This window comes from Aythya ferina (genome assembly GCF_964211825.1).
Source record: "Aythya ferina genome assembly, chromosome: 4".
NCBI classification, from domain to species: domain Eukaryota; kingdom Metazoa; phylum Chordata; class Aves; order Anseriformes; family Anatidae; genus Aythya; species Aythya ferina.
The window spans coordinates 34,342,600-34,630,957 of record NC_140300.1 but is presented as its reverse complement, the minus strand read 5'-3'; the positions used below and the strand labels follow the sequence as shown (position 1 = coordinate 34,630,957).

Below are 288,358 nucleotides of genomic sequence, written 5' to 3'. Positions count from 1 at the left end.
AGGTCCATCACATTTCCCCCGTGTTCAAAAATGGCACAGCTGCTTCCAATATGCTATGCAGGGATCATAAAAATAAGTACAGTATAAAACATTATTACAGCCCTATTTCCAGTTTCTTCAGCATGGCTCATTTTGAGACATTAGCCATTCTGCAAACTCTGCTGTGATTATTCTTTCTAACTGCTCTCTCTTAAAGTAACCTGGTCAGATGCTGGTGTCTTAGGCCATGCAGTAGCTGTTTAATAGCCTCAAACAAATCTGCATGTTTTAAAAAAAGGTGGGCAGCATCCTATTCACAGAGTTTTTCATCTCCCAAAGGAAGCTGCTTTCTCTTCTGCCTGGGCTCTGGGATGCACAACACTGGCATCACTCGCAGAGGGTGCGGGGCAGTGTCCATGCATGGTCTGCTATAGTGGGTCCTCAGTTTCTCCTCTGCTTTTAGTGTCTGCAGGCATCATCTCTTGTGGACAGTAGTCTCTCACACTAATGGGTCTGGACAGAGAGGAGCCGTGGCTTTCAAACAATATTTCCCTGAAATACTGCCTGAACTCGTGCTGCATCTGTGACCTGGGCTAACAGAGTAGCTGTCAAAAGCTGGTGCATGGTGTTTGGGTTTTCTGTTCCTAATCCGGTCATTCTTTTCACATCAATAGAGACAATATAAATGTCTGTATACATACATCTCTGCAGAGCTCAGGGGTTTATTTAAACACATTACAGGATGTTTTCAGGAATTAGCAAATTGTGGGTGATGCTGGCCTTATTGGGGCTCAGCACCAACACCTACATGGTGACTGCAGCGTGGGTCAGGATTTTACCCAGCCCACTTATACTGTACAGTACTTACAAAATGCAAGCAGTTGCAAATAAGGAGCAAACAGTCCAAGGTTCCTCATTTGTATTTAACCTACATTATAAGCAGATATCTGCAGATCATTATACAGAAAGAAATCCATCAGAGATAGTAAACCTAATTCTCAACTATAATCTGTTATGTTTTGTTTTCATTGCGTGTCGTATTTGTTGTTGGTTTGGTGTTGTTAGTTTTTTTGTTTTGTTTGTTTGGTTTTTTTTTAGTCACATCAGAGGTGCCGTAACATAGACTCAACATCATCATGTATGCTAGTTGACAACAATCTGTTTAGACTACTACATATACAGTTTTTTTTCTCCTCAAAAATGAAATTGTGTATGTGATTTAGGCAGGAGACAGTGCAGCAATGCCATTTTGTTGGCTCCCAGTGTCTGATGGCTTGCAGTTCAGGCTGCATGTGGCATTAATATGCTTCAGCTGGTCCTCTTCCAGGAGCAAGATAACATTTTTCAGTGCCTCTCAGTATGTTTCCTTGGAGTAGATGGCTGCAGTATCCCCATTTCTCAAGAGATGTCCCCCTCCCTGGAGCCCTCTGAGAGCAGGCATCCCCTCTCCGGACAGCCTGTGTGACACCCAGTGGGGGTCACTGCACCTAAATAGTCAGAACTATCAAACTGCAGCCCAGTATAGTAGAAGCGTGAGCATCACCTGAGGAAGGCTTTCTTTTCCTGGCTCTGTTTACCCAGTTTGGGGGTGTGGGAAGGGACATAAGCAGAGGACCTCCAAGGAGTTGCCATCCCAACATGTGATGCTGTCCAGACAGTTCAAAGAATTAGAAATTCCAGACGTGAAATATCTTTTCAAGAAAGAAATGGATTCCTTCCCTCAGTTTAAAAGCATGAACTACATGCAAGATCTCTGTTAATAGGAAATTATCAAGGGTCTTTTCTGTTGGGGTAACCTTTGAACTATGTACTTCTGCAGATGATTCTGTCTTCTTCTCACATGTCATTTTTCATGCTGCATTTGCTGCTCTTCAGTCCTGTCATTGACTAAATAAGGACTTTAACCCTCATAACCCACATTGTCTCCAGTGGTCCCATTCTGAGTTTGGCATGCCTGTCCGGGAATGCGGACGCTTGCCATAGCTGCAGAGCGTCATCAGAAAGGTATGGGCTATGACCTCGCAAGGGCATCACAGAGCAACAGCCAAGATCTGGATAGAAAAGGCCCCATTGTCACCTAAATATAGTTTCATCACAGGCAGCATGGAAAACAAGAGCGGCAAATGATATTTTATCTCCTGCAGATGATTTTGCTTCCAGCTTTTCTTCTCTGTGTGGCCAATTGTGAAGATCTTTTTAAAAGCTGGAAATCTGTTCTTAATCCAGTCCATTTAGAAGTAAGTACTGCTACAAAAACAGAGCATAACAAATGGATAACAAAATGCTCCTACCCCAGAAGTACTTCTCAAAATTTACCAAGAGAATGACAGTGCTTTCAAATGAACTCAGTGATCTTTAACTAAACCTTCACCACTATTTTAATGTTTCTCTTTCCTTCACACAGCCAAAAGGCACTGATTATGGATCTAATCACCAATTAAGTGGTCCAACAATATCCCCAGTAAGGGAAAAAAAAAAAAAAAAAAAAAAAGCTAGAATAAAAGTTATAAGATTGACTATAAAAATGATGACTGACAAATTGGCAAGTGGACAAAGTATTTTAAGAACTTTTAATGATCAGAGCCAGACAGAAGCTATTGGGGTTATTTTGGGCATAATGAGAATTCAAAATCCCAATTTGCCCCCAGGATTTTCACTTTTTTTTTTTTTTTTTTTTTTTTTTTCTCTTTCTAATAGTTTTCCATGTTTTGTCTGAAGTGTTTTCTTTTTTTGTTTGTTTTCAAGTTAAAACTTAGATATATTCTCAGTGATGACTAGTCAGTTTCCATTCTGCCTTCTGTTTAGTCCCCGTTCCTGGGTTAAGACTATCTATAAATCCCACAATAAGTTAGACCTTGTTATCAAACATCCTAGACCTTCCAGTGTCTCCCAGAATGAAAAAGACATCAGATTATTTCCATCTGTATCTCTGATGTCCAGAACATATTTGCACCATTCAGCAGTAAGAGTGCAACTCATGAACTAATTGCAGAAACCTCATGCATCCATGAATTTGGCTCCTTTCCATGTGCGTGAATCATTCACAACCAGGCCTGGATCCCTGTGAATGTGTACAACCACTTATTTTTAGCAACTACTTATTTTTGTCAAGAAAGTGTTGACTTCTCTGCTGGGTCCCTTGGGTTCTCCTGCTCTCAAGTGCCAGCAAGCCTCCGGTACCATGGGCCGCAATGCTGCTGGTTGCACTGCCTTTCCTGTCAGCAGGGTAATGTGCTGAGCAACCACTCATGGCTTTCAATGCTGAGAAGTACCAATGCGAATGATCTGTCACATCTGAGAGGGACTTGTTGTCGCTCTTAAGCCCAGGAAGCTCTGGATTGTCAGGAGTCCCTCTCCACCATTAGGAATAAAATTTTCTCTCTCTTCCAAAAATGGTAGCGAAGCTGGAAAAGAGAACTGCTTTGTTCCAATGTGGTGATAAAAGTGGGAGATTTGCTGTGTTTGCACATCATGCTTCTATTCTTGAAATGACTTTTATGAACAACGGTAAGGAAATTAAACAGGATTTGAATTTGCCCTTCAGGTTATAAACAGCTCTAGTATTTACAATGCACTTTGCACTTGACTCTGCTGTAGCAGGAATGTTAACAGCAGCTAAATTAAAGTTGCCTAAAGATTTCCATTAGCCCAGGCAAAAGATATTTGTAAGTGTGTATATAATCTTTCACTTACATGAAAAATCAAATAGTTACTTGTTGTAATTCTTTCCATCTTCATTTTTAGATATATTAAAAGAAGCTCAAACTTCTCAGTGTAGGTCAGCTCTGATGTGAGACTCGAGCTTTGAACAGTCACAGCTACGCATGGATTTGCAGAAAGCTCAGCACACAGCACCAGCTTGGCAAAGAGCACTGGGAGAAGCTCACTAGCTTCAACCTCCTTCTGCAGCAGTCCCTGGTTGACAAATGGAGTCCTAGGGAACCCCTTGGTGACTTGCTGAGTGTCATGGATTGGTATCTGGGAGAGAAGAGTGCGTGCCTTCAGTTTATGTCCTATCAGGAGAGTGAGCATTTGTAGAGGCCATAGCTTCTTTGGTGATGTGCTCTTTTGCCTTTTTATTTCTTTCTTTTTAAGAAAAGAAATTAAAAGTTAATTAAAGTTTATTCTCCTGTGCTTGTAGGAATAAGAATTTCAGATTGGCCTAGTTGATTATTATAGGTATATTTTAAATGTGTAAATGAGGCTCTTCTTCCATTCCTGAAGCAGTGCCTAGACAATAGAGTCAAATTTTAAGTGTCTGTGAATAAGCTGTCACACTGTTTAGACCTAATCATAACTGAGCAGAAGCTGAAGAGCTGCTTTGCATGCAAGTTGACCTGCATGTTTTATAAGCAGACTCCTCTTGTCAGGCGAGAGGGAGATAAGGGCAGAGGATCTATAATTTATCCTCTCATGTTTATGAGAGAGAGTCACCTGCAGCATGATTACAGGGCCCCATGGTGTTGGTTACTTACCCATTAACTGTAGGATACTGAGTTGTTGAACATGTAAATCTACAGGAAAGCACCCCGAAGAACTTCAACTTCACCCTCCTTCACCATCAAGAACAGTGGCCTCCATCCATGTATCCCCAAGAATTCTTTCTGTCCAACATGCATCTCTTCCCCTCTTGCCCTAGGGTACATCTTTATTTGCTATCCAAATATCTAGCATCTTGATGAACTACATAACTGAGATAACAGTCTAGACTTTCTTCTGGTCTACCACTGAGTGAGTGTCTAAATTTAGAGTTGTTTCTGTGCCTCATTTAACAGATGCAGAAATGGGCATATGTTGCTATTCAGGGTTGAATCAAGGCACCTTTGCTCTGGTAGTCCACAACCCACCATAAGCACTACTGGAGACTGTGCAAGAACTCTGCTACATGCAAATATAGGGTAATTCACTTGTCTCAATTGGCCTTATCTGCATCTCTAATAGATCATGGCTTAAATCTTCAAATACAAAAGCTTAATCATTAAAAATATTCTCACAGATAAATAAAAAATCTGGAAATTTTGGCTTTGACATAAATATTCAAACCATTTTTGAAGTTTGTTAAATTTTTAATAATGGAAATGCCAATCACCTTGTGTCCCTGGACCCGTAACTATCCTTTTTTTTTTTTTTTTTTTTTGCAACCCCATCTCCTAAACTTTCTCTAAGGTACCTGTTCCTTTGTAATATGCCATTTTAAAATTAAATGACAAATCCTGCATGCACCATGCTAGGTGAGACCAATATAGCGATTTTAGGTGACTCAAGCAATAATATTAGGATGTCCTCTGTAATATTTTTCAGTCCTTTTCAGAGATGCTCTGTGGCCCAAGGTATCTGAATGAGACTCTGGTCATGCATATATATATATTTTTATTATGATTTTATGATTATTATGATTTATTTATTTCCTGTAGGTTACACTACATAAGTATTTGCTGTTACAGCAGCAGACACTTTGCATATTCAGTTATAATATTGTTTGGTTACACAATGCAATATGCAATTACTTCTCTGCTACGGATCTGGCTGCCAGTAAGGCTCATGTTTCTGCAGCCAAAAGATATACTGAAAGATTCCTTTTTCAGAAGCTTAACTAAACTAACAAAGCAATTATGGATTGGAATTGATAAGTCAATGGAATGTGTATTCTTTACAAAATCAGGTTAATCTGGGAGAATTTATTAGCTGTGGTCCCTCTCCTCAGAGTAGCAACATGGGAGGGAACTAGTATTCCTGAAACACTGATAGAAGTTGTACATGGAGGAAATGCTGCATTTCCTTTGTTCTTTACATGTTCTATAAATATTTCATGTGTTTGTTATTTCTGGAAACATGCCTACTCTCTTGTTTAATTTTTCCCGAATCCTTCAGGGCTGTAGATAGTTTGGGATACACAGAGATTTAACATTCCATATTTATGCTCTTGCTAATAGACACCACATGAAGATTAGAAATGTAAACGGATTGTGAGGAACAGAGGGAAATTTTTAGCACATCTAAAAAAGGCCTGGACTTAGAGTCCTTTGGATAAAAGTCTATTACATTTCTATTACTCATGCTTGTGACTTTCCATCCTTCTCACAGACAAAAAAAAAAAAAAAAAAAAAAAAAAAAAGTCATCAGAGCATCTTAAACCCGATCAGATATTGGGACAGTCCTGCTGAGTTTTGAATATTGATGCTGAATTATAGCAAAAGATTTTTTTATCAGTAATACCCTCTTTTTCCATCTCCATATATTCATTTATCACAGCCAGTGGCTATTCACAGCTTCTCTTGATCATAGCCCTTGGGAGAAAGTATTTCTTAATATGGAAAGGTTCTCCATTTACCTCTGCAAGTAAATAAAATCACTTTGTTTCCTTTTTCTTTCCATAATCTGAACATACTTACCTCTCCTTGCCCAGCTCTAAATGAACAGCTGTAATGTTCTACAGCAGTATGTGCAACAAAGATGCTTAAATATCAGAGAGAGAAAAATAAATAAAACTTTGAGTCCATAAATATGCTGAGATAAATGAATAAAAATGTTGAACTGCTTTCAGAAATGACTCACTGCTTGTACCATCCAGTTAGAAACACAGGTCAAATGATGAAAATTTGTTTTGATCACAAATATGAGTTTTAACATGGCCATGATGTATAAATCATTCTTGAAAGTGGAGTATGGAGCCCATGTTCCTCAGGTGTTTCTGAAAATTTTACTCATGTTTTTATTTTGCATTCTCTTCCATTGTTTGTTTGTTTGTCTAAATATCTATATGGAGGAGTCAGTGAAAAATGAATCACGGATAACAGTTCTCTGATATTTCAGATATAGTAGCAATGCTGTTTTGAAAGGAGTCATCTCCAAAAAATGACTTATTCTCTTGAGCAGCTCCCTTTTTACCTCAGGGACCCATATGTTTGCCTGCAAATTCAGCAGTGATGCTGGCTTGGTAATGTCCATTGGGAGTCACTAGAAAAACATATAAAAGCTGTGCATGAATAGATTTTTCCAATGCAACTGGAAAAAGAATGATTTCACCTTATGCTGTGTACAGAGGTGAAGTAGTGTAAATGTATACTTAAGCCTCAGAATCATATGTTTTCAGGATGTACTTTCCTTGATTATTGGCATCTTCAGGCTGAACTGATAATGTACAGGATATTTGATACAATGCTAGATTGAGCTTTTGATTGCACTATATTTAGTGAAAAACAGGAGGAGTCCAACTAAAAGCAATGAGATTCCTCACAGCATAAAATGTTGAGCAGAACGTATAGGGCTGTCAAAGTATGGTTTCTTGTATTTTGAACTCCTCTTTCTACAAGGTAGGTAGGAAAGGTCACGTTTATATTGAGAAAACAGGAGGCTATTTGGTGCATTAAATCTCGAGGGCCTTTTTTCTATTTCCAAGAAATAGAATAGGAATCCCATGCACACCTCAGAAAATAAAAGGCCCAGAGAACAGAGACCTGAATCGTCTGATCTCCCCAGAGATTCAACATTTTTATTTGTAGTGATGATATCTGTAAGAAAGTAAGGCAGCGGCTGATTCACAAACCATAATGGGAGTTTCAAGGGTATTTGCTCAGTGAGTGAAATCCTCGGATCATGACTACAGGTCTTGGCAATCACTCAGTTATTTTTACTGCAGTTTTAAAACTCATCTGTTCTATTTCCACGTGTAAAACAAAACCCACGTGGGTTTCTTGTGTTATATTAGCATTCTCCTATTTGAAGTTCCAGCTTTTTATGAGATCCCACATATCAAACTGGAGACTCCAAAGAGGGGTGGGGGGGGGGGCAGAATCAACAGTGTTCCTTGTTTCTTTAAGGCAACAAATAATTAAGAAAATCTTCACCTAAAAATTCATTGTTTTAGGGGTTTGGCTCTACATACCAACATGTTAACTGAATGGAACTATTTAGAAAGCATCTTCTCCTATAAGCCTAGCTATCCAAACTAACATAAAAAGAGCTTTTGAAGCAGTCAACAGTTCTGCATCTTTCAGCAATGCCACGTAAAACAATTTGAGATAGACACCTCTTAGAGTCAACAAAAGCTTCTCCTGCCAACAGAGGAGGAGGATCAAGCCATAAAAGGAAAAATGAATTGTCTTGCCCTAAAATTTGTTGGCAGTTGTCATGCTAGAGTCAGGGCCCATTTTCCTCCTGCAATGGGTAAATGAGATGTATGTCAAAGATGTTGGCACCACTGACACAGACGTAGCCTTCCTTATGATCCCCATTTATACTGCAGAACATCCCACAAGAGGATAAGCCCTTTAAATGTAATGCTGTAGGGAATTTCCTTCAATAAAACCTCATCTGGATACAGTAGCTCTAGGGTTTTGTGTCGTTTCCATGGACTGCCTTAATGCAGGTGAACCTTTACAGCATTTTAACAATTCTTCATTTGTGTTTGTTTCAGTATTATGATACCACAAGTATGTATTTATTTTTGATTTTGAGGGCATCTAATCAAGACCTTCTTGAATGTAATGTCTTTTTTTTTCTCATTTACAGAGACTTTTCATCAAGCTCAAAACATTCCAGTCCAGCCCAGCCCTCTAAGAGTATTCACCATAAAAAAAGAATTAAATATAAATATTTTTTTAAATGACTCACCTTAAGTGGCTGAAAGAATTACATTATGTCATTTCAAACCCTGCCTGCTCTTTTTAGTTTCTACTGGACTTTCAGACCGCCTTCAGAAATCTGAGATAATTTTATTTTCCTGCAAAATCTTAGCTCTTTACAATCATTTGTACCAGTGTTTGATCTGTGAAATCTTGATTTAGACTTCCTGGCAGATTTGTACTGAACAGCATCTAATCCCTTTTAGGACGTGTTCTGTGGGCTGAAAGAAATTTTTTAACATAGGCAAAATTTTAAAAAGGGCTTTACCTAGAAGATTTCCTTTAACCCAGTCCTCTTTAAAACACGAAACCCAACACCAGATAGACACTAATTCCAATTTGTAACAAAACCTGGAAAAGGGGGGAGTGCCAGTGGATGTGTATAAGTCTCAGTATGAGCCAGACAACTTAATAACACCATTTATTAGAGAAGCCTTAAAGGTAATCCCATTAAAGCTATTCAGCAGAACACAGATATTTTTCTGAAATCTGCTTGGAAGCAGACAGGATTACTTGAATGAAATGTGAGCAGCTTTCTAATAAACCTCATCCCCCCACCTTTTATTCCTTAATGCTGTGGACCTTGGTGCTCTACTGCTCTCTCACTTGATGGATGAGGGGAAATTACTGCTTAAAAGTGAGGAGGGATGGAAAGGTGAATGTACAATCTTCTACATCTCTTCTCATGAAGGCATGGCAAGAGAGCTTGTTGACACTGCCACAGGTTCCTTTCCTGGCCCTGGACAGTGGAAATTCACCTTGCATGGCAATTAATTTCTGGAAGATAGACTTGGTTTTCATCCATATGGGTACATCAACAAAAGTAAGGAGGAATAACACATTATACAGAAGGCTTTGCATGGGCATTGTTCCCTCTCATTTTCTTAATCTCTACCTGCTTTCCCATCCATAGAAATGCCAAGTCTCAAATATGTGAAGTGTCCCCACCATCCCACCTTGTGTGAGAGGTGCTGGTTGGGTTGTTAGGATCTGGGAACCCTTGCTGCTGAGAACAGGCAGTGGTGATTTGAGGGAGGTACAGAGAAGTTTAGAATGACAGGAAACTACGATCCCATTTGAACTTGAGAAAGGGTGAATTTCTGTTTTAAAGTGCTTTATCTAAACAGAGCTTAAGGAAGGAAACCTCATGAACTCTTGTTAAAAACCTATAGCTATAATTTAGCAACTCCTTTCATCTAGTATGAAGTGTGTTTTGTTTTGTTTTGTTTTGTTTTGCCTTTTTTTTTTTTTTTGCCTCGAAGAAACAAGGATGCACTGTTCTCATTTGCATGTACTGTGCCAGTGAAACAGGCATACTTTCTTACTTTCTGGAATGCTCTTTCCACTTCTTATTCTACTCTTTTAAATATCTCTGTTTCTATTGATTTTTTGGAACTCTTTAAGATCGCCACAGAAATTGTCCTCAAAGAGAGTAGGTTTTTTTCTTCTTTTTATGTGAACAATGTCTGCTGTTATTTAGATTTAACAACATAAGGAGATATCTGTACTCTGTGTAAACATTCTGCAAGTAGTTTAATCCAAACCTACAAGGATATCTGATTTCTCTGAAGGTGTCCATAATTATAAGGCAAAGCTCTGAAGAATGCAATTATTCATTTTAGAAACTTGGGCTGGAACGTTGCACGACTGTTTGTTTTAGGCTTGGAAAAAGGAATATGATGGATCCAGAGGATTATTTTTTTCTTTTATTCAGGTCAGTGCCTACTTTAGTTTGAAGTAGTATACTAGTATGACAGCAGGGTTGTGCATCAGTGACACTACCACTTCATCCAATCCTCCTAGACATTATCAAGCCCTCTCTGCTCTTTGGAATTTACAGTGCCCTGGAAGGGGGATTTTCATCGGGTATTTGGCTGGATGCTGGGACTTGTTTCTCCTGGTGTGTTGCTTTTGGAGTGTTTGAAGTACTGCTGGTAGTAGCAGTGTCTCCCCCAAACAGCCAGAGGATGAAGCTGCTTTAGTGTACTTAATGTTGTTTCCTATCAGAACTGTTTTACAGCTTGACCTCTGGGTAGCAGCTTCCTTCTTGTCAGTGCATAATTAAAAGAAGCTCTCTGCTTTAAACAGGATGATGGGCTGAAAATTTGCAAGGATATGGGAGGACTGAAAAGCTTTGTTAAGCCTCCCAGGAATGGATTCTGTGCTTGCTAAGAGATTAAAAGCTGCTCTTCCAGTGGTGTGTGATTAAAAAGTTGAAATAATACTGTGTTGTTTTTTTTTCCTGAAAAAAAAAAAAAAAAAAAAAAGTTTATTGAAGGGCTTAGTGTGCTCTGAAAGTCACTGCTTCAGTATATCTGATTTTGACTTTCTTGATTTTCCCAGCTGAGACTTGTCCTGATGCTTACCAACAACACTGTGTTGATTTATCTGTAGCCTGCCTGGTGGCTTGTTAGTTAAACATCCCTGATACATCTGAGACACTTAAAGCTTCCTTCAGTTTCTCAGTAGAACCTCCATCTTGATAAATTATAGAGAATTATGTGTTGATCATTTTCCAGTTTTTTGAATGAAAGCACAAACAATCCATGCCTTCGTGTTAATTTGGACTTGTTTTATTTCTGCCTTGGATGTTCAGATAACTGGAGACCACATTTTCCAGCATGTCCCTCTTTGTTCTGCTTGCTGTCTCTTCCCTGATTGAACTTTGATTTCATTTTGGCCTGAGGGGAATTAAGTCAAGACAAGGAACAGAAGTTAGCTTCCCAAATATTATGGTGGACAGAAAGGGAGGAGGGTGTTACTCATCTTGGAAATATATCAACTATGTCCATCTACATGCTCTGCCTGGTAAATGCTGGTATTAATATGGTCAGGGTTCCTCTGTTGAGTGAATCCATACTATCTGTCTATCCCAAACTGGAAATGCTCCCATTTTGGTGTCTAGTATGCTTCCTGCATCTCAGTATGTTTTAAACTATTTTTCTTCCTCTCACCGTAAAGATTTTATTTCCAATTTACCCAGGAGCTGTTGAAATTAATTCCTGTTCATGGCAACTTTTCCTTTACAGTGAGCATTTCAATTTGCCTCAATTCAGATGTCAGAGTTCTTACAGGTGGAAGTAGAATGGTTCTGCTTGATTTTTTTTTCTCTAAGTATGTGGAAACACGTGTATTTCAAGTGAAACTGATTCTTGATACTGTAGATATTCTTCAGAGGTATAATTGGTCCCTCTTTCAGCTGTCTTTTATATGGACTGCAGAATTAGGTCCTAGTTGATTGTGCTTTCAAAATAGAGCATAGTAAGAAAATACGTCTGGTTACCAGAAGGCTACATCATCATTAAAAGAAGCGGAGAGGACTCTAAGGATCTAGTGAAACCTGATGACTTGTTTCCTTCTGAGGTGCGTCAGAGAAGAAATCAAGAAGTGCAGTGGCTTCTTTCTCTTTTTATTTTACTTCCTTAAATCAAAATCAGGGTGGGCAGAGCCACAGAGGGGCTACAAAAGACATCTATTTGTTCGTTGTTTAAAAGCTTGGTGAAATAACACATCCTGAAAAGCAGAGCTTCTGTCATCCTGCAGCCGTTTGTGAATAGACCACTGGTGTGCTAAACAGCCTCACTTAGGAGGAAGGAAAGGGAGGAGGTGCTGCAGAGCTACACGTGCACTTGTAAGGGTTACAAAGGTTTCGTCTCCTCGTTGAGGCATGAGGGCAAGGCCACGAGAAGGTCATGAATGCTGTCTGTTGTTGAGATTTTAAAACCCTTTGCTGCTGCCCTTTTCTCTGTTTCATTGACATAGTATAACGAGTTATCTAAACTCTGGGTGCTAGCTACATAGTTTAACTGATGGCCAGATGGTAGAGGGCTTCCATAAGGCTGAAAGGGATGTAGGATTCATTAGCTATATTAAACTTCATTTATGGCAGGGAGCAACCAGGTGGTCCCTTCTTTTGTCACTTCATTCCTCTTACAAACCACCAAACAACCGGATGACCTGGAAGAAAATGCTCCCTGTCAAAGACATTAATATCTAAATCATTGCTCTCCAAAGCGGAACAAGAATGTACCGGGGTTTCCGGGAAAGTTCATTTTGTACACTTGTCACACATCGTTCCTTTCATTAATATAACAGATTAATTGTTGCTCTGAGATATTTTTCTTTACTCTCCTTCAGGCTATGCACTTTTGATTAGAGGTGACTGAATAATTTATTGCCAAATTGCTTATTGGAAAAGGTTTGCTTTATTCCATGCAGTCCAGAATAATGTATTTTCAAATGATTATTCAAATTATTATTCAAGTGATCCTCAGATAGTTTCAGTGAAAAATTCTTGGTCTAAGGCTTACTTGGAAACAGATTTGATACAAAAGCAGTAAAACTAGTGAAGAGCATTTCAAGGCTGTAGGCTGGTTTGGAGTGGGTGAGCAGGCCTCTTATTTTGATCCACGCCTCGACTGGTTGTTAACCAGTCTGTTGTTGGTTTTCTAATGTAAACACACTTGTGTTTTACAACATTCACTTTTTATAAGTATTCTCCACAAGTCATTGAAAATATACTATTTCTATAAACATCCCTGCTACAAAATTCATTTGAAGTGATATTCACTGGTAAATAAATGTAGATGGTGCAAGAAGACATGAAAGAAAAATCCCTTGGGGAAAGAGTGGGGGAAGAAATCACAGAGATAACATATCCTTTGGAAGTTTTTATATAAATAGACCTACAGATTTCCACATATTTAGTCACTGGAGAAGATTAAAACGTTTGATGTGCAGTTACCATCGCAGATGAAAGCAAAGGTAGTTTTCCAATTGCATTTGGTCCTTATAATTCAAGTGCTGACAATCACCGAAAACCTAATTTAATGAACGTTTTGTAACATCTTCAAGTGCTCCGTGGGAATTCCCCCCTCCCCTCGCCTGGCTGCGCGCTCCCTCTCGCTGCGGTTTCATGTCCGTAGGCCCATTCCTAGCAAGCCCTTTGCATGCCAGCGGCTCTCGTCTCTCCTGTTTGCTCTCTGGAGCTGCTCCCACTGGTGCAGGCACTCAACATGCCTACAGCTGCTCTTGTCTTCTCAGTTCTGTCCAGGTATTTGTTTAAGCAATACAATTGCTTGCGGCTTGGTCAGTATAACAAGGTGAACACACTGCCAGGTTGGGGCTTGGCTCCTCCTCATCCCGTCCCCAGAGGCATGCCCCTGGCACAGAAGAAATGTTGGTGTGCTTCCAAATGCCTGTGAGGTGTCGCTCCAAGGCCAGACACAGGTCCAGACTCCTTGCATCACCCTGTCATTCCTGCCATAGAGCCCACTGCCTCTTGCTTCTGCCACCAGTTGGCTCCTTATTACTGCATGGGACAGGCACTAGGCCTCAGAGGGACAACTGCCCTCTGCAGCTTTTCTGTAATGCCCTATTCTTTGTTGTGCCTAGTTGGGTTTGCTTTCCTGCGGAAATGTCCCCGGGAATCATCACTTATCAATATTGCCCCAATCTTCCTCTTGTCTCTTCAGTGTGGAGAAGACTCACAGTGCAAGGTTGGAAAGGCAGGTGGTGGCAAATCATGAAGGACTTATGTCACTTTCCCCACTGCTGTGATGCCCTCAGGTAAATGCCTGCTCACCCCTCATCTTCCCTGTACTCTGAGGGAAACAAAGAGACACAATTTGAGGTGTAGAAAAAAGGTTCCTGTGGAACAAATTGCTTTGCTGGCATTCCTGGGAGCACAGTTATCCCATCAGGGCTGAGCAAGACAAAAGTTTACGATCCCAAGCAAAGGAGGAGTTTGGCTGTGTTCGGGAAGGATGCTGTACCCAAGGGGCTAGTGGAAAGCTCCAGGAAGAACTTCTTATTTCTTGGGTAATCTCTGCAACACGAGCCTCTGAGCAGCTTTCAGCCCCAGGGCAGCGCTGTGCTGAAGTCAGCCAAGTGTATTAGGAAGAGCACAGGGAAAGCAGGAAGCTGATGAGAGGGGCAGGAGGAAAGGGAGGCTGTTGGCTTCCTGAATGACCTTAGGACAATATGGTTGCTTATAATCATTTGAGCATTTCTCAGATAAACATTTGCAACAATGCTGCATAATGTTGTAGGGAAGATGATTTAATGAGAATAACAACTTACCCCATGACAGCAATCAGAGGTTGCACCCCACCTCCACCATGAGACAAAATCCTCTCAGGCTTTTCCACTTTATCAGGAAAAGCATGACTTAGGAGCTAAGCATTGCCACCAGGAAGGACTGAGGCAAATCCATCTGTGCAGGCATGGATATGGGGCAGTGCACCAGCAGATGCTTTCCCCAAGGACTGCAAAATGCTTAAGGTTTTTTCTGTGACTGTGATCCTTTCCTGCTCCAGGCCAGCAGCTGAGCAGGGCCTCCTGGAGCCACTATTCATGGGAAACACTGAATTGTCCCTCATAAGACCAAGCTGGCCTCCTGTCCTGTGGCAGTGATTTTCACAGAGAGGGGTGTACTCCATGTGGAAAGGAGGAGTCATTTCACTGCTGGTGGTTTTGCATATCCTCTCCCGCATTCAGTGAACAATGCTATAAACAGAATTAATGTGGATATTTTTTAACTCTGGAGAGAAGGAATCAGGGAAAAGTCACCCTATTAATACTTTAGAAAGGCTTCCTGGCACAAGCCCATAAAATAAAAGACCAAAAGTTTTTCACATCTTCACACTTTTAATGAGCACAAGTGCAAGATCCAGCACACTGGGAACAGATTTTACATGGGGATTTTCAAAGGAATTTAGTAATTTCAGTATTCATTTCCCAGTGAAAATTCCAGATACAGAGGAAAGATTTATAAGGGTAATCACTGCTTTCAAGCATATTGCAGCATCTCTTGTTAAAAGTGACTTTTTTTTTTTTTTTTTTTTTTTTTTTTTAGTGCACTATCCTTGTTCTTGGGACTCTGTTTCCTTCTTTTGTTCTCTTCCTCACTCCACCCCTACCTCCAAAAATAATGTGCTTCTGTTAACCAGTATGCCTCTGTTAAAGTGATATGAAATACAGAGAACAGATGACAGTGATCTGTGTGATAGCTAATGGTCATCTGGGGTGTGGTAGTGAGCTTGTGTACAGGGTGTTTCTAAATTTAGCTCAGTAGCTAAACCAAGTGGTATCTCTTCTCTTCACTCAACTTAAAAGGGAATATGAACTCAAGCCCGAGAAACTCATTCCAAAATTTTCAGCATCTATTTTTTGTGTACATGCTTCTCATAATGCAGAGAATTAATATTCCTGTTTGATTTGGTAATTACTAGGATACATGCCAGCCCTTTTCACTTTTATTTAATCTGAATCTTCCCAGTTTGCACTAGTTTCACCCAAGTTTAATAGATTTATTTCCTCCATTGCCCCACCAATTCACCTCGTCTCAAGGATAAAAGACATGAGAAACTCACAGCTGTGGTGCCAGATTCTCCTTTTGATTTCTATATGCTCTGTCTTTTGTGTGCTTGTGTCCGTGCTACCACCCACTATATACTCGTGTATTTTGTAAAGATGTACTTCATGTGAATCCAGGAGATGCGTATTTCACCTGGCAGATTGTTGTTTTATTTCAGGTCCAACAAAAGCAGTAGATCTCCATGAAAGCATTGCCCAAACCAGTGGTCAAACTTAATTCCTTTTTTTTTTTTTTTTTTTTTTTTTTTTTGTGGCTTTGGAAAATACTTGCAACTATATATTATTAAAAATAATAAATAACTTTAGAAATCATTCTATTTATTTATTTCAAACATCTGAAAGCACTTTGCTTTTGCTTCCAAGAGTGTAATTCCAGATAGAGATCAAGCATGGACATTTTCAGCTCAGAAGATCAATATCTGGGAAAATAACCCTATGTTTTGCAAAGGGGTCACTGACATTAACATTTTCGGTACTTGATCACACTTTGTTATGGTAGCCAAAATATGCTGTAATACAAATAGCAAAGAGCCACAATAGAGTGGGCATCTCTCACCCCACAGTATTCTGCAGGATCCTTCTTCTGTTGAGGTGAGAACTAAGGGTGAAGAAGAAATAAATAAATAGATAGACAAATAAAACCATCCCCAAAGAACACAGGCTCCCAGGTTTGTTCATTTTGGCCAAAACAGGTGTTCTGTCAAGCCTTGTAACATTTAAACTACAGGCACCAAGAATACTTCTTCATGCAGATGCTACTTCTCATGCTGGGTGGGACTGGGAAGCTTGATTTCAGGTGGGGTGGATTTGAACTTCACACTCCACTGGTGTTCTCCCCACTGCTCCATGGGTGGTGTTCTCCTCTAGGCACCTAAACCTGGCAGTTCCTGCTTGCTGAGAGATTGTCCTAGTTTGGGCCAGCCAAACCAAGCTTCTTGCTTTGAAATGGCAAAGTATGAAAAGAATAAGGCTGTCAAACATCAATTTTTTCTTCTGAGAGGAGAAACAGGATGGGGAGGGGAGCTGCTATTGAAATGTTTTAATCTTTCCAACCATGGCAGCACTGTGGAGCAGTCTCCTGAGCCATATGCAAGGATGGAGGGGATGGATGCCTCCTGACTCCCACCAGGAGCCACACCTGGGGTTAGTTACCCTGTCGGCTTGATTTCTGCCCAGCTAGTCAAGATACTGACTTTTCTGCTGGCAGGTTTTTACCCTCTGTGAGTGTAGCAGGAGGCAGCTGGTGTAAATTCCATCTTCTTTCTCTCTGTCATTATGTTTTGCCTAATGAAGCACCAGCAGTGGAGTAGGATTAGGATGCACATTTATAATTTTTCCTGATAAAGATGGAATGACTGAAGCTGGACCAAGTGGCAAACACAGGAATTAGGGTTAAAACTGAGCATTTCACATGCACTTAGCACAATGAAGTCTGTTTGTGACAATGACAAATTGTAACATATGTGGCAATATGCGGTGAGATGGAAAGCTGAAGACATGCAAAGTGGTAATAATGGCAGGAAAGTTCATGTTTCTGCTTAGATTTTTAAAAATGTAGAGAAATTCTAGAGAGGAAAGCCCAGGAGAAAACAGACAGGTTGGGACGAGCCTGAGCTTGGATCCAGGAGCTCTCCTCCCTCCACCCAGACAGGTCTCAGCTAGGGCAGCAGAAGCAACAAGGCCTGATATATGGATGTCCCATCCCTTTCCCATGCCTGTGAGCAATTTTTAGCGTCGGGGCAATTGGTTCTGTGCCTGGAGCACATGCCAGCTGTACTGAGGTGCTGGCCAGCCCCAGTAACCAGGCAGCAGCTGAGCTTCTCTATCAGCCACCTGCTCTCAGAAGACTTGCCACTACTCACATCCTGGAAACTTTTACCCCACTGTCAAGTTCAGTTGCAACTGGCCAGTACTGCTTTGTTATGGGGACAGTGATAAGGAGACAGACAGTGTGGTCTCAAGCAATGTTTCCCCTTTGGAAACCAGGGTAAAAATAACACAGTCATGAATAGAGCTTAATTGAGAGGCGTGTTACAGAAGAGAGCTGATGGAGAGTGAAACAAATGTGACAGACCCATTGTTATTTCACAAGTCTGAATGTCAGCAAATGCCCCTCAGAATGTTTCTAGTAATTTATTCTCTTAAAACACAGCGTACAGATATACCTCCTTATCCAGAGCTGACTGTTCTCAGTGAAAATTAACATCTTGGTAATTTTAAACCCTGAAAAACCATGGAGAATTCCAGCAAAGCTGGGATGGGGTCCAATAGTATCTTAATGCTTTTTTTTTTTCTTCTTGCAACAATCCCAAAGATAATAATTACATGTTCTGTTTAAATAAACAGAAGTGCTGCTCTCAGTGCTCCTGACTACTATCAAAGCATTCATGCAAGTTCATGATCTTAGGACTTCCTAGCTGGAGAGGTATTCAAGAGGTCTAACAGCAAGAGGGCAGAGGAGAAACTGAAACACGCTGTGTAGCAAAGGAAATAGGCAGCATAAATGATTCTATAAAAATAAATAAATAAATAAAAAATGGGGGCAGAGATCACTGAAGAATAATTATGAATTTGATAGCTGAAATTTTTGGAAAGAAAATGAACGTAGGTTGAACTAAAAACAAAACAAAATAAACAAAAAACTCGACCCCAACCATTGTTTCATTGCAAGTCAGCTTGAAATATTTTAGCTATTCTGGGCTCTTCAGTCCTCTTGTTTAACTGTGAACGAGATCTGTTCATTTTCAAAAGTGGAAAAAATAAATAAGCACCTTTGGAAACAAGAGGTTAAAATGTTCATATACTTTTTAATCTCAAGATTGTTTTCTTATTTGCTAACCTTTCCTCATTGCAGACCATTTAAAAGTAATCAAAATATTTTTCCAGACTTGAAACTCTTGAAACTTGGAAATTTTATATCACAAAAGAGATTTTATGTTGTTAGTCCTCTAGGATTTTGCAGAAGTACATATACTTTGAGTTGTTTAATGGGCTAACACAAAATCTATTGTGATTTAGTTTGGCTTCGAATTTAGTAGGGATTCAGTAGCGGAAGCATCAGAGATATGAATCCAAAACAAAATCATGTACATGTATTTACAGACAGGTATTCGTCAAAGAAGACTTAGTAATTATCTTATGTCAGAGAAAGGAATCAGACTGGAATAAGACAAAAGTCATCATACTAGTGCATGATGAAGAGACAAAATGGGGCAAAGTCACATTAGCCAAGAATGGTTTATCCCTGAAGGTTAAGTTCCTGATGGAACTTGCAACAGAGCAATAAAACAATAGAAACTATTATTATTTTTTTAAAGTCAATATATCCATTAGCTGTAGCTAACCATGAGTAAAGCCACCACAAAATGAATGTGAGCAGCTACAAGCTCTGCAGCCATTTTTCCCAGGGCAGTTTTCTTTCTCAGCCAGCTGACCCACAAGCTACAAAGCTGCAGGAGTTCAGTGTCATCCCAGTGCAGGGGGTGAGGACGAGGAGCCAGCTGCTCTGCAGCGGGGTCAGCCCAGCACGCACAGCCCATGTTGTCACTAGAAATATGGAGACGATTTTGCTCCAATGGGGATTGCTGAAGACTTTAGTGTCTTAGGCCAAATGTAAAACTTGCAGAAATTCCTCGTACATGTGTTTCCTGTTTTAGTGAAAACATATTCATTCAATGTTTGGACCTTTATGAATTTTAGCTACTTCTGGTCAGCTATTCAAATGGGAGTAGACAAGAGATGAAAGTGAATACACCTCCAATGAAATCTGTTCATAAGAGTGTTGTGCACTTCTACGGGTCTCATCCACTGACTGAAAAACATTTATGAATTCTGGAAAACTAAGCTTCACAGTTGTTTCCTGTTCAAAACAAATTATGTTGGCTATATTTGATGAAAGGAGAAAATAAGATCCTGTACAACAACGAATATTAGCAGAGCAGGCTGCTCACCATTTGTTGATGGTACATTCAGAATATACAACTTCATGGACACAAACAGAAAAGGCTCCTGACCTGAAAAGCTGCTCTCCTCTCCATCCCCACCACCAGCCTCCTCCTAGTTTCAGGTACAAATCAAGGTAATTAGCTCTGTATTATTCACTCTGTACTGAGAGTCACAGACTGGGCATTTCAGGAGGCATGTGTCTGAGAGTTTGAAAGGGACCTGAGGGGCTGGTGTTATCAATCCTATTTAATTCCAAATGGGACTTAGGCACATGACTTCATTTTGCTTGTCAAAAAACTCTCAGGCATGTGCTCTGATTTGCATTGCGTATTCATCTTTCCAGGTGAAAAATATCCATTAAATTGTGCTCACTGAGGTAAAAATTCAGTCTTTTGTAAATGCTGGTGCTTTGACAGTGCAGCTAGTAGATGACATCCCCTAGGCTAAGCAGAACATTTGAGTAACTGTGAAGATATTTTTGAGCATAAGGTAACATACATAAGGTGTTCATCGCTGGCTCCAATATTTGCATGTATATAGAACCATAAGTGGCTGGCTTTCTTGCAAACATATTTTGAAGAGCCCCTCTCTCTGTCTTCTGCCATGGACTCACGCAAGAGCAACTCCCTCTCTTCCCATGCATGAGGCTGTTTTATATAGGAGTGTTTGTGTGCTCTGCCCAGCTGTGTGTGTTTGAATACGTTGCCAGACACAGCCATTCCAATGAAATCATTTGACTGTTATTCAGAGGGCTGAAATTTCACCCACTTCATAATTTATTTTACTCTCTACAGAGCCAGTCTATCACTTACCCACTGGAATGTGTTGCCAGCTGTCACAGCACACTAATACTCCTTGGCTAGTGAAACTCCAAAGTCTAGTAAGCTGTCCCAATGTGGGGGGAAAAATTGGCTGATGAGTTTGGTGTTTCTTCACAACAGCTTGCTTGCTTGCTTGCTCTCCAGGAATGCACAAATTCCTGTTTCCCATGCACCGTGGCAGCCAAACAAGAGCAGAAAACCTGCCTGCTGTCCCTCACCTCTTTCAGACAGCACCCACGAGTCTCTCATGAGACTCTGCATCTGTGTGAATGAGAGCGACCTCAAGCTCTCATGTCTCTATGCTGCTGTGTTGTTTTTTTCCGTATTAAATATCATACTCCATCTCATCTGGAGAGAGGCTTAACCCAGCCTAATGGGGAAGAGCAGTCCCAGAAGTGGGGAAACAAATGGGAAAGGCAAAGAGAGAAACTGTAAGTCAGCCAAGAGGAGTTTGTTGGTGATGAGAACCTTGTTTTTTTGGTCACTTTAAGGGTTCTGTTTGGCCCTTTGGAGCCTCTCCCATTGTTGGTGAGAAGGGGAAAGAGGAGAGAGGAAGAGGTTCTGAGGAAGGGACCATGTCCTCAAGGGCTGGGGGAAGTTTACACCGAGTCCTAGGTGTGCTGCCTATGCCAGGCACAGCAAGGAACCTGCTTACATCCTGGGTTTGTCCTTCATTTCCTGCCACTCCAGGAAATTTTGACAGATTTTGTCAAAATCAGGCATTCCTACTCAGACTATGGGGGTTTTGATCTTAACCTCATCTGTATTTTCATGAGGAGGCTGGTAGAAAACTGTTGGCCTTCATTTGTGATTTTCAGAAGATTAATGGTAACCGATCACCACCTCATTTATTTGTAAGTGTAGCTTAAAGGGAGCACTGGCTTCATCAAAGGGATTGGCAACAGGTTGTATGTTACACATAATCTCCACCAGCTGCAAATGCAGCTATACGATATCTTATACCTCAGTTATGCAATTCTATCTATTTGTCTTCTTCCTTTACTGTTTTTCTTAGATATTAATATTTCTAAGTAATTTTCCTGGGGGAAATGCCAACCTTCCTCCCCACCATTTGCCACTCCTTATATCTAATTCTGCTCATTTCCCCTTCACTTTCCATCACTTTCTGGTTTCTTTGTGCAATCCTCCAACTTGGGTCCTTCTGCAGTTCAATGGAAGACTCATTTCCAGGCTTCAGCTTTCTAAATGTTGTTCCTTAGTGATTAAACATAAATCTCTGGTCTTATTTTGCTATTTTTCTGTGAGACGTGAAATACACCGGTATATGACTTTTGTCTGAGCAACCAAGGGGTGTCATCAAAGCATTATATCAGATAGATGAATTTCATCTATTGGTCTTGATGTATTTACTTTCCTTTATATAAGTTAACAAAAGCTGTGTTTACATTTTTGTATTTTAAGTTGTCCGTGGTGCTTTTATTTTGGGAAGGAAGGAAGGAAGGAAGAAGACATCCCTTCCTCTAAGAACAGAGGCCGTGTTAGCTTATACAGGGGACAGCTGTATTTCTAAAAGCCTGGTTTCATTTCTGAAAACCAGAATATTTAATGCATGGGCTAACCCAGGTGGAGGATCGTTTCTGTGATAAGACTTTTAGGGGCTGCTTTGAAAGGCGGTGTCTATTTTTAATATCACTGCACACCTGTGTCCTTGAGGCTTGTTATTCTCTAGCAGGAGGGAAGCAAGGAGTAGAGCAGTGGGTACAGGCTCATTGTGGGGGGAGAGGGAACACCAGTCAGGCAGTGCTGGCTGTGCAAGCTGCGCAGTTTTGTTCCTTTTCCAGCTATCCTTGTTGAAAAATGTTGCTTTTTTGTATTCTGAGGAGAATTTAATTCTTTCTTCACAAGCTAGGAATGTCTCTACTCTGTTTAAAAACACCTTAGCTTGACTCATTTTTTTCTGACTTGGTTATATCTTGGCCACTGGGGGACACAGGAGAGGGATGTCAGACTCAGTCCTGCTTCAGACCTGTTCCTGCTCATCTTTGTCTCTTGATGTTAACAGAAGGTATCAGAAAGGGAAGGTTATAAGCACTGATGGATCATATCAGTTTCTTCTTAGTGTTTATCCTAAGCTTAAACATTGCCAAATCCCCAACACAGCAAAGAAACACCAGGGAGTTCCTGCATTTCCTGGGAACTTCAGATGTGAAACCTACAAGCTGATCCCTGCTACCCTGTGCTTCTGCTCACCCATAGTGGTCCTGGAAGAGGCACATGTTTGTTCAGTCCACAAGGGAACAGTCTCTTATCGTGGTTGCTGAGACTCCCTGTTTCTTTATCTTCAGCCCACCATGCTTGCATTTAAAATATAAATAAAATCAACCCAGCCTTCATACCCCAAGTAGTTGCAGCACAGAGCTATGGATAAGTCACACCCTGCTCACACACACTAAAAAAAAATCTCAAGAGAGAGAAAAAGCATTCAGGTGGTCTAGTTATTTTATATGATTCATTTCATCAACTTTTGCTAAGGATATGGAAGGTGCTCTGCTGTAAAATACACATTACAGAGTTATACATATTCACTGTGTAAAGGGGCTGAAGATGAAGATAGACTGACTCTTTGTTCCGGCATGGCAATTCATACTCTCCTATCTGCTATGACATTATGAAATTGCACTGTTGTGTTTACTGAAATATTGCACGCCCATTGGACTGGATACAAAATAGTATTTTTCAAAACATTTGACAAATGCTATAATTTATTTTTACCATGCCCCAGAAGTCATAATTACATTCCAATTTTACAGAAGAATACGCTCTATATCCTTTGACTCTCCCAAACATAATCTGTTCAGTATCAGTCTTTCAGTTCTACATTGGGAGATAGCCATTTGGCTGATACAGTCCTGAGAATGTCTGGATAAATGTCTGGATAATTTCAGCTCAAAATTGCTCTGAGAGGCATTTGCAGCCCAGTCAGAAAGATTTCAGTCTGCACCCAGATACTCTGGATCATGAGAACACAATAGGAACAAAGTGGGCCCCACTGTCAGGCGAATCTATTAAGTCACAGGGCAGTAGTCATTTTGATGGTATTTCATGAAAAGCTACAGTGCTTCTAAAGCTATACTAGAGTCATACCATCAATGAGGGAATATACTTTTTTTTTTCTTTTTTCTTTTTTTTTTTTTTTTTTTTTTCTCCTGCCTCTACAGTGTGTCAGAGAGCAACTTTCAAGAGATTATTAGTTAAGGAAAAACTTGGAAATTTAGTATAAAGCCTAATACGAAGTACCTGCCAATTCTTTCTTGCATCTTCAAGAAAGGACTCACGTACAGTTTGAGCATTGACCTTGCACAGAATACCTCTTGGAAGATAAATAGCATGGGGATATTGGATGTTTCCCTTTTTTTTTTTTTTTTTTTTTTTTTTTTTTTTTTTTTTAAAGAAATAAAGAAAAAAAACCTTTGGGATTAACTCTTATGCACATACAGTATTTCAGATCTCATTGATTCGGTGCTGGCAAGCAAGAAGCTACGTGACCGTGAATGGCGAGTCAATAAGTACCACTGCACCACATCTTACAGCTCTGAAATGTCATTTCTCATGACATTTGCACTTCACCTTTCAAAAATCATGCACAGCCAGAGTCTTGTGAGGGTGTTGTTTTTTTCTTTGCTGCTGGGTTTAAATGGGAGAGTTTGCTGCTTGGATGCTTCCTCTGTGCAGTCATGACCGTTCAGGAGGTTCGTCTCTGGAAGGTGGATAAGGCTCTGCTCAGTGCCCTGAGCCTCCTTTAGCTAGGCAGGATTGCATCCCTGGTGCCCATGTTCTCCCTCCCTCCATCTTGCTGTGGGCTCATGGTTTAATTCATTGCTGCTTTGTCATTAGTCACAGTGATACCTGCCTGGTCTCTGCTGAAAAATGCCTACTCTGAGGGCTGGGCTTTGATTCCCAGCAGAGGGGAAATTTATCCAGTTGCCCAGCTCAGCGCTTGCACGCACCCACCGGGTACGGGCTCCAGTTCTCCTGCTCCACCAGGGAGGTTTACTGCTTGTTACACTTGTGGGTAGAGAAGGGGTGCTTTGGTTTTCCAGGGTTTCACTCAACCCTGGCAGGGGCTGATTTAACTCTAGGCGTCCTTTCAGAAGAGGCACCAAACTCAAAATGATGACAATGCTCACCTGAGGATATATGGTCATTAAAATTTATTTTTAGTGGATGTAAAGGTATTCCATTGACTTTCTCTTTTTCACTTCCCATCGATTGCAAATGACATAAAATTTAGTTTATAATGTAGTTTTAATTTGTTCTTAGCTGGAGACAATTTGAAGAAAAAAGATGAAAGTGTGAGAAGCATGTTAATTAATGAGACAATGGGAATAGTGATACAATAGGGAAAATAACCTGGAAATAATCTTCTTTATTTTACACACAGTTAACGATTCCCTGGGGAATTTGCTAGGAGTCCACAAATAACATGTTTTTAGTCATTTACATATCTCCTGTATAGTTTATTTACATAATTTGTCTCTACAGTTTTCCTTTCTCTCATAACATATTTTGCAGTTGCTGGCATGTGTTGTGTCTGGTTATAATTGATTTCCATATTGCATTAGGCAATGTGAATGCTTCCTCAGTTTTGTCTAATGCTGGTGTGCAAGTTGTAAGAGTTGGCATTTCTAACTGAATTCATAAATCTCCAGAGTTTCAAAGGCATCTCTTGGTCCAGTACTGAAAAGAGGGAGGATGTGGGAGGAATAGGCTAATCACAGAATGAAACTATTCATAATTGTTAAAACCTTGCAAGTGCTACAGCTTGCTTCTCTTATCTGCCCAGTGCAAAGTTCTCTTAAGTTACTTTCCTCAGAAATAACATCAAAGATAACATTAAGGGAGAGGGAGAGCAGTTTGCTTTAAAATGATAAGACAGAGCAACATTCTACAGACTGTAACACAGCAGAAATGTTCAAAAGCATGTTTAAAAAAATACTCTATTGAAAATGAATTCCAGTTCAGTAAAGTTTATACATGTCAGAGAAAAAGAACAATAAAAGAGGATGAAAAATATGTCCCTGCACGCTTCCTTCCCTTTGCCTTGTAATGGAGAGAGCAGGGTGTGAGGAGGAAGGAAACCTGGAACGGAAACTGGACATTTTTTCATTTCCAAGCTGAAACAAGCTTCTAAGTTGTTGGGGTTTTTGTTTGTTTGTTTGTTTAATAATAATTACCATCATGTTTTGTTTCACCTCAGCATGCTCCTCTGAATTAAAATCTCGATAGAGGACTTTGACAGGGAACACTTGCAAACACCTTTAGTATTTTTCAGAGAAGAGTTATTTAGAGAAAACCACTTTCTAAATGCATTCTGTCAGATTTTTGGATCTACACATTCGATATCACTCAGTATTGTGCTTGTGTTTAAAAAAATGTACCTGAGCTATACACAATAGTGGCAGTAAATGGAGTTCAGGCTCCTGCAGAGCCCTTCCTGTGTCACTAGTGCTCTGACCACGAGGAATCCAGAAAACTTTGGGGAAATGTGTGTGCTATTATATTTCATTATTTGGGTTTGGGTATGGGAACTGTTAATTAACGTGTCAGTCTTGCAAAGATTTATGTAAACTCTTAGCTCTACCCTATGAGTAATCCCATTAGTACCATGTTACTCTGCAGCATGGAGGGAACCTTCCAAGAAAGGCTGCCACGGAGCACATGCGGTAATGGAAACAGTATTTCACAGTGAATTATGCCAGCAGTATATAAAAATAAAATAAAAATAAAAAGTGAAAGAATATCAGAGAAAAATTCCCTCAGAACTTGAATCATTATGCTTACTTTTTGTTCCCATTGATGAGGCAGCCTTCGGGGAATGTCACAAACCCAGTGTGGCTTAAAGTGCTGGGGTTTTGCACTTGCCCTTGGTAGGCAGGCAGTCATCTGTTAGTGGACATCTCTCCTCTGCCTTTGTATTTGAGGATCAGGACTTGAGCGTGGAATATTCCTTCAGAGAAAACACTGGCTTATGTTGGCATATGCTCCATGGATGTGACAGGGAAAAATGTGGCTTAGACCTTATATCTTCCCAGTTTTTATTAAGGAAGATGAAAGAGTACTCTGGGGTCAGGTTCTGCCCTGATTTACACGCTGTGTAATCTTACTGGCTTCGTCAGGTCTGTTGGAGGTGTAAGCCAGGGCAGGTATTGGCTCTTTTGTCCTAGCCCCAGAACTGCTGATGAAAGCTATTGCATCGCTGGGAAATCTGTTACCCCTTTCAAACACAGAGCTGTCTATTGGGCCTGAATGTCTTTGGGAAGGGAACCATAAAACTTACTCAAGCCTCCTGCCTCTCATCTCAGGCTGGATGCTCTCTGTCTAGAGTGTAAGGCTCAGCACAGTGCTGAAGGGAGAGTTTAGGCATTTTGTTGGTTGGTACTTGATATTTGATATATGTTATTATCTCCACAGTTTTCCAGATTTTGGGAAGCCTTCAGTGTGTGAATATTGTAAATATAGTATGAACTGTTCTCACAGGTGACACAACAGACTATTTTCAGCATGAAGAGATAAATATTGCAGTAGTATTCACTCCATGCAGTTGAAGTCCTAATAGTCTTGAATGAGTATTTGTATGCCATGTACTGAACCTTTAATTTTGATGTGGATATTGTACGAAAATGGTGCTGGCCTAGTCGTGTTCATACATTGCCAGAGTGGAGCAACAGAGTGCAGCCCTCATGTGTAGCATCTCCAAGTCTTTCTGGCAGGCATGGAATTTCCGTTCTCAATAAAGTCTCCAAAAGTTAACATGCTGTTCACATTTGGCATGCCAACAAGGATGTGGAGTGTTCTCTGACTGGGACTGCAGCAAAGTTAAATTCCAGAGTATCTGGGCTATTGCACCAGAAAAAGTGTTTTGCAGGACAGCGCATCAACAGATGTGATCTCCTGCTGTGTGCCTCTTGGCACACATGAAAGTGAGAATGCCACTTCAAAAATCAAAGCTGGATTACTATAGATGGTCTCACAATCTTTTTTCCCTCCTCTTCAGCAACTTGTGCATCCAAAACACTAGGAAAAGATTAACTCTTTATATTGAATGAAAGCCAGAATGCCATCACACCTCTTATGTATGTGTTCAGAGAGAGTACAAGAGAGGGAAGATGGTTATGTCAAGGAAGATGGGGACAGCTTTTGCACCTTCATTGTTATTCTGGTTATTTTTATGACCAATTACTAAAGAATTCCTGTCTCTGAAAACATAGAGACATGATCTGGACCTCAATCAATGGGGGGGCAGGGGAGGAAAGAAAGAAAACTCCTTAGCTTCATTTTGAAACTGGACCAGAGGCTAGCGCATGTCTGGTTCCTGCATGGTGGTGGATTGCCATTACTCCCTTTGTTTCCGGGCAACCTCAGTAGTTTTTGTCCAGAATCTCTGACAAAAATAGGTACTGAAATCAGTCAGCCTGTTGCCTTAACCACATCCTTGTGCATCTGGGCATTCACAGCACTGTGTTTAAAAACAGTAAGGGCACCCTGATCTCTTACCCTGCTATCGTGTTCTCCCTGCTCAGCAGTCACAGATACTGAGGCAGATGATTTTTTTAAGGTAATTTCTGTTCTGTGCTTCTTGCCAGTTGCACTGAACACTTAAATGTTATTAAAATGCAATTGAACAAGAGCAAGTCTCATGTTGTTAGCAATTTGTCATCTTCTCATCCAAATGAGCAGTCCAGCCTTTCATACACATTATAGTATCTCTGCTGTGTAGCTGAGCTTTGCAGCACAGTTCACTGTTCAGTGTTTAACAGAACCAGACATTTTTCTCTTTCTCATCTTCCTCCTATCAATCTCACTGACATTTTCTTTTCTTTACAATGATGTTGACAGAAAAAATACTATCCCTCCCTCTGCCCTTTTGACTACTCAGCCTCCCCCTTTCCTATACTTTCCTTCACCAAGATGACTACTTAAGCTCCTTCTCTGGATTCTTCAGTACCTTTTTTTTTTTTTTCCTTTTTTTTCTTTTTTTGTCAGTGTGCATCCTTCTGAATTATCAAGGGCTTATCTGCCATGTATCTGCTGCAGTCTGATCGGGAAGTTTCTCTCCAACTGACATGGTTCCCCTTCTTTACAGTAGGTTAACTATGACCTTACTAATTATCTGAGGTCAAACAACTAGTTGCTTTCTGATGTTAATACATAGCCTTGAATCAACTGTTGAGGATTATTGTGCATTCTGTTTCACAATACCTTTTCACATTATATTTTGTCACATCAAAAGAGAGCAGGACAGGTTTGAACTAATTAACACAATTAGCAATGACACCAGCTAACACAAGAAATAAACAAGGAGATCATTGGTTTTATAAAAAAAAACTTATTCATTATACATGAGAAAACGCATATGATTTGCTGACTCTTACTGCTGAGGTAGATGAGTGAAACAAGAAAATCAGAACAAGGCAACTTCCTGCCAACAGTGAAAGAATGATCTCTGGTCAAACGATTTGTACAAAAAAAGTTGCATGAAACTCAGTTGTGCTCTTTTCTCATTAAAACAGGAGGAGTGATTTACAAATTTGCATGCGCTAGATGTTTATACATGTGTGACTTAATCTATAATCTGATGAAATCCTTGCAAAGGCTCCCATTCATTCCAGCTGGAGCATACTATGGTTTTACTTCTCTCAAGGCATTGAGAAATTTGCTTCTTTTGGGATGAGGGCGAGAAAGGATATAGCTACTTCAGAAATTTTTCTACACCCTGTAGTTTGTGCAAGTCTAGATCTCAAACTCAATAAAGTCCCAAAGGGGTTTAAGTTTTAGGAATGATGCTCCATGCTGACTTCAGTTATTTCATCCTTCTGCTTCCCTGTCTCATCCTTCCTCTTCACTTCATCACACTACCCATGTACCACCAAAATATTCCACTACAATTTTTAAAGTCTTCTAACTCAATGGTTTCCAGTTTCAATTTAAACTAAGAATAGACACTTCAGCTGTAGACTGTGTATTTGTCCTCTCATCAGTTTTGTAGTCTGAAAATCCCTTAAAAATAATAATAATTTAAAAAAGGGTCTTCTCATTTTATCTCATAGATAACAAAATATTAGTGCAGGTGTTATACATGTATCCTAAGGAAGGGGTTTTTATCATATTAATGTCACTAAGAGCAAATATCTCCAGAAGGGAATGAGAAGTATCGTAAATACTAATTGGATCCCAGTGTGCGTGCGAGCACAGGAGTGTGCAAATCCACATACCTATAGAGGTATTTGTATATATGTATACACATATATGTGCACAGTGACTACCTTGTTTTCCTTAAGTAGATGAGCTCTGTGGAAGGATTATCTAATGAAGAAGGTAATACATTCACACAGTACGCTTTTCTTACTGCATTTGACTGCATGGGTATTTCCCAGCTGAGCTCTGAACAATGGCTAGTTACAAGAGAAAGCGATATCAGTCTTTGTCAATAAAAATCAAATGGCACTGAAGGTCACTGTGGAAAAACAATGACAAGAAAGTAATACTTGTAAGAACTGTGAATTACCAGTCACATTTTTGTCTACAGTATAATCTAAGGATGCAATGAAAATATTTGGTGATCTTTATAAAACTACTGGTTAAAGACAATTAGAAAAGAAGCAGACACAGAAAGAGAGGAGTTCAAATAAATTGCCGCAGGCAGGGTTGGCTACAGTTTGAGAGTTTATGTAATTGTTTCCTGTTAATGCTTGCAGTTTAGCAATTTGACTAACTATCTGTGACATTTCAAATATCCTCCTTCTGAGAAAATCACTTGCATCAAGTTTATGGATGGGGATATGAATGCAGCTGCAGGAAAATATAATATGAGGCTGAATTTTTAGAGATCTAAGTGAGTTGACAGTGAAAACAAATACACAAATTAAAGGGAGTGAGACTGTTCACTGGCTTCTGGCAAATTGAGGTTTTTACTGTTTCAGGCAAAGTGGCACGTCAGTCAAATACCAACAAAGACATCGTAAAGCTTACCAGAGAAACTAAGGGTTCTCCTTAGGCAGATTAATCACCGACAAAAGTAAAAGTAACAGCCTATTTACATTACTGATCTATCTGGGAGGTGAAGCCAAGGACATTTTACCCTCCAAATCCCCAATCCTTATGAAAATAAATAATTCTATAGCATTTGACTGCATGGAGTCTTGATGACTTCAGCGGGACGACCTGTAGAGCATAAAACTGAGGGCTCATGTAAGTCTTTGGATCAAGTTCAAATGTACAGCATTCCTGCCCCCAAATGTTCAGTAATATCCCAGCTAGCAAATGTGCCTGTGCCCTCTAGTACAACAGGCATTTTTTCCATGCTGTTTACATTATCACTTGCTAAATTTATCACAGAGCTTCCCTAGCATTGCATGGCTTTCCAGCCTGGGAATTTCAGATATAACAGAGTGCATGCTCCTGCCACACTTTCAGAGAAAGGCTACCCTGTACAGTCACAGTTCACTAGTGACTGTCCTACAAGGCAGCTTTTGAGAAATGTTCACATGCAATGTTGGAGAGTAGGCTTACTCCAGCACTACTGAATGCAGGGTCTCGTGGAGATCCACAGGGACAAATAGCATTGTGTCCTTCCTGTTGCATAGCTTAGATCATTGGCATGTCTTTTTATTCGCCGTGTTTCAGTTGAGAATGTGGAAGGAAAGAGGATGTTTAATGGGGAAGCAACACTTCCAATGAATGAGCGATATCCTCGTGAGTTGCCATGACCTTTGAAAAATAGGATAAAACCTCAGCTGCAAATGGAGCCAGCCTGCTGCATATGTAGCACATGCATCAGGACAAAATTCCTTGAAAACAGTAAATGACAGGAAGACACCTGACTACATCTAGATATGAATGTATGCAGCTTAGCTTAAGCAATGCTGTGCCTTTATGAATGCACTTGACTTTTAAGTCTGTGTATAAAGGATCTTCAGAATTTGATTCAAGTGAGACCAGAATCCCAGAGCAGAATATGTGAAATTGTTTCCTGAGCTCAGAGTGCCTTCAATCACTAGCAAGCTCCAATCCCAGAACCAGCAGGTGAACCGGCACAGGTAGGAGAAATTTTCTTGCCTGTACTTGGTACCTATGACCATGGTTTAAAAGAATAAATTGACTCAGTCCCACAGCCTTCCACTAAGCTAGAAGAGCCACCTGAGAGTTGGTCCTGATATGCTTTTTATTTCAGAGATTCATCAGAAGTTTTTCTGTGTCAAACATCTAGCAAAGTTCTGTTCTGCAAATGGCCTTGTCAGAAAAGTCTCTCTCCTTCTAAATACATCTGAGTTGGTCACATCAGTGGTGTGACAACAAGGTGTGAGACATATTCTTGCAAGCTACTTGACTTTTTAAAAGGCAATCAGTAAAAAGGAACTATTTGCAAATGCTTCAGGTTCAATGAAGCTGTGCCATACATCCTCCCAGTTGCCTGCCACAAGGTTAAAGGTAGCTTTACTTCTGGTGTAGACATTAGTGTTGTACGCATTTAGTGCCATCAAGGTTGAGATACAGCAGTTGTTAATGAATATGTTAATTATGTCTGAAGGATGAAGGTCAATGTGTATTTTTACAAAGATTCTTGATGTTTCTGTTATTTAAAAAAGAAAAAGGAAAGCCAACATAGAGTCCAGAATTTAATTCATTTTCAGACTGGATGCAGTAGCTGTATTGTTTTCTATCTCATGTATCTTCTTTTTCCTCATCCCCCTCTGTCCTCCTGTCTTTCATCACTAGAAAGAAATATAGGGAAAAAAAAAAAAAAAAAAAAAAAACACTTATCAAGGCTACATATTTTCAACATAAATGCTTCCATATGTATTTCTCACAGCAGCTAATGTCATCTTTTTTTTTTCTCTCTGTAGCCAGGAAGGGGCAGAATGTCATTAAATCTGTTTTTCAATGATGGGTAACTGGATATAGGATGCAAGAGAATGGCAAGAGATTTGTCGATAACCAGGAGAACTGGAACTGTGAAAGAGGCTTCTTGCATTAAAAATAATAAGTAGTTTAGTATCAGTCTTCAGAAGGAATATTATGTGAGGCACTAAAATCCTGAGAGAAGGAATATTTGTGTGTTGTTTTTAGTGGGCATAGATTGTGCATCCCATAAACTCCATCTGTAGGATCAGAAAAGCATATGCTGTTTTCTTTTTGTGTACATGGAATGGCTCAGTTTTATTAAATACCTGCTGGTACCTATTGCTATTTGAGTTAACATCAGTTAAGCTCTTCACAGGAAACACTCTCTTAAGTGACAGGAGCTACCCAAAATGCTACTTCAAAGGTACAAAGGTAAGGCCCTACTTCCACACTGCATGCACGGGTAGGATGTCCACCTACCACAGCAGCTGTTCTAACAAATACTCTAACAGGTCTAACTCATAAAATTAGAAAATGGTTACTTTCTCAGAAATGCAGGAACATAATACCATCTGATGTTGTATAAACATGTTGACCCTCTTCTGGAGCTACCAGAAAATACATATTAGTAGCTACTAACCTGTAGGGAATGTCATCTTCAGTGCTCAAGATCTGAGTGACAGTCAGCAGCCTGGAGAGCCACACTGTCATTGTGAGTTGGTAATTTCTAAATGGTGATACTGGAGAGCATTTCCCAGCTCACAGGGCCTGCTGATGTCTCCCACCACATCTCTGTGCTGGGGGAGACCAGGGCATGCATTGTCTTCATATCGTATCCTGCTTTTTGTGAGTGGGGAATGCTAGTAATGATACTGAAAGCAAGCTCTGGTGTATTCTGACCACAAAGCATAGTAGCCATGCGCTTTAGACATGTCTGTAGCAACTACGCCAATATAGAAGGAAGGCATATGTATACAAAGGAAGTTGATTTAAGCCTGCAGCAATTTTTCTCCTCCTTTCATAATAGAAAAGCAGTCTATGGGGCACTATTTTTTGCATCCTGCTTCCTTCTTTATCACTAACAATAAAAGCAAGCTTAGAATGACATGGGCAGTCAGAGATCAGAGATGTGATATTGTGAAAGCCCCCGTCATCAACCTGCACGAGCATTAGCATGGTGTGGAAGCAGAGGTTGGGGTGAAGATATTAAAGCTATTCTAAGCACCTCATATGTGGTCTGGGAAATGCTCATTGAGAAATCATCTTCAATGTCATGCAGTTAAAGTGTGAGGGACAAAAATGAAAAAGGGTTCCATGGTAAATGGTTTTTATACCATCCTTGGCTGGTAAAGCTCCTCAGAGTGGTGGGAAAAAATAAAAATTAAAAAAAAAAAATCATCTAATGCAAATAATATGTAATGCTGTGTGTGTGTACAAAGAATACAGGCAATTTGAATCCTTAATGTTCTCTTTCAGAGTACAGGAGAATTGAAAAAAAAAAATGAAAGTGCTAAGTCTTCCCTGCATGCATTTTTTTGCTCTAGTATTTTATAATTAATGTTATTGTCACATATTCTAAGCTTTCTTTATGCTCTGTTGTCTATATAGTGCTGGTTACTATGCAACCTCTGGGCAAGGTAAAAGAAAGTCAAGAAAAATGGTGAATGCATTAGTAGACAGTCCATTACTGATTTTGTTCAGCCTTGAACTATGATTGTTTGAAATGTCAGCACCAGGAGAAATATATCCACTTGCTTATGTATGTGAGACTTTTCTTTAGAATGTCGTCTTATTGTTTTTGTTCCTGACAAACTTCATACACACACACATTTAATCATGCAGTACAAATTCAATACTGCAATTACCTCTGTGACTTTTACAGAGGCTTCCCATATACTGAAGAGGCAGATTGAATTGCAAGGCAGCATGAATTACAGAGATAGTTCCATCAAGTGTTTCTGGTGCTGTTATAAACAAACAGAATGAACCTCAAGTCACCAGAAATCTGAGACAAAATTATAGCCCCATGCTTCAAATAAAAGCTTGTGAAAATTTAATGTGTGAATGTTAAATTAATAGCGTTCATTTTGAAAATGATAAAAAGGAACATGTCTTTAAAATGTGCCTGCCTCCCTTTCCTTTCTTTAGTGTTCAGGAGGCTTTCCACCAAAGGAATGGCTTTCCTCTTGCAAAATAAAGCTGGTTCAATGCTCTCTGATTTGGAGACACGTTTGTAAATACTTCCAACAGTTTTAAATTCTGTAGGGTGGCTGGCCCTCTAATCCATGCTCTCCAAATTATTTTTGGCCAGGCTGAGTTAAAGCCTATAATCATGGGGCACCAACTGTTCTTGCGGCTGCGGCACAAGAGGAAAAAGGAGATTGCACAGGCCCATAGGATGATTAGGATGATACGCAAAATATGTGTCCCTTTAAAAAAAAAAAAAAAAAAAAAAAATGGATGAATGAGCTTTTTGGGTATTTTCAGCCTTGCTCAAACACAGTCAAACAAGTAGGTAGCAGGCTGGACCAAGAGGGGAGCCACGGCACTGAGAGGTGTGTGAGAGTGTACCAGGGTTTCCCCTGGGGAATTTCTGAGCTGCTGCAGCCTGGCCTTGCCTGTAAAAGATGGCAAAGCTGAGTGGTGTCCCTGAGAGACCACATTAGGGTTGATCTCAGGTGCTTTCTTCTCTGACTGCCCACTCACACAACAGCTGCGGGCAAAATGTTTATCCTCAGATAGCCTCAGAGCACCATCCCTTTTTAAAACTTAATTCAGTCCGAACTGATGGAGAAGGCTTGGTTGCTACCTCCGCAGGATAAAATCAATGAGGAAATAAAGACTAACAATTTGCCATTCTGAAGCCCAAAAAAAAGCCTTTCATCCTTTATCGTGATGTATCAAAAGTGACATCCATTCCTTACCTTAGCGTCTGCAGACTCTAATTATGCATGTAATCTAACAGCTGGGGGGAGTGGCTTTTGATGCTTTGGGCTGCAGGATGCTTTGGAAGGCTAAAGAGTGCTTGCTAATAATAGGATCCTGAAGATGTTATGTGGGTTTCCTCGTGGAAAGGTCCCTTTTCTCTCCCACCCAGAGCCGACCACAGGGCACTGTTCAGCCCCCTGAGGTTCCCCTTCTCCCCATGCTCCCGGCAGCTCTGCTGCCTGATATCCTGCAATCCCCCCATTAATCAAGCTGCCCAGTTTTGTTGTCTGAGAGTGGGCTTTTCCTCTTCCTGCTGGGAAGGGAAGCCTGCTTTGTCCTTTTAGCCATTTCCAGCCCCAGGATCTGCAGATGGGGCTGGGCAGCAGGGAGGAGGTGAGGAAAGAAAGACGGGCCTCTGCAGCCTGCAGGGGGGAAGGAGAGAGGTTGGCTTCAGACCCTTGCAGCCAGAGTGCCTTCTGAGAAGGAGAAAGAGGGGTTGTCAGCCCCCTGCCTGGGCTATAAGGGCAAAAACAGCTTCTGGGTTTCATTTATTTTACCCATTAGTTGCCCGCAGTGGCTTGCAGAATGGCAGCTACGAAAGGGAAGTTCTGAGGTCCACAGAGTTATTGTCCCCTAAATCACCTTTCCCTGGCACATGTTTATAAACAGCCCTCCCTGTCACTGACAACAACTATCACGCTCAATTCAGGGCTTTCCTGTGGGAGTGAAATGCTATAAAGGGGAGGAATTCAAAAGCCCCTACCATCACCTGGGTGTTTTCCGTGCTGAGCTCCATTCATCACTGCCACATCCAAAGGCTTTAACCCCTCGTAGAGCCTCAGCCTAGCCAGTACAGAGGGACAAGGTTGCCAGACTAAAACTACTGAAAGCCAGGCTTGCTGCAGCACCCGGCGCCTCCACCTCTTGCAACATCCATGGCCTGCATGACAGGTTGGAGAAGTTTCAGGGAGACACCAAATGTCAGCGATGTGGCAAGGCATCAGAATAGGAAAAAGATTTATTATGGGTGTCAGAAATTCAGAAATGTCTGTTACCTTTGAGGGCAGCCAAGGAACGTTCCCCCGGGCCAGTCACAGACCCACAGCAGCAGCATGTTCATTACCTGAGATGCAGCCCCCAACCACTCTTTTCCCAAAACAGGCTCCTACAGAAGGAGTGCTTTATGTGGAAATTGACAGTTTTAGAGGTAAAACAGACAGTACATTGCTTCCTCTGTGGGCTAGGAGCAAGTGCTGCTCCTTCAAATCTGGACTAGGGTGAGATTCTGTCTGTAGTCCCCAGAAGTCCACAAGGGACTGCTCAGGCCAGGTCTGTGGGGATGATAACATGTGGAACAGACAGAGCTGGGGGTGCCAGCACAACCCCCTCAACTGGTTATATCTTAAGAGAAATATAAACCCTGCATCCTGGTGCTGGGAACTGCTGCCTATCTGTTTCTTCCAGCTTTTGGTGGAGCAAGAAGCAGCAGTCTCCCCAGCTTTCTGCTTTCTCAGCTGACCCAAAAGAGAGGAACAACTTTGCCTGAAACTATCAGCAGTGACACACATCTATTATGTCTGCTGTTGAGTCACAAATGTCTTTTGTATAGAAACAAGGGGGAAGTGAGGATTGCTGTTCAAACGCTGCTTTCTCTCCTTGGACTGGCCATAGGGTGCCTGTGCTATTCTGGGGACAACAGTTACTCTGTGTCCTTCATTCTGCATGCCATGGCCAAGGCAAAGAAGATTTGTCTTGCAGAGAACTAAGGAGTGAGTCAGTGCTGGAGTCAAGGACAGATTCTGGGAGCATTGCATCCTAGTTTCCCTTGCTCGCCCTCACATAGCATCCTAGAGAATTTTGAAGAAGTCAGGGGTGTAACACAAAACCCTGGGAAAATTAATAAGCAGTTTCTGTAATGGCCAATTTTTACAGTACTGGAACTGCAAACTGAGACCTGCAAACTGAGAAGACAAGAAGATTCCAACTGAGCAGGATATCAGTTAAATTAACTTCTCCCCCCATTCCCTGCACTTGCCAAGTTCCAAGATACTTTACCAAGAAAACAAGAACCAGATCACACGAGTGTTTTCCATTTAGATTTTGTCTAAGCTAAAGACACTAAAGAAACCTTTAGGGAAAATTAAGAGAAAAAGAAAATTGGCTCACTCTTCCCACTTATTGCTTTAATAGAAGGAAATGAAACTTCAGGCTGTAGTTCTTAAGCCCAAGGCCCACAGCAATCTGTCGCTCTATGTTTTCCCATGGAACTGGGTAAACAAAATACTGTTTGGCCTTTAATAAATGAGAAAATGAACACATGAAGGAGTACTTGATCAGAAGTGACAAGAGCAAGAGCAGAACGATCCAGAGGAATAAATAAAGCTGTGAAATTTAATAATAATATTCCCTAAAGATATCACAAGTTCTTTTCTGACTATTGCATAGGTTCCCTGACTACCTTTTTCCAGAGACTGAACTGTGTTCCATCAACATTTCCATTGCTCCTACTGTTTTAACTTGCTCAGGACAAGGAAACCACCTCAAAATACTACTGGAAGGTGCTTTAAGAAGTTATACTCCCATGTTTTCTTTCAAGGTAAGTGTGAATTGTTGTTTTGAGAAGTCTAATTAAAGTTAACTGCCTATGGAGAAATGATGTGCTTGCATGTTTCAGCTCTCCCTAGGGATATGCCCTTCCCAGCTGAATTAAGTTGCCACTGTGTTTCACTAATGTGCATCTGATGCTTAATGAATTGGGGTGTTATTACCATTGGGTAGAGGTGGATTAAAATTAAGTCCAAAGCCTTTCCATTCATTCCACTCATTATTCTCTGCATTCATTGCACACAGATGAAACGATGAAAGGCTCCCTGTTGTGCGGGATTTGGACATTTCACACTTGGAACATAAATCGGGCTGATTATCCATACAGCATTATTGTCACATTTGTGGGTTTTGGTGCCAGGAAGCAATAAGCTGTGAACTGCCATATTCCCACTGTCTCAGCCTCTGGGGATGGGAAGGAAAACCCTTTCTTTGTATGTCCTTCTTCAATTTCATATCTAGATCATTTTGGCTCATAGACCTATACCAGAGACAGATTCCCCTCTCCTCTCTCCAAATGTAGAAGCAGCCATCACTCTGAAGCTTTGGAGGCATACAGACCATGCTTCTAAAAATCAGGTTCCATTCCTCCATTCCCATACTCACAGGTTTCAAGCAAAACTCAAAGCACTGAGATGCTGTAAGCATAATCTCTTGGCACTATCTGCTGGGGAACACAGTGCAGGAAATCTTTTGAAATAGATGGCTTCTTACACAAATTACAGTCTGCTAAGAGACTTCAAGGGATTCTAGTTCATGGTTGATTCTTATCCAGGCAGAAAGTCTTGAGTGTTTTGGATTGCCCCTCTTTTAGCCTGCCTTTCCTAGGTCAAGGGTAGACAAAGTCTTTACTGTCAGGATGCTGGTGTCCCAGGGGCAGACTGCTCTGCCATAAAGACACATTCAGCCCTTAGTTGCTGATCCAGTTATGCAAGTGCATTGCTTCATGTGCTTTCTGTAGTATAGTGAAGTCCCTTCTCCATTAGGACAGGGCCTGATGAAAACCCAGCACTGCACCAAATACTGGATCAAGACTTAACAATCACTCTTTAGCCTGTATTCTTCCAGAAATGCCCGACATTTTTGTATATGTACATGTATACAAACAGGCTGATGATACACAATATATATGCACAACCTTGTCTTACAGGTAATATAGCCAAGTTACACTTAAGGTACACTTGTTTCTGGAGTTTCAAGAGAACCAATTAAAAAGAAATTTTTGGATGTCATAAAACTTGACACATTTGTGTGAAATACTTCTATTTTGAAGAAATATTTCAGAATATTCTTATTAAAAGTTGTTTTGTCAAAAATCTACCAATTACAGCAAAAGGGAAACTAATGAGGAAAGCAAGTCTGGCACAGAACTGAACAAACTGGAGGCATCTCATACATAAACTTGGAATCAGATCTTACTCATGTCCCATGGATGTGTGAAATAAACTGACAGTTTGCTTAGTCAAATGTCTTGTCTGGCTGATGGCTGCAGCACCAGCACATGAAAGAAACTATGTAAAACAGGGGATTAAAATTATTCTTCAGCTGTACTCCAATAATAATGTTGAAAGCAACAACATCTGTGTTATGTGGCAGAGGCAGTATAAAAAATGACTGTTAACCTCACATACTGCAAAAACTAGGGAGGTGTTAAACAATTGCATTCCCATTTTGGGAAAATATGACTATGACTGTATCCTTGACAGAAATAAGCTGTGATTCCAGAAATAAGGAACAGAAATAAGCCATAATTCTTTAGCTTTCCAGAATTTCATAAGCATTGTCAGTATTAACCAAGTCACAGACTTCAGGGTAATTCTCCAAGAAAACTTTGGAATCTCCTAAGCAAAACATAAATACAAATTATTTTTAAAATAGTGGCTTTAATCCCAGAGCTGAGGGAGCTCTCTTGAGAATTTACCCTTCGACATATTAGGACTGAATCTTAGGGAAAGGTCTAATGTTATTTTGTGCAATTGGCAGAATTGCAGCTCCAATTTTTCCTCACACCCACTCTATTTAGATTCAAAGGCAGTCTCATATGAGAGCCTTTAGTAAGTTTTCTCTGAGGAAGAAAACCTAATGGAGTCCATGTACTGTTATCACAAGTCCATGTGTGTTCCTACCAGAATATGACTGGCCCTTGACAGTCACAGACATGCACCAGATGCATGCAATCTATTTTTGGGGTGAAGTGGCACTGTCAATAGTGAGAAGACAGGCTGGCCATGGGACTTTTTTTACAAAGTCCTTTATATTTTTGCTGCAAAGGCAGTAGGATTTTGTAGCCTGCCAGGGTGTAAGCTATTCATTGGTTTTCCAGCTGTGTGGTGGCAAAATACAGCCAATGATGTGGATACATGGACACATCATGCCCACTCACTGATTTGCAGTCCTAGGACTAAAGTGCCTTCTAGCCCACACCCTGCATGGTACAGGCTGAGCCCTCAGGGTTTAACCATGCACTGAATGTTGATAAAGTGTTTTGTGAAAGAGTCAGTATACTTACATTTTAAAGTAAAAAAAATATATATATATATATTTTGCAGAACTGAGACTGAAACTGCTGTATGTTATCTGTGCGCCTGCTAAATGCTGTTCAAACTGTTTGCTACTCTAAAAAAAATGAAAGTAACATTCATACAGAGCTGTTCTTCTATGGAGACCATTACATCTTCTTGAGCCAGACACATATGCTGTTTAGACTGTACTTATGTGTTAAATCAAAGCCATCTAAGTAAATGCACTGTTCATGAGCCACTGTTGCATGCCCTTGCCACTGAGCTTAAACTGTTCATAGTAACACTGTCCAACACACAAGTACAAAACATTTTTATTGATGCAATCACACTCAATTACCTTGCACATCATGGTTACACAGCCCTTGCCAGTCAATGCTGAGATGGGTACGTGGCAATTTCTTCCTTTGAAAAAGATTGTATGAGTAACTATAAAAATAATAATTAAAAAAAAAAAAAAAACCTGCTGCCATAGAAGCTTGCTCCCTGAGCAAGCAAGATAGTTAGCTAGATATATTCTGCAGGAGTTCTGTTATTATGTTGGGATTTTTATGTTCTGTAAGCCAGCTGCTAAAACATGCTTCATTGGGATGTTAATAAAATCTTCCTTAGGGGAAAAGTAATACAACAGGCAAAGAGATTCAAGGAAGAGGGGGGAATTTTTCCCAGAAAGAGCCACCTCAGAGAGGAAAGTATTCCAGTGGAGAGTACGTTCACAGGGGAGGTGGGATTACCTCCACACATTGCCATACCCTGGGCCTTCCACCTGGCACAGGCCAAATACACAGGCTAATACAATTTTCTCATGTGCTTCTGCTAGGCATTACTTCCACCAGGCTGTTGTACCAGTCAGGGGCGTGAGACACTGCTCCATCGAGTCCCCCAACCTATATGCTGACATATATTCCCTCATGGAGTCTCACGTTTGATAAGATGTCCTCTGACATGAGATACTGAACCAGAAATGCCTCGCCTTGCCTCCAGAGGTGTTCCTCACTGTCAGCAGTGAGCGAGACCATAGCTTGTGGGAATACTTGGCAGCTTGTTCAAAACTAAGTGTTTACCTCAGACACAAAGATTTGAATTACAGCATTCAACATAGCATTTGACTGGAGAGCTTGGAGTCACCGATAAAAGCAGGGGCATCGCCTGTTTATTTTCCTGTTGGGAACATCTTGTGGGCTTTCTTGCTCTGCTGATGGTTATGAATGTGTTGTTGCTTTGATCCGAGAACACAGGCCTAGGGACTCTTCATTAGAGAGGAGTGACATACAGCATGCAGATGCTGTGCATGACATTTCTTGACCGGAGAAAGGTTCAGTGATCTTGGAATGAGGCCCTGCATGCACGATCCCAAAGCTATCCCAGTGCTCAAATGAGGAATCTGAACTTAAAGGAATGTTTGCTCGTTCGTTCACCCTTAATTAGTTTGTATCCACTAAAGCCATAATACACTGTAACTCATTGACTGAACATGAAAGGCAACAAATTGGTTAATTGAGAGAGAGCAATGCAGTGCCTGCTCTTTTTTTAGGGAGTCAGGGCTACTGCTCCCCAGGCAGAATTGCCTGCAGAAGGACTGTGGGGTTATCACCAAGCTTATCCCATACACCCTCTGGCAACAAGGGCAGCAAACAGCCCATTGTGCTGCAAGGCTCCCGCAATTTGCCTCCTCCAATGCACTTCCTTTGCCCTCCCACACCCACCCCAGATGCACACCAATTTCCAGTCTGCATGTCTGAAAGACCCTGGGTGCAAGCAACAGATGCTCTGGTTCTCTTGTTAATGCCCTTCCTCCCCCAAAGCTCCCTTTTGCCTCTCATGCTTCATCCCCCTCCATCATTCCAAGGAACTGGGAAATGAGAAATAAGGCTGAGCAAAGGCATTGCGTTGCAGCCTGCACGGGGCTGGAGCAGCTGTCTTTTTATCTCCCAGGTTCGGAGAATTCATCCACATATCCTGCTTCCAGCTGCTTAGCTGTCAGGTCTGCTCTGCTCAGCTCCCACTGCCATTCACTTCGAATTTCTGTGGAGAAAGCTCTCTCCACAACTTGCTTTTCCTAATGGCATGCACAGCCCTCAGTTCAGGAGGGTCTGGTGAGACTTCTCATCTTCCCTTTTGGGGCACCACACAGACAGCCAAGGTAGAGATATTTATTTGGTTCTAAAGGAAAAATTCCGTTCTTTAATTGAAAAAAAAAAAAAAAAAACTATTAAAACCTCTAGTTACATCTGCCAGGCATTCCAGTGAGAAAACAAATAGTGAAAACAAATAGTGGTAGTTTTGTTCCACTTTTCATTAGAGACCTAAGAATTTGAATGTCTGTAGTGAATGCCAGCCAGTTGCTTTTCCTTGAATCTAAAATAATTGAAATAACAAACATGACATGACATTCAGCTGGAATTTCAGCCAGCTCAGAAAGTAGCATCACCAAAGTCTAGCCAATGCTGCTCTATAGCTCTTCTCCAGCAAAATAGAACTGTAACTATTGCAAGGAGAGAGCACTTGCAGAATATTTCTTTTCAATTTTGCTTCCAGAAATATCACAGTTGCCTTTCAAATGTCTGCAAACATTCCTGAGAGTCTTGTGATGCTGAAATACCCAGTAGTTTTCCAAGCCAAGACATCAAATCCTGAGAATTTGAAACTCATTTTTAAATGAGTTTACTAATACTTAACTTGCATTTGTGCCTACCTTAAAGCCTCTTCATTGTATCCTAAGAACAGGATGTCATCTTTACCTGTTAAGATATTCAAATTATGAACTAACTGGCTTTCATTTTGATTGACATCATATAGATTTCTTTAGGCTGGGTAATACACTATTTTTTCACATAAGGAAGATAAGACTTAAAGATTCCTTTTTAGCATAATGTATCTGTCCAAAATGGTATTAGATTGAACACTGAATGGAATTATCTCCGTCAGGGAAGAAATAAAAAAGGCCTGGACTAGTTCCATACTTTAAAGAGAAGTTGCGTTATACTATTCTGGAGCTAAAAAATATAATGACAGTTTGAAGAGTTTTGGTTGGGTTTGGGCTTAGTAGTTCATTAGAGACACTTGATTACTTGTTTTGAGCTTTTTTTTTTTTTTTTTTTCCATTTCCTCATTCTGAGGCCTAAGTACACAAGCTTCTTTATCCACATGCTCTTGCCTCACTTGGAAAGAAAAATCAGTTGGGCTTGTTTATACCTGTGTGTTCCTACCAACCGATGACAGTGCATACCATTATCCCTCATTAGGGTGATGAATACTTACAGCTGTGCATATGCTCAGACCTCTTTGTAACCTTTTGGACTTGAACACAAAACTGTGAATAGGGCGGTCTGCTGCTCTGAGAATGTGCAGCACTTCGCAGTCACTCACATGCACGTACAAATTTAGAGCCCAGCTGAAAGCAAACAGTGTCATAATGCCTTCTTCATGCATGCAAAGTACATTTTAACAGCCTTTGTGTTAGTTACCACATATGTCTAGCAGCTGGATGCTGAGAGACTGGGAAACTCAAACTGTACAGAAGAGCCATAAGGGAGTGCTTGATGAGTATTTTCCAAGTGAACAGCACAAATAAAACTACAAGTAGAAACCACAGTTACTCTAACACAAATCTGTCTCACCACCACAAAAAGCCCCCATTAGCCATCCTCTATACTTGGCTTTCCTTTCACCCCAGGTTTTTGATAACAATCAGAGATGAGTTGCTGTACACTGGTCCATCTCACTGTGATTCTAATATAGACTAGATTCTAAAGGGACCTCATAAAAGTACTCTATGTTAAGATATTCCACCCCGTTGTTTGTTTTGTTTCTTTTCCTACGGAAATAAGCATCACATAAAGATGATGACTATCTATTTTTCATCTAGTTCTCAGACCTTATTAGATTACGTGCCTATTGGCAGATGCAGCCAAAAGCTGTCAAAGATAGTCTCCAAAGACTCATAACCTTCTTATATGCCTTGTGAAAGTAAGAGATGAGGTTAAAGAGAGAAGTCTAATTTTGCGTAACTACAGGTGTTAGACTATATAGAGAATTCACAGTCCCAGACTGCATTTTCTTAGACTTCAAATTCACTTCACCACAAGACTCAAATCCATAGGACAAGCAAATTCAGAGCCAATGTGGAGCTGAAATATACTACAGAAATCTGTAGGTGGAATGCTTATCAGACTGTTTGCTTCATATGATAAAAGATACATGCATGCAAGTTAATGACAAAACCAAAGATTTTACTACCACTGAATTCCTGTTAGAGTAGCAGAATGAACTAGTAAAAAGGTTGAAATTCGTTTCCATCTTCATTGTACACCATTAGCAGAATCGTTTATTGAGATGGTAGGACTGCCAGAGAATATCCTCTTATAAGAAAGTATTTGTGAAAGCTGTAATCATGTAGGTGATACCTAATCATGATTATCCAGTCTAGTCAGGGAGTTGAAGGAGTTCAGTGAAAAACAACTGAGTTATCACCATTGGAAATAACTTTGGATCAAGCCATCATGTGTTGATTTGGTCTAAATTAAATAGAATTAAATTATAACAGGTTTGGGATTTCAGAGAGAAAAACTGAGAAAGTAAGGGCACAGGTCAGTGAAAACACCTGGACTGGAAAATCTAATCTAATTATCTCAGGGATAGGAAAACTATCAGGACTTTTTTTGAAAAGAAGGAAAAAGAAAAAGCAGAATTTTGAGATAAATAACCCATACAAAGAAAATAAAAAGCTATAAAATGCTACAGAAACTTAAATTATAGAACTGTATTGAAATATACATGATTATATTATCTGCCATATTGTATTTAATTTTGTTTATATTTAATAAAATAAAAAAGCGATGCATAGCATTAGCAAGAGTCAGCAGTTACCCTATAAAAGTGGTTAAAGACTGGCTAGTTCAAATAGATTTCAGAAACTCAGTGACAGACATATCCTGTGTGTTTGGGTGCATTAATTGACTTGCTTGACGATGTTGACATGAATAAAATAAAATTAAAATGAAAGGCACTATAGACAGGAAATTATTACAGTAGACCAGAAACAATATGACCAACTATGATAACCAAGCTGGCCTCCTGGACTAACCATGCACTGGAACTGCAGGGACAAATGAACTCATCTCCATAGAAATTAAATCTCAATAGATTTATAACAAAGACTTCACGATTTACTTCTCTCCAAACCCTTTGTCTTCAGCAGTAGGGAAAAGGAGGGAGTACTCCTAGCCCTACGCTTGGCTTGCAGCGCTGCTGACCTCAGCTGATTGCAGTGATGCAATAATATGGGAGCGAGGTCATAAGGAACAGCAAGTGGGATGCTTGGGGGTCTTGTAGTCGGCGCTCTTGTAGTTGGGGGCAGAGGGGTCAGTCTGCCAACTTGTGGAGGCAGTTCAGCATCTGAAGAGCAAGGAGACTGTCTGCTGTGATAGAAGATAGAGGAGGTAAGCTTTGCTGGATAATAACTTCTTGCCTTCTTCCCTTCTAACCTTCCTGAAACACAACTGGTAATTACAATGGGGCTCAATGAGAGTCTGTTTCTAAATTTTGGTTAGGAAGGGTGTCTAAATGTTGGTGAGAACTGTAGTATAATCCATATGAAGTCTTAAGTAAGCCAGGATTAATGAGTGTGATCAAGGTTTTTCCTCTCTCATTCTTAAATAAAAAACCTTAACCAAGAGGTTAGACTAAATGCGACCTGACAAAAATGTATCGGTAAACTTGGGAAAACCCTTTTAATATAAGGCTGTAATAAATGTGATTCACTTTTCGTCTTTGCTCTTGCAGCTTGGATTTATGTTTACTTATTTAAATATATTCCTACTCCTGGAGTGTTTGGTAAATATGTGTTTACTTAATTTTCTTATCCAGAAATTGTGGTGGTTTGAAAAAGAATAAGATCAATTGAACTGTGTGAAGTATCCCGTGACTGAAGTCTCCTTTAGAGAGCTGAAATTGTTTTAAAATATAAAAGTAAAAAATCAAAAATCTTGATGTCCTTCATGATATTTTAACTCGCTTTGAAAGTAGCTTGACATTTCTTTGTGTAAATCTGGTTTATTTTTTATAGAATGGGAAGCTATTGAAGCTTGCTACGCAGCCATTTCACAGAGCTGTGGCTTCATTTTTGTCTGAAGCCTACTTTCAGCTCCTTTTGGTATTCATGTCGTGGTTCAAGCAGCATCTTAACTGATGTGCCTGGGTGGAATGAGTTTGATAAGGAAGATGGATAGATATGGAATTCCTGAACTGCAGTTATGGAAAGGAATTTTATCAGTTGGCTCTAAAGCACCTCACTTGTAACAGTGTGTATACAAGGCTATCTTGTGGCAGTGCTGATACCCCTGTAACATGTGCTGGTATGCAATGGTGATGTGGAGTGGGGTGGCTTTTGCTTGCCCGGGTTGCTGTAGCTCAGTGCTCCCATCTGGGTCCTGCTGCAGTGAACCACTAATGAATGGCATCTGTGCTCCTGGAGAGCTGGGAGCTGGGGGGGGACTGGGAGGAGGGAGGACAAGGCTGCCTGCAGAGCAGATAGGCAGCATCAAAAAAGTCGGGCCATTGGCCTCTTTCCTCAGACCAAACTGCACAGGCATTCTACTAGCCATACTCTTTCAGTGGGGGCTGAAGACTTGTGAGGATTGGGAAACAGCAATAGTTTTATAGTCTTTCCACTTGCAGACTGCACAGGTGACATACTGAAACTTTAAATAGCTCTGCTGAGCAGATTAACCTCCAAATCCATGCAATCATGGTGCAAACTTCCTTACCAGATGACTCCAAGCTGTGTTCATTGCTCTTCCCTCTCCTCACCAGAGCTCTCTCTTAGGAGGCTGGGCAATACCCTCAGTGTTGTGGTATTTGCAGGATTGCAGATCTGTAAGGTAAATAGCTGTGGGTTGAACTGATAAGTTTCCTGTGAACGTTTAAACAAAGAAAATAACTTTGTGTGATGGTAAATCACCTTTAGAAAGCTGCAATTGTTTCCTCAGGAAATGGTGCTTTGAGTAGGAAACCTGTATGTGTGTATTGGTGTAGAGAAAGCTGCAAAGCTGGCTGGTATCCTGTCTTGTGTGTGAGCTTCTTGAAGGAAAGCCCCAGCTCAGTGAAAGGCCTTGACTCCACAATTAAATACCTCCAAAAAGAGGGCAGGAGGGGACAGGAAGATGCTGAAACAGCAGAACACTTCTTACTGTCTGTAATTCATAAAAGTTCAAAGTTTTTCTTAGTGGAAAGAAATGGCCATCCACATGTTCTGGACCTGACAAAAGCATAATGAGGCTCAAAGACACAAAACTACTATATGATTTCAAATAAAAAGTTCTGGTGGAGAAACAAGGAATGGGGAACGATTGATGGCAGCAATAACTTGGTCTTATCAGGATGCTGATAGCTGGATGGAATATATTTCAATTGGACAAAAGGAAAGTACTACACTCTGGAATAGTGTCCAGTTCATGGGTTGTGAGAAATCACTGAGACAATTTAGCAAAAAGTATCTGCAAAGGTGCTGGTACTTGTACATCATATAGTGATATTCTGCCAAGACAGGTGGAAAGAGAAGCATGACAGTAAAGCAAACTGTTTCATCTGATTCCCCATGAGGATGAAGAAATCCAGCCCCTCTGTTCCTATCCTTGTGTACCCATGCATACTTTGTAAATAGCAGAAATGTGCTGACAGATGGATCAAGAGAAATGGAATATATTACAGCACTGCATAAACTCACAGACTAAGCACTGGGTTTGATCTGATGAATGCAAGATCAGTTTATAATGCAGATGAGAATACTGATTATACTGTGATTACAATGCCTGAGTATTTCAGTGCAGATATAAGCATCCAGCTGAAGACTGAAATAATCGTTTTCTAGGTGTTTTGTAAGGGCTGTCCATGGCTGTCCATGTCTTTTTTTTTTTTTTTTTTTTTTTTTTCTTAGTGTGAGAGTTAGAATCCTACTGTTATATATAATAAAAGGGGGGACAAGATGCAAATGCCTCGATTCAGTTCAAAGCCATTCACTTCTATTCTTGTTAAGTCTTCCTGGAACTAATGTTTCCTTTCCCCCAAGCAGAGCAGCAAAGCACTCTAAATGTGTTCTGCTTTCTGTATGTTAATGGCTGGAGTTTAAGTTGGAAATTGTTCCACTGCCAATTATGTGAGTAGACTTGAGCAAGGAGACAAAGGGGCTGAATACCAAATAACCATGTGGCTGGGAAGGCAGAGAAGAAGGGGTGGGGGAGTGCCGTCTGTGAAAGGCAGCATGCCAGAAGAGTTTTGTCTTGTGTGTTACTGAACAATTCAGATTGTGTGGAGGACAGCTTGGTGTCCTGAGCCACCCCGGTGGCCTGGGCGCACCCTTGCTTGGTGGGAGGAGGATGCACAGCTCAATTAAATGCAGATGCTGCTGATTCAGCCACCTCCTATATGTTATCTTTGCCAGCTCCCCCTTTCTGCTTTTGAAGGGGCAGGGTGAAACTAGCTCTCACTGCCATTAGCACCCTAGTTTAGAGTGGGTGGGTTTTTCCCTTCCTCTGTAGGCCTTGAGTAATTTACTCATACTCTGTGGAGAAATGGTCATAACTACTGTGAAACTCTAAGGCACAGGGATCAGGAGGTCTGGTGCAGATCATCTTGACCTTGTGCAAAAAGCTAGCCGAACATGCTGCTTGGGTGCCGTGTATTAAAAGCACTGCGTTATTGTGGTGATGGAGGTGTATGCTGATGTGTCTTCAAGTTGCTATGGAATCTGAAAGCCACAGGCCATTAGTCAGGTGACAGCTTGTGCTTAGGTACTGCTGTGATGGATGTTGTATAAATGAGAGTGAAGGGGGGGAAGACAGAGAGGGATGGGCTGATAGAAATGACCTTATCCCAAGAGTTGCCAAATACCCATGATGGCCATAAAACCTTAGGCAAATAAAAATAATTTCAAATCAGCTGAGGATTCAGTGCTATAGAAAGAGAAACTAATAAAGTAGAAGCTCCCTATTTCCATTTTAACTTCAATATATTAAGCAGCTTGTAAAATCCCCTACAGAAGGGAAAAACATCCTTGGTTGTATGTAGTGTCTTTGGTATACAAAGGGGAAAGCCTGTCTGAGGTTTAATGTGTTTGTCTGGGTGTCTGGACTTGATTAACTTCTCCCTGTAGACCTTTTCTATCACTCTGGTCAAGACACTTATCCTCTCTGTTCCCTTGTCTAAGTAAAGGTAATGTAACCCTTCTCAGAGGTACTGAGAGGAGAGATGCTGCTATTCATAGTAGAAGTGCATGGGCCACCATAATGAATTCAAGTATTGTACTAGTTGAAGCCACAAAGATAGTAACCAAGTTACTAAGATAAATAGACAAAAGAATGTTTGTCCCTGTCATGGTTGTTCTGCACTAGACATCTGATGCTAATTGCCACCAGGATCTCACAAAAAGAAGTCACTTTGTCCCAGGAATGCATGGACAGTGTTTCTGCTGGCTTCCTCTGTGCTGGCAAGCTATCTCTAATAGAAGGGCCTGGGGCTGAGTGGAATCCAAGAGCCTCTCCTTAAAATATTATAATTGTTTGACTCCTCTTTCCTCCCTTAACTGTGTGTGGGGGGGGGAAGGGAGGCGGGGGGGACAATGACATGACAATGACTTCTGAAATGGGTTTGTGAGGGGGAAAAAGACTACACACTATTACTCAGTGTCTATGTTATTTTAGGATGAGGCCTTCTGGAAAATAAAATGTAGCCTTCACAATAATGAAAGGGGGTCAAGGGAAATGGTGAGGATATCTGCTACAAGTCCCCTGGTAGAATGTCATGAATCTTCTGTCCAACTGAGAGAAATGAATGACTGAGGTAAGGGGTATCAGGGTCTCCTTAGAGAGGAGTGGCTGTGAATCCAGTTTTTATTCTCCATCCTGACCATTTCGAGCTATCTTTCTGTTGGGCACAGAAGACTCTTTAATAAAAGGTGATCCTTGCAAAACTCATGGATGGCAGGTATCATTGTGTCATGTCTACAACGGCTTCGTATGTATCCAAGAAGGTGTAGACACTGTGCATCAAAGAAAAAGTTTACTGTTTTGGTACCACTGCCAAAATACGTGGTTAATGATGGCTTGCTCCCTGTCATTGAACAGCTGGGAATATTGGGAAGCCAAATTATCTGTTCTGCTTTTTCTATGCTTTAATGAATGTTGCTACTAAATGGCTGTTTAAGTGGCCTGATTTGTTTTGGGTGTCATATGTGAAGAAGCAAAAAGGCTCATGTTCCTGAAATAGGTAATATACGAGAAGAGTAATAATTATAACAACACTACATTGGGACTTGTCTTCTAGTCTATATGTATAACCTAAGGGTCTGAGTTGTGAATTGCAGTATATTTCTATGTAAGCCAATGTATTTTACAGCAGGTGCCTTTCAATAAGTTGTACTTTTGTTTATTTTTGATCAGTTCTACACTAAACTAAATGAACTAGTGTCTTTCTCTAGCATGTCCGCACCACAGGCTCAGTTGTAAAATAGAGGTTTTCAATCCAGATTATGTGAATTAGCCAAAAGCTTTGAGGGGATGTGGTCACTGTGCTATAGTTTTGATTTTTCTCTTTTCCCCAGGCAGGTATATCCTTTTCACCTTTAGAGTTAGTATGTCCTTACTATATCATATAGACCATAGTCTAGATGTTTTTACCTGGTATGGGAGACATCTGCTTGAGTTCATCAACAGTATGTCACAATTGAATCTTGTTTTGTCTCCATAAACTCTTAAAATACAGCTATTGCTCAGATGATGTTTCTTACTGCTGCATCTTGGATTTATGCTTTTGTTGTTTCAATGCAGATTTGATGGTTGGGAAAGTCATTTTCTGCCAACGTCTTCTGTCAGTTTCTTACCAGCATTTGTTCAAGTGTTTTCAGGTAATGTGTTTTTTTTTTTTTTTTTTTTTTGTGTGTGTGTTAGTAGTTAAGGAAGTTGTATCCTACTGTGAAGTTGCTTGTGCCAAATTTTGAAATGAAATAGGTTGATCTCATCTCTGGGCAAGATCAGGATTACATGAGACTTGAGTCTTGGTAGACTATCAGTTAGATCCTACTATAGATCACCTAGTATTTCCTAAACTGAAACTAGCTGCATCCTGTGAGGCTTTTGAGAGGAAATTTGAGCCTTGGATTATTGCTTAGGGGGCTGAAGTACTAGCCTTGCCATAAACAAGAGGGAAATCTGTCTGACTGTATATAAATCTGTAATAAGTTAGCATGATTAGATATAAAAGCAGCTGATAGGGTGCTCGCATGACTTCTGAGATAGACATGTGTGTTCCTTAATACTACAAAGAAGAAGGAGCTAGTTCAAAGGCAGCCTTGAAATAACTTCTGTTAGAAATTCTGCTACTGCTTTTGCTTGAGGGCTGGAAATAAGGTCTATGCTTTCTCTAACATTTGTTTATCTGAGGAGAGCAGAGGAACTTGTCAGGGATAACATCTGTCACATGTTTTATATTTTGGCTCAGTTCTGTTGGGAAGGACTGCAGACTTTGTGCTTCATCTTTCCTGCCTTTTGTGGAAGCTCTTACAGCACCCTTGCTTCTGGGAGCTTCTGTTTTTCTTCTGCTATTACTGAGCACTGGGTACAACAGGCTGACAGGTTCTCTCTTAAAGAAGAAAACATTTAGGCAATATCATCAGAGGTCAGGTTGATAAGGTGCCTTCAGTGGTCTGTTTCCACAGGTACCTCAAAGCCCCAGAGTGTAGGGAGGAATATGGCCTGTGAAGGCTCTTAGGTAGTGTAAGCATGGCAGGTGGCTGTTATTATCCATCCTGTGCTATCATGTGCAGGTAGACAAAAGACCTGAAAAAGAGTCCTACAGACAGATCTATGGATCTTTGGTCCAGGATCTTTTTTTTTTTTTTTTTTTTTTAAACTGAAGCCCATTTCTGGACAGATGGGCAAGTCAAGTATTGCTTTTCACAGAAGGCCAGTAGTTTCATATGCTTTGAATACATCAAAGGCAAGTGCTGTAACGAAGCACTTGGGTTGTCAAAAAGCTCATGGAATAAATGTGGTACCTGGGCTTTCCCCAGTTCTTCCCTGACAGTGTCTAGGCCAGGCAAGATACTCTTAACATGTCATAGATGTGGGATATGCAGAATGGGGCAGTCCTCAGGCTCTGCTTCACAGTAACAAAATGCAGCTAAAATAGTCTATTTTCAAGAATGAGATTTCTGGAAACATCTATAAGAATGCTGCTTATTTTATGAAATTTGTATTTACAGTTCTAATCCATAAAATCTAGAGTAAATGATGAAACACATATCTTAATTCTAAATATTAATGTTAGGCGAATACTGGATTGGTTCCTCACAAATGTTTCCAGCAACTTTGCAGGGGAATTCTGTTTATCTCAACAGCACTAGCTAAACCCACAGTGAACCTTTCTTCATGTAAGAGAAAAGTGCTGCTGATCAAAGTGAATTTGAATATGATTTTCTTCTTATCACTGACTGGTACTAATCATGTAGGCTCTAGTTATACAAGATAAAAAATACAGATCTACATTTGTTCTTAATAGGTAATAACTTGCATTCATCATATTGCATGGGTTTTCCTAGTGTCAGTGCAATAATACTGTGAAAGAAGTAGTTGGCTGTAAAGGGGTAACTAATGTAATTAGTCTCCCAACTCAGTTTTCTAGTGCTCTCTGCTTAACCAGCAAAATTTCAGATTCCCTATACCTCCTGCTGGAGGCTGGTGAATTGAAGAATCCATATGCAAACTCAAAAGCTTTCAAACTTAGTACTAGATAAAGACCCTACACTTGTGCCATGCTGTGTGCCTCCCTGCACAGAGCATTTGTTATTCCTTCTTTCCTTGCATTTCTATTCCTTTCACTACATACGTTAAGTCTGGTTTGATGGCTGCACCCATGTGTAGCTGTAGCAAGTGAACTGGAACGCTTTGACAAATAGCTCTTCTTTTTGGCTAGGCATTGGTTTGGTTTCTCTTAATTTCGACAACTATCAGTGGGATTTTAAACACAAACATTTGTGGAAATAGCCATAGGCAGAAAACATGAAATACCAAGATTTTTTTGTTGTGACGGTTGGTGAAAGCTTACCTTTTTCAGTCTTGCAGCAGTCTGAAACTTTGCATGCATATTACTTTGTCAGGGCTACTGATGTAATCAGCTTCATCAGATCACAAGTGCTGTAGAATAACTTAACATGCTATGAACTGCTATAATTTTAGGTAACCTATTGCTTAATTTATATCTGTCGGCCTTCAAGATGCTGTCAGTTTTAAAGGTTATAAAAAGGTATTGCATCAGCTCTAAAACAGCGTTGCTTAATTTAATTTCGTGACTAGGAGTTAAAGCAGTATGTATGTGACTTTTTTTGGTATATGCTAATTGTCTAACACCCTGTTGCAATTCTGTTGTATGTGTGCTCTGTTTGGGGTAATACAGGCTATGATTAATGAACTTGTTAGCTCCAGATTTCAGTTCATCTGAAGGCAGGATGCTCAAATTGCCACTGCCAACTCATTTTTGAAAATGAAAGCAGACAGTAGCCCCTACATGATAACGTGGTCCTAAACATACATTGAATGCATGTTTGTTTTTCCTGTTTTGTAAATTGTGAGTCTGAATTACTATATACGCCTGTGCAGATGGAGAGGAATCCAATGGGTTTTCTGCTGTTTTGTATGCCTAGTGATGTTTTATAGCTAGGAAGAGAGAGTCTCAATTAAGCTATCTGTGCATGGCATTCCCTGTGTTTAGTGTTTTGCCAGCTTGCAGGAAGGAAATGTAGTTTCTTGCCAGATCAAACATCACAGCAGAATATTGGTTTCCCTCAACACAAATTGCATCATGTTTTCTTGTCCTCTGCTATTTAAAAAAAAAAAAAAAGTGTACTCCCTAGCACTTTGAATATTGGCATCAATGTTGCTGTCCTTATGAGGACTGGATTTTATTAGGTCTAGCTGGTGACTTGTCCTGCCCATTATAGAAAACACTAAAATCTCTGCCAACCACCAGGACTACCAGTGGTGCCAATAATCTACTGGCTCTACATACATAATGTGCGTCTCATGTAGTCTGCAGTGATCTTGTGATGATGCTCTTTGGCAAATTGGTAATTTGGACTGGTGGACTGGGCACTGAAGCAGATGAGCTGTGTTTGCATGATTCTTTCCAGCAGGTGAGGTGTGGGGCAGTTAACTCCACAAGAAGTATCAGAAGGACTCTTGCAGTGGGAAAAAATAGCATCTTCAGTTGTCACATATGCATCTGGTAGCATGTTCTCAGAAGGAAAAAACTGCCTATCAGAATTGGATTTGTCTTAAACCCTTAAATTTATCTGCTTTCCAGTGGGATGGAGGAATCCATACTCTGTTCTTGATGCTGGTGATAGGAATCCTGACCAACTGACTACAACTTGTATGCCACCCTTTGCTACCATGGCATCATCTCTAAGACATGGCACCAGCAAGGTATCTTACTATGTCCATCTGTTTCTGTCCAGTCACCAGACAGACTTGCTGATGGCCTAAACTCAACGAGTGGTGTTTTATTAGGAGTCCCACAGGCAGTTGCTGCACAGCACACTTTGTGCTTTGAATCTTGCTCTTCAAGGTGCTTTACACAGCAGTGAACTGCAAATATGGTTAGTATGGCTGTGTATTTAATACACAATGACTTCTCAGCCAGGTGCTTTAGTATGCTTTAGAGCGTTCTGGCTGGTTTTCTGTGCTGATGTGGCTGATAAATCTAGTTTTGATATGTTTACCCGCAAAGGGTATTTTGACTTCGTAGCTAAAGCTGCTGAAAACAGCCACTGAAACCACTGGACTATTTGAAGATAACAATGCAGGATGGTACAACATATTCCATGGCAGATCTTGTTGCTAGTATATGTTGAGTACTGCTGTTCTCCATTAATGGGCTTAATGGAGAGCCATTAATGAGTCCATGAATATACTTAAATCTTGGGACTTTCAAGGTATTCCCAGGCTGCATTCCAGACCTGGGCTGTGTCCTCAACATGCATTGGCTGTCATTCCCCATTCCTCCTGGAGCATATCTGTCCTGCGGTCTGGATACATTCCCTGCTGAGAGTGGTCTCACAGGGCTGTTACTGGCGTGGGGAAATATGGCAGAATAAAGTCTTTTTATTTTTATATACTCCATTCCTCAAAGCTTTAAAGCTTGAATCTGCAGTTTCAAACCCAGCTGGCTTTCGTACTTTTCTGTAAGAGAGTTTTGCCAAAATACCAACAATGGTCTGAACTGTTTGTTGGTTTGGCACAGCTGTGTTCACAGTGGTCTTTGCAAAACAACTGCAATATTTGGAAAAATGCACAAGAAACTTGAACCTGTTAATTGTTAAATATTTTTGTATGAGGCATGACGTTTAAAAGATTTTGCTTTTTTCAATTCAACTGTGGGAATTTCCAGTCCTAAGTGACAGTTTCTCTTATTACTGGGTAAAAAACATTTCATAAGTCAGCAAAAACAGTCAAAAAAGAATCCTATTTTAGTAGTTTTAACAATAGCAAAATGATTTTGGTCAGTCCTACAGCTTCATAGAAATTACAGAGGAGTGTTTCTTATTACAAAACTGCTTGTTCATTCAAGTGGAAAGCAGTCTGATCCTGTTTAGCCAAACTGGACTTGCATCTAAAGGATATTTAAAAAAAAAAAAAAAGAACTAATCACACATAGCAGGGGTTCTCACACCCAGCTAAAATGTTTGCCCCCAGTACTTCCTCTTCTTGACCCTATTGTCCTTCTGGAAGCCCCAGGCCTCTCATCTGGGAATCGTTTTAATTATTATATCCCTAGTCATTTCAGCATCATTGAAATAGAGAGCAGATTGATCTTTCCAAGCACTGTGGACTCTGAGCTTTGTCTTCCAAAGTGTTTGCAAAGCACCTACCAGGATGGAGCCTAAGTAAGCCCTGCAATGCTACTGCTTGTGAAGATATGAAAGGCTGGAGTAAAGCAGTTATCTAGATAGGCATTGGAAGAAGTCCTCTAACCACTAGCCTACAGAAGGAGGTAGTGCTTATGATGGTGTGAGATTTGTTCTGTTTCTCTTGGGTCTTGCATATTTCTTAGCAAGGCTCTCACAAGTGAGAGGGAACCTTCATGCTAAGTTTAGCTGCAATCAGTGTAATGTTTTTACTTCTTGGTATATTACAAAAATGTCCATAGCATGTTTACCAAGCTCTTATGTGGCAATCTAACAGCTACTCCAGTTTTATTTCAGTTGACCAGTTCTCTCCTACACTGAGTTAAACCATGCTAGATTATCCTTGCTTAGTGAGGTGTTGTGCTATATTGGGACAATTTCTCATATTGGAGGTTCTTTTCACTCAATATTATGTTTCTAGTCTGAGCTTCAAGTAGTCATCTTGCTTTTTGACAACTCCTTGTGTCTTTTGGCTGCTCATGCCAAGCTATGCTGACTAGGCTTCCCCTTCTATGCAAATAGGGGAAAATATCATTATTTTTCTAGGCACGCCTCTGTCTTGTTAATTAGCTCTATTCCGTAGACTGGAGGATGGCTGTTAATTGGTCATTTCTAATCAATGTCTGTCGGGGGAGGATTCAGTAACAGCATGAGCTATAACCAGAACCTTATCCCAGGTTTGGGGGTTTCTTCTGTAACTGCTGCAGCAGCAAATGGAGCAGACTGACAAGTTATTTAAAAGATAAATACTTGAAATAAATACATGGAAAGGTCAGTTGAAGGAATTTAACTGAACTGTAAGCTACCACTTCAGGGAACAGAGAGAAAATGACCTCCTTTGCTGTGGAGAGTGTGCTGAAATATTGCCAAGCCTTGAAATATTCAGATGATTGGTCAGCTGCCAGAAATTTGTTATTCATGAAATGCCTAGTGTATACAAGCTTGTAGAGCCATTACAGATCTTAATGAACTACAATAGAAACTTGCTCTGCAAAAGGCAGAGTGGTTTGTTCTACCAGTGTCTTTGTTTCAGCTGAGGTCTACAAGAGTGGGACTAGAGAATTAAGTGGCTTTATTTGGTTTGAGGAACCAGCTACTTCTGTTGCTAATGCATGCAGGAAGGTATTTGCAATGCAGGCAAGGTCTTTGCCACGTAACTCACTAGTTGAGGTCATTAGATTTTGCCTGAGTACCTATGCAACGGGAGTGATCCATGTTTCGGACCATCCTTTGACTGCTCAGTTTTGGATTAGTGATCAGTGTAACCCTGCCTTCTGTGAATTCCCAGCCACAGTTCTCCTGGCTTTGCACATCTGACAAAGACTGCAAAGCACTTGATTAGATGGAGAATCATGTCCTGCTGCGCTCTCTCATTTTTTGGTTTATTCAGCTAAGTAGCTTACTGCTTGACTTGTAATTGCAAGGCAGGCACTACTTAAAAGCTACTTGTTTTCCAGAAATGAGGCTCTGTTCCTTCTGTTACCATTCACATACTTTCTGATCACCAAAGCTAAGATTTTTTTATTTATCGTTGGTCTTCTGTACTTCTATTTTTTTCAAAACATTCACAATCTAGCCTTAACATATTTTTCTCCCTGTTTTGCATGAAATTGAGAACTACAGGTAACCTAGTCAAATGTTCAAACCACTCAAGTCTCACTGTGAAACGTTCTTACCTGAATTTCTGCTGTTTTCTGGTTAGTAAGCTAATTCTGGGAGAAAAAAAGAAAAGCTGGAAAGTGGCCTGTATTTATAGTTAGAGACTTGGCAATTTTTGGGAGGGAGTCCAAATATCAGCTTGAGGCTTCCTGGGCCCAAAGCTTTGTTTTATCAAAGCACATCCAAGATCAGTTTTTTTTTTTTTTTTTTTTTTTTTTTCCTCCTTCTTTTGAGAAAGAGGTCAGGACTCTTCAATTTCTCACACCTTGGATGAGCATCACTATCACTTCTAACTTAACAAGGGTTAAATGTTGTTGTTTGTGTATTGTCTGATTTGTCTTCAAGGCTTCTAACAAAATGCAATATGGAAACATGCCACTCTTTGTGTAACTTAACTTCTAGGATAATCCTTGCTAAAGGTTGGAAAATAATATAAGAATTTATTTAGCTCTATGAGCAGAACAACATAGTCCCCGAATGATGTACTAAAACTGTACATGACTCCTTCACTGAAGGAACACCAATTTGTAAACATCAAACTAGTAGGAAGAAAACTTGGCCTGATAAAAATACGTTGAAAATGTTTGACCTTTCCCATGAGCTTTGTGCTGTGCATTAGTGCAATGCCCACTGTAATGCGTCAGAGGATAAAATCTGTTTTCTTAGAATATGTTAGTGTTATATTTGAGCATATATTTAAACTAATATAATATTGACTCTAGTGACAAAGCAATCAGCTACTCTGGATTCTTGCAAGGTAGTGAAACTAGTGTGGGAGTACAATTCAAGTATCTTGAGCGGGATGATATTTTGCATTTGCTGACTGTCCTGAATAATAATGAAACTATTCTAAATTCCTAGTGATCATCCATTAGGACTTCAGTGCAAACTTTTATATTTTTTCAATCTGCCAGGGAAGGTGCTGTGCTGAACTGCTACTTGGGCAGCATCTAGTCATGGCTATCTGAATTTGTGCTGTGAAGCTATAGCAAAAGCTCCTCTGGCACAAAAAAAGGCTTATATTGTCTTCATTTTATATAGTTTTGCTATTTTTTAACCTTTTTTTCTTTGAAGCTAGCCACATAAACGAGCTCAAAGCAGCATATTCACAGCTGCCTTGCCTGATACTCATTTCCTATCAGAATAGTCTGGGAGGTCAGGCCCAGCCAAACGGCCGGCTGTGGCCAGCAGCCGGAGGGCTTGGGCTCTGCAGGGGGATTTGCCAGGCTCCAGCTGACCCCTGGTGGCAACTGTGTGAGAGACCAGACCCCGGTAGTTTCCCCCAGAGCTCAGATGCAATTTCTTCCTTTCCTGACATGCGTTTTTGTCCTGCTTCTGCAAGTTCATACAGGAGGGAGGAGCGTGTGTACATTTATCTATGTAATTGCATATGTATATATATGTATTCAATATGTATACGGATGGCCCTGCTCCTGTATGTAACTGTATATCTGCAGCTGCTGCTCTTTGCCCCTCAGAAGGTTGCAAAATCTGCCAGGAAGGAGGGGAGGGCAGTATCATCTGTACCTGTGGGCTCAAAGGGAGGGGAGCACCCCAGTGAAACGCAGCACTGAAATACGAGTGTGGTCTCTGAGCAGTGGAGGAATTCAGATGTTTCTGTTCCTGCTGGTGGCAACAGAGCTGCTCAAAGAAAATGAGTCCCAAGTTAGCTGTGAATCTGGGTTTGGACCTGTCTGAGAAAACGTGGTTCTTCATCTTCCTAATGATAGGAAATCTGCCTCTTGATTGCTTGCACAAGGAGTCTCTGTGGCGTCAAGAGAAACCAAATATTTTGGGAGATGCATGCAGGGGCCAGGAAGAAAGGAAAAATGAAGACGGGGGAAAAAATCCCACTTCTGTAACTTTTTTTTTCTTTGGCAGGTATAGTTCAAGAAATACCCTCTAGCAAATCTTTGAAACACAACTTTTTTCATCTTCAATGATAATTACTCTGTTCTAAAATCTCTTCTGTTTCTGAGAATGTGTTTGTTTAAAGTTGAGAGGAAAAAGTTAGTTCCAAACCCTTTAAATTCACACACACCTATTAACTAGAGTTAAAAGTATGTAGCCATAAAAAGAGCAGTGTAAAGTATCTATGTGCAGCGTGTATACTTTGGGGTAGTATTGTCATGGGACTGGTATAAGATGGTTGGGAAGCCAAATTTTAGTTCCAAGCAAAACTGAAAACCCAAACTTCTGTCTGGCAGCTGGGCGGCATTATGAGGTCAGTTGTATTTAATTGCACACTGTAGTTACCTGTAACCGGGACAACCATCCCCAACAACCAGAAATGGTTCCACTTAGGATTTCAGAAGCTAATTAAGCCTGCATGTTAAAGTCATACAGTAAGGAGGTGGAGGTGGAGGGTGAAGTCAGACCTCAGAAGCTGTGGAGCAAGCAGCCCCCTCCTGTTGCTGGGGGAGAGCTGGTCTGAAGCTTGGATTTCTCATTTGGGGGGATTAGTTTGTTCTGCCACACACACACACACAGTGCTCCCGAGGACATCAGCTGGACTTACCTGCACATAAAAGAGAGTGACTAATGCGGCAAAGGATTTAAATATTTAAGTCTCTTTAACATAATCTCTATTAATTTTTATGGATTAAGGAATTCTCGGTGTTAATACAGTCACAGAGGCTTTTGAACTTCTGGTTTGCTAATTGGTGGATAGAAAATAAGTCCTTTTGTATGTCCAGACAACTGTGGACTGTTAGCAAATTAAGGAATTACAGTAAAACTGCAAGGCATTATTGGTCTCCCTTGATAAAATGTTTAGTAATAATTGAAGAATTAGGAAAAATACATATAAATGGTCAGCAGTTATTATATATGCAATTTATCAGTCCATCTAAACCAACAAGGTCAGAAAGGATGCTGTCAAAAGTAAGCCTGCACTCAGTCCTGAAAAATAAGTTTGTTTGTTTTTTTTTTTTTTGAGCGGTTAATTGAAAGGATGCAGGAAACAAGAAGCTTGATTATGAGGTTACAGTCCTGTGGCAACAGAAAAACAGGAGCAACTCTGCAGGATTTTTTTTTTTGTTGTTGTTGTAAGGTGACCTGACTAATGTTTCAAGATGCCTTTGTAGGATTTGCTGCATCTTCAAGCTGTTCCTAGTCAAAACTGGGGTAAGGATACTTGTTCATGTTTGCACAAAATGGTGCATGTGCGCAGGTGTGGGTAGGGCTGCTCTGGGCCCTCTTAGTTGGCCTTGCACAGCCCAATTGCAAACAAGAATATTAGTAATAGACTTTTTTCCCACAAGATGTCAGAGCACCTTGTTGTGCCCTGAGCCCAACCTGTTTGAAGCAGGGCTTTGAATACTGTGCTCACAGGGAAGCATGATGTTGCTCAATAACTTCTGAAGAGTGCAATGGGTGGGAGCGTGCAGACCCCTTTCCTTCCCATGTGGTTCTATTAAGCTCTTGGGTGGTGATCTGGAAAATAGTATCTGAATTTACTTTTCCTTATCAAATGCTGAGCCAGCAGCTGGCAATCTCTAATACATGTGTTTTTGTATGTATAAAAATAGTGACAAGAAATTAATGCTGTCTAGGATCAGAAATGTTCACTTTCTGGGTTTTAAGATAGCATACTTTCATTTTAGTCACACATCCCTTGTGCTGCTTTGCCTCTCTGGTTAGATCTATTTCCATCATTCCAGCCCTTGTCTCTTGCTTACTGAAAAGAACTTCATAGGACAAGTGCTTACCGAAGTTGTCTACTTTTTTAAATGCATTCACTTGGGATGAAATCCGTTTCTGCCCAGGCACTCTGTGGGTCAACTGGTGCTTACAGAGCCCCTTAATGGCTTAGCAGGAACTCCTGCCATTTGCTGCTAGTGAGTAAACCCTTTTTCTTTGCATAGTATTGATGATTTCTGAGAGCTTATTTGGTAGCTCTGCCATCACATTTTCCAACTCCTCTCTCATACAGGAGTGAGAGTGGTAGTGAGGGTGACAGCAGTGCTGGCTGTGCCCATGCCTGTGGAGTGACATGCCCCAGGACTGGGATGTGGTGGGCAGAGGGGGCTGCTGATAGGGTCTGCTGGCAGCCCAAGACATTGCAAGTGGTGAACCATGTATGGGGCTCAACCAGAGAGCCCCTCGTGGAGCAGGAGGAGATGGGTGGGTCTGCTGTGAGATGAGGAGCTTCACTGGGGCTACCAGGCACCCATGGTCATGAACAACAGCAGAATGGTCTTTGATCAGCCTAGGTGCCTGTGATACAAAGCTTCCACCTCAGGGATGAGGTGCATGTGTCTGCAGGCTATCTTTTGTCAATGCAGCATCTAACTGTGGAGGGCCCTTTCTAGTTCCTCACATCTCTGCTGTAGAAATGTTTTAGTTCTACTTGCCTAAGCAGCTAGTGAAAATTGTTTTTCTGTATGTGAAACCTTAAAATGTTGTTATGAGTTTCTGCAATGGGTTGTAAATATGCGTGAGAAATACTTTTTGGTTTTGCTCTGGTAGATAGGGAATGTAATGGTGGTGATGTCAGGTTCAGCACAGCAAATGCAAACAAATTGGTGATAAGCCTCCTGAAACTACCAATGGCAGATTCAACCAAAGAACTAGATATTTGTTTTGCAGCTGTTCATGGATTTTTAAGTGTGATGAACTTTATCTAGCTGTTCTCTTAATCTAGTTTTTAATCTGCCTGTTCTGTAATAAAGAAACATGTCTTCTGCCTTCTTCCAGTTTTCTGACATAGGCTGCTATATAAATAAGCAAAATAACAATGTGGTGTGACTACACCTGTTAGGAAAAGACACAATTTCCTACCATAAGTCTGTACAGGGGCTGTTTTCACTATCCATCCTTAGCACATCTGTAGGCACTCATACCTTTCCCAGTGCTTATGTATTGAGAACCTGTCATCAAAAGTAGGAAAAGTAATCTACAGGAGCATGAGACAGTTTAATAAATAAATAAATAAATAAAAACAACAGGTATTAGTTCAATAGAATATTTTAACAAGTACTTCGTTTTCCTCGCAGATGTGAACCTAGCAGCAGAGTGCCTCTAACTGCAGTGCATGGTACCTGAATGTAGTCTTAGAGCAATTAATAGGATTTCTCTCTGTGATTCAAGCGTCTCTGCAATGTACTCCTAGTCATACTGTGTGTGTATGCACAGAATATTCCTTGCAACTCCAGCTGTGGTTGGGAGCTTGTCAATAGTAAACACTGGTGGAGTGGGCATGTAGGTCCATTCTCTGGTGGATGCTTAAGACTATTCAACTTATTCCTCTTCTATTTCTCACTGATCTCAGGGTACCAAAAAGATTTTTCTTTAACCTCTACAGGCCTAAGACCTCCAGCATACAACTGCTGCTGGCAGTTCAAAGAGCTGTTGTCACTAGCTGTCCAAAGGTCCTGAGGTGCAAATGCTCTGCTGGCTGTAGGATGCAAAGGTTTCTCTGCACCCTTCCACCACCTCACAGATCTGTGTCCCCACCACACACACCTCTGAGGGAACGGCTCTAGCGAAGGGGGGCCACAGAGAAGAGGACAACTAGCTGCTATTAAATTGTAATGGGAAGTCTATAGCTAAGTCTGCAAGGGGATTTCAGTCTCATGCACAATATTTCTGAATGCTTTGGGTGTGGGAAGTGCTCCAACTTAAAGCTGCCTTCACTTTCCCATATTTCAAGATGTTTTTTCCTGTATTGGTGTGAAATGGCTTTTCTCCATCCGTTCTTAAAAAAGTTCCAGTAATTACCATGTAGCAAAGTTAATGCTTAAACAGTAAGTATCTCAATAACCAGGCATATAGCATTATTAATTGCAAAGCTTTAGTTTTGTCACAGTACTCCTTAAGCACACAACTTTAGCTTAGAGTTGAATTCAATGAAGCCAGCCAAGAAATATTTAATAGAGTTAGCAGACTTGTTTCTATTGTCTCAGACTTCGGACTAGCCTTGGAGTGAATGGGAGGCTAATACTGCATGAACAGCAAACTAGTACAGCCTCCTCCTGATGCAGTGCACTTTCAATGTCTCACCAATATTTAAGATTAATATTTCCTTTGTTATGCGTTATTCCCAAAACGTGGAATGCAGAAGACAGGTATTGCTTATCTGAGAAATGAGTGTCATCTTCTTGAACTACTTGATATAACACTGCCAATGAATCTATGGAAAAACAAAAAACTTTTATACAGAAAAATATAAATAACTCAAATGGAATTCAGAAAAAAAAAATCAGGAAGATGAAGGATTTATCAAGGCAGATTATGACTTAGCTGAGTGATACCTAAGGGAAGACAACTGTTTCACAAACAGTGGGAAAACAAAGGTGAAGGCAGAAAGCTGCTTGTTGCAAGGGAATCAGGTCAAGAAAAAAAAATCTTGTTATGCTGGTGTTTGGTTTTTGTTTTTCTGAGACAGACTTAAAGGTGAGGTGGAAACATTTATCCTGGACTTGCACAATTTATAGGGATCGAGTACTTTAATTCAGAATTGTAAAGCTAGGTCATAACCACACAGAATGTAGTGATATTTGGTATTCTCAGAAATTAATTGTATAGAAAAAACCTTATTCAGAAGATGATGGCTTAGTCTACAGAAGGTATAAACCTTCATCCCTCCATATTACTAACTTGAACTTATTTCCTTTCAGCTATTATGCAGACTCTGCTATTGTCTTGTGGGGAGAAAACTGATAAGCCTTAGGTCTTATCTGAAAACTTCACTGCAAGAAAGGGTCTGGGGTGAAGGGCACAGGGTATGTGTGTAGGCTATTAGAGATGTGGGACTCTCCTCAGAAATACTGAGCCATCAGCAGATCTAACAGAAGGGAAGGAAGCAATTCAGGAGTATATAGACTTGTTAAACTGACCACTTCAATCTGAAATCTCATGGTTTTAGACTTCTTAATCTATTTGAACATTTTGGGGGTTTCATTGACCCACAGTTACATTGGCATTACAAATGCTGTCTTCTGTGCTTTCTACTGTTCATGAATAGCAGTGGAATTCTGCCTTCATTGGAAAGAGGGATTTTTATTACTAGTAGTGTAATGTAAGCATCAGCACATCAATGTAAGATCAAGTAACAAAAGACTAAAAGGAAAGAGGGAAGGAAAAATAAAAACAGCAACTATATTTTTTTCTGACTTTTCTGGAGTAGTAGGCTCTCAAACCTTGGAATAAGAAATCAATTCTTGATATGCATTAATAAGCAAGCTTGATGAAGAATGAACTAACTTATTTCAATGGCATTGAACTGCTGTAAGATGTAAAAATCTTTCAGTAACTGTAAGGGGGGAAAAAAGAAAAAACTGCAAGCCTGTACTTTCTTTAAAAGCTGTTTTTCTTCAGATTAAAACTTCTGCTTGACTGACTTCAGGATATGTAGTGAAAGGTTCCCCCCCCCATACCTTCTTTGGAAGTTTAACTTTTAAAAATACACTAAACCAGACAGTTTCCAAGTTTCAATTTTATTCTACTTTGAAAAGTACTGAAAATCACTTCTCATATATAAATAACATTACATTAGTAATGAGGACTTAAAGACCTCCCTTATGTTTCTCTAAGACTCCTATTCTTTACAACAATTATATTGTTTTCCCTTTCATATATCTTTCCATTCTAATACTGTCTCATCTCATGAGACTCAAGTAACAATTTTCATTCTTCTCAGTGCACTACAGCAGCCAACTTGAAGACTAATAAGTGTAACACTAAGGCCATTTTTAAAAAATAGTTCTTCAAAAATGAATCAATTTGCTAACTGTATTTGGAAATGTAGATAGGTGTTGGTGTTTGACACTTAACCAGGATGAATTACGTACAGAAATAATGCTTTTTCAGGTACAAGTTCAGTGAATTGTGATCCAGGACAACATGCCATTGAGCAGTTACCAGGAAGATTTGTTACTTTCTCATAGCTGTTATATTTGTGTGGTCTTGAATAGTCTGATAAAACAGGAGGCAGCCAAAAAAAGGAACTATACACTACTCTTTTACTTGTGGTTCTGTATATCAGTTTGGGAGAAAAGATGTTTTTGTCTTTCTCTGCCAAAAATAAATCAATCAAGAATCCAAAATCAAACATTCAAATACAGATCCTTGAGTCTAGACTAGAGACTTCTTTCTAAAGGTGCTTTTATGAACCTTTGAGTCTGGTCTGTAGGGTTTGGAGGAACTTTTTCTGGATTTCTAAGTCTCAGGTGGCAGGGATTTTTCTGGAATTTTTGTTGAGCCTTGAGTCTAGTTTAGTGGACCACCCTCCATCCCCCCTTCGAGTTACTGTAGCTTTGTGTCTACGCTGAGAAGCATTTTTGTTTCCCTCCTGAAGATGAGGTATTTCTTTTTCTGCTGGAGTGGCTGTTGGGTGATTGGCTTTCTGCAAGATTTGGATTCTCTGGTATCTATATCAAGAGGCTTTTACCTCTTAACCTTCTTTTCCAAGATGCACATTTGTTCCCAACATTTTGTGATCCCCCATAGGCTGGCTGTTGTAGGCAGCATTGCAGCCAAGTGATTGTAACAATGAAATGTTTAATTCAGCAAGCAGCTGTAGACATGCAGTGTTTCTCAGAATCCTGCACCCTTTGTTTCTCAAATATTGGCTCAAGTCTCTCTTTCCAGACATTCACAGTTCTAAAGAGCTGACCAAGTAAACGTACTTCTAGCAGTAATGATATGAGGTGGGTTGTCCATATAAAAACTCAGATGGAAGCTTAATTATCTCTAAAGTTAGAGATGTAGATGGGAACCATGTTGAGGTTACTTCCATATCTCTCAAGACTCTGGTACCCCCAGAGTGACTTAATCTGTTTTCCAGTTCTTCAGTATAATTCCTGCAGGGTTAAATATTGCAGCTTTGCCTAGCACTATAATGCTTGGGGTGAAGATGAATTTGGGATGCATGTCTGGCACTTTCATTTATTTACTGTTCTTTCCAGGACTTACAACTCAACTGCAAAAGCATTGCTTGTGTCTGAAACTTGGCGAGTGAATCCTAAATCCCACAGAAATTAGTCACTGTAAACTCCGAAGACTAGAATCATTCAGCAGTCTCTAACCCTCTGGCCATCCGCTAAATAATTATGTAAACAAAAACCAAAGCACAGCAGTTCCAGATGTTTATTTGTACTCAGATGGGGGGGGGGGGGGGGGAAATGGTTTGCTATTTTAAATGAAATTAGAGGGAATTTTGCTTTTGGAAGTAGGAAGCAAGTGTACTGTGACTGTTCATTTTCATTCAAACAGAGCTTGTTAGTGTTTGAATATTTGTTTCAGCAGACTGTAGCTGCAGCCATACTATTTAAATGCTGTTTAGCTTGTACTTCTGGATTCCGGCTTCAGCTGGAGCTGCACAAAACCCTTCCTGAAACAGGGCTGGACTTGCTTGGCTCTGCATTTTGTTGCAGCCTTGAAACACACCCAAGTGTGCAAACCAGACCTACCACCACCCAGTCACACTGGGACTTGCAGTGGAAATGGTCAGGCATGCAAAGGTGGTCTTTCAGGGCAATTGAAAGATGAAATAAAGGTGTAACTTAGTTATTTGATCTTTTTTATCACCAAAATGAGTCTTAGTGTTGTCTTTGTTTTGTTGTTGCAAGTAGATTTGTATCCCAGCTCTATCATCAAAATGTGATAAAACTAAACATGTAAATAAGTTACACTGAACTTCTAGATCTAGAACAGTTTTCCTAATTCTTGTCACTTTTACTTAGAGGTTTTCTACTATTTACCACTTTACTATCTTTTTTGTCCTTTGCTTCAGTGAGAATTGTTTGCTTTCCCATGTGCTGATGGCCTGTTTGCAATTGATGTGCTTCTGAAGCCCACGTTCACTTTGATCACTGGCTTCTGAATTACTTTAATTTCAGCTCTCCTAAATATACTTAAAGGCATTGGTTTTCCTTGTGCACACTCTCCTAGTCAAAATCAGCTTTTGGATTGTTACTGTAGGCTGGTATAGTACTTATTTGAGGAGGCAGTGGTAAGTCACTGAAGTCTGGCAGGTGTTTCACAGGAATCAGAAAATCTTGCCATGTAAGGCAGAGTTCATTGTTCTGACTTAAAAAGTGAGTGGAGATTTCAAATGAAATATGGGATTTATTCATTTTATACTGCACTACACACTGCTGGTCTTCTTAAAGGCACTCGTGAGAGGGATTTTGTTAATATTTAGTAGAGTTTGGGCTGCTTTATTTACTGTTCTCTTGGCAGGTCTATTATAAGAGGGGGGACAGGGTCTTCTAACCACATAAAATATTATAGAATAACCGTGAAACTCACTTTTAGGGCCATGCAGAAATGCTACACACTTGTGCACACGGGTTATTCACCAAGGTGCTTAGAGAAGACTACCCAAGGCACTGACTCCTCTGTCAGCATGGCTGTAGGCAGGAAGCAAAGGGCTATGAGGGACTTTATTTTTATTTTTTTATTATTATTTTTTTTTTTTTTACCAGCAAAGAGTAATTCAGGTAGGAGAAGGTAACAGCAGGAGTTAATTTCTTCCTCCTATACATGGGTATGTTAGGGTAATCAGTGCTTAGCAGACCAAAGATCAGGTCTTGACTCTCATGTGTGGAGTTGAGTACAGTGTGTGCAGCCACTGGCACTATTCCCAGACACTACTTTTAGATGTCCCTATAGTCCCTAGCTAGGTCAGGTTACTGCTTTCTGATGGAGGGGCTCTTAAGGCGCTATCACAGCTATGCTGCAAATAACATGCAGTAATTTCACAGGAAAGTACTGTGCCTTTTGGAAGCGATGTCCTTCTTCCAAACACCTTTTGGGACTGTGAACTTTTCATCAGCCCAGAGGAAAACTATCAAAGTTGGCTGTAACTGAATTATTTTGGAAGCTGTTTCCATATTCCAACACCTCTAGGTTACAGAGAGGAGAATGTGGGCCACCAAGATGTTAATTCTGAAAGCATGTCATCCCACCTCCAGAAAAGACCTGCCATCCACAGGTTAAGAGGAGATCCTTAGAAGGATACAAAGGTCATGTTAGCTCTTCTACAACATGTTCTTCTTTAACCCCCTAGACCTGCACATAGCATGATCACTTTGTAGATGTCATTTCCAAAGTGTGTAGCTTTGGTACATTCCTGATGTGGGTAGCACTTTTAATTTCTTTCCAGCTACTTAATTCTTACTGTTTTTATCAGACAGGAGTATAAAAGGAGCGAAGAATATAATCTAGTTGTATAGGAACTCTATATTGAGTGTTTAGTAGTGTAGTGTGCAATTCAGTGTTCATAGGTGGTAAAGGAAAAAAAATTCTGATTCACAGCTTTTAGTTCTGTAGGAACTAAAGTTAGTTAGCTTTTAGAGCTCCCTGTAAAATTAGGGTCCAGGACTATGAAAGTAGCTAGTCCCAGTGGCATGGTGCATTAACAGGGAGGAAACACCTGTGAAGCTCCAGGAAAATCTTATGATTCCTTCCCCAGTTTGTTGGGTTCACAAGAGGCTTTACAGCTGAAGTAAAGCTGAAGTAGTGTTCTCTATTCAGATCCTCAGATATCAAGGTAAATTGTGAGTAGTGGATTCAGACTATGAATTAACACAGTGCGTGGCTCTCTGTCTTCTACTTACACCTCCCTAGGGCTGCTCCCTACTGTTCTCCCAGCCATAGAGGTGGGCAGGAACACGAGCAAACCCCTGAGTGCAGATGTGGTGATGGTGGCCTCAGCAGTAGGCTGTGGGTCAGCTGCTGTCTGGCACAAGAAACCTAGGGAGGGAGCTGTGGCCATGTAGCACATCTCACCTGAGGAGATAAACGTGCACATCAATGTTAATAATACTTGCTCCTGATGTGTTCATTATTCCCAGCCCAAAGGTGGGAGCACAGCAGCCTCCTACTGGGACAAGAAGTGAAATAACAGAAGGAAGCCTTGTGATTTACAGAGGATGCTGGCATCTGCTATCACTTCAAGAAAGTTATACAAGGTGGCTTCTGGCTATGCCACTGCTTCCTCTGTAGTGTTTAGGGGATATAAGGCTGATCATGGAGCCTGTGGTTCCACTCGGCCGGTGTTTCTCTCCCTCTGATTTCTGCACAGTGAAACAAAAATGCAGGTCCTAATAACACCCCACAACACAACGGATTGCATTTGAACTTGCTGCTCTGTTAATGAAGCAGTACTTGTCACTAGATCACGGAGCCACTAGAGGGCACAGAAGTACTCTGAATTGGATAATTTTGAGCAGTGCCACAGCTACAATAGCAAAAGAAATAGTACATCATTAAGAAATAGTGCCATCTGCCTTTTCAGTTAATTTGCTACAGCAGTCATCTCGAAACATAAATAGAGATTGCTAATTAGCAGTTGTTTGTGCTGGTTCTCACACTCCTGCATAACCACTTGGCTGATCTTGGTAATCTGCTGTAGTGGGTTTACGTGGCAAGGTTTTGGTAGCAGGGAGCCATAGGGGTGGTTTCTGTGAGAAAGATCTAGAAGCTGCCCCATGTTTCGGAAGGGCCCCATTGTTTTCCAGATCTGAGCCAATAAGCGATGTTGTTTTGCGCCTCTGTGAGAGCATATTTAAGACAGGGAAAAAACGCTGCGCCACACAGCAGCCGGGAGAGTCAAGGGAGTGAGAGAACAGCCTTGCACCAAGGTCAGTGTAGAAGGAGGGGGAGAGGTGCTCCAGGCGCCGGAGCAGAAGTCCCCTGTGGCCTGTGGTGAGGACCATGGTGAAGCAGGATGTCCCCCTGCAGTCCATGGAGTACCACGGTGGAGCAGGGTTCCATGCTGCAGCCCGTGGAGGAGACCACGGTGGAGCAGGTGGCCCTGCACCGACGGAGGCTGCCGCCTGTGGAAGACCCCTGCCGGAGCAGATTCTGGGCCGGACCTGTAGCCCGTGGAGAGGAGCCCACGCAGGAGCAGGTGATCTGGCAGGAGCTGCTGCCCGTAGGGGAGCCAGGTTGGAGCAGTTTTCTCCTGAGGGATGGACCCCGTGGTACGGACCCATATCTGGAGCAGTTCTGGAAGAGCTGCTGCCTGTGGGAAGCCCACGCTGGATCAGTTCATCAAGGACTGCATCCCGTGGGTGGGACCCCACAGCACAGGGGACGAGAGTGACCGAGAAGGAGCGGCAGAGAAGAAGTGCTGTAGACTGATCATAACCCCCATTCCCCCGTTCCCCTGCGCCGCTCGGGGGGAGGAGGTGGAAGAGGGTGGATGGGGGGGAAGGTGCTTTTGGTTTTTTTTTCCTTTGTTTTCTCACTTCTCTCGCTTGTTAGTTGTAAGCAATAAATCTTACTATCTCCTTATGCCGAGTCTGTTTTGCCCGTTACAATAATTATTGCGTGATTTTCTCGTCCTTATCTCAATCCTTGAGCCCTTTTCACATATTTTCTCCCCATTCCTCTTTGAGGAGGGGGAGTGAGAGAGCGGCTGTGGTGGAGCTCGGCTGCCCACTCGAGCGGAACCACGACATCTGCACTTAGTTAACCACTGGGAGAGAGTGGAAGTTGTTAAAACTGACCATTTCTGTGGATAGGACAAAGAAGGTTTCATAGTTCAAGTTTTAATTAAAGATTTAGAGTGAACTTATTTTTTTCTTTATTTACTCTTTCTTTGTTTAAAATATTAACTTGATTAACTTTTGAACAAGGTTAATAATTTTTTGTTTGCCATTGAGACTGGTTGACATCTATTTCTGGATATGGTCTTCCTCAAATATATCACTTTTAATTCCTCTGTTGGTATATTGGATGTTGATATATCTAAAGCTTTGAATGACTAGTTTTTCTCCAAAGAATAAGGTGCTTGTTTCTTAATGTCTCTTGTATGTATATGTATGAGTATGTATATGTATGAGTATGTATATGTATGAGTATGTATATGTATGAGTATGTATATGTATGAGTATGTATATGTATGTATCAACATATATTAGTAATAGATAATGTGTATCAAAATATGTTAGTAAGATTTCAATGGTCAATCTACATCCCCAAGGGTTTTAGTGTCCTGTACAGCAGACTCCGTCTGCTCTTGCAAGGTAATGAATATTGCATGAGTTACTGAAGCTAGATGAAATGATCTGAACAGAATACATTAAAATGAAGAAAAGTATAGTCACATGTTCAAGATATGGTTGCAAAGCAGTACCAGTTAGTTGGTATCTATTATGATTACGAAAATTTCTCGTAGCTATAAAAAATGCTTCCTGTTAAATAATTTTGAAGATGCGGAGAAATGCTAAATTTCTGGGGGCTTCAGTCACTCTGCTGATATAGAGTAATTTAAGAAGTTGTATTAATAAGTGAAAACAAGACAACTTTTACCTCTATTTCATCTCTGTGCTGCAATTCAAGATCGTCAATGTTGCCTTTCTTACCTTGGCAGGTGCATGGATTGGTGCCTGCAGAGAGCAGCAGCTCAGGCAGGAGCTGTTTTATGACTGGCATTTAAGCTTTTCATATTAAACATGAAGAAAGTATTTATGAGGAAGGGATGGGACTTGGTCATCAGGCTGCCTACTGGGACCCATGTCTGCCTGCTCTGCACTATGGTGTCGTGCCAACGTGAACAATCACTGTCAAATTCTTGCCTCTAAATGCATTTTCTCCTCACTGGCTACTCTGTCAAAAACAATGACATGCATGCTGCATTCATGTAGCAGACTTCTATCTTTTTGCATGTTTTTATCTGAGAAGTAAGCAGGTATATATATATATCTGAGCACACTGAAAACAGTTCCAAGAAATTTTATTAAAAAACATTAGTTTTAACTAGACACCTGCTTTTGAACTTTTATGGCACTATTTTGTCTTGTGGTTGTGTTTGTGTATTTAATGATACCTCTCCCTTATATAATGTATCTTTTTTGTAGTTGACATTTAAAAAACGACAAAAATGGTATATGTACAGTAATGGTTTTATAGGAAAAAAAATCTTTCTGAACTCATATCTTCATTGCAGTCTGTCCTGTCACATTTGTGTAGCTTTGTGTTATTGTTATGTCTGTCTCTTATGCTGTGTAGTTCCAGCTATTTCAAATACTTCTAGGAATGGTTAATCTTTTATTCAAATAGCAATTGTAGGCTAAATTCCTGTCGAAGCCATCAAACACATCCCTTAACACACTTCTACATAAGATATGTAGTCACATCCCATGCAGTATGTGAAGGGTCCTGTTGGTGGCTTTAGCTTTACAGGACATGTGTTTGTCCTCATCTGTGGCCTTTTCTTGTATTTTGGGGCAGGTCCTTTACGGAGGTGGCAGTATGTGTCAAGGTAAATCCCACAGATGACAGGTTTGTGGCTTGTGGAGACACTGGCCTCCCTGGGGGCATTTTCTTGATTAAGTGTGATGGCAGATTTAAGGCAGAGTGGTTGCCAGTGGGAAGTTACTGATTACACAGCATCTAATTACAGGCTTTCCACTTTACAGGGTAACCTAGTGTCACGCATAAACCTGTCAAAATTCCTCCAAGATACAAAATATGATGGAAAATCAAGATGACCAGCAGCAGAGGACTCAGATCATCTACAACCATGTTTAGGTGAAGGGCTGTCTTCTGCAGCTGGTACATGGCATGTTCTTCTCTTCTTCCTCTCCATTTGCTTGGCTTTAACCACTTTGAAATAAACATTCAACAGGAAATTGTGCAGTACCGTAGATACAAAAAAAAAAAAACAAACAAACAAAAAAAAAAAAAAAACACACAAACAACTGAATGACACTTCAAACAGTTTTTTCCACTGTAAAAAAAAAAAAAAAAAAAAAAAATTGTTCCAATGGTGCCAATCAACTGCCTGTGCAGAATAAGCTGAACAAGGGTGTCTTACCAGTTGTCAATGATTCTAAACTGAGTTTCCTTTAACTCTAAAAAACAAAGGGTCTTTAGATTTAGCTACTCTGGGACAGCTTCATATCTCTTACAGCCAGATTTAATGAGACTAAAACAATCACCAGATATTTAAGGAGAAAGGAGCAGGTATTCTAAGCTTTGTTGGAGAGCTGCACTGCAGAGTTTTGTCAGTGAGACATCTGACAAAGGGGAAGTTTTTTTTTTAAAAAAAAAAAAAAAAAGTATAGAAGGACCTAGGGGAAACCTGTATTAATGATTGGGCTATAACAAGTTACAATTAAACACCTGAGAAAATAATACAGTACAGCCATACTGTACAACGCTTTCTTTAGTACAACTATTCTAAAGAGAGAAGAGATTCAAAGAGATTGGGGGGGGATCTTTACGGGGAAAAAAGATTAAGTGGGCAGGTAGCAGATTCACCAAGTTTTGGTGCTAATCAATTATAATAATGAAGAATACAAGTTCTCTTGCTTAGTGGCCATGTGACACATGAATACATCCAGTGAAAGCAACTCATGCTCCTCAAGTCTAGCTACCCCACCTACAGACTGGTATTGCTAAACTGGAAGAGCAGAGAGGAATGATTTTTTTTTTTTTTTTTTATGGAAATGCCATTGTAGGACAATTTTGCGATTGATGCTGGGATTTCTTTGTGTGTCACATGAGAGCAGGACACAGTATGGGACTGACGTTTTCTTGCGCAAGGACATAATATGAATTATAAATTAATAATTTCTTATGCATTGCAATAGTTGCTTCAGGACATAACATACAGTCTCTGTGTAGGTGTGAGAATAAAAAAAAAAGGCATCAGGAAGGAACTAGGGAAATGCAGGGATTCAAACAAAGTATAGGGTCTCCATTGAGCTTCCTAAAGCTTTCCTCTCATCAAACTATTATTTTTTTGCCATTGCTTCAACAAATCAGCCTTCTGTAGTGCTTTCTGATGTTCAATTTCAGGCCTTACACAACTTCTTCTAAATCTTAATTTAATTAACAACAGATAAAAAGAATGGGAACTGTAGCTTCTTATTGCTAGTATGATTTCTTATATGATTTTTAATGAGGCAAAACAGCATCCCTCACTTTAGGAAATTTGATAAGAGATTCTGAACAGCCTTGCTTTAACTAGTATAACACAAGAAAAGCTTCTCTCCTAGTACTAATGCATTTCAACATCTGATCTTGAAACTAAGCCAGAAATAAAAATGATGAAAAGGAAAACATTTACTTGGCCACAGCATTAGAAACAAAATGAAACTCATAAGCGAACATGACATTTTCGGGAGCACTGTGCTTGAACGTTCAGTCTAATAAGGCAGGATGAAATGATGGTACAGGGTTCAGGCAACATCAGAAAAAAAAAAAGCCATTTATCTAGTGGCTCTGCAGTTTTGTATAGTCCCTGGGAAGTTGTTTAACATATCTGCACTTGGCTCTCTTAATTAGTAAGATGGAGGACTCTCAAAGAGGAAATGAGTGTGTTGCGTTCACAAATGGCATGACTCCATGTTGCAGAGCTTCATGTAAGATCTTGAATGGAAATAATATTGTAGGGTCTCACATTGTTCTAGTTAATATCTTGTCTTTGTAAAATGAAGTTTATACAGATATTGTGTTCTGTGAGTTATTTGACAACATGGAGTTTTCAGAGTGCTGATGGTTAGGTATCCTTTGAAAACTATATGAATTCCTAGAATAAAGTTGCACAGGTCAGAATAAGAAATAACACATCAAGCTTGTTACAATTCAGGAGCACTGTGTGTGTGTGTGGGGGGGGTCATTTTTTTAAATTATTTTCCTTTATTTTCCTGGTTCCAGGTCCAATAACATCAGTGTATATCAGTGTTATACTAGCATCCAGGAGGTTGTTTTTTTTTTTTTTTTTTTTTTTTTTTTTTTCTCCTTTTAACTTGCAAATGATTTAAAGCATCTAGATCCTCACAGGGAGAAAGTTGGGTTTTTCAGGGTGTTTTTTTCTTTCCTCTTGAAACTTTCAACACAACTTGAAGACATGAGCATCTTGTAGGGAATTCACAGCTGTATCTACACTTCAGCACCTACCTACATACCTTTAGGGATTTTCTGAGCAAAACTATCATTTATTAAATTGAAGGACCTAGGTACATGGTGGAGAAAAATGTTCTTAAAAAAAGCCAGTCAAGTTTTGATATGGTATCAAACTCTGTAAATTGCATGTCAGTTTGCAGGTGGTGGGGGTTCCTTCTGTTAAAAAGAAAACACTTTGATGTTTAAAACAGTGTTAAGATATTCATCCTTTAATTCCCTCCTCCTTTAGTTGGTAATTTAGTGATCCGTTGAAGCACATCATTTCACTTACGGCCTTTAACCAGTAAACAGCCACTCATTACTTTTGAGGTTTATGTTGCTTACTTTTGTGTACTTCCAATTTATTGGTTTGGCACAGTGGTTCTTGCATCTCTGTGGGTTTATGCTCACAGTTTTCATTACTGTCAGGTTAGTAGACATTATTAAAGCAGTCACTGTGCTGTGTATTAGTCACTGTGTAACAAAACTGTCATGTCAATGTAGGATGATAGTATCTATCAAGCACTCCTCCATAACTTGGAGTTAGAAGCAAACATGCAGAGCTCGGTGTCAAAATTTGTTTTAAAGCATGTTAATAGCTGTGTCCTTATTTTGGAAAGATGGTGAGGGTTAAGTCAGGGTTAGTTCTTAACACCCACAGCTTTGACTGTTCAGCCATAATTCAGAAATACCTCAGAAATCGCCAATTCTCATGGCCAGTGTGGAGCTCCCCAATGTGTTACTATATGGAAGTGAGAGGACTGGGACTGCCAGGGTCCCTACGCAATTGGTGAGGAGCATCTCGGTGACCTCTGGTTCACACAGCCACTGTGCACCCTTGCCTTACCTGCTGCAGTGCTTCAGCCGCTACAGAGTGATTTATGTGATCTGATTTGCTGCTGTCAGTTACCTCTGATTTGTGAACAAGCTGGAATGAGCCTCAGGGAGAGGGTGGGAAGGTGACAGAGGGATGCTTGAAAGAAAGGTTACATACCTCCACACTCTGAAAAGCTAAACGTGTAATCTTCCAATGTAGCTTTATAATTTCTACCATGCCTGGTCATCTGGTAGGAAGAAAAACTGCTAACTGATGACAGCCTTGAAACAGGCAATTGAAGAAGCTTTTCTTCTATCTGCAGGTAGAAAATGTAGGCAAGGGAATAAGGAAGGGGCAGTTTGCATTTCTGGCACATGGAATTAGTCACTGCTGCCAAAGCACTGATGGAAATGTTATGGGAAGAGAGCTGCTCATAATAGAAATAATACAGCAGCATTTATTTTCATTTGAAAGTAAATAGGTCCTTCTTCCTGATGACTCACTTGAAACATTCATGGCCTTTGCAATGGCATTGGGCTGGGACCACACCAGTCATGGAAGCGTTGCTCCTGAGGGTAGCCCCTGATGAAGGGCCTGCTCACTCCTCCAGGGAAAGCCCTCAGCATGCCCCAAGACTGCCTAGACACCTCTGTGCTGCTCCTTATCTTGGTACCTCCAAGTAGGAGCCTTGCACAAGGCAGCAAGTGAAAGGATGTGCAAGACAGGTCTGGATGTCAGGGGGCACATAATCTCTTCAGAGCAAGGGCTGTCACCCCCTTTGCTCTTTCACAGGCTGTGTGCATGGCCTGGCCTCTTTGGTAAGGCTGAGGGTACCCTGGAGAACCCCAACTGCAGGACAGAGTAAATCTCAGAAGCATGTGAGCCAGTAGGAACTTTTACCCTCACCTCAAAATCCAGAGCCCCAGATTTCTTCTCAATACTTATGTCAGGTTTGGTCTTCTGAAAGCTGTCTGTTAAAGACCACTTTATTTAATGCACACCTTGTTTATGAAGTGAAGGTTACAGATGTCTTGGTGCAAGTGGGGAATCTCAGCTTAGTGTCCTCATTACCCCTTGTCCCACCTAACTCCAGCCTTCCACTTCTTTTCATCCTGGCATTGATTCTGCTGCTACATCAGCTCTGCCACAATTGCAATACAGAGGTAAATCCAGGGAGAAATATGAGGAAAAGATCCTGCTGGGGAATTAAATGATATTTCCCCTATAAACTCACATACCTCATTCTACAAACTGCTGTGTTTTCATGTGAGTGTTCTCTTGTGCCATCTGTTTAACAACAAGGATTACAAAGTACCAGATGTAAACATTCACAATGCCTGGGCAGAGAATTCAGATCCTGGTTTTGGAGTTTGGCAGCACAAGCACTCACCGTGGCATGCTGCTAACCTGCCTACCTAGCTCCTAAAAGCATTGATAAAAAACAGGTTTGTGCTGTGTCAGAAAATAAAAGTTGAACCCTAATATCCAAACCAGACAGGCTAGGCTTTCTTACTGCCTACAGAAATGTGTGAAGTATCCAGCTGTTCTTCCTGTATCTGTGATGTGAAGTGTGAGTAGCTCTGCACAAGTAAACACTGTGGAAAGATTAAATCAATAGTTGCAAGCAGAATATAAGTTCTGGCATTCAATAAAACACTGTACCAACAGAGATGAATAAGTAGCTATCCTTCATTAATGAAGAATCAAATAAACATGCTGTGTGATGTGCTAATCTTTTTAATCACATTAGGCTGAATGAGAATTGGACAAAGCCATTTATTATCCATCCTGCTTCCACAATTGAGGTTTCCAGCTCAAGCAGAGGGACAGAAGACGCCAAGTTTCTTTTTCTTTCTTCTTTCAACTTTAGCTTGAAGCAGCTGCTAAAAACACTCAAAAAACATTGCTCCTCAAAAGTTTACACATCATTGGCAGTGTCTGTAAACAAGCCACAATTATCAGCTTTCACTGAGAGGACTGGAGCAAGTTAGATGGGAATCTTCCCTGTCTGTCTTACAGAAGTAAGTGGACACTGATGTGCCCAAGGATTGAAAATGCGTAGCAAGAGAAATGAATCTGCTATAAATTGTTGAAACTGGGGAAGAATCTTTAGCATCTGTTACAGGTGAATGTTGGTGATGAGCAACACTTAATGACATAACTGGACTAAGCTTTTCTATTTCATTTGGGACCAGTGCTTTGGGAAGGCATGACAGGACCCCACGTCACTTCTTTTGCTCACTTTTGAAGCCCAGTGGGCCATCTGCACCAAATAGCAGCCCCGGTGGCAGTTCTGTCCCCTGCCAGACCTGCAGCGCTGCCTTCCCATGTTGCCACCATCCTCTCCATCACCAGGAGATGCATGGGGGGAAAAGACCTGGTTTAGGCAGCACAAATAAAACAGCACTGTGTGCTGCTACCAAGCCTGCGCAAATGAAATTGTGTTGCTCCTTTTTACTTTCCATTGCTCAAAATCTGAGAATAGACTTTAATTTACAAATAGCGTTTTTAAAGATGTTTATATCTGCTACAGACAGGTCTAGTATTGCCTGATATGAGCTTTTTTTTTTTTTCCAGAATAGGTATAACTTATAGAAAAAAGCTCTTTTTGGAAATATTTAATATCTGGATGACTCACTTTTCTTCTCAACCTTTTCTTTATTCTGCATAACCCAGCGAAGATCCATCCGAATTGTTTCATCTGCTCTCATATAATTTCTAATTTCCTTGCAAAATGAAAGGGTTTTTTGGCCTACACAAAATTCAGGCAGTGTGTCGAGGTTTTTGATACTCACTTTACAGTACAGCTTCTGAGCGGAAATTCTGAGTGAACTGATCATGACCCTTGTACAAATACCTAAAAGAAAAAATATAAAATTAAATGTCATTGCTGCTGCTGTCCCTAGGAGCTTTACAGTGCATGTATCCCGAGTGATATAAAACATTTAAATATTTTTATGTATGAATGATTATTTCTGACTCAAGAATTCCAGCATTTGTGTATATGCACATGTCAGTGTGTGTGCAAGGTTTGGATGGAAAAAAATCCTGGCGCAGGAATGGCTACAGCAAATGTCTCATACTTAGGTGAACAAAATCTTACCGTACACATTATCAAAGATATAATATGTGAGAATAAAGGCAAGCATTCCCAGGTAAGGGAATAGGAAATCCCTGCTTTCTTTCATTTCAAATGAACTCTAGACAAAAAAAGTTGCAATTATCTAAGCAGCTTTAAAGAGATGAGTGAGCAGTTACTTTAGAAACAGCCCGGGTGTTAAACATTCACAGGTCAGGTGTTGCCTTCTGGCAGTTTTTGTGTGTTCTTTAATATTAATCTTTGTAATTTAATAGGCATAAATAGAGTTCATAATTACCTTAAACAAAAATGCTTTTAAAGTTTTGTCTAGTGCATTATTTTTGCACTTTTCATTTGGAGTGTGAACCATACAGGCAGAACTGTAACCTGGGTGAGAAATGCAATGCTTGCTGTCCTGCATCGTGCAGCAGTGAGCTTCACTGCCAAGGTAACATCCAAAGCTGTGAGAACGTCCATGGCAACTTAGTTTGGGTTATTTTAGTGATAGCCAGCATTCAGACTATTTGGAAATCATTCCTTATTCTGACAGTCAGTAGCATATGTAAGTATTTTATGGAGTGGCCCAGTGGGATCTCGGGGAATTTATGAGATGCTATGTGCCATAAAACCAGCTCACTAATTCATAAATAACCTTCTGAGCAAACAGGAGGGAGGGAGAGAAACCTTTGCCTAAACCTGGAAGGAGAACGCAAAATACACCCTAGAAGCATGTTGGCTTACCATTCCCCTGTCCTGCTGTCACAGCTGGGCACAGTGGCCGCTACCTGTGTAGAGACCCTCCTTCCTTTTGCTGGCGCAACCAGCCTGAGCTGCGATGGATCAGCGTGTGCTCGCTGCCACGGGAGGCATTCACCCTGGCTCCTGGTTGCTTCCCTGGCTATATATATGCTCCGACTGAGCCAATTAAAAAAAAAAAAAAAAAAAATTACGGATCTAGTTTGAAACCAACTCCAGCTTTCCATAAGGTCAGCTTTGTTATTTATGAAGCAGCTCAAGTCTGGAGAGTGCTTTCCAGAACATGTTTAAGACCCAGCCTCCTGCTCCTGAGGGACCGAGGCTGTAAGGTCTTACCATTTCACAGTCCTTGATTTGTATGCGTGGGTACGGTCACTGACTCACCTACCTTAACTGTGCCACCAGCACAAACTGCCTTCAGGGCCAGAGCTTAGTTCTGGACACTCTGTGGTAAGAGATGCAGGAAAAGTGGTGGGAAAGTGAGGAAAACACCCACATGCATTTTCTGCAGTTGCCGAGTTGTGGCATGTGCCCATTGCAAGTAATCTAGGGGAAGGGAGTTAGGATTTTTGTGTTTCTATTTTTTTTTTTAACTGTTGTTTCTGATAGCTGAAAAATGGAGATGTGGAGGAAGCTTCAGGAGGCAACAATAAAGCATCCAAAGTGGGGCCTGTCCCTTTCTCCCTCCCTTTTATTTACTTCCTTCCAGTGGTGGCAAACCTTTAGAAGGAAAAACCTATATTCAATCAGTCCCCTACCTCTTTTAGGATTTCCTAATTTTTTTTTTTTTTTTTTTTTTTTTTTTTACACCTGGCCAAGTGTTTTGTTCTCAGCTACATGCTCTTTCAGAGCAGAAAAATGCATGGCAAGGTTTAAAAGCCCAGGGCAGTGTTGGTACTTCCCCTTCTCGCCTTCCTTCATCTGCTAAACTTCCCTGCACGAGGAGCCTCTTCCTTAGACATGCAGGGAGCAGTTCAGGCCAAAAGACTGAGAGGAGAGGCGGGGGGTTAATTTGGTTTATTGTTTAGGGTAGGCTGCCTAATTTTAAGTGAATGGCCATTTGTTATATTAGCTGATGCATATTTTGATATCGTAATTTGAATTACGAGAGACTCTGGTGCCAAGATTAGCATCATAAAGTGAAATAAAGTAAATAAAAAGGGTTAAAAAAATAATCAGCCAGTCCAATTAAAATTGTGGCTGTCTGGAGCCATGGAAAAATGTAGCATAAACAGAGCTGCAAGATTTGCAGGGTGGAGCTGGCATGGCAGCAAGGTGTACAGGTATATACCTGTCTCTCTGATTTGGCCCAAACAACCCACAGTGTGCTCCTTTTGGGGATCAGAGAACAAAAGTCAGGCAATCACTGCTGAACTGTGGGAGAAGCAAATTCACACAGAAGGAGTACCTGTTCAAACAGTCCCTACTTTACCGAAACGTTTCCCATTTAAAGACTTTTAGCTTCTGTGCTTATCAGTTTATTGTTGTGCTTGCTGGTAATTAGTGATCCACTTCACCCCTTTCGAGCTCACATCATCACTGAGCTAACCTGACAAGATAAACTCAGTGCTTAAAATTCCATTTCCAGTCACAGAGATGTACCCCATCCTATCATCTTTTGAGCGGACATTTTTTGAAGTTGTATGGAATACCGCCATATTAGGTTAAGCCTGGAAGGCATGCATTTAAAGGGAAAAGCCTGTGTTTCTGAACAGCGTGACAGTTTATATTTTTCACATTGTAATATTTTCAAAATAACTATTTTCTAATGGTCTTACACACTTTACATTTGCTCAGTTTTCTTATTATGCACTTAACAACCTTTTACTTTTTTCCTTACCCTTTACGGCACTTTGTGCAATTAAGCCTAGAATCAGTAAAAAGTAAAAATACTTAAATGCATATTTTACTGTAAGCTAGTACCTGTTCCTCTTGAAATGAGTGGGTACTAAGGTCTTGCCTAAGTGCTCCATTAAATCATAACCAAGATCCTTGTTCTTAGGCATTATTACTATGGGGACAGGGTATTTCACTGTGCTTGGAGATCTTCAAAGCTACATAGATCTTGCATCAATATGGACAAGCCAGGTTTGCTCATTGGCAGCATTTTCTTCTGGGGTACATTTAGGAAAAAAAGTCAAAAGGAAAAAAAACTGTTGAGACTTCACTGGCATGTAGATTTCTGGATGGCCATGCTGACTCAGCTGGAGACAAACCTGGTTTATAGGGCTGGGAAGTGTCACACACTCCTAAACACGTGAAAAGCAACTACTGCAACTCCCTGGTCTGAAATGCAGAACAGAAGCAGCTCCTCTTGCAAAAAGAGATGTTCTTCCCCTCCATGGCATGACAGAAATGCTGCTGGAATAGTAGCATCATGGTGTGTGGTGTTTCCCAACCAGCTTGCTGTGAGCTCACTCACAAGTGAGAGCTTACTGCACAATCCTGTGCCAAAGGTGGCCACCACAGCCAGCTCCCTGGGAGATAGTGGCATGGTGTCCCTCCTCTGAAGCACAGATACCCAAAGTGGTGGCTCTTGGGCAAAATCTGATGAAATGAGCGAAGGTTGAGAGCTCTCCTGTGTTTGGAGCAATCTTGGAGGCCTTTGGAGAGCCATAACAGAGGCTTAGTCACTTTTGGGGAGTGTGTGATCCAATAGTGTTTTGTATCTAACTGAGAATTAAGGCATTATCAAAGCTCAGCATCTGTCTGACCCTTCTTCAAACCGGTCTTTTTCCTTACACCATAATCGCTTTTCTGTGCATTGTCCTGAACTGGAATGCTTATGAAAGACATGATATTCTTATTCCCTTCCTTCTCATCTGAATTTGCCGTATGAACCAAGTCAGCAAACACCCAAATGCTCTTAGACAAAGTCTTTCATGTAGGTAACAGTGGACTTTTCCTTTTTTTTTTTTTTTTTTTTTTTTTTTTAGGAGGGCTGTCTGCCAAAGGGTGTCCAATATAAGCTCTTGTAGACAGCAGTTTTTCTACATAGAGCTGAGTTGACAGCTTTCCTCCTGGGATAATCACAATCTTCATTCTTCTGGGACAAAATTGCTTCTGACAGTATAAAACCCAGGACATCTTTGATGTAAGATCTGACTCAAACACATGAATGGTGAGACTACAGAGTCATTCCATTCAAGAGAAAAGGTTTGTGGTGGAAGTGGGATCAGAGGTGCCAGCTGAATTAATCAGACTGGTAAAGTGTGAGGAAGTATCAGTCCATAAAGCTGCCTAGAAAATCTGAGTGCACAGCGTTTGAAGGAAAGTGTCTTTGGACACTAAGCTGGGTGTCAGACTGGGAATGGGTCCTCTGTGTGCGTAGCCCTGTCCTGTTGATATACGCATGCTGCGCTGCATTAAATATTTTGAATGAGCATTTCTCAAAAAGCCCATCTGAATCTCTCATGCTTGTTGACACAGCGTAATACCCAGCGGCGCGTTGCTCTCCCTCTTTGTCCTCCTTTGGGGGTGAGGCCCCCAGGAGCTGCTGTCCAGGGTGCACCTGCAAGATTTGGCTCTGTTCCCTCACCCTGCCCCGCGGCTGGTCTGCAGAGGGGGGTCCAACAACAGCTTGAGTTTGTTGAGATAACTGTTAATTTCCCCAGGGTGGGACCAGAGGATCTAGAGGAGGATCACCCAGCAAATGTTTTGCAGGGGTCATAGTAGCAAGCACTACTATGTTTTTCTTAGAACTTTACTACTATGTTTTTCTTACAACTTTTTTTTTTTCTCCTCCTTATGAGAAAAACCACTGGGTGGCTCTGTTGGGGAGGAAGTGTGGGTGATGTTCCTGTATCTGTGACCATCCCCCAGAAACTGATCTTGTGACCGAGGGAAGGCTGTGCTCCTGAAAAGGAGGAGTCCTACTCCTGCTGGAGAGGGAGGCCTTTCAGGAGGCTCCCTCCTCAACTCCATCCGTGGGCTGGTGGCTATTTGCCACTGCTTAAGCTGCTGTGCCCCAGAGAAAGCGATGACCCAGGTCCTGTGCGAGTCCCTGGAGCTAAAGGTCATGGGCCTACAGTGTTTTACGTGACCTGAGGTTTCAGTCTGGGCATCCTGTGCTGTCCAAGCTGCAGTGTTCACCACCACCATGCAGTTCTTACACGAGTCTGCTTCTGTGTTAATCTGTCCTTCCACTTACTGCTGCCTCTTTCTGTTACTGCAGCATGGAAAGGTGACCAAATCCTGCCTGTGCGCTGCGTGGTGTTGCAGCATGGTAGTGCCTTGCAATCCCTGCCGTGACTCCAGGGAGAGTGTGTTCCTGCATGCCTGACAGACCCAGCACCAGTGGGAAGTTAATGAAGGAACCTGGGAGGGTTTAGCTGGTGGCACAGGACACTGTTCTCACATCCACATGAATGTGAGGGCTGTGCAGCTCTCCTGTCCCTGCGTGGCTGCAGGTTTGTTTCAGCAATGCTTGGTGGGCTGTGCGATAACCGAAGGCACAGCAGCTAAACGAGACACGCGGTACCCCCACGCCTTAGCAGCCTGGCGAGCCTGCATTTGAGCACCGCTTGCTGTAAGAGGCTGGGAGATAAGACCGAGCATCTAAACCAGAAGCACAAAAGGCAAAGGGCTGTTTTGTGAGCCTTGCAGCGAAGAGCCGGCCGCAGCTCGCCAGGGGGCGGTGGAGGCTGTGAGACCCGGGCTGGCCCTGCAGCCCGGCAGCGGCAGGGGGCACTCGCGGCACGGCCGGCCGGGGGCTCCCCACCGCATCCCTACTGCATCCCTCCTGCATCCCCATCGCAGCCCTGCCCTTCTCCCGTTCCCCGCTCGGCGTCGCCCGGCCGCGGCGCTCGTCCTGCTCCGGGAGCAGCTGCAGATTTGGGGGGCGCCCGCGTAGCTAAGTTAAGGACCGCCGGGTCTCTCCGGCCACCTTGCAGCAGGAATGGAATAGCCAGCAGCTATAAGCTTCGCGATGTGTTGCAGGTTGTTTTCCTTCTTGTTTTTTTTTTTTTTTTTTGTTTGTTTGTTTGTTTTGTTTTGTTTTGTTTTGTTTTGTTTTCACTCACTTTTCTTCATATTACTCTGTGTTTAACCACAAGTGCCTTAGCATCCCTGCAAATCTGCCCTAGAAAAGTAACAGAGACTGAGAAAAAGCCAGACAGGAGAACGCCTGCAGAAATCACTCATACTGACAAGGCATGCACAGGCTTCTCTATACCCATCAATATTTCTGCAGCAAGTCTTGAAGTCCTGATTTCTCAAAGAAATGTCTGCTCCTCAAGTCTGCTCAGTGCCTTTCTCTCTTATTTGCACTGTTTCCTTCTACGTGCTCCCTGTTCTCTGCTCTCAGCAAGCACAAAACAGCCCCTGTTCCTTGGTTCAGCACAGCATCTAAGCATGCAAGTAATTTCATCTCTATTCAGCAAAACACTTAGCCACATGCTTACCTTTAATTATGTACTTAAACCAAGGACTTGTGAACTTGCGTAATGCTCTTATTCTGGGCTCACATTGGACAGCATAGGACTTAACGAGATGCTTAAAGTTAAATAAGTACTCAATGATTTCCTGGATCAGGACCTAAAGAGAAGATTGCTCCACCTGATATTTAAAATTAGATTGTTTAATTTCAAAGTCAGGACATTTCCCCGAAGTCACATCAATTTGCCATAAATAGTTCTGGGAGGCAGTGCCCTTGGGGTCTAATCCAGGCCCCTTTGATCATACTCCCGTTGACGTCAGTGGATTTACATCGGGCCCTGGGTCCCCACAGAGCAGAGGGAAGGAAGGAAGCAAGGAAGGAAGGAGGCAGCTGAGATCACACCCTGTTGCCTGACCCCCAGAGTGATGCTGATGAGAGCTGGCAAGGAAGGCTCACAAGCCTCATCTCCCCTTGACTGGGAGAAGACCGCAGGAGAGCAGCAGGGTGAGAGCAACACTGAGCCCTGCAGAAGCCAGGGTGCCTGAAAATATGCACCTACTTCCTCTCTTTAAGTCCTATGTCCCAAATAAAAGATCTCTGTTTTGTATGCTCAGACAAAACGTGCTGCGTGATGCTTTGCTGTGCACTGCATTTGCTCCTGGAATTAGATGCATTGCATGCAAGCTTTAAACAAGGCAGAGACTTTTGTGTGGGAAATCCAGGGAGCTGACCACTGCCCATATAAAGTGAGTGTCTGTAGCTGTCATCCTCTGGCACAAACATGGCTTTTGAAGAGCCATTAGTTCTGTTCTCTTCAAAGAGGTGGAATGGATAAATGAGCAAATAAACTGAATTAAAACATATCCATACGTTTGTACAGATTTGTGTGCCTCTAGATGGTAATATATACATCTACTTCAGGGGAGGAAAAAAAAAAAGGTAAAAAATTGAGTTTGTTTTGGTTTTAAGTGTCTGAGTAGGATACTGGAACCATCTTAAAACACACTAAGTACAGCTCATTGAGGAATTCACACATAATTGTGTGCTCAAATGCTAGCTTTTTTCTTCATGCAAAAAATCTATCATCAATAGGGGAAACCATCTCATTTAATTTGCATTCCAGGTTACTAAGGAATTCTTTAGTTTGTTGCAGTAAGCCTGTGCAGTGGTTTGCTTAGCTACAGAAGCCAGAGGCAGTTTGTATAATTCCTGTTTCCTGGTTATATGACATACATAAGTGAAGGGGAAGAACTCGGATAGCTCAATTTACGACTGGATGCAGGGTTTGAAGAGCTATTCCCAAAATCAGAACTGTGAAGGCAGAGCATCTCTGAAGATCAGCTTGTTCTCACCTTCTGTCCTGGTGTTCTTGTGAAAGACCCCTTCATTTATACCTCCAGTTTGTCGTATAAGGAGGTTGAATAATAGTAGCTGGTTTTTATTAACAGGAATATGTTTGCAGTGTGTTTTGTGGTCAGTGCCTAACACAATCCAGTTCTTCATCTTGCAGTTCTGAGACACTGGAGAAGAGCAGAAGCTCTTCTCTAGGGACCAGTCCCTAGGAAGCGCAGGAAACGAATGTCCTGGACTCACTCTTCTGACAGATCCAGTATACTTTCTGCCCTTTTTGGCAGCATCTGCCACACAATGCCTTTTTCCTTATAATTTTCCCTTCAGTCCATTCCTTAGTTTTTCTTCCTTTTCATAGGAGACATTTCCCTTCCCTTCCACTGTCTGCAGGATTTTTCCTTTCTACTCTTTCTTGCTTCTGCCCCTTCCTCTGCCCTTTATTGTATTCCCTCCCTTTCCCTGTGTCTTTCTGACCACCTTCAGGATCAACTCCCTTGCCTCTTCAGCTGTGCCTTGCTCTGCAAGAAGAAATATCTTGCTGCCTTCTTTGACAGCCTAAAAAAGCTATTTCCAACTCCCCCTTGCCCCGGCCCCCACCCTACAACAGATGTCAGGCATCCAAATACCGCCCATCCCCTAGGCTGGGTGCAGGTGGCAGTCGCAGAGCAGGTCCTCCCCTTGCTTGCCCTAGCTGTAACCAGCAGGAAGGAAGCAGCTGCTTGCTCTGCAGCTTCTCCTGGCTGCCTGTACGGCTGCCTTTCCCTCTTTGCCCCTGCCAAGGTAAGCACCAGCTCCACTGCTGACTGCGATACCAGCAGCGGAGAGCTGAGCCTCTCCAGGTCTCTGACTGCTTTGTCTCCTATCTCCCTGCTTGAGACTTAAAATATAGAAGGCAGAGGCCTCTTGCAGTGCAAGTAAAATTAGTTGGTCCCTTAAAAGCTTATGTCTGTTTTGCAGTTGGAAGTACTTGATTTTCTCTGTTCATAATTCTTCTTTCCTCCACCCCAAATACTTCAATTAGTGGAGCATCAGTTGTCAGATACTTGTAGAAAACATATGCTAGGGCAGGGATTACACACACAACCTGAAATCTGCTACAAGTCAGATGGATGTTGCTTGGAGGTGTCATACCCTAGTTTCTCATGGCAAGTGTCAGACGTAGAGTCGTATCTGTCCTTTTGCAAACTGATGCTGTGTCTGGCAGTGCCGCAGTGAAACATTAAGGGATAGGCATCAGCCGGAAGCCCACATCCAAACAAGCCTCAGCTCTGAAAATGCTCAGTCCTGGGTCCGGATCCAAGCTTCATGGCTCAGGCCCATCTCCATAAAGAACGAGAGAGAGAAATTAAACACCCTGTTCCTTCGGCTGACCAAGATATTATGATATTTTGTAATCATAACAAAGGGACAGCGATGGGGCCAAATTACATTTTGGCTGTTCTTATGTTCATCTGTAGGATGAAAAGACGAAAGTCAGATAGGATGAGCACAGTTTAGGCTGTAAGGCAAGTGCAGATACCTCCTCCTGAGAGAGGAGCTCCTCACAGCTTCTGGTGCTACAGGATGGGTCAGGGATGAGTGGCTGGTCCTATTCCTCTGGATCCTGGATTAAGGATCTGCCAGAGCCAACTTTGCCAGGGCTCAAAGCTGTAGTGATGTTTGTTTCCTCAACCTTTCCCCTTAATTTATTTATAAACTGCTTTGAAATCAAGCCTGTAGTCAACTGTGCACAAAGGCATGATTACAGACGTGACCTTTCCCGAAATGCTGGTGCTTTCCTGTTAGACCTTCCCAAGCAGGGCACTCTGTACCACCACCCTTTCACTTAATTCAGAAATTCAGCTGAATGCTCTTATATAAAAACACCAGTTTGGCAATCCTGCATTGGGGTTTTGCTTGGAAAGTGACCTCCACCTCAGAGGATCTGTGAACTTCAGTCTTGCAAAAAGGTGTAAAACTGGCTTCCGAAGTCTAGAGGTAATCAAACACTCAGACGCAAAATTACCTCCAATTACAGTACTTGACAACACCAAAAATGACTTAGACAGATGGTTGTTATTACCTCGGGCCCCAGCGAGCTGTGCTGGCACCATACGACTGAACATCTTCCAGGGACTCCTGCAGCTCTTGCAGCAGCTACCCTAATCTCCTCAGCACATTCTCTACAGTTCCTGAGGGCTGACCTTTCCAGGCTGGCTTGCAAATGCAAGGGCAGAATTAAATGCAGTTTACCAAACCTTGTCAGTCCCATATTGAAATATGGGAACTTCCCCGTGCTGATGGCACAGGTCCCTTGCACAGGGCAGAAGTTTAAGTTAAGGGATGGTGGGTCTGGAGTCTGCAGAAGTGTGGAGGTATCCCCAAAAATATGTTATTTAACATATGCTATTATTCTGGACATATAGGGGGCTGTAGAGGAAAACAGGCTATGCTGCAGTTGCTTCATAGTCTTACTGTTTGTGTCTTTGTCTTTGCTGCGGACCATGGAGTCCCTTGATTTGGGACTCCCGTTTTTCCTAGAAAGCACATAGGGGAATGCTTTCAGTTTGATGCATCCTACAATTTGGGATAAACACCCCATTGCTGTAGAGCAAAGCAGGATGGTTCTGCTCTATAAAGGCTGTGTTCTGGAAATGTGGATGTACGAGGCATTTGGGGTATGCAGGAGGACGGCCCGAAGGTGGTGTAAGGGGCTGCCCAAGCAGTTGCAACAGAGTGGGTGACTCCCGTTGGGACCAGCCCTGTTGCCAGCCCCCCACCACGGGCAGATGGAGGCCAGGAAGAGAAGTTGCAGCAGAGGCCACCCAAACCTGCCCTAGCTGGCAATCAGCTTTGTGCACACATGGGCTAGCTGTGGCTCTGCTCGGTGCTGGTGCCTTCCTCCCCTCCCCACCCTGGTTTTCCGTGGTGGCTCCTGTGCTGTGTATAGGAGAAGGTTCTGTTTCTTGTTCTTTTGCAATACTAGTAGCACTTGGTTTAAATTTAATTTTCTTCTTTCCAACAAGCATTTTTTGGCAGTGCCTTCTTTGCCCTTCAGCTGTTTTAAATGTTTATTTCTCATTTTGCACATGTTTGACAAAGACAGCACTTACACAATTCCTCTCTGAATAATTCCCCTTCTCCCTAGAGCCAATAAAGTAAAGAGATTATAAAATGAGACACTACACTTCTGTGTTAAGCGTCCAGGTTGCCCATCTTGTTTTCCTGCTCTAGAAAAGAGCGCTGAGATATGAAACCTCCAGAGGACCTATGGTCTAGCCACCAGGTGCCAGCTCCTTTTAACTGCTGGGTTTGCACACTGACTTTTTCCCTGATGCAAAAACTCAGCTTTTGGAAAAATTGAGCAACATATGTGAACTGTCAGTTTATAGCCCATACTTGTCTTTTGTCATGTTCTCCAGGGCTTTGAAGTGTAATTAGGAGCTATAAACCATACCCTCAGAACGTGGTTGTATTTTCTGCTCAAGGTGCTTGTGTTGCAGCCCTAGTGCTGGGGCTTGCTGGCATCTTCAGGGCACGTGGCTGCACAGACCTGGTAGCTTTGGGTGCTTGCCAAATGGCACGGGTGGGAATAGCGCTGTGTGGGGCACTACCAGGGCAGGAATGCTTTCCAGTGAGTAACGAGGATGGGCATTAATGAGCAGGTGTATGTGGAGTGCTTGGTTATTCAGCAGAGAGAAAAAATGTCTCAAGACTTGGCTGCTTTCAGACACGTGGCTGCTTTAAGCATATATTTCTCTGAGAAAACCGTAAGCCCTCTAGTTAACCATCTTATCCAAACAAGCATCTGGTGGCTAAATGACCAACTATTTTCTGTAAGTTCTTTATTATTTATATTTAATCCACTGATGAGAGAAATAAATAGGTCTGGAACAAACTGCAGTATATAGGAAAAGGGGTTTTAGCAGAGAAAATTTGGTTGGGTATTTAAGGTAAAATAATCTCAAAAATTGTTCCAAATTTAATCCAAAATCAAAGCTGATAAATGGCTGGGGGAAAAATAAAATAAAATTTAAAAAGCCTTTGTTTTAATTGTCTACTTGCTATTAATGATAGCAATGAAATATCATAAGGAATAGGCATAACACCTACCCCCCTGTCCCCCAAACACACAGTAATACTTCATGTTGACCCTGTAAGTCAATTTGAAATTCAATGTCATAACAATAACACAACAATTCCTTACAACACTTTTCAGGGTTTTTAAATGCAATCCGAGAAGAGGGCTGCTTTCTTTCCAACTGCCAGCTTCACAAACTGTAAAGAGAGTCATAGAGTAAGTTTATGCATCCCAGGAATTTTAAATCGACTACTGGGGCCATGTATATGGAACAGATTTAATTCACTCAAATTCTGTATAAAGTTGGCAAAATTGTTTTGGTTTGGAATTCTAGCCTGAGCCAATAACTCACATTACAATAAACTACTGCTCTTTTCTTGTCCACAAAATTCCTGTCCGTAAATGACTTAGATGCACTCACTATCTGACTACTTTTTTATTTCTTGTGAGTGGAAATCTTCTTTTCAACAGTTGTGGATAGTTGAAATTTGCAGCTGTCTTGTTTGCTATATTACAAATGTGGGCTGAAATCCTGCCATTGGTAAAATCTCTCCCAGATTTCATTCAACCAGATTTTCCCTCATGGGATACTTTCATTCTTCCGCCATCTATCTAACTAATTGCTATAATGAGATTTGCAAAAGGCAAGCATAAAAGTCAACTATACAGTCCAAAGTGAGCTGTTACCTGAAATTCACTTTCCATGAGCATTCTCACAAAGAAGGCTGGAGTGTTGAAATGCACAGGGAAAAATGAACACAAAAGGCCTGCAAACATCATTATATCCATACTTTTTTTGAGTTCAAATTACCTTGCAAAGAAGGTGGATTTTTTTTCTTTCAATATTTTTCAGCTCTGCAAACTTCATACTGTGAAACTGCCCATGAAAAAGAAAAAGAAGAAAAAGGGAAATGAGACATGTAGGTGGCATGACAGAATTTGCCAGATGCTCAAGCACACCTGAGAAAATGAGCTGTAAGCTTGTCCCTCCCCAGCTTGGCCCCAGGAGTGATTGCACCTGGTTCGTTGCTCACAGCAGCCCCATAGGGATGGCTGTGCTGGGCACAGACGAGGGTGCAGATCACCTGAGTGGGTTTGTGTACTGGGTCTGGCTGAAATGTTAACTTTCCCGGCAGCAGCCCACACAGTGCCGTACTCTGTACTTGTAGTTGGAACAGCAGTGTTATCACACCAGTGTTGTGTCTACTGCTGAGCAGCAGTGTGGTGGTAAAACCACCACAGTTGGATCCTGGCATGATGCCTGCAGCCACCAGGAGTTCCACATGGATGGCTTTTAAAACCCAAAGACATCCACTTGTGATTTTTTTTTTTTTTTTCCAGCAAATATTCACGATGGTGTCTACTTCTCTTGCAACAAAATGCTTTGACGTTCAGTGATTGCATCAGACACACCCTAGCCGAGAGGAAGCTCAGCCTTTTGTTGCACTGAGCTTCGGCATCCACTTTTATCTCATCTTCAGTTTGAGTACATGGGGCAGCTAGGCAGCTGCACTCTGCAGTTAAGGGGCCATAAGCCTAACATATATTTCCATCTTAATGATGCAATCTTTTATTAGGACATTTAGCAACTCCAGAACAAAAGAATTTACCCTGCACTAAACAATTTGCAGCTCAGACTTGTCTGGCCATTGTTTTCTTGTCCTACCAGGTCCTTCATTGCTGCAACAAAAATGTTTGGCTCCAATTTAATGATTTCCTCTGTGAGCTCTGAGCTGGCAGACAGGAAAAAAGGTCATGTTCCCTGGCATGCTCTACAGGCATCCTCTTGGAGCTCCAGATATTGCCCTGCTGCATCAAGGCAGCACAAATCCCCCACAATAGATCTGTGGCAGGAGCTGGGGAGAGGAATGGTGCTTGCAGTGCTCCCTGCTAAGATAGCAAATGCCTCCTCCAGATCAGACCTAAAGATACTCCCATGACTTAATCTAAATCAGACTAAAGTCATTTGCTGAATCAGAGCTCTGTCAACAGCTCTTTACTTGTCTCTGATGCATTTACTCTGGCTTTGCCAAGCAGCAGTTGATATGGGGACCTTTAGTAAAGGAGAAATCACTGGAGCGGGAGGCTGAAGTATACATAGTTAAGGTGTTTTCCTCTTTAAGTCCATGAATCATAGAAGAGAGGTGGTCCCAAGAAGCGTTAGGTAAATCATTTAATTAGAAATTGCATTCCAAATACCCATTTCCAGGAAGTGACTTTATACAAAGAATGGGCTTCAGTAAGCTTAGCAAATAGGGCTAATTCTTCCATTGTTCATCTTTCCTAAATTAATCAACTATCTTGAAGCAATTCACAGAGCTGCTTACAGATAAGAAAAAAAAAAAAAAAAAAAAAGAGTTTTGCTGGACATCGTGCCACATCACTTCGATGTTTTTTTTTTTTTTAATCACATTGTCCTAGGTGATCAAATGACCGGTTTGATCAATGGACCAATTTGATCCAAAAGTGATCAGTGGACCAGTTAGAATATCATCATGTGCATCTCCTCCTCCTTCCCAACCCCTCTACTGTCTGCAGGAAAGCATGATGAAAGTGTTAGTAGCAGAACTGTCATCTGAACAAATATGTCAATATGCAGGTTAAAAGGCAGGTACTCTGATGGTGGTTGATATTTCTAGGAAGCTCTGAAGGGCAACAAGTTTTCCTGATAATGATACTTGAGCAGGGGGATTGTCAAAATCCTAAATCTCAGTTGCTGGGTATCATGAGGTTTGTATCATGAGGTTTATATCAGTCTTGCAAAGAGTTGCTCCATCTTCTTTCTTCTTCCTTCTCTTTCCCTACTGTATTCTCAATTTCTCTTCCATTATTAAGTTTAGATAGGGACTTGGGATTCCTCCTTATAAATCTGTGCACATGTTATGAAGAATTGAATGAGGTAGCATGAGGACTGGCTTCTGAAAACAACTTCCAAATGGTAAAAGCTGTGAAGATCTGGAATAATGTGCTAAGGAGAATGTGTAGAAAATGTTGCCACTTGGGCCCCTTAAAATCAAACTTAGACAAACCATTTGAAACCACACTGCAGGGAACAATCCCATCCTGATGTATCTTGAGGCTATGAAAACACCTAATTGCCTGCATAAGTAAAATATTCTATGATGAAGCAGTATTCACATTTATTTGTATCCTCTTCAAAATGAGCAAGGATACCAACACCAATTCAGTACTAACAATTAAATTCTGTCATGTCTATACTTATGAAACACATTTTATATAGCTAGAAAACTAGTGCATCATAAATATCAGATCCTGCTGTGTGTGTGTATTAAAAACTCTGTGTCTCTTTGGAAAAAAAAAAAAAAAAAAAAAAAAAAGCATATGTTCTTGTTGAAGAATCATGTAGTTAAAACACTGCAAGTCAAAAGTTTAGCTCTGGGTAGGGAAGTGTCTCTCTCCTTTGAGCGGCCATTAGTAGTAGCAGTTTTATTTGCTCTAAAGCCTTATGTCATGGTAAAAGGAATTTTCTTTACAGAGAACCTTGGGATCATGGGCAGTCCTTCTGTTGTCCAAGTTCTGCAGTGATGCAGTCAGCTCACCTAGGTGTAAGAATGTTCAGTGAAGCTGCTCTGAGAAGATCCCACTAGGCCAGTACAGTACTTGCAGAAGTCTATGAAAGAACAAGCTCAATGTGGTCAAAAGCTGCCTTTTGACATCAGCCAGACCTTCAGCATGGTGTTGCGGTGCTTGCCGCACCATTCCTCGAAGCTCCTCAGTGGTGCTCTTCAGATCTATGCGTGTCTTCTGGTGAGACACAGCAGCCTCCACTGTGCTCCCAAAGGAGCACAGTGAGGGAAGCATGACATGGCCAGGGCTATGGGGGCCTGCTCATGGCCTCATCTCCTTCAGCCATTGGTTTTGTCTTTGATGGCCAAGTAGGGCCCAGCATTGTGGTCAAAACATCATAATTTGGTTGGACCAGCAGCAAAGGTTGTGCTAGCTCCTGCTCCCTGGGACTTCTGTAAATACCACTCCCCAGGCATGGTTTGAGTGTGTGTAGCCAAAGCGTGGGAGCTGGGACACTCAGTGCTGTGCAGAGGTGGGAAGATCCCACAGGCAAGGCTGACATGGGCATGGAAGGCAGTGTAGGAGCCCAAACTTCCCTGGAGATGACTGCAGCAAGGGCAAAGATCCCCACTGCTAAGGAACAGCTCTTGGGCAGGACCAGTGGCTGTCTAATGCCTCCTGGCACCCGCAGGTATGGCATCCACAAGCACTGCTGTGTATTTTCTTTGGTTTGCTGGCCAAGTTGGAGAGTAAACAGCATTTCATTTTGTTTGACCTGAAACAAAATATAATTTTTTATTTTTCTTTTGCCAAGGAAAATAGAAAAATAAAACATTACATCATGTCAAAGAAAATGATTAATTCAACACAAATTAAACAGTTTAATTTTTGTTTTGTTTTGCCCAGATTTTATTCTTGTCTTTGTGTGCACATGCTCTCTCTCCATTCAGATAATATTCAAGCAATTCAGATAATATTCATAATGAAATGGAATGGAAAAGTGAAAAGTTTTGTTTTGAAATTTCCCTTTTTTTGTTGTTTGTTTTCTTCCACCTGAAGCAAACAATGGGCTTGACATCAAATTGGGGAGGGGAAAAAACAACTTTAAAAAAAAAAAAAAGTTGTCCAAGAGATCTTTTCTCTCCAAAATGTAATAGGAAAATATTTGCTCTTCTATATGTGGAAGCTTCTATGCTTCTGAAAGCAAATAATGACTTTTAGTAGGCACTTGTTATTGAAAAAATGCTGTTTGGAGAGTCCAGAATCCTCAGACTTAAATTTGTCAGTAAAAATAAATAAATAACTTCAAGTAGTAAGTTATAGGATTTACAAAGATGCTAGTGACTTTCTTTTGGCAGCATCTTAGAGCTGTTTGTGGTAAACTGACCTAAGATAATTACTTGTTTTAAATTTAATAAAGCTAATGTGCAGTTCATTTTCTTTACATTTGAAAACCAGCAGATCTAGCTCTTTCTTTACTATTACATGGATTTTCCACATGGCCTCAAAAATTTTGTAACATTAGGTTATAGTTTTTATATCCCTTCTTTCTCACTGAGAAGGTTTTGCTCAAGTCATTCTTCTTCTGAGTAGGCATAGCAGGTGGAAGATGGTTATTCAATTGAAATCCTAGCATATATATTTTTTTTAATGTTCAGGTCTCCATCATTCTCTTTCCACTGCCTCACTGTGGCTCTGTAATTGCTTTTCCTGTCAGCTCCAATGCTGCCTTGGACTTCCAGTAGTGCCATTTGCTCCTAACTCTTTGCACGCAACCATCTACCGTATTAAATACAGCACCCCCATGTTGATTTATCTGGTTGTACTTGTTGGAACAGCTCTGTGGCATTTATTCAAGGGAGTAAGGAATTGCTTTTGCAATCATGGCTTGGCAAAGAGTAAACCAGGAAAGGATGCCCAGATGAGAATGAATCTGTCAGACTCATTTTCTTCTTGCTTTTAATGCTGAATTTATTTTGTCAGCTTCTTGAGGAAGTAAAACATACAGATGTTTGATACTTAACTGGAAACTCAGATTCATTTACATTCCTGAGATAAAATGAAAATTAAACAGTCTGCTTCACTTCTTACCATCCTCTGCATCTTCTGCTAACCAAACCTGGAGTCTAGTAAGGGCAATAAGGCATCACTTCGTAGTGATAAAGCCACCTAAGATTGGGTTTGAAGGTTAATAGGGGCTCGAAGAGCATGGATATTTAATTGAAATCAAATATTCAGACTCTGTGGGAAAAGAGCATCTGCATTATCTGAGACTAAATGACTGTAGGATGGAAAAATACATTTCTTCTGATGTCTGGTTTAACTGGCCACAGTGTGACTTGGTGATACCTGAGGAAAGGTCCCATTCTTCCCAGCAGTGCCTGTGTTCAGCTTCCCTGGGGCAGGGTGAAATCCATCCTGGGGGAGCCCACACCCCTAACAACCACTCATGCTTCCTTCTGCTGGACCCCTGTGCAGCAGTGATTTTAGCTTTCCCGAATCAGTAAAAATATATGTTATTTACTGTTCCCACCTGAGGCATGCTCACTGAACCATCTCTGGGTCTTGTATGTCTAAATCTTTTTCTCCCTGTCTCTCATGTTATTGGTTGTCTTTCATCCTATCACTTGTTGTATCTCACCAAGGATTATTAGCTTTCCAGGACAAAGTTTAGAATCTTCCATTTCTTGCAGGACATCTTGTGTGCTTTTGAGGGCCTTGCAAATAAACAGTCAAGGTCAATGTTGGCACGTCACCTTCTCCCTCTAGATAGCAGGGCTCAGCAGGAGCAACTGTGTTTGCAGTGGGACACTTGTTGGGAAGACAGGTGTGTCCTCTGGATCTCTGCTGGGTCTTTGCAGAGTTTTGTATACAGCTGTGCTGCCGTTACCTGCCACCCAAATGAAGTGGCCAGTCTAGTACCGTGCTTAGGTACTTAACCAAACAAAACTTCACTTTGGCATCAGTGGGAGTTAGCAAATCAGTGTGACTCCTGGAGGTCACAGAGCTTTTTAGAACCTGGTTCCTAAGCAGAAATGTTTCTGCGGGAGGCAGAAAAGTGAAGGAAAAAAAAAAAAAAAGGTTCCTACAGGAACGAGGTCTTGCTCAAGGCCATGCTCCTTCAGACTGGTAGTGCAATGTTCAGTCCCGTTAATTCCTGATCACAACTCTAAAATTAAATATTTGTTTGTGTGCCTAAGTTGCTAGTTGAAATTGATATGCTATATCAAAGAATTAGGGGAAAAAAAAAATCTTATTCCATATATACTTCTCTGTAATAACATATGATTGGAAACCAAATAGGAGAAAAAAAAAAAAAAAAAAAAAAAAAAAAGATCTTATTTCCTACTTCTTATCTGCGAAGGTCTTCACTAAGTTAAAGTGACTAACATTTCCATATGGACTCCAGCTGCAGAATGCATAACTGAAATGGAGATACAGGGCATAAATAACCAGCAAGATCATTTTCCAACATGCAAACCATCAACTTCCTAAATTGGTCATGGGATAAACCCTGTAAAGAAGAAAAAGTAGCACAGGAAGTTTCAAAAACAGATTTAAGAAACAGGTTCTTCTAATTCTCATCTGCTAGCAATTTTCCAGAGAGGCAATGAGAAAGGGGTCCCTGCAAGGCGGACAGGGCTTCATGCCACCATACCTCAGCAGAACAGTAAAGAACCCATCAAGTTCCAAGAACTACAGAAAGCTGAAAACCAGAGCATGCACCACCTTCCCAGACTCAATCAGAAGGCTCAGCAGCTTGCAACGCGCTATTTAAAGTTAACATCAAGTGGGAGCATGGCAGTTTTATCAGGAATGTTTTCTCATACCCTTTTGTGAAACCTAAATGCTTTCCAGACTCAGGAAGTCCTGCCCTTAGAACAGGAGGCCTAAGTAAATTAGAGCATTTTTAAGAAATAACATTTCACAGTGTTAGCCATCCAAACACAACTCCAACTCAAATTAGGAGGTGTGAAGATGCACTGGATTTATGAATGTGTTAATTGAAACCCTTTTCAGTTACAGAATCCTTTTATTTTCCATATTTTATCGCTGCAGGTTTAGCACTGAGTTGTGTAAAAACCTTTGATTTAAAGCTCTGTTGTGATTGTTCTAAAAAGTTATGGTATCAAAGATATACCTTCTCTTCATGACTCCTACATAACATACAAAGCTATACAAATCAGATTGGCCACCTCAAATTCAATGAATGGCAAACTTCATCCTTTCTACTGTCTTTTTTAAAAATTAAATATTTCAAATTAGTTTATCCCTTTCCCAAATCTAAGTGTGGTTGGCCTATTTCAAAATATGGTTATTTAAACTTCTAGCTGCCACAGAATTCCTGCCTGTTTTTAGAATGAGAGTCTTAATCCCATACCTGTGTGGTAACTGATGCTTTAATTGTGACCACTGCATAAAGCACTCAGGATCTGCAAATAACAGAACAGTTTGTTTAGAGGTCATGTGAAATGTAGTATTTGTCAGTGCTGCTAGGTAGTCTACACACGATAGATGACTTCAGACAACAGTGATTATGCTGTAGAAGAGAATATTTACTGTAGTGAAAGAAAGTTACATTTCCAAGGTCAATATTTTCCCTTATGCTCTGTACTGAACCTGAGGAAAACTTTTGTGCACACCCTGTAATTTAAAATTTGAAAGAAATGTTGACAGAAAGAAATGCGTTTCTTCTGCATGCTGCTTTTGCGTGTCAGCTAATCTCTTTTAGCAATACAGAGTGTTACCTTGATTGTCAGGTTCATTTTAGACCTTTCAATCTTCATTCAAGGAAACCTTCACGGTTTGGTTTGACTGGTTTTATTAATTTACTTGGTCACTTGTTTGGAAATAAGATCAATACTCTAAAGGAACAAGCTGACATACACAATTAACAAAGGTCTAGTGCCAAAAAATAGATTGCTAACTACTGAAATGGCATACAGCTCTTTTGGAAGAGGAGATGTGTGTGCCTTGGCTTTAAAACCATGTTCTCCTGACCATTTTCTGATCCAGAAGGATTAAATATTACTTCATAACTGGCAGATTCATGTCATGATTATCCTGAAGAAATCACCTCTTCAATAACCTCGCCAAAGAGCATTGTGCTAGTGGAGCCTGGCTGGGAAGATTAGGAGCTATGAGAGCCTTTGATGAGAGGGCAATAGATGCTTAGCCTTGTGGTGACAGCCAGGTGTTTTGGCATCATATAGGCAAACCTGAGGAAGACTTCACCACCAGTAGCTTGAGAAGGGTAGCTCTGTTTTGCTCCCAGAGGAAGAGGAGTGAAGGCAGTATAATCAGCTGAATTGCTGAATTCTGCTACATGCTGAGTAAGGCTTTCTCTGTTGAGTAATGAGGAGAATGTGCACGGAATATATTTTTCTCAGTGAGATTAAGGGATCAGAGTCAATGTGTGTATGGGACAGAATTTCCTGCCATGGAGATCAGCCTGAGTCGGCCTTGCAAAACCGTAGCACAGTCATGTCCTCACACTGGCGTTTTCATCACACTGGGTGCAATCGCATTCTTTCTGGAATGAAACCCCTCGGGCTGGGGGCAATGTTTGGTTGCAAAATAGTCACAGAGCTTTCACTGAGAAGGATGTCTTCCCCTTCTTTGCAGGCATGGTCTGTGCACTGTCAGCTCCAGTGCAAAGACAGACCACTAAAGCTGCTCTGAGGCTGAAGAGAGACTGTCCCTGAGGTAGTTATTATCAGAGCAATTCAGGACAACATGCACAACCTCCAGAAGGAACCAGGGTGTCCTATATGACATTCTCATGCACTTATATACACATATATATACATGTATATACTTACAAACACATGTACACACAGAAGCAAATATATTAGTTCTGGTTATTTAGCTGCTAATTGGATGATTAGCAAAGGACAATGCGTTAAATGAATCCCTTGTGTAAGCACATTGTTTTTCATGAAGTTATACCAGAGATAATTAAGGCCCCTGTTCGTTTCTCCCAGCTTTCCTATCTGATTAGGGACAGAAAAGAAGTCCCCAGCCCAATTAAACAATCCATCTGGGAAAAGCGTGAATTTTGGAGGCCATTCTTTACTCAGACTTGGCTGTCTCCTCCTTAATTATTATAAACATATTAGTTACAGTAGTTTGTTTTGGAAGGTAAACAGAAATAAAACATTATGAAAAGTGATACAGTAGTGCAGACCACAAGTATGTCTAACTCTGTCTGTGGATTCCCATAAATGTCAATATTTTCGTTAGATTAGTAGTGTTCCTATTGAAGTGGCCAGAACAGTTCCAGTAATTCATTATTTTCTCTCTTGTTCTCCTTGAATATGAGCTACCTCCTGCTGTTTGTGCATCTAGCCCAGTATGGTGGGTTGCTTATAGCATCTGAAATACCCTCATGTTGAAAACAGAAAACAAACAAAAAAATATTTTACCACAATCACAAAAAACCATGCTAGGAAAGGATTTCCAAACAGAGCTTGTTTGTGCTCCCTGGAAAGCAGCCCCTTCACTAGCTCTGACTGATAACGACAAAGTTTGAGCCCTATCATTATTTCTCATAAGGAAAATCCAACACCTTGGATGTAGGTGTACCAGATCCAACACCTTGGATGTAGAAATACCAGGAAAAAAAAAAATATATTTTTTTTTTCTCAGGTACTGCTATGAAGAACTCTAGAGTCAAAGTTGAGTATTAGCAAATAATTGTACAAGAAGTCATGCTTTCCAGAAACACGATAATAGTCAGAGATGAGGAAGTCACTTTCATACCTCCGCAGAGAGAGAACAGGATGGTTATCTGAAATAATTAACTGTCCCTTCAAGCAGAAATCAGTTATAAACTCAGTAGTTCCAGTATTTCTTCTATATAGTGTTAATATTTCTGGGAACCTGTAGATTGAAGTAACGTCCAGGAAAAGCAGAAATCATTTTAACTAAGTGCCTTTGGGCGGGGGGAGGAGAGAGAAAAAAAAAAAAAAAAAAAAAAAAAGTAAAAGAAAATTTTGTCCATTTACACAGTACCTGCAAAGCTTGACTTTCACTCCTGTAACAATATGCAAATAGTAGGAAAGCTTTATATCAGTTAGGACCAAGAGTATATGTACACATCGTATCGTGTCTTGGCATGTCGGGAGCTAGCAAGATTGATCAATTGATAGAAGAGTCGTACAAGAATCTGACTCAGACTTTACCTTGGGTCACCAAGTTTCAGCTGCTGCAGGCAATGCTGCCGTGCATGTCTATCCTAGCGCTGCTCTCATGCATCCTCTGAGCTGTGTTTGATGGAGTCATGCGGTTGGCTGTGCACATCCATTTATCCATTACCCAACAGCATCCCTAACATGGCAGATGTTTTCCTTCACTCTAGACACGTCTGAGATGCATCCATTTTATTTGTCAGAGGCTCAGAGCTATCAAGCTCTTTGGTAGCTCCTGGCATTTATTATAAACCCATTCTCTTTTGTATTTTCATTTCATTTAACATTTTGGAGGCATTTTCTTTCAAAAGCTTTAAGGTGTCTGCCTGTGTGCCTCTGGGGGATGTCCAGGTTTCATATCCATATGTTCACATGGAAATAACTTTTGAGTTATTTCATAGATTCATGGTTTGGTCAATGAGATGCTGATTGGCCTTTGAGTTGTAGATTTTCAACAAATGAATCTTGTTTAAACTGTTAAATGCAGCTGCCGCCCTGCCAATTTGTGACCTTATTTCCTTCTGGATATCCCCATTGACTTGCATTCTGCTGCCAAGGTATGTAAATTGACCTGTGGGTATTCCCTTGCCCTCTAAAGTAATTCTTCAGCTGGGAGTCACTGGGGTTCTCATTAGATTGACCTTATAAAACTGATTATGAAACCCATCTGTTTGTGATTAAAAATAATTTGTTGTGATTATATGGTGAAATGTTGTTACTTTGGTACCCAATAGCTGCTGCTATGATGCAGTATCTTTTCAAGATTTCTAACTGTTCATCACCTGTGTGTGCTCCTAGCTCTTCCTCTGCTACCAACTTCATGGAGAATATATGCCACTACAGTAGCAGCATTTCTTCCATCTTGCTACAAATATGCTAGTGGTATCAATAGGATGGTAATCAAAATTATTATGGTTTAGTTGAAAACTTATTTTCTGATTTTCCTGATCTTTTTCTCCAACTTAGAAAAATAAAAGAAAGCTAGGCAAGCATAACTTGAACAGAGACAGAAATAGATAAGGGAAAGCATTTTTTTTTGCAGTCAGATGTGTACTAAATGTAGGGATTTTGCATCAGGTGGAATTTATTAACCTTATTGCTAGTTTAATTTATTAAACTAGTGGGATGACCACTTATCCAACTCTGAATCCTCACCCTGCCCACACATGTCCTTGCCCCTGCATTTCAAAGAAGAAACCTCGGAGTATCTAAGGGTGTTGGGTAGTGATTTACCTGGCCTGCAGTGAGACTCCTTTCAAATCTTTCTCACTTTTTCTGTTGCTGCATGGCATTTGGTTTTCCATGAAAATTGTTGATTTAGCAGCTGTAGTAAATGGTGTTCCCCAAAACACCATCACCTGCACATACTGCTGCAGAGGTACGTGTGAGGATTGCATGTGGCATGGGATCACACACCAAAAAATGTATCTCTGTGTATATTGCTTTTATTCTCAGGTCCTCTCCTTGTCAAAGTGCACAAAGAGATGAATAAGAGCCCAGATCAGTTTTCATTATCATAAGCCTTGTTTTATACGTTTCTGTTATGTTTCCTATTACTCAAATCTTTGACTGAATACATATTTTTCTTACTTGTCATCTTAGTACAAACCTTCCCAGGAACTTCAGATCATTTTTGTTGCTCTTTCTGGATATTTGCAGTTGCTATGTAACTAAGATAAGATAATGAAAGCCAACCTATGTGTTCAGAATATTTTTGCCTAGGTACATAGAGTACATATAGTTGTATACAATATGGAGATATGAAAGCCATATATTCTGCATCTTGTTGTTAAAATACACAAAATAAGTTATGCAGGCTATGCATTGCAGTGTTTTGAAAACAGTTTACTGTTTTGAAAACAGTTGACTCTTTATCCAACTCTGATCAGCTGGTGCTCTCGAGTGTACACAAAAAAGCTGCAGTGACTCAGTGACAGGACTCCATATTCACACAGCTAGCATCTGGGCCAGATTTTGGCTCAGTGGTGGCAATTTTATATGCAGCCCATGTACCTGAGAAGTTGCAGTGATTTTTCTCACATTTGCTTGATTTTGCACTAATGCTAATTAGGCTTTTTCAGTGACAGCTATGCTTGCTCCAATCCAATACCCTCACAATGGTGTCACCAAGAGCATATTAAAGACTGCAAGCTGCAGTCTTTACAAACATGCACTTGTTGGGCTGATGGGTATGACCCACATCAGCTGCCATTAGAAGAAGCACGGGTCAGAGGCAGGGAACCTGCACCTTCACCACTCCAAGCTGGGTACTGCTGCTGGGCTCCCTTGTCCAACTGTGGGGTGATGGAGCTGGGGATGGTGCTTCTGCCCTCCCTGGCTCGGACAGCCCCCAACATGGCAGGACTCATGCTCCTGTCGTGCTGGAGAGCCCCATGGGTCCCAGTCACTCATTAAAGCCCAAGTGTGTGTTACGTGGTCGCCAAGGCAATGAGATAATTTAAGTAATTACCTCCACAAAGTCTCCTGTTGATATCCAGCACATCAGCCTGCCTGTCGTTGGGCAACCTGAGGCATGCATGCTGCAGTCGTCTTTTCTGGAAACCCAAAATGTGTTTCCAGTAATGGGGAGTGCACACTCTCAAACGGTGTTTTTTTTGTTTTGTTTTGTTTTCTGTTTTTTTTTTTTTTTTTTTTTTTCCGCTCCACAGAGCACAATGTTTTTTTCCAAGTAAGTCGGTTTTTGCCTTGGGTACACCTTGGAGACTCGTGGCAGATAGAGCAGCCACAGATCTGGTTCTCTCCTTACATTTAAATAAACATTCCTGTCCCAACTGGCAAAAGCCCCGTCTCTGCTTCCAACCCTGCCTGCATAGGCAGGGATGTTACTGCTACTGCGCAGACGCTGATGCTATCAGCCAAATGTGCTCCAAGAGAAAGTAGGAAAAACACACTAGAAAACCCCGCACTGTTGATAAGAGCAACGGAGGCTCAGAAAATGTCCAAATTAGCAGCCAGTAACAGAGATTGCTTCACCAAAACAGCTGGGGCTCATCTCAGCACATGCTGGTATAATTGGCTGAGCCAATGATCCAGCTCATGCATGGTTGGTGAGGTTGGTTTGACTGAAGTATGCAACTAGGGGCTCAGGTAAGAGCCAGGCATGCCGCAGACGGGCAGCTCTACGTGCCCCCATCCCACTCCCCTTTCCTTCAGTATTCCCCACAGTCTGCATAGGGAAGATTTTGTTTGGGATTTGGTTCATGCTGATGGGCCTGTGCTGGGTACTTCACTGGAACTGGAGTATTCATTTCAGTCATGACCTGAGGCAAATTTGAATGTAGGTTTCCAGAAGTGCTAAAACAGTATAGACAGAGTTTAATGGGCCAGTCTCCAAGCTCTATAAATTTAACTATTCCCATATATCTAGTGTAAGTTACAAGTTGATTAAAACATGTGTGAATTGATTCCTGTAGACTGACACTTCACAGGTGGCTTTAGACTGAGAAATGATCTGGTTTTGCTTTATAAAGTGTTTTGTGTCTCATATGTATGGCTTGGAAGTTGTCTTAGAAAATCTCCATGGCTGCTAGTCTGCTGGACCAGCTGAGCTGGCAGTTTAGCCAGGAGGCAACAGACAGATGACTGTATTCCTTTTATCACTTGGAGGTTGCAGAAAATACAAACAATATGGCCTTGAAGAGAGAGTGCATCAGAAAATCAGTTTCTCCTTAATCCTTTCAATGAAAATTTACTGCAGCCTTAGACTTACCCTCATCAATGGTAGCACACCCATATCAATCCACTCAAAAAAAGAAATAAACCCTTTGCCTCCTGTATTGAACCTTCCCCAAACACTCCCACACCCCCAGAGGAGAACACAGGATTAAAGGGAGGCTCTGGGCAAAGCCTTGTCTGCATGTAGGGACAGAAGAAATGGGCTTGAGGCCTTCAAAGGGCGTGGACATCCTTTCAGACTGGGTACCCCTGGGTTGCTGGGAAGGGCTGTGAATTCTGGACAAACCTGGGGACGAAAGGAAGGCTTTCTCCTTCTCATGTTGCGGGAGGCTTCTCTTGTCCCTGCCATAGCCAGCAGGACATCACTGTTTCCTTGCAGAAGTCACCCCCCACAGTAGACAGCCTCTGCCACCTCCCAGGATGCTCCTACCATGCCACCTGCTGGGATTTTCTCTGCAGAGGGCCATAGATGAGTGTGCCTATGTGCATCTGCTGATGCAATATTGCGACCTCCTGTGAAGCTCTTATGTCTCCTGCTGGAGAGATTGTAGGGGAAGGCTATAGCACTCTTGGCAAGACATCATGGAGCCAATCTTGATTGTTTTCTGGGCCACCACTAGAAAAGCTTCATAAACTGCTCCATTACCCCATGCCAGTAAAGATGTCAGTCTGAGCTATCACCTTCTCCCTGTTACCACTCACCTCTTACCTATTGTCTTTAATAGCAGTTGCTAATGTTACAAGCAAAGATAACTGATACACTCCTAAATAAAATTCCTATAAACTTGATTTTGATAATAGAAGAATAATGAAAGGTGTATGGTTTCAGCAGAAGTTTACAGTGTGTGCTTTGTTATCCTTTCAGGGAGGGTATTTCCACTCTTTTTGGTGCCATGCATTACCTGGCTGAGAGACAATCCAATTTAGATACCTTGTCTCCAGCAACGGCCAGCAATGTTGTTTCTAAAAGAAAGCAGCAAACACTGCCATGACTATGTGAGGTTGTAAGTCTGAGGATTAAACTCAGTCTGAATCTGAATGGCTTGGGATTTTATTAGGAAAATCTTTATTAATCTGGTTTTCTCACTCCACTGATTGTTTTTAGTCTTCATTTGTGTACTATTTGTAGTGTGTACATGAATGGCAAAGACTAAGAAAGTGCAAAGATTTTTTTTTGTAATCATGTGTCATGATGTTGTTTCTGTAGAATTAGACCTAAGTAGTAAAATAATTTCTGAAGAGGGAGGTATAATTATTTTCAGTACTGTATTTCCCTAAGAATGAATAAAAAGCAAGTACCAGGGGTGGGTGGGCGTTATGATTGCTCTGTGAAATTCCAAGCAATGCATTCCTGAGATTTAGCTGGGAAACCAGCTAAAGTTGAGTGCATACTTGCCATTTGTAAATCATATTATTTAAATTCCCTGTTAACATACATAACTCACTATCTTGATAATCAAGCATTCTGGACTACTTCCAGATAGCCCAAACCAGACAGAGGGTTTGGACTTTGCTTTGATTACTAAGACACTTGAAGTGGAAGCCTAACTCCATACCCTTTCTGTATTGCATGATTTTTAGTTCTTAAAACATGCTTTTAAATCTTGTTTCTGGAAGGCAGTGACATACATGCCCAGTCCCAAGCACAGAAGTTCACAGCACATTATTTTACATGTACTTAAATTTAGCAACATAAAAACAACTATTGAATTAAATGCTATGTGGTAAGGAAATGTGGATGAGCTATGGATATGTTGTGGGTGAGAAAGAAGTTCATGATAGGCCTCAGTTTGAAGGCTGAGTCACTGATGTCCATCCACCAAGCTAATTGCATCCTCGTACACCTCTTTTTCAACTCCTTGATATGCATGGCTGGAAATGAGAAATTTGTCATCTGAATTGATAGGGTGTTCTCCTCTGAGCAAGGCTCAGGATGTTTTACCCTAGCTGTACTGTCATCTCATTAAATGTAATGGGGTTATCACAGTCTGTGGGAGCAAAACAACTTGGGTGGACCAGGCACTGCCTTTGTGAGGAGGCTGACTTTGCCCTTGTGGAAGGTGATGTCTCCCAAGCCTAGGTTATGCTATCAAAAAACTAAAATTGGGAAGTCCCAGTAATTTTATCCGAACATAGCACCATGTGAATGGTGTTAACCTAACTCTTCTGAAATATCTGTTGCATTCTTAATCTTAGGAGAACATTTGCCCTATTATTATCCAGTACTTACATTTCACAGCTAAACACTGTGATTCTTTCCCTCTTGATTGTTCCCTTTCTTGCCTGAATAGATAGTCCCAGTGGATCTCTTCTACCTGTTTCCTGTGTGGGGAGCAAGCAGATAAGGTAGCATCTCTTCAGCTTTCAGTATGTGTGCAGTAAGGTGCACCACTGGGGAGGTGCTTAGGGACCCTCCCGACTCAGGACCTTCATCCCCACTACTTCTTTTCTGCTTCTGTTACCAGAAAGTCTACTCTTTTTGGCCTTCCCCAGCTACCTGTGGAGATAACACTCTCAGTTTATGAATTCTAAAAAAAAACACAAAACAAACCAACCAAACAAACAAACAAAGAAACAAAAAAACACAAGGACAGCTGCTGCAAACCAACTTCTATGCTTAAAACAGAAGGTGGTGGTGTTTTTTTTTTTATTATTGTTGTTTGGTTTTTTTTTGTTTGTTTTTTTGTTTTTTTTTTCCTCCAGAACCTAATGGAAAAATAATTCAATATCTTTTTAGGTGTGTGTGGTTTTAGATTAGTTTATTAATCTTTATTATCTAGATTAATGGAACTTTAGTATTAGATAAATGTTTACATAATATAACCCTTGTCAGTGCTGGAGGTAATGGGTGTTGCCATTATACAATATTTTGCATTCTTTAATATGTACATTATTTATGAACATATTAGCCAAAATTCCAAACAAGTGCATAGTTTGAAGCCTAACCTTGGAGTTTCTGCCCCCTAATCCATGTAAGAAATGAAGGAGATAATGAGCAGAATCAACTTTTCTATGTGCAATTGCACTGAGATTAGAGGCCTGGATAGGATGCAGATGTGAATCTCTGTCAAGTCATTTCACAGCTATGGTGAGTATGCAAACAGCCCCAGATTTTTCACAAAGCATGGATAAAAGCTGAACACCTGCCAGTCCCATATGTCTGACAATGGAACATATTTTTCCATGGTCCCTTTCCTGGACTTCTACTTAATTCTCCTTTGCAAGGTACCATGGATCTGTTCTTGCAGCATTTTTTGGAGAGTGTTATCTACCTAGAGTGAAATCTTGGCCATTAAAATAGCAAACTTTAAGTAAGGATAGTAGCATATTCTAATGATCCAAGGAATAATATTGCAATTTTTTTTTTACATTAACACAGTAAATAAACTCCTCTCAGTGCTGTTTGAAATATGAACAATTTTATTAGCAATGCTATCAGTTCTGTTCTTCCTACTTTAGGCAATTTATTGTTCCTGCTTGCACAGTGCAGAGAAACTGGAGAATACATGTATAATACTGGAACATGTGATTGCTATCAAAGCTACACAGCAGTGTTTTATGCTTTCATTTTGAGGAAACGTGGCCCATTTTTCTCTGACCATTGCCTGGGATGAGAGCTTTTTAGTCTCTGTTGTGCCATGACTCAAGGCAACTGTTCCATGAAGAAAACACAACTGAACCTCCAACATTTGCATGAAAAAGGGTCTCACATTGAAAGAACCACTAAAGTATCAAAATTTCTTAATCTTAATTTCATATTCTTCATTCAGCCTAAGAAATACAATGGAGCTCCACATCTCAAAGGAAGAAGGTTTCTCCTGAGTCGTCAGCATGCCCTCCTGAGAGCATATGGATTTCCCACAGTTTTCTTCATAGCACTTTTAGCCACTTTGCTTTTTGTCCCAGCTGGAAACAGAAACTGCCAGAGGTTCATGAAAATGAAAAATGGGGAGTGAAATATATTGTAAATCCAAACTTTCAAACCCCAATAAGGCTTAATTATTATTTCATCCAAAGTGGCTCGCATAATTATTTCTCCCAGGTTTTAATGCTGTAAACCTGTCTTCTGCAGCACACATCCACATTCCCATTGACCATGCCAGGAACTCACATCCAAATATATCACTTGAGCAAGAAAACATACAATGATTCTATTAAAACCTGCCAACTGCTTGAAAGCTAAATATCATTGCCTTGGTATTAGGAGTATTCTCTAAAGTAACTACAAGGAAGTGCAGGGAATACTGAAGAAACTGTATCTATTTATCTTAGACAAAACTGCCAGATTTTTAAGGACGTCTCCTCCAGGTACTGTCAAATAGCAATTGAGGTCCTTACATAATTTGGACCAGAAATGTTACTCAGTTAAAGAAAGCAAAGGGCATGTCAGAGATAATTTCCTTCTTATGGCATGTTGTCATTCTGCCCCACTGCTCCAAATGTGATACATGTCATCGCTAATAATTCCTGCACCCTATAGCATGTCTGTTTTTCCCTTTAATTCAGTGGTTAGATGAACCAGCCAAATTACACATGGCTGTGAGTTCCAGGGGGGAAATGGCTGATATATATGAGAGACTGATTTCACATTCAGATTTACAATGAAAAGTGTGAGACAATGTTCCAAAAGAGATGCTTTGTCATTGTCCTCTAGCCTAATATAGTTCATTTTAAGTATTATTAAAAAAACTAGCATTAATAATTCATAAAAACTTGGGAAATTCTTAATTGTGCTTCTTTTCCAATTTACCCTGTGGCTACTATTTTTTCCTTCAGTCATATAGATAGGTAAGTTGATTTCCCCATTTCTACTTTCTTTATTTTAGAGGTTGTCTTCTTACTGTTTTATTTGCAATTACCCCCCAGCTTCTGTCTACCTCCTAAAGATGGAATCACCATGCCCACAGTTTTCCACAGCAGCAGCATAGTCCTCTGACTTTCTGAGGAGCTGCACCTCTAAAGAAAGAGAATGTGATCCTTATTTTCTCTTCATCTCAGGGCTCTGGGTCATTAAATGTTGCTAACAGTTTCTTCAGAGCTGTATTGCCTTGCTAAGAAGGCAATCCCCTTTCTAAAGGCCATACTTTCTTATTCTTAATTGTATGCTTATGATGACTACTTTGTGGATTATGTATGAATTTATTTTTCATGACACTTGGAAAAGCTCCTATCCCTTGAAAACTTAAGGGACTTTTCCGGACTATGTTTGTGCATGAGATAATATTTGAATGCCACTAAGACAAAGGAAAAAGACAAACCAATCACTCTGAAAGTCCAAGGTACTTCCCCTATACACCCCGATGTAAGCATAAAATTCAGTATATACTGATTAATAAGACATTGCTTCTTATGCTATGGAGCTCATTAATGCAGGATTATGTATGTGTAATAGTGGTGAGGTAAATGCCTAAAAAAAACCAAAAACCTCCACTGCGCATAACAATCTCATGCAGTTCTTCCTCACCCAGGTGCTGCAAATCCCACAAACCAAGACCTTTGCTATGTAGGCAGCTTGGCAGCTTTCTGGGGAAAAAACATAAAAATAAAAAAATCCTGTAATCAACACAACTTCCTCCTCTAAATTGCATATAAACAGTGACCCTATTTATGCTTCCCAGTGATCCTTCCTGGTACCGGTGGGATTACTAATTTCTGCCTTCCAGAGCCTTCCTCCCCACAGCAGGAGGAGGGCCAGGGGGAGAAGGGCCAGGACCAGAGTGAGGCCAGGGAAGGGAGCAGATCCCAACCCCGAGCTGCCTCTAGCCTTTGGGAGCCTGGCCAGCAGCTGGCACGGTGGGCATTTGGCAGAGCTGTGGGTCCCTTACACAGGGATGGAAGTTTCGGGGAATGGAAGCTGAGGGGGTGACACATCCCTTCAAGTTTATCTGAAGACAGACTGGAGGGTTCATATGCAGCAGCCCTAATTTGGGGAAATGGTGTGTGGTTTCCACTTGGAAGCTCTTAATTAAATAGTCTGCCTAGGCTTGCATGTAGGTCTGTGTTTATCTGAACACACTTTTTGTTTTTGCGGGGGTGGACGGGATGAATTAGGGGGCAGGAGTGTGCACTCCAGGATAAAAATGTCTAGTGCCGACTTTGCCAGTCCCGCAGTGAGGAAAGCAGAAGTGCAGAGCTCCTGCATGGCTTCCAATTTTCCTGTTTCTGGTTTCAGCATTTAATATATTAATTTATACTGTTTAGCCAGGAAGCCTGCTTTCCTTCACCTTTGGAAGGCAAAACACTCTAAAGCCGAGAAAGCAGCAATCCTCATGAATTCACCGTGGGCCAGAGAGGCCGGGCAATGTTTAAAGACACAGTTTATCAAATGGGATTTGCATTGCCCTTGTATCCCTCTGCCTTCATTTTGTTGTTTTAGTTTTCCTGCTTTCTCAGGGGCATTCATTGACTGAATTGTCTAAACACATTGACCACAACTGCCAAGTTATAAATGCTTTCCTTCAGAGATGATAATCTAGATAAAGCAGTTGGCTAGCTGCCTCCAGAGGAGGAATATACAGCAGGGTGAGTTCCTAGCACTTTTATTTATCATCTGGAGTATCTTAATTATCAGCATTAGACAAAGGCTCAGGCGTTTCCCAAGGAGCTGGGGACAGATGTATGTTTTATGCTGGCAGAGGCTGTGTTCCTGCCCTGCCACATGTCTGAGTATCGTCCTGTCCTGCCCTCCTCGGAGATGATGGGACACGGTGGGAGTACATAACCCCCAAAACACAGGATTGGTGTGGGCAGGAGGTTGGCTGAAGGCAGGATCTGGCCCTGCATCCATGGACAGAGCTGCTGGGACAGGCTGTCAGTGCAGCTCCCTGTGGCACATCCCTGCTGTTGGCGGGGTTTGCAGCCAAGTTTGGGGTGCTGGCACTTTGCAAAGGGAGATGGGGCAGGGGAGTGCATCCCTCCACTTGGCCTTTCCTTCTCGTGCTCTGCCTCCAGTGCCCAAGCACAGTTTCCACCTAGTTCTCTAAAGGTGACTTTCATCGGGGAAAAAAAAAAAAAAAAAAAAAAAAGTGGCAGGTTTACAGGTATGTAAACACCTTGTTTTACTAACAGTAATATAAAAACCTGACTTGACCTGACAGCTTTTCTTTAAAGAAAATATTCCCCAGCTACAATGAATCTCCTGTCACTAGTTCCCGTTTCCAGAGACAAACTGTACTGTTCCAAGAATGTGTTGCACAAGTGAATTCAAAACAAAGTAATCATGGGGAAAGTGGGTTCCTTATAGCAAAGCTTTTATAAAGCATCACAGACACGGTTATTTTAATCTTCTGAAGTGTCTCTATCAGTACTTCCCTTCCTCCAAGCAATTTGGACCAGAATGACAACAGCAATAATTGCAGGATGAGTCACTGGCTATATTGGAGGTGAGACATCATTGCGGATAGAAGGCCAAGAAACAAGCCTCAAAAACGGACTTGTTTTTATATTGCTTCTGTGTCTGTCAGCTGGGCAATACTTATAACAGCACTGTGCGTGTCCCTGGTCCCAGGGCCTGCTGGCACTGCTGCTTCAGTTTCAGGTTTCCAGGACACCTCCAGAAAACCACTTCCAGCTGGCTCCTGTCAGACAGGATCTTAATTTCTGAGCTTATTTTAATATCAATTTTATATTTGTTATAGTCACATAAACACATTCTTTGTGTACTTATCATTTTGTTACATGAAACATTTTACAGACTGTTGGCTATTATTTCAGACTAGGCCATTTGGGGATCCCTCTTGGTGAAAATCAATCATGACAAATATTTAACATTGCTTAAAGGAAATAGTTTTAATGTAGGCACTCTTAATAACAACAGCTATCACCATGTGATCAATGCTAAGATGTGTTATGATACCCAGAAAGCACCTCTATGATAGCATTTGCAAATTCTGTGCTGTGCAATCTTATCACTGACAGAGATAGAGCAATCCAAAAGCCCTGCAGTGGGATACAGGGAGAAAATGAGGCAGACAAAGATGCAGGAGAGTCTGGAGCAGGAAAGGAGGAGGAGGACAGAGCAGGACCTGCTTTCTGCAGTTGTTGCTTGGGGCTTAAAGGACCAGAGCAAGTTCAGAAGTCCTGGCAAAATGATTTTTGGCATCCACAAAAGCAAGATAATTTTGTGGCACGCTGAGGGAGGAAAAGAGGCTGAAGGAAGCAAGGGGTCCTGCCTTTCTCTTACTGCTCATTCACACATAGAAAGTTAACATCATTGACTGCTTTGTCTCAGAGCAGACTTGAGATTCAAGCTTTTCCCAGGGTGGAAACCAAGGGAAGTTTATCCGATAAGGAGGTGCAAGAGGCAGGGAGCTGCAAGTACCTGGCACTGCTGAGGCTGTGCTCCCCAGAGCTGGGGGCTGTGGTGCAGGAGGAGCAGCTAGTGAGTGGAAACGTGAGCTGTCTTTGGTATGGGGTGAGCAAGCTGGGAGCCGGGCAGCAGTGGGAAGGGAGGGCTGAGCCCAAGAGGAGCATGCACCGACTAGCACCAGCACAGAAAAAACAGCTCTTGGAACCACTTCCATAAATTTTATTTTCCTTGAAGCATCCGACAAGAGAAGAGAGCGAGAAGGGGAGGGGAAGGGAGACAGATGGAAGTGTGAATGGAGCCACAAGCTGTTAACACGCCCTCCCAAAAGTGCAGATAGACAATCATTTCCCTTCATGACACCAGCGTGCCCTGTGACGGCTGGAGAATATCACCAGGTACAGCCTGCTGCTCTCCTCCTCCGCTGGCCGTCCTGCAGCTCACCCATGGCTCAGGGCTGGTCTCGGAGAGCTCTGCACTGGGGAACAAATAAATCAGTGGAGCTGGGGAACTGGGCTGCTGCAAGCAGGCAGAGGCATGTGGAGCAGCAGTGTGGGGAGGGACCAGGAATCCCCCAGCAGCAAAGCCCCTGCAAGCCCAGCCTCCCCACACTGGGGAGCCACCACAATAGCCCTAGTGGGCCAGCACAGCTTCGTACCTTCTCCAGGAACAGTGAGGAGCTCCCAGAGGGTCTTACACCCAACCACCCACCACCACTGGTGCCAAGCATGTTTGCAGCAGCCCTAACAGAGAAAGAGGAATGGCTTCTTCCTCACATTCGAGTCCCAAAAGATTGCACAACAGAGCCCTCATGCAAAAGAGGCTTCTAATGTTTGTCCTGTTCTTTGATGCCTTGCTCTTAATCCCACATTTCTTGGTGAGGAAGTATTTCTTTATGATAGGAAAATGTGGGTGGGAAACAAACACATAAACACATCATTCATCATCACATATTTCTTTTTTTTAGTTTTGAGTGCTGTTTTGAGTGCTGTAAGCAACAGGGAAATGTAAACAAACAAAAATACTTCTTTTCAACCTGCAGTAATAGTGGCTGGACCATTAACTATTTCCTAGTCTGTCATCCTAATAACACATGGTTAGTTACGTGGCAGCTCCCAGGCAACGAGTTTGAAGAAGGGTTCCTGTTGCCATCTCTGTTCCACAAAAGTGTGTGCCAAGTAGAGGAGACAAAGGGACTTGCCCGGGTCAGTGAAAAAGGCCTGATCTAAACCCTTTCAAATCAGTGAAATCAGTTGCATAGAGTTCATCTGGGGATTTGGATAAGACCCTGAGTCAGAGAGAATGTGGAGGATCTCAAACACATCTGCTGATTCTCTCAGCATTTGTCTCCTGAATTATATCTTTTTTTTTTTTTTTTTTTCTTTTATTTGTGGGTAGAGGGAGGGAAAAAGTGTAAGGCACAGTTGCCAAGGTAGAGACCAGGCCTGGCTAAAGCATATAAAAGTGTTAAAGTGCTTTATAATGATTCTAAGAAGTGCTCAGTAAAAATATTCTGTATCTAATAAATGTGTGAGTAAGAACACAATAATATTCACAGAACCATAACTCCTTCCAGCAAAGACTTTGAATACAAAACAGATCAGATGGCTCCCAGACAGAGAGAAGCAACTGGTTGTTATTGCAGCCACCATGGAAACTTCTCAGGCCTCTGCTCTGTAATTCCAGATGGTAAAGCAGGGGAGCAGACCACGGCGTGACTGATACCAAAGTGAAGACTTAGCTATGCTTGTAATAGAGCTGGCTCTTACTACAGGGCCACAGGAATCTCTTGGATTTAGTGCTGCACTGGGGATAAATAGAGTGCTTGGAAAAGATCGAGGTCATACAGGCTGCCTCTTCATGCACCTCTCTTTCAGTGCCTCCAAGTGCAGCTGTGTTGTATAGAAGTGTAAGGGCCTTACCAGAGCCATTCTGATCACACGTGAACATGTGCTCTCGTGGCCTTCCCAAGCAATCCTCTCCTGTGTTTTCTAAACTGACTCAGGTTTGCTTTTTGTGAAGCTGAACGCAGCTCTCTTAGGAAATCCCAAAAATGTCTGTATTAGGGATTGTCACTGAAAGCCAGGCACCTTCCCAGCTAGTTTTTGTCGAAAACGCTAACCTTTACTTTTTAACAGCTGAACAACCCCAGAAACTCAGGTGAATGGACTTGTGGCTGAGTTAGAGGGAGTTTCAGACCAGAGCCAGACACAAGCCCCCTTCCTGGCTGCAGAAGTCCCGCTGTGAAATGTCTGCACTCCAGCTACCAGGGATCAGGGGCTGGGGGTCCTCTGGAGAACAGAGCAATGGGGTTGCCACAGCTATTGGAGTAACTTCTACAGTGAAATAAATTGTTTTGTGAATGCTTAGGGGCTGCGAATTCCAACAGTGTTGTGAAGCATGGGTGCAAAGAGAGGCAAAGAGGATAATGATGCATACTGAATTACTTGTTCCCTAATGAGTAGGTCGTGACAAGACCATAACGAGGTGCTTCAGTTACAAATGCAAACAGAAAGCATGCTGAATTGAACTGAGGAGATACAGTGTGCATTCATTGCTGGAAACAAACAAATGTAAAAATGAAGCACATCCTCTGTGACCTAATGGGGAGAGCATTGGGTAGGATTCTGTCAGTTTGGACTCAAGTACTTGCTTTGTTGGGTGACCTTGGGAAAGTCACTTTCTTCAAGTCTGTGCAAGACAGGAATAGTCACCTTCTTTTCTAACTGAATTATTATTATCCTAACTGAAAGAATGAATTATGGTGGCTGTTATTTAGGTCCTCTCCCATCATTTTTCTCAGTCAGTTCAGCTCTTGTATCAGGGTGGCTCTCCTCTGGCGTATGACATGCTGGGCAAGCTTAATCAGGTGTCATTTATGAAATGAAATGGGATTAAATTTTACTTGTAGCTTAACAAGCACCCAGCTATATTATCCACTGATTCATCACAATGTCAACCTCTTAAAATTTATTTAGCTTAAACAAACCATAGGCTGTTGCTAAGGAAGATATTATAACATTATAATAATTATAACAGTGAAGTGTTGTAACAGTTCTCTGATGGAGGCATTGTTGACTTTTCAGATTTTTCTCAGGTTTATATGGATGGCATTTAATTTGATTGCCTTTCACAGGTCTTACCACAATGCTTATCCTTTATTTTCAAACAATGAGTAAAGATATTTGTCAAAGACTACAGAAAATCCTGGAAGTGAAAAGTACGCTCAGTGTCTGTACTTGGTCAAAGCTATGGAGACTGCATTTGGCTATGCCCACTTACAGTCTTTTTCTGTAAAACACAGTGATTAAAATAGAATATGTTTTATGATTTCATTTGGAATACCTTTTTTTTTTTCTTTTACCACATTTGCCTAGCATAAATGCGTGTCAACACAGCTGACTGAGGAATGACACATACACTGCTCCATGGTGCCAGTTTGAGGTGGAATCCTCTTTGGTGCATTCCAGTTCTCACTTTTAATGCCCCTGAAGGTCATGCTCGGAAAATTAGGAGAGGTTATATAGATTCTGCAGCTTCAGAAGTTTGCCATTAAAAAGCATTTCATGTGTGTTTATTAATCACACAATGCACTTCCTGCACTACCCAACCCAGCCAGGCTCTCTCAGTGCACAATTGTGTTGTATTTATTGCATATCCTCCAGGGCTGGGATTTAGTGCTTGGAAGGCTAACAGGAACAGAATGTTTTCATCGTCTATGACTAATGTAATGACTAAGTGCAGGGCTCTAAATGGATCCCAGATCTACTGGGACAGTGCAGGACAGGATATGAAGATGCTAACATCTGAAACCACTCTTAGCCCCAGTGAAAGGGGGAACACAACTGCCTCTGCTGATCCACTAAAAGAGGTCTTGGTTGCTTATGAGAAAGCATTTAAAGGCTCTTGTAGAAGTGAAGGTCAATTTAAAAGAAATCCAAAGCTAGTAGTAAATTACTGTATTTTTAATTAGCTTCCTAAGTACAGGGACCTATGAGTTGTTGGGACACATACGCACTGTACTGTGATGAAGACAGGATATCACAATGACCTTTCATCTAAATAAAATGAAAAAATAAAACCCAAAAAACTCAGCGACTAATGAAAAAAAAATAAAAATAAATAAAAGAGTACAAGGAAGTAGAAGAACATGTTTTTTTATAATTATTTCTACTTCCTATTCTTTCTTTCCCCAGGTTGTACATGCAGATGAGCTAGAGATTTGGATGTTAATTTCACTCTGTAGTAACATATGTCATAGAAGTCTTCAGTCTGCTCATGTCTCTCATCTCATGTTAGAAAACCTGTGTGAAACATGGAGGAATTTTTAAACTCTTTCACATGGAATAAGAATAAGAATAAGCATAAGCATAAGAATAAGAATAAGAGAAAATAACTTAAGCCTAACTTTACAATACTGGTTACAGAGGATTTTATTGTAGTGGATAGAAAAAGTCTTCAGTACACTAAAAGAAGTCTAAGAATAGAAACATCTAAAAACTTGCTAGAAGTGTGGAGAAAAGTCCAAATTCTTTAACTCCTACAGCTCAGTCTCTCCATATTTCCCACACACTTAACCTGTAAGTAAGGAAATGTCTAGGGTAAATAGATGGGCCCTGAATATCGTCACAGAACCACTTATAGGCATAGATCTTCCATACATACTTCAAATAAAAGTGGTTGTTTAATACTATATGTTGTACTGTAGGAAATGTACAGAAGTTTTAGACTCTGTGATGCTTCTCTACCCTAGAGACAAGCAGAAGATGCAGCTTTTCATCTGACAGGGTTTTTCTTTTTCTTATCCATAATAATATTTCTGTTGTACCTTTTTTTTTTTTTTTAATTTTTTTAAATTTTTTTTTATCCTTCTTGAATAATTTGACATTCAGGTTAGGCAGTTCTTGAGATTTTATCAGATATTATTACCTTCTCTGTGAAAGTATGTATATGGCTCTGTGTTCTGCATAACCCAGGCTTGTGTAAGGATAAAATATTTAAAAATATGCAGTTGAGTTTTCTTTACCTTGGCCTTATTAAGTATAAAAAATAACCACTTGTGCTTGTGTTGAAGGAAAGTGTTTCTTTATGGGTTAGTGAAATGAGCTATTCAAAAACACTAAATCCTTCCAAAATACCCTTGCGGAGCTGTCAAAGTCAGTGAGATCTCGAGTTATATTATCAACAACATGCTGTAAACACTGCCAGAGTCTGAGGGAAGCATGAGTTTGACACTAAGCCTATTCAGAAATGACCTAGCATTCTCTTAATTAATTAACAGACATTGTCAGCTTGGGATGTAACTTTCCTTCTCTCATTCTTTTCAATGTGTTCACCCTTCCAGCAACAGGTCAGTGTGCCTACGTGTGCCTGTTAATGAATGCAAGCATCATGAATATAGGGGTGGAAAGTCCCTTGAATTTTTCTTCATGTGTTTTCCTCTTGGCTGATAGAGAACAGAACTAATCCTGTGGGCATTTCTTTAATACCAATCCCATTTTCTTCTCCAGAATTCTCTGAGTAACAGTAGTTAGAAAGATCACCTCTTGTAAATAAACTCATTCCATATGAACCCAGCTGTTGCATTAGAAAACAGTGTCAACACAAAGTAGAGTGCATCATAGCCCACTTGCTGAAAAACATTATCTGTATTAACATAACAACTGCAGATAATTCTCCCTATGGCTAAGTTAAGCAAATTTGTCGTGACCTGTTTTTTCAGTACCCTGTTGAGATTTGGGACACTTCCTATTTTAAATGGACTAATTTACCCAACCCTGAAATCTTATTTGCATTGTGTACACTATTATATCTATGCTTACTCTTTGTTACACAACATTTTTAAACAAAAAACTATGTGATGGTTGAATGTGAATATTATTTTCTGGTTGTCTGACACAATATCTAGTTCTATTTAAACTACAGAGTGCAAAACATCTATTATGAATACCATGGAATTTTAGTCAGATTTAATGAAATGTGTCACTACCTAGGAAAAATATCCATTTTTCCTAGTTAGTAATTCCAGAAGATGAAAATTAAATACAAAGGCAGATGACTGGTTTGGTTCCATGAAATCATACAGGCTTGTAACTTAGATTGTAGTGTCTTGATAATAGAAATCCCTACCCAAGAAAAGTGGTTGGGGTGGGAAGAAGGACCGTATATAGCATTGGTAGCTCTTCTCAGTACTTTGAGAATAAAATTATTTTTACCGGAGCCAGTACCATTCTTCAATAGTTTTAAATATCCCTTAAGCCTCCTAGAAATCTTTGTCACACTAGGAAGGAACAAAGTGGATGCTTTCAAAATTATAAGGAACACGTGACATACTTGGTGATTGTATTGAACTAAAGTGTACTGACCTCTGTATCCCAGAACAGGCAGGGAAGGAATAGATTATTTTACAGTAAAAGTCTAGGTGTAAGTCTATTTGAGATACCTTTGGGGTACTGCCATTTTATTTTCCTTCTCAGAAAAAGGTCTATGTTGAAAACCTCTTAAACTAGCAAAATCTGAAGAGTTCTTATTCCTAGTGTTCATGGTTTTGTTCACCTTTTTTGTCACCTCATGCAACCTTAAAGAGGAGACTAGCTCATGACATAGACAACTGGAAATGGTAAAGGCGTGTTCAGTGCCTACCACTGCTGTGGATTGTTACAAGCAATGATTTTCAGTGTTGCTGCTGTAAAGGGCATGTTACTGCCAGAGGAAACATTTTCCTGTGGTAGAGAGTTTTCATTACTCAAATTAGATCTCTTCCAAAGAAATAAGTGAAATGACTTTTTATTATTTATTAGTGCTGCTAACATGAAATGTGTTACTTCAAAAGAGAGCAAGCCAAACTGAACAGATGAAGGTCAGCCCTTTGCAAGTAGCCTGCACACTAGAAAAATGAGCTTCCCCCAAGTCTATAAAATGTATAACAGACTTTTGAGACTTAATAGTTAAGTTGATGGAGAATAGCCAAAACTACCAGTGCAGCGGATTAGGAAAAAGTCTGCAAGTACAGCTTGATGTATATGAAATCCATACACCATTTGGAGAGCAAAAGTAAAGGCTATGAAGAAAACTATGCTGCCAGCTAAACAGGCTCCTATTTCATTCATAGTCTTAACAGAGCAGCGTGGTGCAGCTAGATAAAATCCCTGCTCTGACTATACCCTAGCATAGCAAATGAGAACATAGAAAAATTACAGTTCCCCATACCTGGTGGCCTTTTGTATATGGGTGAAGAAAATAAATAAATAAATAAATAAATAAATTCTGCTATTCTTCCCACTTTCCATCCTCTTTCTGGCAAAATATCTTTTTTTTTACCTTGTTCAATTCACATTTGTCTGATATCTCACTAACCTTGCCAACTAGTATGTGTTAAGAACCTATCACAGAAGGTTACTTTTTAGCTCTGAACCGCTGTGGGATGCCTGAGCATGTAATTTTTCTTCTTATTGGTATTCCTGGAGTGTGTCTGTTGTATTCCTGCTTCAGTAGAATCATTTACATCACTGATACTGTGTTAAGACCACAATGATTTCAAAATGCAATGGTGATTTGACCTCCTAAATAGTATTCTTTTGGATGAAAAATGTATGGTGAAAAATTAAGGCAATTATTCTAAGGAGAGGCATGAACATTTCGCTATACTAAGTGGTGATTACAGGAGACCCAAAAGATGTAACAATGACAGTAACTCGAATGCTCTCCACTGACTCCCTTGAGAGCCTAGAAAGGGTATTTGAAATCTCTCTTCTGCCATTGTTAACTGCTGAATTGTGTGGCCAGAGGACAGGGAAATGGGCTGGCATCAAGTTCAGGTGTGGACCCTGGGTACAACACTATGGCTGGGCTGTTGTGTGTTGTCTCCCCAGCGGTGCTCACTCCTGGCAGCCCCCTGTTTCCATTAACACGGGAATGGCTCAGTTTTAGAGCAGACAACAAGGCCTAGGGAAGCAACATGAGACAGCTTCATTTTACAGACCAGTCTGATATATTCCATATGGTGTGAGAGCAGCTTTCGACTCTTTATCTAGGCAGGGTTGGATGGAGAAACTTTGAAAGCGAGGAAACAGAAGGCAAAAGGAAAAGTCAGAAACCATCGTCTGGTTTCCAATAGTTGAACAGTATTTGGTTTGGCTTTCAGACATGGCAATTTAGCAACAGGAAATGTCAGCTCATTAGAGCCATCGCATGGCATCATATGATGATAGCAGTCATTCCTGCTGGCTGGGGTCCAGGGATCACACTCGGTGGGGAAACGGCATGATATGATATGAATGTCTCAGTTTCATTTTTAAGACGGGACAGTTTAGTGGGCTGGTTGACTTGGCAGGCTGTTAACAGAATTAATTTGATTGCCTTGGCAGTTGTAGGAGGATGCATGAAGGAAACCTTCTGGCTCTGCTGCCAGCATTTAATACCAAATGATTATCATATACCATTGAACTGGTGCTGGACGAAGTATGCATGAGGGCTTGCAACAACTTTACCAAAAATAGTAAGTGCCATTTGAAGTTGGCAAACACGTGTGCTCAAGAGAAAACAGGCTTTCCAGTTAAAGCCAGTCAGGACTTCACCCTGCTAGGCCTGTTACTTTTCATGTTCCTGGACTGTGTCATTTTTCATCCATGCTCCAGTTGTGAAAGTGCTGCTTTGTATTATCTGCTGCTGAATTATATTAAAAGCCACAACTGTCTGCTGTTGATGGAGTCTGTTTCCACAGGAGGATGGATACCTGCATTAATGATAGCTGGATTTTCTGTTCAGCAGCTCATAATCTTGGCATCCAGCATGTTATCTTGCCTGAAACCACCTTCAGAATATGGCACGAGGAGCTGTGTTTTATATATGTAAACGTTGTGGCTTTGTTTGGAGTGAAAGAAAACGCCATTTGGACTGTGATTCTTTTGTACAAATACCTTTCCTTTGAGTACTTAGTACAATTAGGAGGGTGTTCAAGAAGAAGCTATGCATCTAGCAAGGTTTAACCCTGGGGTTTGGTCCTGTGGAGACAGTGGTGGCATTTTTGCCACCATTTTGCCAAGTGACTAATGGTAAAACAGGTGTGAACATTTTTCATCCAAAGGACTAAGAGCATTTAAAAGCATTCAGGAGAACCGAGTGCCTCTCCAAATTCAAAGCTGCAACTCAGTTTCCAAGATCAGGCCAATGTTGGTTTCACATCCAAAACCAACACAAAGTGGAATATCTATCTCAAAACTGGCACAGTATCTGTGTCTGAGGAAGAAGTTTTCTGCTAGATTTGAGCTGAAACGCAGTCAAAGACCCCTGCTTTTGAGCACTAAAAGGGAGCTGTGCTGGATCCAGACCCCAGCAAGCTTTGCACAGAGCTGGCACGATGCTGGTGCGGATGGGGAAGGGTCAGGTGTATTTTTTCTGCGGTACAGATCTGTTCCAAGAGCACCAGCTCTGCCTGAGAGCTGAGAGGGGTGTTGGGTTCCCACTTCTGGCCAGCACATCTCCTAGCCTGTGTTTATAAAGGCACTGTGCAATGTTATCATCAAGTTTGTTTAACGTTTCCAATGAAACACACTTGTTTTGCAAAAGCCAGGTTTTTCTTTTTCATGCATGTTTAACGAAAGAAGAGGAATGTGTTCCCAAGACACATTCTGAATCACTTCAGCTATTTTTATTTGGCAATATTCAAAAGGGTATTACTTTGGCAGCAGTGGCAGTATTATCATTACTTCTCTTTGATATTCTTTGCTCATGATTACCGTGGATAGAACAATCCCAGGTAGAGTGGGGTTCTGCTTCTTTGCTGGGCTACTTTGCAACTCTCTAAGGTTTGAAAAGATACACTTTCTCTCCAGTATGGCTTTTCAGAACCTGGAAAAAAAAAAAAAAAAAAAAAAAGATTATATAAGATTTTCTGTTGCAGGTGTTAAAGATGTTGTTAAACTTATATAAAAATCAAAACACCAGAATTTAAGAATGATCAAAATTTGTAATCTGGGGAGAAAAACAAACAAACAAACAAAAACAAAACAAAACAAAAAAGAGGAATTGAACTGGAACCATAAACAAGTATACAACTGACCTTAAATCTTCCTTGCTATCTGTTTCTGATGCTGTTGTTTTAGTGGGGCTTGGTTTCCTATCCTTTATGAACCTTATTAGTAGCATTTATATCTCAGTGCTATATATGCTTGCATTTTTTCCCAATACACTACAGTTTGCACATTTGTGGGTACATACATCCACACAAAAACGGGAGCATGGAAAGCTCAGGAGATACTAGTGGAAGTTATTATTAAGCTAATATGTTAATGGTAATTTCTGTGCAGTAAATAGATATTTTATCCAGATAAATCATATCTCCCTGTTAGCGTAGGGTCAGAGGTTGGACTCGATGACCTTGAGGTCTCTTCCAACCTAGAAAATTCTGTGATTCTGTGTGATTCCTCAGACAACAGAGAAGACTTTTTTTTTTTTTCTCCAAACATCACCAGAACCAATTTATGGCTGCTGCAGCCCACTAACAGGTGGTTTGTCTGCATGAGATCATACAGCAGCAGTCATCCAAAGGATTGCTGGTACCCCACACTAAATCAGAGTGATCTGCTTTAGTAAGTCACTACATTATTGAAGGAGCCATAGTGTGACCAGCACTCCACAGAATTGCTCATGTGCTCTTCTTCCTTCTGCACGCCCACAAGGGTAAATGGGAGGGTGAAATATATGGGGAAAAAAAAAAGAAAAAAAAGAAAAAAAAAAAGATATTCTAATTTTATTCAGTGTGTGTCTTGCAAGCCATCTCATCCACACACCACTAGGCAGCTTTGGTGGCCATTGCACCAGGGAAGGAAGGCAGGACAGGGGTGCAGCTGGTGTCTGAGTTGCATGGCTGTGCACAAATACACGCCAGCAGTCTAAGCAGGCCTCCAGAGCTGGTCCTGGTGCACAGCTGACAGGGGATGGGGGTGTTGTCCCAGTGCCTTCAGACAGGGTTTCTTTGGATGAGAGGAGGAGAAAGAGTGGTAGAGAAGAAAGGCTGGTAGGAAATAATGAGGTATAAATATTTTACATATGAATACGCAGCAGTCAAGTTCCCTAAGAAATGTCACAGCAAGATGTTTTCTTCTGAATATCTTTGGTAGGTGGGACTTGAATCTTCTGGGATGTTCTTTAAATAAACAAATAAATAAAATAAAAGCACAGAGTTCAGAGCGTAACAAGTCTGCCAGGACAACGGTGAAGGTATCAACCACAATTTTATGCTAAGATAACTCGGAAATAAGTCAAATGCATGTTCAATGGCTGCACCTGGACTCAGCAATGCCTGCCATTATTTTTGTGGTTTTGCATTCATATTTTCCTAGTTTTTTTCATGCCTGCTTTCTCACATTCACATGAAGAGCCCACACAACCAGGGAGAGCTGGCTGACTAATGGGTGATAGAGAGGAAACAGTGACAGTGAGTAAAGGGCTCTCAGCAGCACAAAGAGGGGAAAAAAGGGTGGGGGAAGAATGGTCTGAGCTGTGGTAATCAAAGGAATTAGTGTTAATGTCAACGGGTGGAAAGATTCACAAAAATGTAACCATTGTGCAGTTCCTCCCCGTGGGGCAGGAAGGCAGCAGTGGGGCACATGGGTCCAGCAGAGAGTGGGATGCAGGGGCTCACCCCTAGCTGCTTGTTGCATCTTCCCAGGGTCATCATTTGCACTCCTGAACACATTTCATCTGCTGGCTCTGCTATAACCCCACAGCTTGAAATTAAACTTGGTGTCTCAAATGGGCATAGGATGCCCATAGGATGTAGTAAGGCGGCTGTTGAGCATGAAATGTCACACATTGTTAAGGCTTGTGCTCTAATTAACTCGAAGTGGCATAGACCAGGATTGTATAATTGTGTCCTTATTAACACATGAGGCTTGACAGGAATTACTGGGCTTGGTTAATGTTAATGTTCAACAAGTTAATTTGATGTAAGTGAATCAATATCTTTCCTAATGTCACGTTAAGTTAAACATACATAAAATATCAAAAAAAAAAAAAAAAAAAAAAAAAAAAAAAAAAAAGCTAACTTTTCTTCTTATTGAGGCTGATGAATCTGTTCCTATCCATAGCATTTGAGATCAGGTCATCTGAGGCTTTCTCTCTTTATTCAAAATGACTTGTCTCTGATACTTTACTACAGAGTTAGACAACAACTTAGCCTCTGAGAAGCATTGTTTCCTATGTGCATGTTTTGAGGTGCAAATTCTGTTGAATGATCCATTACTGTTTTATAGATCTGGTGCTCACATATCCCTTGTCATTAATCCTGGAAACAATTTCTAAGGCTGGAATTCCATTTTTAAGTGCATCCTCCTCTCAGGGCAGACTGATTAAATCCACTACCTGAGTTCCTGCTCAAATGCCAGCGCTGCTTGCAGGTGGAGACATCAACACTGTTGATGTTAGCTCAGTCTTCCCAAAAAGCACAGGGATTGCTCGGCTGAGTCCAGCTCCATCAAAGTAGTTTTACGTGGTTTTAAAAACAGCCCAGTGACATGTAGAGGAAACATGCAGCAGCTAATTTGCTCTTTTTGCATAGCTGGGAGCCAGAGGTTGGAGAATAAATTCAGTCTGCAGTGGGTGAATGTGGGAAGGGATCCCTGGGAAGCAGTTTGGAGCACTTTGGTGAGATGCCTGGAGTGGACTGTCAGATCATTAAGTATTATTAGCTGTTCTAGGGATGGAGGTAAGGCTGACTGGCCTGTAGTTTCCTGGGTCCTCCTTCTCACCCTGTTTGATGACTGGAGTGGCAATGGCTTTCTTCCAGTCCTCAGAAACCTCCTTTGATCTCCACAGCCTTTCAAAGATCATGGAGAATGGCCTAACAGTAACATCCACCACCTCCCTCAGCACTCTGGGCCCATGGATTTGTGGGTGTCAGGTTTGCCTAAATGATCTCTAATCCAATCTTCCCTGACCAAGGGAAAGTCCTCCTTTCTCCAGACTTTCTCTCTCGTCTCCAGGGTCTGGGATTCTGGAGAGCTGACCTTACCAGTAAAGACTAAAGCAAAGAAGGCATTCAGTAGCTCTGCCTTCTCCACATCCTTCACCACCAGGGCACCCACCCCATTCACCAATGGGCCCACATTTTCCCCAGTCTTCCTTTTGTTACTGATACATTTGAAGAAGGTCTTCTTAATGTCCTTGACATCCCTTGCCAGATATAATTCCAAGTAACCCTTAGCCTTCCTTGTCACATCCCTGCATACTCTCTCAACAACATTCCTGTATTCCTCCCAAGTGTCCTTTTTAATACATTCTGTGTACTTCCTTCTTCTGTTTGAGTTTTTCCAGGAGCTTCTTGCTCACTCATGCAGGTCTCCTGCCCGTTTGCTTGACTCCTTCCTCAAAGGGGTGCATGTATGAAACATACGACATTCCAATGTTGTTTTACCCTTCTTATTTCCTGTGTTCAAGGAGGGCCCAGCCTCTGCTTAAAACCAGGGCATCATTTCATTACTCACTCACTCTCATGGTGTGATTTTACCCTAGGACTTGTGTTGTCTTGCAAAACTTTTGCTTTCTTCCTTTCCTCTTACAAAGAAAACACTTTCTCTGAAAGCATAGTCCCATGCCCACTAATACGAGGCTTATCCGGTATGAACCATCATCACCCTCTTTTACCCAATTTTAGAGGGGAGAATATCATGTAGGGAGCAACACTGCCCCGGCTGGGAATAGGAAGAGATTTTTGGAAAGTCCATATTCCCTTGGAAGCAGCACATTTTTTTCTCTTTGGCATATGTATAGGGACTTAATGTACTTGTAACCTGAGCTCTGGCAATTGTCAGTGTGAAAAGCAAACAGGAACACTCCGTTCTAGTGCGTATTTTTCAAACATATTCAAAAGGCAAGTGGTACTGCAGAAAGCATATTTGCCAATGAAATACAGATCTTTCACTACAGTCATGACTGCCCTGCTGTGTACACTAACATGCAGTCTGAAGGAATCTTCTCAGGATGGTTGAAGCCTGTTTTTCCTTTGCAAGATGAAAGTATATGGATAAGCAAGATTCACAACCAGATGAGGGATGCTTTGGAATATTCCTTCTGTCTAACAAGCACAAGATTTCCTCTGTGTACAAAGAAGTAGTTACCTCCATTCATGCTTACAGGAGTTTACAGATCAAGTTTTCTGGCTCTTCTGGATGGATGCAGGTTACATACTACGGGATTTTTTTCACCCGTTAAATATATCTTATATAAGATATATAAATATATCTTTATTTCTTGATCTGTTTCTACAGATCTTGAGAGCTTTCAAAGTGTAACTTCACAAGTATTACTGTAAAGTGACTTTTGTATTATTTTACAGGGATTTTTAATTACACAAGGTGATATGGAGGCCTTCCATTTCTGATAGCCTCAATATATACAGATAGTACTGAAGAGGGTCACACAGAATACTACAGATATAACAGTGCAAGCAGACTTCAAATGTAGACATCTAAGATTTGTGTTTGCATAAGCATAGACCCCAGGTTTCAAGTGTAAAATACCACATGATAAGTCTGCCCTCACTACCTCAGTCTGTGGGGAAGAAGCATGGCAGTGGAGGCTACGTTGTTTTTTGTCTTTTACCACCTTTAGATGTCAAGATGGCAGGGTACTTCTCTTATGAAAATAGATCCATCTAGGAAATGCTTCCTGTCACTGAGTGCTTCTTGCACGATAGCTAGCCTCATCCTGGTCTGCTTTAAAGACAGATAACATCAGGGTAGGTTTTGCCTTGTCAACAGGTAAATTAGGCAATTAGACTTGGGGGTGTAAATTCAATTGGGTCCTCTGCTGTTTGCTTGTTTGTTTGTTGTTTGTTTGTCAGAAAAAGTGTTTAAAAGGAAGGGATGGCAGGGATGAGAGGCAGCTCTGAGACCACCTCTGGAAGAAAGGATGATATCCACCGCTCACTGCCCTCGCTTTGGCTGGGACTTCAGGGTGATGATTTACTTCCCTGCCTCTTTGTAATTTCCTTTACATGATATTTTACACCCACTGGCTTCGTGGCCAAAAACCTGAAGTTTAAGATGGGGGTGAGTCAAATCCAAACAACACTCAGTATTTTTCCATTCCTTTCCTGACCCTTCTCCACTGAGTGTGAGTCTCTGGAGATTGGCTGTGTCCCTTCCCTTAGCCTGGTGTAACTCAGTCTGGCATTTTGACCTTCGTTTCAGGGAAGTTTTAACCGGGCAGATTATCACTGAGCTTTCCTTCCTAGAACTTCTGTTAAAGTTAGTATACACCCAGTGGTCTTAAATCTAACATTTGGATGGAAGACAGGGAAGGGAAGGGAAGGGAAGGGAAGGGAAGGGAAGGGAAGGGAAGGGAAGGGAAGGGAAGGGAAGGGAAGGGAAGGGAAGGGAAGGGAAGGGAAGGGAAGGGAAGGGAAGGGAAGGGAAGGGAAGGGAAGGGAAGGGAAGGGAAGGGAAGGGAAGGGAAGGGAAGGGAAGGGAAGGGAAGGGAAGGGAAGGGAAGGGAAGGGAAGGGAAGGGAAGGGAAGGGAAGGGAAGGGATTAGTAGCAGGCTGGTATGGAATATCTACAGTTGGTAGAAAACACCTGACAGCTGAAAAAAATGTCCCACCACTACGGTGCATAATGCCTGTTATGTTCACCCTTGAACATAGTTTATGCCTTTAGGATAGAGTTTTATAGTGTACATCATGATGTAATTAAACAAAGTAAAGGGACTTTTTTAGTATACTTTCTTTTTAGAAGGGGATATTCACTGAAGTTAACCCAGAGCAATGTCCATTGGACTGCCCAACATATACATGTGCAGTGTAAGATATGTAAGATAGATAGCGTCATTTTCAGCTTTTTGCAAACCTGACTTTTTTATATTTGATGGTAAAATATTGTTAGAATGCATTATCAGAGGTTACATTACAACAAGACTGCCTGGAAAGCAATGCAACAGTGAGCAGCCTGAGGTGGCACGGACCTATCACTCCCAAGAGCATCTCTGAAGCTTCTGTTTCACATCTCTGGCACAGAGCTGCAGTCTTTAATGACCTGAGTGTGATAATAACCGTCATAATAATGCTATTTCCACAGAGCTGTAATAACAATTTTGCAGCTAATCCTTGTTTGTGTTTCCCTTTGTGGCACTGGCTGGTGGGGGTGTGCAGCTGGGGGGCTGGGTGTGACGGCAGGGTCTTTCCGGCATGCACCATTATTTCCAGATCAGCAGTTTTCTTTTGACCTGTGCTAAACTCTGCCCTATTCAGAGGAATAATGCCCGCAGGGGAGATACCTCCACTACAGCTTTTAGTCCCTTTGTGATGTTTCTCCCAGATCTTTTTTTTTTTTTTTAAACAAAAACTTTGGTATAGAAATGAAGCTGAAAGATTTGCGTGACAGGGTTGATTAAGTCCCAGCTGTGCCATACAAGTCTCGGTCCTGAAAAGTCAGAATGTTTTCCAAGGTGGGCAGCACAAGGTCTGTCCAAGGGACGAGTTTCATGTTAAAGAAAGAAGTAGCATCACCCTTCTTCCTGTGGGCTAAAAAGCCACTAGGAGTCATACTTCCTCACAGCACAGGAGTATTTAAAGGGAAGGGGACTGTGCTTGTCAGCAGCACCCTTCTCCACATGGAGGCCCTAAAAGTTCAATGCAAAGCACAGATATGGTGCTATCTGCAATAGCTTTCATGACACTTGAATTCAGGAAAATCTTGAAAAGGAGGATGTAGTATTGAATTGCGGAACAACGATCAACACTTGAAGCAGTTCTTGAAGTACCACAATTTTGGACCACCCATAGAGTTCATTGAGGCCTGAGTAGATCAATGTGCACATCCCACCAGCTGCTATGTCAGGGGATGCATCAGGAGGCTTTTGGAGGTGCTACCTGGCAGCAGGCTCAGCAACACCACTTGCCATGTGGCTTTGCTGCATTTCATCCCAAATAGAAGTAGAAAGGATCTGAATGTTACAAATATCATTTTCTTTGTGGTGGTCTAAGATTATTTAGGGTGGTCTAGGAAGCCTGTTGAAAACCTTTAATCGTCTTGTGAGGGCAAGTCACTGAAGCTTCTGCCTTGTTAGCTCCCCCAGAAAAATGGGGCTGGCCTTCTAGAGACGCTACTGGGGAGTGCTTTTTTCTCTCCTTCTTTCTTTCTTTATTTAAAAAAAAAATATATATACAATTTTTGTCCAAAAGAGAAATTTGTTTCAGAGGCAATACTGTATTCTTCTCGCCCACCTCTAAGTACAAAACCAGTCGAGAGACACCTCAGAAACTCAGATGGCACCAGCAAGTCTCTCATCAGACTTTGTGGGAGTGCTGGGGTGGCCATCTCAGGTCCTTGTGCTCCTCAGGGAGCCCTGCAATAGCCATAGCATGGGGAAGCCCATGCCACCCCTTAGGAGAGCCAGTCCAGCCAAAAAGTCCTCTCCAAAGACCATGCTACCATAAAGATCTCAGACCGCTCCCAAGGGTTAACATTGCAAGTCAACATTTTTGTTTTGTCAACGCTTTCAGCCACGATATTTTAATGACAAATCGACACTGGTTTTATATATAACAGCTCAAGTCAATTTTTTCTTTTCAGTTATTTTGTTTCCAAAGGTAGGGAAAGAAACCTTTAAGCTGCATCTATTAAGGCATTCCTCCACAGAGAGAAGATCGTATTGCAAACAAGTCCATGAAAAAATAAAGAGTATTTATTTAGTTCTTTGCCATTAAGACTCTGTGTGTTCCCAGCTGTTGCAGACTACTACTGCTGTGCCCCTTCCAGCAGCTTCACAGTTGTGAGTTTGCCACACAGCTCTCAAGATGATGACTGTGTGAGAGTCATTCATGAACTCTAAACCCAGAACATCACTGGCACTGCTCTCCAGCACTGGATGGGCTAGCAATTTATTATATCAACACAATGAATAAACCAGGATGTTTCCCCAGCACAAACAGAACACTTTTTTCCAAGAAACACACATTACCAAACTTCAAGTTGAAGTGAAATCATCGCATTTGTTGGATTATCTTGTGAACAGAATAATCAGAGACTCTAGAAGACTGGGTTTTATTATTGACTCTGCTGATGAGTCATTCTGTAACCTGAGGCAAGTTACTTACCACCTCTCTGCCTGCAACTCCTCATATAAACTGAAGAAAAATCAAAGAAAATCAATATCCTTCCCCACCCTTTGCTTTTGCTAAATGCTTTAAAATATTCAGGTGAAAGGCATTATGCAAGTGAAAACCGTCGTGCACTGGAAAATATTTCCATTGTTGCTAGTTTACAGCAAGCCGCAAGAGGAAAGCAACAATTTGACACCATCACTTTGAAGACGGGGAAAGAAGCAATGCTACTTGAACTAAAAAGGGATTTGTTTTATTTTGTTAATTGCAGTCCTTTTGAAAAATGATACTTATCCTGCCAGTGAAGTGCTAATTAATGTTAGGATGTGGTACACCATATAATAAAGGCTGCTGTTGAGGAATGTGAATGAAGAAGAAATTGTTCCTGAGGTGTTGATGGGTAAACAAGATTGGTGTAGAGGTGGGCCGCAGGTAAGCTTGACTTTGCATTTTTGCAAGCTACTGCCTTGCTACTTACATTCATTTTTAGATATTTTTCCATGACAGAAAACCGAGGAAGAGAAAAATCCTTCCCTTTTGGTCACCACTAACATTCTTGCTCTGGTCCTTGGATTTTTGGATGCAGACAACTTTAGGATAGGATCTCAGAGCAGCAACATAAGAAATTGTTATGTAATGAACCATCATCATTTTAAAAATGTAATTAAGATTCTGTTTCCCACAATGCAATTTTTATTTGGCAGTTTGTGTATTTGTCTGATTTTATATGCTACGGTGTAACTTTGGCCCCACATTAATGAAAAGCTTCATACTCACTTGATAATTATTTGCATTTGTGTTTAATTTCTTCATTTTTTTTCTCAGTCTTTTTTGTTGTTCAGACAGAAACACACCATATAATTCAGGGAGCAATTTTGGGTTTCTCTCTGCTCCCCAGCTACTTAGGGAAATTTTGTCTATCACAGAGGTTTATGTCTTTGCATTAAAGACTTTTCCCATGTAGAAACATGGAGGAGCTTTTTGCTGCTGTAACAGTGTGTAGCAATTTGTGGCAATACCCCCCCTGTTTGTCTTCTGCAGCCATCCTTGACTTCTCCACTGCTGGTAGTGGGAACCCCCCAAAAACATGAAATTGAATCACAAAAACTATACTGCAATTGATTGTAGTAACTTGTAAAAGTCTGAGGAATAAAAATAAATAAATAATAAAAAAAATAATAATAATAATAAAAAGGTTTACTGCTAATGGATTTTATTGGCTGCATTAGAGTTTAACACACAGCTTTTTTTTACCCACCTCCCTGTGTGAGTGACACAGGAGGGGTGATCTTGCCACTGGCGGATGCTCTGCTTGGAGCCAGTATCTCTTCAGTCTGAATACTGGGTGAAACTAAGGTATGTTACATGGCAAGAAGGAAAGCTTCATGGGCCTTTATTTATCTATTTATTTATTTATTTATTTTCCCAGCCATAAGACCAAATGTTTTTGGCTTGGGTAGCTGGAGACCTGTTTTGGTCCTTCACTGGATGGCTTCCCTTGCCCACTCTTCTTCCTGGTTGTCTTCAGCTGGGCACAAGAGGTATCTCAGGATCAACTTCAGATGTATGCCAGTTCTGGCACATCTAACTGAACATAAAGCACGCTAGTGATGTACTTAAGCTATCAGACTGAAATACTAATCATCTCAGGCTTAGATTTCATATGGCCATCTAAACATCTGTATGAAGTATAATCCGCAGAGACAGACTTCAAAGGGTGGAAAGGCAAATGACTTTGTTGCATGCCTTGTTTCACCCAGAGAAGTTCAGCCATAATCTCCTGGGAAATTCAGTAAGCTAGGTAAGATTTCACAGACCACCCCACACTTTTTTTGTTTTGTTTTGTTTTGTTTTGTTTTGTTTTGTTCTGTTTTTGTTTTTTGTTCTCATATGAGAGGTTAAGCACAAAGAACATATCCTTCTAGACAGAACAGTTTGCAGGTAGTGTTAGTGTAGGATCGTGCTTTTCAGCACGTGTTTTTCATTGAGATGTTGTAAAGAAAATCTTCCAGCTGTGAGGATGTTGACATCACAAGCTACCCAAGTGGTACTGAGTTTAATGCCATGGCAGAAGCTGCCATTCCTGAGGGCTGAGGGTGAGGGCTGACTCTTACAGGCTGCATTGAAAACCAAGCACGTGAATATTTCTGCAAATCTGGGCTCAACTATTTCACAAATCTTTCCCAGTGGATGGGGCTCAGGCTCACCAACCACAATAAATTGTGTTCACTTCTAAGGAAGGAAGGCAAATATGAGTAAGAGCAGTGAGGGAGGAGTATCTTTTATGCTGGAAGAAAAATAGGAAGAAGATATATTGAAATAGCTGGGAGTGCTTACACGCATTACTCAAAGCCAGAGGAAGGAGCTCAGGGTCAAAGGAAGGACAGTGAGTCCAGTTGAGGGTGTGTAGAGACAACTTTTGGTTGTCAGCTTGCCAATGTTAGTGTCACCCTGCTATCTGCAATCTTCCTTCATTTCATTAATGAATTGTCCAGCAGCACACAGCTGGGTTAGCATATTGGAGAGCCTGCTCTGAGTGCACAGTTCAGTACCTCAGCAAACAGCAATGCTCTTGCAGCTGTAGTCACTTGGAAAGGAAGAACAGTTTCCATGCAGTTCCTTTACAGTCACCTGCCATTATGGTGAGACCACATGTCCCAGCAAGGGACATCATGCTGACAACATGGAGCTGGAGCTTATGTGTCTGAGGCCCTCTGGGGCTCTCTGAATAGAGTACATGGTGGCCACCACAGGTTTTTCCAGCACGCCAGAGATAGTTTTCCCGTGAGCGTGATATGCCAGCAGATGAGGAAAAAGGGAAGGTTTTGACTAAACTTCTTCCAAAAAGGTCATTTCACCTGGAAAATGCAGTTTCAATAAATGCAATCATATTGTGATCAAAATTCCATCCATGCTGAAACTATGTTTGGAAGAAAGAAAAGGAGTAATATTTTGAAATGCAGAGGTGTCATATAGTGGATTGCATCTTCTAGAGGTTGTTTTATCTTTACTAGAAATATTTTGGAGTTCTTGTGCTATGACATTTTTAATTCCCTTATCCCTTAAAGGAATAATAACTTTAGAATACCTAATAATAATAATAGTTTGAAAACAATGTTATTGACCAATTTCTCCCTAGCCCTATATAATTTCTCTATAACCCTTCTGGCTTCAAGATCCATAGGTTAATAATTTTTGCAACTGCACCATTTATAAGGTGCAGAGAGATTCTTTTTGGCAGTCCCAGTGTTGCATTATATTTCATGTGGAAAAGTAAAACTTTTCCAGATACGCAATCACAGATTTTTGTGATTTTTAAGATTGACCTTGATATAGCCAAAGCAAAATTATACTGACCATAAACAATTGTGAAATCATTTGATCAGTATTAAACAGAGTATGGAAATACTCATTTTTCAGTCTCCAAAGGATTATTAGCTATTTTAGAAAATGTAAATGTCTGAACAAAACTCTCGAAAAACAGTGCTTGTGCAAGAGCTCGTTTTGATTCCAAAGTATCTCTTCATTTCCCACACACATTCAGCCCACTTCTGGGTAGATATTTAAGGCAGAGAGCTTCAGGCTGTTTGTACAATGAAGCTGGTGAGAGGCAATCTTTCATCCAGTCACAAAATTGTGCCCTTAGAATACAACCTATGAAAACAGCTAATATGATAATTAAATTATTTGAAAAGATACCTCATAAAATGAATCGTTCCACATCAGCTCAGTAATAAAAGTAATCTTACTTTCAGAAAGTGCATTTTATCTTGAAGGGTTCCAGAGCTCCACAGCTGCCAGCACTTTGCACGTGTCCAGCCATACATCACTGCCGGTGAAAGGCTCTCCTTCCCACGGGGAGGACGGCCAGTGTTCGTCATGGCATGCACTGTAACCCGCCAATGATGGGGGAACGGAAAGCCAGTTTTGGCATAGGGAGGGGAACGCATGACTGTTATCAGTGCTGTTTCTCAGAAAGGGTATGCTAGTGCAATCAGAGCCACTGCAGAGGCCTTGTGCGTACCTCGTGTTGGCTCATAGAGCCACAGAATGGCTTGGGTTGGCAGAGACCTCAAAGAGCACCTAATTCCAACCCCCCTGCCATGGGCAGGGACACCTCCCACCAGACCAGGCTGCTCAAAGCCCCATCCAGCCTGTCCTTGAACACCTTCAGAGATGGGGCATCCACAGCTTCCCTGGACAACCTGTGCCAGTGCCTCAACACCCTCTGGTCACCAATAATTTACCCTCACCAACATTTTACCCTTGTAGTAAAATGCTGTGTAACCAGCATTTACAGCATTAACCAGCTCTGTATTTACACAAAGACAATTTGAGCATTGATTTGTATACAGTATGTTGGACTTCATGACTGCAGCCTGGATATGAGGATTTCTCCCAGTCTGATGGGGTTTCTGATGGGGTTTACAAAAATCTGCAACCTGATCAACCTGATACCTAATCTAGAAGAAAACAAAAGAAATCTGAAGAAATGCTTTAGCTCAATACATTTTTTCCCCCCTCTCTCTCTTTTTACACTAAGAAGTGGGGAGGTTGCCTATCTCTTTGTTAGATCAGAGTCTCTTAGTCCCAAAGACCACACCCTGGGACAACACCATGACACAGTGCCACCATATTTTTCCACTTCTGATTCTCCTCCTTTGAAAATATACTTTCAAAGCCTTATTGGTTGGAAGAAGGTAGCACCTATCCAAACTCCTCATCCAGAGAGCAGATAGTGTCTGTTCAGACACAACAGTGTGTTCATCATGCCTTTGATGAGCCTTGGCTTGTTACAGGTCTAATTTTATCAAGAACTATGTTAGTGATTTATAGCAATGCTTCAGATTGCCCTTTAGTGTGGAGTTTTTTATTGGTAGCCAGGATCTTCTCCTATTGCTACATACAACTTTCACAAGTGCAATGAAAGGAAAAGGAGAAATAAAGTTCAGCATTTCCCTGCTTTTCCAGCTTTGTCCATTCTATTTTCTGATTCTTTTCACCTGACCAGTTTTGTAACATGATCAAAGCACTTGTATGAGGACTTTACAATCTTGCTGTAGACTGAAGTTCGGGGTACCATGTTCATTCCTACAGAAGAATGACTTAAAGGTGATGAGCTTGGATGTATCTGAGTCTTAGATAATTGCATTTTCACACTTCTCAGAACCAGCTCTAGAGAAAGATACTGCACTATTTCTGCTCCTTCAGGGTAATCTTTTTCTTGATTACCCTAACACCAAATATGCACACAAAGCCACATTTCCACTGGTGTTTTCTTTAAATTAGCCTTGAGGAGAACAAATAATTTCTGCTTGTTGCACCCACATACTGTGGGTAAAGATGAGCACAGAAGTGTAACAGAGAGTCTACTTATTATTCTGTTGTAACTGTATCTCAGAGGTAGACAATTGCCCTAGGCTTAGATTTTCTAAAAATGTATGTGTATCAGAAGGGATCTTGTACAGGCAAAAAGCAGCAAGTTGATTTTTCCAAGAGCAGCTTGCCATTTTAAGCAGTTGTTGGCTTAATAAGTGAAATAGCTTAGGGCTATATGCATGCCATAATGATTGCATTTTGTAAGAGAAGACTGTGCCTATGGGCCTCAAAGTTTCAGAGCCAAGACTAGTCATATTTGTGGTCTTTAACTCGCAACCCCAAGCTATTCTCACCACCATAGATAAGGGGTAGCTGATCATAGAATAACACTGATTTTAAAGTAACTAACCACAGCAAAATTAAAATGACCTAGTCAAGTAATACAAAGAGTATATGATTGACAAGATAGCTGTTCTTTGAAATGTACTGCAGGCAGTAAATAACACCTATGCCCATAAGCTATTTTCTATCTTAAAGCCAAGAATAATGATCTGGCATCTGTCCTTCCTGAGTGAGCTTCAGTTCTGCAATCTGCAACAACTGCCTCCCAAATGCCTCTGGAAATGATAGTGATGGTGTGCTCATGGATTGTAATTATATCACAGGACTCTCCTTTTTTTCAGTAGCAATTCTCTCTAATGTAAACAGCTGCACAGTGCTGCAATGGGAGGTTTCATCTCATATGCTTGCACTGAAGCAGATTTAACTTGTATTTCCTTGGGATGGGCAGTGAGACAAGGAAATGCAATAGCAGCAGGTCCAATTTCTAGTTTATCTTTGTCCCCATCATAATTCTACGGGCAGCTAAGGTTTCATTGAACTACAGTCTAGATAACTTTTCCTAATGCCACAGAGTTCAAACAGCTGCCAAGCTTTTCTGTACAATCTCTTTCTCACAAATAAAAAAAATGACTGTATACAGCTAGGGTGCATACAATTGGATTGCACGCATACAAGGTATGTATTCTGTGCAATGCAATACAGGCTGTGGTCTGTGTGTATCATGGCATGAAACACAGGGGCTTGCATCTTGCCTCAGGCCTTCTACATGTTTTTTATTCAGAAGAGCTCTTCTTCCTCGTATTGTCTTACCAGGACCAGGGAATGGCTGCAGAAAATAAAAGTTGGAGACTATTTCTGCTCCTTATTTCTGCTGAAATAGCTTCAATGCCTTGCTTGTCACTATAATGTTTGCATCCAGTGTCCTCTTGTGTTTCATGGTGCAAATACAGTCACAGAGGGGAGTGAACTCTTCCTACCCAGACAACTGATGCACAGCGGCCAAGAGCACATTTCTCCATATCACCAGCTGGGTCTGTGGCCATGGCAGGATCTGCCTTTGGCACTTTGGCAGCCCTTCCCAGCACCTGAACTGCAAGACCATTCTTCTCTTATGGAAGCAGTAGGAATCCAGAAATGCTAGTAAAACATAAGATTTTTAGCTTTTTTTTTTTTTTTTTTCCTTTCCTTCTTCACTAGTATATGTTGGAATGCAACCTGATGAACAGAAAGATCTTGGAACATGTCAGATGACTTTGTAGAAAGCAAAATGCTCCCTCTTTCAGGACTAGTATGTTTTCTGATGTTGTCATGGATCTTTTTCCTTTTTTTTTTTTTTTTTTTTTTTTTAAAGAAAAAAAGGAGAATTGTAACTTCCTTTACACCAGTACATTAGCATAATATGTTCCTGCCTTCAGGTACTGTATGTCATTGTTATGAGTACATTTTGACATCTCTCACACTTCCAGAACTCCAAAGGTCCATGACAGAGCTGAATGAAAACTTTTTTTTTTTTTTTTTTTTTACTTGGCAAGAGCAGTAAGAACACATAAAACCTGCCAGCTGTCAAGGATGTAAATGGTGATTTTGTTTCACTTTTTTAATGAATTAAAGCAGGATTGAAATCTGTCCAAAGACAGCATGTTTGGCCTTGCAAGGAAAGAAAAAATTGAAAGAGAGGGATTTTTTTCCTCTCTTTTGGCACTTACGCTCAATACAGTGTTTATTCTTGGTAGCACAGTATAGGCCAGAGCTTCTCTACTGAAAGAGCTGTGGTCATCAGGCTCAGACACCTTACCTGGGACTGGTTTTTGAGAGAGGGAAGACTAGGAGGCTCAAAAATAAAATAAAATAAAATCTATGTCTTATTTCAAGATGGGCACCTGAAAAATGCAGAACCCATTGGAGAAGGGTCATAGCAACTAGCTGGTAGAAATGATTTCATATGTTAATTACACTGTCATTGACTATCATTGAAGCAAAAATAAAATTGGAGGGCATATACCTTTCTTCTTAAAAAAAATGTTATTGTTGTCCTACTGATGGTGCTTTTTTGAGGTTTGGTGGGGGGAGGATTTCTCATCTGTAAGGATGGCATTTGAATTATTCTTTAGCTTTGAGTGAGGTTGTTCTCTCTGATTTTCTGGTCTCAAAGTCTAGAAATGATATGGGTTATAGCTTCTAGGAGATGTCCTGAGTGTTCACACATTCTGTGTGATGTCTCTGTGGAAAAAAAAAAAAAAAAAGGCGTCTGTTCTGAGTTCGTCTACATTGCATGTCCTTAACCTACATTTCCTGCTATTGAAAAGTTAACTCCAAAGCTTGGTTGGGATAGAGTGGTTGTTCTGTAAATTGCCTGCAATTTAACTCTCATTTTCTTTCCTAGCTTCTTAAATTTTGCAATTGTAATGCCTTTGGCCATTATCCATGATTCAAGGTGATTGCTCTGCTTGTGACTGAGACATTATGTTCTTATATCCCTTCTTATTTGGCCACTGAAATTGCGCATGCAAATGCACAGCTTCTTTTGTACTGAAATCTTACTCTATATCACATGTTCACACAAACACAGTGCACACCTTTCTATACATGAGTATACTCCTCTTTGGCGGTGAAAGCATGGTAAAATATTTGCCAGGTGCTTTGCTTTCCACACCATGATTTCCGTGAAGGATTTTCAGATGATGTCCCATTCAAGGACTAGCTGGTTTCAGATCATAGTTCCAAGGCTCTTATATGGTTATTGGTTGTTTCAATACTTTAAAAACTGAACTGCACTTGTATGAACACACGCAGGGAGAAATGAAGCTGGTTCCTTTGGAAAATGTAGCACTTTACATCAGAATAATTCTATATTGACTGATGATCCTGTACCAAAGGTCATCCTGGAGGCACAGTTCAGATTTGGAATTGGTTCAAGCCCAGCGCAAGCACATTTTGAATAATTTGGGCTGAGCTGGTCTTCTGCAGTGCAGAAGAGGTTCCTGTGTGCCTGGCAAGTGGTGCATGGAGTAGACAAGCTCTTGCAAAGATTTACAAACAGGCTTCATTTTATTACTTGTGAACAAACCTATTAATTCAAAGCGACATCTCAGGGAAGTCATGCCCAAGCTGTACTTCAGCCAGATGGTTTAGACAAAATAAAAGTGAATACATTTTTTCAGACAAAACAAAAAGGAATTGTAACTTCTTCCCAGAAGTCAAGATGAACCTGAATTTCTGAAGAAATTTGTAACTCCCTTTTCCTCCCCTCACCTCTCAGCCTCCTAAAACCTTGGCACCTACTCACTTTAGCTGAAACAGAAAGGCTCTTCTCAGATTTCCAGCCAGTCTTCAAGTAGGAAGTAGAGAAAATCTTGCAGGAAAGCCTAATCTTATGAGCTTTCCAGGCAGACTTTCTGAATAAAGAGTCTTACACATCCCGGTTATTTACTAAGTCTTCTGAGTACCTTCCATCCCCAGCTTTAATATAAGTCTTGAGACAAAACATGTAATTACAGGATGAAAGGCTGCTAAATCCTACAACCACTTTGGTAAACTTTGTAGGATTGTAGGTGATCAGAAATTTATTGAAAGTCAGAACCCTCCTCACTTTTGTTGGAACAAAGATCTTCATTGACAGCAGCATGCCCATTAATTGCAGCACTTACATGAAAGAACAGAGAAGGGTAGTCCCACACAAAGCAATGCGGCAGCTCAGTAGTCAGATATACGTGGAGGTATTGTCCTCACTTGGAGGCAGTTGTGCACTTTGAGTGAAGAGCCAGAGCACTTTCAGTGGGCTCAAGATCCAGTGCTTGGAAGCATCACTTACCTCTGGCTCTGAAATGGGCAGGACCTACTCACAAAATGAGTCCAGTACTTCCTCCCACATGACAATGCAAGCAAGGGAGATGAGAAGAATGAAATCCTTGCCCTCTGTTTTCAGGCCAAGGTCTTCTATCACTCACTTGGGCCTGGAGGAGCTTCCCCACCCTGAAAGACTTCCCCAGGCTGGGGAAAGGCATGGCTGCCTCCATCCATGCTCCCACCCCCCTGCAAAGGTGTGCTGAGTGCAAGATGTGGACCCACAAAATACAGACCCCATCAAAAAGGGGTGAGACAAAAGGCCTAAAGTTTTGCTGATCAGTGGTGTCCCAGGGCTGAGACCACCCTTCACCCTCCATCACCCCCGGCACAGCATATTTCATGCCACCAACACACTAACCTGGGGTGAACGTGGTGCAGGGAGTAAGTCAACAGTGATTATTTACTCTGGTGCTAAAGTGGTAATTTGTGCTATATTATGAAAGTTTTAGGTTTCCTTGTGTATTGGAGGCAAAAAGCCCTTGATTATGACGCTTGGGTTGTCATTGTCAATGGAAACAAGGTGCATGGTGTTTTTAGCCTTGATATCTTTCATGGAGCTGTGGCACTTAACCATGCTTAATCCTTCCTAATGAACACTTTTCTGATGCAAATCAGGCTCTAGACCTCTATTTAAAGCAAAATACTGAAAAATTTGTTGAGAAGCAGTGACTCTGTATGATAGACTTGGCTGAAATAAAGGTGAGTGAAAAATAACTGCCAGTTAAAAATACACCTCTGACAAGCTCAAGAAGATGTTTCTGAGGTAAATGTTTCTGATTTTTTCATTTTTTTTCATTAAGAGGAGAAGAATAATCTGATCCTACTCTTTTCTCCAAAAATAGTTCAAAACAGAGGAATACTAGCACTATTTCCAAACAGGGCTTTCCTGTACTTCAAACTTTCTTTTTTTGTAAAGGCAGGAAAGAACACAAAGTAACACTGACTGTTTTGCCAGTTGGAAAACATTTAGAAAGTGAGAGTTTTTAGACATTTAGAATGAGGTGGAAAAAAAAATAAAATCACATCCTTAAACTTTGTCACTATTTTTCAGAAGGACATTTCTTTTTCTCACACATTCTTGGTTTTTTGAATGGTTCCATAGGAAAGCCATTGTCTCCCAGGGAAGAGCCTCATCTGAGAACTGTAAGAGTTTTCTAGCACTCTGACCACGTGGCTTAGTATGATTTCTACACAGTGGTCAATAAGCAAGGCATTTACCAGGCTGGATATCTACGCCTACAGGCAAGCTGATAAAAGAAACGGTGCAAGGTAGAGCCTTTTGACCACAGTAATTTTCCATTTTTGCTGTGAGTAAACTTTAAAAATTAGTTTTAAGTACACACTCACATACAAGCATGACACAAACATTTATGTCTTAGAAATGCTCACTTAGCTCACTTGTTTACAAAACAGCAACATTTCAAATGTTTTCAAGAGCAGGATAATGAGCAGAACATACAACAAAAGCAAATTTACAGCTTATTCATCAACTTTTGAGTCTCAATTTTCAATCTCTAATAATTCTCATTTTGCTGCATTTAATACCTTGATAAGTTTGTTATTATTATTCTATTTATTATTAAATACAATTTCATTATTGTATTTTATATATTTTATTATGTGAGATTATTAAGATCTCACATTGCATAAAAGAATTGACTTTCTTAACTGGTGGACCTCTCCACAATCATCCAGCTTTGCTTGACTCTTCCCACTCTCACTGGAAATTATTCTACTTAAATAGAGTTTGGGGTAGTCTGGACAGTTGAGTGATTTAAATGTATTTTGCATATCCTTTTGCTCAAACCACTGTTTGCAAATCATTGCACAAGGTGCTGCACTTTTCCCTTACTCCACCAGAGGCTATTGCTTAAAAGATCCAGTTCCTGTAAAAACAATCATAGGTCAAAAACTGAAAGAGTGATGGAAAGACCCATTTTAGTTATGTATTTTTTGGCAAGGGAGCACTGAGAGTACATAATCTGTATAAATGTTAGCTTTCTAAATAAACATAACCTCTGATTGCATGAAAGCAGGGAATAAAGTTGAAACTTGTTCCCTCCATTAAGCAACCCTTCAAGACTTTCAGTGCTTGTTTTGCTCTAAACAGACATAAATCTTGACAAACAATAACAAACAAATGGCAACAATAACAATGGAGCCAACACAGCTACCACAGGCTCTTCACCTTGTTTCTGTCTACAAACACAGATGTATTTTTGTCTGCTATAGAACCTAGACTTCAACATGCACTAAGAGCATGGTGAGGTCCATGGGCGCGTACCTGTGTAGCTATTTCATGTTGATGTTATGTGGTGTGTGCCAAATATTGCTGTGCCACCAAGCAGTACTGTGGACAGAGTTGAATTTCATCCATCACTATTTGTGCTTTTTTGTTGTTGTTTGTTTTGTTTTGTTTTTGATGATATAAACTTCCCACTCTGGTTCCAAAGGTTGTACACTTTTGGCAAAAAAACAGCTGCCAACAGTAGTCACTGTTCAGTAGTTTGTCCAGTTTTGACTCATCTCAGAATTGCAATAATCTAAGCAGGAATTCTGCTACTTCCCATTGCTATTGTGATTCACCATGATGTCACTGATATGTGTAAGGGTGTTTTTAGTGTTAATAGGATTCCCGGAGCATTCTGCTTGTGTGCTTAATATAGTCTGGAAATTAAAGAGGAAAAAATAAAATTGATCCACCTAAAGCAATTATAAAATATGAGTCTCCTAATTATTAGAGTACAGAGTGTTTTTGAAAGAGATGAAAAAACTGAATGTTGTTCTGAATATCACACTTAAAATCCAGTTTATCCTACCCATGTGTTAAGGATGGCAAAACACAGTGGATGAAAAGGCACATAGGTAGGCAACAGTTTTCAGTATTCAAACACAGCTTAACTGTGGGATCTGGTCCACTTCTTCCCCCTCCATTCTTAATGCACAGAGGCGACCTTGCAAAACACGTGCCAGTATATCTAGGGCAAAATTTCTTATTTTAACCAGCTTTATAAAATTAATTAAATCAGAATGAATTCAGTACTTTCACCAGGCAAAGTGTAACTAGCTGATAAAGTACACCCTACACCAAGAATAATGTCAGGGTGGCAGAAGACATGATTTCTGTGCACCCAACAATAGAGACATGCTTCTTTTGGAGAATCACAGAATCACAGAATTTCTAGGTTGGAAGAGACCTCAAGGTCATCGAGTCCAACCTCTGACCTAACACTAACAGTCCCCACTAAACCATTTCCCTAAGCTCTACATCTAAACGTCTTTGAAAGACCTCCAGGGATGGTGACTCCACCACTTCCCTGGGCAGCCTGTTCCAGTGCCTCACAACCCTTTCAGTGAAGAAGTTCTTCCTAACATCTAACCTAAAACTCCCCTGGCTCAACTTAAGCCCATTCCCCCTCGTCCTGTCACCAGGCACGTGGGAGAACAGGCCAACCCCCACCTCGCTACAGCCTCCCTTGAGGTACCTATAAAGAGCGATAAGGTCGCCCCTGAGCCTTCTCTTCTCCAGGCTGAACAAGCCCAGCTCCCTCAGCCGCTCCTCGTAGGACTTGTTTTCCAGGCCCCTCCCCAGCTTTGTCGCCCTTCTCTGCACCCGCTCAAGCACCTCGATGTCCTTCTTGTAGCGAGGGGCCCAAAACTGAACACAGTACTCGAGGTGCGGCCTCACCAGAGCTGAAAAGTAGGATATTTCATTTTTATGAGAAGCTGAGAAGTAGGATATTTCATTTTTAGTGTAGATGGGTTTTATGTCACTCTTCAGTTTGTCTGAAACAAAGATACAATGTATGGCTATTTACTTAAAAAGCACTAAAATGATTTACTGCTTGCCAAATAATGCTAAAACAACACAGATTTACACTTAACATTTTAAAATGACTCTTTTTTTTTGGCCTAGGATGCAAACAGTTGCTGAAGCATAAATATTAGCTGAAGAGCACACATTAATTTGCCTCCTGGCTTATAAAGACATGAGAGCGAAGGCAGGGAACCTAAGTTTGAGGATTCCAAACTGCCTATCAATGGTAAGAATCGTACTCCAAATAGAATAAAAGAAAATACACCTTGTTTATTTGAAAATCCTTGCAAATGACTACAGTAAAGTTTCTGCCCCTTCAGCATGATTGACATGCAAAAATCTGTTTATGTTCTGGCACAAGTATAGCCTGATGAAGTTATCCCTTTAGTGGTCACAGGAGGTCATCTTTTATATCTTCACTCCTTTGTAAGTAAGCCCTTATGTAGCTCTCCTCCCACTTTTTTGTCTACACCAGATTTCATACTTTATTAACTATTTGGTAGCTTTGATTGTGCTGTGCCTGTTTTTGTTGACTGACATACAGGCTTTGCTGAAGCATGTCTTGATCAGCAACTGTGAAAGAAGGGACGAGGCGAGGACAGAACATGACCCATGCTCTCTTCTTGTCACACGGAAGATGTGCAGAAAGAAAGGGATACGGATTAGCAGATAGAGCCTGTTGCTCTGCTCCCTTTCAGCACAGAGCCAGCAATGCTGTGGAGCATACTGACCACTGGTTTTAGCTCTACCAAGCCATAATCCCCTCCTAATTCTTCCTAGCAGAAGCAACACTTTCCCGTCTCTGTCTCAGCCAACAGACAGAGAGGCCATTTGGACAGGAGTGCTGCACAATCTTCTCTTTCCTCTAAAACAGGATAACAGCCCATGTCTCTGAGCTTTGCTTATTCCCATAAACTCACTCAGGGCTGTTAAGAAAGGTAAAATAACACAGAGTGAAGTATGCCTTCACTGAACATCTGAAACACTGCAGTCAGGCAATTGACAGCTAAAGTCAATGGAAAGCAATACAGTACCATTCATTTGGTAAACAAAGCACTTCTGTATTACTTGAATTCTCCAAAAACTGCAATGCATGCAAGTTCCCACCACCTGAATGTCATTTCAATTGCCACCTGGTCTTATTATAAATTAGAACATGGAATACTCAGCTATCTTGATAGTATTCCTTGACTTTTCCTGTTTTGAAAAATCACTTGAATATATGAAATGCCAAAAATCTCTAAAGGCATTTCTAACATCTCAGAAACTATTCTGAGACTCTTCTCAGCATGGAAAACTGCATGCATATCATTAATAAAACATGATTAAACATCATTTTCTCTGAATTAAGTCATATTTTTTTCTCTTTTTTTTTCTTTTTTCTTTTTTCTTTTTTTTTTTTTTTTGAAGTAGAAAAGATATTTAAATGAAAAAACTCCATTCTGTAGATGACTTGAAAGTTCAAAATTGCCCTGGAGACCTTGGTTTCAGCCAAAGCAGATGTTGTAATAAAATTACATATACAAATACTTTAACAGGTTGTTCCAGTATCCTAAAACTAGAATCCTATTTATTGGAAACTCCCTACCTGTGGCAATTCTCATCAGTTGCCACTCAATTTTCTGCAGGCACGGTGTTCATTTCATAGAAGCTCTGAAAGAGTTTGTGAATTTTTTGCATTGTCTTCCAATAGCCCCTAAACTAAGCAGCAGTCATAAATCCATCCTTTATCCTTGTTTAGTTATTAAATGTTTCTGTTGGATCTGTTTCCGAGACATTTGAACTTTTCAGATGCAGCTTTAGTCATTTGTAACATGTGCTAAGTTAATTGCATACACTTTTTTTATTAAGGGATTTCAATAAACCTGAAGGTATGATGGTATTGCAACACTGTAAGCACCCAAAATCCTACTTAAAACTACCAAACTTTTCTTACACAACTCAGGAGCACTTCCTGGCATTTGGGGTGCTTAGACCATGACTGGATCTTGTTTAGAAACTGAAGTATATTTAAAGAATATATTTTATGCATTGTGTCTTTTGATTTTATAGATAAAAATATATAGAATATAGGCTATAGCATCACAATATACAACATAAAATATAATAATAAATATATACAGAAAGAATGTTTAATCTGGCAACACTTGGACTATTTTTTTTTTTACCACTGAACTTCTAAGTCTAATGCTACAGGAAGAATTTTTCCCCTAGTTTATTTTGTTTAACCAAACAGAATTTATTGTGGTATAGACCAGTCTAGCTGAAGCTATGCTAGAGGAGCTCACCTTCCTGTTCCAGTGGACATAGAGTCGAAACACTTTCAAAAGGAAAATTAGTCCTTGGGTCCCAAGTCACTGATAAAACCAGGTGTGGGTTTTGAACTAATGAACCTATAGGACGATACTGGTTGAATTTTGCCTTGTACATCTGCAATGAGATTTTCCACAAGAACTCTGTCAAATTTGTAAAATCCTAAGGTCAAACACTGAGTTTCTGAGCTCTCAAACCAGAAGACTGGTGAAAGGCAGTGAAAAACCCTCTCCCAGGGAGATCAGGTCTAAAAACAGTCAACAAGCCAGGTGGCTTAATGTTTGTGTTCATCTTTTTGATTCAGTGAACCTATAATTTAAATTATATTATTTTATTTTACAGGGACTTCAGTAGGTCATCTAGGTATTTAGGCCAATTTCAAAAAGTTAATAGCTGTGTGGTATTTCAATGTTAAAATCTCAGAATGTCTATAATGTTTTCCTTCATGCCATTATTTCTCCCTGACAGGTACAGGGAGGTTTTGACACTGTTAATATAACATAGGGTGTTAATCTTATAATCGCCCTGTCAGCACTTTGTGTCAGGGTGTTAATGACCACCTTTCAGCCACTCAGAGTTGTCTGCCAATAAAAATAGTACCGGCACCTATCCAACCAGCAGCTATTCAGCTACTTTGCTTTTTCCCCAAAGAATAAATAGAAAATTTCACTAGCCATGTGGCTATAAAGACACTCCTCTCTTTTTACACATTTCCTTTTCCTTCTTTTTACCCACTGGCAGAAAAAACAACTTTGACACTGTGCCTTTTTAATGCATTTTGCATGCTTTATTTTAAAATGTACAAATTATTTCTCAAGTTTTAAATAAACATAACACCTTGGACAGGATAAAAGCCAATTTTTTAACAGCAAGAAGCATGCTTATTTGCCACAGTTCTTTGCTATATAAATATACAACCAAAAGACAAATGCTGTATATTTCTGTAATTTCTCTATGGTTGGGATGAGCCTGTATTTCTGTCTCTGCACAGGAGAGAAGCTTTTCCAGCTTCCTGGCAGAGGGAATTGCACAATTCCAGATGACTTACTTTATATGCCTAGAGGAATTTTATTACACAAATAACAAAGGGAGACAAAGAGAGGAAGAGGGAGAGTACACATTCAGAATAATAAACAAAGAATAATAAACATCTCTGCAATTGTCCACGGATTCCAGATGTGGCTCCATCCCTCTGCAAGTCCTGGCTGTGACTTCTTTGGACTTCTTAGGTTGCCTTAGACCCCTTGGAAAATGTCACCCTCAAATCTGCTGAGCCTCCTGGGATACTCAGGAGCTTTTATGCACAGTGACACTGTAATTCCTATAACATAATGTACTTACTTGCTTCCTGAAAGATACAAACAAAATCCATTGAAAATGAATTGGTCTGTGATATTACAGCTCACACCAGCAGCTTTCTGTTTCATTGCTCTCAGCTGAGTTCCTTCAAGAAGCCAATTGCCTTAAAGTTGTGGTCCTTGTGGCCTGTTGTAGTCTGATGGTGAATTTTCTCCCCATCCTGTTTACCATATATCTTCCCTCATTGGTATTCAGGGCTATAATCACAAATCCCATGCATGCTTAATTTAAATAAAATTACAGGTTAACTTGCAATAAGTTGTGAGAAGCCAACTAACAAAAGAAAAACACTATCAGAGCTATGTTGAAATCACATCTTGCAGACAGTTTGCTGTTCTTACTGCTTTTTTTTTTTTTTAACTTAAATTCTTATAAGCTTCTTTTAATCAAGTGATGTGGCTAATTGGCCAGGGATGCTTCCAGCCTCATGTACTATCCATCTGGATTTTATATGCATTGTATTTTCCCAACTGAAAAGAAGCAGAAGTACTACACAACTAATTAGAAGTCAGTCCCAAAAAAGTAACATTTTGTTCCTAGAGAAAAATTTGTTTCTCATGTGGGATTTTAATGCAGACCATTAAAAAAAAAAAAAATAGCCTAAACAATCATCAGTTTTCATGTCATACAAAGCCAAAGATGCAGTCAAAATTGTTTCCATATTAAAACAAACAGAATTTACTTAGTCTTTGCTTGCTATATTTTATTGTAAGCATGAATGCTGGAATTCCTATTACCTTGGATACACAAAAACATGTAGTATATCAATAGATAAGAACTTGTGTGTTTGTGTTTGGTTTTTTTTGTTGTTTTTTGTTTCTTTTTTTTCTGCCTTCCACAGTATTTAATGTGCTTTGCAATAGTAAAATGAATGTGAAAGGTCAGAGACTCAAAATAAACCAAGATCCAAGATCTGCTTTGTCTTGCTTACCACAATCAGTTATAAATATGGAAAAATACTTTTATTATAATTTTGCAAATGAAATAATGGAATTGGATTCTAAATGTAAGGGGATATAAGAAGATCCATCATTCAAGAAAAACACAATCAGCCAAGCACACTCTGCTGAGATTATCACTTGATGCAAGTCACAGTGGCCCCTGGAAGGTGGGCTACCAGTCCCTTTAAATAGTTAGCTATCATCCTGCCTATCATGTTTCACTTCTGCAAAATTACTCGTTAGTGTTATTCTAAATATTTATGTAATCGCAGTTAAACCAAAGGAAAGGCACTTTTGTACATAATATTATTTCAAAGTGCATGCATCAGCAGCACTAAGTCATGACTTAGTTCATTTGTTTGTAGCTTTTGTAGCTTCTGTCACAGAATTTCTGACTCGAACCATTTTACTGAAGAAAGAGGCTTCTCATTCTTCTTCAATCCTGATTATTGGCCTTGATTACCTGAACAGAAATAGATAACAGATGCATCTGAGCTCCCAACTGTAACCCTATCACGTGTGGAGCAGTGCAAGACTGCATAACGAGTTCTTGTATATCTCCTCTTGCAGTGTGATCCAAAAAATTTTTCCATCACTTCACAACTACTTTGTTGTGATAATTCACAGTGGGCAAAGTCCAGGCTTATTTATCTCAGTAGCATTCCTCTACTTAGGTAAAGCATAGCTGAGTGAAAACAATGTATTTAAAGCCTTCAGGGCACTGGAGGTCTATCACCATTTATACCGAGTGACTACTTTATCCCATGCTCTGTTTCTCTTATTTTACCTCTTACTGGGGAGTCATAAAAATACCTGTACTTGGCAGAAGGGAGGAACTTCACCATCTTCAACAAGAACACTGAGTCAGTTTTTTGGTTGATGAACGTATAGAAATGGGGTCAGGGACTGTTGGAGAAAGTGACAGGGAACAGCCCTTCCACCTGCAAAGCCCAGTGCTCTATGAATTGGTCACTTCGCCCAGGTCTGCCTGGCAGGCAATGTTCACATCCCAGTCATTAGCTGTGCAGGGATTTCAGTTTCACATGTCGGTAAGGCTGAGCAGGTCACTACAGTTCAAAACAAAGAGGTCCAGGACTCCTATCCAAACAGCTGTGGTTCATATTTGAATTTTAGCCTTCTGGACGGTGAAAACCTCAGACCTTGTGTTCCCCAAGGAAGTCTTGCATAAGCTTTGGTCTCAGTTAGTGGAGCAGAGACAGTAAAAGCTCCAGACTGCAGCTGACTTTGGAACACAGAAAGTATATGGTCAAGCGTCTCTCAGATATATGTGTGCATATAGCTCATGTTAACAGTAATGGGACTAACGTGCATGTTGAGGGTCAGCTATAACGACAAAGTAAGCAAATTAGGAGAAGCCAAGAACAATCAGACTTTGTTATATTTTAGAATTTTGCCAAAACAATATCTATTCTAAAATTATTTTATAGGTTAAGCAAATCTGTCCATCTGCAGTGGGATTTCATCTTCCAGCAGAACTTGGTTATTTACCAGCTTTTCAGTAGTTCAGTTCTGATAAGAGAAGCAAGTCTCCAAGAACTTTTGTGCAAAAAGGAAGCCAGCTGTTTACACAGATGAGACACTATGGTTGAGGAAGCCTCCTGGGAGCATTGTGACAGGCACAGTACTTACAAACTGCAGAGATGTGAGAAGGAGGGAATGATGTTTAATTTTGTGATCTCTTCTGCCTGGTGGGAAAGTGGTTTTGGAAGAGTGGGAAATTCATATGAATCTGATTTGATAGTTGGAGGACAGAAGTTCTTTATTGACAGCCTGGGTGGTGCTAACACAAATGTGCCCCTTTGCACTTCACTGCTGACTTACAGAGAGTACTTCTAGGGAAGAAACATTCAACCTCCTTGTTTTTAAACTCTGGGTTGTCTCTGAGTCTTCAGTAAGAAATTATTTTGAAGGGATTTCCTTTGAGATATTGATGTATTGTCAGCAAAATTTGGACGGAGACCACTAACACAATTTCCACAAACTACCTACCATTCAATATAGCCATCAGCTGTATTCAGTTGCCACCAGTCTGTTTGCCCAAATTGCCTACATGGAGGGCTGTGTTCCTCACGGTTAGCTGTGCGATTCAGCAATGAGCTGAATTAGCCAGAGATTAACAGACACTGCATGGTAATTTCCCTGATGGATCTATAAAAAACATAGCCAGACCTTCAGCAGCCCATCAGCTATACCTCAAGCCATCCAGTCTCCTACTGTCATTCCCCAAAGAGATCGTCAGTATCAGCGTAAGAAACACAGGGGCAAGAGCAGAATTTGTGCTCTTGACTGAGCTATTGCTATGAGATCTGTAGGCTAGAGGAATCTATTTCATGTAGGACTTTGTTGGATGACTGGGGAATAAGAAGGTTGTTTCCCATCTCTTTGGCAGAAAGGTGCTGTAAAGACGAAGATATAAAGAGGAAGATGTGCGTGCTTTATCTCCATTGGTGTTTGGAGTGGGATGAAGCAGAAGATAGGAGCTTCAACAGGTATTTGCGGTATCTCTGGGAAAATGGAAAGCCTAACTACAGTTATCATTGGATTAAACACTACAGATGGTTCTTGGTAGTTTCTTTTTCCCTGCATATAACAAGTTTTTGTTTTTTATTGTTGTTTGTTTCTTTGTTTGGTCACTAGTACGCTACCAAAAGCAAATCAGAAAGCCAATAAAAACTGTGACCTGCACATTTTAGGCAGGGGTTGGCTGGCTTTGTTTGTGGTACAGCCTCCATCTGTTTGTCCATTTAATAGAGAACATGCAATTCCCTTAAAAAAATTAATGTCTTTATTTGAATGAAAAGCCCCTGGAGGAGGTGATTTAAAACAAAGCAGTACCTAGCATTAAGGATGCTGAAACACCTCAAATAAACAGCCGTTTGGCTAGCTTATGTATGTATACACACAAACATACACATATATCTCTTGGTTTTCAACTCCTCTCTCAGCTCTTTCCAGGGTCCCACACTCCACTCCTTCCATCTGCATGAGCTCTAGACACCACTACTTGTGTCACACATTCTGTAGGGAACAGTATTTTTTCCCTGCAAGTCTTTATTATTGTTGGTGCTGAGATAATACTTAGCTTTTCCAAATAAAACATAGGCTCTACAGAGCTAAACAACTAATACACACAGCTAGTGGGGTAAAGGTCCTGTCTCAAAAATCTTCAAATATCGCTGAGATTGTTGTTTATGATTTTTGTTCAGAATATGCCAGAATGTGTGGTGGCTGAGGATGAAACAGTAATAAGGAATGTAAGCTCATTAATTTAAAAGTATTTATCATAATAATTTATATTGTTGATCTCAAGTCCCTAGGGACTACCCCACCATTCCTAATCTGTATTTAGCGTATACTACAAGGTTTTTCCACATTCAGAGCTCTACCAGATTTTTCCAACAAGGTAGCTCATCCCTGGGAGACCAGCACCCTTTTGAGATTGGTGACAAAGTTATAACCTTCTTAAATGCTTTGTGATCATTCTTACAATCAAGACCATCAGTCCCAGTAGAAATTTCTTAAATGAATCAATGTGTCTAATATTTTTCTGAAAAGTAATAGTTAAGGAAATTAGTCAGAAAGCAACTTCACTTGTAGGGGACTTAAACTGTTCCAGGTATTCACAGCAAACATTACTGGACATGTCCTTTCCTCTTGAAGGTTTTTTTTAATGGACTTGTTTCTTTAAAGAGAGAATGTAGCCTTTTGAGACCATGACTTGGAGAAGTAGGACCTATTTCCAGCTTTGTCAAGCACTGTGATCATGGTCAGTCATTCCCTTTTCTTTCCACTCCCCTGTTCTTCTGTGTTACTGGTGTGGTCATGCCTATGAAGCACATCCTAATAAGGTAATACTTCTAATTTTTCAGCAAGTTGGAAGAACTCCTGTTGTGTTTTGGTTTGTTTGTTTTTTTTTTTTTGCCCCCATAATCACTTTGTTATCTGTTAGTGATCACTCAAATCATGTTCTCATTTGAGGCTGGTCATGGATATTATTGCTTTTGGCATTAATAAATGGTTTTCCAAACAGCACGTTTAAATAGGGAAACAGTTCTTTCTTCTATGCCAATGAGAGCAGAAGGTAACTTACTTGAATGTTTGTGAATATTTATATTCTATTCAATTTTGCTACATGATTTGTCACATACTTTTACTATATATACACTCTCTTTTGACTATGGTACCTTTCATGTTATACCTCTAAAACTGCTTCTGTTTGTTGAATTTTTCAACACTTGATTTTCATTACTTACCATTTTATGAAAAATCAATAAACACAAAACTTCTCACTAGTTGTCAGAATGCCAAAATTTATTATAATTAAATATTTATTCAATATATAACAACTTTTTTCCACTTAATCCAAAATTATCCATCACTGTAGAACAGTAGCTTCCTAGACAGTGAAAGAACAAACCAAATTTTATTTCTGCAGAAAAAGAAACTTCATACCTTTAAACAATCAGAAGTGTTGGCTCCTCAAATCAATGGATTGTCCCATTCTTGCTCAGTGTCTTAGTGTCACACTCAATTTTGACAAAAACATCTACATGTATAAAGTAAAACAAAACACAAAAAAATGCACTATCATAGTAATTTCTAAATGCTACTTTCAAAGACATTGATGCATGCTTTAAATTTTCAGCTCCTGAGTTGTACCAATGATTAACTGGTATATTGAAGGATTTGAAAACTTCACCTGGAGCAGAGAAGCAGGTCATTTTGTTGAAAAGTATGGCTTTGGAAAAACTGAATGCTTCTACAGAGGAGATTTGTAAATAGGTTCCTGCCTTGTTTCCTTTCATCATTTACAAACAAGATTACTTTCCAGATGCAGCTAAACTGATTACTGCTTTTAGTTTGTGTGACTAACAGAGGGGAAATTATCACTTACCATGAACTGAAAAGCATTGGAAAAATAATGATGGCTCTATTATCCTAAAAAAGTATAAAAACTGGTCCGAGAAGACTACTAATTTAAGATCAACCACTTGCATTCATAATGGTATTTTTCTGTTTATTATATTTATATAAACATTCACTGTTTATTTGTCAGACTTCAGTTGGCACTTCTCATACATCCTAAAATTTCATTGACTTCAATGGGTATATAGCCAGCTCAGGCCTAATGTTTTGAATTACTCATTGTGTATTTATTTCTGAATGAAAGTCTGGTAGTATACCTCCCAGTCTAAGCATCAGGCAACTCTTTAATATTTACATTGGAAATAGAAATCCTTAATCAAATGAGAATTTCTGAAAAGATTAGGCTATGTTGGAAGTTCTGGTCTTAGTTACAAAATAATTCATCAATTCACTCCAGTTTTGAAGCTAATATAACAATATAACCTGAGGTCTGAATCAAAGCAAGTAGCCCAAAGTTAGTAGTGTTTTTTTCCTTCCTATAATCTCTGCCAATCCCAGTGAGGCATGTTTATAACAAACTTTTACAAATTATATGCTAACATAAACCCAAGGTAAATCCTTGTCTGGAAAAAAAAGTTCTTGGACTACTAGCAGAAGTCTTCTAAAGTATAACTCAGAAAAGTGTATGACTTGAAATAGAGTCATTTCAAGGGTAATTTGGGTTGCTATGTCTTCAACACACAGCTGAGAAATCTGTGATTGCTGGTCAGATTAGGTTTCTGGCTATTTTTTAATATGTTTATATTTTATGAAACAGCCCTTAGAAATACTGTTAAAGCTGAGTCGAGGATTAAGCTTATTCACTTCTCTTATTTCTTTCAGTCTTCATTGCAGGAGAAAGACACTCAAGGACAATTTTCTTTTTTTTTTTTTTTTTTTAAAAAATCTGATTTCACTTATCACAATGAGTTTCATCTGCAATTCATTATCTGTATGGATCCCCGCTCATGCTTGTGCAAAATGGTAGATTATTATTTTCTTGGTTTCTTCCAAGATGTATGGTGATTATTAAGGGCATGTTCTATTTTCCTGGATTTACACTCCAAAATATACAGTTTTTCAAGACAAAATCTGCATCTAGAGGTTTTGTATCAACAATACTGTAAATAGGTATAGAAATACCTATTTATGTAAATATGGTATAGAAAACCTCTTCATTTGTCTTTTCTGCTTGCTGTTTACCAAAAACTGAGGCATGAGTGAATATAGACCGTGCCTGGTGCTTTCTGTGACTTTTCACAAACTCATTCAGTTTTAGCCTCAGAGAAGCAGTAGCAGTCTCATGTTTCTTGGTAGAAGTTGGGTTAGATCATTATGATTCAATCATTTTATAACATTTATGAATCATGTGGTCTGCAAAAGTGTATCACATAAATAAGAGACTAGCTCCAGTCCCAAGCTTTCACAACAGTCACAGAGAGGAGCACCGAAATCCATGGCCATGGGTAAAGGAGTCCCTGCAGCTGATGTAGAGCTAGCTCAAAAATCATTTTTTAATGTTATTCTAAAAAATCATTATTGTTAACATGTTATTCTAAAGGACATTTGAGTTGAAAGCACATCAAAGGTCTCTGAGGCTGGTGCCCTGTGTCAGATACTACTACATCACAAAAATCCTTTCATGAGCTAATCAAGCTTCAAAGCAAAAGCAATTAATTTTTTCATCTGGCTGCAGCAGTTCTTGACTGGTGGGCATATCTTTGAAAACTGTCATCATCTTCTGCCATTAGATAAGTTTATAACATTTTTAAAATCTGTGTTGTCATCAAACCCCACCACTTCTCCACTGGTGGTTTTCAGAGAAAGTACCATCAAGAATAAAATTTTTTATTGTGGAAATATTACTCTTACTCCTCTACAAGAGATGATCATAGCAAGGCCTTTCGAGTAAATTTCTAAAACATTTCAAAACACTGAGTTGGAAAGAACTTCCATATTTATTGTTGCTTGGAAGCCTTCCTGCAGCGTCTTCTCTGGCCTTTCAGTCACCCTAACAAAAAACATGAGCATGTGAATGCAAAACGTGATATATCCCTGACAATTTTCATGCTCTGTCTCTCTTCACAGCTAGGACATTTAAGAAATTAAAAAAATAAAACAAAGTACTTGACATTTATTGAAGGGAAGAGGTTATGGAATTATGTCAAACAGAACACTAGGAGAATAAAGCCTGCCAGTAAGTTTAACTCTTTCTACAGTTTTATTGCTCATCATAATTATTAACATCTTTAGTTAGAACACCATTTGGATATCATTAAAATAAATGCATACGATCTTGGATTGTCCTTAAGATTTTTTTTAGACATGCTTTTTTTGTCACTCAGCTCACTAATGGATCATTTTTATGATAGAATACTAAGGTATGTATATTAAACAGATTAGCAATGTCCAATGTCCCGTTGAGCTAGAAATAAAATTGCACAGATTTATTGTTATATTGCAAAGGACTTGAAATAAATGCTCGTGAAGAAAACTGCATCTTCATTTAACAAAAACTTTGCAGTGCATTCTTAATACACTACATTCACGTTATGAACCTGGGCCTTCTGGAACTGAAGTCAATCTCAGTTGGAACTTTGCCTTTAGTTGGGTTGCAACACCCTCTCCATATATTTCTATGTCCCACGCAGCAACAAGAGGAGGAGACAGGGAATCAAACTGAAAAGAAGTCTCAGACCATTTGAAAGTAATTTGTTCTCTGCCCGCTAAATAATCTGAGACAGTGATTTAAATTAATCCACTTTGTCACTGAAGCAGGGTAGAAGCACTTGGTAGGATATATAACAAAACTAAACTGTTGAAAACGTAACCACCAGATAAAAAATAGGAATGAAAAATTGGAGACAATAGTTTCTTAAATTGCTCCTCTAGATACACTAAAGGATATCCGATTGCATACTCACCATGGCTCTTGCAGTTCTAGCTAATTACTTCTTCCAAAGCCAAGAGCTTATGTTGTTTTTTTCATATCACTTTTCTAGAAGTACTAATTCATCTCAAATTGATTTCATCCTTAATGTAGCCAGATAACTAAATGACTTCCTCGCACAGTTTGCCAAACAGCCTTCCAAAGCATACAAAGTCTCTCTGAATTATAGATAAGGCTACTTAGCTAACAATACATTTCGGCACATATTACAAATATGGCCCCAAAGGATCATTTTCGTTATGGAACACAACACAGTCATTATTAATAAATCGCATCTTTATATAGCATAGTTTGAAGACAATGGCAACTGAGCAAAATAAAAAAGTTAACAAAAGACAATATTCTTCCCACTGCTTACATGGGAAAAGGAATTTGAAGAAAGAACTTTTGCTTCTTCCTCTAAAGAATAACACCAGGAAATCTATGTGGTAGGATCTTTGCAATCTTTTTCAGTTTCCTTCCTCCATAAATATTTCCTCCCATAGTCGGTATGTGGGAGAAAGATCAAATTGGAATAACTCTCTTGAACATCCTTTGTGCAGGAGTGCTACTTGCTTTTGGGGGTTGGGTTTCTTTCATTTTTTTGCTTTGATTTTTTTTTAAGTTCAATGCAAAAGTGAGATGACTGAGCAGATTCAATGAGCAGTATGTGTGCCCTCAGGGAAATACAGATCCACAGGACATCCCCAGTGGCTTCCAGCCTTAATAAGACTGAAAAGTCATTGCTTTGTTACTGTTGTCTTAAAAATGTTAAACTAGAAAGTGAAGATTTTCTGCCGATCTGAGACTAAAACTGAAGAGTCCAACAGTTTAAGTCTGGAATAAAATACATCTGCTTAGCATTTGTGCTTCCTGCTGGAAATCTCATTGCAAATTCTTCCAGAGCAACGTTCCACAGACATCTGTAGCCTGTCGTAAACAGAGTGCCCCTCCAGCCACACGTTAACACAAACATTCAACTATGTGCTCTCATGAAATAGCAAGAGAATGGGACCTCTCCATGTGATACGAGTTTGGTTCAGCAGTTATTCCTCACTTTGCCAGGCTGTTACAGCTCAACTCACTGCAGAGGTAGTCAAAACAATCTGATCTCTCTACCAATTTGCACATATGGCTTTCTCTGTTCTCCCTGAAGAAGTGTACAGAGTAAAGGATTTTGCTGTTATTCTCTTTTTCCTTTTATTCATCTTAATAAAGTTTTTCTCATCAGATAATGGTATCTTCCATGATTTTTCTGATTTTAATGTAAAAGTTCTGAAAAAAATAGAACGACTCACTGTTATTTCATTCTATATACTGAGACAGTGTTTTTGGTGGTGTGGGTGAAGAAAAATGATATTCACAGGTCTCTGGCTTTATATTACAACCTTATATGTATATGACCCTGTGATTGAATACTGATTGCACTAATTTACTTGAATGATGCAGCTGTCCCTCAGTAATCCTAGCAGTTTGTGACCATCAAGTACCTGCCTGTCAATCTGATGTACTCTGTGTTAATAAAGTACTCATTGCAACAGAAACTTGAGTACCATTCCCTCCTCTGCCAAGGAACATTTAACTAAGTTGATCGATCGGTTATACTCTCCTTCCCATCCCTCAAAGTAAGCAATACACACTCAGCAAAAAAACTCAGTAAGATCAGAAGCTAGGAGCCAGAGAAATATGCTCTCAGGCCAGAGGATTTTTGAAAACAGGTCCCCACTTAGGTGAGTGCTTTAAATACTGGGGTGGGATTTCCTTTGGCCAGTTTGAACATGTTTAATTCAAAGACCAGATTCACGGTAGAGAAACCTAAGTAGAGTAAAATGCCTTATTCTAAGGGATACAGCTGACTTGCTGTTTTTCTCTAGAAGAGTTCAGCTTACTTGTCTCCAGTGACATTACTCTGGGCTGACTTAGCTCTCCCCATCCATTCATTAAGAAAGAGAAGTACCTTCACTTGGAACAAAACTTCCTACCAGCTGGCAGGATGCCTTCAAGTTAGGTGTTGCACCAGCCAGCGTTGTATTCTTTGCAGATTTACGCCTGAATTTCTTGCATGTAAAGCTGCTCTTTTTAAATGTTAATTTATTAAATAGTAATTAATTAGAATTAGCTTTCACTCAATATTCTTCAAGGTAGTTTTAAGATGCAGGCACCAATAACAACTGGCTGTATTCAGAAGAAAAAGGTGGCTTACACTGAAATCAGTTAAGAACAGCTGAGATACATAACATTTCTTAGTTTTCCCCTATGCTAACATTTTCTGAATAACTATTATCTATGTCCAACACATTTTCTTCTTTTTGTTCAGTACATGTTCTGTATTTTGATGTATACATGTTTGTCCCGTAACACTAGCAAAAAAATTATGTTGTAATTTTGATAATCTTCTGCATAAAATTTCATTTTAACCTTTCATTGATCATGACAATAAAATTTTGAAAATGGATTTATTGAAGTCTAGTTTTAGGTAAGCAAATATTTTATATATGTCCTCATTTCCAGATGAAAACACTGTTACCATAAGAGGGTTAAATTCATGCATCTAGTGCCATATTTAAATCTCTACAACTAACTTGGAAAATTCTCTGCATAAGCATTGCATGTGTAACATCTTTTAACTGATGTATTTGAAAATTAATTTGACTTACAAATAGTTTGAGTTTATCTGGTACCTGAGTTTTTCTTAAAATTCCTAGACTCTGAAAATGTAATCAGGTGTTTCCATCATAATCTTATCCACTTAAGTAAATCAAAACAGAGTTTACCAACATTCTTTGGAATTTATCTTTCTTTCACAAAAGGTTTTTAGAGGCCATATATAGGCATATTTTAGGCATATTTTGAGGGATATTTAGTAGGGCCCCTTGAAACAGACACTAGCAGGCCAAGCTCCAAAATTTTACCTTTTTTACATCTATAACTTCTCTTCATCTAAGAAAACACATACACACAATAAGACCCACAATTTGATGCTCTGCTTATGTCTGGCAAGAACCCTGATGGCAGAATTAGCTTCAAGAAGCCAAATGTCTTCTTGAAATATTTCTTAGCATTTTTTGTCTGATCCATAATTACATGCCTTCCAATAAAAAGGAAGAAATGACTTGTTGTGTCTGATGATAGCTGAGGTCTCAAATTCTTTCAGTATCAATAACAATTTCCTTCCTGCATTTGACTTCATTCCACTTCATGCTGACCAAAGTTTTTGGCAGTGAAAGGACATGTGTTAACTTCTGGACAAATCCTGCATGGCTGTGTACAGCATAATCCACAGCTGAATGGAACAGAATAAGTAATTATCAATCTTTGAAACCATGGTTATGTAAAGTAAAGTGTCAGACTTGCAGCTTTTTCTAGCTCCTCATTAACAACTCAGTTAAAGTCATTTGGGGTGAATTAAAATTGCTCCTCAGATTACACATTTCTGTTAAGAAAAAGGAGCAATAAAAAAGGGAGAAGATAGGAATTCAAGCCATACAGGTCTTTTCCTTAAATGAAAGACACAGTATATTGTTTAGGAGATGGGATAGGTTATTGAATATTTTATGTTCTTTTTATTCCTGCTCTCTTCCTATGTGAGTTATGAAAGCTTGGGGCAGTTGAATAATGCATAATTTAGGCTCCTAAATAAGAGATTTGTCTTTCATAAAGTCTGAGCATCTGAATGTTCTTCACATAGATCTGAGCATTGGGTTTCTCCATCAGCTCATCTGTCTCTCTTTTTTTCCAGGAACATAACTTTTCAAGCATGCATATTTTCATATCTTCACTTCAATTCTCCTGTCCTTTAGTTGCAAAAATACAAGCAACAGAAGACTAATTGGCATTTCCACCAAACACTTTGGGAGTCATAGGCAAAGAAAATATGAGTAGAAAGGATGAATATTGCCAGCTGGTGATCTTTTTTTCCCCTTCCTGGCAAGAAATTCTTGTACTCAGACTGAGTGGATGCTTACACAACATTTTTTTTCTGAGCAAACTTTGGAGAACACTGCAATTTGCCAAATGTGTCAGAAATCACTTTATGTTCATCTAATTTCCTTTTTTATTTTTTTTTTTCTAGAAAGACAACAAAAAAACAGCTAACAATTTATTTTCTCTTGATTTTGCTGGGGCTGAGAAGCAGAGATTTCCATTTTTCCCCCACTATTTGGAAAGGTAGGCCAAGGGGATTTTGGACATCATTGTTTATCTATCAGATATTTAAGAAGGCTGGGATTAAGACTGGGATTTCAGAAGCAGTCAATACTGTCCTAACTTTGTTTCTGTGGGAGTCACCAGTAAAATTTTTAACTGATGGCATGAGAATCATGGTCCTCTGGGGAATCTCTCTCTCTCTCTCTCTCTCTCTCTTTTTTTTTTTTTTTTTTTTTTTTTTCTCTTATACCCAAATGCAATGCCTTTATTTCTTTCAGCCAGGAGGGACCTGACCTAGGATACTCAGCCACCCTCAACACACTTCTCTTAAAACAACAGCAGGCCATCAGATGAGTTTCACAGAATTGTTTTCTGGCCCCAATGTGCAGTTGTTTAAATTGCATACTTAGATTAATCTTTAACACAATTAAGCTCTTGTCTTTCTGGACATTGTTGATAAATACAGTGGAATGATTAGATGACAGATTAAGAAAACTTTGAAAGTCAGGTGAGAACCTTCTGTAAAACTTTCTTGCTTATCTCTTTTCAGTGTAGGTGAAGAAGTTTTACATAACTTGTCAATTATACACCATATTAAGGTACCTGTTTATGTTCATGTTTAGAGATATATCTCTAATACCTATGAGTGACTAAACTTATATCTAAAGAGGTTTCAGAAGGCTAACAAATGTGCATTAATATTAGTATCACTGGGCACATGGCATTGCTAATAACGCTTCTCGTGGCCTGCTGCGAAGGAGGTGAGGTATTTGCTGAGGTCTGCTTACCTTCCATGTAAGAGGGTAGATCACCAACATCCACCTCTTTTCCTTGTACCCCTGGCATGCTTCCTTTCATGCTGTTTTAAAAACACAGGTAAGGTTCTGAGAAATTTAATGTGTGTGAGTCATCTGAAGGTACATTTTCAAAAGTTTCCTCAGCTGCTCAGATGAAAAACCCATAAAATTTCCAAGGCCTCTGTCCTGGTTTCAGTTAGAACAGAATTAATTTTCTTCCTAGTAGCTGGTGGAATGCTGTGTTTTGGCTTAGGATGAGAAGAGTGCTGATAACACCCCGATGTTTTAATTGTTGCAGAGCAGTGCTTATACCAAGCCAAGGACACCTCAGACTTTTGCTCTGTCCTGCCAACAGGCAGGCTGGGGGTGCAGTAAGAGCTGGGAGGGGACAGACCCAGGACAGGTGACCCAAACTAGCCAAAGGGGTATTCCATACCATCTGATGTCATGCTAAACAATATATAGGGGTGGCTAGCCGGGGGGAGGGGGCCGGACTGCTCGGGGTTAAGCTGGGCATCGGTCAGCGGGTGGTGAGCAATTGCATTGTGCATCACTTGTTTGTACATATTATTAGTAGTAGTACTGTTATCATCATTGTATTATTATTACTTTTGTTATTATTATTTTCCTGTCTTATTAAACTGTCTTTATCTCAACTCATGGGCTTCACTTTCCATTTCTCTCCCCCGTCCCAGAGAGGGAGGGGGGAGGGTGAGCGAACGGCTGCGTGGTGTTTAGCTGCCAGCCGGGTTAAACCACGACAGCCTCCTAAGACATTAGGTCTGAGGCAGGCATTAGGTCTGAGGCAGAGGAAGAAGATAGGGACCACAAAAAAGTTAGCAGGTTTTGCCTTCTGCACAGGTCCATCCCCCTGCATACCTCATCACTGAGGAAGGTGGTTCAGCTTCTAATTTTCAGAGCCTTTGAACAGAGAATTAAAACGGAGTAAACATCTACCTATTTTCTTGTCTGTGTTACATCACATGAACTAGCAGCAAAGAAGATATAACCTTTCATTTTTGAACAACTGCAATGGATAGCACTGCAGTCAGAAGGTTATAAGCAAAATTGACTAGCTGAAATAACACAAGAATGTCACTACAATAAAATATTGATTCACTCCCCCTATCTCCTTATCCTTCCTTCCTTTCTAGGCCATGCCTACAAATAACAAATTAATGGGATTTCAGAGAAATGAATAACAGTCATATTTGTAGAGCAGTTAGAGGACATTTTTTAAAGTGTATTAGATAAAATGCTTTATGAATGTTGACTTTACTGAACAGCCAAGAAATTCCACCAGGAGTGTTGTCTGTAGCTTGTCTGTAGAACACTGTAACAAGAAAAGGTTTAAATTTTGCAGGTATGTGTCTATTATGTAAAATATAGAATATATGTTAATATCGCAATGTGGTATTAACCTAAGTATATGTTAAAGTTTAGAGACATGATGAAAATTTAAAAGCTTTGATTATGAACTTTGGAAACCATTCTTGTAAATATTTACCCCAGATGCAAGTATGTCTCAAGAGTACTCATAATAATACAAGGTGTGTGCAAATTTTCTAAACAAAATTCTCAGTTTGTTTTGGATAGTGACATCCTTGGGAGGAAAGAAATAATTTAATTAAAATCATATATAGCATTGCTATTCATAAACTCATCCAAACAAGACAAGTCATAAATCAAAATGGTTTTGTTTAACTCATGCAATACATGTGACAAACATATTAACTCCCCACCCCCACAAAATAAAAATAAAAATCTTTCAGAACAAAACATTACACATAGAGGTGAAAGATATTTCTTGATGACTAGAAAGTGAATTGAAAAGTGGAGTGAGTCTGGGACATCCTAAACCCTTTTAGAAACTCAAATCAAGTTTTGTGAGCAGCATTGTTCCCAAAACTGGAGAAAGTGAACTACTTTCCTTTCAGGTGAAAATAGGTAAATAAATAAAAATTTGAATTTTTAAACCAGCATTAGCATTTTGAAACAGATTTACATTTTTTAAAGGGTAGATCTTTTGAAAACAAAGCCTCAGTGTTCTTGAACACACGAAGACAAAACAAAGCATTTCAGTCTATTGCAAAGGAAACAAACACTGTATTTAGAACATAAGGAAGTATTTTGATTAACTGGGAGTTGGTTTTGAATTCACTGTCCGATGTACCTGACCTCCCTGTCATCCTTATGTCACCACAACAGAATGTGTCTTCCTTCCTGACTGAACTCTCCTGGTCTTTATGATGACCCTTACATGAAAACATTCTTATTCATGCTGCTCTAGCTCTGCCACACCACATAGGAGAACTCATAAAGATTAATCAGGTATAAAATTAAGCTAATAGTGCAAACATGCAATTATTCACCAACTTATACAGGCAGCTGCGGCTTTCTCCTTTATTTACATTTTTTGGCTAATAAGCACGCACAGGTAATGTTGACTCTTGCTGAACTTTGGAAAAAAATATATACAAAAATCCAATTAATGCAAATTATTCAAGTGAATCTCCATAATATAGCTTTTTTTAGGTTTAATCCATTATGATAACTTGAAAAGAATATATAAAAATTTCCATGACAATTGGGTCAGTGTTTTGAACATCTGAATGGCACTAAGTAGAAAATTAAATCACTTAGAGCTTTTATACAGGTAACATTAAAAGGCAATCTAAGAAGACATTTAGCTGCAATAAATATCACACCTTTTCCATTTTGTTTCTCATTTGACTTTAAAAATTTCATCTGGCAGTATTCCTGTAATTACTAAGCAATCAACAATAAAAGTTGCAATTCTTCAAGACGAATATGTGATAATAATACTTAATAATGCAATTGTATTCTTCCTTTAAATGCAAACAGGCCTTCATTTTAAACATGGACCACTTGACAAATTTCCATAATGCATGCATCAGATATATTACAATGCACTTTGGAAAACTGCCAAGTAGTGATGCATTTAGGACTTCAAAATTAAAAAGTCAATTAATTCTGAAAATGTAATTGCAAAATAAATCTTCCATCTGTGAACATAAGGACCTCTCTAGCTCAAAGAGGTCTTAGAATTATCAAGTTGCTTACATTTTACAGTCCATGCACCTCTTTTGGAGATTGCCACCCTTTAATCCTTTCAATTTATTAACACATGAAACCACAGAAATTAACCAAAACATGGAAATAGTGTTGTGCTTTTTTTTCTTTTTAATTATTAACTAGAAAAAGGAAAGGTGTTAACACTCAGTAGTGATTTAATTTCAATGGTTTAATAGGAAATTACATCTCATTAGGAAACCTATAATTGCTATCACATGAAGTAAATTTAGTAGGTATAGAAATGGGCTTGATTTATCTTAAAGGAAAAAGATGGAATGCTATTATTAGCAGATACCGGAGTAAACTTCTTCCATGAAAATGACTTTATTAAGTCAAAGCCCTTTAGTTAGCTTAGTGTTTAGTGTTGGAAAGTGATTAAACTTCAGCATGAGTATAGCAAAAATCGTTGTTTGTTTTGTTTTGATTAAAAATAAGACATATCTAAGTAATTCTCAAATACCTTATGCATGATAAAATTGGATTGGCAATAGGATATAGATTGTTCACTATTAAACACAGTTTTTGAATCCAGTGCTGTGCAATGTACTGTAATTTTGCTGGAGAGAACAGACTGATAAAAAAATCAAGAGCAAATAGATTTTTGACTAAGACAAAATATAGAGTATTACCACACTCAGGAAGTACAGGACAATTAAAATGGAGGGAAAGGGAACAGGAAGAGGAAAGGAAAAGGGAAGGGGAAGGGGAACAAGAAGGGGTGGAGGATCATGATACAGTAGAACACAAGAAAAAAGAAACACTGAAAAAGTCTTCAGCTACAGAAAATTAACGTATCTCCATGGGACTTGTACATGAGCATATTAGCTGTTATATTCTTAGTTTACAGGAGAAACAGGAATGGAAAGGATTTAGATACTCATGACAGAGATATAGAGTACAACAAAGAGCTCAATAGCACAAGAGTAAAAATAATAGATCTAAAAAAAATGAACCCACTGCCACACACGGAGATAAATATAACACTGTGAATTTCAACATCATGTTTGGACCAAAAAGATAGGAAAAGTTCTATATTACTCAATGGGCACTCACAAGTCTCTTTTTCTGTGTTAAGTCCTGGGTAAATTCCCAGACATCAGGAGTCTAGGGAATACTTCTACATATCTAAATACTAGAGCAAAGCCCAAGGCCATCTCCTGGCAGGACAGAGACAAGAGATGCCAAGTCTATCTGAGAATGGCGAACATGAGAAGCCTGCAGATGAGGGTTACCTCATGTTAAAAATAGCTTGAGGAAAAAAATGGGGGTTTTGGAAGGGACAGATAAGGAACACATCTGGGAGGAGGACTGCATTTCTTACGTTGTTCTTGGCTTGATGGTTGCCAGGGGCTGTGGCTTCCGTGAGAAGAGAGCTAAGAACCCAGCACATCACTTAAGATAGGGTAAGTGGCTAAATGGGGTTTTAGTCCATAAGTAAAAAGCATTAAGATGATGAAACTAGTGCTGGTAAGATCACTGAAAAAAAGAGTAGACTGTTGTCATCTTCTCCAAGACAGTGCATTTCCTAAAGCATCTGACAACAGGCTCCTTCAGAATGGATGGTCTTTGCAGTTTTAAGTCACCAGTGTCTCTGAAAAAGAAAGCTTGTGTATGCAGATCTGACTACTCTCACGTGCACGTAACAAGCCAACAATAAGTGTTTTGCTCAGACATGTTACAGATCTGCACATACAGTAGAAGTGTACACAATGCAAGCCTAACTTTGAGAATCTAGCCCTTTCACACTAAGCAGTTTAGTACATCTCTTTTCACTGCCCTCCTCTGTGCCTTAGCCCTACATGAAAGTAAAGACATTTGGAACTAAAGTCACTAAAAACAGGTTCATTGCTTCATTTCAAGCCCATGTAAAACTACCATGTTGTTGCCATGTTGTTGTACAGCAACATAGTATGTCCTGAATGCTAGTTTTAGTGCATTTACTCTTCCAGAGCATCACATCTTTGAGTAAATGGGCTAACGTGCGATGCAGTTCTGGTCTCATCACAACACGTGTAACATCTGGGAGAACTGCCACTTGTCAAGCCAGCCAGGGCCCTGCTGACACACAAAGTGAGCATTATACTGAAATGCCATTCCTCAGCTGTTTGCAGAATTAATTTCCCTGTAGAATTTTCTAATTAGTTGGCTCTTTCCAGCCCATTCCCCACAGAGGAAGCAGAAAGGAAGCAAAAGGCTAGCACCTGCTCCTAAAGCTCTGGCTGGGAAAAAAATAAAAAATAAAAAAAAAATAAATTTAAGGATGACATATACAGTAAGTATTTAGGCACTAGAAAGTCTTCTATCCATGCAGCTGTGGGGATGAAGTAACTGTGTTTGAAAGCTTAATGGGGATTCTTCTGTAGGGAAGAATTTCCAGTGGCTCACATTCCAGACAGTTAACCACATTACCGAGGGGAAGAAAAAGGGATTTGTTCAAGCGTTAAGAACTGTCTTTAAAATAAAAAAAAAAAAAAAGAAAGAAAAAAAAAAAAAAAGCCCACCCTGATCTGAAGAAAGACAGACATATTAATCCAGGCCTGAAGATGATTTTGTATGTATCACCTATAGGTTATTTTTGATCACTTTATTTTCCATAATTTCAAATTAAAATACATTACATGCTGGAATGCAATGTATGATATTATCTCAGGGGTAAGGACTAACACCACAGAGTTTGTTCCTAACAAAAGTGAGTCACTGGAACAAAAGAAATAACACGGTTATTGCTCTGAATTTACATGCAGTGCATTATTGTGCAGGAAGAATACATGAGAGGTATTCCATGGAAAATAAAAGTAATAACAAAACAGTCCAAGAAAAGCAGTTTGCATTTTTGACTACATGGGCTCTTTCACAAAACAGTTTCCGATACTGAATATAAAGGGAGATGATGGTATAATAAGGGTAGAAAACATGATAAAAAAGCTCCCTTACAATGGCTATTAGAATAAGCCAAGATCACTTCACTACACAGTTTTCACCATCTTTTCAAATGGTAGACCTTACAAAATATTTTTCGACAAGAATGAAGGTTTTAGAATAACATATGCGCACCATCTCACTAAATTAATTTGCTGTGTGTTTTAATCAGCACAATGTGTGAATTAGGCCTTCAGATGAGCAAGAGTTGTCCATTAATAAGCTAGAAGGTTATTTTTTATATAGTTGCAAAACTTCTTTGAAACTTGCTTTTAACAGAATTGAAAGGTATGAATGAATGCATGTGTATAATTGGAGTAGGGGTACAGGGAACCAAACGACTTTTTAGTTAATAATATAACGATTTCATATACTAAGATGCAGTCTAGTTCTTTATAAACTTATCATTCTCTAGTACAGCTTTAGAAAAACAAATGCTACAGGGAGTGTAGGTAGGAGTAAAGGTTTTGCTAGGCTAAAAGAGAAAAAAAAAAGTAATATTGCCTGCCTGCCTGGGACAAATGCCCAGACCTTGATCACCACTCCAAGACAGTTTTGAAATAAAAGTAATGAAATAAAAAGAAGAGGTGCAAGGCAAGGATATTCTTTCTTCTAACTGACAATGCTTGTTAACATTTTCTGTTATACTGTTTGTCTGTGGAAAATTATTGTATGACTGGCGTTTATCCTTGTCATATTAGGTAGTGGCAACATGTTTTTCTTAAAAGTCTAAAATTATTTCAAGTGGTCTTTCCCCTGGAAGCCATGTTCAGAAGGAGAATTTTAAAATTAAAAAAAAAAAAAAAAAAAAAAAAAGTAAGCAACGTTCATTTATATTCCTCAGAAAAGGTACAGCTAAATTCATCTGTGGTTTTGAAAATCTCCCATGATACTTTAGTCCAGCCCATTAACTGCACCTGTTCTTTTTTTCTTTTCTTTCTTTTTCTTGGCCATTATTTCCCTTTCAATAACAGGTGTTTGGCTTTTTAAGAATGCATAGAATATTTTATTTCATTACTGTCTAGGCATTTCAACTGAAAAAAAAATCATCAGAAAATCCTCATCCCATTATTTCCCACTTTGAAATTCAAAATAAGTTGTGGAAGGAGAGAGAAAGGTTGTGCGTGTTTGGAAAGAAAAGGAAAAAAAAAAAATTAAAAAAATGATAACTTACAGAGAAACACAAAATGAAACAGTAAATCTGTTTTCCACAAACAATGATCTAAATTAATTGATGTTATGTGTTTTTTTTCTTTGACAATGTAATTTCTTAAAAGGACAACATTTCACCAAAATCATTTTGAATTGCATCTGATTTAGAAGTAGACTTTTAACATATATACTATTTTAATATATATATATTATTTTAATATATATACTATTTCTATATATATAGAGAGAGAAAAAAATATGTACTGCAACTGGCAGCTGTTTACCAGAAGACCTCTATCCTCAATCACAGAAATTAGTTAAATTTAAGTTACTTGGGGATCACTCAAAAAAGCATGCTGTTTTCTTCTTTGCAGGTAAAGTGATAGTGAATAATGATTTGAGGAAAGGCAGCATTTTTCCCAAGTAATTAAAGTTCACAATGTTTTTTTTCTAAATGTGAAGTCAAGAAAACAAGCTAAGGAAACCTTGGTTGGTTTGAAGAAATAATCTCTGATTATTTATTACACAAATAAAATTAAAAATATATTAAAAATAAATATAGTTGTGTCAGTGACCTTTAAAAGAATTTTTGAGGATATTACATTGTTTGTGTTCTATTTTCCCTTCAATTAGTTTTGGTTAGTTTACTGTAAATCTAAAACACACAAAGAAAAAAAGTCTGTAGAAAGGAAAATAAATCTTATTTATTTATTTATTTATTTTCTGCATAACCTCTAACTTGTAAAGAAGAATTCTGCATCGTAGTGCAGGTGACTCAATCCTTCTTTCTCTCAGTTCCCAAGAAAAGCACAAAGGTCAACTTCTGTGCCTTCCCAAAAATTTAGAAAAATGCCACACAGATCTGTGAAGGTAAGCACTTGACTCAAACACCACAATATTGTTTCAAGGAACCATTTCTTACTGTGAGTGTTATTTTAATGCCACCACTGCTTGTTGTTACCTATGTTTTAGGATATCAAAATGTCACCCATAAAAAAAAAAAAAAAAAAAAAAAAAGGACAGAAAATTGTCTTGGTTAAAATTTTGACAAGTATTTATCAGTGGTGAGCACAATATAAATATCAAAATATAATTTGTACAGTGATATCATTTGGGTGACAACTTTCAACAGCCTGGCTTTATGGCTTGCTTTCCATTCTTCTGTCTTCACCTAGCAGATTTTATCTGCCTGCTCCAGAAGAAGCTAACAGAGGTACAGTGGTCCTCCACACTTCTGCTCTTTCTTTCTTGTCCTGTCCTCCCTGCTTATTTTTATTTTTTTTATTATTATTTTTATTTTTTGCATCATCTGTTTCTCCATTGAGATGGCTCGTATTGTTTTCCCTGAATGTGCTCAGCTGGTCTAATGTTGTTAAATGACGTGTGGTCAGATCCTAAGCTCCTGAGCAGACTCACTGACCGCCTCTATTTACAACACAAGGCGTAGCAGCCAGAGAGGCTAACAGGTTGTGACATGAATGTTAATATCACTTTACTTTTTCATATCCTTATCTCTAACACTAAATCTATGTAGCTCAGGATATGAACTGCAAACGAGAGATAAGGAACATCGTAGTGCTTATCAAGAATGATGGAATTTGAGATTCTGAGATGAAGGTGTGTGTTTTTTGTGTTTTTTTTTTTTTTTGGGGGGGGGGGGGGGGGGGAGAGATATTTTAATGAGAGGACTGACTGATATTTATCAGTTGACCCCTGTTTCAGGTAATGAAGCAGTTGGCAGGGAGCTATTTATACTGATTAGATTGAGTGAGCTGATATTCAGATTAACTTCTGATTTCCCCAGTATTATTTGTACAAATTCTTTATTGCTCTGGATAATTCTCTACTTCATGGTTTAGGAAGTGGAACTGACATCCTCGTGGATCACCACTACCAGCTCACCATTTTTTATTATGTGAGACAACATGATGGTCATAGATTAACCCAGCCTCTTACTATTTTTTTTCAGCAGTAAAATTAAACTCCTGTGAAATTCAGTTTTCTGTAACCAAACAGCAATAATGCACAGCTTGACCATCTAAGAAAGATTTATGGTATTGAGAGTAATCAAGATATTACTTCTAATCAGTGTTTCTGTGGCTAAGACAACTTCTGTCTTCTCTCAAAAATTAGATGTTTCTGTAACTAAAGCAGTCTTCAATGTGCTGAGTCCCAAAAGCTCTCATACTCTGGCTGGAAGGAGTTATAAATATTCTTTCCTTCTCTCTCCATAGCTAAGCTCATGGCCTGCAATATCACTGCATCTCTTTCCTTTTTTTACAAATAACCTGTTTTCTTTCACTGTTTTGTCTCAATTGTCTGCTACAAAAGATGTTTGCAGTAATCCATCAGAGGGGCAGATTCACAACTTGTTTTCCAAATACTGCCTAATTTCAACTACAAGCACAAGCCCATCAGATCCTGAAACTACAGATGAAATTTTCTGTACAAGTAATGAGTTATCACACGTGTATACTAGGATTTCTTCTATACCAGTGAACACATTTTCATTGACATTTCCTTTTCCACCCTGAGTTTGAAACCTCATATTTCACATATCTGTGTAGCAGACCAGGTTGGGTTTCCATGAATGGGTCGCACTATGTTTTTTTAATGTTATTCAATCTTCTACAGGCTGATATCCAAACCAAGCAACTAAAATAAAACATGGCTTCCTTCCCTGAGATGGTTTCATAGCCCAGCTCTCCAGCTTTCTCTCCTACCACAAACATGCAACACAATTGTGCAACAGCCTAGGAAGGAATGGTGAGATCAGAGCCGTGACTGCAGACATCCTGACATGGGGATCTGGCAGCTATTCAACACAAACACAATTAGAAGACTTACCCTTGCGTGAAGTATTTGCTTTCTTGATAGTCACCAGCCTTAACCTCTAGGAATGCTTACGAATCAGATAGCGTTCCTTGAGGAGGGCGAGCCTTTTCAAGCTCGTCTGTCTTGCTTTAGCCAAGACAGACATAAAGAAGAAAAATTCCACTGCATCATGCAACTTCTCCAAGTGAAAGTGCTTCGGAGGACAGAAGAGTTGTGGTCTCAAATCTCTGCCAAGGATTAAAGAACCAAAGATCACGTGTTACTTGTTTCTCTCTCCCTCCATTATGATCGGCAGGAAAAAAAATAATAGCATAACAGACAAACCTTGACATTCACACCAAACATGAAAGTAGGTGACTCCCTAAGTCCTGCTCATTGGCTTTATGTTACAGGAGGCTTCTCTGGCAATGGCAATACCATTGAATGATGCATTTGGCTTTGCGTATCTTAGGAAACTTGGAGGATGTGTGCATCTGTGCAGCTCTTAGTGACTTAGTTCATGCTTTTAGAAAATATAGCCTATTGTACATGTGTATTATCCAACCTGCAATAAATTCTAAGGTATGGCAACAGCAGTATTTTCATCATTTTGTTACAAATAGTGATACACTGGGGGGTTTTCACATAGATTAAAAAATCTTAACAGATGCACAAACAGCCAACCTTATATAAAATAACTGCTAGCAAGTAAGTCAAATGTCCATCTGGGACTGCACTTACAAAGGGAAATTCTTGTTCTGAAATGCCCAATGAGTAATATTATTCTCACCTCAAGCTGTGCTGGTGACACAAAAGAAATGGACAGAAGTACCCAACCTTAGGAGTGTAACATAACAGTATTGAGGAGAAAGTTACTTAGTGGGATTTCCAAATGAATCAGTGCAAAGTGCTATGGGTACTGCAATTTACAGAGTCACTTAATGGACCAACTTAGCCAAGCCAAGTAGAACACCACACAAAGAGTATACTGCTGGATTCCTATGTAACTTAGTTCATCCTAGATATTTCTATATAGCAGAATTTCCTCACAGAAAAATTTGCAGTCTATCTTATTGATATAACATGAAGCAAAGTAACAGTAAAAGAAAATTGTAAGGATAGGTCCCATGCAGAAATATTGGACTGAACTTAGAGCTCCTGAACTGTATGACCTGCCTAAACTTACCCATCACCTCAGTGCACAAGCACTTATTCAAGAAACAACACTGAATTGTTTTACGCCCTTGAACAGCAGCTTAACATCTGCAGGAGGAAAAGTTGTGCATTTTAGCTTCATTCCCAAGGGATTAGATGCACTCTTCCATTGTTAGTAACTTTCAAATAACAACTATTTGAAAAGCAGCAGAGTGCCAAAATATCAGATATCTCAATCCAGTCAGAACGAGATGCTCCCAAAAACATTTCTAACACTATGAAATTTCCTCCCCTCCTCAAATATCCAGGGAATTTCTTTGCATAGTACAAGCAGAATAACAATAATGCCTCAGCCTGATATTAATGGTCACAGAGTTCAAGTAAAAGAGCTGCCTCGTGTTATTAGGTTGCACATGAAACAACCAGAATATGCTCAAGAGACAGACTGACTATCATAGTGTTGGTATGAAAGCAGTGGCACTAAGCGAGCAAATAGAGCAAACACAGCAAACACAACTTATTTCTGGGGTAGCTCTGTTGACATCTGCAGACCTATCCAAGCTAGGCAGTCATCCCAAAATAAAAAATTGGCAAGCAAGTATGAATGGTTTCTGGTCCTGACTTCTTGTAACTCCACTAAAGAAGCACAATATAAATCTGCAACCCTGTATCCGGGCAACAATTGAAATAAATCAAGAAAATGCTTGCAGTCATTCCAGATGAAAGAAAAAAAAAAAAAAAGAGATTTCAAAATCTATCAGTGCTTATAAACAAGGATGTTACTTTCCCCTTTCTTATCCAGAACCACCCTTAATTGAAAGGATCAGTATCTAAAGCAACTGGTGCTGTCTTGTGCATGAATCCCCTTTGCACCTCTTCCTTCTTATTTCTTCAGTGTTTTTATTAACATTAGTGACTTATCTAAGTATTAGAATGTTTGGCTGCTTGGAAGCTTATCAACAGCAAATTTTATGGGCTGTTTAGTGATGGAAACAGGAGGAGTTGGAGCTCTCCCTTCCCTACTCCCTCGATATGGAAGTCTTCAAGAAGCTGTGGAATGTGCTCTCTGGTATTTTTGGTATCTTTAAAGTGTCAAGAGTGCAGAATTTCTCTTGTCAGTTGTCACAGTGTGACTCACAATTAGAGCCATCTGCTCTGCATTCACCTCCCCAGGGGCACCGCTCATTTTTCACCAACTTCCTGTTGTTGACAGCACAGTTCCTCCCTGTATCACTCTCCACCAGCACCCATACTCCTCACAGACATTGCAACAGGCTTAAACAGATTTCCCTTGGGAAAGCCTTTAGGTTTGTTTTGCTAGTGGTTGGGGAAAACACAGCCTGTTGAGAAAACTCTGAAGGCGGAGGCTGAGTTTCTAAAGTAACTGAACAAATTCCATTGATTTCTTTTTTTCCAGGAAGACTCCATTGTTTTCAGACCTCCTTCAAAAATCTCAGCATTTCCCTAACTCCACTTTTATTTCAAGCAGCAGAGAAGCTTGAAAAAATGAAACATTATTTGTGCTAAGTCCTTCTAGATAACACATGGAAGTGGACAGCCAACACTATCTAAACACTAGACAAACAATTTTTCAAACACTAGAAATAATTTTGAATAACAAAAATCACATGGGCAACACACTGCCTTTCATTTTCCTTCCAACTAAAAATAAAAACAAAAAACAGTCATGCTACAGACTTTTCACGCCAAATGCTTCTGCTGAGTGAGGCTAACTACCCCATGCACAGCCACATGCTGATCCAGCTATACAGTTGCTGGGTTTCATTATCTGGACCACATAGAAATACCACCTACACTGAGTATGCCTAGCTGACCTCAGGTAGAACTGTATGTTGCAGATCTACCCACAGCATTTTCCCTTTAAACCCGCATGGGCTGGAAGGTTTGTTGCTTAGGCTCTGATTGATAGTAACTGCAAGTGTTGGCCACCTATATACGCAACTATTTGAGTGACTAGCATTTTTACTCTTTCAAGACTTCATACACTAAGGGCTAGATCCATTTAAGCTCTCAGAAGGCTACCAATTCAGGGAAATAATAACTAATCTTTCAGGGGCCACTCTCTTGGGCATGTACACAAGGCTGAAACTGTAAGCTCCCATGCAGTGAACAGAGAGAATGAATGGACATTTCAGAAAAGGAATGAAAACAGGCAACTGGTTAGGCGTCACCTGCCACTCTTTGCCCAACTGAGTTAACAGAAAAACAAATTTGAAATTCTGCTTTCCATGGGAACTCAGTTTTCCTGATATTATCCCCAGTCCTGTAGTAGCATAAAGTGTTAGATATCGACAGATACTGTAATCATTCTTCTTTGTTAGGTCTGGCTTTGATCACGTTCTTCTCTTTTATGTCTACTGCATAAGGTGTAGCCTAACAGAAAACTCAAAAAATCATTGAAGTATAAAAAACAACTCCCACAACAGACCACAAATTGTATGCCCAGAACACTTTTGGCTGAGTCCTTCGGGCAGGTCCTGGGCCCTGTGCCTGACCTGACACTGGTGATAACCTCTAACATCTGTCATGCCCATAAACTGAATAAACTGATGTCATCTTATTTTGCACTACATCCTAGCAATAAAGATTAGTTGCATAACTTCCCTGTGATTTGCTGGGATCTTTCCAGAACTAGTGGTTGGCTTCTCCAAGGAACAGGCTCTCTTATATATTCACACCCCTCTGAACACAAATTTAGCAGACTTCAGATCATGATGCATCTGCATTCATTCAGTCACATCACGTCAATATGATGCACAGAAGCCTTTCATTTGCTTTCTAAATCAGGATAGTATAACAGCTGAAATATTTCTCACTGACCCTGTTCTTCAACACAAAACTGAACTTTTCTTCATTATTTCAACATTCTCTTCACCAGGATTCTATTTAAGGTCAACACAATTTGGGCCCTGGATCCACAATGCTTAAATTATTCCAAAAATATGAATCCTTGCCAGTCTAATCAAGAAAATATGTTCTAAAGAGAGATAAAACACATCCTCCATTTAAAAACACTTTTCCAAAAAGCAGCTCTAAACTCATCTCATAAAACTGTTATGAAATCCCTGGGTCCTCCAAACATGAGGACGAGAACTCTCTGCAGACTAGAATATTAGTTCATATTTGTTGTGTAATCTAGTAAACCCAGACAGAGAGAAATTGGAAAGAGAAAAATGGAGGATTCTATCAGTGCTGCCTCAGATTGCTCATCTAGCTTGTGCCCCAGACTTATCTATACTGAAAGTTTTCAGTGTTTCACAGCTGAATCTCCACTCAAAATCAGCATTCACTGAGGCTATGAAAACCTTAATTGTAACAGATCTCTGCTTGCACGATCAATTTCAGACCTGCCTCTAAATGCATTTGCCACACAGTACTTATGGTTCTGATAGACTCATATGCAGTCCTGTAGCATATTCTTTTTACAAATGACATACCTATTTATCTGGCCACTGATTAAACACAAACCTCCTGGCCTTAAGGACTCTTTCTGGTAACTGGTAAGTATAGACAGATATCCAGCCTCTCGTGGTTTAACATACAGTACAAAACAGGGGCAGGTATTTTCCAAAATCCTCCATTAAACTTTCTTGTTCTCCTTTCCAGTTCTTCTACAGCGGTAACATTCTCCTCACTTAACAGTCTGAAGGTGGACTTGCATTGACTGGGAAAGACGTTCTGCCTTTGCAAGGCTACCAGAATTGGATGTGACAGTCTATCCCCCAAACTTTATTCTTATTATCTGTGTTTCTGTTTCCTGTTCGTAATTTGACATGCACTTGTATTTTCAGCCCATTCACTGTAGTAATGTCCAAATGCTTTAATTATGGAACCATAATCAAAGCTTCACAGCTAAATAGCTTTTTCTTCACAAATAAAGTTATGTTTGCACCCGAGGTCATACCTGCCAGAACTTGAGAGTTTTAAAAGTAACATCCAGTCATAAAGACTAAGACATACTTTGAAATTTAATGGAAATGCACTCAGTTAATAGTGTGTTGTAGAAGGGCAAAATGGTAATAAGGTTGATTTAAAAAGTAAAATTGCACTGAAGGACCTCTCTTTTCAAGTAGAAACTGTTTAATGTATGAAAACTATTGTGACTGAAGGAATCTGGTTTTGCTCTGAAAACCTCAAGCATTACATCACAGATAGACCTGAGGCCTAGCATTTTAATAATTAATTTCATAAAAGATCCCAAGAGCAATAGAAAGGTCACAAAAGCTATTCCAATCCATGGGCAGTTAAGCAGGAGAATGCTTCAATGCCCTTTAGCCTTAGAGTGTGCTGCAGGACAGGGGAGTTTGGTGCTAAATGACAAATTGAGTTAGAAATATTTGAGCCATAAACCATAGTAAATCTTTTAGCACTTGAAACACCATGTGACACTCCAAACTGAGAGCAAATGAAGTGTTAGTCTAGGCATGTTTAAAATGCATGGAGGCTGTGTTTACTGGATTATCCATTTCTTAACTATGTCTCCTTTAGGAGTCTGCAAGCTGATGTCCAAAGTCCCACCAAAGAAGACCTTTTACAGAATAGTCCTATAGCATGGTGTAAGGAAAAAAAAAAATCAAATGCATCTAACTGAAAGCAAAATTATTTAGGTTGCAAAGTCAAGCACAGCCAAATTAGGAAGTGACAGATTTATGTGTGCCTGCATAACCTCTACTCAGCCCTCTTGTAGGTCCTGTGCCCTGAGTGAGGCAGAGGTCCTTTGGAAAAAATAGTATGTGATTATGCAATTAAAGACTATATCCTAACATAGAAAGGGGCTAAATTAAGGTTCTGCTGGCAGCTATAAATATGACATTTCCTAACATTTAAGTTCTGGTCTTTGCAACATTAGCACAGAATTTCTGGCAGGTGACATCTTTGGATGGTTTTTATATATAGGTAAAAACTAATTCTAGTGTGATTCCCTAGCTGTTTCTATGACAGAACTGCTTTCTAGCGACCTGAATTGAAGGATGATGAAGACTCATCTGGAAAAGGATGCTCTTCCTAAAATAGGAACTGCTATGGCCTTGGAGTAGGGTCAACAGAAACTTAATATAAGTTGGTTCTTCATCCTATGTTTCCTGGCCAGTGCTGAACCCAATATGGACATGACAACACTGAAACAAATACTCCTGAAGCCATGATCTGAATTGTACCACACACATTCTTCTTCTTGTGTTAATTACTCCAGTAATAAAGTCCTCAAACTAAATTCAATAGCAATTGTTTCATCCTACTCAATTTTGAATGCCTGCTCAGAGTTTCTTAGGAAGATTCATTTTGTCAGGAACCTTACAGATTACTGCTTCTTGATCAATATTATAACACATTTCCAGGAAGAAGAAGGTCTAAAGAAGCTGGCACCAGCACTGCTGCCACTTCTTCACAGCAAATCCTTCTAGGCCTGTCCTGTTCTGACATGACTCTTTCACAAGCGAGGAGAGCACAAACATTTCTGCTGCTTCATTCACCAACAATCTTCTTGCTCCTCTGCTAAAAGTACACAGCGGAAGCCAGAATAAACTTCGAACTGAATTTAGGTCAATGTACTTCTTGTTATTTTAATCTTTCTCTTCTTTGTTTTATGGATTCAGTCAAGGAAATTAAATATTAAAAAAACATGTTAGTGCAATGCTAGCTGAGCCTGTAAAAGTGCCAAATTGATGAATGAAAAGTTACCATAGAGTTGGCCACACTGTACAAGTATATGAATGTATAAAGTCATCACCCTTCAGAATAACAGAAATAGAATAGAATTCTATCCTTCTAGAACCTTAATCCTTATTTTGCATATGTGGCATTTTTGGTTGAAAATTTAGCACAAACTCTGTATATTCTGACAGTCATAGGAACAAAAAAAATAAAATGCTTCTTTCTCTAGCTCTTAAATGCCAAGCAATTTTTAACCAGGAATAAATATTTATAGATAATAAACACAGATCTTAAATACTTTTAAAAATGAAGGGGATGGGGGGAGACAGGGGAGGGTTTGGATTGGGAAATATTTCCATAACAAAAGTAACTCCAAGACACCTTGGTACTCCAAAACATTGTGTGCTCTAAAACACCGTGGCAAACAGTATAGGTACAATTAGGACACTGTTGTCTTGACCACATCATGCAGGAAATGAAAGACTTCTGATTCATGAAAGAAAATAGTAGCACTATTCTTTTAATTCAGAATGACTCAAGAATCTCAGGACTGTCATTCAAAATGAACCAGCCAAATATCTATCAAGATCAACAATACTTTACGTTGAGAATACAACGTTAAATCCAAAATGAAGGTATTCTCCACTGAGGGGAAAAACAAAAACAAAAACAAAAAAAAAAAACAAACAAACAAACAAAAAAAAAAACTATAAAAGTTGTAGAAACTATTCTGGATGTTCTTTTTAATGTATAATTATCACAATGGAAAAAAAAGATCTTGGGGTCTCTCACCCTTACCCAGAGGGCCAGTGAACCTTTCCAATTGGTTTCAATAGGCTTCACATCTGTCTATATCCTCTTGTGTCGCAAAATGGAAAAGGAATTAAGACAAGTTTAGGACTAACAGCTGGACTTTGCAGAACAGCAAATCCAGCATCAGGGCTGTTACCAAACTGATCATTACAGGACAGAAAAATATCCTGTCAATGAGGACCAGATGGAAGAACGGCAATGAGGACTGTATAGCAGATCTCAGAAGAAGTTATCGCTAAGTATTCTGTACAGCTTAAAGCAGACAGGAAGCTCTAGAAGCCTCTGGGCTGAGATGAGAAATTTATAAAGAACTTAGAGGCCAGTTCTGGGTGCAAACTAGTACTGAGCTGGCTCCCACACAAGAATCCATTTAGTTGTAGCAGTGCAATGCTGCACTGTGCTGAACAGACCTAATGAGAAAGAAGCACTGGCTGCCATTTGAGGAACAAGAACTTCACTCTGCTAAGGAACAGCTTGTGAAAAGGTAGATCTATCAGCTCTGGGGTGTGTGACATACCCAGCAGGCAGCTTGACAAAGAAGTCCTCAACTTTGAGCATGTTTTCACTTCAAAAGATCTCACTTGAATGCAAGGATATATGCTGGCAGCAGCAGGCTCCTTTGAGGTACCTTTTCCCTTCTAGACATATTTACCTAAGAAATTTCACGCACAGAAAAGAATGAGTGAAGGGGAATATTCAGATACATGACAGAAACAGGGTTTATTGTTATTTTTTTCTTAGCCAGCACTTTGTTTTCTTTTACTCAAAGTGACAGTCATAAAAAGATATTGTAGCTGAAGCCCACTACGAAACAAACCACACTTCTTGCAATGCAGAGGGTAGGAACCATTATGTTGTTAGTGTGCCATTTGGAAATTGTGCAATGCATCCACTTACTCCTCTATTAAATTAAAGCATTTCCTGTAGCAATCTAGGCCGGATAAAGAAAATAGGTGCTATTATAAAAGCCTTGTTTGACTGGCCTTTTCTTTCTGCAAGCCATTAGAAAATGGTAGCTTATACATTTGAATTGCAGGACCTCTTACCTCCCATCCATTACCAACATGACATAAATGCAAAGGGCTGCCCCTGAAGCCAGAAAAATCCCTGCAGATATACAAGTTGTAAATGAGACAAGGATTTGTCTGTAATGCTTTCCCCAAGTTATATATTCCCTGCACTGCAGGTTCCTATCTCTCTGGCTAGTCACTCTGTTTTTCAGCCTCTGCTCTTCCTGTGAGACCCTCCCGGGTGTCTGCTCCTCCCTGCATTCGATAAGGAGATTATTTGGAATGGAAGTAGACAAGCACAGGTGGTCAGGCCACCTGCTATAATCTATTCAGTGTTTTTGGACAGTATAAGATGGCTTGGATTCAAATTTTTATTTCCTCTCTTTTTTTTTTTTTCTTTTTTTCTTTTTTTTTTTTTTTTAAACTAACATTAGCTTCCAATTAATTTATGCAGGTGTCTGAGAAGAATTATCACTACTCCATTGGCTCTCGAAAAGCAATTTGCTAGAGTATTGTACACATGACAACAGGTTCTTCCTCTGCATTATTTCCAAACCTCTGGCAGGCCCAACACAAGTGCAAACCAAAAGCTATTTTAAAGGTTCATTCCCCCTCTCTCTTTCCCTTGACTGCCTGACAGCTTCACATGCCTAATTACCTGCCTGCCCCTGCCAGTTCCCAAATGTTATGTGGCCATGCACAGTGTAAAGGAATATCTCGCTCCCTCGTTTGACTGTACTGCAGTCAGGCATAGTTTCAGTCTCAAAGGGCATCTGCATTAGCGATCTACTGTCACAGAAGGTTTCTTTTTAGTGCCAATTTGCCTAACACCTATACTTGCATTTTCTGGCATCTTCTCAAGTTCACCACTGGTGCAAAACTGTTTGCCTTGTGTTGGTAGGGTGAAGTTGTACACTTGGGCATTAGTTGTACACCCCGAGTGCAGACACCAGTCCTCCACTGCATCACTGTCTACACATGCATCATGCTTGGCTGGGACCAGCAACTGATGCAAATTTCATTGCCTATGGAGACACAATATATGCATAAAGTCCTGCATGCATAACAGGCTACAGTTCAGAGAAGTAAATTACAAACTTACATGTCAAACAGTGAGATTAAAAAATAGAAGGCTCAGGTTTTGGTCAGGTTCTTGTTTACTCTAAAAATAACAATAATAATAATACAAAAAAAAAATCAGTGTTGGTTTGAAAGGAGTCACATTTTCCATGAACATCATTTGCATAGCAAGACTTAGTCGGATATTCTCAATTTAGCTCAAGAGGGGAAGGAAAAATCCATTAATTGCATTAAAATCTACGAAAGATGGCTGAGCACCAAATTTAAATGGTGCTTCATAGAGTTGGAGTCTAAATTTGAGTCAGCCGGAATAACCTGAATCCCAGAAAGTGCACTGACAAGGAATATGGAACAGACAAATATGTTTAAGAGCCATTCCACGGTTTGCAGCCAGGGTAAACAAATATTTCCTCAGCTTATTCCATGTTCAGCTTTTATAATCATAGGAGCACTTTTTATATATTCAGCAGAAACATTTATGCCAGATTTTAACATATCTCAAGAAAATTTTGGTTAAACATATCTGAATAACTTTTGCTTAAAGTAAGGTTGGGTTTCCTTGTCATGCATATCAAGCCTACTACAGAAAACACTAACAAACCCTGAGGTCATTTTATGGCATGCATCTATAGGAGCACAACTAGTAGCAACGAATGCAAAACAAGCCTTTCAGGTGCACTTGTCATGAGTGCTCTTTGGGGTCTAGCAGTTAACAAAGAGCAACAGTTTTATAAAGTCACTTGAGAAGCTGAAGCTGAAGTACTTATTCCAGAGCTGATATATGATGTTAGACAACTTGCTTTTCATCTCAGTATTTGTTTCTGCCTGAACAAACTAGGAATAAGTTTATTTTGTTCTGTCGGCTTTAAAAGAAAAATGACTGGTCATATCATTATTCATTACTAAACATTCCTTCATTTGCACTTACATATGATATTCCTGTTTCTTGAGGTGGTATTTTGCAACATATTAAGTCAGATGCATGCAGTGTTTCATTTATGTTGTACATATAATCTTTTCTGGGATCCTATAATTTGCCCACAAAATTTATTTAACCCTTAGCTCTTAAGATGACAGAAAATTGGACTCAGCAAGCCAACAGTGTAGACCTAACTGAAAACACATCTTTGGAGTATACCAATGATACAAAGGTTTACCTGTGGTTGTGAAGGGAATGTATGTGGACTCTTTCACAAAGAAACACTGTGTATGCCATTCTCCTCAAGAGTGTGTCTTTTATACCTTCAGTACCTACAGGAGTGATCAGGAATGCACAGAGTTTGCATTCCTTCAGATACGCTATCTGAAAGTGTTGCCCTTTGTTTGCTTTCCTCCTGTTTTGTTCTACTAGTCTTTCATTGTAAAAGAGACCTGTTTATACATTACATTTTTCTTGGTCTTCTTGGCACCTTGCTGTCAAACGCTACTCCAGATTGATCCCTTGATTTACAATGTAGTGGAAGTACAGTCTATGTAAGTTTTAGTAACAGACAAAAAAACATACTCACCATCTGATGATTTCATTTCTAGCTTTCCACCACCTTTTGTTATTTCAGGGTATTTTTTCCTGGTGGGAACAGGCGCATTCAGCTGTTGTTTTCATGATGAAAGTCTGTGTGGAAGCATTTCCCTGTTTTTTGGTGGCTTTTTTTTTTTTTTCCAAGACATGTCTTTCAGCATGTTTCCAAAGGCTTGGAATCAGCACATTGTGTTGTGACATGTGCATACTTGACATTGCTTTGTTCTCTGACTTCCTTTTGCTTGCAATCTTTAGGAAGTTATTTCACAATTAGCAAGGAATTTTGAGTCAATGTTATTGCAGACCCAGCATATTGTCCTCTGCCATCTGCAAAGAAGAAAGGATGGAAGAGCAAGAGGGAAGAAAGTAATTTTAGTGTTTTTAACTGGTTGAAACACATAGCATTCTAGTTGTAATTCACTGCTCAGAGAGTCATAGCTGTGGCTGCAGCCATTTGAGAAAAAGAGTTTTGGTATTATTACAAACATCTGTAACTAAAGGAAAAGCTAGAGAATTACAGCAACTGGCCTTAGCTTTGACACAATGTTTCTGTGTTGTGCTCCAGTTTTGCAATTTTCTCATTACAGAATAAAAGTGAAAAGGTACCAGTTTTCCTGAGAAACGTATCTAGAATTAACCTTTTCTTCTCAGATTGGCATCTTTATGTAAATGAAGGCTTTTCATGCAGTCTTTAAACAGAGCTGAAATAAATATCAGGTATTATTTGGTCTCAGTGGCAAATATATTCATTTTTTAGCTGACTTTTTGAACAGCAAATCTTATGGTGTTATTTTTCTTGCTGAATTTTAGACCACCAGCCCAGACCAGGCATCAATTTGTTTTGAATTGCTTCCCTGTCTGGCAACCACAGCTGAAGAAAGATAGGAACGGCACTACCTTGGGAATGAGAGGATATCTTGAAAGCTGTTTTGGAAAAATTTTGAAAGGGAAAGCCCTGCTTTCCTACAGCCCAGTCTAGCACCACATGTGCCCCTTGTACGTCAGGTGGGACTTGGGGTCTACGTAGGGTCCATTCCTCCAACATAGGATGTCCTATGCCCAGTCACTTTCCTGCAGGGGCTGGATGCATTGCCTTTTGAAAGACTGTGGTCCTAACAGAGGCTGGCAGCTGCCATAGGTGTCTATTTATAATTCACATAGCAATACTGAGAACACCATTAACATGGTAAAGGTACTGAAATTCTTACCGTCATGCTACAAGAATAAGAGTAGCACTAAGAAACTGCAGAAGAAAGCAAGCAATCCTAAGTACATACCTAGGTTAATATAAAAGAGACCTTCTCAACCTGTAACTCTGTCTGCAGCTAGCTTATTTCTGATACAAATTTTGTTATGCCTGCAAAAGCCCTGAAGAATTAGTGTGATGCTCAGAGATATAGAGGTTTACAAACCTCACTGACTTCCAAAATTAGACCCTCACTACTAAGTGCCTGAATGTGGAAAGGAGTCAGAGACATACACCGTGATCAGCTTCTTACTTTAATGAGACATCTCATACATCATGGTGTAAAGCACATATACTAGACCTTGCTGAACATTAGCTCATTCTGGATGTAAACACTCAAGTTCTAACATTTTGGCATGACTGCATAGTAGATGTATGATTTATAACACCATCAACTAGGCAAATTTAGTTTATCCATTTTGGGGGAGGTAGGGAAAGAGCATTCTAGTCAGTATTTTGAGAAAGTTTCTCTTTAAGTGCCATAGAATACACATTATATATAATTCAAAACAATTTTTTTTTTTTTTTTTTTTTTTTTTTTTTTGGTCAGGAAGCCTTATCTTCCTGTTGAAATGGAGAGAGTCTTTCTTAAATTAAGTAAAACTGTAATGAACCTACTGCTTCAGACTTCAAGAACAGACTTAAGGAAACACTTTTTTTTTTTTTTTAACAGATACCTACGGGAGCTCGATGCATCAGTAATGAGTCTCTGATTTATTGTGCTAAAGACTCCATCTACTCCCCTAAAAAATATGTCTTGAGTATGTCTACACAGTGCACTGGAGCATAATACACAGACACCCAAATAAACAGCAGCTAAAATAACTACTGAACTGGATGCCATAGGAGTCTTTGGCTTTGAATAGAAACACTGAGTCCATCAGAGTAACAGCAAGTCCCAAATAATGAGTGATTATTCAAATACTGAGCAAGACAAAATGATTTAGATCCCAAACTTTACAACGCTGCCTAATTTCTTTCATAGTGAACTCTTCCAATGAAATCTGTGTTTCAGATTTCAGTAGTAGAGGGCAAGCACAACTGAAAGCCTGTACAAGAATCACTTGCAGTGCAACAAGGAATAAAATCTAAAAGTATATATTTGCCAGAAACACAGTGATAGTAATGGGTATAACTAAAGCAGAAGGAAAGGAGATTATGGTGTAAAATCTATACACAGGAAAAAATAATCAACAACAATAAAATTCTTCCTTAAAAAAGAAGTTTTTTTTTTTTAATATTGGAGATTTGGGGGTTTGCTTGTTTTGGTAGTAATTCCCCATGATTCATTTTCCTAACTCCATAATCGAAGGATTACAATGTATGGAGCATAAAATGAACCAGAGCAAAGAGTAAACTGTCTCTCCCTTGCAAACTTGCTTTCAGTCATTCAGAAAAGTTTTCTGTCACTGGAATTTTCCTCCAATGCAAAAGACATTGTGTCTCCCCACTCATGATAGTTGCCCTAATTGGAAGTTAGTATAATGTCCTTTCCTGCATAGAGAACACTGGACAACTCCTTACACATTAAATAATTCCTTTGGTAATACATTTTCCACATGCAGACATCCAAATTGATATGCTTGTATAGTAGGTAACTGCACATAGCCACAGATAGATTCAGAATATTCCTCTAAAAACTGCTCAGTTTATTTATTTCTTTTTTAACAGAACGTATCAGAATAATTTATCATTTTTCAGCACTGGTGTCATTTATTAGTGTTATCTTAGTTGTACTACTTTCCTTGTCACATCATAAGTTAACCTTTCCTAATCACTACCCTGGACATTTACCAGGCTTTCCCTGGGGATATGTTTAACTAGAAACACGATTTTCCTGTTATTATGTACTCCAGGGCTCTGAAAGCTCATGTTGATTCTAGTCAGAGACTGTAAATAAGTCCTTGTGAGTCTGATGCTGGGGAACTTAATGTATTAAGTAGATATGTGCCTAGTTTAAATGAACTCCATAGTCTGCGGAGTGGTAAGAGTCCAATCCTTGAAGAACCCTGCCATTTACTAAACAGTGGAAGTTTTGGAAGCTTAATAGAAATAATTTAATGTCTTCCTCCTTTCTCCAAACACCCAGCAGTCATCATTCCCTAAGCACACTTCATTGGCTGGGCAAAGCACTCTGGTGCTGTGAAGGACCATAAACAACTGCTGCCTAATCCCCTTCAAATCTACACTGGACTTAAACTAGGCACTGAAGCATCTGCACAACCTAAACGTTTTCCCTATCAGCAGTTTCCTATTGTCCCTTCTCTGCCGCTTGCCATGCGCGTGGGTTAAAGGAGTGTGGGACATGTGGGTTAAAGGAGCATGGGACATTCTCCTAAAGCTGCAACCAGATGCTTAATCCTGGCACCAACAAGCAACAAAATGGTAGTCAGAGATCCTGGAAAAGGAAAAGCTCCTTTGGAAACCACTACAAGGAACCACTTAACTTTACAGAGAAGTAATTCATGTGATAGACCATTACAATTCAGTACAAAACTAGAACAATACCTTGAAGACCAAATGGCCTGGTTAAAAAAAAACAAACAAAACAAAACAAAAAAACAAACAGCCAAACAGTAATTGCCAGTTTTCATTAGCAGAGACACTGATAAAACAAAGAGTTGACCATACCACATCTACACTCTAAGGGATATTTTTCTGCCTTAACAGGGCAAAGTTATTGCCAATACATCTAAAAATAAAGTTTTCTGAGCATAGGAGGGGATCCAACAAGAGACGTCCAGCTGTGCTGAATTAAAGCACTCCACTTAAAACATCCCATCAATCACAGAGCAGCAGAGTGCTGACGTTATTTGTATGAAATGTAAGAGTGCTATTACTCACCTGCAATTAAAAAGAATAGTTTGATTTGGTTTCTTGCCGAGAGTTATGTGAATATTTTCCCTTTTGCCAGGTTATGAATTTTGCCAGCTTCCATAATCTGAAGGTAGCATTCCAGGTTCTGACTAAATCATGAACAATGACATGATACAAGTCAGAAAATTTTGGAGGGAAAATCATTATTTTTCTGAAACCTAAATTATAAATCCATTTTATATATATTTTATATATCTATATTCTCTGCAGTAGGCTGGTCTGCAATGTCAAGAAAACACAATTTTAATTGGCACACTTGTTGGCACAGTTGACAAGAGTCCAAGATCTGTATGGAGACTGAATTATTCCATCCTCCCTAGATTTGGACCCTCAAGGCATGGATTAAGATGAGACACTAATGGGGCAGCATGCAAAAGCTTGTATTACTGAGACAGATCTCCTCCATGGATAAAAAGAAATAGGAACCTTCAAACTTATAATTCTAAATGAGAACAAAGCTACAGATAAGGGAAAGGGGTCAGACAAGGATCTAAGCAAAGATTGGTAATGTAATGAAAGCATCAGAGCCATCTAGAGGGGATTTTGGCTAGATTACATCTTCCAACATTAGGAACAAGAAGTCCACAAGGCTCTGAGTGCAGGCTTATACCATGTCTGGCAACGTGAAACATTTCACGTGCGTTAAATGTGAATGCAATTTAAAAGACAGAAGACAAGCAGAGGCAAGTAAAGAGAATTATTCTGTAGATGGAAACTCTCTGGCTAAATGCATTCGATTCTTTTTTTTTTTTTTTTTAGCTTCAAAATTATAGTTTTCTACATATTATAGCAACTCTTCTTTTTAGCTGACATTGAGCATGTCTCCTAACAAATTACTAGAATTTCACAACATTCATCAGGGTAAGCCCAAATAAAAACTTCAGGGCATCAAAAAATCTTTTTTTCACTCCCAGAAACATTTGCCTGATTATTTCCCTCACAGAAGAAAAAAAAAAAAAAAAACAAAAAACAAAAAACATAACATGAGAGGAGCACCTGTGCAGCCATCTTAGAGCAATGTGTTGATTCAGCCCACAGGGGCATCAAAGTCAGTGAGCCAGGACTGGAGCACTTAGCCCTCGGTATAAGTTTCAGCTGCATCTTGGTGCTGTATTAGACAGTCATCCAGGTGTCCATATGCACACCTTTGATTTCTGAAGGAAGGAAGTCAACTTTGTGAGCCCAAAGGAAGCTGCAACATACTTCAATGAGGCCCCTGTCTGAAGTCTTTGGAAGATCCCACAAAGCACTGACCTAACACAAGCACATATAGCCAAGAAACACGATCCATGTGTTGCAAAAACAGGCCTTTTTACTACCCACTGGAGAAAAAAAATAATACATTATACTGTGTTCATTTGTGAAAATATATCTCAGAAAATAAGGTATGCTGCCCCTTGAGCTTTCTAGCCCCATTTTCTCAACACATGACTGAATTCTCATGCAGAGCAATTGCCTGGAGGCCTCATTTCTATAGAGCTTACACCATGTTATAATGCAGGGAAAGGTTATCAAAAATGCTAGCAGGAAGTGCACATAAACAGTTTCCTTTTGTTGTATCACTCTCTTCCCCAAGGTATTCTGGATCTTTCAGTCTCAATTACAAGAAGCCATTTAAATTCTTTATTCATAGAGTTGACACTAAAAAGCAATGACTACTCAGTATCTTACAAAACACGTTTTTGTTTTGTTTTGTTTTGTTTTCATGCAAATCTTTATATATCAGTTCCTTTTCTTTTGTTTTTTACCAATTTCCCGAACTTCTTGAGGATGCTTGAGGAGTTAGATAACACAAAATAACCTGTCTTCTCATAGAAGAAAGAGACGGAATAATTTGAAACTAGCTTATCTTAGGGTCATATCCTGTCATTGATTTTTTCAGTGCTCCCTATTGATTTCAGCGGTGAGTACCACATGCAGATCAATACCAGGATATGGTCTTTATTTATTAGTATACTTCTGGTCATTTCACTCTACACTAATGCCTCAAAACATATGGAGCTAATTATGGCATTCAACATTAGTTTGGCCTTTTTTGTCTTTAGAGGAGAGTTAAGTATTAATTTGGTCAACAGAATAATTTGAAAGGATTGTTTGGTGACTTCTTGGTCATTGGTCCTTTAAAGATCCTGTGACATATATTTCAGGACAGGACTGAACTACAGTAGCAGAGTCACATGGATAAGCACGCCCTTTGACTAGCCAGTAGTTGCACACTAGCACTGGTACAAGGTTCCCTGTAGCAGTTTCAGACAGTATTTTGGCAATGAGAAACTCCCTGCATTGAGCCAGGGGTCTGATTCTTCTGATCTAGTCTAATATTTTAATGTCTGCACGTACTAAAGGGATATATGTTGGGCAATTAGATGAAAGTTCACATACTATAAATTTCTGAATGCCATCAATACCTTTTACTTCAGGGGTCTGGAAGAACCCTTAGAGAACTGCAATTTTCAAATGGTTCCAGAGGTTTAACCTTTTTTACCTTCTAGGGCTTGGAGCCCCAGGTGATCCGAGAAAAAAAAAAAAAAAAAGTCAGTATGTATTTACAAACTAGCCACCATGACGTGGGATGAATTACAACAAAATTTTGCCAATTGCTATGGTTCGTAGTTAAACTTTGGCCCCCAAGTTGCAATCAGGCCCTCTGCCACCCAGAGCCCTACTGGCTGTCTGAGAGCTCTACAGTGGAGTGCAGCGTATCTGTTTAAAGGGGACAGTGGCAGTTTGAAATTTCCAGTTTTGATAAACAATTTAAAGTGCACAAGAAGCAAGACATGAATTGTCTTTAAAGAGATGGTGCCTTTTCACTTCTCTTTTTCCACAGCATTTTCATCACAGATAGGAAAATATTAGCCATTGGACAAGGCGAAAGTTCTTCCTCTTCCAAAATCCAAACTTATACACTGAGTTGTAACATTTGCAAACCTAAAATTCAATTCAGCATTAAAAAGTGAAGTAAATAGAACCCTTCCTATAGTCTACTATTACATTACCCTCCTATACTCTGAATAAAGTACCAAAATATTCATTCCCTGCATTCAGAAGGCCTTTTTAAAATAAATAAATAAATAAAGGCAGAAAAACAAATAACCTTGTCATTACTTCTACATTAGAGCAGAAAACAAACAGTTGAAAACCGTTTTTATCTATTATATGGTCAGTTCATCCTTCTATTCAGATGCAATAAATGGACAGCTGCTTATCATATCATAACTACTGCATAAATCTAGGTATGTTTGATTAAACTGAAGAGACCAAAAGAACAAATGAGCAAAGAAAAGAAACCAGAGGGAAAACAGAGCTTCACCATTTGCTCAACTGCCTTGGAGCTATAGGAAACATCAGTGTTCTATTGACTTTGCTTCTCTTGTGCTCATTTACATCACTGCAGGGCCTGGCCTGTGTTTTAAGAAAATACTGTTCTTTTTCAATTGTTAAGTAGTGACAAAGTCCAGGTGACCCTACCACAAAGTCTGAGTGGTTTATGTCGAGCCTAGAGACAGTGACTCATGAAGTCACAGATGATCAGTTGATAAATGTCACCGGTATCAGAAACTTGGCCATTAACATGAGTGATGTGAGAACTAAGAGGTTAAGTAAAAGCTACCTTCATAATGAGTTTGTGATACAGAAAAGCAACATTATGAGCCAGACTTGGATTTTTGTTTTTGTTTCTCATTTCCCCTTAAGGTGGATTTCGTTTTGTAACTTTGCTTGTGGTTAAATTCTTTGCAAGGTTTTTTAATGCAACATACGTTTCTCACCAGCTGGTTGTCTGGGAAAAGTCTACAAGAAATGTTACAAAAAGGTTCAGATGAACCATGGTGTAGAGTACTTTTCAATACTGCTGCAACAATTCAGTCTGTCTGCAATAAACTGCTAGGTTTTGGAATTACCATAGCCTCAAAGTGATTCAGCAACTGTTTTTGGAAATGTTTGTAGTACATGTACTAGTACTAGTTCTAGTACAAATGTTTGGTATGCACTGCATTAGTACATAGTGAGTTCCCTTACCTGCAGTGAAACATAGGGCTAAGGACTTTGCTGAAGCGGGGCCCTGACAAAATCTTCCAAAATGACTTAAATATCCAAATTTTACCTGCTTAAATTTATAAGCATGAGACACTTCAGAGAACCACTTTGCATAGCCTTCTTAGTTGCAATTCAACATGTCATTCAAGTCATCATGTCAAACTGGCATCCCACTTTAAGCACACTTTCCTAATCTTCACTGGTTTAAAGCAAAAATAATAATAATAATTTACAATATAGAAAAACTCAGGGAGGAGCCTTTGGCTTTTAACACTCAAAACCTCACAAATTCTGTATTAAGATAGTTTACAACATTGAAATAGAAGCTAATGTTGCACAGTGGTGATAACTATGTAAGAAGCATACACACTTCACTTTCAGTACACTTAGGAGACCATACATTTTCAGTCCTCTCTCTTTTCTCCATCCTCTTATCAACTACACTTTGTTTAAATAAATAAATAATAAGAAGAAGAAAACAAAACAAAACAAAACATTATTTTAGTCATTAACTTTACAGCTAGACTTAGCAGAATGCAATGCAGTCATTGAAGGATTTAAAAAAGGAGAGAGAAAGGGAACAACAATCTTCATGGCCTAGGGAGACTTCAGGCATCACAGAGAAAATCCCTTTCATGGTCGAGTATTTAATATTCAGCACACTAGCAAAGATTTCCCATTCTATTTCAAGAGCATAGTATAAAGTACAATTACTCTGATATCTATCAACAGATACTATGGACCATTAGCAGAAACACATTTTGCAGAAATAGATCCATTTCTGTAATATCTCACTTTGAAATTAAATTAGTATTTACCAACAAATACAGGGAAAGAAAAAAAGATGTTTCTCATCAGTTTTGCTGTACAAAATTATTTTAATTTCTTTATCATACAGTAAGAAATAGAAAATTAATCAAAACTAGAATGTAATATCTTACACATTATTTTCTCAACCACTTCAATAAGAATTTATTTTGGTGGAATTTCTGGTCTCTTGGGAAATGTGGAAGCTTTGTCTCTCTCTGGTATGGAAATAGGCAAGGAAAGCTTTAAAATATTGCCTAGAAATTATTTTACTTTATGACACCCATCCTAATTCTGATCATTCTCAATTCCTGAAAGCAGATTCATTTACTCATCCCTTCCCTTCAGCAGCCACACTAGACTCAACAAGTGCACCTGATACTCCCCCACATTTGTATTTTTTTTTATCCTTGTGGTCTCTATAACCTGTTTTCCTTCCCCAGTAGACACCCATGTAAGAGTTCTTACAAAGTCTGATGTCCCCAGTTTAGAGGTTAGCACAAACATAGGACAAAAAGCAATGAATACAAGTTGTAACATCCAAAGTTCAGATCAGGTATAAGGAAAGTTTTTAACCACAAGATTGATCACTGGAATGGGTTGCCCAGGGAGGCTGAGGAATCTCCATCCCTGAAGATGCTCAAAGTTTAACTCAACCAGTCCTGAGCAACCTGGTCAAGTTGGACCCGTATTGAGCAGGGGGATTGCACTAATTCTCTGGAGTTCCTTTCCAGCCTAAGGTATTCTTTGTATACATTCCATGTCTAGTGAATTCTTTTACTTTTTTAATCACTAGAACAACTTAATCACAATCACCAAATATTTCAATAATAATACTGAAGGTAAGTAGGCAGCAATGTTGTATATGCTTTCACTTTCATAAAAGGCAACAAGACCCCCAAAAAAAATCTGACAGGAGAAAGCAGATATCTTTCAAGAAGCTGGGCTACAGATCATCTAGCAGGCTTCTTCTTTACCTTTTTCTGCAGACTGGGGAATGGTGGCTGCTGAGTGATGACCCGATGAGACTAATGACATATATGCTGACAGATGCTCTAAATAAAGTGTCAAAGGATGATTTCCAGAAATACTGTGTAAAACTACTGGGGATAATTGTTATCTGATAAGTTACTGCACATTACCAATTAGCTGCATATGAGACACTGCATCTATTAAATTTTCTTATTTGTAAACCTCCAGAAGACTCTGTAACTGATAGTAGGAATGTATCATTGATCAAAATGCCATTATCTCTTCCTAGAATAAATACAATGAATTAACAAGATAACAGAAAAAATAATAATAATAGTATATTAGACAATATGAATCTCATAGCAAAACCAAAGGAATGAAATACTATGCTTGGACTTCAAAGCCAAATAGATGCCAAACTTTTATCCCAAAATGATAAACTGAAGATGCAAATACATTTTACATGAAAAAATTAGAGATTGCTAAGGATCAAAATTAGACTCATATCATGCCATTAAAGGGTAAACATGCTGCTTTTTTGCGTAATGATACTCATAGCAGCCAAAGTTTTTGAAAAGGTATCTAATACAAACCTCCTGAACTTGTTCTTAGACTTCAAGGTAAAATTCTTAACTCTTAAAAATGAAAACTATAATGTTCAAATTTTAACTACAGAGGGCAATATAGTAAAATACAATGTTTGGTTTTTGTTGTGGTGGTGGTGGTTTCTGTTTGTTTGATTGTTTAAAAATCCTGAAGTTGTTTATATTCACTGATTTTACTTTTATTCATTTTTGATCACTTTTTGCCTGAATTCTTTCCAGGGCCAGCAGTGATTTCTACCACTTGAATAAGGTAAATCAGGAATCTAAAGGCAGAAGAGGAGTAAGGGCAGCAGAATGAGGTCTTTACCACAACCTTCTCCCAGTTATCCATGCTCATCTTTCCATGTCACATTCAGGGAGAGCAACTGCAACTGTCACAAGAGACTACTGACAAGAAAATGTTTACAAGAGATTTCTCCCACCATGAAGCTTCTGTCTGCAACAGGGAACTTTTAAGGCATTACAGAGACAATTTCCACATCTTACCTAGAATTTTTAGTGGATCAGAGAGGCTAAGTGGTTGTTTTACGAACTCTCCATCATCATCAACCCCAAAACAAAGTCTTGGATTTCTATCTTGGACTCCTTGAAATCGCAGCGCCGGGTAAATCAGGTACCTGCTGGACTCAGAAATGATTTGACGTTCATCATTTGAAATGAAGAACTGATATTTGGCTAGAAGTAATGGGAGGCATATTCTAGGGCTAGAAAGGTGACTTCTAATCTCAGAAAAGAGACAATATACAAATCTTGTATCCTTTGCAAGCAAGATACAAGATTGCAAGATTATTACATTTGGAATTAGTAGCATGCAATCCATTTTACATACCCCTTCTGAAATTTCTCAGCATGTATCACAATGCTAAGTAAAAAAAATAAGAATGGTTTACCACACTTATAGGGAATCAGAACTGTCTAGCTAATATCAAGGGAAAAAAAATAAAAGTAGAGAAGCAAAGAAGAGTTTTCCTTGTGAAGAGGAAAAGCAAATGAGTGCATTTGAAAGAAGATATAGGATCTGTCAGATGGGCAAGCTAGAGCTGGCTTTCAAGTGAAACAGGACATAACTTCATGCTAATACATCTGTATGAAAGCTACCTTCTTTACAAGGAAACCAACAAACATAAAAGCTCATATTGTCATTTGTGCTGATTAGTTGGCTTCTAATAAATGGCCTGAGCTGTCTGCAACACTAGAGCACTCACCAGTTTGAAACTTTTCCAGAGGCTGTTCTGTTTATTTCTGTTGCACTCAAATCCACTTAACATGGCACAGTAATAAACACTGCTTTCACTTAAGTTGTCCTGATAGCCAATAGACTTATTGCCAGGTGCTCTCAAAATATAGTAAATAGTTGTCTGTTTCATCCACTAAGAAGCAGACCTCACTCTCTGTGCAAGTCTGCCACGTCTTCCTAACTTACCTGCTGTTTTGCTGCTCTCATTTTGTTCAGTTGTTAGCTATTAACCACAGACAGTTGTTCCATACATTTTTAAGCACTTTGTATAATGCTTAATTGTGCAGCTACAAAAGACATGAAACATCTGAAAGTTCTAGATTAGTAATTGTCTTCAGAAGGATTAGGATGGCTTGAAGTCATAAAGGTCTGTTCTGAACAGAACTCCCATGCTGGAGTTTAAAGTTATGGGTTTAAAGTTAAGCATGTTATGGTAGACTGATCTACCAGACAAATGTTATAACTATGATATGACCAGTGGTTTCTGGCCTAGCTAACGTGGGATAGATGAGACCATTTATGATTGTGTTGTTGTTCTGTCTTGGAATGAGATAAATATAGCGAAAAACATTCAGCCAGATCCACAACACCTGACCTTGTTTTAGGACCAGTCAGCCTATGTTTCAGGAGTTGTAATGGCAACCTATGTTCTTTGTTCTTGTTTTCCTTTTTTTTTATTTTTTATTTTTTATTTTTTTAAAGTAGACATGAGAGGACTTCTGTTAACAGAGGCTCCTGACAACAGAGTGCATATGTCTCATTTTTCTCAGCACAAGAATTGTTATAGGAAGGCAAAGACAAATTCAACTGCTCACAATATCATTTCATCTACAAACTCTATCCAAAGACCCAGCTGAATAAAATCAATAAAGAATTGATCTAAAGCTTACATGAGATTCAAACACTGTTGTAAAACTGTTTTTAAAAGCACTGATTTGTAAGTGTTCTCAGATTATTAATTTTTCCAATAAAACTCATGAATTTAAAGTTGAGCTTTAAATGAGTCCAAATGAGAGTCTGCATGCAGCAAAACCTTTACCCCCATTCAGTTTTATATAAAATGTATAAATATTACAAAACATCCTCCTTTTCTGTAAACAAATAATGATCTGGTCAGAAAAAATTCTGGTAGTAATTTTCAATGGACTGTTTCCACAAGTAATGGTGATACACTGCTGGTGAACACAAGGAGGACAGGACATCAGAGTACCTGCTTCCTCCAAGACAGCCCCCCATCTTAGTCCAACATCATCAGCTGCCTTGTTGGAGAATTGATACTAATGGATCTGGGGATGCCACTTACCCAACACCCACAACCAGCCACAGAGTGAATGGTTTCTTGGGGGCATACCCTGCCTTAGCCATCCTGCCCTGTGGCCACCAAAGTTATCTGCTGCTTAGGGCATCAGTGCCCCACCCTGGAAGGACGGCTCCTAACCCAGGCTTTCTCTGTACCTGTGACAGCTCTTGTGTTGTTTGCCTCAGGGAGCTGGACAGCTCTGTGGCTGTCCATCACTAATTTTTATCATCTGGATGAAGCTAATCAATGAAGACAAAGAATGGAGTAGCTGTTTTAACATTTTTTTTAAGTGGGACTACTGTAGTTGTGAGTTACTGATCAACCCCTGTAATTATATATATAAAAACATATAATTTCCTCTCTCAACCAATAACATATTTTCCCTTGCAGCCATTTAGCACATAGTGAACTCATGCTTTTAAAAAAGACACAGAGATGACTGTCTTTCAAAAACAATAGCCAGTATAGGAAATGAATGGCTACCCCCTTTTGGTAGATACAAACCTCATTTCAAGAGGAAAAAAAAAAAAAAAAGAAAAAAAAAAAGAAAAAAAGAAAAAACAAAACAAAACAAAACAAAACAAAAAGTTTCATTTTAGTACCATAATAAACTAAAGTTATATTGCAGTGGTGTCTGCAGTGCCTAGTAAAAGCAAGCACCCCCACCTATTTGGGTAGATCCCTGTCTCCACATAAATGTTTACTAAAAAAAACTAAGCCACCTTAAAGGAAGGATTTTACTGTCCTCCTGCTAAATGGGCTTTATAAGCCATTTGCTAAGCTCAGTCCTGTGTCTTGTCAAGAGCACTGACACTTGTCAGCATTTGTTCTCACCTTCCATTCAGTTGTATATTTTTATATATTGACAGTTTCTATCATCAAATTTAATGACCTCTTTTAGACAAAGAAATAATTGACTAATGAGATCTTCTTTTATTTGCCTTAACAAACCAATTTCTCAGCAAGCCCTCAGACCATTAAAAAGCATGTTCAGTTTATATATAACAGGAATGTGATGTAGAAACTATCTACACCTACGTCACCAGGACAGGTGCATAAGGATAAGACACAGAGGTTACTGGCTTTAATATATAATCATTATTTTTATCTTAATCCCATTTATTTCACTGCCTTCAACAAAACTATGTCTTCTGTTTCATACTATTTTTGTAGTAAAATGTAATACTTTATTGTAAACAAATTTCTCAATGAGCCTGAATCACATGCATAGTCATTTCCTTTGAAACATATTTTCTATTTCCATTCCACAAAAAAAAAAAAAATCTAGTGGTTGGTGAGACTTTTATCCAACTTCCTGTCAAGCATTTCTAATATTCCTTGTCTTCTACATTAGCAAAAATTTTCTTCTTGAAACTTACACAAGGCAATGCAGATCCTGGGAACATCCATGCATTTGCATTGGGACAGTCACCTGTAGTTGATGCATACCTCAATAGTCAATGATACCACACAAAATAAATGTACAGAACATAGATAATAGTTACTATGATTATTGGTTATGAGATGAAAGGTGTAATTTCCATCACTAACAGGGAATCCAGTTTCTGAAAGAATGGCAACTCTTTAATACAAGCTACAGTTAAGCAAAACATACTTCACAGACTTGACTCAAGACTTTGGAATCATTAAAATCAGAACAATGTATGCTACTTTAGAAATGCATTCCCATAGTAGCACAAACGATAAGCACTGAAGTGTCACAGATCATGTAGAAGATATCTGAGAAAGATGTTCACTCATTTTGATATATGGGTTACTTCATCAAACGCGGATTTTCAGTAATAGCTTTTGAAGCTGCTAAGGAGAATTTCCCAAGGGAAGTGCATATAACTATACTCATTCTCAACAAAATCTTTCTTCTGTAGGGCGGGGAGCAGATACAATACTTGCAAAGACGGTTTTGTAAGAAAAGCATTTCTGTTGCCTGTACCTGTTCCCAGCCAGTGGAACACAGCTTGGAACAGGTCTCTACTAGACAGCAAGGGTGGAACGAGGTTTTGCAAAACAAAGAGTTGGTTCCAGAAAGGAAGAATGTGCTGTGAATAACTGATCTACCACAAAAGAAAAGGAAATGGAAGGAGAAGTAATTTCTTCAGGCTTTGTTGTAATGCTAATTTGTGAGATTAACTCTCCAAAAGAGGAAACACAGCTGCTGGATGGTACAGCTTGTATAGAGTGGAGAATTTAACATACGTTTAAAACTCAGCAACTTCGGTGTGCATTGTTCTTTGCTATATCACTCATGGTGGCCTAAATAAAATAAAATAAAATAAAAAATAAATAAAAAATACTGAACAACCATACTAAGCTGGAAGTCAATTTAATGCCTTTCTCCAGCTCTGTTGTAAGGCCACTGTAGACTACAATTTTGGCTTATCACACAATACTATCTGACATGGACAAGAATCTGGTTTGCACCAGGCTGTTGTCACACACACACCATATTGGCAGTAATTCAGATCCCAATTGTCCTAGCTGCATTTGTAATTTGTCCACAGAAACAAAAGTATGAGCCCCAAGGCCAGCCATAAACAGCAGGACTCAAGGAAGCAGGTAGAAAAGGGCTCCTGTACAACGGACAACCTCTACCCAATCAGACAATAACCCTTCCAGTCCCAGGGCTGTAACTGGCACTGAGGAGATGGCCCCAGGATGTAATGATGAATTGCTTACACAGCATGATGTTGCCCTGTGAAGCATACAAGCAGGATAGGCCACAACCCTTCCCTGGGAATTTTCTTGGTGGAGCAGCTACATGCTGCCCCCATGTTGCACAACCTTTGCACTATCCCTCAGCGCATGAGTTTGTCAGTCTGGCACAGAGCACTATGTATACATCACCTCACAGCTTATCACACCTGCTGGCAGAGGCTCTGGAGCTATACCACTCCCTTGAATCTTGCAGTTATGCACAAAAGGGGATATATGTTGCTAACCTGACCTCTTACTTGCTTGTTGGAAATGCAGATGACAATGTACAATGCATCTTCACATATCTTATAGATACAAAACTAGCTGTAGCGCTACAGGATACAATAAATACTTTTGATTCAAGATTTTGAATCTTTCTCCACAACTATTCAGGACTGGCAACACTGCAGAAAATTTATCTTCTATTAGCTTCTATTAGCAAGAATTACCTTTAATTAGTGGAAGTGTACCTTGTAGGAAAAAAAAAAAAAAAAAAAAAGACCAAGAGAAGTAATGGAAATGAAAACTATCTTGCAATTTATTTTGGCTATAAGCATAAAGTTACCTGAAGGAATCCTTGCACATGTGTTCTGTATTATTTTCATACAATATGCACCTGTTTAGCAAAAAAAAAAAAAAAAAAAAAAAAAGAAAAAAAAGAAACACATTTATTGTTAGTTAACAAACCAGACTGACTTTTTGCCCTTCTACTTAACAGAAACAGACAAGCTGAATTCCCCAAAATGGTTCATGCAAGTTTCAAGGCAATAAAATGTACTGTTTTATCTTTTAAAACACCTGAGATCTGAATTCACCCCAAACTCTTTCACAGTAGTACAGAAACCCAAGGGCTGGCCTAGGTAGTAGGCGATCTTCATTTGTTTCCAGAACCTCCTTATTAGTAAGCATAGGCTGTGGAAATCTTTCTTTTTCTGTGCTGGGTTCCTTCCATGTGTTTGTTGTTGTTGCTGCTTGGTGTTGTATTTTTTTCATTTGAGACTCTGCAGATCTTTTTATTAGAAAGTCTGTGTCCACACAATTGTCTCCAGATCACCATAAAATGCCAGCAGACGCCTCCTCAGAGCACGTGCAGCTATCCTGTCTCAGCTTCTCCCCAGCTGTGCGGAATGTAGCTCCTTCATACCACGCTCACTTAGCCAGTACATCACAGAAGCTCCCTAGGTCTCTAAGTACACAAGCCTATTTGACCTAAATAAATACCCAATTCTGCCACCTTTAAGCAGACCGCAATTTTTTCCAACAAGTTTCTTTTCGCAGTATAGCAGCACTACGTTCAGTAAAGGTGGCAGAATCCAACCTAAAGAGGCTTGACCATGCACACCACAGATGGATGACAGCTTTGCTGGGAACTTCCTCTGAAATCTCTCTCCAAATTTAACATTCTCTGTATCTGAGCAATCAATGACTGATGAGTATAATGCCACCCTCATTTTTATCACCACCAATAAAGCCTACTATGAACAGAGCTTGTGCTGTGTTACAGACTTTCTAATTATTTGTTCAGCACTTCTCCAGTGCTTGAGATCTGTGTAACAAAGCAAAGACTGTGTATCCTAGAGCCAGTTGTTACAAGTTATCTGAAGTCACTAAAATTTTCTCCCTGGGGAGTTATACGTAAATATCAGATTCTACAGAAAAGGATGCAAAGTCCTAGCCCTTTCATGGGCTCTCTGCTTTGAATACTAGTTTGGCTATTGGGTTGAAAATTTCAGCTACCAAGAAAACACACACATTTAAAAATAAGTAATTAGTATTTTGTCTACCTTACTAATATATTGTAGATTTTTATTTAAACATCATAAAGTAAGCCAGACTTCATGGAGCAGTACAGAGCTCTTTACTCACATGTGTAACAAAACAGACTCACAAATGATTATATCAATTATAACAAAAATCCTACACCCTATTAATTTCAGATAGGAAATATAGCACTAAAGGAAGATAACATCTCCTACTGCAATTCCTTTGCCTGAGGACTGTAGGTACCCCCTCCCACCCAGAAAAAAAAAAAAAAAAAAAAAAAAACAGTTACACCCTTTTCATTTTGTTACCTAGCACTCACTCACTTTGCAAATTTATAGTTTTCCTTATCCCTTTTAATTCTATCTTTTGTTTTTCCAAACATTAACAAGAGTTTCTTACTGGTACATAGAGTTTTTGTTACAGGTGTGGTGGTATCAGTATGCCATAGAAAGCACAGAGTTATGAAAGCACATATTGCACACACAGAGCAAAGACAACATAGATTTGCTTCATCTCTGGCCCTAAGGCTTCCATGACCTTTTTCCAGTCTTGTTTCTGTCAGAATCACACTGCTTCACCAAATATACTCACTATTGCAACAGACTTTCTCTTGAACAGTAAGCATTTAGGATGTTTCATGGAGATGGCTAGGGGCTTTCTAACGAGAATGAACATTTTTGAGAAATCATAACATCATTATTACAACAAATAATCTTTGCCACGAACTTCAGAAGACTCAGGACTAAGCCCTCTCTCTATATATGTTGTCGTTTTAATGATGTGTATCACGGAGAGGAGATTTTGCTAAGCAGCCAATGAAAATCGTATGCCAGTCCAGTTTTAGCCAAGACTTTTCCCAAATTTGCACAAAATTTAACTCAAAATTTGATTTTCTGTGGAGAAAATAAATCAGGTAGGTTTAGGTTTAGGTTTCACTGGAAAAGTTACTCTCAACTTTGGTATGTCACTGTTTGCTTAAAAAACATTCTTTCTGAATTCCACCACACTTTTTTTTCCCCCTCTAAAGAGTTTTAGGTCATTCTTGCTAGAGACAAGTGGATTTAATCAAGCTGTAGAACTACTTTGATGGTCCGGAGTGTATTTTACTGGGTCATGGATTTGCTGCCTATAACATTTGCTTAAGGAGCATGTCATCACATCTCAAATGATAACAGTACTGTCATTTGAGCACTTTTATCAGGCTTTGCTGTCCTGGCATGCAATGAACCATGAAACTTGTTACATACACTTTTAAATTATTACTGGGGCAAGTGAATGAAGTCAAATTTGTATTTTGCGGTGCTTTTCTGTTTTTCTGGCTGCTAGTTCTGGGAAGTTTCAGGCTATGGTGGCTGGCAGTAGAGCTTGCATGTCAGTTTTCTTTTCACTATAGTATGTGTGCTTATGTGTGAGGCTTGGTGTTTCCATGGTATGTTATTTTTTTATTATTTTTTTATTATTTTTTTTTTTAGGTTTGCTTCTTTGGTTTTTGTACTGTGAGCAGATGGATCCTTAATAAGACTGGGTTCTGCCATCATGTGAAGATGCAAGACCCACAGTAAAACAGATGAGGTACGGGTAGCAAATAAAAATGTTAGTTACCTGTGGTACCCCCTGTACTGAGCAACTTTGACTTGTGCCTAAAAGACTAATGAATGTGTCTACAAACTCAGAAATAATCTATTCAGAGTACAATGCCACCCCATCCCAAGGTTGTCTTTAACTGACAAAATATCTTCTAGTTTCTTTTCCTAAGAGTATTCTGAGAATCCAGCAGAATAAGGAAGTAGGGTTTATTCTGAATAAAACATCAAACTATATTTACACAAAGTGAAAGAGGTAGAGCATCTCTCACTCTAGGGCAGCTAAATTATTTAAAAGGGAGGAGAGGAGAGCAAGGATCATAACCGAAGTACGTGCCTTATCAAAATTGTCAGGGCTTTTACATTCCATTTCCTTGTGATAAGCCCCTTGTGCTGAGCTGGTATTCGGAAGTGAGCCCAAAGGGCTGACTGATAAGTTTACATAAGGAAGGAAATAATCAATTTAGGGCTGTTACTGAATGAGCTCTTATCATGTTCATTTCCTCACTATTGCTTCTCAAGCTAAATATTACATGTTCAGGAGCAACTTCAAAAGACTTACCATTCTAGCCTCTACATTTTATTAAGGAAAACTGTTTCAATAGCATGAAGCATTTACTTGCACCACAAACGGTACAGTTCACACATTGACAAACTCTCACTTTAAGACACTACTATGCTGAAGGAAGCAAGACATTCTTGCAGGGAGGCTACATGTTTCCAGCCTACTGTTTAGTATTTCATGCACAAAAATAAGATTTTAAAAAGCAGGACACTCATTTCCCTTTCCACCTCTATGAGCTTCCTCCTCTTTCTGTAATGTATTTTCTCTAACTGCTTTAGTCTACATTTTCTCCAAGAAGTGTGGTTTTTAAGACCTTGATGACAAAAGCATGATTTGTGGGTGTACATGACTTGTCATACTAAAATTAAAAAACGTGGCTCTTACTTTGAGTCGACGTTAAACTGTTAAAAAAAAAAAAAAAAAAAAAAAAAAAGCATCTGGTAAGTGACCCACTATAGCCCCTTTGTCTACAGTAGCTTTGCAGGGTTCCTGAGAGGTTCATTGAGAGCAGAATTGTTTCCACAGGATCAAAATACAGTTGCTGGGAGAGGGTGGGGAGGGAGAGTCCCAACTTAAAAAGAATGCAGGTAGCAATTAATAGATTTTGGCAAACTGGTTGTATCATGATTTGGTACTCAGATGTAATGCACCTACAGATTTAATACAGTACAGCTGTCAAATGACATTATACAAGGATAATATTTGTTTCTGCGTACTTGATCTGGCTCATACCTTGGTCACAGTCAGTACTGAGCAGGATTTACCTAGGTCTTAGCTGGGATATTTATTTTTCCACAAACACAGATTACATTTATATTCTAACATGCTTACGACTGGACTGTGCCCAATGATTAAAAAAATAAATTAATTAATTAAAATGAGATGCTGTAACATTGTCAATGCTATAAAACATTCTTTGCACCACTTGCTCTAGCAAGTGCTGTGGAATAAGCCAGTTGTGGCCAATTCCCTGTGCCAATGAATTTGACAATGATACCATGAACAAGCTGCAACTAAGAAAAAGGTCAGAAAACTGTGCCTTGGAATGTTGTCTGCAGTGCATTCACATTTAGAACCAAAATATGCAGTTTAACAGTCCATTTGAAATGAGGGGAAATAATAATAATAACAATAATAATCATAATAATAATAAAGTGCTGAAATCTTGAAAATGCAAGCAGAGAATTGGGTTGGGTTTTGGGGAAGGGGGTTGTATGTTTGTTTGAAGTCTCAGGTTAAATTAGGGACTAAGTGATGATTGGCTTTTAGGATACACATAGGGTGTAATCCACAGAAAGCCAAAGTGAGGAAAATCTCTAGCAAGATACGGCAAAGACTATACCTAACCCTTCTCCATTGAAGCACATCAGCTATTTGTTACCTGAAAATTACTGGGTGTAGATCTGGTTAAGAACTTAGTTGCCACCTGATAGTCATTGGCTTGAAAACCACAGTGAGAAAGATAAAGTTCTCTTCTCTTTCTGGTCAACGTGGATATAAGAAACTCATCATTGATTCTTCCTTAGACTACTGCACTGCTTCCAAAGCTGGAGCCTGTTTTCATGTTCATGAGGAACTGCAAACAACACAGAAAGCAACGGACTTGGTATTTAGTAGAGCAAGTAACTAGGAAGAGCCTTCCATGAGTCTGTCCTCTGACTTCTAAAGGATACAGGTTGTAAGAGATGACCTCTCAGAATACAATCCTCAACCTTCTAACTTTTGTTAGGCCTCTGTGGAAGTGTAGTAATACAGTGGTTTTGATCCAAGCTCATGCTCAGACAGGAGCTCAATATATAGCAAAATAGAAATTCTGGCAGGTCCTCTTCCCTGAGGGACCTTCATTCTGGAATTTACTTCTTCCCCTGATCCAGCACAGCCTGGATTTTTAGACCATCAGGGCGCTTCGTAACATTCATCCATTCCACTGTGAGCAGCCTCCTTCCCAAAGCTGCCATTATCAACAGTTGCCCTGCTCAAGTTACAGCACTGTTGGATCCAGGTATTTCATTCTAGCACATTTGTAATTTACAGGGGTAGATTTATTTATGGAGTGGACCACTTCCCTCCCGGAAAGGTTATATACTTTTCACCACCTATAATGAATATATAGTTTAATGAATTCATCAAGAGCCTGATCCAAAGACCTTGAAATGAAGGGGCATCTGTTCAACAGTTTGCTGCCTCAAGAAAATGCAGAACACTCAGCTTGGATTTTATATAACACAAAAGATGATGCATTCACATTTAACAGCCAATTTTAAGGAAGAAATTTAATGCTTCTCTCCTTGGGCCCCATGATGTATGCAGTCTCTGGATCTCAGCTAGGCTTTGATCCAAAACTCTTGCCCTAACTCTTCAAGGTACAAATACTGCTGTACAGAAATTGTTTGATATGGATGTCCTCTAAACCTTTTCCCAGAAAACTCTCAAATAAAACAGGCATTGTACTTCAGTAAGCAGTCCTATACTTCTGAAGGATGGCTGACATTAATTTACAGAGGGCAACAAAGCGGTCCAAGAGTCATCGGGTGCTAAAGAGATAGGCAGATCTTTCCTGCTGTCCAGCACATTCAGTAATATGAGAAGATCACTGAAACAACATGGTAATGAGTAACCAATTGTTTTGAGCAAGACTTCCCTTGGTACTATGTCCGTACACTTTATAAATCATTGACAGGTTTGCTATGCAAGTGGTCCCTGTATAATATATCCCTTGTATAATCTGAACATTGTTTTCTCCACGCTCAGTTGATCTTTCCACTACAATTTGTTGCAGGTCTAATAGCTACTTAAATCATTTCTGGCATCTAAAAGCATAGGCCAGATCTAAAAGCACAAACCAAAATTCACAGGCTTATCTGCAAAAGTCAGGCACCCACAGCTGAGTGTGCAAAAATCTGCATAAGGCTTCTGACATTGTCAGTGCAGTGTGCTCAGAACCTCCAGAGCAAGTTTATTCTAGTAAGTATCTAGCTCCAGTTCCTTATGTCTCAATTCAGGGAATCACAATTGGAAATTCTGGCCCAAGGGCTGGGACACTCAAAAGAGGGTTGAAATTCTGTATTGAGTAAAATCTGTCTGAATTATTGGATGAGATTACAATTCTGTGCAGTGACAAGAACTCTGCATGGCCCAGTATTCAGGTATTCACACTTCTCTAGCAGCTGACCTCGATTTGAAATCTCAGCACTTACTGCCTACCCAGTCTCTTAGAAAACATGGAGACTCTGTCAGGGACCCCAAATGATCACTGTCTTTTCTGAGTCATCAAAGGTCAGATTGCTAGCAGCTGATTCATGGAAATGGAAGCATGAAAATGGTAACAAAGTAGAAAAAAATGGAAAAAGACACCCCGTTACAGAAATTACCCCATACAGAAAACATTTTTGAGTGCAATGAAACAAAGGTTCTTTACTACATTAATCTCCTGTGTAGCACAAGGAGTTTGATCTTGTAAGGAAGGGAAGGGACTTGGTTTGATTACCTCCACCAGCTTTAATAAGTACAGCAAAGCTTGATCTAAAAGTCACTAGTAACACTATGTACGTGGCATAAATCATCACTGGTCTACACGTGTTTCATTTCCATCTTACACAGGAGTGCTAGATGGGTCGTTTAACCTTTTGGATTCAGTTTGTCTATGTAAAAGGGCTATTAATATTCACTTTCCTCTGGAGGATATTCTTGTTATTGTTTTTCCTGTTACAGTTGGTCATTATTACTAAACCAGAAAACTTTCATATCAGTAACACGAGCTTATGTCACCTGCTTAGGATTGCTGGGCTGCCACTATACTTGTAGTTAATCATAAAATGGGTTGGCTTTTTTGTCTTTACTGTCTAATGAGAAACTAAATATATACTTACTCTGGGCTGATAACACTGGATACTGCGTGCACTTGCAGACCCTAGAAACAGAAAGTTTAGTCAGATGGCAATGGATTTCTGCAAAATACTCTGGATTTACACCAGGAGGAATGAAATTGAACTGAACGTTTATTAAATTGGTCTGTGTTTTGCAATCACAGGCTTACTAGTCTACTACCAAAATTTGACCTAAAAGGCAGAATTACCAGTGCCAAAAATTGTATTCTGGCCAAAATAAATATTTTACTTTCAGTAAATAAATTTTCTCTTTCCTGCCTAAGACTAATGTTGAATTACAGCTGAAAAGCTCAGAAGCCTTCTGCTTCCAATATAAGCTACTAATGAACATAAGGAACATTCTGCACCACAGTCCAAGAGCCAGCAGGATCTTCCAGTAAGAGTCTAGGAACTCCACAGAAGCATGATCTAATGGAAAAAAAAATATGACCAAACATAATCCCCGGTAGTAATGTTGCTTATATCTGTCGTTTTCAAGAATCATTTTTACTGGTGTAACATTAGCTAATCCTTGGAGTTCTCAAGTCTGCCTACAAAAGTATTAACAAAAAGGTTTTAGAAAAACAGCTCAAGGCTCTGCATAAAATTACAGATGATAGCTTTTGTTTTATTGTTACTATTACTCATTTATTGGAAAAACGAGAGCACTTCATTTGCATCAGTAATTTGCTCTTCAGTGTAATTTGATAAATAAACACACCGGAGAAGAACACACAACAAAATGAAGATGAAGATGGTCAACTTGGAAATTTTTAACTTCATCATAAAACTGATATCCCCAGAGCAAATCAATACTGGAATGTCTACCAGCCCTTTAAGGCCTCTTTTCTTGTATTCTCATTTTTCAGTATGCAGTAATCTGTGTAATTTGAAGTACTAAGTTAGGCATCTGCATTCTCAATGTTAACAATGCAATTCAGGAGGTCACTCCAACCATGCTCTTAAGGCCCATATTCAGATTCCCTCCACCTAAGAGTACCATTACAGCTGCAAGAGGCAGTTATGCAGATCACTCATGGTGCGGCAGGAAATTGGTCACAGCATGGTGTACATTTCTCCTTGTTATCATTATTTTCATTCACAGAAACAATTTAATAACCAGCAGAGGAAGAAACCGCCATAAGCATTAGGTTGTTTTGCCTAGTATCCTGGCTCTGAGCATTGAATTTCTGTCACTAGCTGATATGATAGCATTAGCAAGTAATAATACTAATATGATAAACATATCCAGAAGATTGAATAAATACAATGTCTACCGTAACTGCTCCTTGACTTTCATTTTGTCTTTTTCTCACTTGTATTATGGCACACTACTGATTGCTTTCCTGTATGAGTCACATCACAAATTATATCATTTATTCTTTCAGGTTGTTCAGCTGATACCATAAACCATGGACAGCAAAGCTTGCCTGACACCTTAATGTAATCAAAAGTGCCCAGTGGTACAATTGTCTGCCTGTTGACTGCTCTGCCTATAGGGCATTTAAAGCAAAGAAAACCAGTGTGTTTGACTGCATTTTTTGCTTCATTTCTACTCTTCTCATCCCTCCATACCTCTATACCTGACGCTTTCTCCAACTTTCTCTTGCTTACCTTTCCACTGCCAGTGTAACCTCTGCGTACTTCCCTTTCCTTCCTGCTCAGTTTCCAGTGATAAATGGATCCATTCTGTTCCTAAGCCTGAAACTGAAATTATGACCATAAAACCCTGTAAAAATCATTGAAGCTCTTTTAGGTATGTAGTTTAGGTATTCTGCAGGTTTTAACCAACAACCATAACAACATCAAGTGCCTGCAAAAATGCAGAGTCCAAGTGAGCATGCAGATCTAATCAAAAATGCAACTAAATCAAACAGAAACAACAGAAAATGTACGAGAATAGATTGAAACATCAACTATGCATCACCCTCTCCCCCTTATCAGCCTCATCCAGTACACAGATCTGGGTCATAAAAACATTTGGTAAACTTTATTTTGAACCAGTTAGCTCATCAGCTTTTTATTGCATTTATTTATTTAATATAACTGCAAAATTTCATATTTTTAAATTCAATGAGTTGTAAACATTAATTCAAATGTTTCAGATTAGCTTCCCCCCCCCCCTTTTTTTTTTTTTTTTTTTTTTTAAGAAGTTTTGTGTTGCTAAGGCAGAAGATATATAGAACTGCCTTCAGTAAATCATCCTGGTATAATAAGATTAATTTGTCCTAAGGAAGCCAGGTTATAAGAACATTTTTCAGAAGTACATATACAGTTTCCATGCATTATAATTCTGGGTTGCACTACTTTTTTTTTTTTTTCTTATTTGTCCTTAAACAAAATGCTTGTATGCAAGTTGTTTTTGCACTGCTTCTGCATACAATTCTTTACACATTTTTATGCGACTAACAACATTTTGCAAATTATCAAGTATTATTCCATCACACAATGAAGTTGGTGAAAACCTTTTTTTTTTCCAAAATGCGGGCTGCGTTTACATTGCTTGGTTCTAACATATTTTATATGTCAAAAGCCATTAAAAATCCTATAAAAAATTATGTTCAACAAGACTCCACAACAATTAGCTGATACAAAAATCAGGAGTTAAGATTATTTTTTTTTAAATGAAGTCAATCTTAATCAGTTGTTGTGCTGTCTGCTTCAAGAAATTCAGTTTGAAATATAATGCCTTTCAAGGCTGTATTTTAGAAATATTTTCCCACAATTTCCGAATGATGAAAGAAGTGGCCACATAAAAAAGTATTCTTCTCCGACTGTTCACGTACTGCATGTTACAGCATGACCTCTACTTTCACTGTTCACTCTTTATTCTGCAAATAATAGATAATTATACAGTATATAAAACTATAATCATTGTTAATTTGTCATTTTCAAAGAGTATTTGGAAAACAGAGCTACCTGTGCAATATATTTGGTATTACACAACTTCTGTTTAAGAAGAATATGTGGAAACTTTTATTATTCTGGAAAAAAAAAAATGCAAAAGTAAAGTGTCCATTTCTAAGCCTGACAGAGGAGAAACTCCCTTCCTAACCCATGCTTCATAAATACACCATAAACATCCCTCTTTGTTTCAGTGCTTGTATACTTCCACTACTATTTTGTGGAGCGATTTCACATGTGACATTTCTGGTTTTGTCCATGTGACTCACAAAATGAGCAAAATTACCAGAAATCAACAACCTAGCTATTTAGAATTGTTGTCCCTGAGCAGTTTTTCTGCCTCTGCATATGCTATCACAAAACCTAGGAACAACAACACTGCTGTGGGTTAGGAAGTGTTTACCACCATGCTTGCAAGCTTCAGTTGTGAGGCTGTGATAGACGAGTCTTCAAACTGCAGACTGTGTCAGGGACAGCCCAAGGAGTTGACCTAATTCAACTGTGATGAGCAAAACAGGAGCGAGGAAGTAGGGAAGTGAAGCAAGCTGCTATGTCTAGTAATCAAAGGATGTTGTTGCTTTCAGCTCACAAGCTGTGGCACACAAAATGACACAAGAAAGTCATTTTCCTGTTTGCACTGGGAGAGATGCTAGAAGCAAAGAGCCCCAAGCCCTGCTTGATGATATCCAAGCATCTCTGACAAGTTTTAAAGAATGACAGAAAAGTGAGAAATCAGGGTCTTGATTTTTCATGTATTTAAGGTCTGACTTTTGTTAACAAAAACGTAGAACAGAAATGGTGTTGCTCTATTTTATTGTTTGTTTGTTTGTTAAATCAGATTCTGAATCAATACTTGCACCGTTCCAGCAAAATGCCACTGGACTTCAGTTCAGGAAAAAGAAAATACCAAAATGCTGATAAGTAGTGCCTCCAAGTGTCTATTAAAAGTCCTATGTTTTATATATGTCATTATATATTACTGACATTTTATATAGTTTCATTCACTGGAATAATGGCATTATCCATTCACTTCTTGCTTGTCTTTCAGAAAGTGAAAGGCATAATTCTAATGCCTTTAATAACTTTTTTGAAATAACAACCATTGGTTTATTTTGTACCTGGAGGAATAAGCTGAAACGCCTGCCATTGCCTGTATTTATGGTTTACATTCAGCTCTTGAAATGTGGTTCCAAACTACCAAACCCACAACAGCTGGTTTCAGAAACTAGCATTTCATATTGTTCAGTATCAAGCATTAAAGCACATTAGAGTATGGAAGGAATGCCATGAATGAACCAGGTTCCTAGAGTCCCAGGAGATTTGTTTCAATTTCTAATCAAACTGGTTCCCAGACTTAATTCAATCAGCCTTTATTTTTCCTACATGTTGGCAGGAAAAGGACTTTTTTTTTCCAGAAGCAATTACTGTAAATATAAATGGCTAAGCACTCAAGCAGTATATTAACAATTCTAAATCCTTTTCTTCTGCTGTTGATCATAAAAAAAAAAAAAAAAAAAAAAAAAAAAAAAAAAAAACTTCCAAGCAATCATAATGTCTCTCTTTATGGCATAAAATGAATAAAGAAAGGCCAACTGGGCTAGAATGACTAACTTTTTCATACTTATACAGATTGAAGGTGACCTCTTTCAATGTTTCAGACTCTCTTTATATCTTTAGAAATAACTGGAGACTATTTACAGCTTATCTTATGGTGATGATCTTTTCAAGTGCATCAGCTATATTAAAAGTGAAGGAAGATGATAAAGGAGGGGGAATGAAAAGAACTGATACTGTGTTACCACCCCTATTTTCTTCAACCTTACTTGGAAGAAATTTGTCCAGTTAGAGGATAGTGACTTCCCATATTACAATCAACAAGGAAACCGACTGCCTAAATAATGCTGACTTTCACTGCTAAAAGCGGCGTATAACTGCTTTAAATGTTAATCATGTGGTGACATGACATTCTTAAGTGTTGAAAAGACAGCAGCCCATGATAATGGAAAGTGACACACTGCAAAGAGAACCTATTTGCAGCTGGCAAAAGCATTAGGTTTGAATAATGGACTTCCCAGATAAACCAGCAGAGACAACTGGAGTTATATAAATACATATATGTACACAAAAAGAATGGGATTGAAAAATCACAGGATATAGTTTAATTTTAAATCAGTGCAGAAGCTGGTTTCTAGTTCTTGAACTGCCAATAAACTATACTAACCACATAACTATGACCACAGCTGGTACCATAGAAGATCTGTTCAGCTCTGGAGACAAACTTGTCACCAATCTCTGGCAGAGAAAAGGAGAAAGGTTACCAAAAGGCAGCAGTTTTCCATTCCCAGCACCTCTGCAGAGAACCCTCTGCTTTGCACCACACAGCATTTTGGTACATTTGCTTGGGTTACATTTCCCCTTGTTATCATTTCCATGGGCATGGGAAGCCTCAGAAGAACACCACACACTTTTAGCCATGCACAGTGCAAAGTGGCAGTAAGAGCCTTTTTACAGAAAATTTCCCAATCATCTTAGTTTAAAGGCTTATACTTAGAGGATAATAATAATAATAATAATAAAAGTCCCTTCTTCATAATTCACATTAAAATAATATTGACTTTATAATGCAAAACCACACAGGAAAGAAATATGGAGACGACATAAGAAAAGACAGGCCTTATCCCTTTTGGGACCTCATCTGGTGTTGAAAAGATAGCAGAAAGGCAGTTCTCAGCTTTCCTTTCCCTTTTTAAACTCAGAGCATCCTTATATCACTTCAGCACAGCTTTTAGTTTAAAGAATAATCCTACAGTGTTTTTACAGCCAATGAAAAGACTAAATACAAGTGTGCTAAACAGACTAAAAAAGATCTGAGGAAGATATCATCAGGGGAAAAAAAAAAAAAGAAAGAAAGAAAAAAAAAAGCATGACATTTACTCTACAATTTTTGCTTCAATGGCACAGTTTCATTATATTTTATGAAAACACCCATCCTTCTAAGATTTTTTAAAAACTTTTAAAGATTTATTTTGCTAATTTATTAGCAGGTATCTACACTGATTTTCTTTCCTTACATGAAAAAGGGTTATGATGTTCATCTCAGCTTCATTTAATAAAAGTCTTCCTTCTGGTAGCTCAAAGTGTTGGGACGTTACCTAATGCCTAAATGCCAAAGAAGAGAGATTTAATTTGCAGGTATTACTGGGATTTACTCATGTTTCCTTCTCGTTTACTCAAGCAAACTTCTGTAGTATTTCCTTATTCCACATTCTCATTCTGTTTTATCATCGTAAAGTCAACTCGTCACATTTGAAGCAGAACACTTAGTTATTTATGTGATTTTTTTAAAATGCTTAATTAGATGTTTTAACAATGCCTAATTGTTAGGCAATAATTTACAGTCAGGATTGATTACAAAGGAAGCTCCTAGATCACAAAGGCCCCAGTGCTTTTGAATGGCTTCTCTGCGATTTTGTCCATGCATGCTGCTGTATGCATAAAGGCTGACATCACTCATCTGCATTATTGTGCTGTACATTCATCAAAGTACTGATTAGAATCTAAAAGTTCTCAAATAGCAGTAGGATTTAGTAATTTGTAATCAGATACATAAGAGCGAACAAAAGGAAGTAGCAGGGCTTTCAAAGGGAGTTTGTGACCTTCTTGTGTAGGTTCTGGAATAACTTTCCCTGTTGATTTTAAATTGTACCTGAATGGCAATATTAACCAAGCAGCTAGACAGATATTACAGGTGAGGGAAAGTTTTCCAGTCAAATATCCAATGTGTAATTACACTGTAATATTTTACCGTGTATTTAGGAATATTAGTACATGAGAAGGAAGAAAGACATGAGCAGCTTGGTATGGTGAGACTGTCAGGTTCTCAGTTTGTTGTGGCTAACATTTTTAGCGGTGATTTTCTCATACCATGAGGGCATGCTGCTGCATTGCTGCCGTGTTTTTTAATTAATTTTAGGCTATGAAAGCTTTTCATTGAGCAATAACAAGAACCACAGTGAACATGTGTGGGATACTATGTGAAAAATGTAATGCTAGCCAACATTATACATCTGCAGTGTGCATGAACCCTCTCTCTCTGAGGACATGTAGAAGGTTGCAAGCTACATCATGATAGGAAGCAAGCCAAACATTTTATTTTTATTTCCATCAAAAAGAAACCTATTTCAACGGGGTATTTGTCTCCCTTTAGACCCAGTCTTCTATCTGCATAAAACGTCAATAAATCATTCCATACTTGACTATTCAAGCACAGAGCACATCCCAAGGAAAGTTTACAGTTTCAAGTCAAGACATCTTTGTCAATGACCTCAAGGCTCTCACGGATCCCAGGTGGAACACAGCTCACTAGTTCAGTTCTCACTTTCAGCCTCCTAGGCAATACCTGTTATTTCCAGAGTGTTATTAACTTACTGCTCTGCTTACAAAACGCAGATATGTTTAGACAACAGGCAGGGGTCTTTACTCCCACCCAGAGAAGCCTGCATATCTCTTTTGAAGCCATCAATAGCATATTTGGGCACAGATACTCAGGTATCACCTCCTGCAGCAAGATCCCAGTCACAACACAAATCTGCACGAGCCCCTGGACTTTCCATCCCACATGGAGGCCTGCTGGGACCCCACTCAGCAGCACGGGGCTGTTTCAGACCGCTCAACATTGCCTTCAGCTGCAACATCCTCCCAAGGGCTGTTGCAGCAGCTGGGGCTTGCCAGAGTTCACAAATGGTTTAAGAATCCCTCCCGCCTTGCCTCGGCGATATCCCAGGCATGCTCCCCCCATGAAAAGCAGAGCCAGGGGGAGCTGGGAGCCAGGCTCCTGCAGCTCAGCAGTGCCGAGGAATTCCCTCCTGCACCATTGGTGCAAAGGCAATGGATGCAAGCCAGGGGTCTGGCTTGGAAACTGCTTATTTTAGATAGCAGTTCCCCCCCTGCACTCCGCTTCTGTTAAGTAAAAAATTACCAGGTGTTAGCTAGCATCTAACTAAAAGTGACAAGGAACACTTGGAAGCATTTCCTTCAACTGACTGGATACCATGCACTCTTCCGAAGTTCTGAAATTTAGTTTCAAGCAGTTTTCCTCAAAATGCATAAACATCTATTACTGCAGCTTAAGGGACGGAACATTCCTGCTTACTCCAGGAACACAGTTACTTGTCTGCACATAGCTGAATTCTGGCAACACAACTGATTTCATCTATTTACAAAAATTTAGTTCACACTGTGTTAAAACAGATCATTTCAGTAGGTCAGAGAGAATAAGAATTTAAAAATCTAGAAGAAAGGTCCCGGACAGGGGCTGTCTGAATCTGCTGTTGTTTTTTGCTGCAGCCTTGTTTTTCAGAGCTCTGCCAGCACCAGCAGCTTCTGCTCACAGAGAGATCAGAAAATTATTATTTTTTGTCCATGATTATAAAGAAAGTGGTTCCCTCTCTCTAGCCCATTCTCTGTCTTGTTTCATTGTCAGTAAAACTTCACTGATAGCAAGCAGACTGAAAGGGGTGCAAATGAATGTTGATATTGCCCTGCTACTTTATTTCCTGAAATCCAGCCAAAATCATCGCATCTCATATATCCCGAATAAAATCATAAATCCTTCCCCATGGGGAGCAGGGTGTTCCCCTTGAAAGTTGGCCTATGATTGCAAACCACTTCGGGAACATAGGCCAGGTTTCTACAGCTTGCTCTGAAACTGAAACTGGGGCATGCCTAAGTTTTTTGTAATACATAACTGTTGTTTCCATTGCTCTGAAAATTTGCATATTTCTTAAATAAATTTCCTCTCTGGATTTATATATATACTTAAAATGTTGATAGCTGAGCTGCCAGATGCTATAGATAGTCCCAGCTCAACTGGACATACAGAATCTATTCTGCCTTACGCAAGGGGAGGATGTGACTGTACGTGCATAATTTCAGACCCATTTTTATATGCAATGTTACTTATGCTGAAAAGTTGTTGGATATTACTTGAGTCTGACCTTTATGATATATTAATATGCTTTTGCCTTATTTTGCAAAGAGTTTTATGTGCAATCTTCACCATATAGACAACTATATGAATGTGCATAATTTCCCATACGTCTATCAAATGTCACACGTTACTGTCTTCTAAGTGTATTGCTCACATTACAGGATAGCACCACAGCCTAAGTACCTAAGCCAGTATTTTCCATGACCATACTCTAAGCATCCTGATTTTGCCTTCACATGCCCACCATGTCCATCACTATACCCAGGTTTTCATGAGAGCTTCCAGTACACTCACTTCTCTTTCAATCTAACCTTCTTAATATAGATGGCACGTGAAAAGCAAAAATAATATTTTGTACTTCCTTAACATGGTGAGTAGTGACAGAGTAATATAATTTAAACTCCCTAAGCTTCTGTTTCAGACAATAAATAGACTGTCTCCCTACAGTCTCAGTGCAAAGAACATATTTTTCTCACAATTTTCATTATTAATCTTCTCCTAGATGGTATAGCAAACAGTAGATCTATATGTTCATGAAAATAAATTTCAAGAGGAAGAACACTTTGGTAAAACATCCTTAGGCATTGGAGTACTCTTGAGGGAAATCGCATAAATCAATATTTTTCTCTATATACATGAACTGTTCTCAAAAAATCAAGAAATGGCCACTCTATTGAAATCCTGTTAATTATCCTCATATAGCATCTGAAAGCAATGATCTGTCATAGCCCAGAAAATAACTGAAGCCCAATAAATAAGCAGTTCTTGCCAATAGACAGAATGATTTTCTAAAACCTTTACTTGCTGTTTTTTGACTGGTTTTGTACAGCAGGTTCATTAAGTTATTAAACCCTTTCTGTGAGTTAAAGATATTCTGGTGTTCCTGACACCAACTGGCACTAGGTGCACACCAAGAAATTCCCATCTCTTTAACTAAGAATACCTCTGTTTCCTTTTCAGTTCACATTGCAAAATCAGCAGCAACAGCATGTCATTCTGGGTCCATATTCATCAATGATTTGTGCCAGGAGCTCATTCAGGTTCAAAACTGCCATGGTTTGTCTTAAAGTAAGGGGACTTTGTTCTCTTTCATGCTTTGCCTTCTTTTTTTCTTTTTTTTTTTTTCCCCCTCTTCATTAACAGGATGTGAAGCAAAATGCTAAAGCACTGTAAAATCCAGTTTATTATAATTCAAAAATACCAAAGCCAGTAGTAACTATCTTCAATGCTAGGACCCTGAAGTTGTTACAGTATTGCACAGGAATAGATTTACCAGGTTTAGTATCAGGAAATTGCAAAAGTGGTTTAAAGTCACTGTGCTCCAAACCCCAAAGCTCCACCAGATGCAGGAAGGTCAGACTCAAATTATTTGGCCTATTTCAGTGCTCCTAAGTGCCCTGGAAGACAACCTTTCCTGCTCAGGATTTTCCAGCTTCTGTCATGGGACTAAATTAAACAAACATCAGCCAGCCACCCTCTGACCTTAGCATACATCTCTAATGATCGCATTATTTGTCCATCCATAAAGTGAACAAGTCTAAGGCCTCAGTTGTCATAGTAACTTGGATAAGGTGTCAAAGAGAAAACTGAAAAACTGATGTTATACAGGCACCAAACAGTTTTTCTGAGAAGCAAGTCTCCTTCTAAATGGAACAATCTGAAGAACACCACAGCCCTCTGCTATACTTTGCCTTTCATGCTCTCTACTGTTACAAAATATTCACTCCTACAACAAACTTCTCAAAAGACAGTTTTCCAATATAATTTAGGGGGTCTCCTGGACTCATACGTATCAAGAACTGCTAGCCTAATTCAATTACAATATTTGATATCCTTTAGGAACTCAGGAGAGCCAAAAATTGGGTCAAAGTAGAGGAGAAAGAGAGGAGGAGGAGGAGGAGGAGGAGGAGGAGGAGGAGGAGGAGGAGGAGGAGGAGGAGGAGGAGGAGGAGGAGGAGGAGGAGGAGGAGGAGGAGGAGGAGGAGGAGGAGGAGGAGAGAGTGTGGCCGTCATGGCTATGGACAGAAGAAGAAGGAGCAGTCACTGCAGAAGTTCAAAGTCTTTTCCCACTTGAGTTTCAAAACGAAGTTGCAATTCATTAATTCCTGTGTCACAGAACCCCATAATCATTTGCAACCACCATCAATGGTTTCTGCCTATGAAAATTCCTCTAAAAGCTCATTTTGTGTTTTGAGATGGAAATGGATATCACTGATTCCTCTTCCTTTCATAAGTCTCCTCTTGCTGAACACTTCACCTCTGAATAATTCTAATAGATTTAAAAAAAAAAAAAAAAAAAAGAAAATTCAAGTCCTCCTCACAGACAACATCAAATCAACCTTTTAGGCTTGTTTTGGGAATGATTAGTTCTTCACAAACTACCTACTCAGGTCCTCCTTCCTCTTTTCAAGAGGCATTGGCGCATCTCTAGTTGGCATCTAAGACAGCTAGAAAAAAGCCAGCATGTAACTTTTTCTGTGACTGAGCACAATTAAAAGCATCAAGGCTTTGCCAAAAACAGAAGAGAACAGTCATTGTGAGACCTTAAACACATGCACTGAAATGAAAGCTCAGAAAGTGTTGTTGCAGATTTTTTATTAAATTCCAGGTTATGTTTCTTTGCTTAAATTGGGAAGGCCTAGCCCTTGACCTCTCCTCATTTTTCCCAGCTGCCCAAAGGCAGTGCACTGCTCAATGACTGTGGTAATCCACCATTGTAGCAAAATGGGATGTCTGGTTTTAGAAGTATTTTACACCCTCTCTTTTCCTGGCTCTCTCTACTTGCAACATCTCTGTGGTGAATTTCTGAGTTGTACGGACTGGTGGTTTTATTGCTTCCTAGCCATAAATGAAGAAGCCAAGTCAATTTTTTAAACCTTTTATCTGTAAAACAGTGTCACAAATTATAAGTTTTTGTTTGTTTGTTTGTTTGTTTTACTTTATTTATAAGGGAAATTAAAATCTTTTGCCCTAAACATAGTCTTTTGCTGTGGAAATACAACAGTTGCATGTCAGGGCCATCTTGTGCTGGCCACATGAGCTCTGCAGCATGAAAGCAAAGGTTACTTGCTTTTGCTGAATTATGGCAAAACTGCCAACAGAATAAAATCACCTTAGCACTGGTGTGCAAATAACTTGTAATAAAGCAATTGATTAGAAGAGTACAAGAGTAACTGTGGATGGTGAACAATGCACTGAGCTTTAAGGGAAGTGCCATGGCTGTGTTTGGCCTTCAAGCTACACATTCTGCACACATCAACAACAGGTAAGAAACTAGCACATTAGATTCACATGCTAAAACTGCAGACCTTTGGGACCAAAACTCTCTCTTATTATTTGTTAACGTTACCAAGCACAAAAGGTCAGTTCTCAAACATTAATTCCAAATAGAATAATATTGCACTAATGATGTGTTGTTGCCTTACCACAGCTCATCTGATGACAAGACAAAAAATCATTGCATACTACCTGGTTGAGGACAAGCTAATGGTTATGTACTCTTCATAGCCTGACCTGGCTTGAGCTTCACGTGTAGAAAAGCCTATGAGGAGTTCCCTCACAGAAAGGTGACAGATTTGTGCTGTGCGAGAACATGGGTTCTCTGGGCAGATGCCAAGAACCATTCTCATTTTGGAAGCAACAGATAACAGTCCACAGGGAAGAACTGTATTGTTGCTAGCTGTTATGTACAGAAACCATCCTTGAGGAGCGAGGAAATGAGATGGGAAAGGGGTAAAAGAGAGGAGGAGGATACCAAGAGAGGCAAACTGGTGCTCTTCCAGAGGAATGCGAGTCAGCATTGCCTCCTGTTAAGGTCTGTGGATTATTTACCACAGCCTAGCTAGCCCTTAAACAACAAGAGAGCCTTGAAGTAGACACATGATGAATTTTCTCTCTCGAGTGGACTACTTGAGCTACACTCTAGTGGTTTTTGAAACAAGAAGAGATACTCCAGCAAAGAACAGTGTAAACCATATCTTAAATTTAAATATTTATATTTTCTATATATTGTACTTGAAATTCAGGCTGCATATAAGCCACAGATTTTTGAGAGAAATGAAATAGTTATCATAGTTCGGAAATAATGACACAGAATTTAGCAAGCATCGAAGAGCTGCTTCATACTATTAAATCTTGTCTTTAAAAGAAAACTGCATGTCAGTGACTGACACAGATTATAATACTTAGGCTTAAGGGGAAATGAGATGATAGGGCTCTTATATTAATTCTTAAGTGGATCTGCAGCCAAGTACTCTAAGGAAAAACACAGTAAGTCAACTCAGCATCTGCAAGATCAATATAATTCCTTAAGAGGAAAAAGTTCTGTGTTTAACTTATTTTTCTCCCACAGGGGACTGTGTCAGACTGTTGCAGGAAGCAGTAAATTGCAGAGTTTGTGGACTCTGTTCAGGCACAACAAGAAATCATTGTAACTCAAGTGATGAAGTCAAAACTACAGGAATCCAGTGGAAACTATTTTTCATGCTCTGAATTGCAGCTAGAGTTGTGGCTTTAAACTGTGTCAAATAAATGGCACTGCTTGAGACCCAGATCTGCATAGCTTTAAGTACCAAGCTGAATCCAGCTCTTACAGTTTTTAATGAGTCCAAGAATAAAAATCACTTTTCTTGGGACTAATTTGTTTCCACGGAGTATTTCATGACTCCAGGAAAGCTCCTTTCTTTCTCAACAAGAGAGACCTAATCCCAAGCAGCTGCTGAATTCACATTCGATTAGTGTGGGTATGGCAAAGCACTTAACCCACTCTCAATTCTTACACAGTTCCTCGCAGTGCTTTGTGTCCACCCCAAAAAGATTCCAGTTCACTAGACTGAATTCCAGATTCTGAGTTTCAGTTTACCAGGGATGCAGGACAGGCCTGAGGCATGAGACCTGTTACACAACACGAAACTGTGTGAAGGTAAAAAAGAAACCTGGACTTGAGTGCTGATCAAGAAGATACCATAACCAAGTGGTATTTAGGCTGGACTTCAGTCCTGGGAGCCAAGTGCATGTAAACAACTTGTTCAATCAAGAGTTTCGTTTGTCCTGGCCAACATTACAGTGGCTCAAACTTCCAGTTTCACTTCTAAGAGTTTTTCAAGAGTGCTGCTGCTACTTTTCAGGCCTTTATCTAGAGGCTTGCACCCATGTTTCCCTCACCTCTTCCCAGTGGCTGCAAAATCTCAGTGGCTGCAAAATCCTTCCCTCTCTAGAAAGATCAATAACTTTTCTAAAGAAAAACAGTCCATCATTCATTTCTACTGCATGTTTGGAAAACAGCTGACACCATCCATAGAACAAGGGGTCCCTGCCCTTCTAAGCTTCCCATTGGAAGAATTAAAAACTCTACAGACTCTAGTGGCAGACACTTCACAAGCGATGTTCAGCAATAGTAACAACAATACTTTAAACTGTGAAATAAAGACTAGATTGAATAATGTGAGTTTTAGGATACAAATTCCTTAGAATTAGTAACTATAACTGGTTGTAATGGGATGTAATAAGCCACAAAGATTTTTTCCCACCTTCTCTTGGAAGCTGGTTTTGATGGGCAAGGCTCTACATAGCATTGCACATGCCAACATGTGCTTTATTAGTGCTACGAAATCTTCGTACTTGTTTCTAACTTTGAGGAAGAACCTGAGATAAAATGTGAATATGAAAAGCATTTCCATTACTTTACTTAAATTATATCCTAACCAGGTCATACAAGCAATAGTTCTGGTTTGGAGAACTTGAAAATCCAGAGGAAAGCAGAGAACTGATTCCAGTTAAACTAAATTTGAATCTTCAATTTCCCTTTGCATTATCAAACATAGGAAAAAATATGCCCCACACAAGTTTAATTTCCAGACCCATTCAGAAAATCCCATATTCACCTGTGGCAGACAGCACACACCCCTCAAATTCATACCTGCAAGCTATGAGAACCAGGAGGCCTGCTACATCAGTTTTGCACAGGTCACTTTCTGGCCAACAAAGTGATAGATGCAACCTTACAGTTAATAAGGGGCTGAACATTTCATCCCAGATCTATGCCTGTGACAGGGCTCTTTGTATGGCAGAAAGAATGGAAGAAGGAATACAACTTTCACAGTTACTCTCTGCAGAGCAGCCAAATGGGTATAAACTGCCAATGTCAAGTGAGGAATAGGAAGCGGAATGAAGATGATTCAGGGTCTAATTAGAGAGCGGACAAAACCTCTTTCTATTTTCCTTCCTCTACGTAGCTCTTCCCATCTGACTCAGAAGGGTGGGTGACCAGCCATTTAAGTACACCCAGACCACTGAGGATGTAGGTCACCTTGGGTCACAGACTGCTGGGCATCTTGTCGCAGCAATATGCACGGCTCTCATCTGCAGGAAGATCTCTCAGGGAGCCTTCCCAACCCCTTTCCGGATAATTTTCTGGTTGGAAGAACCAAGGCCCAGACCTTCCTCAAGGAAACAACTCTCATGATATACTTTTCCTTAGCTTACATGGAGGTATGGAGGACAGGGGCTTCTTTATGTAATATAAATAAAAATACCCACAGAAACTCAAGCACATCCCAGTGGCAGGAAAATGATTCTACTCTGACATTCTAATCTTTGACAAGCACAAGATAAGCACCCTTTTAACAATGTTTATTCTAATACATCCAATTTAGGACAGATCCTCTTGACTGATCCATTTTACAGTACACATGATGTGTATTTTGCCTGCTAACAGGTTTTAATTTATATTATTGAGTCATCCATCACATCCAGATTTGATGGGATAATCACAACACAGAACAGCCAGGAAAGAAAGCACCTGATGGACTTGGTCAAATGAAGGCTTTAGCCAACTTAGAGGAGAGTTAAGCAAAGTAAAAATAAAAAAAAAATAAAAAAAATAAAAATAAAAAAAAAGGTGGCCCCATGATTTCTCTCCCCATCTCAGGGAAAAAAGAAAACAAAAAAAAAAAAAAGAAAAAAAAAGGTTTCTAAGGCATTTACTTATGAATTCACATTGGAACAGAGTAAGGTAGAAGAAAATCAGACTCCAGATGACTTTGTGGATCATGCTTACAAGCCCATCCATTGAGGAGAGGAAGGGACTGAAGGGCCAAAGGTTATTGATGAGACTCTTGGGAGGCAGAGGAGCATTGGTGCTCAGCTACAGCCTCCCAAGAGTGCCTCAAAAGGTAGTCCTGCTCACCAACCCACGTGCCAGGTGGCACGTAGACACAGAGCAAAAAGAAAGGCCACACCACAAGCTGCAGGAGAAAAACAATAACGTCAGACAGGCACGAAAGCAAAAGAGTAATGAAACAATCCTGGTCATCACACCCACAACATCACGCTTCCCAAGGTTGTAGACTGGTAGCATGTTAACAAAGAGGAGTCTGAAGGACAGTAGTGAAGTCACTTTCTGCATGTTTAGAGATTTCCAAGCCTGCACATAGTTAAGAAGTGTTTGTTGGACAAATCAAGAGATCAACATGGCATTATAGACGGGATGGAGACATCACAATAGTGACTAATAGAGGGGAGAGGAAGGGCCTTCAGACTGAGGACAAGCAGATAGCAAAAAGATGCCAAGGGAAGGGGACTGTATTCGAAACATCGATGTAGGAGTGTAATCTTGGCAACCACACTCTGGGGGAGCTGCACAAGGGAGGGCTGCAGTTGTCATGGAAAAGACACAAGGAAGAGCCTAGTCAAATATTTTAGCTGGATAAAAACTGTCTTACCATTAAGTTAATATAAAACAGAGAATCTACAAAAGTTACAGCACAAACATAGGTCAAACTGAAGACTGAACTCAGATTACGGGTGACAGGTTGGACCATGGCAACATACACTGTGATCGAGAAAGGAAATACATTCCAACTTGGAACTGAGCAAATGCATCATTTCACCTCCCCTCCACCCCTCCCTGTTTTTGAAAGAGCTAGCATGGAGTACTTGATAGCTGCTGTGACAACTTCCTGGCATGATCTTTAGTCACAGATGAAGAATGTTGAGGTTTAACTAAACCATCTTCAGAGAAAAATTAAAAATAATGGTCAAAAAAGCCCTGAGGAATTAGTTAATTCAATAACTCTCCATCCAGTGTCGTGATTCTAGTGCTTGACATCTTAGTGCTACAGGAGGTCAAAGGCCTGAACACAACTGCTGTCTGCTTACACATGAATGTGGAAATCCTCCCTTTGCCATAACCTTAACTTCCTACTTCTTGCTGTGAAGCTAACTGACCTGGCCAGAAGACAAGAATTTCTCCCCATGAAAAACACTGAGGTTTTGGCATTTGCCATTCAGACAAAAATGAGGGATTTCAAAATATTTCACCACAGGGGAAAGAATGTCTGTGAGCTACTCCAAAGCAGCACTGAATGCACTTGTCTAGTGGTGATTCAAGTCTGCTCTTCTCAATTTCTGTAGCTGACTTTTCAAAGAAAGAGGGGAAAACATCCAAATCTTCCTTTTGGATTCAGCTGTTCTTCTGAATAAAATTAAAATAGGAGGCTGAATGTTTCATTCTCTGTTTATGACAGGCCATTATTTACGCATTCCTGAGATAAACTATGGGAAACATAAAGCAGGGTGATTTCTAACTGAATCAATAAAGATGAAAGACGATGAGAATAGTTTTTGTATCCGGTATACAGAGCATAGCATCAGTTAAAAGCTGCGCAAACTGCCAAGTGACTTAATAACTAGACGTACTTGGTGCACAAACAATCACTGAGTACAAACGTGTCATGTACAGATGACAGAGAAGTCAGGGCAGGAGCTCACCCATACGTCATGGAGTACCTTGTGGGTACAAATCCACACACCACCTGCACAGGGGGTGATAGAAGCACCTAGGAAATGCTCAGCCCACAGATGGGACAGTTGGGACTAGCTAGGAATATCACTAAGTTAACGGATAACATTACCTGTCTTGGCATCCCGTATAATTGTGGCATTTAGCTTGAGTTGTTGGAAAGGGGCCGAAACCAATCACATTCTGGTTAATCTTACTTGAGTAACTGCAGCTGGCTGGCCGGAAGAGAATTACTCTAAGATGAATTTGCAGTGTCTTATAATAAGGGTTACCGTTACCCAGCAAGAAGCATTCCTGGGCCAGCCTTGCCCCATGTTCTGAAAGACTTTGAGGAATGTGAGGGAGGAGGAGAAACTTTTTATTTGAATAACTTCTGAATTTTTTCATGCTTTGCCTTGGTCCTCCTCTCCTTTTCCCAGCCAGCTTGTTCTCACAGCAGCTGAGACTCTCCAGTGAGACTTGCTTAGTTATCTAGATATTTTTCTGGATAAATTTGCCTTGTGGTTAAATAGATAAGAAGTTTTCTCATTTAAACCTGTCTCAGAAGATATCTGTAGTAAAAATGAGGCTACTCTGTTTCACTACACACCTATCCAACTGAATAACTGCTGCATGTTTCTTAAACCCAGAATACAGAAGTACATGTGTGGTTTTATAAGGTTACATAAAAAGTTATAAATGTCTTGTGTAAGTATTTGTCTTGTTCATAGTCAATGGGAACTATTTGTACATGTAAGGCAAGCAAGATTTACCCTGTAATGGATAATCCTTTCTTCATTTAATAAATAATCCTTTGTTTACTTTTCCTCAGTTCTCAAAGTCAGTCTTCAGAACCTAAAAAAACAACCCATGACCTCATTACCTTCTCCCATCGTGGTGCTGGAAGCCTAGGGATGACTGAGCTTATGTTAACATGCTTGCAATAGCAATTAGCCTTTTTTCCTCTCCTTTGAAATTGGCCTTCTGATGAAGGCTGTTCTGAGAATGGTCATGATGTTTTGTACATGATTTGAATGCAAATCTGTTTCACTTACCCAAGGCAGAAGCTTCCCGGAAATTGTAGACCTTGCTCCCCATAAAGATTATGTGAGGTAGTCCAGAGGGGAGTTGTCCGCTACTAAATCTACTGCTGGCCTGCACAATGCTGAGTAATGCAGGTAATGCTGACAGGAGGGGGAGAGCAGTGCCTGTGTTCAGCTGACCCAAATGGGGCTTGGCTGCGTACTCACACCCACACACAAAACTAGTTCAGAAGCTCAAGCAAGCACAAGTAGCTCTGACCCTGGTACAAACACAGCGTTACCCTGGGCAGCACCCAGAACACCGAGTACCTTCATTTAGGCACACCAGGTTGTTGCCAAACCGAGAAGGCCAGCGTCAAGGCAGCTTTTAGCTGCAGGTCCACTAAGGCCTTATGGCTGGTATTTGGACTCAATATGCCTTCACTGAGCAAAGACAGGGCCAGTACGGAGTCAAAGGCCCTGCCTGGAAGAAGATGATGACGAAAAAGAAAGGTGCAGCAGCTCCAGAGAGACGTGCTTGCAGCTACAGGGCTGGGAAAGCAGGTTGTAGGCTGTCCCTTGCCCCTGGCCAGCCCAAGGTGGCCAAAACACTTGAAGGGCAAGTAAGTGGGCACGGCTGTAGGGGCAACCTGTAGGGTTCTCAGCAATATGCTGAGAATATGGGTCAGCCCTACCACCTGCCCTGCCTTGCCACCAGGCATGCAGCAGGACTGGGCATGGAGGAGAAAAGATAGATTTCAAAACAAGCAGGAATTTCAGGATTAATTTCAACGGCTGCTATTTTTTTTTTTTTTTTTTTTTTTTTTTTTGCGTGTTTCACCAGCCTACAGCTTCGTGTAACTTAAAGTTTTCCCAATTTCAGACTCTGAAGCCTCCCCACTACACACCAGGGGCATACCCTAGTCAGCTCCTTCAACTTAGAAAAATCTGCTGTAAAGGGTAAGAAATTCTGCTTGGACTAAATGATTTCCTATCCAAATGAAAGCCCCTTTAACAATGCAACAGCACTTTGCTATATATCACCATAAATATTGACATGATTTATTTTAAAATGGTTATTAAAATTAGGTTCCTAATCCCACACTGAAGCATTTAAATCAATGTCAACCTTTTCCAAAATGGCAAGTATTCAGCCAATACCCCCTGAAATATATGGTGGCCAGCACTTTTGAATGTCAGGCCATTAATTTATGTGGCTATCTTTCAGCATCCAATTTTGCTTGACCTATATTTCAAAGATGTCTTATAAAAGCTGGAGAAGGAGAATTTTAAATTCTGGCAACATTACAGCTGTTGCTATCAATGAGGACTTGATTTAGTAATAACATTGTTGTGAAACAGACCATAAGAAGATGTTGTTTAAAGTGGGACAAAATAACTCATAAGGTTCCTTTTCTTTTTGGTAAATTATGTACAGTGCTGCCTGTATTTCAGTTCCTGTAGCATACTTCCTACCATCTGTTTTCCATTTTTCTTTAATTTCCATTCATGCCCTTTGGCCTATTCCCTGTGTTCGGAAGAAAACAGTAATTAAAGTTGACATTATCTCTGTGCCTTTTCCAGACTACATAAGTTGAAGGTTTTTTTTTTTTTCCATGTCCTTATACTCTGGCTCATATCTTTTACTACAAGATCAACCCTACTGTACTTTTTTTTTTTTTTTTTTTTTTTAAGGATCAACACGTAGTGACCGATTACAGACTGTCATCAACCACAGTAATGAAGAGGTCTGATTTTTACTACATCTGAGTTCTATCATTCATTAGCACAAGTTTCAGTAAATAACCTGTTTCTTGATAGAGTATAAAAAATATCTTTTTATAAATATAGAGCAACATAAGACTAGCACTACATTTCTGACAAGCTCCTCACACTATCAGTAGCCTTCTGAGGTGAAACTTAATATGTGCATTATTTTTGTCCCAGAAGCTCAGAATAATTATTAATTTTCCTATTTTGTATTCATTTCAGGTACAGATAACATCTCATTGCCCATATGTAAGAATAAACTCTGAATAAAGCATCTGTTGACCCAAGAGACTGTCCCACACTGAAAGTGTGATCTTTCTAGGTAATCCAGGACCTGCTCTTACTGAAATTAAGTTTATTTTCAATCTATAATAACCACAACTTTTATAAGTCTGCTTTGTCCATAAAATTATACACAGTGATTCAATAACAAGGCTTTTGTCCATAGATTAGCTAGAAGGTAAAGAAATACTGGAGTGTCGTTACTTCAACCCAGTAGTCACAGCATCCAAAAGGGCACAAGTGCATCGGTTTACAGGGAACAAATTAAAAGAGGAACCTTGCCAGCTCTGCTGCCTTAGGATATTTCTGCAAGAACAGAGAATGAGAGAGACAAGCGTGTCCCCTTCTCATTATGTACATTCTGTAGGACAGAAGGACTTTGATTCTCCAGATTCAGAGTCATTTACACAATAACAAAGGTAAATGAAGGCTTTCAGCTCACAGCTGAACTTGCCTTGGAATTGAAGATCTGCATGATCTCTCCCTTATTTCTTAATTTTCAGTTTTTAGTCTTTGCAGTTTCTAATCATAAGGTTTGCACGTAACATAACCAAATCACCACCAGAACTTTACTTAAGAACAACAAGTTACTGTGTCTTTCTCTTGGAAAACAACATTTGACTTTCAGTTAGTCTTATATTAAGCCATATTTCATTACAATCGTGTAAAAACACTAAAATACAGCCTTTCTTTGACACTGGAGTTGTGTTATATGACCACAGTCTTGTGTTTTGTGGCTGCCTTTCTAAAGTCATATATTTTAAATCTGATATATGTATAAATCACTTCTCGAGAAAGGGAAATAGTATCATTAAAAACATATATATGAACTCTTGAAAGATTTCCTCAGTAAATACTGTCTTACAATAGCTACAGATAGTACACAGACACAATACACAAAACATATAAAATGTGTTTGTAATATACCAAATAGTTAACTGAAAATACCTGGAGGATGCCCTCATACCAGCCTAAAATAAAAGATAAGTATAAATTCAGAAGCCATGAATTAGCTTCTCAAACACATAAAGAATGAACCTGCTTTCTAATTCCAACATTTCTATGTACCACATAAAATAGTTCAAAACCTATAAAGCACCACAGAAATATTCTCAAAACTGTAAGGTAGAGCATATCTTCCTAAAAAGGGAGAAAAAATGGTGACATAAAGAATAAGGTACAAAATTATATGAAACAAATAAATAGAATGCACTGTCCTGAATTCTCACTGAATACCCATCATTAATGAAGTCATCCTTTGGACAGAGATTTACATAAATTATATATGTATACATGAACGTGCGGTTGCGTTTTCTTATCTTTTTGTTTGTATTGGAAATATATTACCATAGTATTTTAATTATAAGAGCTTATTTTCTAATACTAAGCTTATTTTCTAATGCTATTTTCTAATACTAAACTCCTTAGGAGTAAGCTGAGTTTAAAGCCTAAAAGGGGATTATAACTTTCTGTTAAAGAAGCTGTTTTCCGTGAAACTAACAGTCTCCCAGCCTGCCCAGTGGAAGAGTTCAGAGCTGGTTAAACGTCCAGCCACTACACAGTACAATGACCTGTGTGATGATCACTCAGATGATCACTTCTTTCTGTTTTCCCACCCCTTAGCAAACTTTATAACATCACAGAGAGCCAGCACGATAATGAGAACAGACAAGTTTCATCATCATTTACATCCCTGCAAAACAAGCCACTGGTACAACCAGCCTGAGACCCCATTCAGATGAGCAGGTGGAATGAATTCCTTCCCTCACCACTCATTCAGTGAATCACTCCACACCACAATTTCACTTCAAATCTCTTAATTTTCCTCCCCTATCTTCTTGCTATCTTTCGTCTGCTCTTTCTACATTTTTCATTCACCATTTCATTTTCACTTCACCATTTTGTTTTCTGAGTTCACTTTCCTGAGGTGTTTCCAGACTGTGGCAATGAGCACACCAAAACAAGGATACCACAACATAGCTGGCCAGAGGTGAGTTGCAGATGAGGAACTTATACTCTGGGCACTTCCACATTTATTACAAACATTTTGCTCATAGCTGGTAAGATCCAACCATTCCTCAGTTGCAATAAATTTGTTACTTTCCTCTTGCTCACTTTCTTTTAGCAAAATGAACTTCAGCTTTGTTTGATATTTAATAAAAAATAATAATTTTCTGAGTGATCTCTAGGTCAAACAAATGCCATTTGTTGATTCCTCCATGCTGATTTCAGACAGCTGTATACAAAATCAGTATAGTTAAAAATGTAGACGTTTGTTTTCCTTCATTTTAACGTAGTTTAATTTTTGTAGGCAGGAACAGATAGATAGCTAAATTGATAACATTTCCCTGACAACCAGTGCTGGGCTTGGGAATAGAGTCTTCCAGATTCTGATGTCAGCATTGCCTTCAGTGGAACTCTTAAGATGCTCAAAACTATGCACACTAACAAGTATTTCCTGTGCCAAAGGCACAGGAATCAAAAACAAACAAACAAACAAGAAATCGAATATTCTAAAAAAATAACATAAAATAGAAACAAATCCACTATGGCTAATTTTTCAATGTAGAGGTAAGCATATTATTTTGTAGCCTCCTATGTTGCAGCTGATCTTTGGAGTTAAGGCCACGTGCTATTCGTTATTTGCTATGTTTTAAACTTGTCAAGAAAATCTGTCAATATAAATTGTAACTCTCTTCATAACATATATGAAGCTGTGTCAAGTTTCTGGATAGTGAATTGTGGTGTAAAATTAATCTTCAGTGTAGGGTGTGAGGGTTTTAACTTTTTAAGCTTGCTACAAAAAAAAAAAAAAAAAAAAGTGCTTTTTTTTTCATTGGATTTTCTTTGGTCCATCTTACAAAATGTTTTTCAGAACTCTACAGAGAAAGATGTAACTACTGGGACTGATTTCCGTTTCCACGTTCCCCCAATTCCCTGGTATCATATCTTTTGCATATTTCATCTTTCCTCGCGCTTGTTCAAGGATATAGTGAACAATGTTGATGTCTCTGCTCTGATTAAAGCTGAGTGTAGATTCCCTTCAAACATGAATTAGTGCTACACAGAATGAGGACATATTTCAATTCTTAGAAATACAGCTTGTTTCTGAAATATTCATTGTATCCAGATCAATAAATCATTTAAATCCTACAGGACTGAAACTTCCCAAGGTACAGAGGTCAAGCTACAGTGGAACTAGCAAATACCAATTTCTCACAGATGTGCAATTAGAACATCTGTTTGTATCCTCTATGCCTAATAAGATGTTTATTCTGTTAATTGTAGGCAAATAATAGTGAGCCATTGTATTTTTGTTCTAACATGAGAAACTTAGCATCCTATATTCAACTTAAACAAACTGTCAGCATAGCAATTAGTCACTGTCATATCTTCAACGGTGGGTATTAAGCCTAGCAAAATTTTGGATCACAGATGCCAGTTGACTCAAAAGTAGTTTGCTACAGTTTCTGCCCTAACCAACAAACAGCAGACATGTCAGTTGACTGAATCACTTTCTTTTTATGTTTCAATCCAATGAGTTTCTGTTCTGTAGATATAAAGGGAAGCTGTTGAGATTTTATACTGCTGTTGATATCATATGAGTGAATTAAAACTAATCTAATCTCTCTTAGATTCCAGTCTTACAAACATGTACTTGTATTTAGCTTCCAAGTTGTGAGTAGTTTGTGCATTCTCATCTGTAAGGTTTGCTCCCTGACAGCATTTGCATCATACAAAATGAATGAAAAGTGTCGTAAATGAAACTCTATACATAGTGGTAGATACCTGGAAAGCGGACCCAAGGCCTTTGAGTCTATTCATGCAAGATGGAGGTGTTACAAGACAGAAGAAGGAACACCAGACTGAGTCCAGAGTCTTCTCCAAATTACTGTTTGCTTGTGACAGGAACTTGGCATGCTATTTAAGTTCCCTTTGTCTCAGTTCTTCTGTCTATCTCTGCAAAACCAATTAAGATCCTGAGAGGAGAACCAGTTTCTCTAAGTGCTAAGTTCATTATTATTGCTCCTTTGGGTGCAAAATTCCCTTACTAGAGAGGATTAGGATGCCTGTTGTCACTTATTAAGGCTAACAAGACACAAACATAGCAAATCCATGCGCTTTTGCTACCTTTGTTGTTGACAAATAACTGCAGTGTCTTAAGAGGATGCATGGTCTAACTGGCTTTGAACTGAAAACCAAAACTTCCATTGGCATTCTTGTGTGAAGAGAACTGTGCTGACCCAAAGCGCCCAAGGCAGCAATTGTTGAAAGTATGCTGATCTTCCTACCTCTGTTATCACCACCCAGTTCAGAAGATGCCAGACTGAGACATCGGTTCATGACAAACAAGCTTCTATAAATCATCTTCTGCTTCACCTGCCCTCCTAAAAGTATAAGCATTATTTTTCAACCAATTATTTCTCAAATGCATAATCATTAGAAATGTCAGTAAAATAATAACTCGAGGGTGCTTCCTGTTAAATTTGTTAATAACCACATCCTCTGCTAATAAACACCTAGGCCTTTGGCCTCAAGTTTATTTAGCCCAGGATATGGGTATTATTACCTCATTAAGAGGAAACACCCTCAAGATATTATTTAAGTATCTCCAGAAGGAAAAACAGCTGAATGAAAGGGATGTATAGGCCAGCTGTTGAAAATTCACTGGGTGAATTTTAAACAATTCTGCAGAAACCAAGGCAATTTTACATGTAAACCATCAAAAATTAGATTTACATTACACAAAGAAATAGCTACTTCTTACATTATAGCATGCAGTTTCCTGTGTGTTTACAGGAACAAGCTGAAGGCAGGGAGAATTAAGGAAAGGCCCTTATTAAATTACCTGTGCACTGAGCATTTATCAATAGGTTGATAACTATTGGCTTTTCTATTGTTCTCCTTTGCTGTTATGCTGGAAAATGTTGGAGATGCTGTACTCTATACTTTCCCCTAGCAGAAAAGGCTGCTTTTAAATGAAATGTGATAAAACTGTTTCTATAGCACTGTCGCTTCAATTCACATACTTAAATCTCACCATGTGGGTAAGTTTTTATAGAATCTAAAGCTGGGATTTTAAGTATTATCATATCCTTTTGAATGGAAAACAATTTTAAAATATCTTAGGTCTATTTTTAGTACCATTTTATATCTTCAAATAGTGCAGCATCATTTTATACATTTCTCCAGATAGGCACCCTTTTAAAAGGGTGGGGGTTTTGTTTGTTTGTTTTTGTTTTTTAATTCTTAGCAATGAAAAAGTAATGATGTCAGGCAATGATATGAACAGTAAGTCTTAGCTCCTCAAGAACAAAATGTTTTATATATTTTCAATGCATATTCATTCGAAGAATTACATAGCAATATTTCAGTAGAGGCAGGGACTGAACAGATGCTCTCACTTCCCAAATCACATTTTGAAAGAAAATTTTTAAAAAACTGACTGTAACACTTAGCAATGTGTGTGAGAAAAATGTCTACAATTTGCAATGTGAATGCCACTTTTCATTAAATAAGGACTTGAGAGTCACAACCAGGAATGGAAAGTGCTAAGAAACAAGATTAGTTCAAAGAGAACTGTATATGCAGTATACATCAATTCAAGACAATTGCTTTAATCTGGTATAGTTGTATGTTCAAAAAATACATTTAAAAAATCCACTAATAATGACCAGCATCAAATCTGCAATTGAGAGAGGCTTGTTTCCCTGCTTTATGCTCTTGTTAAGTCACTAAAACTCAATATGGAAAGTCAAGCCCACTGCCACCCACAACATCCTCATTGACAAACTGATGAAGAACAGTCCAGATAGCTGGACACAGAGGTGGACTGAAAACTGCCTGAACTGATGGGCTCAAAGTGTTGTAAACCAGCAGCACAGTATCCAAACAAAGGCCAGTCACTAGCAGGCCTAAAATGCCACAATAATTTCATCCTCATTTACAAACACTAAGTCTTAGAGTTATTATATACAATATTTGACTCATTCACACTCAGAGGTCAATTCTGTAGTAGAACCAAAGATGTCACAGAGGACTCCTGATGACCATTTTACTCGTTATATGGTAGGTAAGTGCAATGACTCTACTACAGTTTGATTAATGAGCAATAATGAGAACCCTTCGGTATTCCTTCAGTTACTGCCTCTCCATTTTCAACTACAGCTCACTCAGAGCTCCCCAGCCTGAATGTTCACCCCACTCCCTCATCAAGCATTTGAAAAACTATTAAAATATAAAACGACAAAATGGCAAGGGTTCCTTTATGCCATAGCATGATAGAATAATGGAAACTTTACCCTTGATTTGGAGGAAGTCTGAGGATGATTCTCACTATAAATAAGAATAATGGCCCCAAATGTTTTTACAAATATTTTACTCATGTTTGAGGTCCAACATCCACTAATCCACTATCCATTAATACCAGGCTTTTGCTTTATCTTCTCCTGTTTTTCTATCAGATGCTCTGGCACAAACATAAGTCTAACTATAAAACTTTACATCTTAGTTCAAGTTTATTCACGTTTTATAGAAGCTTGCTTGGTTTGGTTTTTTTTTTTGGTTGGTTGGTTGGTTGGTTAGCTGTTTTCTGTTTTTGCCTTCCCCATTGTTAGGCCTTCTGCAAGCTTTTTAGTGTTATTTTGTATGCAACTGTCATAGAATAGATGAATGGACATAACAGAAAAGCCATTGTATTTTGTATCACAGTGTTCACAATCTAAAAGTTAGAAAATGAAGTTTGGCTATTATTTTTTTTTCATGCTGGAACATAAAAACTACAACAGCAGAGCAGCAGAAAAACTCAGGGACATCTTTTGTTGATTTTGGAGAACCCAACAGTGCTGGAGATGAGAATGATCAGTAAGACGAAGCTGAAAAGGGCAGCAAGGGAAAAGAAACACAAAATGGAAGTGGTTAATTTGAAATACCCAAGGGATCTCTGCAACGGACTGGTTGCCATGTCTGCACGCCTCAAGAAGGACTAAGAGCTTGTGTTCATCCTAGCACACAAAAAAATCTCACCAACCTGTCCATTAAAGAAGGAGGTGGAGGGGGGAGAGAATGACAGGATTTGCAGAACCAGCCACAAAGAGCTATTTTTGCAAAAGCAGAGGTTCCACTACAGGGAAAGAAACCGAAAACACTCTGACCTCTAAGCTCTTCCTGACTTACTCATCAGTGTTTATGGCATTAGGGACTTGACAGCGGCTTTCATAAACCATGTCACTATCTTCCTAAATAATTTTTCCAGAACCACACAGCAAGGTGTTGTAAACAGTGACCCCACCGTTCACAGACAGAATGTGATCATGGGCAAAGAGTACTCAGGAAAAGCCACTTCACACCACAGGTCCTGCATAAATGCAAGTGGTGAACACAGTAGAAATGTCATTTTGAAAAGAGTACAAAAATGTGGTTTGGAGAATGTCAGTATCCATCAAAATAGAAACTTTTTTTTACAGCACCTGCCTCTTCAGCACCTGCCTTCCTTTCTCCTCCACTCCCAAAAAGGAGATCATAATTCCATTTTGATCTTAATGCCTTAATTGTGTAGTAATACAAATACAGTAATTTTTTAAAGAAAATTTGATCAGTTTTTGAAAACATAAGGTTTAGGATGGTTAAGACACACCTTTAGCTTTCCTAATGCAAAATGTTGGAACATATTACTACTCATATTGAAAATGGCAGGGTTTTCCAATAAATTGACCTTGTAGTAGTTCATCCATGTAATAATACCAGATGCTATGAAATTATGCCAATTCTGTTACAAGACATATTTTTTTTTTCTTTTTAAGGATTAATATAAACTTAGCAGGCAGTTGCCATTAAACAGACAAGCAATGCTTTTCTGAGACCATCATTTTTATTTATTTATTAACTTTTTGTAAGTTCATCTAGAGAGTGCATATTACCCAATTAGGATTTGAATTACCCAAGAGTGTATATTACCCCATTTGAATTTTACATGGATGCCAGGAATTACCCCTAAAGGAATTATGTCTCTCAGGAATTACCTCTAAAAGATATCAAAGAGTATGTCAGACAAGAGAAGGGCGACGAAGCTGGTGAGGGGCCTGGAGAACAAGTCCTACGAGGAGCGGCTGAAGGAGCTGGGCTTGTTCAGCCTGGAGAAGAGGAGGCTCAGGGGTGACCTTATCGCTCTTTTTAGGTACCTCAAGGGAGGCTGTAGCGAGGTGGGGGTTGGCCTGTTCTCCCACGTTCCTGGTGACAGGACGAGGGGGAATGGGTTTAAGTTGAGCCAGGGGAGTTTTAGGCTAGATGTTAGGAAGAACTTCTTCACTGAAAGGGTTGTGAGGCACTGGAACAGGCTGCCCAGGGAAGTGGTGGAGTCACCATCCTTGGAAGTCTTCAAAAGACGTTTAGATGTAGAGCTTAGGGATATGGTTTAGTGGAGGGCTGTTAGCGTTAGGTTGGAGGTTGGACTCGATGACCTTGAGGTCTCTTCCAACCTAGCAAATTCTGTGATTCTGTGATTCTGTGAAGATCACCTGCGTGTTAAAGCTAGCTTTGGAGGACATCTTAGCACAGAACTTCTCTCCTACGGAGACAGGACTACCACAAGGGATATATCAGCTTTGTATATGCAGCACTGTGGATTACATCTGTTCTGCTTATTGCATTAGTTTGTTGTATTATTTAAAACTTTAAAACTCTCATGAAGATACTGCAGCATTTCTGCAGATGTTTCAACACCAAGCAGCATGGAGAGGATCTGTCTGTACACAGGACCTGACACACAGAATGACTGGCACATATCAGCCTCAGCTCAGAAACTAGCATTTTGATTGTGTAAGTACATTTTGCCTTCATTTTCGGTTTCTGAGCTTGCTATGATTCAACAGGAATGAAGTCAGGCAATGTAAGCGAAAGCCAGAGGATGATGCTATTATTGCAGGCTAACTTTGACACAATTGCTCCACAGCAATCATGTATTTTACATATGGGCACAGGAAGGGAGGGAAGGAGGGAGGGAGGGAGGAAGGAAGGAATCATCTTATGTTCTTCTTAAAATTTTATGATTTGTTAATTTTGACACAGATTGCCCTGCAAAGGAGAAAGTTTGGGAAAAAAAAAAAAAAAAAAAAAAAAAAAACATTCAAACTAAAACTATGAACATGAGAATTCATGAGACAGATTTAAGTGAGCCCCTAAGGAAAATGTAACCATAGGGCTGCTCAAAATTCACTGTCTGCCGCTTCTTTCTCTTTGGGGCTTCCTTAGCTTCCTGCATTCAAATCAAACCATAAGTTTTTTGTTTGTTTGTTTTTGCAATTTCAATATAAAACAACTGGCAAAATACAGATCATTCTGTGGGGAGAATGAGCCACATCCTGGCTCTTCCTCTAGAACTAATGCTTTCTGCCTCAAAAACTGCAAAACAGAATAACAATTCCTCCCATTATTTTCCCCGTGTTTCCATTTTTTGCATGCATGCAACAAATGAGTTCAGCATTTCTTGCAGCCTCGGCACATTGACCTCCCAGCTGAGTGGAGGAAGAACCTCAGGTATGCTCAGGAGGCGGCTGAAGATCACGGCTGTGCTACCTGTGCTCCTTCTCACTTGAGCAGCACCCACCTCCAGCTGCCTCTCTGTCAGCATACCAGAGCCGTGAAGGAATGGCATGTTTGTAAACTAAACAGGAAGAGGAATAAGCCAGACACTTACATCACCTGACAGATGTGTTTCTCAAGCACGCAAGTTTATTTAAGGCTTTTTCATGGTGTGTGTTGACCCAAAGTCAATAAATAAATGAATAAACAAATAAAGGGGGGGAAGAAAGGAAGGAAGGAAAGAGGGAGGGAGAGAGAGAGAATTGGTATCATGCTCAACATGTATTGCACCCTGTAAAAGGGAATTAAATGACTCAAGCTCCCCACCCCCCTCTCCCTTTATGTCTGGAAGTGAGCCCTTCTGAAATCCTATAGCTACTGGCAGCACAACCACACATAATAACATGGTAGCAACACATAAAACTGTCAGTCTTCAATGGAAATGGATGGTTAGGCTGAGGGGGTAAACAGACTAAATCAATTTGAACATGCATGTTAAGGACTGTGAAAGGGCAGAGTTTAGTGCTGCTAGGCTGGAAAACATTTGTCTCTGTCTCGTTGTATTTCCCTGCCATTCAGCGGCATCCACCCACAGGCCTCTCACTTGGCTCCAGTCAGGCTCCATGGCTGATTAATGGCAGCTGGAGGTGTCCAGTAATTTCCTCACCTAATAATAAACTACAACCCAAAACAGGGGTTCCCCTCAGGCCCACATTTAACATAACTCTACTTACTACCAGGAGAAAGCCAATTACCATGTGTCTGCTCACGTCTGTGAGATAATGCACATTTAAGTGGCTTTGAGAGGTTACTTAGCTGACTTTGGACATATCATCTTTGTCTATGGCAGCATAAACAAAGCTCAGATAACATCTGCATCACTCTTTCAAAGGAACTGTAAAAGAGACAGAAAAAACGGGTGGGGGGGGGGACGACACATCCTCAAAACTGGAAAATAGTCTCCTCTAAGAAATCTGAAGAGCAACATGACCTCAAAAACAGAGTGACTTTCTTTCTCTTATCCTAATCCCAAGATCACCAACACATACAATTACAATTTCAGTGGCTGAGGCTTAAGCAATCAGTCTGGCTCACCACTTCCAAGGGTGCCCAATAAAGCATTTTATATGAAGACACATCCTCAACAAGAACTTTTCCAGATTTTGTTAGCAATTAAAGCAAAGCCTTGTTACAGAGGGAGTGGAATGGGTTTGTGCCTTCAGTATTATGAATAAAAAGACAATATTGTTTGCATGGGTATCATACTAATTACATAGTACTACCTCTACATTAGTAACTATATTATCTAATAACTAGTCATCAAATCGTGAGACTTTTTATTATTATTATTATTCCCTCCCTTTATTTTTTTTAGTGTTACTTAGGTGTGTGACATTTTAACTTCTATATAGTTCCTTGACTGAAGGGACAGAGATTTGGCTGGCAATTGATATTGGTATTCAGAGCATGTTATAATCTATTAATCCATTAAATGGCAAAAATTTAACATGTAAAAATGCATGCAGGAATATTCCATTGTGCACCCGGCAAACCCCCTTGTAGTCCAGGTGCCCTTGTGACAGTATGACGTATTTTCCTGTACCTGATTGCACGTTTCTTTTCCCCAGGATGTGACTGTAACGTTGGCAAAACTAAGCTGAAACTATGTAATATTTCAGGACAGTATACAGAAATGCAAGTCACTTCATGGGTGATGCATATTTATCTATGCAGCACCATCTCTGACATAAATAAGAGTAATGCAACTGATTATTTCATCACAGATTTCAAACTCTTATACGGATATATGAAACAAATTATATAGAATATACAAAAATACTGAACTAATATTCAGTTTATATTGTCTTGCATGTCTTGCAAAAAGAAGAAGCCTGAGTATCCCATTTTCTCGGTGCATGGACTATCACAAGCAATGCAGATGCCAACATTTTTGCAGCAGTTCTTCCTTTTTATAGGGACAGGACATACTTGGTGCCAAAAAGGAAGTAAATGGTGTTCCATATGGCTTGACAGGTCCTTACAGTTCCTTAATCTCTGTCAAAATTTGAAAATGAAAAAATGCATGTGTTTATGTGTATGAGTGTGCTTCTCCACAGGAACAAATCTAATTAACATGTGGACACTGAGGGAAGATTGTCAGACACAGACCACTGCTGGCAATATCTGGTCACACAGGCAACTGCTGGCACTAGGGGATTAAAAGGTAATATAATGATTTCTTCAAAAGTATTACAACAGCTTGGGAGGAAACTGATTTTCCAGACATCTGTGCAAATGGATTTTCCATTCTCTTCAAAGGTTTTTTTCTATCCCTTCCCTATCTCCCCTCCCTGAGGCACAGATCATCAGAAGGAAATTTAAAACAATCCCGGAGACTGTTTTTATGTTATTCCCTATATAAAGGCATAATGCCATTTCTACCATAGATGTCACTACACATAACCTTGCAATATATTAGGAACTGAGTAAAAAAACAACAGTGAACAAGGAGGCAAATGCAGATACAAAGGCAATACTTTAGGAACTGGTGTTTTCAATCATGTTAGAGCTAAGCCATTTCACAGAAGGTGCTGGTTCTAACCAGTAAGCTGCAAGCAAGGCCACCTTCAAGCAGCACTTTCTAAAGGGCTGGAAGGAGACAAGCTATTTTTTTCAAGAGCAAAACATCTTGTCTTTTTTCACTGTCGTTCTAAAAGCTGAGGCTTATGTGTAGAATCTACATCTCCTCTCAAAGAGGGATACCTACATAAAATCTCCAATTACATTACTTTTCCCATCGCAAACGCCTACATATGTGGTAGGTCAAGCCTACACGTTAGTGATTACAGGACCATAGTGGAAATTATGCTTTCCACAGCCACAGAATTAATTCTGTTTAGAACCACAAATGTATTAAATTCAAGGCTACGTGTATCTCCTTCAAAGATACACACACACACCACACAGCTTATTTTCTAAGTATATCCTAATCTTCCTGACTGATTAGTAGACTTTCTCCCATGTTGGGCAGCAGAAGGTAGGTACAGAGGCAGGTATTGCACATTCCCAAATTTGCCTCAGGAGTATAGCAATTTTACTTACATTTGCCTCAAGAACAAGCAAGTACAACAGTTTAATATTACACAGTTAAGCAGCTTCCTAACACAAATTGCAATCGCCCCACTACTAGAAGTTACAGCAGGGACTCCTTTAATTAGCAAATGAGCTGTATAATTACCATAAACCAAATATGAATTGAAGCTGATGAGCGTTTTGACATCATCAACAATATAGATTTATGGTGGCTTGCTATTAGCACTTACTGTATTATGTTTTGTATTAAGGAGCAATAAATATTTTTTCTCTGTATATTAATTATACATTTTACATATGTTTAAAATAAATGCTTTGCTTTCTCCACATGGGATAAGTATTAATATGCTCTGTGTTTTTCTTTCAGTATTATGTCAAAAAAAAAACTGGATCAGTTCTGTAACTGGACACATCAGAAGCAAGCTCAGAAAGCACATGATGCTGCCCAAGAAAAGACTGCTCAGTGTTTTGCAGATGTGAGCTTTCACCTGGCTCTTCTGCAGTTGCCTGTCCCCATTGCTCACAGACAGACAAAGCACCCCAAAGTAGGCTGCTCCATGGCATATCAAATACTGTTTCGAAGAGGGGCAGTTGAGGGGCCAACTATTTCTCCACAACCAGCCATCTTCTGGCCAAGCGAGTTGTCTCAGACCCCCCCCCCCCCCCAGGGTCAACAAAGAGAGATGGTAGCTTTTAATACATGATTCACGTGATCAATTTTTGACTTCAGCATCAACTACATGACAGAACTAGCCCGTCCTACAGTAGAAGTCCCGGTATTTCCCCATTTACTGTGAAAGGGACTGAATACAGCAAGTTCAAAGATATTAGAAGTGTGCACCTAGTCATGTTACTCCTTTACATTTTCAGCTAACCACTAGCAAACCTGGTGATCCCACTCCTCTCCTGGATCACGACTTCGACATTCAACAGCTTCTTTGACCATACCTGTGCTTTGCTCATGAAAACAATTCTCTTCATTCCAGCTCATGGTTCTGTTTCACATTTTTGATGGCTGCCTTCAGCTGCCAAGGTGACCAACGAATCTGAGATATTAATGACAATATTACTTGCACTCTCTGAAAAATTATAAAGGCTCTCCTTTTATTTTATAGGTAATAAATCTTAAGTGAGTAGTTGGAATACATTGGAGAAAAGGTATCTTTTGTTGTAAAGATAAAACAAGCCATTTGATTCTTTTTCTGTCAAGATATATACCAGTAAAACTATCCAGGGGAAAAAAAAAAAAAAAAAAAAAAAAAAGCTTCCATCTTACCAGAAAAATAAAAAAGGGGGAAAAGAGTAAAAGCAACTTTTACCCACAAAGCTTCCAGTGATTTTTTTATATTTAGTTTTACTGCTAGTAGTATTTATATGGCTAAAATAGTCCCAGATGCAAAACCCAGCAGTAGAAATACTGACCTGTTAATCTTGCATACACTGAGGCAGCTCTGTAACAGTTAAACTGCACCTAGAATTCAAGTCTGATTTACTTTTCTCTCCAACTTCACCTTTTCCTGGTTTCATAAAATATCATGTACTTACAGAATTACTGATTTGTCATGTCACAGCTCCTACGTGACTGTGTTCAGCAAAAAATCTTGAGCGAGTAAGCACCACCCCCAATTATTTTGGGGGACAAGAACAGAAATGTCTAAGACATTTCTTAGACAACGGTGAGCTACTTTACATTATTCATCAGTGAAGCCAAAATTCATCATGATCATATCTGTAGCCTATTTCATAGGCCACACAAGTCCTCTCTATAAACAAGAAAAAGTTTATGGGTAGAATTATATTTTCTATTATACTAATTGCAATGTTGGGAAAAAAAATCTTCCAGACACAAATGCCCTTTTTAAGATCTTGCGATCTTATTTGGGGATTTTTTTCCCCCAAATAAATCTGTACAACTAATAAAATCTGCTTCTCCCTTATCTTTCCTCCCTGATATCCTTTAAACATAATATCTATAACAGCACTGAGCTCTCCTATATATTCTCTGACTCCTTCTCCTCTATCAAATGAAATATAAACTGCACTTCTTGCAAAAAATGGTTGTAAAGCTTTTTTTTTTTTCTGCATCCACATTCAAATCCCTTCTGAAACAACTCTTTTGCCATAAGGACTGCTAAAAACATAGGCTGCTGATGTGCTGTGACAGCTGCTCTGCCTCTCCCTGTATTTAGATTGTTGGTTACAAAAGGCCTGCAGAAACTGGTTTTTCGTTATACGTTTTTCTGGTTTTGCATCTAGTCCAACAGGCCTCTGGGTTCATGACCCAGGTTCCTAAGCAATATAATTAAACAAATAAATAATATTAATAAAGGTAGACTGCACGTTGCCTGGGCCATCTCTGTGTGGACTACATTTTGGGTTATTTGGGTATTTATTTTTTTTAAGGACAAAAAAAAAATAAAAAATCAGTTGTAATTGAAGACCTCTCTCTCCATGATAAACCTGACTGTTTCCAAAAGGAGGTGCTATTATAACTGTAAAAGAAGATGGCACAAAAATATAATGAATTTACTTGGGGTTATTAACCTAACTTGTCACACCATCCTTTCTTCTTCAGAATCACACACACATAACACACATAGACACTGTTCAAGAAAACCTTTCCCTACTACACCTAGAAGAGAAAAGCACACGCACTGTTCTGGAGATTTTCTCCGCAACAAAGCCACTTACTTCAGACTTGATCTAATGCCCACCACTGTCAACCAGAATTTTCTATCAGGTTTAATACACACGGGGGTTCTTTGACAACTGTAATGGAATTATTGGGGAAGTGATGTTCATCAGCTTGGAAAAGACTCCCAAGTAAAGAGAGCTGGGAAGTGCTAAAATTTTGGCATTGAGTTGAATCTGCCTCAAAGATGGATGCAAGCTTGCTTTTGTTAATTTTATGTACTGAGGCTCTGGTTTACAAATCTGTCTTTGAACCCAGAGACCTTGCAAAGCCGGCCTATGCTGGCAAGGGGCTGAGCTCTTTAATGACCTCCCCAGCTCCTTCAAACACATCTCCTAAAGCCATAACACTACTCCTTCTGTGCCCAGATTACGTGTTCCCATACTAGGGAAGGGGCGAACAAAGTCCAAAAGAAAAAGGAAAGCTGCTCTCCTGTCAGAGCCTCGGCTTATCTCAGCAGCCCCCTATTTTTAACTCGATTGCAAACGATATCTATGATCAAAGGGCCAGAACCCCTGGAGGAGCTTAGGCGAACAGCGTGGTGGCCGCAATTCTTCCTGATGATTTGTAAGCAGGAAAGGACTTTTGACATGAAAGACAGCTTAAACAGCACAAGAATAGCAATAAACCAGCTGTAAAATGCTTAACATTGCCCTTGAACTAACGCAAATTGTTCCAAACAATTTTCTTTTATTTTTCATTCTTCTTTTTTTTTCCTTTTTGCAGTCCCTGGATGCCCTGCTGGGACATTTAAACAGTCACATGCTCACCATACAAAAGCCTATATAAGTGGGGAAATACAGTGTACTAATGTGTTTAGAATAAGGGAACCAAACAAGGTCCACAATTCAGATCTGCTGCCTTCCCTTCTTTTGTACGAGAAAGTGTTCATTAATGACTAGCTTGTTTTGGATACTGACTGAGCTTCCAGACAGAAATGTTGAAGGGTAATTTATTGGCTTAAAATACTCAATTAAGCAATTGAGGAGATAGTTAACAAAGTAAGTAGAAACTGAATATTCTGAAAGTAAATTAGTTGGGTCACTGAATATTCTAGGTGTTTAAAAAATGATGGTATTTACATTCTGAACTTCAGCAATATTAAAGAGGAGCAATAACAAATGCTTATAGAAATTATATTTCAAGGAAGTGCTCTCTACCATAATTGCTCCCCACAGAAATTATACTACATGAGTCCTGCAGAATCCTTTAAAATCACCTTTCAAAGCATTTTTTTTTCCCCCATCCTCGTGGATCTATGGTATATTTTTCATTTCAAGCAATAATACATATCCTTATCACCAGTGATTAGTTTTAATCTTTTTAAAAAATCCAATACAGAATAAAATATAACCATGTAGCAGTTAGAGATGGGAAGGACCAATAAGATCATTGGTTCACTTTCCCAAAATGTTGAGTACTGTGATAGCTCTGTAAGGTGGGTATATCAGCTTTTACAAAATTAGAAGTAATTAGAAGTAGCTTGTTGTGTACATGTATTTAATACATTAAAATTCTCTGGTAAATCTGTTCTCTTGTTTCTATTTCTTCCTAACAATGTTTGTGACTTTTATTTTCTCTCGTATCTTTTTCATTCCTGAGGTCTCTGTATGAAGGATTCATAGTAAGAAATGAAGAAACATAATGACAAAAGGTATGGTATCTCAAAGAGCACTTAAGTATCGATTTAACTCAGTTGGAAGAAAGTGGAGCTTAAACAGACATTTAAAGTTAAACCACATTCAAATTTAGAGTCCTGATTGGAGAGTAGGGCATGCCTAACTCTTTGCAAGGTTAGCAAAGGCTGTGGTGGCAAATGGGAAAGAAATTAGATATTTTTTTAAAGATTTTATTTACTTTTTGTTACAGTTAAATTGGTTAGAAGACCTTACATCTAAGTTTAAATTAAGAAAAAAAATACATTCAAGATGTTATTCATAACTTGACACTGTATTTTAATTCATAGGACAACAGGGCTCAAACAAGCCCAGGGCCACAAACACTTCTATGGCCCCTGTATGTTATTCTTCTACGTTATTCTTCAATTTCCCTAATTACCTTATTAATCAAATTAACTTCAGAACAGTATGGTAAGAAACACCACTGCTTAACTCTGCAAGTGAGGAGCAGGAAGAGAGAGCTGTGCATCCATGGTCGTAAATATATGAGGTTTTTGACCAGTCTAGGGTGTGACCTCAGGAATCCATGTTCCAGTATATCAAGCCATGTTTCTTCTGATTTCATCCCCTGGGGATTTTCTTAACAATGACAGGATATACACTTTTGCTAAATCTGTGTAGAGTGGGAACCTCTTTAGCTCTTATTTCTGGTGATGCTGTAACCACTCCCTTTCTGTACTAAGCACTTGGGTCTTGGAATAGTTTTAACTAGGATTGTTTGAGGGCCTGAATGTAACCATTAAGTAAAGTATCTAAAATGTTTTTGGCTCTCAAATATGTCAGTGAATACAGCTGATTAACATTTTATGTTAAAACTCAGACTCAGTCATTTTTCTTCGATTCTAATGATCTTATGCTCAGCAAAAGCCTTCTATTGTTCTACTTTATGTAAAATTTCAAGAACTTAAGAAAAGGTGCAAGCATTTTACTGACTTCCGTTGTTCTTACTTTGTTTCACTTTTTTCCCCAATGGATACGTTATGAAATAACTATTAAATTTGCAAAGTTTTACAGCACCTTGCCCAACTAGCAAAGAAAAGTCACTGCCTAGCTTTGTCTCTGTTTTCCTTAAGACTAATTTTTCAAGTGTTAGAGGTTAATAACACTTATTTCATCCATTGCTTGGATCTAATAAAAGCAGTGGGGCATAACATTCTGTAAAACCAGGCAATAGAGGAAATAACACTAATGTTAACCTCTAACATAAATGTAGTGGTAATTACCCTGGTCTACTTTTAAAATGAATGCCTTTTGTAGTCTCCCAAGGGGCATGGAAAAAAACTTCTCTATGTTCTAGTTTCCCAGATCAAGAGCAATCTATCCATTCCTGCTTTTCACATACCCTTTTTATGCCATACTTCTAGGCACACCGATACAGATATAAAAGGAACAAACAGTGATAGCTACTTTTAATGTATGTATTTAAAATACAGAGGCAGCTTCCTGCCAAAAGGCAACATTTCCCCTACTTCTGCCTGAGATTTAAACAAATTGGAGTAGCATACACTAAAAGGCAAATGATATCATTCAAATTCATTCATAATAGCCTAATTGAGAAGATTTCTTCTTGTGACTGCTTAGATATATATTTTTATTAATTAAAAACAGAATAAAATTGTATTTTACATAAACTTTTAAAAGCTGTCTTCTATAGTTTGGGGGATAATCCATCAAGTGCATGAATATTCTTTGTCACCTAAAAGTCCCTGTTGATCCAAATAGGACAGCCCAAGTCTTTGTGTGCTGATAGTAAACACTGAAAGTAGAATTTCACCTAAACTCATAAATTTATTCTCAGGATTAACCTTAATTTCCAGGTGTCTTCATGCATGGCAGGAAACACCATAACACTTAGAAGTCTAAGTCATTACATAACACCTTCTACCCTAAAATGGTCCTCACTTAATGGCATTAATTTTATAATAGATATATCAGAAACAACAAAAGGTTAGATATTGCTAATTAAAATGTTGCTGATTTAAATATTACACAAGGGAATAAACAAAATGGAAATAAGTAAGTATTATTCTTACTCATTTTAGTGGATGTGTTGATATGGACCATAAGACATTTTACACTTCTATGTTACATCTCTTCAAAAGACTTTTCGGTGTTTAGGAGCTCAGCATGCTACTGCTGATAGATACCACAGAACTAAACTAGAACAACACATTCAATTACTAATATACTATCATTTAAAAAATGCCTAACCTCTGGTTTCAACAATACAAGATTCAGTCACTACTATAACTATTCCTATCGCAATCTACAACTTCCTCGTGACGGGGAGTGGAGAAGCAGGTGACCTATTCTCTGTAATCACCAGTGACAGGACCCACGGGAATGGTGTTAAGCTGAGGCAGGGGAAGTTTAGGCTGGACATCAGGAAGAGGTTCTTCACTGAGAGGGTGGTCGCACACTGAAACAGGCTCCCCAGTGAAGTAGTCACTGCACCAAGCCTGTATGAATTTAAGAAAAGATTGGACTGCGCACCTAGTCGTCACAGGGTCTAAAATTTTGGGTAGACCTGTGCAGTGCCAGGAGTTGGACTTGATGATCCTTATGGGTCCCTTCCAACTCAGGATATTCTATGATTCTATTATAATAAAAATTTGTCAGCCTGCACCAAGGACCTCACAAACAGAACAGAATGTCACTGGGCACTCAAGTCTTTGCTCTCCTGTTGCTGGTCTTAGCATACATTCTGCTAAAGCAAAACAAAATTAAATCAAACCTGGTTTAAAAAAAAAAAAAAAAAAGTGGAATTCCTACTTCATCTGCTTAGACCTGCAAACACAGAACTAGTCACACATTTCAATTCTTTTCAGTGAAAATGTAAATAGGATTATATCTCTAAGGTTTAGAAAATTTCAAGACAGAAAGAAAAACTTATGCTCTGTCCTGCCGTGTTACAGGTGCACAGCATCTCTGGGAGATCAGACTGTGAGGCAGAACACAGGAGGGAGGTTAATAGTAATTTGCTTTGGTGGAGATTATTTTCAAGGTAACTGGCCATTTTGTTTCACCTTCACATTTTCCAAGGTGCCTCTAAGAAATGAAACACACACATGCAACTAGATTAAGGACCATCTACTTTCAGGAACATCCAGCAAACACACAGATTCAAATGAGTAAAAGGTGTATGGATGTGTGTACATAGCTATGCACGTGCATGGACTTACAAATAAAGTTATATAGGCAGTATACTATAGAGATACACTCACAGTTCATTTGCAGAGAGAGGTTCTATGAAGAAAGAACAGACATATACTTGGCTGCAACAATAGTGTTGTAGCTTTCTGGGGCTCACCTAGAACTTTGAACCACTGTTATAAAGAAATGCTCTCTTATCCCTCTCTCTGGCTTTGAAACATTTAATAATTCTCCAACTCAGTTAAAGAAAAAGTGAAACACTGTGACCACATATTGCAGTTCTCCAGAACAGTTACTGTACTGTATTTCACTTTTGCAAAATCCATTACTACCTGTTAGGACCACCAGACTCGAGTCCTGAATCTGGTGCCAAGGATTTACTTGGTAGATACAACTTAATGACTGATGAAGACGATCAAGAGTGCTTCAGGAAGAACACTTCTTCATAATGTGCACCTTATTACTACAGGTATTAACTAGCAGAGTGGACAGAAAAAGTTGAGTGCAGGATGATGGTGATTATAAGCGTGTTGGCAAATAATCTTTGTTCAAGTAAATTAAAGGAAAAACATAGAATGATGGGTGAAAGCAAAACCAACACAAAGTAGTGAGTAACTTCTGCAGAAAGGCCAAAACTTGAAGTGGAAAATGAGAATGAAAAAGATTTTGAGGTACATACCCAACTTCTCTGCATAAAGGTTGTTTTTTTTTCCACAGCATAAAGCTAAAATGGAGAAACCTGAATACCCATCCATCCCCCGTGAGCTACCTGGTACAGAGGGAGACTGAGACTGCTGTGCTGCCACACTAATAGTCTTCAGACGCATTACATTCACTGAATTCTTTTCTAATAAGGCAAGACAGCAGAGTTCTTTTCTCTTGACATTTATGAAGCCTGCAAAGTGGAAACAATCAGTACTTTGTCAACACCTGACATTTAGCCTGACCTTTTTTTCATAATTATATTAGAAGGCTAGACTGGACCCCAGAACATTTGGAAACCAGCTGGATTTATAAACAATAAAGTACACTTAAATCCACTATACTGAACTGAGCCAGTTCAGAGTGGATTCCTCAAACCTTAGTAGACATATTCACAAAATTGCAGCATTGTAAAGCACCTTTTTAAGGAAATGGACCCAAGTTTGGTGCATAAAATATAAGTACAAACATAATCTTTCCATCACTGTCCTCACAGACTGATTTTCCTTCAGGATGTACAATCATAAAGGGAAAGCACAGTCTTCTGAAAGCTTTGCCTAAATCCCCCAAGACCTTTTCTGGATGCTCAGTCTCTCCCATGTAAGACATGGATATGGCTGCATGACAGACAAAAATCATTTCTAGTGATTGATTATTATGTTATTCACTTATATATTTCACTTATTTCATAACTTCATTATATTTGCAGGTCTCCTGCAAAACATGCTCAAGTGGAAATATGCCCAACAGCTTCACTACATCCAGGAACTGATTACATCTTTTTGCAGAGAAACAACTCTTCACACCTTCATTACTCTGTTATAGGACATGTTTGGACACACCAATGTAGATATCATCCCTCCCTACGTCACAGACTTTTTACTGTCTTCCAAAAGCAGAACTGTAGTCTGATTATCTCAGTCCTCTACATCATTACCATTTACTTTGCCAATAGCTATGTCTGTGGAATCTCATCTCTCCACAACTTCCTTGTTAATTAGGGGATGTTCTCCCCTGCCTTGTTAAAAAGGCATAGCCTGAAAGGAAGGAAGAGAAGATGTCCTGTACTGGAAACATGGGATTCTCCCTAGCATAGGAAAAGCTATGCCCCAAAGAAGTATTTGAACAAAATAATCTTTCTAATGCAAGAGAAACAATATTATCATAGTCCAGCAGCTATGAAAGAAGGTATTCTGCTGTACCTGCTGTGAACAAGGCCCCTGCTTTAATTATGTCTGAAGCTTGGTGGCAAATATCCAATCCCCAACTGAAGGAAAGAAAAGGAACCATTTTTTTTTTTTTCCCATTCATTTGTAGGCTGATTATTCCAAGTCTTTGATACTTTGACCTTTTGTCCTTTATGAATGTGCCCTGGGTATACCTATAGGGTCAACTTAAACTGGCCAAGAGCAGTTAAACCTGGCTTTATACAGTGCTTTAAACACTCCACAAGTATCCAGTGCCTCCCGCCCTCCCTCCCTTATTCTTCTCCTCTCCTCCAGCACTGAAGGACAGACCCCAGTCCTACCGGTTGGTAAGAGCCAAGTACTGGTAAGCATATTATATTATATGGTGAGCATAGGGTAGGAAGGCTCTGCAGGAGGATCTGGATAGGTTGGACCGATGGGCTGAGGCCAACTGTATGAAGTTCAACAAGGCCAAGTGCCGGGTCCTGCACCTGGGGCATAACAACCCCAAGACCCCAAGCAGCACTACAGGCTGGGAGATGAGTGGTTGGAAAGCTGCCAGGCAGAGAAGGACCTGGGAGTACTGGTGGATAGTCAGCTGAATATGAGCCAGTGGTGTGCTCAGGTGGCCAAGAAGGCCAACGGCATCCTGGCTTGTATCAGAAGCAGTGTGGCCAGCAGGGCTAGGGAAGTGATTGTCCCCCTGTACTCGGCTCTGGTGAGGCCACACCTCGAGTACTGTGTTCAGTTTTGGGCCCCTTGCTACAAGAAGGACATCAAGGTGCTCAAGAGAGTCCAGAGAAGGGTGACAAAGCTGGTGAGGGGCCTGGAGAACAAGTCCTACGAGGAGCGGCTGAGGGAGCTGGGCTTGTTCAGCCTGGAGAAAAGGAGGCTCAGCGGCGACCTTATCACTGTCTACCTTAAAGGATGCTGTAGCGAGGTGGGGGTTGGTCTATTCTCCCACGTGCCTAGCAACAGGACGAGGGGGAATGGACTAAAGTTGCACCAGGGGAGGTTTAGGTTGGATATTAGGAAGAACTTCTTTACCGAAAGGGTTGTTAGGCATTGGAACGGGCTGTCCAGGGAAGTGGTGGAGTCACCATCCCTGGAGGTCTTTAAAAGACGTTTAGATGTAGAGTTTAGTGATGTGGTTTAGTGGAGGACTTGTTAGTGTTAGGTCGGAGGTTGGACTCGGTGATCTTGGAGGTCTCTTCCAACCTAGACAATTCTGTGATTCTGTGTTATTAAAGATGCAAAGTATTTCCTTTGTGACAAAACACGAGTACAAGCATTGCTAGCTGCTATGACACTGTATACATGACAGCAGTGCTGGCTAGTCACTGATCGTAGAGATTAACTTTGTTGATGATCACAATAATAAAAAGGACTTAGAGAGATACCAGTATGAAATTATTGGCCTCTAAGGAAGCCCTCTGTCCAAATGCAATCTGCATCCAGCTTTTGGGGACAGATGTCTTGTTAATGACTTCAGAAAGCACCACAGAGGGAATAAAAAGAAAGGAAAATTCAGGATAAGGTACTTCAGAAAACATTGTTTCAAAAGCCTAATTGCACTGAAAGGTTTTGATCCCAAACATCAGTTGTGCATTATATATTTGACATCGCTCAGACAATTCCAGCTGCCCTAATTGAAGCTGAAAGGAGATACTCTGGCAAACTCTAGCTAAAGGATTGAAAGGCAGGAATGTAGGAAAGCTTAGGAGAACAGTTTTGCTACCAATATTGGTGTTCTTCTGTGCATTAGATGCATAGGGAGCCTTGGGAAACAGCATTTCTAAACCAGCATCTGACTGGTGTGTCCAGAATTAGGTCCGAAGAATAACCAGTTAATACTGCCCGTGAAGCTGTGGTAAACAGAATCTATGTGGCAGGACTTCTCTTACAACTGTGTCCACAACAGAAAAAGCACCATGCTTCAGAACACATAAGCAGAAGTGCTAAACATACACATAAGCCTTTTCAGGCCTATAAACCACTGTACTCACTCCTTTTCTGTTTCTATTCATTCTCGCTCTATTTTTTCTCATATTTTCTCCCATGTCTTACACTTTCCAGGGATTTCAGACACCTTTAACGTCCACCACATCCAGTGCATTCAGAGGAGCCATATACTTCCACTAAACATTTCCACTCAAATGTATTCAGAACAGAGTTGAGCAGTTGCAGCAATTCCCATGCTACTAATTCAATGCAATTTAGCTTTACTTTGTAAATAAACACATATCCCCTACTCAGATAAGAGCCCTGCAAATAAATAAATACATTAGTACATTAGGTTATGCACCAACGCACTCCAAAAGCAACTGTTCAGTGGGAGGAACCCATTACCATCCCAGTTGATGAACCACAGATACAGTAACTGACGTAACCCAAATGACCCAATTTCTCTCTCAGTCAGATAAAAGAGTTATAATGCTGAAAGCCTTGTGGGAAAGCCAAGATGGAAGTTCACAAACAATCCTATGACTGGTTACTGGCCTGTTCCTGGCCTGTTCTGTAGCAGAAAAAAAAGGGAACGCTAGGTTTGATTCATCAGCATTATGAAGAATAGCTTTATAACTCGCTATAAACGGCAAGTCTGTAAGAGGCATCGAGTGAAACTTTCTCTACAATAACCACAAACTAATTAACTACCCCCTAAAAAAAATAATAATAAAAAATAAAATAAAATAATAAAATAAAATAAAATAAAATAAAATAAAATAAAATAAAATAAAATAAAATAAAATAAAATTAAATTAAATTAAATTAAATTAAATTAAATTAAATTAAAAGAAAGACTAGAAATTAGGAAAGACATGAAATGGTACTTAATGTACAGATGGAGATTTACATTAAAATGGATGGAAATAGATGGAAATTGGATAGTTCTGCATGGAAAAATACTGAAATCACTAAGTAAGTACCAGTGATCCAGCCTGTAGTATGCAGCCTGTCCAAAGGAGGCTAGCACTATGCCCAGACTAGTCAGAAAGGAGATTTGAATCATTCTGTGTTTTAGCTTTAAATAACCATGTCATTTGGTATTCAACAATTGAGGAAAATAATATTCATTTAAAAACTGTTTATAATTTAAAAATGGGTTATTAAAATTAAATTGTTGGCATTCAATCTGTGGAAAAATGTCTCGGTGCTGGGTTTTCATCTATCCTGTAAATCTATCTTCAACTGTCCTAAGTAAAACTTTGTAATTCAACTGTCACTCATTTAGGAAGGTGAGACAGATCTGTTACTGGACTCCCTCCTCAGAGGCCACTGCATATTGCCTTCTCTTCCAATCTGCTGTGGGATTTTCTGGTGCATACCCTATGGGCAGATGTTCCAAGAGAATTACTGTATTTATTTAAACAAACTGCAATAAAAAAAAAAAAATGTTAAGGCAAGTAATGATGAAAAAAAGCCACAAGTTTTCTACATCTGTTTTAGTTACACATGGTAACCAGGGAGATGAAAATATCCACGGTCCTTGGTTCTGCTACTCATAACAAAGTGCTTCTGCTTTATACACTGAATGGTTTCATTTGATTTTTTTAAGAGACTGAAAATAAACACGATCTCTATGCACAGTTTCCTCTGTTTTCAGGAACTATGACCTTTGACTCCTGTAAATCTATTTAAAGCTAATGTCTAAAGTTGTGTTGTTCCAAGGATGTACAAAATATACCTAAGATTTATGTAACAGTAAATCTTTTCTGGGCTTTCCTTTGTCAATTTCATTTCATTAACCAAAGCCAGTAACCAAAAGAGCTGCACATCCTCTGGAAGCTATCTAATGGGTTACTTATTTTTATTAGAAACAAGTATTTGTTTGTATCTCATATTAATGTTGAAAGCAGGTGAAGACAGTTAGGATTTACTGTCACCCACACACACATGTGCAGTAGCATTACAAACAAGCGTTATTATTACAAGAACTTGTTTCATGCCGTGATAGGCATTCATCTCTGAAAGCAGCCCCATTAAAATAATACATGAAGTGCATGCTACTGCAGATAGCACTCTTCAAAACAGTGTTTTCTGCCTTCTGGAAGTTGTCATGGGAAACATTACAATATTAACATCTTAAGATTCAGTTTTTGAGATCACCTTGATCCTTTTATTGTACCCTTAAAACCAATGTGGCTGCCTCCATCAGCCACAGCTTAACAATTTAAACTGTTTCAAAAATATTTTTTCTTCAACAAGAATTATTGAACAAGAACTACCTCCAATGCTTTGGACACACCAGAATTTTATGAAAAAAGCCTGACATCAACAACATAAATAGTAACAGAACTGCAGTTTCAGCCACACTACTTCGTGCTATATCACAATGTGATGGGAATTATTATTTACTTCCAGAAACAAACATTCTGAGAACCACACATGGGATCAGAAGGAATGAGGTTGAGATACTTTTGTGCTTGTCTGCTTCCAGAACAAGAGCTCCTAAGTTCATCCAGAATCACTGGTGGCATGCTGAGCTAACTAGCACATTAGCCTGCATGGCAAAATCATACTGCTCGGCAAGCAGGACTGGCTAGAGGGACATAGCTGGTTTTTTATACATATATAAACTATTGCTTTAAAACAGCTCACTTCCCAGAGACAAGGAGAAAAAGAAAAAAAAAAAAAAAAAAAGAAAAAAAGCTAAACTGGGAGGAGAAGTTGCAAGGGAAAGAACAAAAAGAACAAGTGAACCAGCAACTATTTAGGAAAAAGTCTATCGTATGGGAAAAGACCACAAAACCATACACAAAGAAAGACAGTATCTTGATTAAACCACCAGCTGGATCAAAATTAAGACAATAATGGAGGAGAATAGATACAGTACATAACTCATGGAAAAATAGCAGTCAGCAATCCATAGAAATCATGAGTTATACACAGTGCAGAAACCTGTCAAAGAAAGCTTAAAAATGAATGATAGTAGTCTTAAGGACAGCAAGTGTTTTTTTTTAATAAATCAGCCAAAACAACAAAATAAAGTTTAACTGCATGAAGTTTAACAAGGCCAAGTGCCGGGTCCTGCACCTGGGGCGCAATAACCCCAAGCAGAGCTACAGGCTGGGAGAGGAATGGTTGGAAAGCTGCCAGGCAGAGAAGGACCTGGGAGTGATGGTGGACAGTCGGCTGAATATGAGCCAGCAGTGTGCTCAGGTGGCCAAGAAGGCCAACGGCATCCTGGCTTGTATTAGGAACAGCGTGACCAGCAGGGCTAGGGAGGTGATCGTCCCCCTGTACTCAGCTCTGGTGAGGCCGCACCTCGAGTACTGTGTTCAGTTTTGGGCCCCTCGCTACAAGAAGGACATCGAGGTGCTTGAGCGGGTGCAGAGAAGGGCGACGAAGCTGGTGAGGGGCCTGGAGAACAAGTCCTACGAGGAGCGGCTGAGGGAGCTGGGCTTGTTCAGCCTGGAGAAGAGGAGGCTCAGGGGCGACCTTATCGCTCTTTTTAGGTACCTCAAGGGAGGCTGTAGCGAGGTGGGGGTTGGCCTGTTCTCCCACGTGCCTGGTGACAGGACGAGGGGGAATGGGTTTAAGTTGAGCCAGGGGAGTTTTAGGCTAGATGTTAGGAAGAACTTCTTCACTGAAAGGGTTGTGAGGCACTGGAACAGGCTGCCCAGGGAAGTGGTGGAGTCACCATCCTTGGAAGTCTTCAAAAGACGTTTAGATGTAGAGCTTAGGGATATGGTTTAGTGGAGGGCTGTTAGCGTTAGGTTGGAGGTTGGACTCGATGACCTTGAGGTCTCTTCCAACCTAGAAAATTCTGTGATTCTGTGATTCTGTAAATCATCTTAGTAGTGAGATCAGGGTCCACCATAGTTAGCAATGGTTAAAGTGTTAATATCAAGGCAGAAACAGCAGAAGCTGCCAAGCTTGGGGGGAGAGAGTGTGGGGTGGAGATCACTGGATGAAGTTTAGGGTCAAGGAAGATGGTATCAGCTACCTATAACCACATTAAAACCAATTGACTCCTAGAAGAGTTGGCTGACTATACATTTGGCCCAATGAAGTAATCTTAATAAATCTTTTAATAATGGGGAAATTCAAGACAGAAAGAATGCTAACGATTTGCCAGCACCCACAAAGGGCAAGTTGGATGACCCAGGTAATTACAGGCTGGTTAGTGTAACATCTATTTTAGGCAAAATAATGGAAAACCAATAAAGGGATTGAATTGATAAAGAACTCACAGATAGGAACATAATTACTGCCAGTTGGCATGTTTTACTGGAAAGCAGATCTTGTCAAATATATCTTATCCCATTCAATCCTTTCAGGAGATTATATATTTTATTAATGAAAGTAACTGTACAGATGCAATAATCTTGGACTTCTGTAAGACATGCAGTTCTGATTTCTTTAGCATTACCCAATGTCAATGAGACATATCAGCGGATTAAGATGTAGCTTAGAATCATTTCTTAGTGAGGGATAACAACTGAATGGAAGATTCCTGAGGGAGCTCTGGCAAATTGGTATAGGTGCAATACAATTCAACATTTTCATTGGTGATTTACTAATATTAATTTCCACTCACCTCCATAGTGGGACTTTCACAGAGACATGTATATAGGCCACTACAGACCTATACAGTGGGATGCTAGATCTTTAAAAGCAGGAATAGAAAGGGATTTAAGTGTGAGTGTATAAATTTAAATTGGGCTTGATGATTTAACAAATATTGAGAAAGAAACCCTAGATATATAAATGGAGAAGTATTGAGTAGAAATGTGTTTTAACCTGTAGAGCTGATTAATCCACTGAAAAATATTTGCTCACAGTTTTAAAGTTCACTTTATAAAAAGAAGATAGGAAAACTAGAACAATTAAATTGGAAAAGCTACAAAAATGAAGGCTGGATAAAAATTCTTTATGCTGAGATGGGATACACTTCAAGACCTTACTTTCTTCATTTCAACTGATAATATTTGAGCAGAATAATGATGTATAAATACCTTCATTGAGAGAAAATACCTGACACTAAAGAATTATTAAATTTAGGGGGAAAAAAAAGCTTTAAGATCCAATGTCAAGAAACTGATGCCGGACATATTTAAATTTAAATAAGGTATTTTAAGTTAATTATTTACTCTTGGAGAGGGGAAGGGGAAGAGGAAAAAATTCTCCATCTCTACATATTTTCTAATCAAAATTGGTCTTTTCCAGAAGATACGCTTTAGTCAAACATTACATTACTAATAGGGTTCAATACAGAATCAACTGTCAGAAGTTGACAGACTGTATTGTGGTGCTTCTTGTATTAAGCTATATAAGCCTATGACTGAAGCAAAATTGTTTTTCCAAGCTAGTTAGGGGAAATATGTAAGAGACTTGAAAACTAGGTGTATAAACCTCATATTGGCTCATCTCTGCATCACTGAGAGGTAGACACTAATTGCCATTGATGGTCCTTTTCTAAGGATGGCCCGGTGAAAAGCTCAGAGAATGCTATGTCCAAACTTAATTCTCTGTAATGTTTAGATTCAACTTTCCTTAACTTGTACAGGGCAGGCACTAGACCCATTGAAGCCAATCAGTTCCAACAAATCAGGGCGTGTAAATAGGAGTTTATTGTCTTTGATTAAGCTGTGGCCCCCTTTTCTTCACAACACCGCCTTTTAAGGCAGTTCCTATGTTCCCTTCTACAAAGGGAATGGGTAAATAGCTGTGCTAGGTCCTACCACAGATTATGTCACTTCCCAGAAGGACCTGCAGGACGTACTGCTGAAGGGGTTGGTACCATACATCCAAACATTGCCTCTTATAAGTGAAGGGGAGGAGTTTCATGTTAGATCTTGTCTTCAAGCAGGAAATGACAGAAGATCAGAACTTTTAATTAAGAAAAAAAAAAAAAAAAAACTAAAATCTCACAGTACATCTAAGAGAACATTCCCAGCCTTTTCTTCCTAACACAATAATGGTTTTTTATGTATCATCATTAAGCAATAGATGTTCAGGAAGGAATTGCTCCTGACTTACAGGTCTACAAATTTCAGAGGACATAAATAACACGGAATAACAAAAAGGGGTCTTTTAAAGTGCAAGTCACAGATGAAACAGGAACCTTAAAAAGACTTGAGTATAAACATATAAGGCAAAACTTGCAAGCCAACTCAGGCAGGCTGTTCTGTTCAGCAGGGATGACATGGAAAAAAAGACGGTGATAATATGAGAAGCAGATGGATTTGGGAATACTGGAGGAGCAGATGGGGAGGACCGGGAACAGGAAGTTTGATGTGGGAGGACAGCTAAGGAGGGCAAGCTGTTCTTACACACAAAGCTATGAAAGTGGTGGCAAGCTGTTTAAACCTGACACTGTTAACAGATGAGGAGCCAGTAGAGAGATACAAAAGAGGGCCACAATGTGATCAAGCTAAGCAAAAGCTCCGCAGATGCATTTCGTGTTCACTGGAAAGGGTTCTACTTGGTTTAGGGAAGCCAAAGCAGTAGATGGCACATGGAGGACATGTAAAAAGAGAATCTGCGGGAACCAACATCTATGTGGATTTAAAAAAAAATAAATCAGTTGGCTCACACTGCAAGAATTACTCATCATTAGATTTGGGGACAGATGTTTAATTGATGGAAATCAGAGGAGCTATATGAGTTTCAATGGAGCTATAGCAATTTACAATTACTGGCAGGTTTAGCCCTGTTTCTCATTAACTAACAACATATCATCAACAAATAGCATACTTTGTATATTTACAGCACTTAAGGACTATTATTTTTAGACTGACAAAGTTATTTTCTTTTCAAAATGAGCTAAGTTAGCTGATGTTTCCTCCCTTTCATAATTCTGCTGCTACCACTAATGGCCATTTTCACTGGCTTTAGCTTAGTAAATATTTTGTATTTTCTCAAGTATTATGCCATTTCTCAGTATACGGCTCACAATCTTGTTGCTTAAATTTATATGGCATGCATTAGTCAATTGGAGATTGACATACGAGTTTGATTTAGGTTAAAAAATATGAACCAGAGCAGAGGACGAAGAATTCAATTTATAACCACTAAGATTGCAAGGAAAATACAGCCGAGAACAATGTCGGCATTCCTCAAAATAGCAAATATAAGTGTGGTTGTGGTTAGGAGAGGGAAGTCAAAGGGGAGGATTTTCCAAAGTAATGGAATAGAAATTTTACAGTGGTTTGTCTGGTCCTTCTATTCAGAGAGTTTGTTAACTGCCTAAATAAAGTAAGTACAGAATTGTAAGTACAGTATTTGCATTCTGAATAACAGTTTTTGCCTGAGGACCTAAACTTATTTTATTAAGCAAATGAGCAAATAAGTAAGTAGCAAACACATCTAGAAGATAAAAATTAATTCTAGCAGAATGTTCTCAAACCGTGAGGCTACATCATATGACCACCTAAGAGGCCTTCCACCTTGAAAAAAAAAAAAAAAATCAAAATCTGTATATTTTCTCCGTTTTGTTTTTTAAAAATAATTTTTAAAATATATCTTTGATTCATTCTTCCAATCTCTGCATTAGCAGGAAGAATTTTACTGTATTTAAAAATTTTCATAATTGAAAGAAAAAGGCTTCACCAAAAACTGCTGTCTGAAATTTCTCGAAAGCTGGCCCAAGATATCTCTTCATACATGTATGTACACACAAACCACAGACATGAATGTATGAAAGACAAAATTCATATCTGTGTCCATCAATAATTTCTAAAAGATAAACAGAGATCAGGTATAAGGAGACAGTTGTCTAGAAAATGAACATTTTATGTTTCTCTCCCAAACTAAGATACGAGGAGTTTGTTCATTTCTTTCTTTCCCCCACTTTCCCTCACTGGTCTTAACATCTTACTCTGTATCTCAGTATGTTGTACAAACATAACACCTTAAAAATAGCATTTTTTTTTTTTTTTTTTTTTTGCCACAGTCTCATCTAAAAATACAGATTTTAGATCAACAATAACCTGATTCATTACCTTACCTGTGTAACCAGACCAGGTAAATTTTTCCTCCTTTTTCCTGGTATTTTTATTCCATCTCCTTTAAATTTTATGTCAAGTCTACTACTGTCTTATTTCTTCTCAATATGCAAAATACAGCTGAAGTCTGTCTCTGACTGTGGTGGGTTAACACATGTAGGCAGCTAAATATGACAGCCACTCACTCCCCACCCAGTGAGATTTTCCCAGTGAGGGAAAAGAATTGGAAGGGCAAAAGTGAGAAAACTCATGGCTTGAGATAAAGACAGTTTAATAAGTAAAAGAGAAAAAGGACAAAACAAAACAACGTAAACAAGTGAAACAAGTGTAAAAAACAGCACTCACTAAATTAGCCACATGATGGCCAGCCAGTCCTTGAGCAACAGCAACCCCTGGCAAATAACCCCTATCTCCGCTCCTCCCAGTTTTATTGCTGAGCACAATGTTCCATGGTATGGGCTATTCCTTTGGCCAGTTGGGGTCAGTTGTCTCTGCTGTATTCCCTTCCAGCTTCTTGTCCATCCCCAGCCTACTCACTGTGGGTGGGGGCAGAGTGAGAAACAAAGAAAGCTCTGATGGCATATAAGCGTTGTTCAGCAACAGCTAAAATATTGGTGTGTTATCAACACAGTTTTGGTCACAAATCCAAATCATAGAACCATACAAGCTGCTATGAAGATAATTAACTATCACAGCCAAGAATAGTACATTGACTCATCAGTTTTGACCTTATCAACCTTCATTTTCAGAGCCCTTTCTAATCATCGGTTGCAAACTTTAATATTACTTCCTTGTCATCAGTTATATGGTACTATCTTCTTGACTCTCCTTGTCAAGCTTTGTGCTACCATCCACATGTGCTAATGTTCAATTTTGTCTACTGGTCTTTCTGTCATTTACAAATCAGTTCTATTATTTGTTTTGCAAGTATCTTCTTTGGATAGAATAAGGCCTCATGTGTGTTTCTTTCTCTACTGATATTTAATGCCCCCTTAAAATCTCACCTCCTCCATCATTAATTGAGATTAGTTGTATAAAAATCACTGGATTTGTTATTCTAATATCTATTTAATTTCTGTTCTTTTACAAAACCTTAGTAGCTGCATTTGAGAAGATGCATGAATGGGTGCCACAGAATTATTAATAAAATGAAAATAAAGAACATCACAGCCCACACATACACAGATATATATTGCTAACAATGATGATGATTATGGCAGTGTTCAGTTAAAATCCCAATGGTAAACTTTTAGCTCCTTAAATTGTTCAGATCTCAAAGACACTATTTTTATTTAGGTCTAAAACTAAGCCAAATGATTCACTCCCACAAATTTGTTACTGGTAACTAACCGTATACCCATGGTTACATAGTCAAATAGAAGTGCTCAGAAGGATCTTTTAAAAAGACAATGCATTTTGAAAGAGAAACAACGGGTTACTGATTAGCAACAGAGCAGAAACTCTGGTCAGGAAATGTCTTAAAGTATTAATAACCAAATACACCTAGATGAATATAAAATAACACATCTGCTCAAGCCATTATAAAGTCATAGAAATACATTTGTATTGGGCACTTACAGTTTCCTGCTTGTCTTCTTCCTGTTCCCCATTGATTCCATAATGTCTTGGCATTGCTGAACAAGCTCCTGGGAAGTACAGTTAAACAGAGTTTCAGAAGCTGAAGAGGAGGAAGACAAAGAGAGCTTGATTTAGTTTGCAGTAATGGCAATAAACAAAACAAGAAAAATACTTAGTGAAAGAAGTGTTTTTCTACGGAAATCCTAGCCGTGGTCATTTTGGTTCTAGCAAAGAATGTCAATATTGAAGTAGTTCAACTTAGTGGAAACATATAATTCTCATGAGTGCAGCATTCTAAGAGATCTAGAATGTCCAAGCTAATAAATATCTCAAGTCAAATTAAATAAATCAGCGTGGCGGCATTGTAGGGGTTTAATTTTATAATCTACATATAAGTTTAGAGTACTGCAATAGACTTTCCCTCATTTATTTATGCCTGTACCAACATTCATCCATTTAGCAACTCATAATGTAATCAAGTTAGGAAAACAAAGCCCTGCACGCTACGTTAGTTTTCATTATACAGCTCAGGATTACATTCGGCCTTTGTATTTCTAAATACTACCCTATTCAGGGTACCTGAACAGATCTGTAATAGCAGCAATGGCCTTCTCTCAGTTGGTGGGAAATTAGAGATTTATCTAAGTGCTTAAAGGCAGTTGAAAGAAAGTTGTCCAATCTTTTGTGGTAAGAACAATGTAGCAGGGAGAAGATGCCAACAGAAGAGGAAGCAAGACCACAGATGCACACATGGATGTGTGTGCTGAGCATGAAGCTAGCTGCAGACTGCACAGTTTGACTGATTTCCGGGGATACAAAGCTGCTATGACAAGGTATGCTTTCATGGTGACATTCGGTCTGTGCTGCCACACTTTTACCTCAACCCTGCTGATTCCAAATCCAAAGAGATAATGCAGGACTGACTATGTTCAATCAACAGAAACTTGAACATAATTCATAGATAAAATGCAAATAGAATTGAATGTAATGGAAGAATACATGAAAGTGAAAATTCTTAGTATTGAGGAGCATGAACATGAAAGATGTGACTGGGTTATAAAAATTAACACCAATAAGACAGTTTAAAAACAAAAACAAAAAATAGTTTATGGCGCGTTTAAGGCCAGACAGCTAGAGATTCATGCTAACTGCTACGTAATTTGTTTGTTCCATGGCAATCTCTTCAGTTTCTATACCCAAACTCTAGATGCCCCATCAGGTGTGACCTGTCCTGGAATATTACCATCTCCCTCCATTTCCCACATTTTACAAACAAGTCAGCAACAAGTAATTCCCATAAATTTCTTTTCTATAGAACTCACAAAGGCTAGAGATTACGCTGTGAGATGATAGCCACTGATGCAAAACGGGTTCTTCAAATAAACTGTCAGATTTATTTCAGACATTCAGAGTTGGCAACCCATCTCTTGTTAGACTTTTTTCCAATCCCATAAACTAGGAATTATTTCTGACTTTATGCTCACTTGAAATTTTGGCATTTTGATGTACACATCATGGGATTTTTTTCTTTCCCATACTGATTATTGACTCATATTGCCTGAATTTTTGCTACAGCACTTACATTTGAACAGTCATAACCTAGGAATAGGCATAGAAGTCACCTTTTCCTACATCTTCCTAGAGATTTGGGCTAGAACTGCCAATAATTCAACTCCTTCCTTCTTCCCAACCCTATTTATCTGCCATCCTATGACTTCTCTTATTAGTAAAGGGGTTTGTCCTCACCAGGATCCTTGGGAAGCAGTATTCCTGCACACTAGAAATGCAAAATAGTCTGGAAAAAAAGTGTATTAATATTTTGCACTACCTGACCATTTTTGTACAGACTTTCTGGGAGAGATGGAGGTAAGTTTCTGCATGACCTAAATGCTCCGGAGATAAGTTGAAAGTTAACAGTAAGATACCATGTCTAGAATACTCTCTCTTGTGAAGTGCAATTTTAATTTCCTGATCACTTTCTTCAGTCTCATATAAAGCAACGGTCAGTTTTTCATAGCTCAACTAGGTATAGTCAGTCAGGTTTACTCTAATTATGTTTTTCTTATGTTGTAGTCTATCTGTTTGAGCAAATAAACTCACCACCATCCAACACTAGCAGCATTTAAAATGTCTTTTGCAGCAGCTCACTGCAAAAACATTTGGGCAGTAGACTATTCCTGGAGTTCATATCAGAAATCAGCCTCTTCTTGTGTTCATAGTACTTTACATATTCTCCCATAAAAATGAAAAGCTAGCAACAGTTGTGAACACTGTAATAAGGTGATAAGGTAGATGATAGTCTTTTCAGACAGTTTCACAGATTTGGGGAGGATATCTTTGCTTTTTTATTTTTTATTTTTAATCTCTATTTTTTTCTTTTTTTTTTCAGGCAAGTTATAGGTATCAGACCTTCCCCATCTCATGTGCACAGGATGCAAATAGGTTCTACACCACTCTAAGAAACAAAGCATAGGAAGGCCTAGCGGCAGGGAGAAAAGGGATCAAGGGAAAAGCTGGTATTGCCCACCTGTGTGATATTCTGTATGTGTCTTACATCTCAAAGACTGCACAGCTAGACAGTTAATGTGCATTAACTTTCGCTCAAAAAATGCATGGTTCTTAGGATGAGGACACTGGCTGCTGGAAAAAATGCATGCTTTGGAGAGTGAAGTAAATAACTTCCTTTTTATATTTGCTATTGTAATTATACTGTCCTGATTTCAAATTAAAGACACAATAGCTTTTGCTATTCCACTATGTAATTATAGATTTCTGTAAACATTCTTTCCTTTAGTGGTTTGCTCTGCGCACACACTTTTTTCAAAATACATAAAGCAAAATAAATTCTGAATCAAAACAGAGAGAAAACAAATGGCGCCTCAAATATTCCCTTAAAAAATAGTTCTGTGCATCATCCGCAGGCACTTTTGTCATCTGTTGCTATAATAATAACCACTTTGATTACATGAACACTCACCAAACTGTGCTTGGCTGACTATTGGGCACTTCCCAGCAGCTAAATGAATAGCTCTAAAATACTGCTCATTTCCAACTCAATACCAGATTTTGTCCTATCATATCAACAGCCACGCAGCCAAGAAACCGTGCTTTCTTGCACATGGTCTCCATGGTGTTTATGTGTTTCTTCCCTAAACAGACAGATGCAGATTAAGCAATGCATGTCAATCTCATTATGAGACTGTGAAATGTGCAGAAAGTTTGTTACACACTCATGCAATCATACACATTGTGAACATCCTGTTTATTTGGACTGTTCTCTGATGATTGGCTGTGGTGTTTCAGCACATTACTGACAGCTGGGAATTGCTCCAATGGAACATGCTTTTCCTATGACAAAGATCCAGAGAGCAGCAGTAACAGTAACATGTGTCTGCCCATTATTTCAGCCATAAGGGGGGGGGGGGGGAAGGAAAGAAAGAAACCGTCACAGTCCCTCCAAATGAATAGCACATTGGTTGTCTGAGTTGTACTTGAGCACCACTAGACAGGCCGTCGACGACCTTTGGAGGCCATCTGAGATAATAAATCCTTGGACCCCCAGTTCCGGAATGCTTTGGGCAAGGTCAGGATGGCAAATTTCCCACTTCCACAATATCAGATGTTACGGTAATTCCTTTTAGCTAATGTGTAAGAGCAAAGGAATGTCTTCAAACCTCATCTAGGCCCTGTGGAATCTGTTGAAAATGCATGACAGCTGCGGGCTTTGGCTGGGGTCTGCCTGTGAATATATGAGATTTGGAAGCCTTTCAGACAAGGAAAGGAGGGAATGACTGTACATTCAATGTGTACCATTGGTTTCCCGCCCTCCCTTCCCAGCCCCATTTCACACAGCATAGCTGTATCACAGCTCTATGGCCATGGCTGTCATGCATTCTTTACAACTCAGTGTCGCGGCTAGCATCCAGCACAGAAAAATACAGATGTGCATGTGCATACACCTACACACACACACAAAGAAAGAGGGAAAGAAAAAGAAAGAACAATTTCCCTAAGGTCTGAGAACAGGAAATTGCATAGCTCATCTTTTTTTTTTTTTTTTATAAAATGGTAGACAGCAGAAGTAAGCAACTTTGCTGTCTGGATGCCCAAGATGAGGAATCCCACATGGATTCACTTGTTACCTGTTCTCCAGAACCCAGATAAGACACCAGGTCATGCTAAAGATCATGGCCCCCTCTGACATTCTTACTTGCAAGAAAAAGTTCAGGGCCTCTTACACACCTATTTTCACATCACTAAGAGAGGGTATATTTATCTCTTTTGCAGTCTTGTGCTTTCCAAGGACTTCAGTCTTGGCTTCTCTGATTTGATCCTCAGAATATGTGGGAAGCCCTACTTTCTGTGTGCATTGCTAAGATACAAGGCAAAGAAGGATCAAAAAATTGCTTTAGAGATCTACCTCCACTATACATAACTTTTTCATTGTAGTAAACAGCCCAGACTAACACAGGCTTTTGAATGTTTCTGAACCTCAATGGTGTGAGAAAGCTCCTAGGACATGGGTCTTCTTCAATTACTGTTAGTACTCCACACAGTGTTTCATAAGCTTTATTATATTGCATTCTACCATGAAGCTACCTGCATACACAATGCATACATCTTTTACACTGAAATTAGCAAGACCCTGTTTTATGAGCAAGAATAGCCACTACATTTTTTTTCACTAGTAGTAGTATAAAATGAAGTAAAAGGACAGATTCAGCAATATCTGAATGCAATGCACTTGATGATGAGAGACTAGGAGCAAGTACTTTCCCCAGATTCCAAAAGGGATCTTTTGTTGTCAGAAGAATCCAAAGTGATCTTTTGTCTCCAAAAGCAGCATTGAAAGGATTGGTATTGAGAACTTGAAAGCAGATCTCAATATATGTGCGGGCCTGTCACGCATACCATGTAGCAAAGAGGGAAGAGCAACTGGGAAATTAGAAGTACATTAATTATAAAGACTCAAGTCAGCACGCCTGTGGCTTCTTGCAAGCAGCTGAAAAGTACAGTAAGTCTAAATTTATCAGCAAAGACTGTTAACAAGAGGTAATGGTGTCTTGTAAAATCTAAATATACTGAAAACTTTTCCCATTTTTGTCAAAGGGAGGAGGGCTAGAGAGGTTGTAATTTATCCCAGATTTCCATGGGAGTAGAAGAGAAAATAATTTCATTGATCATTTTAATGTAAAGGCAGTTGAAAGGACTGGTTTAAGCAGAAAGATAGAAGAAAAATAATGTTTTGCCTACTTAGAATGCCAGTCCTGAATTAGAGAACTGTAGCTGCTTTGTTCTACCATATATCTAACATCTATCTACATGCATGTAGCTCTACAAAATGTGTTTTAAATGAAGGACAGTATAATTATCAAACACTGAAAAACAATGTCATATTTGATACCACAAAACATTTCAAATCCCCCCCACACACATACTTGGAGGATTATAACCAGTATCTACAGATGTAACCTTTTCAGGTTTATAGAAGTCTGCACCTGCAAAAATAGAATTATCTTTATTCTTGCACTGATCACTGTGTTAAAAGAACTCCACTCTCTAGCACTATGCAGAAGGAAACTCTGCTGGATGTTCCCTACCACTTTCTAATTCATCCAAATATGTCTGAGGCCCATTTTGCACTACATTTAGCTAAGTGAATATTACTAGTCCTTCCTGTCTCTTTCCTCTGCTCATGAATTTCAGAGCAAACAATGTATTTTGAGGCAAATTAATTGTTCATTTATTCATCTGCCTTTCCTCAGCTGAGGATGCCTGATCTCACCTCATGCATCAATATCACCTTGGATAATTCTTGACCTCCATTGCAAACAGGCTTAACATGTTCTAGTCTTGATTCAGAGTCATTGTAAAGGATACTGTATGTTGCAGTGCTGGAGAGTACAGACACAAACAGTTGTTTTATCCAAGCATACAAAAAATACCACAGTACAATACTGTCTTGAACACACAGGTGTCAGTGTAAATTGTATACTGTCCTAAATGCTTTAATATCTAATATCTGTATATACATATTTGTATATATATACTCAAATATATATAATTGCATACTCAAACATATATATAATTGTATACTGCTTCGGTAGGTAAGACACACTTTCAGATTTGTACTCATAGGTATGTAGAATCAGAATAATCAAGGTCGGAAAAGACCTCCAAGATCATATGGTCCAACCATCTCCTAACCACCACTATCAGCCACTAAAAAGTGTCCCTAAGTGCCAGGTCCAACCTTTCCTTAAACACCCCCAGGAAAAGTGACTCCACCACCTCCCTGGACAACCCATTCCAATGCCTGACTGCTCTTTCTGAGATTAAATTTATCCTGATTTCCAAGATGAACCTCCCCTGGCATAACCTGAGGCCATTCCCTCTTGTCTCATTGCTAGTTATCTGCAAGAAGAAGACAACCCCTAGCTAAACACAACTTCCTTTCAGGTTGTTGTAGAGAGCAATAAGGTTTCCCCTGGGCCTCCTCTTCTCTAGACTAAATATAAGTGTATATATAGAGAGAAGTTCCTTTACTTATACAGGAGTTCCTAAAGGAGGGGCCCATAACCCGAGTGTTGACCCATAGCATTGCAAACCAGACAACAAAGCGGTCTCTTGGAATATGTTTCAGACACGTCTTAGATTTTCTTTGCCAACATCAGGTCATATCTGAAAGTCATTTCTCAAGATACAGTGTCATCACACAGGTAAAGGAGTTAAGAGAAGACTCCGGTGGTTTTGCATTAGGAAAGGATTTTGTGAAGGGCTGTTTGCACAGCACTTATTTCAAAACACTGAGTAACACAAATGATGGGAAAGCAAATGGAAATATAGCATGCCAGGAAAGGAGATACCTCATACATTGGTATGAGACTTTGCTCAATGATCCTCCACCACTGTCTCTTCCCTTCCCAACACATCTGGTTCAGAGGAAGGACAAAGACAAGTCATTTAGTCTCTTCTCTGATTTTGTTAGTTTCTCCTTCTTTGAATGAGTACTGTAAAGTGACACGATTTCATATACAAATTGCTAACATGTTGATTTTGCCAGAAAACACTTAGTCAGGGAGCCACAGACACATAGTATTTCTTAATCTATTCCCAGATTTTCTTCTTTTAACTGTGCACAGAAAACTGATTGGATCATCAAGCTGGAAAGTTCTTATCAGTCAACCAGATGGACTTTTCTCTGGAAAGACAGAGAAATGAGTAGCTCTGAACCTATCCAAAGATAAAAAGGGAAAAATAATAATTATATTAAATTAAAAAAAAAAAAAAAAAAAAAAAAAAACACACAACCATAGGTCACTGAATAAAAGAAGTCTCTTCATTCAGTGATCAATAGGTCTAATGCACATCTGCTAATGCACATCAGCAATAAAATACATTTTGCAATTGCTATAATCAACATGAATCAACTACACCGATTTGTTTTCTGAAGCAGCAATATTTCAGAGCTGATGTAATCTTAAAAAACAAAGTCTAATTGTTCGTTTGTCATGCCCCTGGATATAGAAGTCCTCCAATCATCAGCACAGGAGAAGGAAAACAAGAAACATGTGAAGAACTGGCATAGCACCAGTCATTTAAACTTCCATTTGCTTTTCCCAGTTTTCCTGGGAACACGTATCAACAGACCAGTTTTTGCTTTACCAGGATAGAGTCCTTTATAAGCAATCCTTATAAAATACTACAGCAGTCTAAGAAATGAACCAGAACATTACCCTAACACTACTGTAATGGTTGGTGTCATTAATGCAGATTATCGTACCACATTGCTTTTAAGAAAAAGGGAATGACAGTACACTAAGTCAAGTACAATTCTCTTTTTAGTGTGAAAAACTAGCCACGCCTTATTAATAGACAAATTTTCCACAGATATTATTAGTCTGTCTACTGCATTAGACATGGTTTGTAATCTTGACTCTGTTTAATTGAGAGTTTTACCCTTGATTTTAGAGGGATTTTACCTACTGCCCCTGCTTTTATGCAAACTTCTTGACCCCTGGTAAAGTGCATGAAGAGCCTAAAGCGAAGGAAGAGCTCCGTTTTGAACACACTATCAAGCTTCAAAACAATCTTTCTAAAATTACAGCTACTGGAAGACTTCTTTTCACAAGTCTATGGACATGCTAGTTTTTTTCCATAGTAAATTATCAGACAATCCCTCCCACAGTCACAGCTGATTTGCTTCCATATTCAAGAATTTTCAACAGAGCTTAATCAATTCAGGAAAAGAGAAGTTGCATTAAAAATACACAGAATTCATGAGGATAAACTTTCATTATCAAATAGCAGAGGATTTCTTGTGTGATCAGTGACTTTCAATTATATCACTGGGGCAGATTAAGCACTCTAACTCAACAATAGAAATATAGAATAAATACACAGGGTTACCTTTGTCTCAGGGAAATTCATCTAGAGTTATACAACTGTCAAAGAAATCAGAATTTCACCCATTCTTTAGATTATAACATTTCAATAATGTGTTTGTAATGTGATAACAACACTGTTTCAGAGCATCCACTTTTAAGAACATGATAAATAAGACCATTTTTTCAAACAATGTAGAGCAGAATTCAACTTGCATGCTAATATATAATAAAAAGAAGAAGAAAAAAAAAAAAAAAAAGAAAACAGCTAAAAAAAAAAAAAAAGTATAACACCAATATGGGCATACATATTCAACCTGAATGCCAGAGAAGCTGCAAAGTGCTTCACCACAGCAGCCATTCTCCTCTATGTAATATTATTTTCCAATGCTGGTCTACACAGGAAACTTGCACATGTTTAAAAGGTAAAGAGAGTATAGAATCCTCTGCTAGGAAATATTTGCTGAACATCAGGTGATGCCAATACTAAAGAGATGTGTTCTGCCAAGAAGACTTCCAAGGGTTTTTTCAGTATTCATCTTCTAGTCTGCATTTAGATAGAAAAAAAATCTCTCTCTAATGCGTAAGTAGAATGAAACTGTAGCAGGCTTTCCAAACTTCTAATTGTATAAATAGTCATGATTCCAAACTGCATGTAATAATTAAAGTAGCATGTTCTACTTCAGGAAAATCCATTTTTTATATTGGACATCACCCTTGGTTACACCGAGTGGAAGAACATTTCTGCTTTCTGTTACACATGCTTTTCATTTGGTATCTAAAAGTGATACTGCCATATGATATGTAAGCAAAACAGCAAGTGGGTGGAAAAAGTACTTCGGAGACTAGCATTTAAATCTTCAGGGCCTGCTCCTAGCAAAACAGATCCACTTTTAGTCAGTTTATCCCAATGCTGACCTGAGAAGATTGTCTTGTTCTGTCAGTTCCTAGGTCCTGTCCACATACCTGAGAGCTGCTCTGAGAGCTCCTTGCCTACCACAGGCAGCCCCACATTCCTTTACTTACTTCCCTCGACCCAAGGACTCCATCTTCTGCTGAACACCTTCATTTGCCCATATTGAGCAAGTCTGCACTGCATAGACAAGGTCAAGCATACCAAGACCATCTCTCAGCTTACCTGTGATATGACACAGAAAGAGAAAGAGTGGTGCCAGGACTGAGTGGTGCCATGCTTAGCAGGACCTCCTCACATAGAATCCACAGCTTGTCTTGATGCCAAGTTTCCCAAGGGACAAATTCTCACCTCCACTTACTTTAACTCAGAAAATTTTGAGTGACGTAAACTTTTTTTTTTCCTAACACTTGTCTCACTGAACTGACTTGTTCTAAAACTAGGCAACACTACCAACAGCTTATATACATTCTTGTCTCTACAGATCTAGCTGCACATCTGACTAGACAGACTTGTTTACATAACCTACCATTTTTTTCAGTAGGAGATAAGTAAAGTAAAATTTACAATACATTGTACCGAATGCATTACTGTTAACAAACACAGTATCTTGGGACATAAACTATCGGAGGCTTATAAAAGAGTATTTAAAAGATGTGGCTTGGAAAATGCAGAAATACAGAACAGGAAGAAAAAAATATCCACAGTAATCCCAAAATAAACATGGCAGCAACGTTTGCAAATTGGAGGCAATTTGCAAAAGGCAAACTTCCTTAGGTAAAAGTACTTACTATTCAGGATGGCTTAGGTTTCCAGTAAGCAGCTCTTTTGAGATCTGCTTTTATAATCATTCCTGTCTCATAAAGAAATATTTCTAACAAACCTGTATCAGCAAAATCATGTTGTCTACAAAGTCTGACCAATTAGCTGGCAGGCTATAATCTACATATTCACTGTTTTCAATTGCATTGTGTCATTTGGGCCTTCTCCATTTGCAGGGGACACAAACAAGAAAAGTTTTGATGTATGCTCATTGATGTTTGTCCAAGCATTATGAAGCAATAATCCACACGAGCCACAGAAGCTTTAACAAGGCAAAGTGAAGTGAACAATCAACGTTTTCAGTAGATTACTGCAAATCCACACCCCACCAAAACCAACTTAGAGCTTGTCTTCTTGCCACAGTGATTCTACAAATACAGCATTAATAATGCTTCGTATTAATCCTTTCTATTATGTAACCCTGCACACTGTCTTAGGAAGCAGAACACAGAGCCCATAATGCAAGTCTCCATAAGACCAAAGCATGTTTCATGGCCATCTTATCAGCTGGTTGGTACTAGTTAGCTTTAAGTTGGGAATCAACAAAACTTTTTGGAATTGTTCTTTTGGACTAAAGCATTTTTGTAGAATATGAGGGAAAATCAACCTCCCATGATGAGGCTGTGCAAATTCTTATGCCTTTGATTGCATAACAGAAAGTCATTAATATACACGTATCTTTTCCTTTTCTAAACAGGGCATGACGTACTGACAGTTCAACAGAAATTTAGTTTAATCTTCTCTTCCTCTCCCTCATAGCACATTGGATTTTCAGATCAAACGCTATTGTGAAATCACAGACAAAAACATGAGAAACCTAACTGACAAAAATCTGCTTATGGCCCTTTTATAAATCCATTTACGTGCCAACATTTTACCTTTTTTCTGTAACGTCTCCATTTTTAGTCATAAGATCATAATTTCAAAAGAAAAAGGTTAGCCCAACAGTTATTCATATAGTCTTGCAGCAGGTGAAAGAAATTATTAAATTATTCTTAATGACAGAGCAATTAGGATCAGACCTCATTAAACTCAGCTGTATTTGGCCTGATATTATCAGTCATCTAATACCCCAGAATTACATCCTCATATTGTAAAGGACTTCAGTCATGCCAGAGTAGCATGAGGCAAAAAATTATCTTTGTTCCTCAAGACCAGCACCCTCATTTATCCTGTGCCTCACGTTCTCTCAGAAAAGCAAACCCCACAGTGCCTGAAAAGGTTCAAAATACATCTACCTTAACACTGCTATATCCAAGATAGTCGCTCATCAAAAGGGACTGGTAAGAAGAGAAAATATTCTATATTGTTCCAGGTGTTATTACTGCAAAAATAGGGGCAAAAAAGGCCAGAAACTTGACAAAGTATTTCAGCTGTTCAGCTACGGTATTTCAGTAGCTCTGTCAGAAGCTGCCCCTACATATCTCAGCCTGATCAGAAGTACTGGGATACTTCATTGTGCTGTTCACACAAAGCCACAGGGGTCTTTTCAACAACCCACTACTCAATGGGCAAAGTAATTCATTCATGGCCCTCCTCTGGTGCAAATCAGGAAAATAAAATAAAAAAACAAACAGTAGTCTTTTGATATATTTTAATTTTCAGACTATTTAAAAAAAAAAAAAAAAAAAGTAAAAAAGTAAAAACGAAATGGAAAAGCACAACCAACAGGAGAAAAAAAAAAAAAAAAAAAAAGGAAAAAAAAGGACAACTTTAGAACAACATCTCTATCCAGTCTTTCAGTCTTCCTTTTTTGGATTTAAGTAGGAAATTTCAAGGAAAGCGGATAAATAAAATAAATGAACTATGCTTCATTTTGAACTGGTACATTTGGTGATGTTTCATTTTAACTCAAGGGACAGCAAGGCTCAAGTTCAGAGAGCTGCGAAATAATGCTAGAACTTAAACATAGGAAAGATCTGCTAGACTGTTCAGTCCTACCACTACCAGTGCTCTGTGTATTGGGGCATGCTTTCATTACTGGTAGTGATAAAGGGTGCAAAAAGTACTGTTTTTTATCATTTCCTTGGGCATTTACTCTTTAATAAGAGACAGCTCAGCATTAACCTTCATATAGTAGCCCTTTAGAAGTTATGGAGGATGAAACTAACATGCCACAAAAAGAATTTATATAAATTAATCTATTAAATTAATTAATCTATTAAATGTAGTGAAAATGGTAAACTTCTATTTTTTCAAGGTTTTAAAAATAGATCCTCTATCAGGAATAAGAGTCTTTACTCAGTTGTAAGAAGGTTCAGAGACTTTACATAAAAAGTATCAAATCTAAAGGCTTTCCTTACATATGCTCACAATGGTACAGCACTTATTTCACAGCATTATAAGCAAGTAATCTTCTCAGTTACCAGGGATAGAGGGAGTTTGTGGGTTTGGCATGCAGCCGAACAGGATATGAACTGCAATGCAACAACAGGCAAATAAGCAGCATTCTCCTTGCAAAATCCTTTAGTTCCTGAAGCTAGACCCAGAGACTCCCAAGAGACTCCCAACACTTTCATACAGGCATTTTGGAGTTAATACGATACTTCTGGTTTGATGAGACTGCAGAAAAAAAAAAATAATAATAAAAGAATAAAATAAAAAAAGCTCTCCATGAAGGCTCATCTCCTGTCACAGATACGTTATGACAGATCCCAAAACACCATCACTGTAACCAGCACTCTGAAAGGCTGCTCACCACTGACCCCCTAGTTCATAGTTAACCCTATTTGACTGCACATGGGAAAAAAGGAAAAAGAACTCCGCACTTTTACTGAAAAATAATAAAAACACTGATCAAAACAAAAATTAAAATCTATTTCAACTAGCAAAAGAGTTTTAGTGGGGGGAAAAAAGGCTGATCCATAGCCAAACACTCTGTTAGAGAACTGGAGAGTGTAGCTGGCCTGAAGCATGCATACCCTGCTCTGCTGCCTGCTAAAGTAAAAATAATGTTTACATGTACAGACAATGAACTCTGCACATAGAGTTCAGACCTTGGGCTTTCAACCCTGCCATCACAGCGCCTCAGATCCAGGCTAGAGAAGCATCAGGTTTAGATGCAGGAAGCAGCAGGCTGTTACCACAGAGGACCAGCTGTCAGACTAATCATATTCACAAGAGCCTACAGCTCTTATCCTTAATTGTTGTTTTAGATAACGGAACAAAATAAATTCTGTCCTTCTCTTATTGGGTATTCACAACAAAAAGCGAATGCTACAAATACTCACCTATCTATTGAAAGTATGACAGGTAAGCTCTAAAGAGTTCAGTTTTGATTCACATTTTATTGTATTACACTTCACATGGCATCTCACAACAACTTTTCAATGAAAAAAAAAAAAGGTTAAAAAAAAAATGCTCACCCAAATTGCCTCCTGCTCACCCAAGTTGCAGTGTTATCAGGTCAACACAAGTTACTGTTTTTAATAGCAAGTAAAACGGTAAGCAAGGACTTGAAAAAAGAACTGAATGGTATAGCTCTCATCAGGTCACTTTCTCTTTTTAAGTAGCTTTCACCAGGATCCAACCACCACATCAGCAAGATGCCATCTTCTTTCTGAAAGACTTAATACAAAATCAAATAACTCCACAGAGTTATTGGATTAGGTAAACACAACTTGTCAGAACTCAAAATTCCCTTTTCTGCTAATAAAATTTTGTGCAAATGCAATATGATAGAAAGCCTGACTTTATACAGTAATTTTAGTTTTAGTAAGATAGCTCTGCATGAGTAGCTGTATGCAAAATATTGCATACAGCAAAAAAATGTTGTATGCAACAGCAAAAAAAATGTTTTTTATGCAAAAAAAATGACAATGGGATATTTTCTACTGAAGATGGAAAGAGAAAATAGGAGTGGTTTTGATTTTATGAATTGTCAATGTCTAAGGTGTTATTTTGCAAATATAAAATCTATAAATTCTTAAAACTTAGATCCCATTGTTCATGATTTGTGCTTGCAACTCAGGATTTTATTAAGATGTTTCTTATATTCAGGGGTGGACTCACTTTTCTTTCTCTACAGAGAATATACATTGCAAAAAGAAGGGAAGAAATATATCTTCTACCTGCCTTCTACCTAAGTATTCAGGCACTCACAAGAGCTTAAAATGATTTCATATCAAGAAATACAGAGCTGAAGTGCTGCATTTTCACCACTGAAGCTGAGAAAGACAGAAGACTTTATGGACTCTCCCTTGCACAATGAATGTCGCCAATACACCAATATAAACTTCTTAAGCCAAACTGTCTTGCAGGTGATAGCCTGTAAGTTAAATTACACAGTCACACCATCACAAGCACTAGAACTACCCCAAATCTAAGGCAGTTCAGAAGCAAAGCCTTGGCTTTGCACATACCGCATGGTGACAGCACTACCAGAGTAATACATCTATATTTCCTGTTTCCTTTTTGTTCTAGTAGAAAGGACAACTGATGAACAATGGAAAAATATCTGAGACATCCCATACCGCAAGGGCTGCTGAAGGCCAGGTCATTTGTCCACAGCCAGAGCAGGCGAGTGTCAAAAGATGTGATGTTCAGGCGCTGTTTGGATGCGTGCCCTGAGCAGATGCACAGCTTACCAAAAGTGCTTAAAAGGCACTTACTAAGAACACAGCAATACTTTTGGCATTTCTGCTTTCTGCCTCAGCCAGAAACAGAAACACAAAGAGAGCCAAAAAAAATCATATACAAGCATTTCAGTACCTTACAGTTTTGTCTAAAGACCAGTTACAAACCCAGAGTGGCTCAAGGTGTATGTGCTAGCCACCATATTTACCCAGTGTGATTTGCTTCTCCTCACTGTGGGATGAAGGACTCACTAACCAGTTTGCATCACAGGCATCATTGCAAACATCCCACTGAAATCAAATACCTCATGTCATCAAAATCTGCCTGCAGAGACCAGTAGAGAAAAAACAAGAAAAGTACAACAGAAAGACAATTTCTTTGGAGAGTCACATTTTTGTTTGCTCTTTATTCAACACATTTAACCATTTCCATGACCCATAAATGCCATGGTTTTGCTTCTTCAATTTCCCTTTATTCCCACTGACTGGCAGAAAACGTCCCACCTATTTTAACAACTCTTAGGACAGTGACGTTGATACCCAGAATCAAATCATTTCAAACTGGGGACACTTCAAACTATTGCCTGCCAGAAAACAAGCACCTTTCATGATGTGCCCCCTTAGTAAAGCTCTGTACTCAGAGAACTTCATCACTGCTCGGGGTTACTGAAGTTCACCAGCAGTAGACATACTAATAAATGTATTGACTTTTTTTTTCTTTAAAACATAAAGATCCCAGAGAATAACAAAAGAGAGTGCTTCAGTAAAGGGGGACAGGACAGTTTCCTTCTGAATGGTTGAAGCAAAACCTTCAACCTTCAGAACAACTGAGGTGCAATGTATACACTTAATTTCAGCTTTGTTTAGCTTTCTTAGACTCCAAGCCACCCCACTACAAGATCCTTTTGTTTTTAAAACTTTGGGTAATGAAAGAACCATCCATCAGCTGTCAGGGGAGCTATCAGGAAGCAAGTTTCTAATCCCCACTCATGTATCGCAGGCGTTTCCTGGAACACCTGCACTGACAGTTTTCAGAAAAACTACTGGGTGAAGGCAGAAAGCTTTGTGGGGGCTCAGAGCAAACCACGTAAATAGCAGCAGTGGCAAAGCCACAGGAATTTCTGTGTGCGCACGCACATGTGTGTATGTGTATTTGAGGACTCTAGACAAATTTGTTCTGGGATCAATATGGTTTGTGGATACAGCCTTTTCACCACGCTACCCTGCTGTTTTCCTGGCTTTTGGTAACAGATGATAATTGGATACACTACCCTAGAGTAGGAAGCACATAATATGAGAAAGCTGCTGTTAATTCAACACACAGGTCTTTCCCTGAGCTTGGGGACCAATGGTTATGAGCCTCATTACAGATGACTGGGGGGTTACAATTTGGCACCAGCTTTGGAGATTTTATCATCTGATGCTAGTCCTCTTAGGAGCAAAAACAAAATCTTCTGAGTGCTTATGCAAAAGACAAACTTAGCACAAGATTCTTTTTTTTTTTTTTTTCTCTGAGTGTGGACCTGAGTTTTTCAATTAAGAAAAGTGAGTGACAGTGTTTACCTATGGCCAAGGATGTGAGAGGCCCAGGTTTGACTTCACTCAAATCAAAGCAGACATTTCCCCCAAACCACAGGGCAGCTAACATCCACACCCCTCTCCTGAAATTAATGCATCTTACTGCCAGTCTTATTCATGGTGGGGAGATATGGAGGGAAGCAGAGGGCCAGCTTTGTTATCATAAATTCAGAGAGCAAAGAGAAAGTAGCATCATGTGTCTTAGATGATACTGCAGAAAATAGATAGCTCTGTTAGCAACCATTCTCTCACCATGACCATCCCACTAGAAGCACACCAACTGAATGAATGAGGCTACTCTGTAGGACAAGACTGTTTGCCTTTCTACAACTGCATACCTTGGGTCCAAGAAGCCCAATTCCTAACCCCATTCTGATTGTCATTTTCTTTCTATTACACACTTTAAATTCAAAGTTTCTACCTATGGATCACCACTGCTCAGCTGGGATACTGCTGTTTGCTTCTCAGATCTTTCAAAATTCAGAACATGATGATCACGTAGCATCTGTGGAAATCAAAATTCCCAAGGTAAACACTTTACTTGCAGCTGACAGTTCTACTGGGCACTTTCATTCCTGGTGCAAAACTTAGTACAATATAAAAGGGAGTTATAAAACATCAACTTCCCAAATCAACCCTTCAAAGTTTAAAATTGATCTATCAGACATCACACTTTGCATTACGATCACTTCTTTAACATTTGTTTTTCAATACTTACAAAGATACAACTGTAATTACTAGTCCATTACTACATCTGACTGCTCCAGAAAAAGGGCCATGTGGAGCTTGCCTTTCTAGAGCAAAACCCAAAGCCTTTAGTTTGTACTTGCTTAACTGGCTATATCTTGGACTGGCAAAACACATATTTATTTGTTTAAAAGAAAAAGGAAAAAACACAAAGTAAAGATAAAATGAGTTTCCCAATGACCAAGTTTGCATCAAGATATCTTCCCAAAGATATTAAAGAAAGTTCCAAGTCCTACAAATACCATTTTTTCTACAGGAATCATGTTACCAGATTCACTCAATTTACACCAGTATACATAAGAGAAGAAAAACGTTCCAGATACCTATTTCAAGTAAACTATAAAAATGGAGAGAATGGATTTTTTTTGCCTAGAATTTTAGGATTTTTGAGATGGACCTTTTTGAGCTATGTATGTGATGTCTGAAGAATGAAGAATGTCTACAGAAAAATATTCTCCATTGTTTTCTCCTATCCGCCTTTATTTTCAAGTTGCTTGATGACTGATAAAACCTGCACAACTTTTGTTCCAATACATGCCAGTGAGTCTGTTTAAGTGGTTTCAAACTGCAGAAAAAAAATTCAATTCCCAAATTCAGCATAAAACAACACAGATGAGGAAGCATTAAATAAGATCCTCTAAAACATGAAATACCAGAAAAGAATGACTAAACTGACCCCTAAAGATTAACCAAACCCTCACACACATGTTGTTATTCTTTTCATCCAGGCAGTTAGGCAAAATTCAGAATGAGGTGGGCTGTTTCCAGGAGGAGGTAAAACAGGCAGTGAAGCCAAGTGACTTTTATGCAATCTTGCTTAATTACAAAGAACATGCACAGCCCTGTTTTCTTGCTGAAACACAATGTCACTTTTGTTAGACATTTTTCTTTCCTTTTTCACGACATTTGACAACAAGTAGCAGACATCTTGATGTTTCCTTTCATGCCTTTCTATGATAGGTTCCTGGAATACCAGGAAGACTTTTCTGTACAACCTTCTTACACAAAGGAATGTCTGCTTCTCAATTGACATGACTACACCCACTCAGCAAGAAGTCTAAAGAGATTTATCAGTTAACATTTTGGGTTTCTTGTATAATCAGTTGAGAGAAACAAAGCTCATGTCATCCTAAGGTAAAACCTAACATAGGTCAAGTGAATGAATCAGTCTGTAAGTGCCTATAGAGGAAGCCTAGACTAAATTTCTGTGAGATAAAGCCTACCTTTTTTTTTTTTTTTTTTAAAAAAAAAAAGAAGAGAAACATTATTTCCTGCTTTGGGAATGATCCCAGCAAAACAATGATGCTGTTGGATTAAGATTCTTTGTCAAACAGGGACTGGATAGATAATCATTGTCTGAAAAATAACTGAGAAGTCTCCAGTACAAAGCAATAACCCAGCATTTCTGATGTCCAGGATATCAGCAAACCATCCAATGGGAGTCATCTGACATCTGACTGCTGTATTAGTATTGTGTAGGTTGATATCCTGTCCCAATTGTAAATGTTATTTGTGGTGCAATCTACCTCTCACAATAGCCATTTAACACTTTGGCTTTCATGGGAAATAGGTAAGTGAAAAATCCAGAGAAATATGAAAACGTACAACAACATAAAAGGAAGAAAAGCACTACCCAACTTAAGGAGAGGTAGAAAACTGATTATTCATCATTTATAACATAAATATTACAAATATGCACTTACACTATATAAATGTCGACACAGTATTGGGCTCCAACTCTTAGGAGCTAGTTATAGAAAACAAGTCCTCTGCAGAAAGAGACAGTCCCTGTTTAAGTGGGGCTGTTTATCTGTCCCTAATTATGTGCCCATTTTCCAGTACCTCCAGAGTTGCTGTTCCAACAGAGTATGAGTCGAGCTGACATACTCTATGGCTCTGATAAGAGCTTCTGGTTATGGCTTAGCACTTTGGAAAGTGAAGAGACAGACAAAGACTAACAAAAAAAAAAAAAAGAAAAAAAGAAAAAAGATAAACAAGCCAAAGATGTAACTAATAAGGAAATTATGAAATAAGATCAAAGATAAATAATTGCTTTGTACCATCTGCAGTGTGACGCTATATTCCAACAGAAGAAGCCATCGCACTAACAACCAGTCTCCTGTCTGATGCTGAGAAACATAGATGTTCTGCATCACCAGCTTTCCTAAAAAACGAATCTGCCGCCACGTTTCACATAACAGTGTTTTGTTGTTGTTGTTTGTTTTTAATGGCAAAAGTCATTTATCCTGGACTTTTCTGCATTACAATTGAAAACGTTCTTAACAGTATGTAGTGTTTTTGTGAACTTGTGCCATCATTGAGGAGTCTATACTGCAAACTACCTTGACACACCAGAAGCTCCAGGTACCTCAGCCCTCCATTTTGGTATTATTTGACATTTTCAAAACTTCTACTTACTTTCTTAGCCTTACGGTTCACCCTACTTTTCCCCAAAGGGGAAAAAGACTTCTATTTTGGGTCCCTCAGAAAGGTGTGTTGTGTTAGCCAACTCTGTTCTACACAGTGATCCTGTCTGAAGGATCACCAACCCACACGTTGCACCAAGCACACAAGTATGCAGCCCACAACAAATTCCACAAGGCGGCACAGAAAGGTTAAATGTCACAACACTGAATCAACCAGCAGCTTGCAACTTTCAAGGATGCACTTACCATGCTCAAGACACCCCATGCTGCTCTCTGCTGCTCTCATAGCAAAGAGAAAGAGGGTGTCCAGCACTGAAAGCAACTGGACTTTGGAAGAAGCACATAATCCTAGTTTGCATGAAAACCGGAGTGAAATTCTGGTTCTGATGAAGACAATTGGACTTTTCCAATTGGTGTTATTGAACTGGAGCTGACGTTCCACCCTAGAAACTTCCCATTGAAAACATACTACTATAAACTTTCTTTCGTCGATCACATATTAACAACAACAACAACAACAAACAGAAGACTCACAGCAGATGAAACAAAGGAAGTCTCAGATGTAAACTGAAGTATAAGCTCAGATGTAAACTTTGTATGCAAAATGTCTCATGGTTAGATTCCCAAATTCATTTTCTAACGTGCTAAAGAAGCACTTCTTATCAATGTGAATTAAGGTTAAATCTCTTACTTCTGGAAAGAGAGAGAACAAGTACAAAAATTGCTTTTGATAATCACTTATTGCCTACACTGGAACAATAACTGGACTGTGTCATTACTTGGAAGAGATGAACTGATTAAAAAGAAGGAATGACTGTATCATTAAAAGCAGAAGAATTATAATTCATTAACTATTTTGGCACTGTACCACCATGTGTTGCGTGCTGTATCTTGCATCCTCTATGTTGTAATTTAGATCCTCAATTTCAATATTATTATCAGGGGAGTCAAGGGATGCCATTGTACGTCGCTTTACATCTCCTTTTATTTAACTGGCAAGTACTGTTCAATCTTTCAAGAAATGCTAATATTTTTAGTTTTAAGCTGCTGTTTTTTCTTGAGAGAGCTGTAACAAGTAACAAGGAGATTTGTTCTCTGCTGTAGTATCTCTAACTAGAATTAATTCTTGGGATAGAGTCATTACACTGGCATTGCTCTTCTAGCAGCGTAGGAAAGAAAACAATGATGAGGGGGAACATCTTGTATGCTAACCAGTCACACAACTGGTGAACGCAGTCTTAAGTAAACTAAGAACATACCCAAACTCCACATCACTGATTTCTCATCCAGCAGGAAACTAGCTTGCATGACCAGGAACATCTGCTACCACTCAGCCATGGGATGATAAAACTTATATAAGACACCATCTTATACTGTCAACAATTCTGTTTTTCTTTCATTATTCAGGTACTGGCCACTGCTAAATAATTACAGTGGGATTTTCTCAAAGAGCAGGAATGTAACCCTTTGCTACATATATAGATTCCAGCATATCCTCTCTTCTGTGATGGCCCTGACTCCTTAAGTATGAATGCATTTTATTCACATTAATATGTAAGATAAAAATCACCTATCCCTGGCTGCTGCTCCCACAGTTACGCTGAGGCTGGATTCTCAAGAAGAGGAATGTTGATTTGGAAACTTACATAGCACACAGGCATTTTCAGCATTTCAGTACATGCTGCTCAATGCTTTCATACTGCTTTAAAGGCCAGCAGAAAAACATTGTATTAGCTGTATTCAGGCCTCTGCAGAGCTGAGTTTAAAAATCATCAAATCTGTGTTGAACTAAATATTATCATGAATAGGATATAATCCTTCTTTCCAATGGCTGCAGGAACAGTATTTGCAATCCAGTACATTTTCTATCTGGGCTTTTGCAATAACATTTATTATTACTCTACTTTACACATGAAATTCAGTGAGAGAGGAGGGATCTACAACATTTCAATCTAGGCTATCTGACTGCATTTACATTAACTTTGTCATTCATATCTAAAGCATAGACTATAATGTACACAGTAAAACATACTCCAGAAACGTACCTAATGCACTGTTATCACTAAAGGGTGTTGAGTCCCTAGATCCAAATTAAATACAATACAATACAGGCACCAGGTCCTCAGTGTGAACTTTTCCACTTTCCAGATCCACTCCTACTGAGATTACTAACTGCTAATAGACACAGCCTGTATCCACAGACTGCTGAGAGCAGTCTCCTATCGGCAGCATATGTGAGCTTCCCTCTTATAGACACAATAGACACTTAACAGTCTTCTTCCCCACCAACCAGGTCGTGTGTGGTGGGAGCCATCACACGTGATTAAACAAAACACAGAAGTGTACTGATTTCACAGGTAATGGCGAATGCCATGAGCAAAATAGACGGCACCCTCTGCTGTACTCTCTGAACATTTTCTGAATGTATTTGTTTAAAAAGAACAAAAGTTGTTTTTATAATGATTGGGGTTTTGCTCACCACTAGCTGAACAGCTGACTTCATGGTGTAGTCACATGAACCAATGTTTCCTTTTCCCCCTCTGTCAGAAAATATGTTCCCTTGCTTGTATTTCTACTGCTGCCCTTTCTATCTGGGTGCTTAACACATCTTGCTTAATAACACATCACTTAAGACCTCGGAGAACCCAGACATTTCATTGAACCTTGCAGCAGCATCTTTTTGCTACAACCCGAACTATGCTGACTTGTAAGTTCAGGTAGTCCACATAAACCAGTTGCCTGACATCTTGTTCAAAGGCATCCTCCTCCCACTGTTAGCCCTTCTCTAAAACAAAGACAAATCACAACAACAGCATGCTCTGCTCCAGAGCTTTTCAATATGTGATGGCACAGAGAGGGTCAGAAAGCAATCAGAAATAGATCCTGGATGATTTTCCATCCTTCATTTTTGTCTCTGCTTGTGAAGACTTTTAAAATACTTGTAGCAACATACAAAACTAGAGATTGCTTTGCTTCTATTTAGATCCCAGCAAACAACAAGAAGCAAGGAGCACCCTGCTTCTCGGCACGACAGAGCACCAGAGCCACCCATCCGCTTGCTGCCCTTCCCTGCTGCTCTCAGCTGTTTTCACTCTTACAGGCTCCAGTCTCTGTTTTCAGCTTCCATGGCAGGCTTTATTTTTTAACAGAGCAGTAATTGTACGTGTTAAGCATTAGAAACAGCAGCCCATTAACAATGTGAAACAAATCTGAGAACTGAAATGACTATGAGGCAGCTAAACCCAATGCAGCAGCGTGGTTAGACCGCTCCAGGTTTAAGTGCTCCAGAAAGAGGTAATGAATGGGTTCTCAGTGACATGGTTTTCTACCAGAAATTTGCCAGACTTCCTGGAAATGATGTACGTTTCAACAAAGAACTTTAATTGGGATGGAATAAAAGAGATGACCACCACATAGTTACTTGTGTAGTGTGAAGAGACAACCTAGAAAGCACTCAGCACAGTATTTAGAGTGCATCTTCCTGAGATGGCAAAGATAGCAGTTCACCTCTGTGTTCTCTGCTAGAAAAGGATTAATTCTGAAGCCAGGTTCTCTCTCAGTATGGTGCACTAACCACAGGACTAACTACTTAACTACTCATAAAAGTCTTGCTCTTCCTTCAGGAAAGACAAAATAAATGAATAAATAAATGTGTCTTGGTTTCACCCTCATGGGGATGTCTTGGTGACAAAAAAAGTCTGAGAGACTAGATAACCATTTCTTCTCCATCTATGGCTTCCTTCTTTTACTGAAAAACAAAGTTTCACCGATCACAGTGATGCAAAGGTTCCAGGCCCAATTCAACTCTTCATGAAGTGTGAATGGCCAGATGACACCAACATGTAAGTGAGATTTATTTCATCACAGTTTGCTTTGCCCTTTCCTCCCATATGCATGATCTATGCAATTCTCATGTGGCACAGGGTCTGCCAGTTGTATAGGCAGTGAGAAACTCCAGCTGGCTTATCCTGTAGCTGTCTGTCTGCTCCATCACCTGCTTTAAAGTCCTTCCACTGGACACCAGTTCTGGTTTTAGTTTAATTCCTTGATCTTCTTTCAAAACAACAAGAACAAAAAAATAACCGAACTTTAAATATCCGGAAAACTAAAAATCATGAAAGACTCTTCTGGATTTCAGAGAACTTAAAACCCAAAGAACTGGAGAGCTGAGAAGAATTCCCCTCTCACAGGAGGTCTATCAAGCCTTGATAAATTTGTCAAAGAGAAAAAAAGATGAAGGTGGTATGACAATCTTACAAAATACACTTAAATTCATTCAGGATCACTAAACATAAATGCACAAAATTCATTTCAGGATGACTAAATCCTTGTCCTGGTCTTGCAGCCTTCACTAGAAGCCACTATTGCCAACTGTTGGAAATAGCATATTGGGCTACAAAGACCTGAGGTCTGAGCAAGAATGGCAACTCTTTTGTTAAATACTTTTTGAAACAACTATATCCTCAATAAATAAACACTCATACTACTCTTCTAAATCAGCTCTAACCAAGTGAATGTTTATAACCACAGCTAAAATAAAAATATCTCAAGATTTTAGTGCTGAAATTACAAAAGTGTTAGAGAATGCATGAACTCAGTAAGGTCTTCATTATTTTTATTGAATTGATGCTAGATTCTGAGTATCACAGGGCTGCTTAACTGAATAAAATAAATGGAATATAAAAGAGAACATTCTAGAGAGTATAACTGTTAGCATCAAGTGACCATCTTACACTTTTCTTTCTTGATAAATGCTTTCCACAATTTTTCATCTTTTAACACTTCCCAGAGATTACTTATGCTACCATCTTCAAATTTTTGTTTCTACATCTTTACACTGTATTTCTACATCTACACTGTAAAGATGTAGAAACTTTCTTTCTTTCATCTTTCTTTTTGACACTTGCTTCTTCTTATAGAAAACATTAAGTACATGACCTTTAGCCATCTCAGCCTCAGAACAGATCCTTGAATCATTGCTACAGTCACTATAAAATATAAAATATAAAATATAAAATATCACCTCAAGAAAAAAAATAAATAAAACAAACAATAAAAGATTCGTTACTCAATAATTCCGACATAAAATGAATGACAGTAAATGGATTGACACAAGTACAATGGTAGTAGGAAATCAAATGCAAAAGAAAAATAATCTCATTGACTTGATGCAGTCTTGTAACGTACAGAGTCAGTGAGCTGTGCAGGATTATTTTGAATGTATGTAAATGAGTTAAAATCATACTTTGTTTACAACCGTTCATTGAATATATGAAATACATGTAGATCTCACTATCACAGGCTGTCTCATGTAATAAAAAAGCAGAAAACTGTTTTTTGCAGTTGTTGGTTTATATATATGAGTATCTAAAAATTATATTGCCTTTTTATTCTCAAAGAGCTGAAGAACAAACAAAATTACTTTAGATCTATAAAAGTAATATTTTTTTAAAGTGAGCCAATGAAAAGATTAATGTTTCAATTTGTGACAAAACAAAACAAAAAAATCAGTTCTCTCCTTTTTTTTCTGCAAGTCAGCCTGGAATAAGGAGTGTTGTCTCAAATAAATGTGATTCAGGAAAACAAACATATAAAAAAATCAGTGTTATTCAAAGACAGCTAACTGGTGGATTGATTAGTGACCAGTCAATATGCAGTCTGCTCTGCATGACATTTGAAAAAGTATTTCAAAATTTCATTTTAACACATACTCCACTAGTAATGAAAAATGTGCTGTCACTGATAAGTGGCCTTACCAGAAGAGTTTGTGGTGAAAAGGCTTTGAAAGAAGGAAATGGAAAGGGTATGGCCTTTCATTACATTAGGTAAATCTATTTGACCACAGAGAGGTTGAGACTCTGCTGCTGAGGTTACAAGCTAAACAGGCCATCAACTTAATTAATGTACGACTTTTCAACCAAGGGCACATTTTAGCTACACCCAACGATCAATGTAATTCCTTTACAAGGTTAACCCTCTGCCACCAGAGCCGACTTTGGCAGGTAGCCCGCGAGCAGCCCGGCACCACTCGCGAATCTCTCCTAAACCACCTTGGGGGAGCAGCCAGTTCTCAGGCTGCGGGCGGACAGCTGCAGCCAGCTGCACGCCAAGAAACGCAGCCCCCAGCCAGGCTGCGAGCTCCGTGCCAGATGACTCTCTTCCCTCGGAAAATGGTGGAAACAGCAGCAACTCCACTGCCTTCAAAGCCTGCCCTCCCCTCCCCTACCTCGAGTGAGAAAGGTGGCCAAAGCTGGGTGATTAACCAGAAGATGTTTCCCACAGTCTGCCAGTAAGCACATCCTGTACTTTGATAAGTACATTATCCTATTCTTCAATTCTGCCTTAAAATCCCATTCTTCTGCCTGACAGCTCCTGTCTCACATACAAATCCAGTATTTTGGATTCTTGGTTGGGAGGCTGTCACTGGGCTCTTGAGGCTGGAAACTGTTACTCACGCAGAAGGCTTGTTGTGAAACCTGAAACCAGGTGAAAATTCACCATTTCCTCCTTCCCTCCCTCTCCCCAGCCCAGGGGTTCACACCAGCTCTGCAGAAGCTTTTGCCAAGTTTTGGGAGCATTTGAGCACACCTGGGTTGAGCCTCCAAAGCCAAGGATGTGTAGATGTTGATAGAAATTATGCAA

General features: G+C 39.5%; 1 protein-coding gene and 3 long non-coding RNA genes across 4 annotated transcripts; 2 read left to right on the top strand and 2 right to left on the bottom strand.

Annotated features, from left to right (window-relative positions):
* Positions 1-45,976: 45,976 nt before the first annotated feature.
* Positions 45,977-73,917, top strand: LOC311435743. The gene is made up of 3 exons (XR_014692348.1): positions 45,977-46,100; positions 51,483-51,559; positions 73,648-73,917. It is a non-coding gene; the product is annotated as an uncharacterized lncRNA (long non-coding RNA).
* Positions 73,918-95,519: 21,602 nt separating this feature from the next.
* LOC311436407 lies at positions 95,520-102,357 on the bottom strand. Its single transcript, XR_014692821.1, has 3 exons — positions 102,272-102,357; positions 99,469-99,520; positions 95,520-95,862 (listed from the first exon to the last, which is right to left on the bottom strand). It is a non-coding gene; the product is annotated as an uncharacterized lncRNA (long non-coding RNA).
* Positions 102,358-145,821: 43,464 nt separating this feature from the next.
* Positions 145,822-173,685, top strand: LOC311435744. The gene is made up of 4 exons (XR_014692349.1): positions 145,822-145,928; positions 152,726-154,184; positions 162,243-162,337; positions 172,915-173,685. It is a non-coding gene; the product is annotated as an uncharacterized lncRNA (long non-coding RNA).
* LOC311435742 (uncharacterized protein) lies at positions 172,862-273,330 on the bottom strand. The gene is made up of 10 exons (XM_084517126.1): positions 273,270-273,330; positions 262,273-262,372; positions 207,917-207,957; positions 200,701-200,751; positions 198,803-198,855; positions 195,373-195,506; positions 188,435-188,556; positions 184,334-184,671; positions 173,128-173,342; positions 172,862-173,033 (listed from the first exon to the last, which is right to left on the bottom strand). The coding sequence occupies exons 1-6, from the start codon at positions 273,289-273,291 to the stop codon at positions 195,459-195,461; spliced, it is 315 nt and encodes a 104-aa protein (XP_084373252.1). The 5' UTR covers positions 273,292-273,330; the 3' UTR covers positions 172,862-173,033; positions 173,128-173,342; positions 184,334-184,671; positions 188,435-188,556; positions 195,373-195,458.
* Positions 273,331-288,358: the final 15,028 nt, after the last annotated feature.

Bases quoted from the DNA above. Each gene is read 5' to 3' on its own strand.
- LOC311435742 (XM_084517126.1), bottom strand. From the start codon at position 273,291: ATGGAGACGTTACAGAAAAAAG. The intron at 198,856-200,700 runs GTAACTTTATGC...CATCAACTACAG, and splicing joins ATGTGCAAGGATTCCTTCAG to GTGACTGTCCCAATGCAAAT. The intron at 195,507-198,802 runs GTAAGTTTCAAG...TTCTGAGTCCAG, and splicing joins CAGGATCTGCATTGCCTTGT to CAGGTACCTGATTTACCCGG.